Source organism: Rhopalosiphum padi, chromosome 4 (assembly GCF_020882245.1).
Source record: "Rhopalosiphum padi isolate XX-2018 chromosome 4, ASM2088224v1, whole genome shotgun sequence".
Taxonomy (NCBI): Eukaryota; Metazoa; Arthropoda; class Insecta; order Hemiptera; family Aphididae; genus Rhopalosiphum; species Rhopalosiphum padi.
In genome coordinates this window covers 44393011-44681368 of record NC_083600.1, presented here as the reverse complement: position 1 = coordinate 44681368, position 288358 = coordinate 44393011, and the positions used below count along the sequence as shown (strand labels likewise).

Sequence of the window (288358 nt, the reverse complement as noted above, 5' to 3'; positions counted from 1 at the left end):
AATGAATATTAACTTATTTATTTAAGAATTAAAGTAAAACACATTTTTATTGTTCAGTATAAAATTAATTAGGTACCTAGTACAAAGTTTTAATGATACTTATGTGACATTACAATTTTAAATAATAAGTATTTTTTTTTATGTTTACCTACGTGTGCAATCAAATGAGTTAAACTAAAATAGCATTTGAATGGCTTTTAAATACATGTCAAGTATTTATTATTAAATGCTTATTTTTACAGTATTTGTATCTGTATTTAATACTTTATTAAAAGTGTTATTTACAAGACTGATATTACGGATCACGAACAAAATAAAATATAATAATATATTAACCGTTTTAAAATAAATAAATGATTATATAAGTGTTGATACTATGGTACCTATTCACTAAAATATAGGTAGATACTAATTTACTTGAATACATAGAATTAAATTGAACAATAGGTCAATAAATATATTTTAAGTTAGCATTACTTTAAATCCAAATTGTTGCACATTTTTATCGAAAATTAATTTATCACATTACTATTATTATTATTATAATGATTCATCGCGGATTAATTAAAACACGGATAGTGGATGTATTCTTGATTCATTTATAATGCATACCTATCTACTATATATGTGTATATTTACATGTATTATAAGCTGTATAGTTTGATAATGAACTTATCATATTATTTATTACTATTGGTTCAATAGTTGTGTTTTAAAACTGTTTGGTGTTTAAAATAAATTTATTAGTTCATAGCTATATCGTCAATGATTGTATAGTGGCCCTCGTCCCCGAGCCAATTAATACTTAACACTGCTTGCTACATATTATTTAATCTGAAGACGAGTTCTAACAAATGATTATTTACTGTTGTCTGTTCTCCAAATTATTAGTTAATGACTTTTTACATTTTATTCTTAGCTGAAACTTAAAATTAAGATAGTAGTTGTTATTGATTACACTATATGCTAGTTAAACCTACTTAAAAGTGTTAATGTGTAACTGTGTAGGAGTAACCCATGACATGGATGTCTAAATTTGCCAAGTACTATATCTGTCAATACTTTATACTACTTATCATACTAATGAATAATTATTAGAATAATTGTATTGATTGCAAGGTACTATATCTAGATATGCATATAGCCATATAGATTATTCCGGTGTCGGTAAATTAAAAAAGGTCACTATTATAACTCATAATACGTAAATTGCAGTTCTGGTATTTTTGAAACGTTCATAAATTGCGTTTCGGAATATTCTGTTTATTTCCAGTCGGCAAAACAAATTTAAAGATAAGAAATAATCTACCAAATAGATGATATGATATTAATATGTTTACCAATATAATATATAACTTTATAAGTTATAACAGCCAGTGCGCATTTATTCGTAGCTCTTATGCAATATACATAGTTTACTAATGATAATATTAAAACTTCAACTTTTTAGGGCGTACGATAAAATGAATTATGAAAAAATGGACATAATACATGATCCTATATTCCTATGTGTCCTAGTAAAATTAACAGCAATTTTTTTTTTGACATATTTATCAATATGGATTTTAAAAGAAATGAAAATGAAAATTATTTTTTATTTAATAGTAAAGAAACAAATATAGTAGGAATTTCTCTACATATACCTAAATATAATAAAAATATATCCTTAAACATAATTTAGAAAATATTTAAGCCACAGTAGACAATATACTCTAGCTGAGATTCAAACAAAAAATTAAAAATGGAACGTAAATACGTAATTTTTAACATATTTTTATATCCCGGTGTTAGATGTTATTTTTCTATATAAATATAATATGATTTTTAATCCACATTTTTTAAAAGTCAAATTTAATGCTACTTTAATTGCTATTTAATCCATTAATCATAAATATAAAACAAAAATCATACTCTTTAGATACTTACTTATAGGTACCAATTTGTATTTGAATTTAATTTTTTTTTAAATCTATTAAAAAAATATAAGTTATGACTACAAAATTAACCCAAAGTTAATGGCTTGTTTGAAACTCAATTAAGTACTATAATATGTCTTACATGATTTTAGAGATGTTGAGGAATTTATATTGAAGTGCTAATATATGAAAATTGAAATCCATTACATTTATGTCCATTCGATTATGGCAATAGTTGTCAACAACCATTCAACTGATAAAAACATCGTGTCTGTTAGCTATAATTACACATGGCACTTCTATGGAACGATAGAACCAGCTCATAATATAAAATAATAATTAAAATGATTTACATTTTATAATAGTATAATATTGGTTCATAATTATTTATAAATACATACCTACATTTATAAAAATATAATTACTATAATTTATTAAATATAATATAATATGATCTGTACTCTACTTAAACTATAGATAAATCGTATAATATTGTGATTTTGTACTTGTAATTCTATAAGTTAATATCCATCCCCTGTCTGAAATTGTTGTGCTTAATACTATTATACGCCGATATTTTATTGTTTTTAATATTAGTGTATTAAAGTAAAATTATTAAATCCGTAAACAAAAATTTAGAAATATTTTTCACGTTTATGATCCTAATAACTTATGATTGTTGTTTATAAAATGCTATTACTCAAATATTAGATTGACAGTTTACAAACTTATATTTTTCGTGGCTACATAACTTTGCCGGTAATGTGTACCAATTATCAACAAAAATATAATTATGAGTAATGTAATATTAAGCACAAAATGTTGTTGATTCAGTACATTTTCAAATGGTAATTAATTACAACCAAGGAGCTCTGTAATAAAAACCATTGCCTATTTGTTACAGATTAGGAGATACTTAGTAAGAACCATAATGATATATAATCTTACAAAGAAAAATTCGTTACCTACTGTTTCTTTTCTGTGGTTACATTGTTATGATATGTTTAATGTAATATATATATATTATATATGTATAGCTAGGCGGTGTTAAAATGACAACACAAGTTCTCCGCAGAAAATTAACAGATCACACACCGTAACGTCTGTAACGTCAACAATGCGTTAACCTATGCAATAGTTTTGTTATAACAAGTTTAAGTGAGTAATACGTTCGTGTTTGGTAAGATCATTATTTTATTTGCATTGTTATTGCGATATGTGGCGTTGGACTAGCTATAATTAGTAATATAAAGTTTACAATTCTGTATAAATGAAATTGGTTTTAATTTTTTTTTATACAGACGTGGGTGCATATCAATATTATAATGAATAATGATCATTGCAATGTTTAAAGTCGACGTTTTTCTGCACACTGTGTACTCTGCCGTTACTCGGTTATTTATATGAATATTCCTATGAGTACCCACTGAATAGGTTTAATCAATGCTCAAAGTTCAGTCTCTCATTCTTTTCTCACGTACCTACCTATTATTAGGTTCCTGAAAAATTTATGTTTTTTTATTTACATAATACATAATAGGTACATCGGTACATACGTCGTTTTATAACTCTATACGTTGTGAATTATATATACTTAATGTTTTTTATTTAGAAAAATAAATACTATGATAAAGCACCTGATTAAATAACTGATCAGTAAATTTGATCAATTAATACATAGGTAGAAGCTACTCAAAATACTTTCATATTATAACAATGTTAAAAAAACGCACACACATAATGAACAAAATACATATTATAAAGGTAGCCGATAGGCAAGTGGGTATCGCTATGCTGAACATTATGTGTCGAGTCGGTCACTAATATGGGTGTGTTGAATTTGAATTTAATTATATATATATCATTGTCTACGAAAATTGATTCAGAGCGGATACCTATATCGGATATATCACTAAGTATATTTTGTGATATTTTTTTATTATAGATATTAAAGCCATTTATTTTATTTTTAGTATTACAGTGGATTAATTTTAATTTTCCGAAAATATTGTATTTACTGTACTATTAGTATTTAATGATTGATGATGTGCCGTGATTGTGGGTGAATAGAAACAATATTAAGAAATAAGTTTCATAGACCAATATCTACAATCTAAGTGTAATTATATTAATAAGTCATAGATGCAATAAATTGGTTATGTTGTGCAGAATCGAATTCATTTATAGTTTTTTACCTCTAAAAATAATAAAATTGTAGATAAGAAAAAACAATAGTATCTATTTATTTATAATATTTTACCTCCAAAAACTTACTATCAACTTTGTTATCAAGGTTCTCATGAACGATATATGATAACTCAAAAAAATTAATTAACTTAATTATTAATCCTATTTAAACAAATTCCTTATTTTTTATATTATTTTTGATTTAAACATTTTTAATTTCGAGTGAATAGAAATATGCCAAACATCGGTATAAGTATACAAACCAGATTTACAAAAAAATTTTTTTTTTTTTTTAAATAAATACTATAATTATGTAATTAGAACTGTTTAAAAAAAAAACCTTTAAATTCTGTTTCTATTCAAACTAATTAGAGTTAAATAATAAATTCTATGAAAAATATAAAGCTATTATATGTATAATATATATATATAAATAAGCTATTGCCTATTTCCCTATTTTTTTTCACCCACACCTACTGTGAATAGAAACATAGCACTTAAAAGAATGTATAAATAAAAGTTTTAAACTTACGTAATTATAAAAATTATTATCTTGTTGTACTCAGTATGACCAAAATGTTGACGTACTACTGTACTAGGAAGCACTGTGCGTATTTTAGATCCAAAGATAAACAGCTAAAATGTGTAAAACTGTTTCTATTCACCCGCCATTACGATATAAATAATTTATACCAAATTATATCAACATATAATTTATTCAAAATGAAATAACACCGTTTTGTAAATACTGTAAAATACTAAAACAATAAAAATTGTTCATAATATGAATAGATAATATCTTAAAATAAATCAAAAACGTCATAAATAATAAAATTATTCATATAATAATATATATGCCTAGTATACGTAAAACTTTTAAGTTCCTACAAATAGTACAAATAATGTTTTTAAATTATAATAAAATAATTTACATCGTAATTTATTGTTTAAATAAGTATATTCATCCAAATTTGAACTTAAAATGTGTGTAAAAAAAATGTCTTAATTCATTTTGAAAAGAATGATGAAAAATATCATGGCCAAAACAATTGTTGATTGTTGATGTATAAAAAATTATATACATATATATATTATACATTTGAAATATAGTGCTATAAGTAATAACTGATAACGGTGATTTTTCTCCTGTGTTTATTGTTTCTGTAAAAAAATTTTAATCAGCGTAAACACAAATAATTTTCACTTTCGTTAAAAATAAACAAAATGCAAATTGTATGTATATATTTTTACTCTAGTGACTCTATCATGTAGATACCAAACGGCGAGGTACTCGTCTTATTTCGCTCTCTTTGACACAGGAAATTATCATTTTTATAACTTGACATTTTTTGGAAGAAACGATAAATAACATTATTCTACAAACACCTCTGAGCGAAAATCAATTGCATGTTTAAGCCGCTTTTGCAACGCTTGATAATATTTCTTTAAACTTGGCTAATTTTTCTTTATTGTGGTTACCGAGACATCATTATAATATGAAAATCGAAAGTGAACATTTAAAAGCATAACAATTTTATTTTTATTTTATTGATAATTTTTAACATAAATCACCAAAGCTAAATCAATTTTGAAGACTCGATGCTTTAGATGAACAAATTAAAATTTTATAAAAATGTTATTACACCAATACTTATTTACAATAATTGTCTAAGAGTTTCGTAAGTAATTGAGTGACAGCAAATGAAAACTAAATACGTTCCTATATAAAATAATATTCTTGTTTTGTAAATTTAAATAGGCACATAAAAATACAACAATATACTATAAATACACAATATTTTTCCTTTCACGCATGATAAATTTAATATGATTAATAATATAATTATTAGGTACTTATCAGTGTTTTTGTATTTTATAAAACGGTGTTACGGTATATAGGCTGCAAAATAAGGCCGCGATATTGTCAGTTTGTCATTGAATCAAACTCATCATTAGATACCGCGGCCTTTCCCTGTATAATATTATAGTCTAGAAGATACTAATGCACTTATATATTCGTTCCTCGTAAAACAACAGTCAAATTTCTAGAGGAAATAACTGATGTGAAAATCTACCCAACGATGGACGTAACATAAAATAATAATAAAAAAAAAATTTATTATTTTTTTCATCTCTGCCTTTCAATTGCGTAAATTACATACAATTTATATTCATCAACCAATCCGGGTCATAACTCATAAGTATCATTTCACTTTTTTCGTAGGTATATCGGTATATATATATATAATAATGGCATAGGTGTATCGTAACCTTTCTAGCTACGTGCTATACGGAATCCAACGTTAATCTATCATTAATATTACGAAATCCGGGATTGCTTGTGTACAGTATGTCGAGTGTCGACAATAATTTTGTCTAGTCGAAAAATATAGCAAGTCCGGAGGCGGTTAGGTATAGCTATAGGTGTATTTAGGACGCACATATTCCGCAATAAAACGTAATATAGCTATAATGATTTACCTATATACATGTACGGTGTTTACGTTACATAGATGAGAAGCCGGTGCCGTTTTACAGCGGACGTTTGACGGCTGTAGAAGAGTGGTTATGTGGCCCCCGCGGGAACTTATGAAAGGCCATAGCCCACAAGTATCGCTTTCCAAATATTATATCAATCGTACTTTATAATATTATATACGTAGTTGATGGTTCTACAACACTGTACCGTCGTACTTACGTCTTAATGCATAAAATGCAATATATCTATGATATATAAATAGTATACCAACCCAATTACACTCTCGTAACCTCAAAAATTGATTTATTTGATCTATCTTTTTGCGAGTAACTGCATAACCCACGTCCTGCAGTAGGTATATATATATATAGTTAAACACCCGTAACGCGAATGATCAAATCGTACGTATGATGAATTTATTTTTATTTATTAAAAGTATACGGTCTGGTAGCTCAATGGTGGTTACACTGCGCAGCTGTTACACTTCGAGGTAATAATATCATTTGTGTATAATCATAGTTTTGAAATATTAATAATCACAACTCGTGGAAATTGTACGAGATAATTTGTATCTATATAATGTTACGAAGAAGAGAAAGACGGTAGTATATTGTATATAGGTAATCCGCATCGTGCATATACTTGCGAAGTTTCGAAGGACTCGTTAGTAACATATTTTGTGGTACATATTGTGAACATACAGCGGATATTTATCAGTTATCACGCGAAGAAAAAGAAGGAACATATAAATTAATGTAACGTAAGAGATAATGTGTGGTGAAGAGTCTATTTTATACCTTAGAGTAACTATTGCCAAGAAAACCTAAATTTTAACCATATTACAAAATATCATCATCGTAATTTGTAGTGTCGCAACAAGAAATAATGTTTTGGTGTCACCTATTGGAAATTAAATATACCTAGTCTTAGAACACAAGTCATAAATTTTACTCAATTTTATTTGTTATTACTATTTTATTATGTTATGTTTATTGTTTATCAACAGTTGGCTTATAATAATGTACATTGGTGTTCTTTTTATCTTACACAATACGATTTTAGATGACATTACATACGTAAAGTCAATATTATCAACTATAACTTATAATATTAACAGTTAAGAATTAACCGATGATACCAAATATAAATTATAACAAGTATAGATATTAAAACGTCATACTTTTGAAATTTAGAAATTAATACTTATATATCAGTGATTACTGATAAATGTTGCACAAGTACTCAGTGGCATAACTAGGAATTTTAGTTGAGGGGTTGGGGGCAAAATTTCAAAATTATTCATAATAATCATGGATTATATAAAGTCAAATACACAAGTATATAGGTAGTAATTAGTAATTAATTTTAGTAAATGAAAATAATAAAATAAATTATACAATATAGAACTTAATACTATACAACTTCTTATACAACTTCAACATACAGTTTTTTTAAATTACCAAATGTTGTTTAAAAGTTAATTTTCAGAGGTGGTTGGGGGGGACAAGCGCCCTCTTTGCCCCCCCCCCCGTAACTTTTATTTTTATTGAACAAACTTAAAATAAAACCACATTAAATATTATTAAATATAAGTCATTTATTTAATCTATTGAATTGATCACTTTAAAGAATTTGTTGAAAATGTTTAACAAATAATACCTGTTAGATAATATTATGTGCAGTGGAGCCGATCTCAAGTATATTAGTAAGGACAAATTCCCCAAAAATTTAAAACTTTACAATAATTAGTAAGTATAAAGTATAAATATAGTGTGGCAGATAGGTGCCACTGGATTTAGGTGTTTGTGTTTAGCTACTTAGTAATCACTTTGCTTAATAGAGATATAAAATTTGAATGTAAATTACGTAACTTATGTAAATATGTATAACGATTTGTAATCATTAGGAGGTAGGTAATTATATCCTTGTTTTTTGTTTTTTAATTTTATTTATTTCATTAATATTTACTGTTTTTTTTTTTAGCTAATAATTATTTTGTTTTGAATTTCTAATTTTACCTACAACCGCGTACTTATCTTTTATGGTATGGTTGAAGAACCCACAAGTCGCGGTAATCGCATCTAAGATCAAAATATATATAATGCAATCGTTAATGACTAGTAAAGAGTAATTATTAGGTAATAAAGACATTGTTATGAAATTAAAATTATGAGCTCCAGTAATTCTGATGGTAAGGAGGTTATAATGGTTTTACGAAAACTATTGATGACGAAATATTTAAAATCCTTGGACCTGAGCATTGGTCATCTGTAGGTATTTTGCTTAGATTTGCTTGTAAATAAAAAAAGAATACTATAGCAAGTATCGTTAGTTCAAATTTAATTATTACATAACTCCCGCAAGATGTTTTTCCACTATTCCGCTCATCTAAAGTTAAAATACTATTTTAACAGTTGTAAGCAATTAGCCACCAGTTCAAACTTCAATTTTTATACATCGTAAAACTCAGCAGTCAGCAGCTTCGGAATCTGAAAAAAAAAAAAACGTATTGCAGTAGAACCTCGATCATCCGCCCCCCCCCCCCCCCATTAACTGTCTTTCTTGATTAACCGCCATTATGCTGCGGGTCGCAGTAAAATCTTATCTCGCCTTACGTGCGAGCTGGCTTATCCGAAACTTACCGGAAATATCAATTAGATAACCGATATATACGAAAGTTATGGGACGAAAATGAACAGGAAGTTTGAGAGCCCACAAAAACTATCATCCACGTTGAAGCAGAATCCATGCTTTACTTGTGCTTTGAGTGGTTTGAACAGCAAATTGAAGCCAATGCAACTCAGCTATTACTGATTCGAATAAAAAGAGATATGGCAGCCAAAAAAGCACGTGGTATGGTCAAAAATTAAACCGACTTTTTCAAAAAACAATAATTGTAAATAGGTACATACTACATATTATGTACAAAATAATTGTCAAATATAATATGAATGTATGGGTAGTAAATAAATGCATAGTAAATTTAAAAGAAATAATAATAAATAATGTATGTACCAATAAGTAATAGTTATTATATAAATATGCATGTCATAATTATCGAAAAAATAATAAATAATTTATATGTATGTTTAAAAATGTTGGTTTTTCATTTAGAGAATTCTCGTTTCGATTGTCCATCAAGGCTCCGGATCCGAGACTGATGGATAATCGAGGTTCTACAGTAGGTATATTATAATTAAAAATAATAATAATAAAAACTATAATTTTTTTTTTTGATAACGTATAAATACTTTTCGAAATAATGAGCGTCTTACATAAAGAAAAACCCATCCTGTGTATCTATTTATTTATATTATGATTAAATTATTTTTAAAAAGACCATACTATGTGTAGTGTGTACCTAATTAGATTTAATTAAATAATTAGACCAAACAATAATAATGGAGTTATATAAAAAAAAAAAAATGATATAATTTAATCTATCACATATACCTGTGTAACTTAAATTAGTAACTATAGTTATTAATTTAGTATATTATTTATAGTATTATAATATGTTATATTAAGTTTAAGTATACAATTAATATACAAGTAGGCATATAATATAATATATTGCTATAAGACTATAAGAGTTTTTAGAAAAAAAATTGTTACTGCACTTACCTCACCTAATCACACTACTTGCATTCAATATTCATTAAATTTTGAGTTAAATTTGAATTACTCTCACTTGAATTATTAATATCCTGTCTGTACGCCATTACTAATAAGTATCTAATATTCATAAAATTAAATACAATTTATTTAACACACTTTTAATATTTTGAAACATAATAATCAATAACTTTTGTGACTTAAAATTTATTGAACTATTTACATAATATACAAATGCATATTATTCGATAATTGACGTAATTATAATTAATTTTAATAAATTTCCATTTAATATTATTTTATTACGAAAGTAAATACAGATTATAAATACTTTTTCAACCTTGAAGAAATAGTACATATTTTTAATCACTCTAATACAGCTATAGAAGTGTAAATATTTTATTTAATTGAAAATGTAATACAATGCCTTTACCTATACATGTACATATAAATTATAAATATAACCAAACTGTGTTATGGCCAATTAAGTGGATATTATTTGATTGAAGTTTTATTTATTGAAAAAAATCCTAAAAAATTAATTACATTCGATGATAACTATACAATTATTGTATGCCTACCATCGTAGTTATTATTGATAGTATAATGTTATAAAGTAAATAAATAATTTGACCTTTTATCGATTTTGTATGAGTTTTATTGTTATTTTTGATCAAGGACAATTATTCGTATTAGATAGGATATATTGCACGTTTTCCGAATTTTCTATGAAATTGAAGAACCATGAAGGTGATAATCAATTATTATTATTATTATTATTTTTTTTGTTTAGTGATTATGTCGAGTACTGACTGTGTATTAAAACATTATGTTTTCATTGGATACGCGTAGTGAGTATGCAATACACATACAACAAAAATAACATCACATTATCTAAATACTCTATGAAATAACATTAAAAGTCAGGGCATAATATATAAGTACTGGGTAGTCATATAGAGCTTATTTTAATGATATTTATTATAAAATTCGAAATAAATCGTACGAATATCATAAAAATTAACATCTCTGTTCGTGCTGGAATGAAATGATATAGTAAATATAGTAAGAACCCGCGTGGCAAAAATGTTACACTGTTGAGCGTGGTTTATGTTTTAAACGTTATGTGACACCTACCTACTTAAGAGATATTGTCTTCGTGTAAAAAAAAAACCTACTCGCTCCGGAAAGTTTTGATGACAAAAAAAAATTATGAATACAATTTACATTTCTTTCCAGTTAATGCGCTTGTGCATATAATATTATAGGCATAGTTATTACATAGGTACACAATGTTACATATTTTTAGTGGGTTGTCTCATTAGTATATATTTGCATTTTTCCATCAATTATTATTCGTCCGTAACCGTAAGCCTATTGAAACACCTCTTCCCAATATAATTAATGCGTACCTACGTCTAATGCTGTCGTAAATCGTAATACATACCAAACACCAAAGATAATGTCGTGGTACCATCATATTTTAATTGTTTTAATTATTCGTTTTATATTACCATATAATATAGGTACATATATTCTTCAAATGCCATTATTTGCATTAAGGCGCTAAAAAATAGAGTAGGTAATAATAATTTATTTCAACGCCCCGTTTGTAAAGAAATTAGTTAATAAATAAATGGATACTGGGTATAATTATCTACAATCGTTGCGTACACGCTGAGTTTTATTTGTGTTTCTTGTATACCTAATACATAACTATATATACCTACATAAGTATGGATAAATTACCTTTGATTGTATTTTAGAAATATTGTTTTCTATTTTTATATTCGGTAAATACTTAAAATTTGTACAAAATCCTTTCAAATATGTAAGTACATTTTAATTTATAATATAATAAAAAAAAATTATAATTACAAATATTATTAATTAAATTATTGCAACTATTAAATTAACAACTCTTGAATTCCACTGACATTATACGAATTTCGAAGACAAAAATTAAAAATATGATAGTACGCGATTGATACTATATATTTGAATATTATGATATAAAACTAAACATGTTATATGCATATACGATCAAACAATTTCAATCTAGATAATACTCTACTTGGTTCCCAAATTTATATTTACCTAGTTATGTTATTTTTATTCCAAAATTCAATAAAAAAATATAACACACTAAACCATTATTTTATTTCTATATATTCTTAACATTTTTAAATTTATCATAATTAAATTATCAATAGATATTTGAGTATTCATAAATATTGACAGTTGTTTATACTTGTTTAGAAATATAATATAAACTATTTTCAAATGGTTTGATTTTAAGGAGCATTGTATAGGCAAATTATTCGTTAATTTCAATAATTCAATACTCGTGGTCGTGGTAATCGAACTGGTTCCATAGGCGGACATTTGATTGAATTTTTAGGAGGGCTATAATAATCCAATGTTAAGTAACCCCGTACCCCCTTTTTATACAGAAGTATAACATATTATGTTCGATTTTTGGGGGTCTATTGAAATACTTGGAGGGGGCTTAGCCCCCCACCGATGTCCATCTATGACTGATTCGTATATTTATAATTTACAAGCCAATCGTGAATCGATTATAAATTAAATTGTATTCTAAGTTGTGTTCTTAGTTTGGATCTCCATCATATTCCATATAGAACTTTAAGTATTTTTTTTATTTTATATGGGCAGTATTTCCACATTACAATACAATAAGAATGTACATGTACCTACGTGCTCCTATAAAAACTTTAAAGATTAATTTAAATCCGATATTATTATAGCTATTTTGTGTCCATAGTGATTGTTTGTTCCATTTGTGATATTACTCACCTATTTTGTTTTTTATAATAATAAAATGTTTAATAAATGTTTATTGGGATTCTTAAGAATGTATATAATACCTTCATTTATGTGTAGCTCTAGCCCTCAGTATATACACTATTTGATTCTTTTTTTTTCATTTTAGGAAGCTGTAAAGCTATATTTCGTTTTATTTTTTTTTTATGTGACAATTCATGGTTTTTTTTATTTCTAAGTATAAAATAATCTTTAAATAAAATTTTTTTGGTATATTGATGTATTTTAATAGATTATAATTTATAATAAATATTTTATTGATTTGCAATATAATCAATTGATTATATTGATTATTCATTAACATTTATAGTATATATTAATCAAATTATCTTTTCTTGCAACATAATAAATATATATCAAAATTAGTTTTTCACTAATTTATCAACCTCTAGGTATTTTATATTTTACTATTTCAAATAGTAAGAAGTAGTAGTAGTAGTAGTAGTAGTAGTAGTTTTTCTTTTAAAAAATTTAAATTTAAGTCTTTGTAAAGTAATGAATACAATGCTTTTATAATTATTATATCATTTAGGTTATAAATTAATTTGGACAAAAAGATTCTTCCAAATATTTCAAGTAGCATTATCCAAAAATCTTTGTAGAATTAGAATAAAATATATTTTTTTTTGTACTTCGTTAATTTTATTTATATTAATTAGGTTAATAGTAAGAACTTGAAAACAGTATTATTTCAATACACATGTTTAAAGCAAGATAGAAAATATATTTAATTGCAAGTTGAAACAATTATATTCTATCATTTCAGATTATACAAATAAAGTAATAGTTAATAGAAACATGTGCTCAAAATATACTTTTAAAAATCATTGTTTACTCGTGCATAGAGTAGATACACCGATCAATTATTATAGTTAATTATAAAAAATAAAGCTTCAACATTTGGAATTATAGAAAAATAAATAAATTATAAAAATACAAAAGAATCTTAACATTGAATACATTTTTAACCATATTGTATTTCAATGTACATTATTAACCGGATATAGTCTGTGGTAATCAGTCTTATCAATGGCACTGATGGTAATGTTAAAAAAGTCAGTGACATTTGTTAAATATTATAATACAGAATATTGTTATTTTAGCTCATATAAGCTAATATATATAATATAAAAATATTATAATTATAAACTATACTTATACACTAAACTCTATGGACTATGGTACAATATTTTCAGCTAAATCTAACATAGATTCACTGAAGCTAATAGAATTTAAAGATGTGAAAGAAGTGTTGACGTTCAGTAGGTCATCCAAATTATTAACACTATTGGACGGTATATCAGTGTTCAAATCCTAAAATATAATCTTTATTAATAGCTTATTCTAAATATAAAATAATTTTCAATAGTAATACTGAATAATTTAACACACCTTAACTTGATTGGAAATTAAAAATAAGTCTTCTGTTCTATCACATGCCTGCAGCTCATTATCATTAATTATTGTAGCATTTATATAATCAATTTCTGAACTGCCTTTTTGGAATTTTGTAGTTAGCTCCCATACTGTAGAATTTTTATCTTTCATGTGTATCTATAATAAATTATATCGATTTAATTAGTTATTAAGTTAATATTTATTTAGAAATATATATTTTAATTTGATTGTATTTGTATATGTATATGTTTGCACACAGTTTAAAACAAAATAAATTCCAACATTGTGAATAAAACTACAAAAACGGTATGTACTAATTTTAATATTATATTTAAGCATATTTTGAGTATTTTTAATAGAATAACAAAATTAATGTATATAATTAACTTAAATTTTTCAAAAAGATTTTTTAAAAGAATAGTTGTTGTAGTATTACTTTTTGCCTTAATTGTTAAAATTTAATTTGACTTAGTCAGTGGTATATTGGTACATATATGCAGATAGATTTGTCAGCAGATTTTCAATTTTTAGCATATACCTAATGTAAAATATCATTTTAAGGATATATATTTCTAAAATATGTTGAAAACCAAATACAACTTATTTAATAATTAATAGAAAAAATTAGTTATGATGTTGTAATGAATTATTTATCTGTTGAAGATAACAGTATACACTGCGTTAATGTATTTTATAAATATAATATAAATATTAAAATATAAATATAAAAAAAAAAATATATAAATATAAATATTTAATAAAATAATGTATTTTAAGACTTAAAGTTCAATTTAGTAAATAACATTTTGAAAAATAGATATTATTAAATTGTGCTTAATATCATTGCAGTAGCCCTTCCATCATTTTTAGTCCGGCCAGGGGTCTGGTAAAACTAGAAGGTAACCTACTGATACGATGTTTATAATTTATTTTTCATATTATACTAAAACAATGTTGATTTCTTGTATAACTTATGTAAAAAGGATTATGGTTTTATTTATGTTATTATATTTGAATATATACTCTTTTCCAAATAAGAACAGTCTTCGGCGGCCAATTTGTGCGCATGAGTGTGGCTTTACAACACAGCAGACAGGTAGGTGGGAGGTAAGTTAGGAAAACGGATGTTGTCTGACTGCTGCCCGACATAAACTGGTCGCCGCCGAAGACTATTCTTATTTAGAATAGACTGTAGAGTATATATTTCAAATATGAATTATACATAGTATCTATGTGTAGTTATACTACACTTCAATCCAATAAATTGTATGAAAATGCAATGTTATTTACGATAATATCATTTTATAGTAATATTAGAAGTTATAAATATATAAATTATAAGGGATTAATTAATTTTTTTCAAGCATACCAAAAAAAAAATATTTACGTGGAGCGAGAAAATTTTTTTTTATGTTTAATATACATATTTCATTAGTGTGTATACCCATAAAATATATATTTAACAATACATCACTGGACTTAGTTAATAATATATTAATGTTATACTTTACTTTTCTATGTTTTTTAAAATTTGTTACTGTAGCAAAGTCCTTGTTACACAAATCACAATAATATGGTTTTTCGCCTAAAAAAATTAAATTACAACGATTTATATAATTTTTAATAGTCAAGTAAGAATAAAATATTATACAAGATGTTTCAAAATGTCTATATTGTCACCTGTATGTGTACGAGAATGTCTGACCAACGCTGTACGGTCAACAAATTTTTTTGGACAATATTCACAGTTGTATTGTCGATCATTGTAATGACGCCTTAAATGAATTTTCAGAGTATTATTATGTGGAAATGATCGATCACACACTGAACACTTATAAGGTTTAGCACCACTATGACATCGAATGTGAGTTTTCAACTAAAAATATAATCTTAAAATAAACAAACAACAAAACATACATAACAAATAAATTGGTTATTTACAAACATATGCAAACCTGTGATGATGTTCTAAATGATACTGTACAGTATTCACAACTGAAAGGTTTTTCTCCAGTATGTATGCGCATGTGTTCTTGCAGGTTTCCGTTTTGATAATAACTTTTTTTACATACTTTACATACATATTTTTTATCACCTAAATAATTAATAAATAATACGTATAAATTAATGTAAATTCAATAATTCACATTTAATATCAGCTTAATATTACATTTTATCATAAAACGTAAATTGATTGCAGCTATATTGATTTAGTAACAATTTATCTATATTTAAACAGTCCAAAATGAAATTACTTACCTTTATGTGTTTTTAAATGAGTATTAAGCCCACTTTTATGAGCAAATGTTTTCTTGCAATATTCACATGAAAATCTATCAGCAACTTTAACTGTTGAGGTATCAACTGAGGTATCACTTGGTATTGGTTGTTCTTCTGAAACCAGAAATAGATAATTGTCAGTTTTGTGTATTCAATATTATGATATTTAAATTTTAATTGCTTTTAATCACCATGATGATTTTTCAAATGAGCCTTCAAGTCACTTTTGTTAGCTAACGTTAAACCACAAGTCTCACATATAAATTCTACATTATTACATTTAATGTTTATATTATTCTTGAAATTAGTGGTTCTTTCATCTACCAGAGGTATATATTCTGCTGAAGAAAGCTGTTTAGACTTGTACAGTTTATAAACATTTTTGAGAAACATTTGACCATCTAACAAATCATCAATAAATTTCACTAGCATATCTAACTGACATTTACAGTTTGAACATATAGTTCTAGGATATTCATCATCATCAGAAACCTGTAACAAACACATACATGTATGATTAAAAAATAAAGTTATATAAGTATGTTTATTATTTAATTTGGAACAAACAATCTATACAATTTTTGGAGAAGTTTAAATCAATCAACAATTTTTTAAACAAAATAATCACTTAGCGTTGTATTATAGCTATTTGACTTAACTTAACTATTACCATTAAATTTAAATTATATTTATATTTTTGTAAAATCAATTTGTTGAATAATCTAAAATCTTAATCATAAGACTAGATGTATATTTCATATTTACTTGAATAGGCAAATAGCGGTTAATTAAATCTGCAATAGTCAATTCAGCAGCATCTACTTTTCTGTAGATCAGGAACCTCGATGAGTTGCTTAGCCCACAGAGTCGACAAATGTCTGATTGACTCAAAGAAAACATTTGGTCTGAGATTTCTATTTCTCGTATTGACATTGTTTCTTTTTTGTTTTTACACAAAACAAATTTTAACTGATAAAAAATAAAATAAAAATAGCTAACTACATTCGTAATTGCCTTATACCTTTTTCACTATTTAAAATATTTTCACAATATCTTCACACCCAATTCAATTCAAACCAGACAGTAAAAAATAAGGTTTATAATTTAAACCACAGGAAAATAAACAGTTTTTACTTCCTATGAATATCATTAAATTTTTGAATTGAGATGTATTCAATCTCTTTAGTCTTTTAAAATTTTCATCGATTTACAACATAGGTTAGCAAAATATATTATTAAGATATTTTGGTAATGTGAATCACAACACATGAACTACGGTCTACGACTTATAAGTTATGAGCAATCAGCAAAGAGCAATGAATGAAATGAACGATTGAACGAATTAAAATTTAAAATAGTTGAATTGTTGAATATAATAGTGTAATCACGGTACGCGGAGGCATGATTACGAATTTTCGTTTAACTGATAATATAGTACTCTGCACTGTTACCACTTTAAGCAAAACAATGTGTACCATATTTTATTTTATTGTGTATCATTAAAAATATATTTTTCAGTGTATATTTACATTATTTTACTATTCTATATTTACTTACGGGCTAAATACTTGTTAATAATACAAATAATATAATAATAATCACAATCGCAAATGCATTTCACACATTTGATCATTTAGGCGTACCTACAGTGTATTCTTACTTTATGATTTAACCAGGCAACTTTATGACCGGACTATTAGGCGGGCCCTCTCGCGCCAAGCGTTTCAATTACGTTTGATATTATAACGATTTAATAATTATTAAATGTGAATAAAAAAAAAAAAAACGTGACATGGCCTACAATACGACATCCGTCAACACGTGATTCGGTAGTTATACTGATTACTCAGATTGGGTACTGTAGTCGGTTTCGGACGATGCACCGTCACGGCGTCATCAAGAGACAAAATAACTGCTGTCAGAGCATATGTATGTACGAGTTTACGACTATCGACAAGTCGCGCACGTCCTGCTGAAGATCACAACGGGACAGCACGTCAACACTTTTATAATATTGTAATTTGTAATCATAAAAAAATTTTATCGTAAATATTAATTTTCCATTAATGTGTCACGACCATAATATAAGTTTACCGCGGGTTATACCTTTGCCGTGACGTGGAGTTTTGATACTTTGATAAGTTTAACTTAAATATATATAATATATAAAAAAAAAAAAACACTATTCTGATCAAATATTCAAATATTTAGAAAAATAATATTAAAAATAGGTAAGTACCTCCACACATTTATTTTAATTTAATTTCTAAAAAAACAATTTTAAAATATTCACTTATTATATACTAACATACTATATTATGCCCATCCGTCTAGGTACCTATATAATATTAACTTTAGGGCTTGAAAACGTAGTGTACTCCAGGAGTGGTTATCACACCAATTAAAAACATTGAATTCAAAAAAATAATTAGGATATCTTCAATTTTTGTTTTTTGACGTTGGGCCGGCCATCTGCCTTACACAAAAATAAACTTTAGGAGCACAAATTTTGATGTAAGTATATTTTTGTACGTTTTTAAGTAGGTACATCAATACATTTTTAGATTTTTGGATGAGTAGAATATTACTGTTAAATTTTTAATGGCAATCAATAATTTCAATGATTAATGAAAACAAAATTCACAATTGAAAGACATATACTAACATTTCAATATACTCATATCGATAATTGATTAAGATTATCATAGGTATATATTCTGATATTAGATTATCGGGACGCAATTAGTAAAGTCGTAAAGAAAAACGGGGACGCATTAATATGTCACTAATCGCAATAATTTTTAAATTTGGGACGCAATTCGTATGCAACCGATCAGACTAGCCTTTTGACGGCGACCGATAAAAATGGACACGACCGAAACACAATCGGCAAGACAATAGAATAGGAACATATATGTATATCATTTACAGGAAAAATCTAATTACTGAATACTATCGATCTTTTTGAACCGAAATTCTACCGTAATTTTGTCCGCTATTTAGAGGGGGAGGTGAATGATCAATATCAAAACATATCAAAAAATGATATTTATATTATTAATAGTAGGTATGTTAGTATGTATGAATATACTTGTAGGTATAATTATTTAAAACAAAATAAGTTATTGAATGAAACAGACATTTTCTACGACGGATAAGATTAACTATATAATAGTATAATAATGTGTACAATTTACATCGTAATAAAATATCATATGCATTTAGATTATAATAATTACCAAAATATAGCTATTAAACGTTTCCGTTGCTTAGAGTATCCGTTAAGGAAGGTTTCGCTGTATTCATTTATTCATATTAATTTTTCAGTCGAAAACAGGCATTCTTGAATTTAACAGTATACAGGGGTGGTGAAGGGCTATCACCACTTGGTAATCCTTTGGATCCGTGCTTGCAGTGAGTAGTGAATAGACCTATTATAACATTTTAAGTTAAGAAATAGGAATGTCATCTATTTTTAGGACATATCAATTTTTATAAAATGCATGAGCATTTTTATATTTTAATATTTTACTACGTGCTCATAACTTAAAATCTGTTCAAAATATATAGGTGTCCTCCATTAGTCATTTATTTTTTTTTAATGTTTTTCATATTACTATGTTTCTATTATATTTGTTATATCTGAGTTTATACTAATGATAATAGGTCACAGCTCACAAGATAAGGTAACTTTGTACCTATGTAACCTCTAAGCTGTAATATGAATTACATATGAATTGTATATACTTTATGTTATATTATATCTTACCTAATTACCTATATTAAAATAAGTTAGTTGGTATTTAGTCAGTAATGTTTGTTCTTACTCATTTTTATTGGTTATTACAATAATAATTAATAGTGTATTATATTAAATTATATCGTTCGTAATTTTTTGTTGAACCCATGGATATGATAGTTTAAGATGAATGAAAATGTTCAGTAATTTGTCTTGAGAAAATTAATAATCGTACCATTAAAAAAAATTATGATGAATAGGATTTATACTAGCTAATGCATTATTAATTATTATATACTATTATTACATATTTATTTACATATTTTTATTATATAGACATATAGTATTGTACTTATTATTTATTAATTATATACCACGTCATGTACATCTATCCAGGTATATAATATTTTGGTGACACTCGAATTGCCTTCGGGTGTTTTCGTAGGCAATTCGAGTGTACCCTGTGTACCCAAACAGTCTACTCGAATTTCTTCCCATAGCATACTTAGATTATCGATAGTTTTACGTGTAGTATCGATTATTATATCGATTTCCGTAATGTTAAAAAATATTATTTTAAGACATACAGTATTTCCCAGACAGATAAATTTGTCAAATACAACAATCTTGTCGATCACTGATTATCAGTTAAAGATTAGTCCGTCATCGCCAGTCAGTTTCGTTTGCGTATAATTATATACAACATTAAGTTTTTGACTGTATAACAGAATTATATTTCATCTAAATTATTTTATGTATTGACTATTTATTATTTTTATTATTTTATAAATTATTACTTCTGAATCAGTCTATTTACTAAAATATTATAACTATTTAATAACATTTATTTTTATTTTCTCAGTTTATTTAATATGTTTATTATAGTCTATAATAATATGTATAAGATTATACTTAAATCGATTAATTATAGCTATAGGAGGCGATTCCAGTACAAGTAGATCACTAGGTACTTATTAAAATAGGAAGCAATTATAAAATAGGTATGCTATTTTGGAAACCGGGACGCAATTCGAGTAACTTTTATAAAAAAATTCACGGGAGGCAATCGAGGGTTAGATGGGATTCGTGAGCGCCCAATATTTTACACCCCCAATAGGCCCAATTTATTATATGTCCTCCATTGTGCTCCATATGTCTTCCTTTTTATACCTTTATTTTTTTTCGATAATAAGTATAAGTACCCACAGAAGGCATGGACCAATTGCGCCTAACACAACATTTTTATTTAGGGTCAATATACCAATTGCGCTTGCATAACACATATATACCAAAATGCTTGAAAATTAAAACTTATTTATTTATCAATTGATTACTGCTGAAAGTGATCGGGTATAATACATTCTATAACAGTATCGGAAATTTTATAAAACGAATTATAATGTAATGTAAATAGTATTTAATTTTGAATAATTGACGATCAAAAGATAACTTGTGAAATGCGAAAAAAATTTATTTATTTATTTCTATTATATTATGTATTAATACTCACAAAAAATCGCAGGTTAGTGTTTTCATTTATTATATAATAATATAATAGTTATAAATAACTAATACATTTTCCTTATAGGTATTGTAAAATGGTTTGAGCGCAATTGGTCTATCGACCCTAAAATGTTTAGAGCGCAATTAGTATATAGGTACTAAATAATAAGTAATTTTAGGCGCAATTGGTAAACTGCCCCTACAGACTATAAGTAGACCTAATAGATTAAACAAAAATTAATTTAAGATTAATTAGCAGGTAATTGAAGTCATAGACTAAAAACATTTAAATTTGTTTTAAAATATGAGAAAATGTTCATCTATTTCAATTATTTATGAATGAGGGTTTTTATAATTTTTTATTTAGAGAAAGAAACCATTTAGTTATTATACTTATTTATCGATTTGTCATCATCATAGATTTAATTATCGTAAAATTATTTACTATATACTCCAGTATATGTACCATTCATTATTTGTTACTAGGTTGTTTCTACAGTGCCTAGGTACGTTATCAGACAATAGCCAATATTGGAATGTAAAGGTTTAAGGTACCCAAGAGGCCAAGAATCATGAAACTCATAAATTCGTGATAAAATAGAATGTCTATAAATAATTTAAAGATAGATTTATATACATACGATTCATAATATGAATAAACTTATAGTTATTATAATTATAACGCTACTAAATAAATGTATTTACTGACGATGCCTGAAATTAAATATTTTTCGTTACTCACTTACTCTAATAAAGACATATAATAGTTATTATATTATTATATACCTACCTATAGTATACTATTAGATATCGATTATTATAATATAGGTATTAATTATTATATTATAATTTGTTTCGTATGTGATTATTTTTTGTTTTTTTTTATTAATGATACGCTTGGTTTTTATTTTTTTTAAACCTTTATCAGTATAATATGACATATTATATTTCATTATTATCTGTTGAACAAGCATTCTGATCACCTTGTATAGCTGTATATATGAAAATCAGTAAAATATTACAGTGGTCTCCTCAGTCCTTTTATATAATATAGTTTCCTATATTAGATATTTTTAACCGTAATTCAATTTACTCAAATTCATTGTATAATTTAAAAAAAGTATTATGTGACATTTTTAAAAAGACTACTAACATTGTTTAAGTTATTTTAATTTTTTGCGTATATTGTATGTATATCTAACTATATTATAGTAAGTTAAAACTAAAAACAACCTGTATGAATTTTTTTTTTTAGATAAATATTAATATCAAACCTTGAGTTTTAAGACACCATTAGTCGATATTGAATATCCAGCAAACTAAAAATCTTCACGGATATGGAGGAACATACTACTAGTACTATCGAGTGGGTACCAAATTTACGTTCACTGCTAATCTATTTTATAATTACGAAATAAATATAAAATATAATAATTAATAGTTACATAGATTATAGAAGCCATAATATTATGTAGAAACAAAATTTAGATTTATTTCAATTTATCTAAACATAATCGTCAATTATATCACAAATAAATATAAATGATGTATATTATAACATTTAAAACAGTAATTTCAATACTATCTAAAAATTAGTCTAATATAACAAACCAATTAAGTACATTATGTTTGAAATTTTATAATGTTCTTTATAGCTTATACACTATAATTTGCATAAACATAATTGTTATATTGTATATATTTAATCATTTAATTAAAATGTATTGATAAAAATTTAAATGATATTTATACGAGTATAAGACAAACGTACATTGTACATTTCATGAACAAATGTTGTAGTTGAAGATTCAATTTCTTGGTGTCCTATTGGCTATTTGAAAACATTATTAATATCGAAGTAAGTTGTAATATTGTTTTTGAATAATAAAATATAATATGACGTGTAAATACTAAATAGTAGCTTATATTTATTTAATTTATTTGGTGTTTCGTATTACCCTAAATAGAACTTTGAGGTAATGGCTACTGATGCTATATGTACCTACCTATAATAGCTAATTGAATACGTCATCATTTTGTTCAATTTGATATGATAATTTTAGTAAGAACACAAATTATATACGTGACTATGTACATAATATTATAATTATATTTTTTGTATAACCTACAAATTATAACCGTACACTTTTAAATGTATATAGAATATAGATATCTTGATAGACGTTACAACAATTTTGAAAATGACCACGTTAACATTATATAACCAATAAAAAATATTGGTTGAATTTTCTTTTCTTCATATGACAATTAATTTAATTTGATAAGTTTTTTTTTCTTGTTAAACCTAAAAAATTCCTAAAAATGCATTTTTGTGTCGTATATAGGTTTACCATTTCTGTTATAGTGATTGAAAAAAGCAACTTAAAATATCCTTCAAAACTCTAGGAATATATTGATATAATTTTTATTTAAATCGGCCTGGTACTTTAGTAGAGTATATTTGCTCGAGATATTAGTTGTTATAGTAAAATCCTTATTTCTCGTCTATACTGTATTACCCATAGGTCACTCCTTATATATTAAAAAATCTCAATACCTTGAAAATATAGTATTTAAATTTTAAATATATTTATAAATATCAAAAATTAAAATTTGAATATAAATTCATAATTTAAGGAAAAAATGGGGTTGATTTGTTTGGTGATTCATCTTGTAGATTGTATCTATAGTTATATTGGTATAAATGGTATAATAAACTTAAATAAAGCATAAATAGTATATTTATAATATTTTACTATTATCTTATATAGGTAATATAGTCTCTAAATATTTAAACTAAAACCAAAGAAATAATGTGTTATACTTTTTATGGGTTAACTATTCGTGCATATTAAGATGTCTACTTTGTTATTAATTTTAAAATGACTACTTATTTATTATTTATGCAACATGCCAACATGTAAGGCTGTAACCAATAAATTTATTTTATATAACGTAATGAGCAAACAACTTACAATTTATAGTATATTTATAAGTATTTCATTTATTATACTGTCTCTCTATGTACAATGTACAATTATAAATTATAATATGACAAAATTTATGAGATTTTCAAAAGCTGATTGAATTTATTGTTTATAACATATATACAATATATTTATATTGGAACTAACAAAGTAACAACCACCAAATATAGTATAATACTATGAATCATAATATAAATACCATATAGGTAATAGCCAATAGGTACCCTAAACTAAATATAAATAATATAAAACATAAAGGTTAAAAGTCACAACATAGGAGTAAACTTGTGAGGAGAGGTTACCACGCAGCTCATAAAATTAAACAAGACTGTCTCCTTTTGGTATTTCCTAATTATTTAGAAAAATATTAATGAAAGCCCATTTTCAACTTGTAGGTGTTTTCATTCAGAAAAGTAAAGCATTTTAAACGATTAAAATTTCATAATTACTTTATAATTGATTAACTTATTTTGTGAGAAGTATCCTTTTTCCATTAAGTTGTTAAGTAAATGACTTTTTTTGATACACCACTCTAAATCGAAATTTAAGCGTGTACCGGGTTTATGATTTATCATCAAGGATACATAAGTTAGAAAGATATGATGCTATGATGATTTGAAAATGTTAGTAATTTATATTAGTATTAATATTTTTTGATTTCTAAAAATTTTGTGAATATAAATAAGTCCTAGATTAAATATTGAATATGTTTTATATTTTTAATAAATTCACAAAATATTGATATTCTATAAATTTGTTTTAATAATTTTCAGAACGTTTTAAAATATTTTTAATAATTTGAGAATATTTTAAATATATTTTATTTAAGTATCCTATTTAAACGGTGCATACATTTTAATAACTTAGAAAATATTCGCTCAAGTTTTGATTTAAATTCACATTTAAAAAAAAATCTTCTTTACAATTTAGAGTAAAAAAGGTTGGTTCTCATTTAATAAAAAGTTTTTATCGCCCACACGCTCATCTTATTAGGTGATATAAGAAATCTAAATATTTGAAAGTACGGTTCTTAGAGAATAACATTCCAAAATTCAGAACAATTTAAATACCTAATTTCATTATTAAACGAAAAAAATTATGATGCTTGCAAAGAATTCGCATATATATATGAAATATCAGCAGAATCTTTTTATTAGAGATACACCATTGTCTCTATCAAATAACGGAATTGAGTTTTATATATTATATTACCATTTACTGCAGTGGTTTTAATAATGACATAAAATAAAGTCTTCCTCACTTAAAAACATCTATCAAAGTTCTGACAATAAGTCACAATGTTTAAAGAAAATTATTTCTTAAATCTATATAATATAAACAATGATTATTTACTTAAATGTATTAGGCATATTACAAAAAATATTAAAGATAAATTGGTGAACCTAAAATATAATCTTTGTAGTATTTTATAATTTTCAATTTGAAGGCCATTACTAGTATCGTATTATCTAGTTTTAATGCTTAGATGTTGGCTATTATGCTGTAAAATAACATGGTTTTATAATATGCATACACCAATAAACATTTTTATTATTTATGCGCATTGCGCATTGGGTTGCATGACGCAATGATGATGCACAGTCGTTGTTTGATAACTTCGCACAACTGTCGACGGCTGTAACGCGAACGGCAAAATCTTATTAGTATTGCGGTTTTCTGTATTTGATATAATGTTGTAATTTACAACTAAAATTATTTACTTGTGAACGAATATTGTTACTAAACATTTAAAAATAATATTATATTATTAATTTAAAACCGATACAATTTGTGGTTATTGAAAGTTATTGAGGAGAAAACTTATAATTTTATATAGTGTAATACTATAATATATTAAATTATGATGGAAACTAAAAGACAAACTAAGTATTATTTTTCTCCTTACCATTATACACATAGTCTTGAGCACACATGACACATTAGGTATGTCTATAGTATATATCAGATAGCTACGCGTATGACCATATTTAGGCGCTACTTATAATAAAATCTATAATATAGGTTATATGCCTATGTACACGTATAATAGGCAATAGCTAGGTAGCTATTATTTCTTAGGTATTTGTTACTATTAGTTATTTTTTAGTTCTTACCTACTACCTACATTGGCTACATTTATTTTGATTTTTCTGATATCTCGTATTTTCAATTTACAATAATAATATACATACTGCGTACACCATATTAATACAATATTTGATTACTTGTTAGTTGTGATTGATATTTGACTTTAAAACTGTCTTCAAATATTCAGGTACTAGTTATGTTGATACTTTGTACATTTTCATAGATATAAACTTTCGCTCAATACAACTGCAAATGATTTTCAGTAGCAAATGATTCGTTTTAATTATTGAATTGCTTTGTTTTGCTTCTTAAATTTTACGACGTGAATTTAATATTGATATTAATATACTATAAATAAATAAATATAAATAATGAATTATATAAATCTATAATGGATCACATTTTTGTTATAAGTTTGAATACATTTGTCATATAATTATTACATCAGCCATCAGGAGTACACAGTGTTTTGAAAAAATGTTCCTAAAACAAAGTTATCTCTTTTACAGCATGTAATACGTAAGCACGTTAATACGTTAATACGTAGGCTATACCATAGACCTATAAAGATTTATTGAATTTATAGGTCTATGGGCTATGCAAATAATGAAATAACTATAACTATATAATAGCTATAAATCATGCATTAAACTATTACTATTTACTATTAAAGTATTAAACACCTCTTATATAGTCATATTGCCATAATGAAGTACTTACCTAACATGTAAGTATTTAAGTATAATACATTAATGTATTTTATTGTATTATATATTTATGTCAGTGGCGTATAACTATATATGAGGTATCAGCTGTGCGGGCTTACCTGGGCTCGTTCGCTTAAACGCAGAACCCCGAAGTAATATAATGTTTTTTCTTTTAATAACTTAAACTATTAATTTTATTTTTTTTTTAATAATTTTAAATAATTTTAAAATTTTGAATTAATAAAACATGCTATAATATTTTTTAAATAATTGTTGTAAGATCAATGTAACCTCTTCTCCTCAGACCTCCCTATATAATACCTGGAAGAGGCCATAAATGGGAAGACCATTGAAAATTTCGCTCCTAGCCCCTATGTCAACATTTTGAAGTTACGTGGTTACGCCACTGATTAATATATCAATTATAATTGCTTTAATATTAAAACTGTCCCATTGAGATTAAATACGTCTATCTTATACGTCATATTATATCCAACAGTATTAATATTTTAAGTTTTTATATATTATTCTGATACTCGATACTCTGACTTATTTAGTTATTTAATATTTTAATAAATTTATTTGAAAAATGTATCAATAACGAAGAAAAAACTTTCAACATACCACGAATTTCTAAACAAATATTTTGGGGTTGTCCTTATGGTAACACTTATCGCTATCAATGACATAATAATAAAAATAATAAAAGTCGATCCGTTAAAAAAAAATGATACGAATAATAATAAATAATAATAACAATATAATAGTATGATAATATGATACGCTCCTACACCGTCCTATAGTTCCTTAAATATTTTATATTTTTATTGCAGTAAATTGATTTTATTATGTGTTCCTTATTGATACTGTTTGCCGTTTAAATTATTCAGATGTCTATAAAAACTGAAATGTTGAAACACTTGAAATTCACTAATCGTTCCAAACGTCGCGCAGTTCATTTAATTAAACTTAAGTATAATAGATTTACCATTGATATAAGTAAGTTACCTACCTACCTATAATTTATTATGTTTTATGTCAGTAGAAATGTTTTAATCAATTTTTTATGTGTACGCATTCTTTACACTAAACTATGATTTATAAAATAGTTTATTTTATAATTTATGTAAGTTAAACCATTTGTCTGTAAAAATAAATTTAAGTTTTTTGTGCTTACCATAATAATGTATTAATTATTTTTTAAAGATATTTTATATTATTTAATTATTAAATTTATTTGTCTTTAATCAAAAACAATAATATACAAAAATAATAGGTACTTATCCAAACAATCATACTATTTGCTCATATGTGTCTAATATAATAATTGATTTAATTTAAAGGTAAAATATTTAGAATGGGTGTGGCTTTAAATAGTTTGTTTTGTGTACTAATGTATTAGTTTCTTTATCGACTATGAAAGTTAGTTTTTTTAAGTATTATTATGTATGTATTTTAGTAAATTTTACTCTGAATAGTAAAACTATGATATACTTATATTGATGTTTAAAAAGAGTTCATATAACAGATTTTTATATGATAGGTTTTCAGTAATAACTTTTTAAATTTTATTTTCTAGTATGAATAATTTACGACGAGTTACAAGCATGATTCAAAATTATTCAGTATCATGTCCAGAAAAACCAGACAAGCGGTATTTATTTCAAATCAAAGTATATTGGCTGTCAATAGTCACTTTACTTAGTGTATTGGTTACCTTTGTATTTTGTGTTTTATGGACTATACTTTTTAAATTGGATGACGCTACATCAACACACTGTGGCTATCGAGTTTGTTTATTGAGATTTATAAGCACAACATTTTTTTACTTCCTAGTTATTATGTATACTTAATTATGTTTTTTTAATAGGTTAAAAATTACTTGCCAACAATATCAACTGCTGTGGGAAACTATCCAGTACAGCGATTTATTTGGACTTTAGTTATAATCGCTCATAGTCCAATAAGATTTATTGTGGTTGGTATATATTACCAGTACTACACTAATATAATTAAACCATCATTACACTGGTGTGTGGTATTATTAAGATTTTTATCCACTATTGAAGTATGCTCATTAGTTGTATTATCAATATTTACTTCGTCAGATTATTACAGTGAGTAAAGTGACAAACTAGATATTTGCTATAAAATAAGATAATTTTGTAAAAAAAAAAAAATTAATTTCTATTTAATAATTTTTCTGTTTTGGTTTCTACTGCTGGTTTTCTAATGCATTCTGATATACTTAAACAGTTAAATTCCCTTTTTTTTATGAAATGCATCTACAACTATCAGAGATATCAAAATACAGTATTATAGTAGTATTAGTTTTAGGCAATTGAGATGTAAATTATGATAAATTTTAAATTTATTTTATTTAAATTATTATACAGCAAGTCAATTTTATAACCTCAAAAATTGTTTATTTTATTAAAAACATGGTTAAAATAACAAAAAATTAAATCACTTTAATTCCGTAGATTTGTCTTATCAAAATGGGTATTTTAGATATTCATAACATTTGCAATATACTATTCTTAAGACACTATTACTTTAATTGAGTATAGGTATAATCTGTTCTATTTTTATTTGACCATAATGGTATAATTTATTATTTTTTTTTATGTCTTATTAGTTATTATTAATAATTTTAAAGTTTACACCCAAAATATGCAAAAACATGCACTATTAAACTTTATATAACTATTACTATTGTTATGAAATGAATTTATATCTCAGTTACCATCTTTGTACCTGTGTAGCAAAAAATAAATGCAAATGCATGAACTTACGAGCCCTAATAATTAGTTATAACTTATAACATTATTTTTTTAAATATAAGTGTATAAATATGAATTTATTGTATTATTTTAAGGTATTCATGAAAAAAGTTTTGTCACTTTTATCTGTGCTTCTGAACTTAACATGGTTATTTCATCTATCTTATTGAAAAAAGGACGTATTACTAGAACACTTATGACAAAATTAGAAGTGCGGTCATTAAAATATAAAATATTTTTTACTTTATTCAATATGATCAGTTTTGCAATTGCTGGCTATTGTTTTCTGCGACATAATGCTTATTGTGAATCTGGTGGTATGTACTTAAATAAAAATACTTTTTCTATATGCAATGTGCATATACAAATATATTTATATTTACTTAATGAATTTTATATAATTTCAGTATATACATTTTTTGCTCTTTTTGAGTATTTAGTTGTGTTGAGCAATATGACATTCCATCTTACAGCAGTTTGGGATCTAGCAGGTGTATCATTAGTGGTAGATGATAATTTAAACCTCACCTATCGATGACTGAAGTCTAATTAAATTTAGTATTTATAGTGCTATGAGATACAAATATCTTATTTATTGTTTGATTATAGGTCTACTAAAATGTGATATTAATACCAAATCAAATTATAAAAACATAATTAAGATATGCTAATTGTTTTAATTTTTATATTAACATATAGGCTATTGTATATTAGTTTGCATACAATATTGGTATCTGGTATAGCACAAAACGTATTTAAGATTGTTATTGTTTTAAATAGTTGTTAAGTATCACAGTTCTTAATGTTTTATTTTATGAGTATATATATTTTTTTAACTGTTAAATAAATATTTCTAGGCTAATTAATAATTATTGTTATATTTTATATTTACAAAATTATTGTTAGTAAATGAATCTCATATTTTTACACAACTTTTTTTTATAAAATAAATATATTTTAATGTTGTGTATGCTAGTCGAATTGTAATTAATTTTATAAAATATATTGGTAGTAATAAAGTAGTAAAATTACTACTATGAACAAACAAATTAGTTTTTTATGAAAGTTATTTGTACGAATAGTAATTATTTGTTTATGATTCCTGTACGCTTTATTTATTCTAAAACTTTTTTTTAATATTTAAGCACATACATAATATATTTTTGTTATATCGGAATTAGAGTACAATATATTGTTGAATAAATATTGAACGTTTTAATTTTTTTATTATGAATCTTTATTACTAGCTATAAGAATTTAGAACAATATATTATTTATACATTTTCAATAATTCTATGACAATTGATAATTGATAGTTCTATCAACCGTATAATATAATATAGTCCTTGTAAAAGATTTTGATTTGGGAAATAATTTTTCTTATTTGTTGTAACTGAACAGAACATAATATTATATGCTAACAAGTTAAAATTCTTAGTCATAACTTTTTGTAAGCTAATTATATGGTATGGGAAAGGTTGTTATCAAGTAAATCTCAAGCAAGAAGTATTAAAGTTTAAAACTAGATTTTATTTCTGTCACATTTTCAAACTTAATAGTACATTTAGTAATTTAGTATATAAATTACAGATATGAAATAAATTTTAATGATTGAATTACTATTTTTGAAATTGTGATTTATTTTTAATTTATTATACAAAAACAAAACCAGTATCTATAAATAGAATTTAAAATCTTATTATATATTGGGTTTTGATAATAATTTGGTTGTATCAACAGCTATATTAAATAATTTAATATTTAAATTAGTTTTAATTTTTAAGAAAAATTTAAGCAATAGGTAGTGGACCAATACTATGTCTTTGGTATGCGCGTATGATAAGGGGAAGGGACAAAGGACTCAAATAGGACATCGAAGAATATGCACCAGGATCAAAATTGGAAGAGTGTGTAGAGGTAGATAGAGATAGATGGCATCAAGTAGTGGAATAGCATAAAAATAATAGGAATAGGCCATAAAAAAAAAAAAATATAATTTAACTTGTTCGCAAGTCAAGTGTTGCTAATGATAAGTAATAAGTATCTATTACTGTAATCAATGTATGATATTTCTTCATGTAAAAATTTAGTATGTATACTAATACAGGTACCTATATACGTGTTCATTGATTGATAGCTAATAGGTAATGCTAATTTGATATTAAAATTATAAATTATAATATATATCCATTGTACATAACTACATAAGTAGGTAATGAGTTATGATATAGGTATCTAATAGGTACTTATTAATTATTATATATTATACACAATAAACCATAATAATAAATATTAAATATACATAATGATAATATAATGAAAGTGTATTTAAGTGTTAAGTTACTATTAGAAAAATGTATAAGAATTAAGGTTAGGTATTCTAAATTTCTAGTGTAATCTTAATATTTTAATTCACGATTAATGTGACTTAGTTGCTTATCTACGACGCCACGCGACTGTACTTTGAAACGTATTCCAAATGTGAATAATATCTATTCTATAATTAGTATAATTGTTGAAAAAAAAATAGCAAAATCAAATTTATTATTTGATGTTTGCAAATGAGAGGTGTATAATACTTCTACGTTTTGTTTCAAATTTAATATTACGTTGGGTGACATTAATATTGATGTACTGAATGAAAGTATCCTTGTATATAAGGCTATAAGCGAGTTCACCTTTTCACGATGAATGTTCATTACCTACTTTATTGGATTAGAATTCATGTTATTTTCATGCTGAGGGGGGGGGGGGAGGTGAAGGAATTTTCAAATACTATGGATCGAAATATATTTATAAATTCTGCATAATATAAAACAAAACGTACGTGTTGTGTAGGTACATAATCTGAGTTACCATATACAACAGTGCGATCGTATTTTATGTTATGAAACATTGTATATCTGTGATTCATTATATTATGACAGAGGTTGGTTCCCAACTTTTTTTGACTTTTGGCACCCTAAAGTATTTTTTAAAATTCCGGAGGCACCCAATATTAGTATAGGTATCATGTATTTATGTTAATATTTTATAACTTTAGTTTTCTTTAGCTATTAGTTAGGTATACATATTTTATTATTATACACCCATCAGTCGTCATACATTTTATAAAAAAATTAAATAATTTTAACATTAATAATTATTTACCTAAATACGAAATAGGTAAATTATAGTACTAATTACTAATACTATACACATATTATTTTCATTTTCTCTTCAATTAATTCAAGTTTTATTAGTTAATTTGTTTTTATATTTACAACAGTAGGTGCAAAAAAATGACCACGGACCCTCCCCTCCTCCTAAAAAAAATAAACACACCTTGAAAAAATAACTCACGAAAAGAAAAGTTTATGAGAGTGTCATGTAATTTTTCTATTTAATATTTTGTTGATTATTATTATTATATTATTACAGTACGTCAGTACCTATATAATCATAGGTATTAGGTATAATGTAATAAATAATAATATATAACACAAGTGAAATTTAAAGTATACCTTTTAAAAGCAAAACAACAAGAACTCAATAAAAATAAGAATACATGCAGAAGACTGATGCAAGGGTGCAATATATAATGTTATATAGGTTATAGGTATTATATTAAATAATATACCTAGGTACCTAATACAATTTTATGTATCCATTTTGTCCGTTATAGACAAAATTATTTATTATTTAATTAAAATAACTACAAATGAGACTACGAGAGTGGCAATAACTTCACAATGAATGGCAATATAACTACAATTGTTGGTTGTTATTTTAATAAAATATCTGCGCTTTATCCCAATTATGTAACAATTTTTTTTTTGGTGGATTTATTTCCTTAGTAAATTTTTTTGTGGGTTTTTTCCATGGGCTTTTTTCTGTGGGTTTTCCGTGGGTTTTTTTTCCATGCGTTTTTTTTTCCAAGATTCATTTATAAGTATAGAAAATGCTTATTCATTTAAATATGACGTTGAAAACTGTAACAATATTCGTAGAGCTTTTTTTCCAGTTTTAACGATACTTAGCGTGTATTTTTTAGACACGAATACAAAATTAATTTTTTTTAAAACTGTGTATGATTTATACAATTTGAAATAATTTTACGGCACTCTCGATTCAAGTTCGTGGCACTCCGGTTGAAGAAGTACAGAATCCGATTAAAGGTATCTATAAATAATCAACACATAATATGACTTGTTCGAATAAGCGATACCTATCGGTCGGGTTAAATAGTTATGATTGTCAATTCTAGAATACACTCTTAGTCAATACACAAACCATTGAGTGGGTGACGGGTGTATGTGTTATTTTTACTTTTGTACAGAGGTACGTAGTATGCAATACGTACGTCGTACACTGCGGGGTCCACGTATAAATCCTTATTAGTAGGGATCCCAACCCTGGCGAAATGTAATTTAATCTAAAGCTTATTTAATTCTACACGGCTAAATTCAGGATCATCATAATGTAACGAACGATCTTGGTGGAGTTTAATTCCAAATGATTATGTTTCGGTTTCTTTGTGCGTTTTTCAAAATCACGTAGGTAGGTGACCGTCCCAAATCCGGGCACGCATCGCCAATAAAACAAACGGTCTGCGATCAACACAAACGCTTATCATATCGGATTAGACATTTTTTCAGAAAGGAAAAAAAAATATTTTCGTGCTATAGCTCAACGGCGGCGGGTAGTTGTTAATACCACTAATACCAGAATAAATCGTTTTCAGATGTTATGTTCTATGCTGACGATAAAATCGTTTTCAGATATACCATACGCTGATGATATATGTAATATTATACTGTATAGACAATAAACTACGTAGGTTAAACTGTCTATTTCATAAAATATAAATTATAAAAACTCCGAGAACAATATTATAGTATATTATTCTATTTATTAAATATAAAGAGCTTTATACACAACAAATTTATAGAAGCTCAACAATAAGCATTATTAACACAATAGGCACCTATGTACTCGTATATGATACAATATTTGAAATTGAATGATAATGCTATTTTTCTGATTAATATTGGTGTACTCAGTATATAAATAGAATAAATATATCTAATAATAATATATTATATATACGTATATAATATTAATGTTGATACGATGCGAAAGAAATATTATCCTTGAATGGTATGCTCACAGAGTGTGTGCGTATAGGAGGCTATACCTACGAAATAGTATATAGGTTTGTGCACGAAGCTTTGCAGAAAAATTGATTTCGTTTCTTTTTGCTTTCCCCGCATTTTGTTAGCATCGTCCTTTGTCCCTGCCGCCGCGGCCGGTGCACGCGTTATACACATAGGTAATATAATATGGTAATATCGCCTGCTGGGTCGGCGTGAAATAGTGCCACGGGTAGTCGTTAGTAGGGGAGACGGCCGGTTTGCATAGGTAAATTTTCCGACTTCGATATTAGTCGATTTTATTGTAAAAAAGACGAAATTCGACGTTTAAAATATCAATATCGTCGTATCACTCTCCCTCCGGCGGCCTCCGCCTATTTCATATATACACTCAGCTTGCAGCAGAGGCTCAGGGTCGTCCTATAATACCCACATATAACTTATTATATGTACAAAACACGTTCGATTAATTGAAAGTACTATGAGTAGTCTTTATATAGTTTATGATATACGATATAGTATTTATTCTCAAAATCATTCTTCACTTGACTGTTTATATTGAATCTAGATCAAAATATATAAATTTAAAAATTAAGAAAAAAGTTTTTATAAATAAACACAAACATTTTAAAACGTCGATAAATCCAAATAACATAACTATATTTTACACCATAATATTTTCTAATAAAAATTAGCTAAATGTTTTGTAATTAAATTAGCTTAAGTATTATAAATCAAATTATAAAATTTCAATCATAGAAAATTTTTTTTTAAACCATGAGATACACACATTTTATGAGTTGATTTTGTTCATGTAAAATAATATATGTGACAAGAAAATCTAGCAAAAGAAACTAAAGTTGTACTAGTTGTAGGTACAGCGTAAACTGGGTATTATATTTGACTATAACAGATAAAAAAATAAAATAAAAGATAAATTATTAAAACATATTATCTGTGAGGAATACAATGATGGCAGTAGGAATGTTCTAATTTTTTTAAATGTTATTGCTAATTTTATTAAAAAAATAATTTCGTTATTGAATTATTTTACATTTTAATTTCTATTTTATTTTGTATTACTTATTTGACTATAATGACTAATATTTTTGAAGCATATTTTGCAAATATATTAGTAATAATATTGTGTACCTAGATTGACTTGATTTTACTAGCTAATTTTATAATTTAATATTTGAACTAAATTTATTAGAAAATAAAGTGTTTACAAATTTAAATATTTTATCCGTTAATATTTTGATTAGTTACCGTTTATATTATATTAATTATTAATTATTATTGGCTTATATTATTCATTATAAATACTAGTATTTATCAAATGCTTATATTATAATATTTCATAAAAAATGTATTCTGATATTGTATGGTATTATTTCTGTAGTATTTGAAGTTACAAGTCAATTTTTAATATTATTATTTTTATACAGTATCTATGGAATTTGTTAATATCAATATAATATTGTATTCGGCATTGATTAATCCAGCCACTACAGAAAAATATTGTATCAGGGAATTTCGATTTTAAATCATTCATATATAATACATACATACGTATAATATAAAGAATGGAGTACGCTAGTACGCACCACTCTACGCTACAGGTATTTGTTAGCTATGCCCTGTATCAGTATTTCCTCTACACAATCCTGTAAGTAGATAGGTATCTGCCCATAATTCAGTTAGCGATAAAGATTTTGATTAGTTTTTTTATAACGAGTTTTTTCCGCCACATATTGTACATATTAATAATTTCGAACATATTATATTTCGAAAGAAAATATATACACACGAAATGTTTTTAAGTTTCATACGCACAACCGTGCGTGTTCACATTTGTATATGAGTGTGTGTGTGTGTGTGTGTTGTGTTTATGGCGAACGGGTGAATGTTAACGTTTGAATTATGGAACTTGTATCAATAATGTAGTCGATGGTAGCTATTATAAAAAAAAAAAAAAATGTGACGCGAATGAATTGTAATAATAGAATTGTAAAGTACCTAAATCTTATAGGTTTACGAATAATTACGGATGTCGAAGACTTATCGCGAACTGCAAGCACGAGTTTTTACAAAATCACTTCGCAGATTTTAAGATTACTGTTTCCCTGTAGGCGTAAGAAGGTCGGTACATAATTTATAAGCGTACAAAATGTTTGGTTACTCATTTCGTCCTTTTGTTGCAGAGAAGCAGCAAGCTCATTCCATAACATGCAATCGCATAAAACAAATCAGCAACGGTGTACGCCAGTATACGGTAAGTGTAGTCTGTAGAAAACCCGCGTTAATCTTAAGCTTAAAACCCATATACAATACGCATATATAGTGTCACCGTCAAATACATAGGTATCTATAATATAACCGTATAGATTAGGTTATAGTATGGCACTACTGTGTATATGCCATATTACACTACGCCGCATAATAAATCAGTATACAGTCTGACGTTTATTCTACCGAACAATTATTATTGTAATTATTACCGTCTACACATTAAACATTTATATGGTTTATACCACTTTATACTCTGGATCGGTTGCGGTAAAAATGAAATTGCACCATTATATACGTATTTAATATTGTATCGTTTCATCTAGAGTTTGATCGTATATACTTAAAAAAAAATAAAATAAAAATTATTATATTATATTATATTATTTATATTATTATATTTTATTTATAAATATGTGAATAAACATATTTAAAACAGTAATACACTATGCTGTTGTTCGAAATTTTCTCATAGTAAGACGTATGCACAGGATAATAGGAATAGGTATAATTTAGTGTAGAAAGTTAGTTTTAATTTTTTTGCTATTACTTGAATCATAGATTTGTTAATAGCATAAATAATAATGTAAAAATTATTAATTTTTGTACAATAAACTTTCACAAGTCACAATTACACTTAAACAAGTGACTGGTTATGCATTGAATAATATATGCGTTTTGTCATTTGCCCAATGGTTTGTCTGCTCATCACTCTATATTAATATACAGTATTATAGAATTATGAATTAATATATTATTTTACTTTTTGGGTATAAATTTTAAATTTAAATAAATAAATAGTTATACCCAATATATTGTATACTTTTGTAATTATTCAAGGTTGTTTTTGTAGTCCATACTGTTATCTTGGAACACACTGGTTTAATGTGCAATCCTATACCATTTATATCAGTTATAACCGCTGCAAATTTGTCACCAACTACTTGTAGTATCTATACACAGTAATTCATTATATAATATTTCGTATTTTATTTTTATAAATTCTGAAAGAAGTAGCTGTAGGTACCTAGGTAATGTATAAGTTTTACAAAGATGTTATTTTTCTGTCTTTTTCTTATGATATTTTTTCAGTAAAATGAGTACTCCACAAAATGTTGTGTAACTCTATCTATCATTAATTAGGTACCGAATCTAGTTTTTTTTTTTAAAAAGCCAGCCTTTTGAAGAATTTTAGTAGTGTTTCTAAGACCGTTAATAACAAGATTGGTATATGCCGATAGAATTAATTCATCTAAGAGAATGTAACTTAGATGAAAATAAAACCAGGTCAGGATTAGTTTACAAATACGGTTATTACTTATTATTCATTATATTCAAAATTAAATAATATTAATAATAATATATGTAACTATATTGGAAAAAATTAGTTCAAACTATGGTATTACTAATAAAAATATATGCAGATATAATTGTTTTTCGTACCTATTCTAATAGACAATAACTTATCATTAAATTTAAATTTAACATATCCATCAAGGTAATCTACCTACTCAAAGAGGTGGTGCACCCAACACATATTACACAGCAGAGTGAATTAGTTTTTTTTTTATTAATTATTATGGTTTTGAATTTTCTTGAACACTAAAATGTAATTTCTAATTTATGAGTATTTTAAGATTATTTTTAGTAAAAAGTCTGAAACTATGCTTAACTAATATCATTATTAATTATGTTATATAACATATTATATTTCTACAAAATGTTAAAGTTTTATACGTACCATATTATTCCATATATTATGCAAATTGTGGTTATCTTTCAATACGATTATCCAACGCCCTGCATTTTCGTTACTTTTGTGTTCCCATGCGGGTATGCTCTTTTCATTAAACACAAATAAACATGTGTTTAAAAATTTTACTGATGGTTGAATAATATGACTGAGAACTCTATAGACATGATTATATATATATATATATATATATATTAATGATTAGTGCTACTATTAACAGTAGATAAATTCAAAATTTTTTTTTAGTACAATTGAATTATTCGTGAATATTGTGATTTAAGATTATCAGTGAAAAATATTAAAATAAAAATAATGAGTGGTTTTATAACATCTAAAATAATGTGGAAATATCTAAGGCATTTTATGAATTTTATAATACATTTTTACTCGAAAAAGGCTATCTGATACTCCATCTATATATATTATTATTAATAGTACTCTTACCTAATTTTAAATTCTTACTATGTTAAAAATTATACTTATGTATTTATGTAAGTGGCGGAAGTTTCGTGAACTTTTTAGAAATTCCCGAGAATTTCGGAATTGATACGGATAAAGATATGGAATCATGGACATTTGTTTTATTCAAATTTAAAACACATTTTAAATTAACTGAAATAATAAAAATGATACAATCCAGTTATCCAGTTATCCAGGAAACATCCAGTTATCTTATAAAAAAGGTTATTAATTATTAATTTTATGATGTTTATTTTTCGAATTGCTTTGATAAAAATCGATAATTTTTCATCTACATTAATTATTGAATTATTTCCATTTGAATTTTATATATTATTAACAATCAATTAATTTTTTTCCATTTTTTTTTAAACCAACGTTATTAAAAACGTAGCATTCATTAATAATTATAAACTTACTTCCATAAATGAGTAATATCGTGAACAGTTTCAATTTTAGTTAATGATTCTTCCCATGGATACCTTAAACTTAATTTTGAAGGATCTCTATACCAAAATGTCCAAGAGCTTATAGGATATATCATCGCAACATCTGAGTATAATGATTCAGTAGAATTAATAATATTTTCATCTATTTTTATGTTTTTCATCAATTTTTGGTATTCATCAGATATATTTGGTTTTGATTTAATAATTTTATTTGTTTCTGTAATAATTTGAGGATACTCGAGCTAAAAAGAATCGTTAATATGATATTTGTAATTAGTATACAAGTAGATGGAGAATAAGTGTATTGTATAATATTATTGTTATATTATTTAAGTGTTTTTATTGTTTTTAATCAATTTATTCTACGATAATCTTATTTTATAAATTTGAATTATTATCATTATTATCAAACAAACGGATAACCATACTTAATACAGCAATAAAATTAATAACCCACTTCAATATTGATGGTTTTCAATTAATATTTTTATCAACTGTAAAATATGAAATATAGTTTTAAAGTTATAACACCGATTAAAATTAATAAATCTGAACATTTGTCAAATTAATATAGTTTTTGTTTGTATATATTTTATTTTTTTATTTTTATAGTTAATTTTAAATTGAAAAAATATAGATTATTTTTACGCATACTAATATTAATTAGCCGTTATTTATTACATAACACATAACAAGTATTCGTGTAATAAACAGTTTTATGTAACGCAGATTAATTTGATAAATTAATTATTTTATTAATTCATTACACAATGCATGTTATGTGCTTATTTAACGCAGGAAGCTATTATAATGTACATTATTCATAAAAGGAAGTACTTGATGAGTTTTATACTAAAAAAAATAGAACCCATATTTAAAGCACTTTTTAAATATAATTGTCTAAATCAAATTAAATTGAATAACTTAACTTGTCTAATGTCTACATATAAATTAAGTTATTGAAGTATACATTCTTTTTGTTGCTGTAATTTCGCACATGATTATTCAAAAATTGTATGACAATATTATGTAACTACCTACTTGAAAATGATAAATTATTAATTTAAAAATACCTGATCATTTTTTTTTAGACTATATTCCATCTTAGCATATTATGAGATTTAGTACCATACACTATTTATTATTAAAAACATATAAACACTAAAAATCGAATACAAAACATGAAGATTAATAAATAAATAATGTTCGATGTCTAGGAAACAAAACATCGTATTGTACTGAATAAAATATCGTATTTGAAATTGTACAATATTATGTATTAGTCATTACTTCATTAGTAATTTACGAATTTTTTTTTTCAAAATATACATAGATGTAGGCACACATACTGACCCAGCTACAATAAAAATTATTTTCGCTTTAGCCACTTTTATTTTTTTAACTGCTTAACTAAAAAATGTATATTCTTGTATTTGTCAACAATTTTTGATTTTGAATGCTTGTGGAAGTTAGTTTAGTTTGCTTGTTTTCTTTATTAAGCTATATTATAGTATAAACATAACATATTATGTTTAAATAATTATAAACATATAGTTATAGTGTTATACATTAAAGCATACAACTCAATAGAACTAGACAACTATAATAAAATCCTTGTTGTAATTTACCAACAATTTAGTTTATCAAGGTTAGGTAAAATAGTTATATGATAGGTATTTTATTTTGAAGACAATTTATTTAGAAATCAAACAAGAGAGCATTAGATTTAAATTTTTTTTTTTACACACTTAATTAAATTTCAAATAATGACTTATAATTTAAATAACCTATTACCTAGTTATTATGTATTATAATAATAATATATCATATGGTTGATATGTATATATGTATATATATATATAAATTATAATGGGGTTTAAATAATTTACTAGATATTATAATATGCTTTATAGTTAATAATTATATAACTTGATGTAAATGTTTTTTATTAAATATTTTATCATTATAGAATATTTGTTTAGATAAATTGCCATGGCTACGGTATTTTTGTTTTTGTTTTTTTTTTTGTGTTCCAAACTAGACAAATAATCTATTATGTGTCCTTAAAAGTATTCTAATATAAAATTAATGTACTCAGCACTATATTTTTCTTTTATTGACGTTCTTTCTTTCGTAATATGAAACCTATAATTTGTCTTATCCTTAAGTTCCTACATTAAATTGAAATTATCAGGCATTTTGTCTTGATCCGTAATTCATTATTTACAGCTTGACCTTTTTTTTTTTCGTATTCTCGTGTTTCTACGAGCTCTTTAATTTTTCAACCTCGTTCTTTTCCGATATAATTATACCTTTATGACTATATATATGTAGGTATATATTTATAACAAGTGTGTCCTATTGGTGTATATTCACGAGTAATTTATAGTCAGACCCCTCTTTATACCGAGTAGGTATCAGGCGATCGGTGTGCCAGAACATGAAACATATTAAGAGGAAATTAAATATTTATCGTTACCAAAAATTGAAAAAAAAATATTGCAAACAAAAGAAACTATTGTTGTTATTATATTTTTGGTTTATTCCGAAACAATGGTTTTATTATTTGATATTTACATCATAGAAGAGAAAAAGTTGTAAACAATAAACCATTCGCCATACCTACATTGATAATAAATAAATGTTTTTCCAAAAACCGGATCCATAAAATATGAAATTAAACGGGATATTTTAATGTTCATCTGTCTTGTCATATCATATGAGTTTCCACTATTATACGGCTTCACCCACATTTTAGCCGTCAATTTGCCACTGCTCGTTCAAACAATTTATATTATTGTGGTTTTCCCGCGCACCTGGGAGCCCTTATACCTTTTTCTGACAGCGGGACCCTTATGTATAATATAGAGAGGTGGGTAGCTTTTTTTAACGCTCGAAATCCAAAGCATCATTCTTCAACGTCAAATGCAAACCGATATCTTTGAAACGTGTCAATACTTAGACTTGACCTTTGTTGTAGGTTTACTATTGTATATTTTATTTTACCTTTTAAAATTTTGTTGGCGTAGTATTATTTATTTGGTCCCAATGATTATTGCATTTATACATTTAAAAACCCTCTAGGATAATAATATTCAGTATAAATTTAAATTAATAATTATTATTATTATTAACATTGATGGAGAAATACGTTAATTGATAATGATCAAAATATAAGCAAGGGTTAATTTTCATTTATAATATATTTTAATTTATTTTATAAATTCCGAATTTCTGGACTTTATGATGCTATTAAATATAATTATATTGATATACAATATACATATATTAATACTATTCCGTGTATCAATATGAACGTAATAATATTATTTTGTTGATAAATTCATATTAATATAACTAGTTCATCATATTAATCATTTTTAAGCTTTGTTTTTATATCCCAAAATATGCTATCCCGTTTTTCAATTAATTTGAACTTTAGCGATTTCGCATATTAATTAATATCAAATGCATATTTTAAACGTATTTTATAAGTGACTTTTCACCTAACCATACATGCAAATTTTAGCATTTTCCTTTTTAGAATGTTTATTATTAAAAACACCTACATATTTTATTACTTATCAAGTATTAAAAGTGCAGAAATACGGTGAGAGCTTTGCGTGTTTTCCTGTTTTATAAAATATTTGACACAAGATAACGTGCAAAATATTAACATTCTATGTATTATCTTACATTCGTACTTTTAGTTAAAAAAAATAAAAATAAAAAAAGCTTATATATCTATTATATCTATTATAACTTATAAGTATCAAAACTTTGACGCTATAATATTAGTCTAATTGTAGTAAGTACAGAGTATACAAACAGTTTAATTCATTCATATGTTTATTTTTATTACTATTTAACGATTTTATTATATACTTGGTCGGTTTAACTTAAGTAATACTACATATAAGAATATAAACATTATAATAAATGCTTTAAATACTTCAAATCCTAGTTTTTGGTTAAAGAAGTATATGTATTTTTAAAAAGAAGTAATTTAGAGGAATTGTTATAAACAGTACTTGAATATATTTTGGTGGTTTCTTAAATAATTTATATAAAAAAAACCAACAACAATATTTTTATAATTTCAATTACTATTAAACATAACTTTATACTACTAAAGTTTCCGTTTAGTATATGATTATAATTATTATATTATGATAGAAACACAAAATTCGTTTGTTTAAAGCGCTAATCTAGCTACGAATTATTTTTTATTAGATGTTGATATAAATAGAAAAACTGGTAGAAACATATGTCGAAAATAAATGTCCAATGTATTGGATACGATTGTCGGGGAAAAAATACGATGCAGTTGGTTGAGACTCGAGATAACTGTTCCTCGGGAAAACGCTTAGATAGCCCGCGATAACTACAGGTGTAAAATGGAGAGCAACAGATTTATGACGTCATATATCTTTTCCGTACGATGGCAGAACGAAGTAAGGGTTCCCCCATTTTATTGAGTGATCAATCCTTTTACCACGCGCTTCAAGCCCATTATTCCGTTGTGTGTACGCCCGCGTAGCTAGGAGGTAAATGTCACTTTATCATCCTTATCGGATACTGGGGAAATATGTTTTCAAAAGAGCACAAAGAGATACATGAATGAAACGTATCGTCGTTCTTTGTCCGCTACTCTGCGGGAATCGTATCGATTGATTTCGATATCGATGATGTAGGTGTCATAAAGTGATGTTTAATAATAACCTCAATGAAATAAATTATGCACATTTATTTTATATTTTAAGTGCTTTTTGAAATGTACGTGCATATTTTTATTTTTATTTTTAATTAAAATCGTGGTGTCACAATTTATTAATCTCTAAAATGTCCTCTTTAAAATTAAAAAAGCTTAAATATAATTAAATATACCTTTACATACATAATTGTATGCGAAATAGATTTAAATTTTAAACCAATGAAACGTTAACATTATTTAATTTATTTTAATGAAAATGTATGATTGTATGACATTAATTTCTCAAATACTGCAGTGAATTTACTAAGAATATCTGTGTTTTACGTGACCTTTGTGTTGAATTTACATATTATATTTTCATAATTAATTTTTATTTGTTTAAATTAGTATCTATTTTTAAACAAACCCAATCATGGTTGATTGCATTTTCTAAATAGTGATTTTAAAATAGATCTGAATTTTTATAAACTTAATGTCTAATCGATTTTTTAAGAATTCTTTTTTGTTCTAAACAATATTAGTATTATGTAATCAGTATTTATCGAATCAAAGCATCATAGAATTTTGATTTTCAAAACTATAACAATTCAAATTTAAATGATTTTGAGAATAATATTTTACTGGGGAAAAATAATCATCATGTATATTTAAGCCGTTTTATGAATTAAAAAATTTTACGGAAATATGATTGACGATTTTCAATATTTTTTTGTTCACACTCACACAAATAAAATAAAATAATACATTATATGTATTATATTATTTATATTTTCCCTTCATATATGATATTATTGAATATTAGTTTAAATGTTGTTAATAAATAATAATTAAGTTTAATTTGTAATCATTAAAATTAAATGTATACCTTTACTCTTTAGTTTAAATCTATTAGATTTTGATCCTTTATACCTAACATATATTAATATAATATTAAAAAAATGTTAATAGTTATAGCGTTTTTATAATAATTGCTAATTTATCAAAATCACCGTAAGTCAATTAAAACAAAGTCCATTTGTATGTTTCCCGCAGGGTATTTAAGTTTCTGAAACTTTCCTCATTTTACTGCAGACTACAGTTCATGTATAGTATTACCAGAAAATTATTCACGCGTATTCAAGCATCACTAAAGCAGTAGATTTAAATTTAAATTTTTAATTTTGAGGCGTATTTTTTATCCATAATATTACGTTAAGATCCTATTCATATAGTAGAAAACTATGAGACGTATAGGACATGGCGTGTCTACTCGGATGTGAACTATTAGCTGTTACCCTTTTGTATATTATAGCTGAAAATAAGAGATGATATTGGGAATAATAATATATTTTGATAAAAAATACATTATTTATCGATATTTATTTATATGATTGGTCAATTTTAAGTTTTAAAAATTTGTTGAAAACTAGTTTTAATATTTCTCAATAGTTTGGTAAAAACCTTTCAAATCGCGGTGGTGGGCGAAGTCAAGTGTTGATTGAAGTGGTGTAGTTGCAGAGACACATTCAAAGACAGCTGGTACTACATTTATCTGAATTCTGAATTATACACTCTTACTTTCTTATTAAAATTTGTATTTTACTATATAAAATCTCCGAGGGGACAAATACATTCATTGGTCCTTCTCCCAACCATCACTGTAGTGGACAACCATGGTTATTCGGCATTATGTATAAATGATATCCCTTCTACTTTGGGGATATATTGCTTCTAAATCCATGAGCACGTAACTTTATTAGGGACAAAGACCAGTAAATTATAAAAAAACGATTTTATTTGACATAAAGTGAAGATATGTTAAGTTATTGTTATATCGTACTCTTGTTAAAAACCTATAGTTTTTATTGAGAGCTCGAAAAAAAATATAGTATTTTTCATAACGGGTAGTGGTACCTAAAACGATTTTGTTTCTACATTCCAACAAATATACACGATATATACTTAAAATAAGCCATAGGGTCTTCTTTTCGACTCTCTAGGGTATATGGGATGAATGGTTTACACAAATTGAGTTATTCTGTCGAGATTTTGTACCCACGTAACGGTGATCCACCAGGGATAAACCGTTAGCCGTTTGGTAACGCCATTAGATAACAGCGTAATATATGATAAGCAAATCAACATAATAATAATAAAAATAACCGTTATTTTTAAAAAAATATTTAGATTTTATTTTTTTGATAAATTGTTTATAACCGATTAACATTTTTATAGGTAGGTACTACCTAATAGGTAGTAGATGTTGAGTCTTAAGTTATTTGAAAAGTTAATTCATTAATGATGTGATTAATTGTTAATGACATATTTTTGCGCAAAATAAAATAAAAAGTACTATTTACTTATACTTTTCATTTTGAATACAATAAATTATTATAATATATAAAATTTTTTAAACATTTCTATATAATATTATGTATATATTACGCATTATAATTTAATTTAGAAATACACGTATTTCACTTATAACTTTGAGATAGTTGTATAATTTATTACATAGTTTAAATTTAATTTTGTTAAAATCAAAAAAAAAAAGACGGCGATGGAGGATTAATTAATATTACCGACTATTAAATCTTAGATAAATGTTGTATTATTTTGTTGTTATAAATAGATGTTGGATACCTAGGATTAGGAATTTGTTGACTTTTAAAATTTGTCAATTTAAAGGATTCGTTGTACTTTCAGAGTTCTCGATTAGATCTTTAAATTTATTTGAGTTTTTTAATTAAATATATATATATATATTAAGCCCCTATTAACTTTGAATGTTTCCAAGAATAGAAATTTAAATAACTAAGTTGCATATCATAATTAAATATAACATATTTCGTAATTAGATTATATTTAATTATAATACATTTTTTTTTTAATGAGCATTTGCATTAAAGTGACAACAAAATTATTGATACACATATCGTTGAATACTATTGTCTATTGTGCCAACAAAATTTTTTGAAGTCAGTAAATGTTACAGATCGTAACAGAAAAAATAAAATATTTCTAATTTTTATTAAAAATCAAGATCGAAGAATCTAGAAACAAAATATTGACCGTCTTAAATTTATTTTCTAAAACGTTTTACCTTGATAGTGTGTATCTTTAGTTTGGCAAACCACAGTTAAACTCTTATTGTTTTACAAAAAGAGAGGGGACACAGTAAAGGACACCAATATTATGAGGTCTTCGTGTACAAAGCCAACAAAATAGGCAAAAAGACTAGAGGGAAAATCCCACTTCTCTGAGGGTTCTCTAAGTATACAATCGTCCGATGGGATTTTTGGGTTGGTCGGCATCATACACCTCTTTGTTTGTTTAAAGGTTCCGTTAAATTACACACGCGCGCTCAGACCGTTCAATATGAACGCTCGGGAAAAGCTTTTAATTTAACCCCTTCTGTTTGTCTTGTCGACCATTGTACAGATTCTGTTTTCAGGAACGTCGAACGGGGGTGACAAAACTACAATCTATAGGTGTTTTAAATTCATCCTCTGTACATTATTATTATTATCATTATATTGATTTCACCTTGATGGAAAGCTTTGCGCATAAATCGATTTGAACTCTCAGTTGGTTTGTTTAACATGTGTGCTTTGGTGACTAAACTTAGTAGTCTAGTCCTAGGCCTAGCCTGTGCCCCTCCCCTCACACATCCTTTATACGAGATAATCTGCTGATGGTTAACTGTACCGGAAAATTATGGTAAATTATTCCTATTTGGATTCATCTATGCATAGGCATGGTGAGTAGATTTGTTTGATTATTATGGGAGGAGGTACCTTGTAATCTACTAAATACTGAAATAAAGCTGTTAGTCGGATTACTCTTATGTCATTATAAACATTTAATCTTTGCAGAACAAACCAATTATTTAATTGAAATTTATTTCTACCACGAGTTATATTTATATTGTAAAAGTTAATTTTCTAATTATAGCACTTGTATAGATAGTAATAATATATTCTATGCATATTTATTTATGAAAATTATATTATACAGGACACATAGGTATACACACACACACATATACCTTATATGTGTGTACTCTACTCACATATAAGGTTATCAACGGTTATTATTTAAACTCATTGGATAAAAAGTAATAATACATTACTAAAATATAATATGTTCTTATTCTCAAATAAATGAGAAATGAAATTTTTTATTATAGTTGTATAAAAAATCAATCAAAAACAAAATTATGTGAGTGTTGTAGACAATGAGTGGTATTGGAAAAATGTAAATAAAATAACTCGAGTAATTATGTAATAAAATAATTTAATATGTGTATATAAAATATTTTTAGAATATAAATGTATTATTTTTATAGTTCAACTATTTGTAAATAATTTTATCGTGCATTATTTTCATTAAATTTTTCATATTAGTATGTATAGATATGCAAATGTTTAAATAAATGAAAATATATAAATATTTTTGATTTACATAATTTTTATTTCTTAAAAAGTTTGATACCTATTGAAAACTATTTAACAAAAGTTTTATATTATGAAAAATAATACCTATTCATTTTGAATTTAAATAAATTTAAATATTTGTTTTAATACTTTATTTTATAGAAATTAAATATTAATTTTAATATATGATTTAGAATTTTAATTATTCATATTTCAAATCTAATTTATTTATCAAAATTATTGTATATTATTTTTAAGTTATGTAGGCTTATTTTATCGTCTGTCCCAGCGTGAATGTGTCGTACTATTATTATGCTGAGCATGTAACTACAAAACAAAGAGTACTTTTAGATAATGTAGTTTACTCACACGAGCGAGCTATCTATTATCAAGTGATGCTGAAATATGAATGTATTGCTTCAGCTTCTCGAATGAATTAATTTGCATTTTGAGCTTTATCTTATTAATATGCAAAATGTAAATTTAAATATATTTAGATACCTACACCAATTGAATAAAAAGTTTCGAAAGATCGAACTTTATAAAACCGAAAAATTGGATTTAATGGAAATTAAGTATTAACCTTTTTAGATATTTGGTTTTAGTACTTAAAATAAAATCTCATAATAAATCTTGGTTTGTTCTGAAAATCTGTATACACTATACATAGAAATCTACCGTTCAGTATTATTAAACGAATCACGTCTCATATTATAATCTTACAACGACTTCCTAGAACCTTAGGCTATTCAAGTCTACATTATCTTCTATCGATTGATTTACCAATACAATATGAGAACTATTACAGTATGACCCTTATGTTAAAGTTAATACACACTCCCGAGTATTATTTATTATGGTAAAGGTTCGTTTTGATATAACTTGATGCAGCCAGATGAAATGATGTACATATTATCAGATACAGCTATTTTCATTTTTTAACATAGGTAGTAGGTACGTTAAGTGTTATGTGTGTCGAGCATTTGTTTAAAAATACAATTCTTAAATATTAGCATACAAAAAGTTTTTAGTAAAAATCACAATAATATACCGATCAAGTCGATCACAACAGTAAATTATAAACTACGTTTGTTTAAATATTGTACATACGTATTATATTTATTTATCATATATAATATTGCACATTATTTAAATTTTTTTTTAATATTTTTAATATATATTTTTTTTTATTCTCATTACATGATAATTATGTTTATATATTAAGTATAGTAAAAAATATTAAACTCATACTTTCACAAACACGAATAATTGTACTTATAACTTGGTAAAAAAAAATTCGTAATTGTATTAATTATTATAATACCTATTTAAATACATTTTTTTTTTATAATCTGAATGATTTATTATTATATTATATAATATACTTGTATAAACATCATAAATTGATCCACTTAATACTTCAATACATATATTAATATTATATATATTAGCTTTTAATGTAATATTACTTTTAATGAATAATGTTATTGGTACTTATATGAAATACGCGCGTTGTGACTTTTGAAGGAAATATAGAGCTTAGAGTAAAAAAGTTTTGTACTGAAATTTTATTGTTATTGTTTTATGGTCCATTTTTTTTTCTAAAAATACAATGCTAATATGAAAATTATAGTAGGATAGAAACATATTATAAATTTAGTACAAACTATATGATCTTTAGAATTTAGTTGTAATTTTTGTGATTATAATTATATACTCATATTTATTACTAGACAAGATATGATCGTTATATTTTTTGTCATAAATCAAGTAAATGTCAAGATTTTATATATAATTTATATATATTCGAATACAATGATTTTTTATTGCTCTAAAGTTTTTAGTGAAATTTAATGTTTCTATTATCGTCTATCAGTACTTTAATAATATTTTAAGTCCATTTCTTAATCATATATTTTATTTAACACGTCCTTATGTTTTAATATAAAATTAATATCACTATGTTTCAACCACAATAATATTTGTGAGGTTAGTGAAATACTGATGACTTAAACTCAACAATTATAATGCCTAGTTTTAATTTACGTCTACATAAAAAAGGTATAAAAGTATAGTTGGAAAACTATTGTTTAAAAACACGATGTAGAATGTGAATTAAACGACGATTTATTTAAAATTTTATTATTATTAAATTATTTATGGACAACCTTAGGTATTCTGGCGTTTGGTATTCCTTATTAGAAAGTGTATAGTTCGTAGTCTTTCAAATATTTAATTTATTAATATAACATGTTTTTGTTATTATTATTTCGTAATCAGCAATATTTGAATAGGTCGATTGAATATAGGTGTTTCAATGAATGAGGTTCGTCATGATCCCCTAAACCCCCCTTCTATCTAACGCCAAATTCAACCCTTTTCCTTATAGATGGAATAGAAAATTAAATAAAACGCTTTGGGCATCATCCTTTTGCAACGTGACATCATGTTTCCGTTTATCCTGTTCCATGTAGCATAGACTTCTGATGCTGTCGTGACTCGTGATTCCCTATTTGGTTGTTTCCAATTTCCTCTATTCTTCTGCATACATCCTGCTGGGCCAAATAACAGTGTCAAAGTGAAAATAGGTACACTGCGACCGGAATTCGATTGTGTATGTCTTCGTTTGAGGACCAGTGGTAGACAGATTGACAACTAATAATAAGATAAAAACCTTATTATTTATAACAATTTCATGACTTATATATTATATTATTCACGAATAAAGTTTAATAATAAATTATAATAGCGATTTTTAAGTATTTATCATTAAGTGGTGAAATTAAATTAAATTATCAGTTTTTAAATATTCTGACAAAATAGGTACTCTATGGAATATAGATAATTTCCTATATGTAATTCATAAATATTATAATTTATAAGAACCTAAGTAATTTATTAAATAATTATTTATGAAAATTACATAAACTCAAATAATTATTTTAGAATATATAAATGTTAAAAATACTATTCAATCTGATAATATCTATAATTTTTTATTGATACATTATGATATCAATATTAATATGTTTATTAAGTATGAAAAATGAATTTTATTGATTTCAATTCAAAAAATTTCAATAAATTGGTGGCCTATAAAACCGGAAACGTATTAACGTATAATATGATTATGTAATATGTTATACAAGCAAAATATACTAGTAGATAATAATATATAAGTAATACGCAATACTATTTATTTGAAAATTACAATTTAATAATAAGCCATGATTAATACAATGTATATTTAGGTATAACATTTAAAGGTTTTGAAAAAGTATACACTTTTTCAAACAATAGGTAATAAAAAACTTAATATTTATTACATTTTTAAATTTAATGTCATTAAAATTGTTTAAATATTATAACAAGTAATAAATTAAAATAAGCCATTTTTTTTATAAAGTTTATTTAAATCTCATATTGTAACTTTGTTCTATAATAATTTAAATTAATAGATAGGTATATACTATATATATATATATCTATAGCCTATAGGTATTACTATCTAGTAAAAAGTTTCAACATTAGTATTTTAATATAGTGATCACGTACTATGTAATTATATTACATAGAAATTAAAGATAATATACATATATAAAGGTCTTCAATTTGAAATACAAGTATTTCTTATTGATTTGTAATAATAAACTCTGAATAATTAATTTTACTCCAAGCAATTAAAAAATCTGTAAGTTACACGTTAATGAGTTTAATGATTATTTAAGAAAATATAATATAATCTCCATTAAAACGCTTCTTTTTTTCAAGTAGTTATCTCGCTCGAAGTGATTTAAAACGAGTACTTAAGTATGGCACTACCAAACGGAAATGATTAGTAGAATCACAAATGTGACTGTAGTGCATGTGTAGTAGGATAAAGTTTGACAATAAAGTTATAATAAGTTTGTATAGTCTCAGTTCTTGGTGGCTGAGATATTGGTACGCCGGGCCGCTGGAACATTTAACCACGCTGGCAAGATAAAAATAACCATAAAAACTTTTTGGAAAGTGTTGGCCGACGTAACCATTCAACTCGTGCTTAACAAATAGATGCGTAAATCGACATAACTGGAGTTCTGTGTTTGTAAAAACTTTAGTTGGTTCTACAAACACATATACAAACAAATAAAAAAAAAGCTATAAAAAGTGTATATCCATTATCCACACACAACGCACGGTGATATTTTGTAACTCTGTATATAGACGTGAAGTATACAAGCCATACCCTACATTTTTGTTTTTGGTTTTTTTTTTTCTAATAAAAGAAAAGTCATATTTATTGGTACACTTCTTCTGAATGCTGATTTTTCTCGTCAAAAGAGCACGAATGTAATGCACAATAATTCCTGTGCGAAACAGATGAAAATAACAAAATGTATATTATTATATAATATTTTTTTTCTTCATTTTATATTGAATTCCAACTTATATAACAACGGTAGTAGTATATTAAGTCAAACTAACAAACAATATACAAAAGTGTTTCGTTTGCAATTTCATTATTATGCACAATAAAATTAAATGAACAATAAAATACTGTATTGGTGATGAGATATACGATTGTATCTATAAGTATAGTTAATCAATGCGATACACGAATATACATATTATAATATGTTATACCAATTATTAGCTTTTCTATTATCTATAATGAGGTATTTTAATTCATTTTTTTGTTAGTTGTAAAAAAGTTAAAAACATTACATCACTATAAAAGTATCATAAGAAGTATAATTAATAATATCGTTGTGATGATAATGAATCTTGCGTACTGCGTAGGAATTTATTTCAAAGTTTAATTAATATCTAAAAAACAAATATAATATAAAACTACAAACTTGAAGTATTTATATTTATATCCTTTTTATAAATCTCATGGATATAATATTTTTACAATGCTAACAACGCTAATAATAGCAATCAGACACATACAATTAATGTTTTTTTTAGATTTTATAATAAATTGATAATCACAAATAAGTAGTAAATATCTACGTTATACAGCTAATAGTGTAAATTACATATATTTTAATTTTTAAAAGGTGAATTAATAATAATATACATTTAAGATAATCAATAATTATTTGAACTGTTTTATATTCTATAAGATTAGGTTAGGTTAGATTACAATAATGTTAGTTTTTCACAGATATTAGTACTTTTCAAAATGATTGAGAAAAAAAATGGAAAGTTTTACATAAAATCGATTTTTTTTCAGTATTACGTTCTTTAGTTCTTTGTTATAATCCAAAAATTATTTATTATTGACTTGAATCCTTTAGCCGTGACATTTATGTATATTAATATTTCCTGTGTACGATAAAGTTTTTTAAAGTACTTAGACTAATTTTAAGCTGTTATACTACGAATCTAGTTACACTATTCTACAATAGGTACATTATACACTGACTTATAAATTACAAGTTAAGAAGAATATTAAATAATATAATAATTAATATTATAAAATTATAATAAATTATTTGATGATTTTATCTGGTAAGTTTTACTTACCATACAATCAAGAGAAAAATCATTCATGGTTATGTAAATATTTTATAAAATATTTCTAGAAATAGGTACTGATATATACATTCTATCTCTGCTCAGAATAATTCAATTTAAATATTTTAAATAATTCAATTTAAATTTAACTCATCGATAAGTACACTTAAAATTTACTACATAGCAGAGTGAATTCTTTTGTATTTTTTTTTTAAAAATTTAATAATAAATGATTAATAATAACTTAAATGCTTAAACAAAATTACAATAAAGTGAGTGTAGTTTATAAAATAAAATTGTACTAGAAAGGCAACACTATCTGACACGCGAAATATAAAATATTGCAAACGTAATTCATCACTCGAGACCCTACATTCCAATTACTTACACTTCCTGGTCTCTAAATTATGTTGTAGAGTATTAAAAATGTAATGAAATTAATGGAATTTAGTATAAAAAAATTGCTAAAATATATATTTTTTAGATGATTAATCATTGTGTTTTTAAGAGAACAAGCCACACATTTGTCGTTAAATTTTAATGAAATTTAAGAAGAATATTTAAATATTTAAATACTAATTCAAAATATATAGTTCCATTTTAGTACCAACAATGGTTGTTAATGTTGTTATATAATAATGAGATTATATAGAAAAACGGTTTCGCGCGGAACAAACTTACGAGTATATTATTTACAGTAGATTTACCAAATTTTCACACTATATAGAAAAGAACATTATACGAGTTGTATATACTCGTATAGCGATTTTGTATATCAATTCTCAATAAATTTTAATAAACAAATGAAAAAAATCAATCCGTGCGAATGAATAATACATTTTAATAGGTTTCAAGTTATTAAAAAATATAAACGGTGCAGCATAGGTGCATTTCATTTATGTAAGTATAGTAAATATTTGAAAAGGATACTGTGGATTCTGTCTCTGTAAGTTGGTCTCGCAAAAACCAATTTTCAAGGACAAAAATAACTGGTGGCGTGGCGTCTTTTTAATATTTTATTTTCTAACAGTATCTCTATATTATGCAGGTATAAAATAATTTAAGCAAACACATTTTTAAAACATAGCGTTATTAATATTGTACTATAAAATTAGTATAAATCATTATTATTTGTTTTGGATTGAAGAAGAGTTTTTTTTCAAGTTGTAATCACAGACGCTCGTGATCTAATTCAAAATCTAGAATTGTATATATTATATAATTTATATTTATTCACATTCGATCACTCAAAAAATTATTATCGTGCGTACTATATTGGCTGAGTTTGTTTTGTTCACGAACTATGTTATGCAGCCAACGTTTCAATAACCATATTGATGTGATTAAATAATAAAAAAAAAAAAATCTGGAGTTTGAATGGAGAAAATAATTAATTGTGGGACCCCGCTGAGTTTGTGTTCTTTTGAAGTGTTTAAAGTGGAGTGACGTTCGCCGCCGACGTCGTCAAGTTATATATTATATAGGTAGTCCACGTACAGAAGGGTTTTATACCTCTAAATCAATTACTACGCCGATCAGGTTAGCCGCTGTAGGTAGTACACGACGGTTATATACTATACATGCCACCAATATACATACACAACCACACACACACAAATACACACGTAAACTTATTAATTTTCTCGGCAATCCCACACGCTGTGGCTCCTCTGTACGTGACTGGAAACGCGTTCACCGATTACGAGACCGAAATGTGGGAGGGGGTGTGGTGGTATGAGGGTCGGTATTATGAAAATATCTGTTCGACTTCTGCAGGGCGGTAGGAAATGCTTAACCGGCTTCGGTTTTCGGATGAAACGCGCAATATCATATTGTGTATGTATATATATATATATATATATATATATGTGTGTGTGTGTGTGTGTACACCATAAGTGGTATATACAGCGTACGCCACGCGCGGAGGAGGAAGCGCGTTTCATCTCTTCGTCGACGTTGTCGTAGCAGAGGGATTTTTGGTCGAGATTACACTCTCCTGCCCCGCGCTGCAGCACTGTCGTGCTTACGTAACGCGTGTGCACCCTCGTCTCACTACTACTCACGACACAATCGATGTCGCGACGGTAGCGGCAGTGTCCGTTCACGGGCGATTACGTTGGTTTTCAGCACCAAACGTATATATCATTACGTTAAATGTGTGATTATTATTATTATTACGATGATTGTCATCGTAGCACGCCACCATCGCCGACGGGCGGAAAAAAATCTCGTTTCGTTTTGTTCGTCCCAATCCTCTTGTTCCAAGTTCGTGCTATAATACTCTATGTTTAACGTTAGACGCTCGTTATTCCACAAAATATACACGATTTTACGATTATATCTTTTACACGATAGTCGTTAGAAAACAATATTTTTTTGCTATTTTCTATTATCGTATTTTATTTTTACTTTTTTGAAGAACAGCGTGGGTTTTTAATTTCATATTTTGAAGCGCAGAATTTTATTGGGAGTTTTCGTTCTATAACGATCAAATTTCGGACAAACAGTTTATTACCTATAGGTATTAAAAGTTGAAGTGAGCGAAGAAGTAGACGAAACATTTTACGAGTATCCTTTGTATCACTGCAATCAAAATTAAAAATACTTTGACGTTTTGGTACTATTCTCAGTAAATAGTATGCTCCCAAATATTCACACTAATATATAATTATTGAATTTTCTCGTGGACCAAACATTGCTACCCTATTGATATTGTAAAATGTAAATATACAATTTGTGCTTATTTTAGGAACCTTATTTGTGATATCAATATAATACCGAGTGCTGAGTATATATTTTGCATTAATTCACTTATTTGAGTTAATACTATAATAATTATGTTTTAGTATTTTTATTTTTTAATATTATTTAAGTAAGCCTGCATAATCGAATTGATTTTAATATAATTTTTTTCAACGTTGCTGCTTATTGTACTATAGAATCTTTTATACTTATAATAGAATTCGTTATTCCATAACACGATTAGGAATACCTTAGTTACAACTTCTACTCGCTTTAAATACAATTTGCCTATATTATTTCATCGTTGACACAGTCAGTCTGGCGTCTCAGACCTCAGTCATAGAATTTTTTCTATACTTTAATAGTAAAATTATGATCGTGCGGCGTTTTAGATAGGCATTTTGTTTTCACCACTACCGCTACCGTAGGTATTATTTTTGGTGTTACACATACTTGTTTATTGTTGTTTTTTATGTATGTATTGCTTATTCGGAAACTAACTATAGATTTAAATAAAAAAGGTGTATAGGTATTGTTATATTTTTTTTTGATTCTGAACGCTGGTGGATCGATGAATGTATTATAGTGTATTAACGATAAATTATTACAATTAGATTTAGTTATACTTTAACTTTTAAGGTGTAAAATTGTAAAAATTCGGAGTATTAAATAATATAATATAATTTAATTTAAATAATCAAGAAAAATATCCGTTTTCGACGAAGTTGATTTTTTTTTGTTTCTATTTAAAAAAGAATAACCTAGAAAATTGAAATTTTCTCCTTTTTTACTTATTTCTTTCAATTTATGTATGGAATATCTTTTTTTATAAGAATTAGGTTGCAATTTTCTCTTGAGTTGTTTTTACAGTAATTAAAAATAATAAAAATACATACATGTAATAATTTTTTTTATAAACATATTTTGAAGTTCGAACTATGATAAAATTTATTAAAGTCATATTTTCTAACTATTTTGTAGTTAAAAATGCATCTATAATGTTTAATTTAAATACCTTAAACTTAAAAATTGAATACAAGACTCACCTTTTTCGGGATGATTTAAATTTTCACTGAAAATTAATAAAAAGTTAAGCGTAAAGCCATATATATTTTTTATGAGTGTTTGAAGTTCACATTAACGTTACTGGATATTCAAAATATATTTGTAAACTTAAAAATTCCATTATCACAATAAAATTTCCAAAATGTTTAGTTTTTTTTTTATGCTTATAAACATTAAATATTATTTTATTCGATTAAAAAGCTTGAACAATAATCCAAAGTTCCTCATAAGTTATAAGTATTACTCATATATGTTGTCGTTTATTGTTGTGAAAAATCGTTCGAAGTTAACTCAATCTTCAGTAAGATTGAACTTGTTTATATTGTAGCTTCGTGACTTTTGAAACTTGGATAGCTTTTCTGGTTTGAAAATATTAAATAGTAAATAATAACATTAGATTTTGTTAATCGTTGCCTTAAAAAATCGGTTGTTTGGTATACATTTAAATGCTTAATATATTGCTGTGAGAATTTTGTTTCGCTTTGCTAGGAATTTAAAATAATTAAGGTTTGGATTTTAGAGACCTAACCTTAACTATGGTTATTCTGTAGAAAACTATATAGATTTTATGATATGTAAATACCTATATAATTAAGTGTGTTAACAATAATTATAATTTTGTTTTTGAATGTTATAGTTATTCAAACATTTAGTACCTGAAGTATACGGTAGTTTATCATATTGCCTAATACAACATTGTTGATAAGTACTTGGAATTTTGAAATAGATATATCTTTTTATATTTTTCTTGGATAAAATTTGATAAATATATTCGTACATAATAATTATGTATTATGATGACTTTTATATATGAACACATATCGCTGTTTTACTCTATGTTTTTTTGTCGTTACTTAAATTTGAAAGGTTTAATGTAATAACATTGAAATTAATTTCAATAAAAAAAAAACGAAAGCGAGGTACCTTATTGTTAACATTTTTTCCCTTTTTGTAAACGTAATTCAATTATAGGTATATTAATAATGCCTAGTTTAAAAATTAAATTATTGACCTTTATTTTTTTATTATAAGTTGTTAGATATTTACTATATTTACTATATTACTATTTATGAAAAAAATATGATAAAAAATAAACTGCTTATTGCCTACTCATATTTTAGTGTAATATATTTTCTTTAAAATATATTATAAGACCTTAGAAATAAAAATTGTTAAAAAATATTGATTTCTTGTTTAGAATTTAATTTTAAACATTATTGGGGCAAACTACAAATAACATTCTTTGTTAGTTAACATTTTAGTGTAATACATTTAAGTTATTCATTAAATATGAAAAAAATAATATTTATGTAATGTACTTTTTTTTTTCAAAAATTTAAGAACCAATTAATAAAATACATCATTATAAGTTAAATTTAAAAATAATATATGCAATTAATAATTTAAGCATAAAGTAAGCTTATATTTTCAAAAAAAAGTACATGATACATGAGTGGCTCTGTTAGATTATGTTTGGTATTTATATATTTTAAGATATTGATAAATTATATGAATTTTAATATAACTGTGTATAAGATATAGATAGAAATTTAATAAATAATAGTTTTGACATTTTTAACGGGTGCTTGCCACTATGCTTTCTTACAATTCTTTATTGTGGTATATCCAACTTTTACAATTATACAATTTCAAATATTGATAAATAAATAAATTGTCGCTCTGACATTTAATTTGGGTTTAATTTAAAATTGATGTAGGTGTTCTAATTTGCTGAACTCTTTTGCAATAAAAATTATTTCTAAAATCTTATAATGCATCACTGTAGAATCGTTAGCTATATTGTTCCACAACGAATTAAATATAAGTTAATTAACTAAAATAAATTGAAATAGTTTGTTTTCAAGTTTGCTTAAAATCTTTCTTTGAAAAAAATAAATATTAGTTGGACGTTTACACGAGTTCTTTTCAGCCATATCTATAATTTATGCCCAAATATAGCCAGCTAGGGATTTATTCATTTTCCAACAATTAAAAATCGTTTTCTCTTCTACCACTTTTATACGAAAAACAACAATTAAACCATATTTTCCGTAACTAACGGTTGGAAAATATTATCTTTGTTGTTTACTAAAAGCTTGTACTTAGGCTAATAGAGGAACATTTTCGATATTCTGCCACCACAACTACCGTTATAGATGTACAGTCTGAAAGTTTCCTAAGCTGAGATAATGGAGTTGGGAAACACTGTTATGCGGACCCGCTATGTTATATTGTTATACTCTATATAACTGAGTTACTTAAAAGATTTTAGTCTCAATAAAGTAATATTTTATTTAATATATTTTTAATCAAATAAAATTTAATATCAATTTTCTTGTAAGATTGTGTAAAATATCTGCATACAAAGTTAAAACGAACCATTATATTTATTTATTTTAAATAATCTAATTAACAATATAAAAAAAAAAAGTATTTAAAGATAATTAATTGTACGTTAGGTACTAATTATACTAAATAAGTAATACAAATAGACTTAAGTAAGTCTATAGTATGTAGTTTTTGTATTATTATTTGGGATAAATATATGCTTATAAAATAAATAGAATTCTAAATTCTAAAAAAAACTATATACTATGTTTAAAATTAATGTATAAATAAATAGTTTGTGAGAGAATAGAGTTCTTATTTTGGATAATTAATTTACTTATTTAATAGATTTATAAATTCTTACATAATAACTATATATTATAACATTAATATGTACAGTAAATTGAGAATATAGGTAATTATATAGGAATTAATAATAATTAAGACTCTACATTAGGCATTGCTAAACAGCGGCCCCCAACTCTTTTTCTTGTAACCATGGCCATCAGAATCGTTTGAAAGTAATATAAAATATAAAGAATTATTTTGATTTTTTTTTAAATTTAAATAATATATAATAAATAATTAAAAGCACTTTAAAAATATAATTCCAAGTAGGTCGCAATAAATACAATTAATTTTAATAATTTGTACAAAATATATTTTGTTTCAAAAAATATAACATAAATAATATAAGTATGTAGAGAAACAATAAAATTATATGTAAAGTGTGTATTTTTTATATTATCGTACTAAATTGGAATCACATTAATAAAATATTCTGGAAAGTATTGCTTATGATCAAAACCATAACATTTGTTTGGATAATTTTAGCTCTTATAATTAGAATAGAAGATATAAATATTTAATTTAAATATTCATTTTAGCTTTTTGGGAAAGAGTAGCTATATTATAAAAATATACAGTAATGATTTTTTTTTTAATTTTAAATATTTTTTATTATTTAATCTGTTCAAAAAGTTGAACAATAAAGTGAATGTGATGAGAGAAAAAAAGATATAGTTCATAAAATGAGCAGCTTCCCATTGTAAGAACTTCGAATATTATAAAAATATTATGGTAAATTAAAAAAAAAATTGGATTTTAGTAATTTCTATATAATTGTATTCGTACTATTTTAACTATAATGTTATATTATTATTGTTACTATATATTATATATATTATTTATCAGAGGTTTTAATTGTTGTGTAACGTATATAAAATTGTTAAGTCAGAGTCCAAAATAACATTAAAAATATTTTAATTATTTTTAAAATTAATTATTTTTCTTTTGTTTCGGATATTTAAATTTAAAAGTAAATAACATGCGTTAGCTTATTAGTGCATCTCACTTCAAAAGTCATGACATTTGTATTTTAGGAAATTATATTTTTGTTAATTCATTTATAATATTATAATGTAATAAAACTTATGTTGTTATGCATAATATAACAAGATTCAATTAAAATAATATAACATTCAAACACAATATAAAATAAGTACCTACTATTCAATAACTTTTAGACCATTTTCAGTGATAAACTCGTTTCTATTTTCACAAAATGCAATATCTTGTAATGTATATTTACTCAATTACTCATTATGTGAAAAGCAGATATTTTATGTGATTCAATTCTAAATAATTTAAAATGAACACATCGACATTAACAAATGTTGCTGAGTACAAAAACGATTAAAATCATTGATGAGTAGAAATGTTAGTTTGGTACCTAAAAACAGTGAAAACTAAGCGATTGTAAAGTCGATCTTTTGTAAAAGTAAAAAGGGTCAAGTATAATAGAATTTATAAATTTTGCTGACATCTGACTTCACTGTTTTATCATGCTATTGTACAATATTAGTGCAATTCGATCATTTGGAAATTGAAAATCTACAATTTAACATACTTTATATAGAAAGGAAGATATTATACATTATTTTGTACGTTGAAATGTTACTATAAAACATATTTATAACAATAAATATCTGAGATATAGTTGAGTTTATGTTGATCAATGTAGAATTAATTAACAGATTAAAGTATTTATCTTAAGACGTGAAATAATTTCTTTTTATTTTATAATCGAGTTTAAAAAACCCCTAAGGCAACTAATTTTTATAACATAATATATGTTTTTGACATTTTTGAAATTAATATTTTCTCTATTAAAAGAAAACTGTATATAAACTGTTGTCTGTTTTATATTTTTTTACTCCCTAGATAATTCTTTTAATAAAAAGCAAACATAAATTACTTGTTACATAAATTAAACTAACCATGCGGTTTGTCAATAATTTACTGGTGTTAAATTATTGTTTAACTGTTAATGTAAAATAAACTATAATACTATATATATATATATAAATACTGTACGCATTGTAAATGTTGCAATTTTTCTTCATTAGTTTGACACGTAATTAAGTAATTGCAGTTTGTCAAAGCCTAAAGGTTATTGATCGTTAGGTGACATGACGTGAATAATAAAATAAAGAAATAACGATTATTTGGTAGTAGACAATGAACTTATTCTCTTGAAAATACATTAGCTTCATTCATTCTATCATTGTATTATAGAAAATGATAATTCATATTTCATTTTAATAAATAATAATAATATTTCTTTCATTAGGTATAATTGAGTCTAAAGTTAATAAATAAAGTACAGTAAAAAATAACAATTTTGAATTTTCTTCTAAAAATCTAAATTATTCTAAAGTGTTTGATACTTTTATATTTTACAATTAAATTAATAAACAAAACTTAAGTAGGAAATTACAGAAAACACTATAATAATAACATTACACCTAATACTGGGCATTTACTACTTTGAAATCAGGTTAATGGGCTTCTCAATAACTATGAGATAAATTGCCTATATTTCATTCCTTAAAAATAAAATAACGATAATTTGATTCCAGCTGTTATTTAATAACAATATTTAAAAATAAATATAGATATAAATATTGACTTACATTATATTTTTATATAATGTATATAACATGTTATTTTTTTATCGATTAACATGAACTAACAATTTTATCAGCTTACAATTTGCTAACTTTTCGTTTGGTTCTGATAGTTTAAAATTTAAAAAAGTTTGAAAACGACATCTAAAAAAGTATGTGCTGTACAAAATTATACCTAAGTCAACATAGGTTGTATTTTTATTCATTTCTAAAGAATTGAATATACGAGTAGCCATTTTTCATGAAAGTTATTCATAAATCATATCACACTAAATTAATTTTTTTATTATAAAAAACAGTTCTTAAAGATGAGTCAAATTACTAAATAACTCAAAAATAAATGAACTTAAGAAGAGTTTTGGATATTTACATCTAGGTCTAAACTTAAATGTTTGTTCAAACTATTTTAAAACAGAAATTTTATACCGAGCAGGATATCTAGTAAGTAAAAGATTGTAAATTATAAATTCATCCCATTCAGCACAGTAAATTATTGGACACTATTAGAAATGTATTATTAATCAATATAATATTATAAAGGTTTTGCTTATAATAATTTATTTTTTAGATTATGCTTTCATCATATTTATCAGCTATATGCCTATATACCTCATTTTATCACAAGATAAAATCACATTTATCATCTAATAATCATGGATGGACCATATGCCTTCTAATAATTACCAAGTGACTGGCACAAAACTACCATTTATGAGGCAACAGCCGAATGAAGTACCTTATCGCAATAACCATTAGACACATATTTTAGTTTATTTTCTTAGTTGCCATTATAGAGTATAATAAACTTGTAAAAGCATAATTTATCCTATAAATAGTTAATTATATTCGTAGTTTATAACCACGTATTTTAGTGGACCAAAATACAATAAATTTAAATGGAACAATGAAAACTGCGGATAAGATGTATCATGTGACAAAATTATATGTAGTTTTTATTTAATGGACAAATGGGAATACATTTGAGCGATAATAAATATTAAATAAACCATTAGAAAAGCCCTAAATTAATAAATATTAACGTTACAGAGTCATATTACTCATATTATAGTAGTGCTTTATCCGTCGTAGTTTATACGATTGTTTCGGCAAGCTCTCGAACTCCAAGTGGACTGCAATAATCTGTTTGTTTGAATCACCGTCGGCGGTAGTAGATGTCGGCATTCGCGTAGCACTACGGGCGCGCTCTCTGTTTTTGAGCTCCGTATCCGCATTTATAGGCACGGATTGTCTATCACATCGATAACGCGAAGACGCCCGGCGAATCCCGAAGCCGCGTCGCAACGCATGGAGACAACCGGTGGCGTCCGGGAAAACCCAACACCACGCGGCGACGCACGGACAGGTATATCTACGTTTCGACGAATCACAACGTTGCTCGGAGACGACTGGCGGAGGTCGTCGTCGGCGACAGTCGGCCGTTTATGTGCGTGTCCGTTGTCATCTGTTATCAGTGCCAGTCGCAGTCCCGCGCTGTTGTGACTGATCGCCGGCGCGGTGGTTTATCTCTTGATTCTGCTGGTGCTTCCTTGATTACTTATAACAACCTGGTTTGTATCAGTTATCCAATATATTACGTGCCGTTTTAGCTTATCGCAACTTCCGACATTGTTACGCGCATAATAACTAATAAGCATATAACAAGACAATCTCGTTATCGCCAAATGCGCATAATATGATCACCGAGAATAGACTGATCGGCCAAGTCTGCACAAGTCACATGTTGCGACTTATTGCAACCGGTGCGTGCTACAAACAGACGAGCGCTTCACGTAATACATAGCTCAGCCTCGCACAGTCGGTGGAAAGTCAATAGCTTCGTTGTACGTCTATCGACGTCAAACGTGCCACTATGCGACGTTTATTCGCGACGATCTGTAAGTTTAAATATCGACCGGCTGTGTCGGGAAGGTTTGTGTATTATGGATATAAATCGACGACCCTAAAATAAAACGTGCTAGATGATTACATTACTATAAAATACAATTTCATAAAAACAAAATAATATAGCATTGCGCATTTTACATATAAAAATGTAGTTCGAGTGCTCGATGCTCGAACTATAATCGAGAACAGTATTTAAAATAGAATAATAATTTTTATAGTTATCTGGCTATAAATCGATCGACCATATAATATAAAATAAACGGTAGAATAGATTATAAGGAAGTCTTTATAAACCTGATTATAGACCTTGATTGAAGTTCAAAGGTTTTGAAAAGTTCCCCACGAGCGCTTTTAGGCCAAAAACTAATACAATTTATATAATAGAAGATTGACGACTAAGTACCTTTACTTATATGGAATTCAAGCTCTTTACGGTTTCAAGTACCTTTAAAATATAGACAATAATTTTACTCTTTTATAGATAATTTTCAGTATAACACAGTTTAGGTATGTATTATGTAATATGATTTACATCAATATGCAATGGATTCTTTATAATAGATTCTTATATAAGATTCTTATAATTTTAGATTCTTAATATGGTAATAAATATATTAATTTTAAGATAATATTATAAAAATATGTTTTTCGTCATCTCTATTTAGGTTAAAAGTGTTGTAAAAGTTGGAACTGTAAGGAGATTATTAAATTTTCTCGGTAGTGTTTCTAAATAAGCATAAGAAAAAAACAACTGTTGTAAAATTGAATCCAACTGTAGATAATGTAAAAAAATGTTGAAAGTTTCTTAAAGATAATGATGTTAATCTGAACTTACATAAGAATAATTTTCCAAATAAAATCGCAGCTAGACGTTTGGCCATGTACACTACTCTGTATTATATATATGTACAATTTGTTTTATTAATATTTTATTTAATATTGTATTATTAGTTGTAACTTGTAATTGATCGTAAATTTGTATAGTTCCAAAACTATGTATGTTTTTTATTTTTATTTTTAAATTTAAACTGTGTATTTAAATAATTAAACTTAAACACGTTTTTTTCTTCTTACATTTGGATTTAACAAAATCAAATTTTCAAGCAGATTTTAAGCAGTATTCAATACATATATATATATTATATAGATTAGCTATAGATTATTTTAAGTATTTATTTTTGATATATAGTATGTACCAGATACCTATTTAATATATAAACCTTGTAATGTTTATTTTACGGGTTTCACTTGTTTTGCTGTGTCCGAATAAAACCCTATTATCCAATGTGCTTGGCGTAAAACTACTATATTTACGACCTCTTTGGGAAGGACGAAAATCCATTTTAAGTACGCTCTGGTACGTCCATCTTCGTTCTGCTCCCTAACCAACAGCCCTGTGTAGCTCGTAATTCTTAATTAAATATTAATTTCGGATCTTCTCTGTAATTCTTGAAATTTACTAGTTATCTAGATAAGCTTTGTTTTATTGCTTTCAACATGATATTGTTCATTGTTGGAAATTAATTTATACTTAAAAAAAATCAAAAAAAAATCATTAATTGAGAACGACTATAACATTATAGTTAAGTCTTACGTATAGTAAATGACAGTAACAACCCCAAGAGTATTTCCTAGATATTATAGAAAATTTTAGCTTTTTTCATTTGTTATTGCTCAATAGCTTACTGTTGTTTTTGTCCAATGTGTTACATACATAATAAAAATATATATTATATTATTGGTTTGATGCCTTTAAATTATATATTTTGTATTTTGTAGAAAAGATGAATATTAAGCTACTCAAGATCTGCGATAATTTATAAGTCGTATTTAGCTTTAAATATCGATAAGTAATTATTAATAATAAACTGTAAAGATTATAATTTTACTAACTATATTTTGTTTTTCATATAATTTGCTTATATCTATTATATACGTATTATAGCTAAATATATTTGACCAAAATTTAAAATTAATAACAGTTTTTATTCAATAAAAATTGAAGTATTGTGCAATTACTTGCTTTAGTTATTTACAAATGAAAGAGCTAAAGAAGCGAGGTATAAGATTGGATGATTACTAATAACAGTCGAATGTAATTTATAAATTGTTAATTTATCATGGTGAGAGAGGCAGATAGATTGTTTAATCATAATATGGATGTTATGTACGTAGTACAGCAACGATAAATATTATTGAGTTCTTGTAGATACACTATACACGGAAACCACCGAAGTAATTAACCATTTACAAAGCACCTGGAAATAATATACGATACAAAACAACAAAACGCTTTCGATTCTTGTCGGTCATGTTTGTAACACGACAAATACTAAATCAAACCTGGAGAATGACGTGCTCAGTTGTTTTTTTGAAAATTAGGAGGATGATTGTTACATATATTGACTTTTTACAGATCCAATTATAATGAAAAAATTGTATTCTCGCATTTACTTAATTTAACACAATTTTTGTAAATATATGATTTTATTATACGTATTTGAATGAAAATGAAATACAATTTTTAAAAATTTAGACTTTTTCCTTTAAATATTCATAGTATTGCACAAAAATTCCTATACCATAACGATTTATCTAAATTATTTAATATTTAATTTTCGCCTTTTAACATTTTAACAAAGTTAATCCTGACAATTAATTAGCGTTCACACAACAATCTAATGCATTTAATAATTTAATTATTTATAAAAGTTTGTTTTTGTTATCTGTAGTTATTTTCATTTTTAACTTTACTTTTGAAAAAAAAAGTTTACTGCATATTATTACTTTTCTTAATAGTTTTAAATATGTAATTTAGATTATAATAGGTATGTTTATTATATCTTTTATTGTAGTTTTTATTTTATTGGAAACAGTGTTGAGTGTTCTCAGTAACATACTTATCTTCACCGAAATCTTTAACTATTTAAGGTTGTTGTAAAAATGTTTAAAAATTGGTGACGTTAAATATACTTGCATTACTTTATCATTTGTTTTATTTTCATCGATGAATTTAATTTATATAAAATATTAAAAGCTATTCAGTAAAATTTATTAAAAAAATTAATTCAATTTTTCACTACAAAATACTTATGGTTTATAAAACTTTTGTGATTATGGTGAATTTTTTAAAAATGTTGACTTAAATGTATATATAAAAAAATTATGCCTATATATTTTTAATATTGTTATACTATCTTGTGTTAAATTTGATAGAATTGTTTAGTGAATAATAATATATAGTAAAAAACTAAGGAATTTTAAATGTCTAAAAGTAGTTCAAATGGGTGAAAAAATTTTGAGAATTATACTATGTATAGAAAATGATAATATTAAAGAAAATTTAATATTAATCATAGAAACAGATTTGAACCTCTTTGAATTACCTACAACAAAATAAATAATTTAATATAAAACTTGTTTTACGTAAAAATTCAAGTTTTTTTGTTTTTCAGATTTGAAAAGTATTGGGAATTTTTTACTTTTAACCCCTCGGGATAGAAATTTAAAATTATCCTCAAAGTGGAAAATCAAAGCATTTTTACATTACGTCAAAAGATGATTACAGACACAAAAAACACACACACAGGTCATTGAAAAATCAGTATGAATTATACCTAAAAATAAAATTATATTAAATTAACTAAAAATTAAAATCATTTAATTAAAAAAAAAATAGTAGGGCAGTAATACAATATAATTATTTATCAATTGTACATAAACAAATGTTTTAAATTAAAATTAATTATTCATATCGTATAAAAATTTAATTTTATCAAAATACCAATAAACAAAAATAAATCATTAGTTCTACTCATCAACAATCGTTTTCCAAATTCTGTGACCACTTATTGGTCACATATTAAAATAAATGTATAAATAATAGGTAATGCATCATTAATAGAATAATTATATTAAATCTTTCTTTGAGGTGTAGAGCTAAGTAAGATGTGCACCCTACACTTGACCGATGAACATTTCTTGTTCAACTTTTCGAAAGAGGTACACGTCCGCAAAAATATTTAGGTAGTAGATAAGCGATCAATGTGTACATGATTTGTTGGTGCATCGCAGAATACGCGTCGTTTGTTCTGTTATGTCCCATTGTCATTACTTTAATGTATCGTGTATGAGTGTGTGTGCGCGTAATTTTATCTCACGGGTTTTGATGTAAAAAAAAACCAATACATTTCATTTTAAAAGTACAAATATTACATGTATTGTATACACGACCTTCCGGTTTATTGTTGAGAGCACACAAGATCGACGTGTCCACGTGTAGGCTCGCTATCATCTAGTGCTGCCGATATGATTGATGCACACATATACGGATGCTTCCCGTTTTGTATGCGTGTGCACGTGGAGGGTCAAAGTTTTCGGATAAGCAATTTACACTATCCGAGGGGCGCATATACGTTCGATCAATCATTTATTTATTTTGTTTTTTTCCGTCTGCCTTTCTTTTATTATTATTTTTTTGTATATATTTATTAATTTTGACTTTTCACAGGTTTCGCGGCCTATCAGTGGGAGGACAACGCGAACTACGATACGTGATGACAGACGTTGTCTTTATGTGTCGCCACCATGGCGTTTCGTCACCACCATCTGTATACAATATTACAATGTACAATACGAGTGTTAGAGATAGCAGGCAACGCCTCTAAAATACAGCAGATAACAAATAAATGGTTAGTGGAACGTTTTAATACTATGATATATACGAATAGGGTTTATTTTTTATGATGTCAGATTAGAAAAACTGGAAGGAGGATAAAAGACAATGGGATATATTTTTTGGGAAGAAAAGAAGGAGAGAGCAAATCTATTGTCTTGTTATTTGAAATTTCAATTGTTAAAATCTAAGCGAATGTTTAAATTATATAGTCGACTGTTGTTAATATACTCGCGCTAGGTTTATTATGTAGTTTCAAAATATTTTATACAATATTAAAATATAATACTAGAGAAGTGAAAAAAAATTAAAGCCTTTTCTACTTCTAAAATTAACTATATATGAGTTTTGTGATTAATTTACCATCTATATAATACTATAGTAATATAATTTGTCAATTTAATTACAACATAGAATGAGAGAACAGACTGCCTACAGTTTTTCTAATACAATTTATAATAATTAAACTTAATAATCTATAAATTACGAATTGTAATAGACCTTACATTAAAAATAATTTAGTTAAGTATCTTAAAGAATCTGCATTTTATAGTTATTATGATTATATTGAGTAAATATTGTTGGATTTAATATCTTGAGTAAACGTAATAGTCACTATAGGGTCTGTAGATTTTAAGTTGGTGTAGAGAAGTTCTCCAAAATTGATGAATAAAGTATTTTGATAAAAATTCTTTGAAACGATAAGAAATATAGAATATTAAGGCACATAATTTGAATATTTCAGATAGCTGGGTTAAATAAACATTATCAAAATATTGATGGAAAAAAGTATTAAGTTAAAAACTAAATAAAACACAATTTCGTAAATTTATTTGAATTGAAAAGTTTAAATTTCCATTTTGTTTAACTATGTGTGACCAAATTATACCTCGCTAACTGTATAAATTTAATTAATTCATATTTTGTTTATATTAACACAAATTTTCTAATTAGAAGTTTTAATTATTTCGCTATAACAGTATAATTTAAGATGTTACGATATCCTATGGCAATAGAATTTTATTATACAGTTATTGTTATTTAGAATTTTACAAACGGTTTTAAACATTTAATTACAGTTAAAATATAAATATATAAACTTGAAAAACATAAGATCATTTGTACATAATTTATGTTAAAATGTTTTTGATATGTTTTAACATCGCTATGGTAAACCACAGGCCCGTATACAGGGGGTTTAACCCCCCCCCCCCTCTCGTAAATTGATCCTGGATACGTGCACAGTTTTTCAAACACATACAAATTTAAAAATTGTATACTAATATAGTAATATAAACGCTTAATAAGCAATAACCAAATTCTGAATGCTTACTAATTTTTTTTTAAAGATAATAAGGTGATGTGAGAAATCTTTTAGTAAAAAAAATATTGAAATAAAAACTAATTTATTTAAAAAATATATTTATAAAATACTAGCTGACCCGGCAAACGTTGTTTTGCCAAAAAGAAAATACTCTTCTAAGCAAAAGCTTGATGTAGCTTTTTCAATTTGAAAAAACATTCCGGTTTCCGGAATTCAAAAAATCAATCATCAAAAAAATGTTTAAAAAAAATTTAAAAAGGGGTTTTCCAAAATTGTTTTTCGTAAAAACCTTCTTCTTGCAATTAAGAACAATTAAAAAAAATTTTGAGCCAAATCAGCCCAGCCGTTCTCAATTTATGAAATGTTATACATTTTTGACTCCATTTTTATATTTATTGAAAATAACTATGTCATTGTAAAAGTAAAATTATCTCACTGTGTACAAGTAAATTTTCCTCACTACAAATCAAATCAGCTTCCTCCACGTTTCTTAACTTATTTTTCAAGTCAACTGTTTTAGTTTTAAAAAAATTATTTATACACAATTATAAAATAAAAGCTTTATTAACATATACAAGTAAGTAAAGAATTCTCATGTTTTAAAATATATTTGAGTATTTATTTATTAATTTTTATTGTTGGTCCTAATTTGAAATAAAATTTTTAATTCTATAAGAAATTACTAATATTAGATACCGCTATACATGATTTTTTTCTCTAGTAAATGGAAATTTAGCTGTGATAGTAAAAATTTAACGCATCATGCGTTAAGCAGGCCCATTACAAAAAAATTTCAAAAAAAAAAAAATAATAATAATTCAATAAAAATTTTTAATTATTGAAATTTAGCACGCAGAATTAGCTAACTTGTGTATAATTAAATGTATTATCTGAATGCTATCAATTCAATAAGGGATGTACAAAATATTTTTACTCGAAAACGATTTTCCTCAATCGTGAACGTTTTAGTCAAATTGCATTTAGATGTCTTAGATGACACAGTCGTCAACAGGGATCAGACGAGCGTGAAAAGGCTACAAGGAAGTCTTCAAGACGATTGAGATGACGCATACATACCGTATTACTACCATTGCAATAAAACAGTTGTCTTAACACCGCGATTAAACGATCTGTAATAAAGGGTTCGCAAACGCGTCATTAATCACCTCGGCCCTCGGCTGATTGAATGTCTACCGATATTGCGCTTCTTGATGGGCTATAAGATGTTTTCTTTATATAGTTTATAACTTGATTAATATTATAATATTAAAATTTGTTTCGCCAGCGTTTTTGTTCTTGCCATTTGTCTGACTGCGTTCAAAATGAACAATTCACCATGCAAGATATCCGCTCGATAATTAAAAATTCACAATTCACTTTTCGCGTTCCGTCCACTCTTAATGTAAAGTATTCATGTAAACGACGAAACACTATACACAATACGGTTCACCCGTCATCCATGGTGGCGACAAACACCAAAACTTTCCAAACGACGCTGCGATGACTAAGTTTTCAACGACAGACGTTTGTCGTCGTCAACAGCGACGAAGATGCCAGAAATGCGATAGTTATGTGCATAATATTTGTTAACAAGTTTAACCGACGACAGCTGAAATCGAGGTGATGGTGTAAACAAAAAAATTAAATGTTTTTGAAAAATATAATATAATAATATGCTATTATATTCCATTATTCTCTAATTTCCCAAAGATGGATCACCCACCATCAAAACCCTATAGTAATATCTTAGCTAGAACGCTATATAAGCTCGATTGTGGTTTGTAATGGATAACCTTTCTGTGAGCAATTAGTGTACAGCTGTACATTATATTTAGAACGGCAATTTTATACGAACAGAAATTCGTCCTTAAGGATTTGTTTTAGATCTCGAGCACGTTATCCTCTAGAACGTCATACTTTGGTCAATATTAATAAACTTCAATTAAAATACCAAAATTATATTGAGTGACAACATAATACACAAGAATATTATGCGTTGTCCGTATTTTACGAGAAATAGTTAATAGTTATCCTATCTTACTAACATGCAAGTTCGTTTTAACGCATTTTTTTTTTTATTAATAAAGTCAGTGCATTAACCAATGATTTAAATCACTTAAATGTAAGTAAGCACAATGCTTAGTGCTTACCTATTCCACTTTTAAATTAGAAAAGGTAAATTTAATTTAAAAAATGCGTATAATAGATGTGATAAAAAAACATTCTATTTTATTTTATACGTAAACTTTTGAAACAAAGAAGCATTTAAATTGTAAGTTATGTATTTTGTTTTCTTAAATAGTTTTTAAGCACTATTTATGTATTTTCATTATTTTGTATGTATCTATAATTAAAATTCTTAAAAGTGTAATACAATTGTTTTTATCCTATAAACGTAGATAAGTACGTACTAACCAGGGGATTTTTTTTGTAAGCTATAATATTATGTACTAAAGCTTTTATGGGTAGTTTAAATTATGATAAATTAAGCAATATTGTATTTATATTATTAAAATCTTCCTACTAATGGTGTAAATGATATCATAATAATATTATGCACTTTTAAGTTTAGAAATGATTACAGTTGGTCAGTAGGTACCTATGATTACACAACAATTGCACACTATTTTGACAATTTATTACACCATTTTTCGTCCTCATTAATGAGTCATTACTCATTATACATAAATATTTTAAACTTGGAAGATTTAAAAAAATAATAACGAAAGTTAGCATTAATATAATTATTAAATACATGGCTTAACTATAAGTTTTATTATTAACTATTAAGTTAGTTATAGTAGCTATACAGGTATAATTTACATTTATTATGCATGTACGTATACATAACATACTTTTTGTCGACTTTTCTCATAGTTTTTTTAACGATGATTTACGGTTATAAGTGACGCTATCATAGTGCTATGCGTTCTTATTATTTTACACTACTTTTTACTAGTATGACTAAAATTTATATCGAACATTTGTTAATTGGCTTGACAGCAGATACGAACAATGTTATTCAAGAAATGTAAGGTATGTACTTCTTCATTTTGTATTCCGAACATCGGTTGATTTAGTATCTCTTAAACAAATATTTTTAACTTTATACCTAATAATTCTATGTTTGCATAATTTTATTTAAAATTTTAAACTAAGCGTATAAGTCAATAGATTATAGAATTTTAGTGAAGTATGATGCTTTTCATTATTCATGTCTTCAAGTATTACATTTTCTCGGTCCGTAGTGGACTAGTCCTGTAGTCTGAGTAATAAATCCGATTGATTACCTGCGGCAAAGTGTATGCAGTATAGTAGTATGCCGTGGTGATTTATAACTTCAAAGCCGCTATCCTGAGAGGGAGAGGGGTTAAAACCACAAAATCCGAATAATCTACTTACAAAGTTTTTTGACCGGTCAACCATCGATTGGCCTCTGACACGACATTTTGTAACCACATCAATCCGGAATGCAAAACAAACTATATCCACGAAACTCCTGCATTTGCTAGGCATAAAGCTTTACGTCAGTTTCTATTAAAAAATAATATCATTTAAATGATAATTTGTTTATTATGAATAAAAAATGTTATTTATTTATGTATTTTTAATTTCTAATATGCATAATATAATGGTGTATAATAATTTAAGACCGGTTATTAAAAAAATGATTCGTATTCATGTAATATTTTTTAAAAGAGGAGCTGCAGTTACACAGTTTAATTATTAAATAGCTATTTTGTGTAAACAAATACAAAAAAAAATATGTGGTCATAATTTAGAAGGGTGAAATGTATAATATACTTAAACAATTTCTAGTTAAACCATAAACTAAATTATAATGCTAAATAACTACTATATAATTTACACCCCAATGATATATTTATGTTTTATATAACTTCAAATTTATAATTAAAACTTAAATTTTAATCTTAACTTTAAGGCGCCAATACGATTTGTTTTAGTTCATAAAAGTATATTTATCATTAGTATATGTACCTATATGTGGATAATATTTTGTAATGATTTAGTGTACTAAGTTATAAGTATGTTATATCAATATTATTTTTAATTTAAATCATTATAAACATTTATTTGAATTTTATACATCTCAGTTAACTTTAATATGAAAGCAGGTAATATTTTTAGCTTATAAAATCAATGAATTTAAAACTTGTACATCTGGTTATTACGATACCTTCTTATAATATTAAGTTTAATATTAAATCTAAAGACTTAGTATTAAAATATTATATATTTGTAGTTAAATTCAAAATTGTACATACTTAGCTTAATATTTAAAGAAAACCGAGTGAATAGTTGGTGTGTATAATCAGTGTGTATTCTATTATTAAACAATCATTTGTACAATAAAATATTATAATTTTAAGATCAATAATTCTACTTGATCGTTTAAAAATGTAATATAATATATTTAGAGCTTACTTTGGTACTATTTAATTATTATTTTGATAAATTGTTTAATTGTTAATGAAACTATATACGCAGTGGAAAAATGCCAATAAGACAATAAAATAATATATAATAAATATAATAATATTATACTCTAACAAAAACGCGTATTTATAATGAGTTATTAAGTTTTAGGTATAATTAAGTCAATTGTAACTTGAAGTGTTTTTTTTTTCATTTCATATTGCTTTTAACTAAAACAGTTAATTTTATTCTAACATATTATTAAGTTATTTACAATTATTTAGTTTATATTTTAATTTTAATTAAATATTATTTATATTTCAAAGGCAAACGTTTTTTTAGTTAAACAATTTTCTTGATATAAATTATGTTTACGTATTTATTAATATTACACGTATGTCGTGTATTACATAACATCTAACCATTATTATATGTTATTAAAAATGCTTTTGATTTCTATGAATACAGTATAAACATTCTTAGAATATTTTCAAGTTGTCATTTATCATTTTCGTATAGAATTATTTTATGTTGGTCTTACTATTATTTTATTTGAAGTATTCCTTTGTTAGGTTGATATTTTTTAATGTAAAATAAAATATCTCATAATCAAGATAATTGTGTTACTACTTGTAAACAGATTATTAAATTAGTAAAACATTTTTAAATAATAATATATACTTATATAAAATAAATATAACTATTATAATATATATTATTTTTGACGAATACATAACCCTTAGTAATTGAAACATGGTAACAATTGTAATTATTAATTACATAAGCATAAATTAATAACTCGCTGATGTTAAAAATATAATACTTTTTATTAATACTCTATTGTTTTTAATGCAATACGTTATACACCGAGCATAATATAATATGTTGTAAATTGCTATGCGGGTGAAAATTATTATTTTATTCAAAATACAATTAAGTGTTATTTTAAAAACTATAATAATATATTGGAAATGAATTATTAAAAATATAAAGTTGATCCCCAAATATTGAATATTTTTTTACTTACAACTTACTAGTTATAACCATTTATCGTACATTATTGTATAACTATGACTTATCTTATCAGTTTGTTTGAATCGCGTTTTATATCGAGGACCTAATCAGTAATAATTTAGTCGTCCTTACAAAATATATTATGTTCTTTTACAAGTTTTATAGTAATAAATAGTAGATTACTAATAGTAATGATAATATTATTACGATATATTTTTTTTATTCATCATAATATCGTTATAATCTTAATGGTTGCAAATAAAAAGAAAATTCAGACATCTAATATTGATAAATGACAATATCCCGGTAATGAATGAGGTTTCCTTCATTTTATACTCTAAACGCATGCATAATATTATTATATTATACAATATAAATGAGCACACGGCAACACAATAATGCTCACCCAACCGTATTGGTTTACTGTACATTTCCACACGTGTCCAAAGTGACAAAAAAAATGAATTTCTGCAACCCTTCTTAAACGATCTATACCACAATGGCGTGTTTATCGGAATCACTTTGTTCAGAAAATCTGTGAGGGGCTTATGTAGATGTTATTATTATTAAGTTTTTTTAGGACACACAATATTACAATATATTTAACTCGTGTTTGGCGTCCGAATATTCACTGGCAGACTTTGCATAATGTCTAAACTTTAACTACACGTATAATGGCGACAGTTTCGTTGTACTTAATTCGGCAAACAGTGCTTACGAAAATTAATAGCCATTTGCCATTTGCTGATCACGTTCCAGTAGCAGCGCTATAACAGTGTTAGACCATTAAAACACATAGGTACCTATCTATTGCACTTTATCAAAATCGTTATAAACCCTCATTTTCAGCTAATGTTTTGTAAATATAATATTTGCATTTTCATATTTCTGTTGTTTGCAACATTATGTATAATTAAAATTTTAATTACAACAAGAATCTAAAATTGAAATTGTTTTGAAAAATATATTGAATAAGAGGGGTTGCCGGATGCTTCAAATACGCCCCCAAAAATAATATTAATTATGAAGATTCGTAATTAAATCAGATTTAAATTTGTATGTACCTCAGTTAAAATATGTTTATAATGTATATATTATGTTACAATGGGTCGTTTTATAATAACGAAATTAAAAGTTGAATTATTGTAACTAAAAAACAAATGTTTCAAGTAAAAAAAAAAAAATTACTTCTATACATTGTATATCACAAAATAATAACCTTCATTTTGTGTAATAAAATATAATTTAAAAAAATACTTATTTACAAACCTATCATGAGTACTGAGTAATTTTAGTGTCATTCTTAACGAATTATTATTTATTTAATTACCATACATTTAAAAATGTTTAAAGAATTTATTGAAAACATCAGACCCATACAAAAATGTAAAGCATAGATTTATTTTGTGATCTAAGGTTACTTATTCTGTGGTATTTTAATTGTCACATATGTTTTTTAATATATTAATATAAAGAATATTTACGAATACATATGAATATTAAAGCATGTCAATTATTTAAAGTTTGATTTCTTAGACAATCTATATAATAGTCTATTTGTAATTTAGTGATTTAACTTTATTATTCTAATATACTGTTATGTTATATTGTAATGTATTGTTTATAATATGTAATAAAGAAAAAAAATTAAATTATAATCATGGCAATTTTTATAATTTTTACTTTTAGTTTCTGGCAAGAGAGATGAATGTATTGATTTTACAATGATGTATGTTTTTAAATTTTTTTTTTTTTGTCAGTCATGACCTTTTGAGATAGTAAAATTCTTAGATTTCAAACTTTGAGAGTGATTTCTGGATCTAGTTGGTACATTATAGTAAAAACGCAAAATTTTATGACTGAGGAAAATAAAAAATAAAATAAAAAAAAAAAATTGGAATTTTCACGCAAAACCTGTTATTGACAAATATGATTTTGATCGAAATTTTCACAAAATATTTGTATTATAATTTTATTAATATGGTGTAAGTTTCTAAATTATTTAGTTTTTTTTAAAGTATTTATAGACTGAGAATCTTTTTGCTACTTTTTCTATAAGAAAATTTCCGATGATCAAAAACTTAAAAACGTAATACCTACAAGGTTCCTCATAAATTGTTATTATAATATCTTAAAAATATTAATGAAACATGGACATGTTTTTATTTATAAGCATTTGGAGTTAAAATTTTACCAAAATTTATTAAAATCACAAGGAAATTGTTCAAATAATATTGTATTGTTAATTTAATACAGGGTTTTTGTTAGAAGTTCATAATGTAACTAAAGCATCTTTAAAATGCATAAATATAGTTTTTCTTTTTAATAGAATATTTTAGTTAAAATTTGGACAAAATTAGATATTTAATAATTATTTTAATTATTTTTTTTGGAAATTTAAAAATATAATATTCCCAATTCACATCAAATACACACACATACACTACCTATATCATATTATGGTATTAAACATCTTGTAAACATCATATCTTTAATTAATAATAACACACTTGAACAATTTATCACACCAAGCTAAATAAAATAAAAACCACCATTTTTCTATAATCATAACCGTTTCACTATTTAGACGACAGGAAGTAATTTTAAACAGACTTCCAATAGGCTATATATGGTTAACCCATAGACACCTAATCACTGATCGTAACCAGACAGAACCTTATACACGGAAAAATACTTACATTCACACACATCATTTGCTACTGTCGAAACTGCAGAAACATTAGAGCTAACTTCAAAATAGCTGACAACCTTTAAGAGTATAGGCATTAAGCCCCGATCTAGACTGCATGAAAACCATTTTCAAATTTTTCAAATTATTAAAATTATAGAAACTAATCTAATATATCAACCCAATGTAATAACATTTTACTAAGTATATCCTACCCCTTTTTATTTTTTTATTTCTGTTCATATTGTAAAATATTTTTTATTTTATTTTTTTATAATAATGTTCAATATCCACGTATCAAATAATATCAAACATGTTCACTAATAATACATTATTTAAAATTTAGTTTATTCCCTGCATATATTTTTTTAAACACATAAATGCTTATAAAAATATTCTGACTGGAAATTTGAAATAAAAATTGTTTGTTCTATTAAAAAATAATTATAATACGCATTAAACATAAAGTGAAAATTAAAATCTTTTGTGAACAAATTACGTTATAACTTTAATTACCTACTTCTAATAATGTAAAAACGCATAAGACTCAAATATTAGCTGCTAGGTAAACTAATTCATTATTTTTTAAAGAAACATCCGTAAATGTATGTTGTAAACTGAAAATACATAAAAAATAGTATGTAATATATACAAATACACATGATTTATGATTCAATTTTGTTATTACTATCTATACTTGCATTTTATCGAGAATAAAATGATCTTTACTGACATAAAAACAATTATTTGCAACTGCACCAATATATTATTATGACAATATTAAGTATACATGTCAATAGGCATTATTTTTTCATTTTTTTATCATACATTTTAAACTTGTTGTAACAATTAAAAAAATAATAATCTCATAGCATACATGGATAAAGTTTAAATATATGTTAAAAAGAGTATTTGAGATTAGTATTTACATTGCAAAAAATAATATTAAGCGTTATAAACAATTATTTTATAAACGCTTAAACATCGTTTTTTTGTGGTCCGAAACATGTTATTCGTATTCAAAAAACAGAATTACATAATATAAAATCATATCATACTATAATAATATAATCTACGTGTATTCGTTTCTAATATCTCAAGTATCTCTTTCTCTTGTACAAAAATAATTAGTTAGGTCGTTCGTTAAAATGTATTATTTTTTTTATTTTTCAGGAATGCATTGATTCGCGACAATCGGTAAGCTGAATGCTGTAGAACAAGACCGTTCGCATAATAATTGTGTAGCAAACAATGGAAAAGCGCATTTAAAGCGATTAAACCAAATAAAAGTTTCATCCGACAGCGGACATTATTACGTATATCGACGCGGAGCTGAGGTGCCACCTAAAAATCGTTCGTGCGAGTTACACCAGCACCGGCGGGCGACGCGGACGAATAATAATTATTGTGATCAGCTATTGCCACATCTGTCCACCGACGAATATAACTCTATACACGCACGGCATTTTGGAAACAATTGCGTTTTCAGTGGTGAGTAATAATAACACACCGGCATAATCGATAACATCTCACCACGAGACCTTTTTACTCTGTCATTGTTATTTGTAATATTATTGTTATTATTATTATTGTTGTTTTTGTTGTTGTTGCTGTTGTTATTATTATTATTATTTGTTCACACTTAAAAGCACACTGCGTTTGTCAAATCATGTGTAATGCACACCCACACGATCCAGTGGGTTTTTCGATACAAGTGAGGAAAAAGGGGCTGGCGAGGGCAGCGAAGGGGTTTAATTTTAACAGGGTTCTTCTGCTTGTGAGCCTTCCGATGAGTGCACGTGGACTTATGAAAGTAAAACCCGGCTGGGGTAAAATTTTCTACTGATTAAGTGATTTGAAGCCCAAAACAACTATTTTTATTTTTTATCTTTAATTATTAATACCAAAAATAATGTCAAAAACAACTATAATAATAATAATATGTTGGTATGGGTACTAATAAAAGCGAAGTGCACTTATAGATTCCCTGTACTAGGAAATTGTATATTGTAATATAATATATATTATATACACTTATCGATATAATTAATATAGGTTTATTCGATATTAATTATTTTTTGAAATACTGTTTAACCTTTAATTTAAGGAACTATTTTATTTTATTTATTTTAACTAATTTATTTGTTTTAAACTATGAGGTACCAACCTATATGACTGGTTTATACAGTGTCATAAATTGTATGGCTTTACAGTATACTAAAAATTAACTTGGTTGAAAGTCCTTTAGACTTTAAGATTAAAAAACGTATCAAAGCAAATATAGACTTCATAATACTGTTAGAATTTAAAAGGACATTCGCTTCGCTTTGTGATGCAATTTTGTAGTTATATAAATTACACACTGGTCTTCATTTCATATAGAAGAATGATAAAATAAAATATGTTTTCATAATTGCCATTTAATAAGCTAATAGGTGCGTACTTAAACAAGTACACATTTTAAACAATAATTCCTTGTAATAAATTTAGCATTTACTATAATATATATATATATATTATTTTTCTTAGTTGAGTTAAAATAAAATTATTGGTAAATAAATTTGAATCACAATTTAAATTGTTAATTCTATTAAAATTTCTATCACTATATTTAATTTGGCCAGACTATCCTGTTGTTTCTTTTTAATTGGAGATCGTTCGAAGGAAATTACTGTAGCAACGTACAAGCTACAATTATATTTTAATCTTACACATAATTTATATATATATATATTTTAAATTTACCATACTATTTTAACTAAACCATTTACTTTTTATTATTATAAGAATTATATTGTGTACTTTTTGCAGTCAGCCATGAGGTAAGATTCTCAAGTCATAATGATAAATTACTTTACTAAAATGTTGTGTTTATTACATTTGTCATAAAATATAATTCGTCAACGAGTAATAAATTTTAAGTACGTTATTAATAATGAGAAAAATTATGAAATTTGAGTTTTGTCTCCATGAAATTGCAAAAATAGCAAATATTATTTTATTGTACATGAAATAATATAGATATTAGGTATAAAGTATAAACCATAAGGTATAAAATATAGTATAATTATTATTCCATACATGAGATGTTCTAATCCTAACATAGTAGGTATTAATGTCTTCAGAAAATTTAATGTATTTTTTATTCATGTAAGTTGTTTTAAAATATTAAATTATCAATTATGGTAAAAGTAATTTTAACCAATTATTAAAAATTGATTTTAAAAATGTTTAATTAAAATTAATTTTTGTGTTCAAAATTTCAAATAGATAGAGGTACTTTTGCAATATAACAATTAAATAAATCTAATAAAGGAGTGGAAAAAATATTATTAATAGGGAAGAATTATTTATATAATATTTAATATTTATATGTTTAGATATATTTAATTTAATAACCTACTTAAATACTTGTAAATAAACAGGAATTCCTGTTGTAAAAGTCAAGACTGATTTAAGTATCACATATGTTAAAAATATACATTATTCACTTACAACTTTAAAGGGATTTGTTATAAAACCACGTCAATTAAAAAAAAAAAGGATAATAATTAAAATATAATAAGTTTGTTAAATATTAACAATAGGCAGGTATTATTTAGCGCATAAATTTAAATGTAATTCTGACAACAATTTTTTTTAGATTATTTTTAATCTCAAAAATCTACTACACACTTTACATTTATTTTAAATATTTTTCAATTCGCACTTCCGTATTAAATTTTAAATTTGGTCATATTATATAGTTCTTAATATATCTTTAGATTTTATAATAGTTTAAAATAAATATACAGTATAATGTATATGCATATATTGTTATTTGTATAATATGTATGACTATTATCTATTTTATTTTATTTTCGTTTGTATAATTTTCGTCGTTTAACACATGATTTATTTATTGTTGTTTTATTTATAATAGAAGATAAAACGTATAAAATATAAATATCTTATAAATTTGGTTGGAGTGGTCATTTTTTTATACATATTTATTATTTAGATTAAAGAGATTAAAAAAAATAAACGTTCCATTAAACGTGATATTCAAATTAGATTTTTCCAAAATATCCTAGAAACATTGCTGTTCAAAAATTTTTAGAATACTTATAAATGTAGATAAAATTTGTATATTAAAATAGGTTTATACATAATTTAATTTAAATAGCAAAAGAGAAACAAATAATGAATCATATTAAGGGAGCTGTGATGAGTAAGATAGGGAGGATAGGTTGGATTAAGTTGGATTCTATTGTCAAGAATAAGATACATACAACTTTTGTGCTGAGTTACCACTACCATAGAATAGGTTAAACACAATATTTAAATTTAACATAATTCTGTAAAAGGAATTAAGTAGCGAAATGTCTGAAATTAGGTGGAAAATCTTTTGATAAAACGATCAACTTTTTTTTTATATATAACAGAAAAAGATAGTGATGTTATTAATTAACAAAATGCTATAATTTTACACGAAAGTTAAAATGTAATAAGATAATTAACCATTTAAGAATGTTAATTATTTCGTAATATTAATACACTGTTATTATACATACCTATTATAGCTAAGATAGTTAAATATACGTCAGATTGTTGCACCTTCACATTACTTGGAGATACTTTGACTCGGCAAAGATTTTTGGCATCACATTCTTGGCGTTCCGACATCACGTCCAATAAATTTATTACATTTTTAATACCTCATTTACACGCGGATGAAGTTGTAAAAGTGGTATATAGAAGGGTTCACGCAATATGTATTATACATATTATGAAGAAAACTGAGTCTGCTGTTGTCATCGTTGAGCGGGTGATGGTGGTAAGGACATGTGAGAATGAAAACTAGTGGGTGCGTGCCTACCATGGCAAGTGTTTTTGACAACATTTGGACGCCAGTCAACGATTTTACTCTTATTAAACTTTATATGAATTTTCAAGTGATCTCATGAGTTGGTGTAAATTGTCTTAGTAACGTATATTATTTAATTTCATAAAATTGTTGTTTTTGAAATGTATACCGATTTTGAATAATTGTTTCGAACCTATGTGCTAATTATTATGTCTTCACTTGTACAGAACTTGGTTCAACTAGTTATGAGATAATTTGTTTAAATTTACTGATTCTTCATAAGAAAACTGTGAATTAAATAAAATTATTTATATTTTTCATTTTATTGAGACTTATGTTTAGTATATTATTAGAAAAGTTAACAAAAAGTTATTTTAACTAAAAAAAGAGAATTTATTAGGAGATTATAGGTTAATTGAACAACGTTTGCAAAAAATTAAATTATATTCCGTGGTAGATCAATAAGAAATAATTATTTATATCGATTACTTACTTTTGTAGTAATTATATTTTTTAATGTGTTCATACTACATAGTCAAATCTCAGTTATTATTTATTTTATTAACAAGCTTCAGTTGTATCTATTACTTTATAAGAAGAATAAATACATTTAATACGCATTATACACATTTATAATATTTCTATTCTATTATTTTATACGTAAAATTGATTTTATTAATACATAAAACAGCAACAATAAAATATACTAAATTCATTTTTAACAATAAAAATATAATATATAGCATTATTCTGTTCATTTGCCAGGGTATTTTAATAGTTCTAAAATAAAAATTGAAAATACCTATAAAAATACATCTTAAGATGTTGAACATTTTTTATTCTTGTTTGAACTTATTTTTTTGTATTAAAATTATTATTAATAGTTTATATATATATATATAGATAGATTTACATTATACGAATATATTATTAACCGATATGGTTAAAACATTTCAAACCATTAAATTATTCCTAGTAAAATTAGAATTTTTTAAACTAACTGTAATTATTATTTTAATAATTAAATATAACAAGTTTAAGTTCAGTAAGTTTTCAAACATTAATAAATTGTATACAAAGTGTATAAAGTAATTACTTTACATTAACGATGATGATTAGTGTCGGTTTTTTCCGGGTATGTGTTTTGTCAATATTTTCTCTTCTGGATGTTGATCGTAATTCGTAATATATCTCACTCCATTCCTCACATAGATCGGTTGAGAAAAAAACATTTAGAGGGGTGTTTAATGCACTGCACACAGTATAGGTACACTTCGTTAAATGATTAAATCAAACATACAACTATATCGATTTATTTTCTGTAGTCTGTACTGAGAATCAATCATAATTAATTAATACAGTAAATTACTAAAATACAGTACAAACTTAATGTACCTAATGTAAAGAAAAATAAAAGGTGTTTTTACCTTTTATTTTTCTTTATCGATTCGGATTAATCAAAATGTTAATGAGTAATGACGTTTTTTCTGAAACATTGACAAAATAACTTCTATATAGGTATTGTTATTTGTTTATGTACTAATAATTAGGCAGGAAAATTTAGTTTTCACTTGAGTTATAAATACGATAATCCAAAACGTGGTTCAAAGAATCTAAATATAGATTTTTATTTGGCATATGTTTCTATACCCTAACGGTTTTGTCGCCTTATTATATTTTCGTTTGTTTGGACTTGGTAGTAGTCACTAGTCACTAGCCGGTGTGGAAATGATCGCCTCCTACTTTAACGTATAAAATATAATTTGAACAAACACATAATTTCAGTGCCTATCCACCATTAGTCAAAATTATTTTAAATAAGTATTATAAATACTATAATATAGTAATAGATATTATATTTATTTTATTTTACTTTTTATGTGGAAAAAATTTGAATTAGAATATTTTTTCAATAAAATTCGATTTGTAGAATTCTTGTTCCAATTGTTTTTATGCTCTAAAACTGTCGTGTTTGTCTACTCAACTTACTCCATATCAGTTATATCACGCCATTAAACACTTGTCATACTAAAAACAAATACAATAAAAAATACAAACTTAATACAATATACTTGGGATAGTCACATACAGAAGGTTGTTACATATTACTTTTGATTGTTGTATTTTAATTAAATTTCGAACGTTGACGAACAGTAATCGACAATAATTGTATAGAAAGTTTTATATTTTTATCCGTAACTGATGAGTCATGAGTTTTTAATTTCAATAAAATAATTTTAATTTTAATGGTATTTTTGGCCATTTTAGTTGAATCATTATATATTTATACAATAAAACCAAACATTCAATTTAAATTTATAAAACGTATCATATTAGGTATATATTATATTATTATTTAAAAAAACTATAAATTAAATCGTAAAACTACGATTTATTGTATGTTTTTCTTGTCATACCTACTAATAGTTATGTTAAAGTTAGTATTACTAGGCAGTGTCTAGAAGACACTTAAAATAAAAATATTTCAATGGAAAATACATTTTATTCTATTATCCCCTATGTTTTGTGTTGTAGTGATATGATATAATATAACATAGACACAAAAGTATCAGTATGTTAAAATATTTTCGGAGTTTAAAATGTTAAATTCCATGTACTTACATAATTTGCAAAATTTGTTTTTTTCAATTGAATATATGTAGATATTATACCCGTGTATTTTACATTATTTTAAACATATATTTCTTATTTTTTCTTCTGATTATTTTAAAAGGACTTGCAACTAAATAAATGCTAATTTAACTATAAAACTAATTTATTTTTATTTTTAATAATATTATTGGCGTCTTTTAGCTGAAATATAAAATGGTGCTCTATTTTTATTTACTGGCTACTGCGAACATTTTATCATTATTATTTCGTCTTTTATTTTACTTAAGGAAAATTATGAATATAAACGATTATTTTACATGACTAATTAGTAATAATATAATTTGTATTCAATATAATTATTATATTAATAATTTATATAATGTATCTTATTTTAAAAAGAGTTTGCTTACTTCAGAAAATGATTGAATTCAAAATATAAAAATTATCTTTTTTTTGCATACATTAATAAATGTTGTTATTATAAAAACGTTGGCGCAGGCTTGAATACCGTAGCGTAGGGGAAGAGCCTGTAGGCTATGGAACCCTCTTCCTAAAAAATCCATAATAATTGCATAATATTTTGAATTTTTTTCGTATATTCTTTCATGTAAAGTTTATACATAATATTGGATGTATAATAGACCCTCTAAATGGACCCCTTCAATTTAAATTGTTGATAACATCTGTGTTGGTCTGTATTAAGTTCATAATTTAATTTAATTTTAATATATTAAAATTTAATTCGTCGCCAATAGAAAATATAGCATTTGTTATAGTATAGATATAAATTATAAATATAATAAATAATTTACAAACTACCTATTCATATAATTCCACATGATGAGAATAATCATAATTATTAATGATACTTTTTTTAGTTAATTTTAAACTGTTTAATGGAATATAATTTGAGAAAAAATGGTAAGGGATTCGCTTCCAAAAAAACTTAATTTAGAATGTAATTTGTATAACATCAAATTATCATGTACAATACTGCAATATATACAACCAAAAATAAAATAAATCTAAAAGTTATTATATTTTTTTATATGTTATGTGTTGTAAGGAACATTTATGACAATTATTAAACTCTCATATTAGGCTACAAGTTCTTTTAATCTTAATTCCAGTGTTAATATTGTAGTACAACTATTAAAGGAGTGCCGTAATGGTAATATTTTTAAATTTGATTGTCTATGCTAACTATAAATTAATAAGTTTATGATTTATAAGCCAGTCATAAAAAACTTAAGTAAATAATACACAATTATTTATAAAACGAGTAAAAATAGACTTACCCGTCATTGCGAATTAAGTTATTTATTCATATGGCAGTAAAAACCGTAATTTGTCGACTCCTTTGATATTTGTACATGTATTTTATTATTATTTATTTTTATAGAATGTGCCTTTAAAATATGAACATAAATAATATGTGCATGGCACGTTTAAAACTATTTTTGTGAATAACATAGTTTATAAATTAAAATAAAAAGTAGAGGTTTATTAGATCTTTAGTTCCGTTTTTCTTCAAATATGTGAAATAATGTAATAATTATTGTAATGATTGTCAATAATTAAATCTATAAAATATTTAATGAAAAATTGAAAATTACTAAGTAAAACTGCTTATGTTTAAGTGCATAAATATGTCTTTATTTTTCTTTTACCATTTGTACTTAAAAGTTCAGTATTCTAATGAACTTAATATCGAACGGATTTAAATAATATTACCCTAGATGCTATATAATATATGTCATTTTTACATAAAATTAGTTTGATATACAAATAACATAAACATATACTAACTTAATTACCTATAATTAATCCGTTAAATAGTATTTTTAAATTATATATACAGAGACTTGCGTTACAAGTTAAGTAGACATTTTTATTTTTATTTTTCAATACAAAAATAAAATATTTTGGAAAAAAAATTCAAAATAACCAATTTGTAAATCTAAGTATAAGAAAAATTTTAAAGGTGACGACTTTTATTTAAGTTATGTACAACTTTCTATATTATCAATATATTTTTGCAGTATAAATTAATTTAAAACTTATCATTTTGTTCACGTGTTTAATTTGTATTAATTTTTCATTTTTATTTGACAGGTATTTTAGTTACACCTTATGTATATATAATTGTATTTTTTTAGTAAAATTTATTTTGATTAATCTTCGATGCACGGCTACCAAAAAACTGATTTACCAAGTCTCTAAAATAAAAACATATAGATAATATCCATTAGATATTATATATTTTTATTTAGTTCACCTTATCTCATGTATACGAGTAGAACAGATAAGTATGATCAAATATCGTTTCCTATTATAGTTCTAATAATATTATCGTGGGTAGGGTGCTAATCAATTTGTATATCTAAAGTACAATATTTACGCTATCATATAATAAGATGTAATACGATCAATGCTGTTGTGCTGATTGAAAATGACGTGTCATAATAAAGTTTTTACTTCTAAAGTTTGAATTCAATTTATTTCGAGTCTCTCGTAATATTCATAATATCATAATATTGGCGAGCCTCCATTTGAATCGTCGAGTTACTGTTATAATGTCGAGTTAATGTTGATGGGACGTGCACAATTTGGGCCGATATTGGAATAAAAGTTTCAGCCATTAGTTTTTTTTTTGTGACAGGTGAATAATAACTGCATAACATAATATGATTTAATGACATTATATTATTATGTACAAACTCCCAATTATACGGATCACATTAAACACATATTATTGTTGTCAAATTTGACTATAAAATAAGATTTTTTACTAAAATCTATTACGGTGATAGTCGATAGGTGCTACATGGTTTTCTTTTCTTCTTAAAATGAGTCAGTTTCTTATACTGATGGCTTTTTAAAAATGTGTTTCGCTTTATATCTCAATTTAACATTTATTACTGCTGTACAGTATTATGCGTCGTAAACCGACATGTCACATGTGAGTATTTATAGGTTTGTAAAATCCAAGTATAAGCTTGGTTACATATAGTCGCGTTATGCACCGTCTGACGATTTTAATACATTTAAATAAACCTATTATGAAGTATTACAGTGTATAATATATCATCGTCATTATATATTCATATTGCTATAGACTTAAATAAAAAATATTCCAATATTTATTGATAGCTTAGATTAGTTGTATTAATGTATCATAAAATAATAATATTATAACAATCCGTTATTTGAAAATAAAGGTAAAATATATTACAAAATATTTTATTAAAATATTATAGCAAACAAAACGAACATTTTCAGTCGAACAAAAATGTGAGTTTCTAATAGTAAACTGTGTAAGTCAGCAAGTATTTATTATAATATAATGATCTTGATGTAATAAATAATAATAATGATAATAATACCTAATAAAGTAATAACAAAATACCTATCTCGACCCATAATCGTTTTCACATTTAACGTTATGTTGTCGGCGTTTATCACCACTATAGTCGGTTTCTCATACGCGCGGTTACGCGTTCTAAACACGATGACAGTGTAGTGGTTTTTGTCTTCGCCGCTTTTGATAAAACAAAATAAAACCAAAAAGGGTTCTACCATTATCGCCGTGACCTTCTGCCGGTCCATCCCGAGGCTGTCCCTACAGACGTTTTGAGTTGGCGCAGAACAGTAGCGTTGTTATCAGTTATTATAATATAACATCGTAATGTAATATTATAGGTACACTGCTGATGCTGTGCGTACAGAATAATAATACTACAATACTGTTCTTATTGTTGTTATTATCGTTTTTTATCTATGAACCGGTGGCGGTCGGTTCGGTGACCTAGGTCCTAAAACGAATAAATAAAAATAAAATGATAAATAATGAAACCGAATAAAATAAACCGCCAAGCCGTCGCTACCACAGCCGCCGCCGACAGGACTGATAACGTTGCGACGGCGACTGTGGCCGAGCCATACGACGGCGCCCGAACGCACGAGGGTAGCGCGTCTACAACAAGTCGCCGACCGCTCGTACTCGTGGGGGGCCGGGCCAGTCGTACGCCGGGTCGCGCCGTTAGTTTGCCGTCGTATTCGCCGCCCCCGTCAGTGCTCGATTTCGTATAAAATAATTTCGTCGTGTCCGTCGTGTGCGTATCGTGTCTAAAAAAATAAAGAATTCCAATATATATATATATATATATATATATATTATTTAATTTTTTTTTTAATACTCGCGGGATACACGTTGCAAAAAAAAAAAATGAGTTAGGATAAATTTTTTTGGTTTTTCTTTTTTTTTCTTATTACAAAGTTTTTTCTTATTTTGCGTAACCCTTGTACATTATTTTTATACTTTTAAATCGGTTTCTTAATTTACTATTATTATTATTATTTTTTTTATTTGTGGTGTCTGTGTCTGTCCGTCCTTCCGTCACTGTTTTTTTTATTTATTTATTTTATTTACTGTCATCTAATTGTGTCGCTGACGAGTTGGGATTTTTATTTTATCCATTGGTTTGTGCATCACATTTAATTTTTATGTACATTAAAATATTATGATATCCCGTGGGCTGCGGGGTGCGTTACCCGTTCAAAGAAAATATTTTAAAAAACACCAAAATAACAACAGGTTATAAAATAATTGTAATGACGATTACTCATTTGAATATATACTTTTTTTAATGTTGGTTTAATGCTAATGTTCGGTACAAGCACCCTGAAGCTCACTTTGTAGACTAATAATGCCTCTGATGTAGCGTTGTGTCCAAAAATAAAATATGTATTCAAAATTCGAGAAAAACGCCGGAAAATAATATTAAGTAAAAATACAATTTAAGTACAGTTATATATAATATAATATTATTAGTGCGATTTTTCAAGAATCTCAAGTGGAAAATTAAACCCATTTTATTATCCGGCGGTGTTCGAGGATATTATTTTTTAGCAATGTAATCCCACGGGGTACAACAGAAATTTGTATATTTCCCTACCCTTTCTGAGCCTTTTTCACCCCTACAGTTTATCTCAGTGTAAAGCTAAGGTATTCATACACCAGAGATAACAAGGTTGAGGGTGCATGCGATAGTGTTTTCTGTAATATGAAAAAAAGGTAAATTATGGGGTTAGTAGTAGTAATAGTGAATGTAAGTAGAGGGTGAAAGAGGTCAAAGGTCAGGAAACATGTTAACTGTGCCTTGAGGACTTCTATGTGCTCAACTCAACATTTTATCAATTGATTTTAATATTAATTTTTTTTTTATCTTCTGGATCATTACATTTTAATTAAAATCACATTGGAAAAATAAATAAAAACTGTCTATTGTCATGGCATTTAAAGTTTCGGCTATTGGGAATCGAAAGAATAAATATCCGTTTAAATTAATAAAAACACGGTCCCCGTCGCTGATGTAGTCTTCATTTAGTATTCATCACTCGTCCTACCCACCTCCCCGGAAACCATTGCGTTTACCCACCCCTAACTTTCAAATACTGATTAATTTTGCTTCAACAGTAAAAAGAAAAATGCCAATTTGCGTTCAATTTAATATTATATTCTTTCTCTGGACAGTTTAGTTTTTTTTGTTTTTTTTTTGTCGACTTTGTTATGCCAGCAAAACCCTACAAATCCCTAGTGTTATGTGCCTTCGTCATTGTCGTCGTACGGTTTCTATAACACTTGTTGAGGCTTCCACCACTGTTTGTTCCACAAGCGAATTTAATATTTGCCAGAAACAATTGGATTGCTATTTGTTCCAATAATCATCTTCTCTTTTTATTTTTACTTTATTGAAAATGTCAAGAAAGAAATGATTGCCTCTTCAAACGAAGCGTATATAATGTGTACTCATAACAGTATTTTATTTTATAAATTCAACATTATATTATTGTTACACCATAATATTACATTTTCATTTTATAATATCTTTTATTTAACTTTTTAATAAATAGTTTATTTGTTAAAAAATGTTATTGTATTGATAAAAAAATTTTAATTTGAAAATATTATTCTTAAAATATTGTTTACACCTCTCAGTTTTGTTTTAATACTTCGCGGATAACTTATATTCGCTGAAAAAAAATTATAGTATAATTGGATTAAAACATTTAATTTTTTTGATAACATTAAAATATTCTGTTTCGTTTTTACATACATTTATTTTTCTATAACATTCTTTGCATCCTTCTAATTTACAAAGTATTCATTTTAAACTGAAAATGTGGCCTACTTAAAACGGTTTTTGTTGAGTTGGTATAAAAAATGTAATTTCACTTATATTTTCAAGAATGTTTTTCAACCCCTCTTTGGTTAATTGTTTCGAGACAAAGTTCCGAACTTGTATTACACTCAAATACTTGTTTGACTATACTTGAGAGTAAAACCTATTTCAATAGTTCATCATGAGTGAACATTCTTTACCTTGAATACACATTTGAATTTTAAACAGGCTGTGCACAAACCCTAATTTATAACGTTTTTTTAACTATTTTTTTTCCAAATGATTTGAGTAACCATATTCATCCAAAAATATTATTCACGAAGTTTCCGGTATACATTTAACCAGAAGTAGATTTTAATGTACATTGCACATTTTATTGTTTTATAAATATCACACATGAAAATTACAAAATCTTAAAATCCATGAGCATTGTGACTGTGTTTACACTCACACGCGTGTATATCGCACACAGACACTTATACACACAATCGATTACTATTGTCTTTGTAACGAACAAAGTGCCGTATTTGTGATTAGGTATTACGTTGTCCCATAAGAAATTTTGTTTTTTTCACTTGACTATAATATTCCCTCTTAGCCGTACCATTCATTTTGTTTGCTCAGTATTAATCACTAGGTTCAACCGGTCGGCACACCCAAGATAAAGAGAACCAAATCAAATAAACCGTCGAAACGCTGACAGTATTACAATATTCTATGTATTAACGACACTTGAACGTTAAATACAATACTATTATGGTATTACCATGCGCGCGTACACAAGACTTACACAAGAGTTAGTTTGGCCACTGACTATATCTCAACCGGGTTAACAGGTTAGCTGATTCAAATAAGTGTACACAATTTTGGACGAAAAATGGGTGCCTACATAACTTTTTCGCTCGCTACAATTATTAGTGTGATACCGTATTCGCTATTGGTGTGATTATTATAAATGCTTATATAAATAATGAATATCAACGGTGGACATATTATAGAGATACGGTGGGTGTAGTCGTTTACTTTATCACTCGAAAATGATAATTTACGCTCGTTTCTTAACCTTATATATTCCGTTATTATTCTTTGGGACCGTAAACATTTAAAGTTTACGTAAGTAAAATATAATAGCAGCAATAAAGCGATTTTTGTGGAGGATAAAAACGGCAGTCCGCTTTATTACTGTTTGCGAAGCTATATACATATATATTATGATACGCGTATAATTTATACATAATATTATGTACAACTGTAATTTTATAATATATATACATATATATTGCTCAATAAAAGTATATTTCGAACGCGTCAAAATAATATTTATTATTGAAACACATAAGTCACTTGATAATCATATATTTATATTACTATTATATAATATAATATATTGTATTTATGTATACCTATTTATAATATTATACAGAACGAAATTTCAATTTTGCGAATAATAAAAATCGGTGACGGGACATTATCGAAACAGACGTCGTAATATAACGGTTATATCATATTATGTTCATACGAGTATGCAGTACCTATACTTGTAAATATTTTAAATTTTTTTATTCGGCGACCACAAAATATTAACTATCTGACGATTATTGTTTTTTTTAAAAAAAAAATTAAATAAATAATCAGCGTTCTTTTTGTATGTCTATAACCATCATTATTTCAATCGAAGCGTGAACGTTTTGTCTGCATGAGAATCTCATATACAAGGCTTGGTCTGAGTATTTTGTCCTGTTGTCCTGAAATGTTATAGGATTTTTATGTTGATGCTGAGTTGGGGGCAATGTATTGAGGGTATTTTTTTAGATTATTAGAAATTTATGTCATTACTGTTCTGGTGTTTTATAATATTTTACAGTAATAATAGAATTGACATTGATATGTATTTTTATACTATAATAATTTTATTCTAACCACCTATATTCGTTGAATCAATAGAATTTAGTTTTGGTATATTTTACTGTCTATTATGTATTTAAACCAGACGTCTTACTTACCGTGACTCGTCCGACAGCCTTTGAATCTCCGTGTGCGTTCTTCATTATCGATACGTGAGCGTACATGCATAGGTATACGGGATACGGATCACTCGCGGAAACTAAGAGGTAGCGGAGTTTGAACACAGTTTTTAGTTATTACCATATTCTTCGAACGCCAAGAGTGAAGGGTTGGTAGTTGGACGGATAGCTTAGGGGCGGGTTCGACGACCTGGCTTTTACGAAAATTTGCTTGCAGCCATCGACGTGTTTTCTGTCTGTATACGTTTTTGTCGAACGTGGACGAGGTGGGGTGCGCGTGCGAGTGTATAAGTATACAATACAGTGATGTTTGTTCGTCATCAATCATTAGTGCGGATAACTGGGCGGGGTGCTCACTGTCGCCGTTGTCGTAGTCAAATTACATTGACTCCTAATCCCTCTTTACCGCTACGCAGCTACCACCACTATACCCATTGCGACAGCCTACACCACTAATACCACTACCACTGTATATACCGTTGCAGTGTACTTCCTATCTATAGTCTTCCAGGCACTTTCATTTGGCACGTCAATCATGCGCAAAACAAAAGTTCTCCGAACAAAGTTAACCCTCCCCGGCCGATCGACGCACCCTCATCCGCTCATCAAAAACCCGTCGAATCTTTTGACTTGTGGTGTATATTATATTCCGGCGTACGTGTTTATTCAATTTCGATATTAACCGTCGACGGATATTATTCGGGCGTGTACGATAAGCCGGTTTTGACATGTTGCTCGTGCTTGCTGTGCGCGCGCCGCACACACACGCACGTGTGCGCGTGCACACACACAGCGTCGGTAATGTTGGTACTGATAACGGTACAGAGTGATAGCAGTGGTATACGGTTTATTAGTCATTTCGATACTAGTCGTAATATATTATATGGGAGATAAGCAAATCGTGCGGTTATCGCCTACTGCGTGTTTCTGTCTGCATCGTAAATAATATTAATTTTTTGTTGTTAAAATATGCACATGTGTTTGCTTTTAAAACCGACGAGAGTCGATAGTCGTACAATTATTATCATAAAACACTATAAACGATTATATCATACAACATCCGTAGTCGGCTGGTGCCACCCTGTATCGACGTTTGTGGTATCGTTATGTTGTTTGTGTCCAAAGTTTTCGCACGGGATGCACGTAATGTTCGCTAAACAATACACACACACACACACACACACATGGTATCACAATAAATATTATCATAAATATTAATATGTATCTGTTTGTCGTGTTTTCTAAATTTCTAATTAGGTATAATTTGTTCTAGTTTCGATGAAAATCCTAAGGGGTTCACTACGTTAGATTTATGATGATTCAGTGTACCTAATAAAGAAATAAAACAACAAAAAAAAGTTTTAATTGTACAAAGTATTGTATAATTTACACCACAAAGACGAACTGATTTTTCCATAAATTGATAATACGCTGACGTTGTATGTATAAGTTAATAATTCTTGAATTTCAAAAAGAAAAAATGTTCTCAAAGGTTCAAAAACTTTTTTATAATCAAGAATTTTAAAAGTTTTGTATACAAAATATACATAATATACTAAATGTGAAAATGCATTGAAATGTGTAACTACGTGTATTCCGTTTGGTGTTCATGAGTAAATGTAATTTTAATATTTATATATGTATATGACAATTGTAAATTGTGTAGGTAGGTTACCTACTTTGATATTAAAATAAGTGTTTATTCGTTTTCAATTAAAAAATTGTTTGTTTCAACCGTGATTAAACCAGTATGAATTTTTATGGATTTCAGATAACGCTTTGAAAAGAATTCTATCTACTTGTAATTATAATTTCGTTAATCATTTATGTTATCGCGTTGGTCTCAATTTGCCATATTGATTTTTTAGCTATTCAAACATTATCTATAATATGTATTAAAAATAAAATTGTTAAACATATAAAAGTAATAACCATTTAAGTAAAATAGATGATACAATATTGTACTAAATAATAATTATAAAACAAAACTCGTCAAATTCACTTGCGTACCTATAAACAATATTCATTTTTTAATTAAAATTTTTAGCGTTATTTTAATTAATTATTATATACATGTATATTGACGTGAAATATTTTTTTAAAACTATTATTTATGAACTTATAGTTTACCTAATTATAATGTATTAAGGTCATTATAAGACAAGACGTATTAATATTTTAGTATTTTACGCTTTATTTATACGATGGTGCATGAAATATAGAACGTAGCTCAGAACCGTAAAATTTCGAATGTGATTATTTATCTATGTATATCCTGTTCGACTGTAAAAATAGAAATAAAATAAAAAATACTTTACCATTTAGATTTGCTTTGGAGTCAATATTATTATATTTTATTTCCGGTATCAGACGAAGCTATATTGTATAAGTAATTTATTTGAGTGATGAAAACGATGACGTGGTCATAGAGTACGTGCGTGTGTTTGTGTGTGGTAGGGTATGGGGAGATGTTCATAGTCGTGAGTTTGTACATGTACCCGGAAACGGGTAAATGAAAAACGCAAAGAAATTAGCGCGCTAAAATTCCACACGTCCGTGAATGGCGCACGGCGGAGAGGATTATCACGCGTGCAACAGCACGTCGGACAGCTCTCACCACTATACAATATATAGTAAAATGATAATGCTCGCAACGTTTATCGCTGCAACAAAGGTCGTCCCTAAAAGGTAACAACAATAATAATCGACGCCCACGTCTTATTGTAGAGTTTTCTACGTGCAATAGGAATAATCGCGATTGTATTTTAAATCTGTTTTCTATTTTAGTCGATTATTAATATTATTTAATTTTTTTGGTTCAAATGTTGATTACTTTTTATTAGAATATGTATTGAAAATGTACATCTGACAATTCACAATGTTGGTATTATGTATAGTTGGGCTTCAATGGAAAATAATCAAAACATTTATAGCCACTACATATACATAGGTACGAAGTACTACAGAGTTGTGGTTTTTTTTAATTATAATCAATAGTTTTATCTATAAACATGCGTCGTCGTCGTACTTTGAATTTGTTTTCTGCGTACCACGCGAATTACGCTCACTGTTGTATACAAACGTACGAGAAAAATAATGTACTGACAGAAAATAATATTATGCTTTATAATTTGTACTCCATTTTATATTGTTTTCATATATAAGTTTTTATTTATGCGAAGATTTTGTTACGCTTTGTTGCTTTCATATTGACATTTTAAATATTACATACTATTTTGTGTTTATAACACTTTATTTCGGGTTTTTTTTTTATAGTTTTTATAAAAATATAAAATAAATAATTACCTAGTCCTTTGATTGTTTTAGGGTTTGTTCTTGTGCCGTTATTTTTTAAAAAGAATAAAAAACATTTTCTTTTAATATTTTTTTTACGACTGGTCAATTTTCAAATTTTAACCAGCTGTCACGAAATTATTAATATTTAATACTTGATATATACTTGCCCTATTATTAACAATTCGACCATCAGAAAGTTTATTTTCTTTGTGTTTCGAATCAATATTACATCTATATTTAGTGGCCTGGACACACATATTCACTTAGATAAATGTATTTTTCAAATAGACTAAATAACTGTTTAAATATTTATATTTGATAATAAAACGAGATATGTACATAGTACATTAATATACGAAGTCTTAAATAATAAAAGCTATATTATACAATTTTTTTCTTTATATTCAATATTGCGATATTTATTGTTTGCGTCACTCTTAGTACGAGTACTTAAGTGTTTGTTGTTATACTGTTATTGTGTTACCTACTTTAATAATCAATTCAATTAAAAATAGATAGGTACATTTATCTACCTACATTTAATAAATTAATATTAAAGTAATTTTATCAAACATCGAAATTTAACTTATCAAGCTCATTGCTATAGAGAGTAATTAGAAGAAAAAAAACAGTATGAATGTAAATTTCAAAAGTTCCTGTACACAGAAAAAAGAAATAGCATTATCGTTAGAATAAAATGTTTTTTATTTTTTCATATATAAAATCTATTTTTTATAGTACACTATATCCTCTTACAAAAACTAAAGAGTATTCAGTCATGAAAATATTTGTTTGATTTCTTTATTTGAGGAATTATAGTTTTTATATTAATTCTTTAAAATATAAATCAATACATATTGAATGATTTAATTTATTTATTTATAAAAATAATAATTCAATTATATATGACAATCATTGTCAGCATGTTAAATAGTTCTTTTCTACATAAATCTTTAAATATTTTTAACGATTCGTATAATAATAATATAAAACCTAAGATCTTATTAACAACAAATAATAAAATATAACTAATAAATTAATATTAATTTAAATATATAATGGAGAGTATACGTATTAAATAATCGTTTAGATTGTGTGTGTTTTTATTTAAATAAATTATTAATTCGATAGCCATGTAAAAGTAGTTTATTAATTAATATTTTTTTTTTTGAAAACAAATAAAAGGTATATTGTGAATTTTATGTCAGAAATGTCTAGATAGGGGGGAGGAGGAGGGGTCTGGATTATCGCCCTATAATCTCAACATCAGAGCGTATAATAAACAATCTTCAAAAGTAATGATACAATAAAAAATAAAACAGCAAAACAAACGACACTATTTAATGTACTTTTTTTTTTATTATAATCATTGTGGTTATTATAATTTGTGTACAATAATACGTTCATTATACATATGTTAAACATTTATTGTTCACCACACTGATGCACGCACGCTTTCAGACGTAAGAATAGATGTTGATTCGTTTACCCATACTAGTGGTGTTTTATTCGCTGTCATCTCATAGACTTTTTAGTGCACACATAATTTCTTCTCGTTCATAAGATACTGTTGAGTGTTGACAGGATTTATATAGCGCGGGGCATAAAGTATTATTGCATTTATACCTTCGATCGTAAATTGATAATTGTTTTCGTGTATGGTAATTATATTTGTTGGTGTAATCGAGTGTGGGGGAAAAATTTATCAAAAAAACATCATAATGTAGTTCCCCTCAACAAATCGATCGGAAAAACAAGGGTCCGTTTTATTAAGGGTGGAACAGCACCGCAAAAATGGTGAATAATCTAGTGTGTAATTCACCGTGTGCAAGTGCGTATTATATTCCTGAAGGGCCAGAACGCAAAATCCTTCTTTTGTTCCGCGCTCGCGGCTCTCGAGACGCGGCCAGACGAGTAACAAAAGCGCACACGTCGTCGTCCTTGTCGTCGTTGTCGTCATCATAGTCTTCGTCATCGGCCTCGTTTCCATAAATAATAATCAACGCATAAGTCCTTCGTCGTCGATGGGTATTCGCGCGAATATAACAACACAACCCTCTTAGGAGTACCGGAATTTACAGGCGAACAAAAAACAAAAGAGTCCTCAGGGCCCAAAGACGTTTTCGTACCCTACACAACATAAATAGATACGCAGTAGTGTTTTACCGGTGCTGGTTATTTTATAGGCTTGTGAAATGCAGACGACTTACGCAGGTAGGAGAAGTACCAGAGCGTTTTATTTTACAATTCGCCACGTCAAAATATCGCATTACAGCGTTTGTCTACACACTTGTACACAATATAATATACCGGGCCGTGTCTTAAGCATTGATTTGTACCTACTATCATGTGCTATATTCCAGTGGTTCTCAAACTTTTTTACATTCACGTATCATTACCTAAACAGTTTGAAAATTTTCACGTACTGTTACCGCAACCTTTTCTTTTTTCCTTATCCTAATCTAATCTGGTATCACAGGTTGAGAAACGTTGTGTTATACCACCCGATGACATTGAGCGGTTTATTTTACAACTCTTCCCCCCGTATATGTTACGTTGTTATTGAATTTCTATAAGTTGCGGCTTGTCGATTCGCTGACAACACTGCCGTCTCATCGTTAAAAAATGCACAAACTGAGTGACGCAAAAATTGAAAGTCAAAACTTCAAAGTACCTGTTTGCGCTTGATTCGGGCCATAAAATTGTTTACCTTTTCCACAATTTGACAGTACCGCTATAATTTATAACTCGCTCGATTCCGACACTGTTGATAATGGAGTTGAGGAAAAGTTTTTGGCTCTCAACTTCTTTTACCGGCGGATGCTGTTAACCATCAGTATTTCATATATTATATATTCCATTGTACATTTTACGGAACACCAGAATAAGCGTTAAAGTTTATTAATTGTTAAATATACACTCAGCACTAAGTTATAATATATTATCATGCACCGTGCACGTATACTAATTAGCAATTAATGTTTCAAACAATAATTATTGTACATTTTTAACAAAATAAATACTAATGTATACAGATCAGGGAATTAAAATGTTAGCTGATGGTTTTTTACATTGGAAATATTGAATAATACACGTAGGCATAAAAAAAGGTTTAGGCATAGGCAGATATTTAGTTGAATTTTTAGAGGGGCTATAATAATCTAATGTAAAGTGACCCTGCACTCCCTTTCTATACACAATTATAACATATTATATTCCAGCGGTTCCCAAACTTTTTTAGTTCACGCTACCCTAAAAATTAAAAAAAATAATTGCGCCTCCCATAAAAAATTAAATTACAAATTTATAGTACTTAAATATACAAACATTTTTATTTTTATGACAATATAAGTTAACAGTAAATATTTACTACGCCAATCGCGCCTCCCAAGGGAGGCGCACCTCACAGTTTGGGAACCGCTTTTATATTCGATTTTTGGGGAGTCTATTGATATACTTGGGGGGCTAAGCCCCCCTAAGTCCTTCCCGATGTCCACCTATATGGTTTTAGGGTATTTTTACTGTTATTAATTTGGATTTACATAGTTTGAGCAATTAAATGATTTAAAAAAAATAAATAAAATTCAATTTGCCAAAAATAAGTAACAGTTTATTGAAATTTTCTAAAATTATAAACTAAGAATAATTTTGTTTTAATAATGGCTTAAGTGTATAATGATTAAAGTAACTTTTTAGTTTTTATAGAATTACAAAGTTGGCTACCGATCAATTTAGTGATATAGAACCATTAGTTTAGTCACTTATAGTTTGTTGAGATATGTCGATATTATTAATGAAATGGGTTTAGATCCAAAACCAACTATATAATATTGTTATATAGTGTAATTGATCTAATTTTTTTGTAGACAAAAGATGCCTTTACTTAATGTAAGTTATGTTAATCATATGTCATATTATTTACGCACTTATTATATAGATACATTAAAAATTATACATTACCAAGAATTTAATTTTTAATATTTTATTTGAGATACGACGAAATATTGAGAGTGTATCTATACTTAAAATAAATATAATATCAAATAACAGATATACATATTATTATAAATTAATGTTGTTAAAATATAATATTCAAAGAATTTAAGCTCCATGAATATAGTTTTTATCGTGGAAATGATCCAATTTAAATTAAATTAAATTCACGGAATTATTCTAATTTACACGCCACCGGTAAATATAGGTAAAACATTGTTTTTTTTTTTCGTTTAAGATGTAATCATCCACAATATTATGCTGTTAAACTCTATACACAGTGTATACTTTCCGTAGTCAACTGAGTACATTATTTTTTATTAAAAATTATAAACGTCACTTTTCCAATATATATATTTTATTTTATTTGTGAGAAAATGAATTGCATTATCGTTGTGGCGTCGGAACCATTATAAAGAAGCACGTCAGACATGATCGAGCATTTTATGCATAATTCGTGTTAGTCTGATGGGCACGTGTAGTTAAGGGCTTGTACGAGACGCCTCCGTTTCTACTAACGGAAAGCGAAACGTATATAATATGTATATAAAAATAAATATTAATAACAATATTAATATAATGAATCCTATCCCGTTGCCCATGTTTGGATGTCCACGGCTACGCGGCGTGTCGCCGTCGTGTATCATTTCCTGCGAGATTTCTTAAATTAGACGCCGGAGGCAATAAAATTAAATGACCGCGGTAGAGAGACGCGTGGAGGAGAATATATACTACGAGTGACAGAGAGAGAGAGAGAGAGAGAGAGAGAGAGAGAGAGAGAGAAACAGATATAGTGAGAGAGTAAAGGGACTCGAAGCGAAAACGAATATAAATACGTTCTTTTGGTGTTGCGTATTCGTGTAAAAAAAAAAGATGGAAAAAAGAAAACAAGAAAGTTGAAAAAAAATAAACCGATGAGAAAACGGGAAACAACACGTCGCAGATCTATTTATAAAGGTCATCGGATGAAGAGGGGCGTTGGGTGGGGGGTTCATAATATGTGTTGAGCGTGTGCGCCTAGTGTGTTTGGCGAGGGACGGGCGATCATCGAGAATGCAACGGAGTATTTACTATTTGATAAATAATATACATGCCCGTGCAGGGTGAGCTCGTTTAATAATTTGTGTACGACACGTGCCAATATAATAACTGGACAATAGTGTGTCGTGGACTATATTTTTAATTGATTTATGATTAATCCATAGGAAATCGATCTTCTTTTTCTGCGTTATGCACTGACGATTTTCTGGACAGATATCATCTGATTCGTTATTTATTCGCCTCGCGGAGAAACGCATTGCGTGTGACGGCCGCCGAATTCCGCAAGACATTGTTTCGAACCCACCTACACACACCGAGTACATTTTGATTTGTTCGGGTACAATATAACGGTCGATTGCAAAGTATATATAGTATACTATATAATACTTATACGTGCCCCATCTGTAACTGCAAAAGTTCGTGTTTGGCGGGCTGACCGCTATATAGTGGCACGGCTGCAGTTAGCGCAGCACCATACAGGGTATTACATAAATAACTGACAAGTGTGATTAACCAACTTCCACGTGTTTAATTTGAAAACTCGTTGTATTTAACCAATGTGAAAAATGTTGTCATTCGTTTTAGTATCACGTATTCATCATACGACGATCGTCTAATATAATAATAATAATTAAAATATAAGTCTTTTAACGATTAAATTTGTTAGGTTTTTTCTATAATACACTCTACACATAAAATAATATATATATACAAACGCACACGCACAAACGCACATGCACACAGTCGAATTTCGTATTATTCACGAATGCTAGAAAAAAATAACAACAACTGGGCGAAAAGAGGAAAAATATATTTCGAATAAGGTCTGGCGGGCTTGTAACGCGTGTTGTATTGACCTTTAAAATTTGTATAATAAGTGTTTTTCGTTTAACAGCGTGCGCGGCCGAATAAACTACGTGAAACGTTTTTCGACACTAGACGAGACGTGTCGGTGTTTTCTGCGTTTACTCTCACTCTCATACAACACGCTATCGGTCTCGAGTCCCAAAGGTGTTTATACGTGTGGCGTTTGTGTAATAATGTGTATGCACATTTAAGTCCGTTCGAATTGCGAGGGATCGTCGGTCGAATTACCCACAAATTGCGAGTGCGTTGAACGGACTCGTTGTGTTTAAACAAATCCATCAGTATACTAAGTATACAATAATAATACAATACAATACTGCGGAGTGCGGATCTCCTCAGCATAACTTTATTATCATCGAAACATACAGTTGGGGCTAAATATTCGAATTCGATATACATATTTTCAGATTTATTTTTTTGCTCTATTTATTTGAAAATTATTTATATTCTCCTGTAGGTCGAAAGTTTAAAAGTACAAATTTGTATTTTGTTATTTATTTTTTGTAAATAATAATAAACTCAAATCGGATATCCATAATATGATATACTGATATATCACTTTTACTTGGGTAACTCTGGAAATTTTATAAAAAAATATATATACAAATAATATGCGCTCGAGTACGGTATGTGAAACAAACTTAGTCGTTCTTACGGTCTTACATAATAATATGTATTTTGGTACGTGGAATTCAGCCGTCTAAAAAAAGTTGATTCTCTGTTTCAGTATACGAATGTCGAACTTTTTATGTATTTTATTTATGAAAGTTTTTCAGTGAATTAATTATTACATAAATAATATATATATTTATGTATATTTATTGCTTTGAATTTGAAATATAAATGTTAGCTAATAATTTGATTGGAAAATAATAATTTAAACTCAGCTGAAAATTTTAGTTATTAATAATTAGTTAATTATTGCACAGAAATATTTTAATAATTGTATAACCATAAATGGTTATTATCATCGCATTGTCTTGAGTTTCGACATCGTATTATTGTTTTCCATGATATTACTGGGATTTAACTGTGAGCTATAATAACGATGCGACCTAAATTATATTCCCTAGGGTTCATCTGAAATTGGGGTTGAATGGAAAGGGGTGAAAAAACATGTGCGTACGAATAATGAACACAGTTTGTTTTGATCAACCAATCAGTTTTTTTTTTAAAGTTCAAAACATAAAGCATGTGGATTTTTAATCTAACAGAATATATAATATTTTCACGTAAATATAGATTGTTTTTAATTAACAGAATCATTCGTTTTTGTAATAACAGTGGGTAAGTATATCTAATAGTTATATATTTTGATGAATGATGGATTTTTAATATTTATATATACGTTTTACATGTAGGTACATGAATCGGTATAAATAATAATGATCATAATTAATGTACAAAATATGATGTTCGTATACCGAATTAAAAAGTATATAATAAATAACGCTATTAATTCTTACAATTTATTTTAAATTCAAACTATACTTAAAGTAAGAAATTATTGTTAAAGTTAAATTTATCGTTTTAAAACAAAACAATACATGTATATATAAATAAAAGTGATAATTAAATTATATAAGGACTTCTCGGCCATTTGAACGATTTGTACTTAAACCATGCTAAACGGTGAAAAGATTTTCCTAGTGATTCAAATTTAAAAGATAATTATATAAACGTCTACGCCGTTTTGAAATGTCAAAAGTTTTCAAGTGGAAGTTTGTGTGGCCAATCTTTTTTGCCTATATGACATAAATTGACACGGCGATAACGGGATTTGATAAATTTTTATTCAATTAATTCTAACGAATTGTTTGTCAGCAAATTTAAAAGTTTTGAAAATACGAGTACGTAAGATAAAACTTTGCCAATACCATAATTTTGATTCGAAGAGTTAGTGAAGTAAATGTAACTGTTCTGTGGGGATTGGAATCGTATAATATGTTTGTTGTAGAATAATTATGCATGCTCTTAAAGTGGTGTGAACGTGTTTGCAGGAAAAAAAATATTATTGAAACGTTTATAAAACGGTTTTCGGGTCTGATCGTTTAAGGCTCGTTTTTCCACTGCAGACGACACGCAATTATTGAACAGATGCGGATTTCCACTGTTCAACGGGTGCGTTCGTTTCGCCGATCAAACAAAAACACGTTTGTTGACCGTTCGAATGCACGCTTTAATAGTCGTCAAGATAAGACCAAAGGCCAAATTACGTCCGAAGAATGTCGTTTTGTCGTGTGGCGTTAATTGCGCTGTAGGTTTCGCATACTCAACTGTTTCACCGTTTTTGGACAAAGAAAAATGACAAAACCATTTTTCCGGAGGGGGGTTAAAAAACCGTTGCGATGAAGAGACTGCGACGATGGTGTTTGGTTTAAATAAATAAATTCTGACAGAATTTCCAAAACGGACTTCCCGGGACCGTTGATAAAAAAATAATATTCTTATACATAATATCGATTATAGACTGATTATTACGTCAGTGGCGGTGGTGAACCGAGGTAGTGTCGTAAACTGTGCGTGAATATTCTTCGCGTCGTATCAATAATATTGGCTGTTAATAATTTACAAGAACCGAAATAAACTATGGAATTTGCGCCGTTTCTGCTGTATATATGCGAACTCGTTGAATTACACAGTAGCGTTGGTGTGTAATATGTACGCACAGTCACGTATTGTTTTTGTTGTTCTCGTCGAAAGTTAATACCGAAAGTGAAAACGTCAGAAAACCGCGTGCACGGAATCAACCGAATCAATTTACGCGAACTATAATACGGTTCTCGCACTATACATTTTCAGAACATATTATACAAAATATAATGTTCAAAACGAACAGGTCACGGCAATAGTGACTAATTCGTATGAGAATTTGACACTCGGGGTTTGTTTGAAATCAATTATTCGAATTCCACGCGTTCAAACCGCGCTCCGATATTTACATATTATTATTTATTTAAAAAAATAAAACGTCAAGTATGAAGACGACAAATCCTGGAAAAATTGTTTTTTCCCGATGTTTTTAGGTTTTTAACTTTGGAATTCTCGAAATGTCTTACAAACCGTGTGGGGCAGCGTTCGGTGAAAAACTAAACGGAAATTCCGCAGCGACCTCCGTGTATTTAAAATGAAAGTCCGAGTGCACTGCAGTATTACTGTACCTACATACCTGCTCATCTGCTACCATAGTAATATGTGGTTTGACGGAGAGAGGAATAATATTGACGTAAAAGTAACAGCGGGTTGCTAGCAGTGCGTCAAAGGAATGGGAATAATAAAATACATTTTTGTAGCAGTCGTATTTTTCCTAACGGTGTATAAATATATACCACTTTGAATTCTTTAAGATATTTTTATATAATATTGAAATACGACGCGTCTCTGAAGCGCACGTAAATATTCCAGCCGTGAAAATCGCGATCCGACAATATATTATATATTCGTATAAATTGCAGTGTATATAATATATACGTGTTGTATATATATTTATTATATGTGCCCGCCACACACATTCACGCGTGCAGACTTATAAGGATACGGCATCGGTTACGGTGGCGGCGAAGGAAATATTATTAGGTCCTGCAGGACTTGTATTTATTTGTCATTATTTCATTTTTATTGTCGTGGAAACGAAGAGGAAAAACGTGTGACTACGGTACGGCGGTGACGATAAAAATTGGGCACATACAAATAAATAAATAAATAAATAAATAAGCAAACAAACAAATAATAAAGTCCCCGTGTTCTCCGCTGGAAAGACAGAAAAAATATAAAAAAATAAAAATAAATACCTCGAGAGTGTGCGCCTCCCATCCGGCCCGCTGTTAAATTCTCGAGGGATCTCGCGTATGCGATAAAATCAAAAGCAATAAAACTTTACTATTGGGACATCATTTTTTTTTTTTAACTTTGACCGCGTTTACAGTTATCAGACTCTAAATCTGATGGTTTTAACCCTGTCCCTACCGTATGTGTCCCGGGGCTCTCTCATTCCGTCGTCGTGATGACGCAGGCACACGTTGGTCGTAGACAGTCCTCTATAATATGGTCGTTCGGTATTGTTACTGTTATCGTGTACTTAATAATATCATAATATAGTTTTGGTGGCGCGCTCTTTGGTATTTTATAACATATGCAACGCATCACAGGCTCTCTATAATAAATGTAATAATGTTTTATTTTATTATTATTGTTTTTTTTTTATTCGTTGGTCGCGAAATTAGCTATTCGTTTGACAGTTATTGGCAAAAATGTTGTACATATCATGCATACACAGTCCTCGTATAATAATATAGCTGTAAACGTCAATGTTTAGTATATATAGTATATGGGAAAAATTTGCGTCGGCTTTTGGTTCACGTAATATAAACATAATAAAATAATGATAATGATATTATAATCAGATTTCGAATAGAACTTTTTTTGAAATATAGTTTTAAAATATTTTATTTTGTTTTCTCAACAGGACGTCCAAAGTACGAGAGCATAACACCTTCGTCGTCGCCTTATTCTCCATCTTCTTTTTCGCTAACTACTTTTCCATTTTGCCTTCGACGGCTATGGTGTTCGAAATTTAAACGTTTATTGTGCTATAAATTAATATTTATTGTCGTCATTATCGTTTTAAAAATCTATCTATGCGCCTCGTCGATCTTGGTTAATCTAATTTCTAGTGCTCAACTCGTGTACAACGTACCGTGACTTCGTCGCTCGCCAATCGCCAAAGTCGTGTCCGTCCGTTCGCCCATCCATCCGCCGTGAATCTGTAGAACTGGTGCCGGAACTCTAAGTTCGTACATCCACGACGTCAAGCTCATGAGACCCGATTGGCCAGCATCCCGGAACCCGATCGACATGTTACACACGCTAAACGCGTTGGCCGCCAAATTATCACCAACGCAAGTCCAGAACGTCGACGGCAACGCCAATAGGATAGCCGTCGCTGCAGCCGCAGCCGCCACAGCTCTTACCACTTTAAACGGCAACAGGTACTTTTACGAATAACATAGGCAACAAAACATGCACGATTTCGTGTATTTTTTTTTTTACATTATTTGATTTTTTTATTTGACCTCCACCTGGGACAGGCGAGTTTATGTGATATCGCCGTGTCGTATATGTCTTTTACGGTTTTATTTTTATTTCCGTCCCTGGATTAGGGGAATTGGACGCCCACATTGATGGTAATAACTTCATAACGAAGCGCGTTTCATTCGGTTTTATAATCAAAAAGATTAACAGTCGCCAGACAGCCATCATCCCGTGTCGTTCTTGTACATTATAAAGCTTTCTGTTAAACAATGGTCGCTATTATTTCTTAATGCGTTTAATTAATTTTTATTTTATTATCAATAATACCTTTATAGTGTTTTTTGTTGAATAAACGTGAGTTATTTTTTCTATCTTTGTTAAAATGTAGTGTAAATTAAGTATTTTTCTTTTAAAAAAAAAGATATTTTTAATAAACTATAAGATCATACGATGTAGATAAAGTCAGGGACAAATATTTTGTTACACATTTCATTGTACTCTAAAGCTTTATTTTAAGTAGTAAACTATAATCATAATCATTGAAATGGTACGATCGCGAAAGAAGGGATAATTTATGAGCTAGGGAGTAATTTATAAATTGCAGGCAACCACCGGTTAAGGTGAAAAGTGGAAAACCTAGTAAAATTATATTAACGTGATAGGTATTTAATAAAAAACAATATTTTACCATCGAATACAAAACTTTATATTACCTATAAAATTAGTCAATAATCTACGTTACTGCGCATCAGGCAAACAGTTTAATTGAAATTAAATATTGATAATAAATGTACAAAATAAGTAAAATTCAATACAAATATGAGCAATTTAAAAAAAGTTTAAACCATTTTTATATAATATGATAAACTAATAAGTGGATGTATAACTTTTGATGGTTCTCTAGGGATGATTCTTATAAGGAAAAAAAACCATATTCAAAATTGTAGTTTATATTTTTACTAAGATGCATATTTACCTATAGCGTTGTTTATTGATACATTATAGTACGTTCTTCGAGAGAGAAAGAGAGAGAGACTAATGCATTTTCTAAAATTCCTCGTATATCCCTCGGATATTTGGTATTCGTGACGACGACGACGACGACGACGACGAATAGTATACGTCTGACCATTTTTGGACGTGGGTTATTTGTGGTCGGTGATAACCAAGGAGGGATGGTAGAGAGGTTATGAAAGGTTAGCCGAAAGGAAACGAAGAATATGGAAGTAGGAAGTAGGGTCAGACTGTGGGATGGCTAAACTAGTACACATGCGTGTGTGTGTGTGTGTGTTGCGTTTCGAGAATTCAGACGCAGAATATGAATATATCATGAGTTTGACCAATGGCTGGCAGGAAATAAGGACGACGCAAATGAAAGCATTGAAAGCCACCTTTAGACCACTGTCGACCTCAATACAATATATATATATATTAATATTATATATTATGTATGTATAAACGTACCAGCTTATTATTATTTAGAAGAATAACTGAGTAGTTTAGGTATAGAACAGCACTCTACCGCAACTGCCACCACCACCACTATATCATAATACGATAACACGGCCTTACCTCGCTGAAGTTATTAGTTTTATTTAGATCAATATTCCTCTTCACTGTTGTCGTTGTAGGGGATATTTATTTATGTTTTATTAAATGGTAACGAGGTATTCGCGTGACGCTTAGACCCTTATTCGACCATCGATGGTCACGTCCTAGTTCCATAAATTGTTATAAAGAGGCACACTGCCTGGTCGCCCGTTCATGGAGATTGTGTAGAGTAATGTGTTGCAATATAACAGTATCGCGATCCGCATTAAAATATTTAGATTTTCCCCACGAAGATGTGGACGGAACACGTAAAACGATTGATTAAGCTCTTTGCGCGGCGGGTTGCGTACCGGATAAATCGTACGCAGCAGTTCACACTCCACGGTACACGTGCACAACAGGGTAAGTATCTGCGAAATTTCGACGAATTTACGTTTAATTGGCCCCTTCCGTTCATCAATTATTAGGTGCAGCCCTAAGAGACTAATTCAAATTATTCCCCTCGTGAATGTGCGCAAGACTCACTGATGGAGTTTGTGGTTTACGTTTGTGTTCCTTGTGAGGATTTATATTCTGCGCACTTGTGAACGCTCTTACGTTTCCACTCACTTGCCTTATTACTCCGTCCGCGGTTCACACCCTGTACCTATGCCATCTAGTCGGTTGGTCAGGACGCATTACCGCAACTTCTCCGTGTTCATCTGTTCATTCGTTTTAATTTTTAAACACACTTGACGTGTACGAATTAATGTGGTGTGCCGTATTATAGCTAACAATTTTCACCGAAGACGCGATGTAGTAATACTGTATAAAAAGACAGTGAAAAAAAAACATTTTAGTTGCAAACAGAAAATACCTATAGGAGCATTACGTTCACTAAAGAAAAAAAAGTGAGTTTAAAATCGCATGTCGCACATCGATGAAAATGATTTCCGCATCACTTCGGATTTATTACCATATTTTTCTGTGTTGTTATTATTATTTTTATTTATTTATTTATTTTGTTAGTCAACTTAATTTTGTACTATTCTATATTGTTTTTCTTTTAATATCATCATAAACTAAACAATATCGTTCATTGTTTTTTCATCAATTTAATTTTTTAAATAAATTGAACAACAATCGACTTATATAATACATTATACATACTCACTTACGTTGATTTATGTCCAAACTAAAATCGAAATAATTTCTTGTTGATTTGTAATTTTGAATTGTTATAATTTAATTAAGGCGTATTTTAAAGTGTACGCAATGGTTGTTTGTTTGCTTATACTATTCTATTTCCTTAGACACGGTCAAATATTATGTGGTTTCAGCGCCTTGGATCAGTGAGGTTAATTGATTTTGACTTTCGTTTTTCTCCTTTACCAATAACTGCCTGCATTTTATTATGCTCCCGTCAATTCAAACATTTTATCGGGGATTTCGCTGTCAACTCAATTACTCTCCTGTCGTCGTAGTATTCGTTGGTGAATACTGAATTTAAAGGATTCGTTGGTACATTTACACACGAAATGAAAAGGTTTCGCGGGGATTTCACGAAAACCTAAAACCGATCGTTTTCAATCTGACGAACACGACGTAGTAGCGTAGGGGTGATAGCGAACCGTACAAAATAAAATATACTGTCGGAGACCATTGAATACAAATTAATTTACTACCAGATCCTGTAGATTAGTAAATATTGGATTCTCTTGTCAAAGGATATAAGAAAAAAATTACCGTAACAATAGTCTATATTACTCGTCCTTTTATAACGATAAGCCTCTACAAAAATCTTGATGATCGATTTTTACAATGCTTAAGACAAACTCGTGCGGTATACACATCACACGAAAATGTTGAGCTAAATGTGTGATATAAATTATATTGCGTACTTAGAAAATTGAGTACATTGTACGATCAATAATTATTATCATTATTTTTGAACATTTCACTAATAATACCGTGCAATGTCTTTTTTCCTCACTATTCCAACCAGAAACGTTTGAAATATAATTCACTCATTGGACAACACTGTTATTTTAAGGTTACAGTAGGTTTCCTTCGTGTACAGTGTGTACACCCAATGCCCCCTTTGCAAATAAAACCAGCCAAAAGTTTAATATTCTGAGTAAAACCAACCTTTGTTTAACCGTACGTATACGTTCGCACCTCTTTGATTACACACAGCTCAAATTTAATGTAAATACGCCTGTTATTATATGTACAAACACACGGAAAGAGAACTCGATTATGTGCGTTTCGCGTGCATTTGTTTTCGAGAAGTTCGTAAGATAATTTCGAGATTAGACTCGTCTATATATATTGTAAACACATTCCGTAAGTACGTTTATTAATACCGCACTATTTGTTGATTTCAAAATCAGAGATGGTTCAGATCAATTATTAAACAATATAAGTATTGGATTTCATTTATAATCATTACCCATTATGAATATGAATTATGATTATTAGTTATAACTATTATTAAATTAAATTAATTTTGTTTATCACGATACTTTAGTGTTGAACTAATGGTACAATGGCTAAAATTAAACTACGGGTTAAATGATTATTTAAACGCGATATCTCATTAGACACGAATAAAAGCAAATGATAATTTATTGTTTTAGTGGTATAAATGTATAATATCATATCAGTTTAACTTAAATGTTATTAAATATTTGATTAAATACGGAATCATTATTAAGTTCAAAGTTATTTAGGTTATAAGACAATACAACACCCTTTTAGTTATATTATTATTATTTTTACCAAGTGAAATTCCTCAAACGTGATTTCTTAAAATATTATAATATTATAGCCTTGTCAATTACAGCTATTGTGTGTTGTATTTCATACATATTGATTGATATCAGATGAATATCAAATAATTAACTTGTAATACAACACCACACTTGCAATGAACATAAATTAATATATTTCATGTTTTTAGATATTTTTATACTCATTAAATTCTACTTAAAAATCTCCTTGAAGAATTTTTTCCCTGTTTGGAAAGTCTGTTGATGGTGAAGACTGTTAAGAGTATAATAAATAATAATACATATTGTTGTTGTTCGTTTTTGGACGAAGACGTGCAATGATTGGTTAACAGTGAATTATTAAAAATACACACTCGCAAACGGCGCACATACCGTGTTATGTATAATAACATGAATTTGCATATTTTCCCCAGCACGGTCCTCAGAAATCACTAAAACGTATATCGCCGTAGAATGCCAGTCAGGAGAGCCTTTGGCGGAATGAGCTGCATCAACCGCACGATTTATAGTACCTATTATTATGATGACTTGGAGAGAACATAATGAATTATACTCCAGTTGAGTATTTTTGCTGTCGTTTTAAAGTCTTATAGAATGGCGCTAAGGGGACGCATACGCTATGTTTAATGGAAACTTCTCCTACTCCAACCTCTCTTTGCTGCATATATCTCTCATTTTCTTATCTCAGTGTTCTTCTGCAGATCGAAAGTCTCTCGGGGACTCCGATGAAAATTGTTGTGTATGATACGGCTCGCGCGTGCGTATTACGAAACCCAGGCTTTGAGCTCAAAGCAGATAAAAACTACTGATTTTTTTCAGCCTCCTTTGTCGTTTGTTATTCTCGCGAATTCATTAAATAATGTCATAAACATAAATAATCTGTTTAATATCGCAGTTTGGTTTCTTAGCAAGCTTATTTTTCTTCTGAGAATAAAACATTATAATAATCAACTAAAAAATGTAAAATCTTTTGCTTGGATTTTTATGTACCTAAGTTATATACTAAAACACGTGCAATGCGCATATGTAGAAATTAAGGTTAAATTACTGTTAAAACATTTAAATTAAATTCTTATACTATTAATCTCACAGTACGTAATTTGTTTAGAAACAAAAAAGTACACGGGCACCTAAAGTTATTTCTCTCTAATTAATTTCACTTTGTGTTTCCATTTTAATATGGTTTTTATTTTTGTTTTTTTTACCTTCAAGTTTCAAAACTGTTGACCAATATATTATGATTAAATGATAAATATTATTACTTTTAGTTTTAGATTTGTGTACTTTTTGCTAGTTCTTTTGATACAAAATATGTTTCTATCCGACAACCTAGACTTTTGAAGCTATTGAAACATTTATGAAAAACATGTTTCGTCGTATGCGTTTTCCGTTGCATTTAAATAATATGATCCTTTTTCCATTAAGTATCCTATCCTTTACCATTGTAACGTGTATATATAGAAACTTTCACGTATTCTATAAACATAATTAAATGATTGATTAATAATGCTTTATACAACGAACCCCGTACGGGCTGGTTGAGTTTTAACAGAAAGCCCAAGTACAGGACAGCGATGACTACGGGTTATGACGGACATTGCCGCGCACGACCATCCCTTTATTCGATTTTCTTTATAGTGTTTATGTCCCTAAATCATTCAAAAGCATTCCAAGCCACTTCACTTATATTATGCGGCAACGGCATTAGCTATATATAGCTAGTTATTGTATTCTCGTGCATCCCGTCTTGCTTATATCCAACAGATTTGTCCATGTAAATGTATTAAGTAAAAACATCAAATAATAAGCTTCACCGACATCGGAGCGAAGGAAATATAACTGATAGAGAGAGAGAGAGAGTATTTCTCAAAAACTTCTGACTAAAAACAGTAAAAACGTAACGTTCGTTAGTAAAATATTATTCCCGATTATTCCCGACGACCTTACACGTTATACATTATCGATTTGCTCGATGCTATACATTATTTTTGGTATAATATAAATTCGCGCGTTCGTCAAACTTGACGTGGTCGCGACGCATAATAATATCATGGCAAAGTAACAGTCGCTGTAGCAGAATCAGGATCAGCAGTATATAGCAACGTGTTAGGTAATTTGTTGATTTTGGACACAGTTGTTGGAACTTTGCCGACGTACATACACACGCACAGATCCGTAGTATATAAGTTAGGTATTAGTAGTAGTAGTAGTAGTAGTAGTAGTAGTAGTAGTAGTAGTAGTAGTAGTAGTAGTAGTAGTAGTAGTAGTAGTAGTAGTAGTAGTATAGTAGTACACATTACGTACGATGTGTGCGGTCGTTGTAGTTTGGATTTTCGAGTAGCAGAAACGGAAAACGATAACGCATATTACGATAATAAAATTGATAACGTGGTAGTATATTTATATATATACCTATTATATATGTACTATAATAATAATATTATAATATTATAATATATATGTATATGTATATATACATATATATGTGTATACCGTATACTATGACTTTATAGTCGTATACGAAAATCTATATCAGCTAGTGTAGCTACCTACCTACGATTTATCCTATCTGTTATTATATTATTATGAATACCACCAACGTTGCCGCATCGTGCATACGTCGTGTTCGAAATGAAAAATATCGAATATCCAATTATGCGATCTCCTGGTAGTGTATTAATAATAATAATGGTTCAGGAAAACTGTTTTAATTGGGACAAGTAACGAAATACTATATATATATATATATATGTGTGTATAATGTATATGTATTATGTATGTTTAATATAAACGAAAATCTGCGCGCGATAGTTTAATGTAATGTAGGCGCCTCTGCCTAACCGGCATACGTACTAAATAATATATATTTTTTTAGTATTAATATTATATTATTACGACGAGTAGGCAGGTACAAATTATTTAATAACGTAAATGCATGCGTTAACGAAGAAAATGTAATAACACGTTGCCATGTTAGAAATCAAAAACCGTAGCCCGGTAATCGTAGTAAACGACTGTTTTTACATTATTCAGCATTTTTGCACATTATATAATGAAACACAATAATAATAATAATTATTTTTTGTTTGTATTTATACATCAAGAGGACAAATTTAATACGTTTATCTTACATATTCGCTAAAAATTCAGTATTTTTTATTTTTATATAGAAATATAAGACCGGTTAATACAATAAAATTGAAATTTTTAATATTAATTAAAGCCTTATATTTAATTAATACAAGTACTTAGAAGACTACTGTTATTAGTTTTGTACACATATTTTATATTTTATTCCTACGGAACCAAATTTGTTTAAATAAAATATTATAAAGTGTTTAATGTCTAATGGTAAGTAATATATAATATATATTATAGTTTAGATTTTTGACCCTATGTATATTTTATACGTATAAGTATGCTGTTTGTGTTGGGTTTCTATGCACGGTTGGTACATTGATATTAGATAATGGTCTAGTATTATAGTATTATACCCATGTTCAATTTTAAAAGTGAGATTATTATTTATGATAATATTTAAAGAAAAAAAGCTTTGTGGAATATTTTTTTCGCTGGTACATTATTAATTTCGCTGTACATGTATTTTATATGGTATCTTGAGTCGTTTTTTAGGATGATTTTTAATATTATATTTTTCGTTTTGTTTAATAGGTTATCGCTATTTTATAAATAGGCGCCTCTTCGTATAGAAATATCATAATTAATTCTAGATTGTATTAATGCTTGATACAGTAATACAGTATTATAATTTACTTAAGTTCTTAGATATCAATATAGTTTTTTGAAAGCGTTAATTATTTTTATTTTTAACATGATTTGTTACGAGGCTTAAGTGATTATTCTATTATGATTTATGATTATGGTAAATTTCTATACTTAAAAATGTAATTGTCTAAATATTTTAATAAAAGTTTAGTTTTACATGCATTTTGATTTAAACAATAATAATTATCATAATATTACGCATGAATACTACATAGATTTGTTAGTTGTTATATTTAATGGAACAGAATATTAACCTCATCTCAAGACTGAGCCTTAACAAAACATACCGTATTGTCTGCTTATCTAACTACGGTTAACCATGTATATTAAAATAATTAATTCGGTTCATAATATTATTCATATGCATAAAAAAAATACGTAGTTGATAGAGTGGTCCCTTATTTGAGTTACACCACATAATATTGAAGTTTCTTGACTTAATTCATTGTTTACTCGATATTTAATAAAATTATTTTCGTTAATACCATAACATAATAATATAATGTTGTTACTATACATCTGTACTAAGTACATATACACACACACACACACACACACATTTTCCAACCTTTGGTATGCCGTACCAAAGGTACATTGTGACATTGCGGTAGCAGCGGCAGTAGTGGTGTTGGTCCACGCACGTAATTGCTTCATTTTTGAACGTTGATTAATACCTATTCTAATAAAAAAATGTTTATTATAGTGATAAGTACACTTCTATATTTATACTACGGAAATAATTATATGTACGTCGATACGGTCAGCTATATATTGCGATTAGACATTGTATCGTTTTTCAGAAAATATATCGAGAATAATATTATTGCTTTGCTGTCATCGATGTAAGGTACACAATGGTAATAGTATAGCTGCAGGGCGAGCGGTAATAATGATCGTGTCGGATGACTGCCGTTGCCTGTAGACTTGTATTACGCACATAGCTATATAGTCCAAATCTGATTCATCTACACGTATGCGCACCAAACATTTTGCAAGCTCATCAGACACCGGTCGGTGCGTTATATATCATCGTTTATGATATTTAAATTTCATAATAATTGATATATGCATAGGTTATTTTGTATTTTGATATAAATATGAGTTTCCCAATAAATATGTTTTTGATGGTTGTGTTAGGTAAGCTGTAGGTAGGTATTACATGTACTCGCGGAATAATGATATTCTTGTTCGGATGTTGTTTATTTTTTATTTATTTGTTTGTTATTGAACGAAAATACCACAAATCACGATAACGTACAGACTACCGGAATACCGGTGTTGCATTGCTAGATAAATTAATTAAATAAAAAACACAGTATGCGCCCGTCGCAAAACCATAAAAACAATTAGCGGCTATAAAACGAAAATCGCGTCAAACGCCTGCAACCATTGTATAATAATGTTGTTATACTCGTAATATCAGGCGATGTTTAAAAAATGGTATTTTATGAGCGCCGATAGTGATGGTGAAAACGTGACGTCTTAGCAATATTGTTCTCATAATGGTTTATGATTTGTTCGTGAATTTTCATTGACTCGGTTTTTCAAATAATATTCATTTCATTCGGTCGTCTGCGCCACCGTACTTAATCTAATAATTTACCGGCGTGTGTGACCTCGGCCATTACAACGTTCTAAACTATGACGCAATTATCTAATCTGTAGTAAGTAGGTACTATACACTACGCGGCGGTACGTGTTTATTACATATTTCTGTAATAAATTAATATATTTTTGTTTTCAAAGTAGACGCCAGTATTGGGCTCGCGCCCATTATCTAATTTTTAGTTCGATTTATGTAGTGGTATCACTGACGCATAGTGTTTCGTTTTTTCAAAATGTCGATTTCAATCGTACATATATCGTACAAATGAAGACGTCAGAAAGTTTTTGCATCGTCGGTTTGACGGCACACATAAATATTGCACTGACGATCGCAATAAACTCGCAATATCCACACATATTATCGTTTCGTGCCTTTAAAGAAGCGCCGTCCCAGGTACTTATATGATGTATATCGATTATCGACACGAAATATCGCAAGCCCTGTGTAGTATTTTCTGCCACCGGGACGAAGAAATTACGCGAAAACTCCCGACGCCACAAAATCATAATACAAAATCGTATTATGTTAAAACGTATTTTTATCGATGACACTGCACACATTTTTTATATTACGGATGCATATCAAAGCGACTATACGCTCGTGGCTAATTCGTCATTGCATTGTGCACAGCGGTGACGTCTTTTGCGCGAGCTTTCCTCACAATATAAAATGTACAACGTCGCGACACGATTCGACGTTCGTCTCTGTTATTATGTTATTTCATTCTAACGTGTATAATATTATTGTCCGACGTTTCAAAGCGAAACAGCGGTTCCACGCGAAGTTCCTGAAATATATATTATTTAAGCGGTGTATATGCGTTATAATAATGTGTTCGGCTAGACGGCAAGAAATTTCGTCCCTCTTTCTCTAAATAAAATATACGAACCGAAGGAGGAGTGTATTATAATAATATATAGTTGTGTACAGTCGTATAACGGATAGTGTATATATTATACAATGCGTTTTATGTGGAAAACTGAGTCGTTTCCTTTTTATTATTATATGGTTTACCAAAATCAATTTTTGCCCGAAATGCTGGCCGCGAATTTTGTTGAACGTATATTTATATTATTATCATGTCGCTGACAAGTCGATTCGTAGAGGTGGACTTTTTTATGTAAGCGTTTTCTGGTTAAATCCAATGACGGGGTTTCTGGTTTCGTCGGTACGTGTACACAAGCGTTTAAACCTATATTTTGTATACATGTACTGCTGTAAGAGCTTAAATTACCCATTTGGTACGGCGCAAGCACAATACGCGATGAAAAATAGTCATATTGTTCCGATCGGCCGCAGCAACGCTCATATTGTACAAAATAATAATATGATGTCGAAACAAAAATGGTTTATTTTAATTAATTAATTATTTATTATAATCATTGTGTTTGTCGACATTGTGGTTTCTCCGCACACGAGCCCGTTGAATATTTTACGTTTAGTACCGGAACGAATAACATTGCACGTCGATCGATAATGACTAATGACCGCTGTTCCGCGTATAAAATTTATATTACCGGTCAATTAAAACGCACGTTGTGTATCAACCGTAAAATACATATTATTACAACAGTAATAACAAAATTTAAGTGCACTGTCAATCATGGACCGCATTGATAGGTCAACAGGAGGAGGAACGGGTCATATGCTAGTCACTAGCAAACGGTTTGGCTTCGGTTCGACTAGCACAGTATAATATAATATTACATTTTACGATGCAATGTGGGCTACTCAAATGATTATCAATTATCATTATTATTATAGCACCTACCTACTTAAGTTTGTGTTTTATATAATGATCTAACATCATAACAAATAATAACAATATTGTATTACACTCGAATCTTCTTTTGTATTTGATAAACTCATATCAATAATCTAGAAGTGTTGCATTAATGTAATTATTTTGTTATCGCGGTTGCAGTTTAATCGTAAATAATATGCATAATTCATCATAATCACGTGATGGCTTCGTAAAATATTTGTTTTTACTTTAGTCTTATTCAAAAATTATTCAAATATTTTTTTAATTAGCATAACGTTTTTTTCAATTCTTAATTTAATTTTTTTTTTTTTTACGAAAACTTTTTCTGTGGTTAGTATCTAACTCAACATTATAAGTATGTCTGCTTTTTATACTTTCTAACCAGTCGCATTTGCTAGCAATTAATATGCATATTAAAATAAATGTATTATTATTTGTACGATGTAAGTGGTAATCAAGATTCGCATAAAAATAGTAATTTTACGAACAAAATGAGGGACATCTATTTGGATTTTAAACACATTTACACATTTACGCGTCTATATTAAAATAGATTCCCGCCGTATAATAATATATCGTAATTAATATAGTGCTATTAAATTAACTCATTACCTAGTTTTAATTTTGTTTTTGTGCCATCTATGGTAGTAATAATTTTAAGACCATACTTCAAACTCAACACAACGTATAGATACAACTTTTAATACGACGTTATGATGCTAGATAGTCCTAAAGTATTTATGTCACGTAGTCAAAAGGGGGAAAAAACTATCCGTTATAGCTAAACATATCCTTTACTCGATTTTTGAACTTCGTAACGTTGAGTTGAGGGGATTTTTAAAATCTAATTTTAGTGGTCATCTTTACGCGATCGTTCAATAAATCTTCAGTCATCGAAGAAAAAAATACTTGTAGGTATAGCTAAAAATAATTTTGCATCAAAAGCTCGAATTTGCACAAATAACAACCAAATATTCGTTTATATAAACAGTTACAAAGAAAAGAGTTTTTGAATCATATTTTATTTAGGTTGTTCCACAACATCGTTTGTTTAAAATTAGCTCGAATTTTTTTAACTCGAAAAATTATTATAAAAAATACGAGTTTTTAGTCTTATAATTACATTAATAAACTGTAGTTTTTGTGTTAACACGCTGTTTGTCAATTTATATATTCATTCTTGTTTTTTAAAACTAATTTCAAATTTACACGGAATGTGTGTTTTAAAATTATTTTTTATTATCATTAACGCTATTTTATATTTAATAATAGTTATTTCCCCTCTCCAAAGTACGATGAGCTGTAGTGAGAGTTGTCTGATCTCTGATGTATATTATTATATTTTTCTCTACGTCTTTGTATGTCTCTATTCGGTTATGAATATCCACGCAAAGGGGTGTTTTCTCTACAAAAGGACTTTTTCGTCAGCCCCGTAATTAAAAATATCACGTGACACCGCTGGAGTCTTAATCAAAAATGTCGCTTGTAAATTAATGCGCACAAACAACACGCTGGGGAAAAAACTAAAAAGAAAAAATAATAACGTCTCTACCAACGCCAATTGGCATCTGTTTTTATTTTTACGAATTTCACTTTATTTTATTGTGTTGTCTATATCAAAAAAAAAATTATTGTTTTGTTTCTAGACATTAATCGAACATTTCGTTTTTATTCGAATATATCAAAATGTGGGTATAATAACATAATGTGCATCCAGTTATTTTACTGAACAACAATACCTTAACGAATTGTCAAGTTCTCATTTATGATATAAATATTATATTTTGTTAACGTTCTTGTGGTCATGGTACAAACTTACTAATATTTAGATTAGAGATGTAATTAATGAAAACGTGATATATAATATACTTCCATCTACACATATTAATATTATTTAGCTTATTTTATCTAAACAGTGTTCACCAATGTCTAAAGAAATGAAATGATGACATTTTTAATAAATAAAAAAATGTATACATCGTAGATATGGGATGATGTTTGTCCAATTATAGTATACTCAGCATGTTAATCGGATAAGCCTAAGGGTTTGTTTTATCTCGTTTTTAATACCAAAAAAAGTTTATTTTCTATTTTGCTTTCATCCTTTCTAATACAGGTTGACACTGGATTTTATAGTTTATTGATTAACTTCACCCTTTTTTTAGTATACATCTCTGAGATTTTAAAACTTGGTATTTTATCGTTTTCATTATGATCAGTCACGTAGAATTTTTTTTTTTTAAATGATGGAATTAAAAAAAATCTGACGTGAAACTTTTTTGTTATTTTTACAATTAGTTTTAAACCTTTTATTTAAAATTTTGTTTATTTTCTTTAATAAATCTGATCGATTTTCGAACAATAAATTATATTTTCCATTGGTTAGGTTTTCATTGATCTTATATCTCATATATATTTGGAACAAAACGTAAAACTTTAAAATGAATAAACAATATCCATTAAAACCATATGTAATTTATTTTTAACAAAATGTTTCAAATATTCGTATTTTTAACACAATCTTCCTCGTTATTTATAATATGTGGATTTTAACAACTTAATTTATTTTGATGTTTCAACAACAAACTGAAGTACAATGTCTTATTATTCAAAATAAATATTGGTTTTTTTGTATATTTTCAATATCGATTTTGTGCTCCACAACAGAAAAACATATAATATGAATAATGTCTATAAATCTGTATAGGGTGTACTTAAAAAAATGCAAAATCAGAAAACCCAATAACCCAAGTTCAACACAAACACATATTATAATATCTTAAGACCATATTCTATTAACCACTTGGAATAATAAAAAATAAAAAAAATTTATCTTGGCTTCGTTTTAACAGATTACATAAGCATTTTGTGCACTTGCCACTGAGTTCTGTATAATAGGGTTTCGTTGAATACAAATCATATGCCTTGCCGAGGGGTTTCTGTTTAAATACATTATTATAAACAAACATTTTTTTTTTTTTTAGTTGCATTTTGTACGTTAAAATATTCTCCGTGTTTATGTTTAAGTAATCACGTGATGAATAGTTTGATGTAAACAGCTAAACGTCGAACGCGTTTTTTTATCCACAGCACAACTGTATATACAGTGCAAGGAGTAATGTTTTGAGTGGGTACCTCCTATATTACATTATATTTGGAATTTTCGTTTTCAACACGTTTCCACGTCAATGGAACAAGAGTGACATGCAAATTTTGAAATACCATACCGCATGAATTATATTATGCAGAACTATAAAAACTATAGATCAATTTAAAAACCCAGTAAACACGATTCTTATTTGTTGTCCTCGAAACCAATTTATAGGATGTCAAAAACCACTAGAACTATGCCCAAAATAATCTTAACCTCACCAGAATCCACATTTGTACCATACTTTAGAAACCGAAACAAATGTTTTGAGATTACTCGAAGCATTTTTCTGTGTCAATAGCTATATTTTTGATCGGTTTGAGTAAGTTATTATTTGTATTTTTTTTTATTTTTTGGATCATCTGCAGATATTTTTACCGAAAAAATCTTGTAAAAGTTCCATTGTCTGGATGTCGATAATAATATGCACAAAAGTGGAGTACACGACAACAATATATGCGTGAAACATCAACCTTAAATAATAATAATACACTTTATAGACCGGTGTGATTCATCGACCCATAAACACAGTAATCGCAGGCGATTCCGACGGAAAGTTTCTTTTGCTTTTCGATTGTAAACAGAGGACTGGCAACTACACATACACATATTATTATAATAGTCAATGTTAGTATATAAGGGGCTCCGAAGAAAACTTTACGTCGCACCCATTTGTCGTGCCCGAGATCGGCAGCACATATATACGAGTTCGATTTTTCAAACTGCTTCTTCTCCTAGTTTTTCCCCACGACTACCGAGGGGGTCGTTGAGCAATTTGGTGTGTGTGTGCCGGGTAGTGGAGATGTTGCATAGCCCAGTCGCTGCCGTCCTTTCCCGCCAACGTTCACATTTATATATATATATATATATATATATATATATATATATATATATATCGCTGTGGCGTCTTCAGCCCCGACACGCACAGCTACCCCGCTGTCGCACCCTATGCTGCAGTGTAAGCGGTAACGCGACTGTACACACCGGAGATTTGATTTAACGTTATCGCACGACACACTGCGCGAGTCCATCAATCCGTGAACACTCTAAACCCGTACAGACGGCTAACCCCATAATCGCATTCATCGATTCGGCAACCACCATATAGGTGTATAAATACGCGTGTACATTACCTTTCTAACGTGTATCATAAGTGCACGATATCAAGAAAAAAGTCCGATGGCAAAACAAAAACACTACTGAATACAATAATTATAAAAGTCGACTGTATCCTAAAAAACCTCAAAGTTTATATTAACTAATTAAGTATTACGGGTAACCGGATTTATACAAAAATCAAAGCTTTTTATCGTATGATTATGAACGTACTGCAGGTTCTGATGAACGATTATTTTTGCTTTGGACAATGGTTTGCGTTATAATAGAAAATTTTCAATTGCTATAAAAGCAACTGCGTATAATACATTAATAAAGAAATAAAATCTTGTAGATAGAGACACTCGAAAAAAGTCTAACATAATAGCTTGCATAATGATCTTATACTGTATACTGTGATTCCATTTTTTTTGTTTTTGTTTTCTTTTATTTGTATACACAGCGAGTGAATCAAAACGTACTTTTTCGATTTAAACACAAGGAAGCCATCGCCTCTCAAAGTTTTGACATCGAAATCTGTATATTATTAAAAAGCACTACGAGTTTGGCGTTTTTCCTTTTTTTTTTATGAATTTGATTCTCTGCAAGAATAAACTTTATAAATTCGATATTTTTTTCTCCACGCAAACACATTGTATACTGTATAGCATACCTATTACTATTATTGTGACGGTAAATAAATACATGTATAATACGTACTTATTTGGTAGTTTGATTACCATTTCGTCTCGAATTGTCGGAAACGTGCAATCGTTTTTTTCATTTGTACCGTCTTACTGTTTCAAAGTTGCACACGAAAAACTGGCAAACCTAGTTGTTTAATTAGTGAACGAAGGTCGTTTTATTATTTATTTTTTCAATATTTATTTATTGTTATTATTTTTTTTTTTCGTGGACTCCGTGTGCCGTGGAGAATTTGGGAAACTAACCAAACATTTCCACAATTTGGCACATCTGTAGGTACGTATCAGAAATTGTTTTGTTTTACTCGGCGTTGTTTGATTTCTATTCGCTCCAATAAACACCTGTATCCCGAAAACAACTATTAGTGTTGGAAAGCAGCCTGATTTTTCCATTTTTTTTTTATCTTCATTTTCATTTTCCTTCTGTACATAGTGAGGAACAAGATAAAGTGTACTATAACATTATTAATAAACAAGGTTGCAAGATCTATTATATGATATAATATCATTATTTCAAATTAAATTTTACAATTACTTAAAAATCAAACAAATAAAAATCAAGTTTTTAAATACTATCATAATTTGGTTCTTATTATTAAGTTAGATAAATTACATATTTTAGAATATAAATTGATTCAACTTTAATAATTTTTAAATTCATAAAAATTTATTTTGACATTTAAATTTTAAAATAGATATTTTTTGAAATCAAAATATTAAATAACTAATACATACTAAACTTACAGTAGTATATTATACGTACATTATACATAGGCTTAAAATTGTTTTTAATGTTTCAACTATTTAAAATCCGTGTTATATAAATAAATAATAATAACTATATAATTTAAATAACGTAACGAACTATAAACATAAATCTCTCATTTTGTTATTTGTTTTTACATTATTTAAGATAATAAATTTAATTTTATAATTGACGTTTAATACAAAGTTATATTATCCGAACCTCTAATTAAATTTGTTCTTATCAATTTACGTGTGGGCCAGACGTTTACTAAAAAAAAAATGTAAACTTTAGATGACTCTATAATTCAATTCAAACTTTATCATTATGTTTAGTATTTTTATTGGGATATATTTTTAATATATATTTTTTTCATCACTATAATTATTGATTTAAAAAGTTTTGGATTGTAGCGAACTAATATAGCGTCTATTTCATAGGACTTGGAATCTGTCAACTTGGATATTTAATTTTAAGAAACATTCATGTACAATGACGCATTAGTTCATGCAAAAAAACAGATTGACAAGATAAGTTTACACGCTATATTTTTTTATTGTAGGCATTATATGTTCAATATTAGTGTTTAACAAATAACCAACTAATAATAAAACATTACATAATGGTATTTGTAATATAATACGTTGTATTATTGTTGCAATGGATGTAATGCAATCAGTACCTAGCGGATAAGGATCCTTTTTCCTAATTTAATCCTATTTTGGACATTTTTATTTCAAACTATTATGCCAATCGTTTATGCACAACAATTTTAAGATTTATCCTTGAATCGTTTTATGGAGATATAGCCACTTCTCCAACTTTGTATTTCCATAATATGATGTTTGGTATATTATAATAATATAGAATAGTAAATTTGTACTACATAGATAAACCCATATGACACGGAAAACGATGATTTTATACCATACAAATTCAAAAATCATGACTTCATTGATAGTAAAGCAGATAGTTATGCTCACTTATTTTATCATAAACTGTAATGTAAAATAAGTATGCGCATTTGATCGTTATAGATACTATGAAAGCCTAGCGCATTTTTATAAGAACTTACAGTCTCACTATGTCTACTTCTATTTATATTTTAATTCATAACGCGTAAGCTTATTAGATTACCTACATTTAAAAGTTAAAGTTATATGGTAACTTTATATATAATAGACACCAACTACTAGACAAAAATGTTTAAAAGGATTGCTAATAGAAATATAATAGTTGTCTGTGTCATCAATGAGTTGGCTGCTTCAACAAAATAATTATTTTATTTCTATAAGTGAATAGTTATTATTATGTATATTGTAAAGGGATATTTTGTTTAAAAAGAGAAAAACCATTAGCATTTTACCTATATACATTTGATACAAGTAACTATAGTGGTTTAAACGGGAGTGAGTCAAGAATATTATCGTTTTTCGTTTTCTGTTTATTGTTTGTTATATCCATTTAATAATGATAATAGTTAATACAATCGATGTATAATGTACGACAAAGTCCGAAATGAAAATTCTCTGCAAAACGATAGTTGGTGGGCGGAAGTGAGGCGGAATAGTATTGTGGAAATGAAATCCACTCGAGACAGTCATACCACGTAAAACATAATATATTGTGTATTTGTGTCCTACGCAAAATTAATATCCGTAGAGAATTATTTATGATACGAAAATTTCATCATCGATATATCAGTAGTTATTTACACAGCTCGTCATCATCTAGTGTTGTCTGTCTATTGATGTAGATTGTAGAGTTGAATCTTAGCATACCATAATTATTTATAATAAATAGTAAAAATTAAAAGCCAAAATTTAGTCACATAAATTAAAATTTTAAATAAAAAGAAATTGGACATAAATTGTTGACAATATTTATATATATGATTATATTTTTTTATAACAAATTTATTTACTCTCAATACTGCCCTGCATTCGAAGTAATTTCATTATATAGAAATACTACATACAGTATATATGTAGTATATATAGTATACATAAAAAAATCGAGACTGTGAAAGTCAAGTGAATACAAATCAGACCATACAATTTTCACTCGGTCCTATGGCCGTTTTTAAGTTTTCAATTCCATCGTCTCACTGTGGTTATTAAATAATTAATGATTATTATTCAATGTCGTCGCAATAACCATAAACGTCTATAATACTTTATGTGCGTTCGTATTTCGACGCTTTTTGGCTCGACGTCTCTTTTTTAATCGCGTGCGGACGCGCGTCTAAACGATCGAGAACGATCCGTGTATGCGTCGGGGAACGGGGGTTTATAATTAGCGGTATAACCGAATGAATGTCGCGACTGAGCAGTCATCGTCGTCGTCATCGTCATTGTCACACACGCAAGTCGAAAAGTAATAATAATAATGATGATGATGATGATGATGATAATGATGATGATGACGATGATGATATAATATGTGGCCTGAACAAACGACGACGACGACGACGAAGACAACGATGACGAAGAAGACGCCGCCACCGCCAGTCGCGCAAGTCGAAATCGCGCCCTTCGTCGCCGCACTCCCATTCGAGTTTATTTCTGTTTTCCGTTTTGGCAATGACCCAAATCTCTTTCTCTCTTGTCATCACCACTACCGTGGATTTTTCTCCTCTCCGTTATTATTATTACATTTTTTTTCATCGTCGACTCCTCCTTTCTCCATCCAAACGATATATTTAATACATATGTAGTGCGTACGCGTGTGTGTATGTGAAACGGCCAACGCTGCCACCGACCACACTCGGAAAAATATATATATTTTGTATCATTACGTGCGTGTCGTAAACAAATATCTTTCGACGACGAAGACGACGATCCCGGCGAACGTATATAACATGTACACGCGGTCGACGTTCATACATCACCATAAACTCAGTTCATATAAATTATAATATAACGCTGCTTACGCGTTTGCTCTGCTGAGAGTGTGGTACATTTAAGTTTCGCCTTATCCTGCTGCCACTGCCAACACGCGTTTGACTTTGTTTTCAAACGCGTTCATGTTATATGCATGCGCGTGTGTAATGTGTATATGTGTTTATGACCAGTGGAGTAGGAAACCTTGCCAGAACCCCCCGAGCAGACTCATATCAAAAAAATGCACGTGTAATAATTTTGTTGGTTATGAGTTTGTGGGTGATCCATACCGTAGTTATCGAAACCAGTGGCAGTTATCGTTATCATATGGTCCGTGTGTTCTTTCAGTAACACGTATACAATTCGGGCGAATGGTTGAATGTTGGGTGATGTACAAATAATAAATAATTATCAATTTAATAAAAATTAATTTACCTATAAATAGCACAAAAAGAGCAGAAATATATTTAAAATGTTTTTATGTCTAGTAATTACTAATATGAATGAATATTCGGTAGAAATTTCAAGACTCTATAGCTGTATATTCATTTTTCAGTTAGTTATAAAGAAAATAAAAATCGAATTTTTCTAAAACTAGTTTTTTGTAGAAATTACAGGTTTTCCGAATTGTTTTATTGTTTTTTTTTCGGAATTTTTAAAAGCATTGGAATATTTTATTTTTACTTTTATCCCGAAAATACTAACTATAAATTAAATTTTCTATGATTTACTACTCTCTCGAAATAGAAATTTACATTTTTTTTATACTATAGTACCAGACAATATCTTTTTTAATTTTTTAGACAAATTATAATTTGATATTAACCAAAAATTGAAAATATATGTGACTCTCTGATTAAATGTTGATGATGCATTTTCATTTATTATTTTATATTTTGTAGTAAATACGATAATTTTGTGTAAATAGATGGATCTACAGAAATATCCTTAGCAACACATATTATTTTGAGAATAACCGCCACTGATTGAATCGTTATTGTTTTCAAGTCTTATCCAAAAATGTTCATAAAAGTCCATTTTTTTGAAGTTTTTATGATGTAAATATTGCTTCCAAAGTTGTTATATTAATGAGAAAATGAAATTTATTCAAATTTACCATGAATGTTCACGACAAAAATACTATGATTGTGATGTATGATGTACTGTGTTTATGAATCGAGGATCTTAAATAAATAAAGGATTCTTTAGACCAGCGTGTATTTAGAATCCATAGAGTGTATTCGTTGTAAACGGATTTTATTATTTCGGTTTTAATTTTTTTTTCATTGATTTGATAATTGCTTATTATTGTTTTTACTTACGAGTAGAAATTATAGGTATACCTTCACATCTTTGATTTACAACGTATACAAGTAAGATAATAAATGTGTATAAATTGACATGTACATCGCATTCTGACAAGTATCGTGGACTTTATTCCCTTCATAATGTGTATTCTTTGCAGTGTCGTGGGTACAACGTTTACGTAGCCAAAGCCGATGCCCACGGCTCGCTTGCACTCGATTCGTCACAATAATAACGTCGGAAACATATTATACGCTTGTGCTGTGTCGACATTTGGTAAATTATTATTATTGTTATTATTATCTTACATTTTTGTTTGCCACATCGAGCACATACGAATACATTACATACTTACAATGATAATGTACATAATATATATAATACCTATATATTATATAATATATTATGTATGTCCCATCATCCGCCGTTTTACTTAGATAAGATAGATAGGTACGTGTGAGTATTTACATAGTCGAAATCAATTCGTCGTCGTCCGTATTTGGAGTCGATAACGCCGAAAATCATTTAAGTCTAAAACCTTAACCACCAACTACCACGATTTCAATTAAACTCGTGTCATCATTTTTTTCTGACTGTTCGAAGTAAAGTGATTTCGTTTTGAATGTATATATATTATATATATATCATTTTTTTCTTTAACTAATTAATTTGTAAATTTGTAATTTATCGAAACAAAATAAATACAACTTTTATACTTGCTATAGTTGTTTCACACAAAACAAAATTGCATTTGAACCTTAAATAAAAAAATATACAATATTTATATATATATATATATATATTATAATCATTGAGTATAAACTTATACTAAATTATCTAATATATTATTCTGATACATATTTCTTTAACAAGAAATAAGAGTATTTAATCGTCATTTTTATAAACTTATATTATAGGTATTATTATTATGAAATAAAAATGACAAAATTGGTTAGTGCAGACAATTAGTTTATAAAAAAAATTACAGAAGTTAATTAAAAACATCGATTGATTTTTTAAATTTATATTTAAACTCGAAAATAAAACAAATAAAAACAATACAAACTATGATAATACATGTTTTTCAAAGTAAACGTAAACCCACATTTACGTTAACTTTTAAATAATCGATCAACTTGTTTGTTTCTTGGAGTACCTACTTAAAATTCATTCGCAAAAGGTATTAAAAGTAATTATTTCACGTGAAAATAATATAGTTTTCAATTTACTGACTATCAACGTTTATAATAATATAATATAAAAAATATATAATTTATTTCAATCAATATTGGTTAATATTTGTTCAACAACATAGAATTAATAAATAACACATTTAAAAAAAGATTAATTATAAAATTATAATATTATTGTTTAATATTGAATAACGTATAGTTCCCTCTCAGAATTTAAAAGTATAAATATAACCAAACATTTTTTGGTTTACCACTAATACTTCAAACGTCAAAAAACAAAAAAACTAATTATAATTATGTTTAATAGTAATAGTTCTTGAAAAAAAAATCTTGATTTTGTTAAGTAATGAAAATGTTTTATGTTGAAACTATGTAAGTTGTGTATATTTCCAAATTATCTAATGAAGACGTTTTGAAGTACCTGTATATTAATGTACATTCTTTAATAGGTTTACGGACGTATAGAGTTAGCCGGGAGAAAAATGTAATTATCGTTTATCCAAATTAAAGCTAGCTATTACTTTTATTTCACCCACAGGGGCAATTCTGATTTTAATTTTTAATTTTAATTTGGAAAATTGCGGATAGAGAATTGACACATTAAAAGACTAGTATAATTTATTGTTCATATATAAGACAACCACAAAATCTGAAAAAAATCATTTGATTCAAAACTGGGCCAGTTTTATATTAGTTATAAAGATTGTATTTTAAACGCACAACTCTTACAAAAAATACAGTAAATTGATGCCTATATATTTTTTTATTCAACGAGTAGATAATAATAATATATGGATAACAAACGTAGTATATTGTGGTTTATGGTCGTGATAAATCAATATGACGTGTTGGAGTATAATTTTTTCCAAGAATAGGCATTTGCACGTCAACAAAAACGATTTGGCAGCATTTTCACATAAAGCAACTCTTTCTGGCCCATCACTTTGAATAATGGTTTTTTACGATTTTAATTTTGAAAACAGATTTTAATTTTTCGATGAAGTTTGTTGAAGATAGCTTGAAGTATGCATGTTTTTCGTTGTCATCGTTTTTCTGGTTACTAATGGATTAGTCCAAATAGTAAAAGAAAATATATAAATCGGAAAAGGGGTTCACTCATTCTAATTATTCGTCTTGTACCGTACAGTTCATTTGGGAATTGAGATACACAAAGCTAACTATTGTATTATGTAATTTTATTCAGTTTAAAATCGATATTATACTGTAGCCTGTAATCGTTCAACAAAAAAAAAATGTACACCCATAGGACTTAACCTATCTAATATTATTATTCGTTGAAAATAAATCTTTAACATAATACTGTAAAACTTAAATAACGATATCTCGAGTTTTTAATTCTTAAGTAATTATTTATTTATAATAGGCATAATTATTTTTTTTCAATGTGTTTATCGTGTAATATACACAACTGTAAATTTGTACAGTTTCATTAAAAGCAAAATGAACCAAAAAAACGTGGAAATAAACGTAATGATAAATGTAGTTTTTTGCATACAAACAGTTCATTAGGTCATTGCAAATTGAATTACCCGCTATACGTATAATAATTCAATTGGACATTTTTAATCAGGACAGCCAATAATAATGTCTCGTTAAGTTTATAGAAAAAGTATAAATAAAACTCGGGTTGAATATTTTTGGTACGGTTAAGAAATTCATTTGTGAATAATTTACGTCATGTATATTTTAGCTCTAAAATCAATTCGACGTGAATGTAGGGGTTAACGGTAGTATAGCGGAATACTATTTAGCGAACATTGTTGTACAATTATTTGCAGCAATCCTATATTTCCACACAATGTATTAAACTTAATAACCTTAAATAATTTGAAAATAACTTCATCGAATAATCGGTATATAATACTTTTCGAAAATATATAATACTTGAAATTCTTTATATTTCCATCATGTAATAATGGTATGTAGTTATTATACATATTATGAAACATAAAATAATATATATATAAGTACAAATAAAATACTACGGTTAGGGTTATTGGTCCCAATATTCTTTTCTTTCAGAATAAATTAATATGTATATTGTATATTAATACTATATTATAATATTTATACGTTTCCTTTATAAAGTCGATTTAAGATTTTTATCGTCAAATTTTCTTCTTTTTCATAACAAATTAAACATTCACTAATACTTTCTTATTATAATTTTTGCTAGGGATGCTTTTGACGTACGAAATACGAATACGGTTATCGCCGTGATGCGGCACAAGCATATTGTGTAGAAATCAGAGGAGTAGTTCTGTCAGATTTTTTTATGCGCAAATAATTTTTTTTTCAAGTTCTCGTTTAATGCTTCCGATCGTTTATGTCGAGAATTTTATAATTTCTTCATCTGCCGTACAACGTTCGCACATTTCGGTCGATCTATCGGGTTTTTTTTCGTCGTAAACACACGTTATATTATTATAATTTTGCAACCGACCATAAAATATTATGTATACGAATTCGGAAACAGCTATACTACGTATATAATAATATCTGCGTTACACGCAACACCGCGTACAACTCACTTAGCGGATTTAACATTATCTACGAGCACACGTGGCCCGCAGGTAAACATAATATAACGATAATTCGAGCAACGCGCTTAATAATATACAAAATAATATTATAAGCTCGAGATAAAAACAATAAGCCCACTGCTGTACAGTATTATTATAATACGAACACACTTTACGGTCACCATAAATCATAGCAATAAAAATATAAAATATTATACGTGGTGATATTATTGTATGTATTGTGTGTACTATATAGTGGGCGATGTAAATGCGAAGAAAAAAAATACTCGGGCGGCCACGAGATTGATCGTGTGCTGGCGTAAGAAAGGTAGAAAGAAAGAAATGTAGAAAAAAATTATATATATAATAAAATGTATTATTATTTTGTTATTTTTATAATGTTCTATTAAAACATGTATATTGTGATGGACGGCGGTGTTTTCATTTCCAACGTGTGGCACAATTTAATTAGAGAAGACCGCTTATTGCTTCTACGGCCCGAGGGTAACGTATATGAAAGGGTGGTTAGGGACGTAAAAGGTCCGCCAGAACGACACGACGGTCTTCGACGTATCGACTGTAGTACTGCGAAACGTTTTCAGACGGATTTGTGGCTACATGCGCACTAAACCGAGGACGGGGCGGAAAACACGGTCGGCGTATATCGAAATGATGAAAACAAACGGCGCGAGGAGAGAGAACACCGTCAAAGGTTTCCTATTATTTTTTTTTCCCGTTTCGAATGAAAAACAAAATCCAAACTAATCACGATTGTGGATTAAAAGGGGAGATGCGACGTCGTGTACTATATATATATACGCGAATACACAACATGTCTTGGTCGGCGCTCCGTTAATGTATCCGCCACAAGTGTACATATAACGTGGGTGTGCATACCACCACCGCAAAGTCCGTTAGTTATATTATTCTCAACGTCTGCAGACCAACAGCAAACACTTGTTTTCCGAATAATTGACATTTTACGCTGGCCGGGAGTACGTGACCTCCGTTTTCGTCAGCAATCCGTACCAGTGGCAACGGCACCTGTGGCGAAAACTAGACACTGCCGCAATAACGATAATATGGTTTCCGTCCACGTTCTTCGTCGTTTTGCGCGTCATGCCACTGTGCCAGCCGAAAACGCGTTTCCGTCGCGGGTACGCCATCGCTTTTCCACCGTCTACCCGCAGTCGCGATTCAGAAACCCGACAAACACTCAACCGATAAACGATTTGATCTAATCGGCGGCCGCTGTGATAAGGGCGAGGGCCTTTTTTACATTTTTTTTTATTAATTACGATGTCTCACTTGACGGCGATTTAATTCGTAGGCGTGATACGCAACAATCGCGCGCAAGTGTTTGCCGGCTCGCGTTTTTTTTCAGTTTTCGAATTAATTGTACTCTGCACACTGTACCTATATTCCAGTCAAACATGTGGTGGTCGCGGGGAAAGGGGAGTACAAAACGTTTTTTTTTTGAAAAGAATACACACTCATTTTAAGTTCACACTATACGCTAAAATTTAGAGTCCGGCCATTTCCGCGGTATGAACGTTATTTTAATCGATGTCGTTTTTTACGGTGCAAACGTAATATTTGAAATGCTTACGCACACACTTATATTACTATTGGCGTCGGCCACCAGCGTGAACAAAGGTCCGCGTTGCTGGCCATTCTCCAAGTCACCAAACGTCTTTAAATAATGTAAGCAGAAGTGCGATTAAGATTTTTACGCATTTATATAGAGACGCTCGACCCGAAGAATTTAGGTACTTCAATAGTTTTCGTTATCTTCTGCACCGCAAGCATTACACGTGATCGGCCTTACGACAGGTTTTAGTTTATTTCACTGTGTTCTGTATGTGTGTATGTGTATGTATGAGTGTGTGTTTGTTGCGAAGAACGTAGAAACGCTATCGAAAGGTGACTGACAAAGACCCGCAATTATTATAGAGTGCTTGCTTTTACTCTTTGTTTATATCGATTTTTCACGTTCGTTTTCGAGTTTTACAAACGATACAAATATACAATTTAATCCCAAACCTCAAAGCAAATCGAAATTCGCCTTAAATTACATTTCATATAATATAATGGGTACCTACGTAATGTGCGTTACACGGGGAAAAAATATATTACCAATTTCTCTTATTTACAATAAATAATAAATATACAAACTATAATATTTGACTAACAAATATTTACAATACATTCATTCAACGTAAAATACCGCTTTTAGAATGCGCATAAGCGTCTTTTATATTATTATTTAATAAATACAGGTACTTATATATTTTATATAGGTATACACTATACATACGTTTATAATATGCTAAAAGACTGAGGTAAACTGGTGGTTATATTATTTTGTATACCTTACACGATTACACTATACATAATGTATACAAATAATAGAAGTGTACGTGCATAGACACTATTTGTATACAGAAAATTTAATTTTGAATACAAATTTAACACCCGATGTGGAACGCACAGGAGAGTTGAACTTCTCTCACAGAAAAATTTGATAACGCGTTACGACTAAAGCACACTTTTTAGTTTTTTACATAATAGATTGCGTAATTTGTAAGTATAGATTTTTTTTTTTTTTGGTTGTGGAATATCGGTTTGTATAATATGACTTACACTTGTTTCGGTGAAGAGAGAGAGAGAGAGAGTGATGATGAGACGATCGTCTGTAACAACACTACTGTATTTGCGTTCACTTGTCACGATGTATACAGAATTGGAAAGATTTGTTTCATATTTACAACCACGCATTGATCAAAACATGCGATCGTGTAGTTGCGCCGAAAGACTCATGGTTTAGCGGTGTCTAGTCACTAAGAAGCTAAGGGATGTTTAACAACAAAAAATATTATACTTACTTATATCAGTGTATTAATTATTTTTATAACAACGACTACTGGCTAGTATGACGCGAAAACGATTTCAAATCAATCATTGCTATTAAATAATAAAAAACATTTAACACAATGTAAATCGAAAGCCGAAGATATTATTAATAAGTTCACTGAAACTAAACATAGAAAATATTGCTTTGTTGTAGATTGTATAGTTACTGATTATTAGTCTCGTTTATTAGTAAGCTTTATATACCTTTATAAGCTTTGTATAATTTCAGCATCCCCAAAATCTAGTTGCCCCTATACACTATACAGGTGTGTGTCGGCGGCAAACAATTATTTTCGGTCGCGTGCAGCGGCTACGCCGGACGTATCAGTCGTGCGCGTAAATTGATTTGGCAGAACAAGTAAAAAAACTGACTGTCGTGGTGACGAGTAACGACGGACCGGCACGCGATCTGGCCAAAAGCCGTGATGTTGGTGGCGATAGCGGTAGTCGTGGCTGCGGCGCGATGACATTTTCAAGCCTTTTAACCCCTCGCTCGTACCTCCCCTAAACGCAGACCTCATTCCCTGTCACTGCGCGGTAGGATTCGGATAAAACAGCGTGTGAGTGTGTGTGTGTGTGTGTGTGTGTGTTATGTATGTATAAGTTTCACCAAAGCGTAGGTTTTAATGACGTTTAAACCTCCGACACTGCTGCCAGTGCTGTTGCATGCTGTAAGTCCTCGTCGTCGGTCTCTTTCAAACGTGGAACCTTTTGCGTTCGCCCTCGCTTCGCCTTCCGCATCCGTATTATTATTACACTGTACCCCGCGCCGACACAAATGAGAACGCTTTTCACAGAACTATACCCGCGACCCTTCCCACGGCTCATCACTCGGAAATCGTATTGTCCTCGCCGCACCACGCGGTCGTCGACATCACCTGTACCGCAGCCGACTATCATCTTTTCCCTCCCTCCCCTTTATTTCTTCCTCGTTTTCGGCCCCGTATAATAACGAGCTTTAAATATAAGGTTATATCGTAGAATTTCACTGCACATACGTATTATACGCGTATACGGTCGTCTGTGTGTGTGCGCGGGCGTATACACTCCGAAGGGACAATAAACGACGACCCGTTCGCCGGGAGTAGGTTCGAGGCAGAAGGGGTTATTTCAAAAGTTCCGTCTCCGTATTCAAACTCTTCTCGCTCTCTCACGCCCATCTCTCTTTCGCTATCACTCTGTCTTTCTTTCACGGGCGCGTGTAGCGTATTATAATATTTTAACGGTCGTCGTACGCGGTCCCCCATAACTGCAGTCGTCCGCAAAAATGATCGGTTACTTAACTGTGATCTTAATACGCAATCAAAACGATAGCAATTAGTCCGGCCGTTATCGTATATGCTTTTTCCGATTGTTATGAAATATGTTTTTGATGACGTTTTCCGTACGGCGATTGTCATGCCATATATTATAATACAAACGAGATACCGGATAATAAACGCATCCGGTTAGGTTTCTCGTTATGCGTTGAACATTGTTTCTCAGGTGATCGTGGTATTTAACAAGGCGAATCTTTTATACACGCCGACCGCTCAGTCATGGATCATAACCATATATCCGGAAATTGGGTACTATTATTAAGTTATTGACTCCCCCCCTCCCATCACCGGTTAACAACTTAAAAAATAAAATGCAATAAAAAAAATGTTCTTATTTCACATGAACTACCGTTATTAAGATTGTATTATAGATAACGGTACAAAATGATATAGCTTTTATTTTTTTTTAGTAAATTATCAAATCCCAAAGTTTCAAAAATTATTTTTTACTTTAAACTTCATTCCATTTGCAATACCTAAGGTTTCAAAATATGATACAATGTCTCTCCGAAATTGTTATTACAGCAATTATAAAATATCAAAAAGACATGTATAATTTTATGTTATAACTTATAACTTATAAGCGTTTTAAATTTAAATTTTTCGTCTCCTATCGTCAAAAATGTTTTTCGTATACTTACCTTACAATGATAATTGAACTTATTGAATTCAAACCGACTATGCATCAGAAACAAGCTCCTTGGTTTTATAATTTAATTTTAAAATAAAGAAAATTGTGGTTTACAAAGCATTTAAAAGGAAATTACGATTTTTTTTTTCATTCAAAATATTTTATAAAAATAACTAAGAAAATATTCTTTATATATGAATATTTTGAACAATATTTACAAAAGAAAATAATATGCGATTATTTTTTATTCATTTTTATATATCCACCCGGTACCAAAGCACACAAAACGGCTATGTATACCTAATCTAACCTATATTATTATGGTTTTAAAAAATTGTATGCCATTACTTTTTTTTTTATAATTTCTTGAATGACCACTGCAGTCACTCTGCACCACAATAATAGCCGAGTTGAAGTCGTAATAGTATAGCTGGAAGTAGTAAAGCTGGAAGCAGTATAATATAGTAATAACTAATAACTAATAGCTGTATAGCAACGTGGTCAAAGTAATAGTAATATGTACGAATAGTTTTATGTCGAGCATGATCATGTACTCCACCTTTAGAAGGTAATAATTTTGAAATACGTGACAATAAGAAACAAAATAAAAACAAACAAACATGACGTCGTTACTATAATACGGTAAAGAAGTAACGACAACTGGTATTATTACGTACCTATGTATATATTACATTTTAGTAATTATATATTATAGTAAGGACGTACCTATCTATAAATAATGGTGTGATTTGTAATTTTTCTAATTAAAATATTGATAACCAATCGCTGTTATGTAAATCGACTGATGAGATAAACGGCACTAATGCGTTATGATAAAACATTATTTATTAATTTATACGCATATCTACTTACACAAAGCAAAACACGGCTATTAACGACGTTGTATAAAACAAATTAGAATGATTATAGCATTTAAAGTATGCGATTATGAAATTTTCGCCAACAAAATAATTGAATTCTTATTCAAAAAATATCGCAAGACAAAAATATCATGATAATTTGAAATTGTTTGTCGTTAATAATGTCCTTAGAGAGCAAACGTTTAATTGATTTAATTTCGAACGTTTATTTATGTTTTTCTCGTACACGATATCCATATAATTAAATATAATATCGAAATCGTTTGAAAACTGCCACTGCCAGAGTTCTTTTTTATAAGTACCAAATGCGAACTGACGACGGAATATTATTTTAATTTTTCATTACGAAAAACATAACCGTACGCTACCGGCATACCGCATGCAATATAAAAAATATGTTAAATATACCTATATTAATATCTTCCAACGAAAAAAAAATCAAATGACGTTCTCTCGACAATATTTTAATTTTTTTTTTTTTTTTTTTTTATTGACGTGACTCAAAGCCGAAGCTGTACATTTATATTTATGATTATAGCGATGTGTGTCAATAACCTTGTGTTAAAAAAAATTTCAGCCTCATCAAAATCATATTCGTAGTTTTGTAGGTATACGCTCATATTATATGTATATGCTTTAATTTTCGTTGTGTTTTTATTCATTTGTGTATCGCGTGTCATTCCATTGACAAAATTGCGTGTTGTATACTGCGTGGAACAACGCGCGTTCTTATGGTATAGTTTCTTTCAAAAGCGGGTATTGGTGCCCTCAACGGTGGAAAGTAGTAAATTTTGTTTATCTCGTTTCTCTATCCCCCTCTGCATACCTATATAAATTGAAATTAACACTTTTTTTATTGATTTAATTAAACATTTTCTCCCGAACACAGCTGTCGGCATTTAATTTGTCCCCGGAGCAAGGAGAAGGAAAAGCATCGGACGGGTAATAGTGAAATGGGGCGGTACGAGATAAAAAAAAACCGTTTCAATTAAAATTCATCGCCAGATCGGAAAACGGGGACTGAACAAAATAAGTCTGAAAAAGAAATATATATATATATATATATATATATTAACAAATAAGCGCTATGAATACAAACGAGCTTAAAAAGAAAAAACTTTTTGTGTCCCATAATCCTATGACAGTACGACCTTATGTGTAGGTAATTTTAGTTTTTCAACAACAAACAACAACAACAGCAGCAGCAGGAAAACTGATAATTTTTATCGAGAACATGCCCGAATTTCGGAGTTTTTTTCCGAATTAATGATATATATATATAAATGTGTATATGTAAAAAAAAAACTTTTGCCCCTTTTTTCTACGACTATAGTACGTGACCGATTCGTGTTTTGAACCGTCCACGGCGCGCAATGAAAGGGAACAAATACATCGATCATGCGTTATTGTAGAGGACACGTCATTTCACATTATATTATTGTAGGTGGCATTACCTACAATTGTATTGTGAAAACATAAACGACTGCTTGTGGATTTGTTTTTTCAATAAAATACTTGAACATGTATGTCTAAACATATGAGCGATCTTCATTCGAACGGGTATAGTACCAAATACCACTATTAATATTATAATATATATAATATACAATATTATACAATATTTAGAAATTTTCTACGGAAAATCCGTGTACTGTGTACATAATAAAGTTGTTGAGTATATCAATGCCAATTTCTTTTTGAAATATATCTGGTAATTACTAACTTTACAATGTTGGATTGACGTTCAGACAGTATTGGCTGCAATTTTATCGGACCTTAAATTTTTCAAAGACGGCCAATATTATCAATTTTTAATATCCGTATATAATTCTTATTACTAGTTCTAGTTGATGTAAACTGATGTGTCATATTATCATGTAACACTGGCATAGGGTGGGCACTGAGGCTTGACGAATATATGATGTTACGTAAGTGTACATGTTTAAAAAAAGAAAAATGGAATGTCGGCAATGTAATTCGGGTACTGGCGCGCAAATAAAATAATTGTCTTTAGGCGCATTCTCCCTGAACGTCGTAATATATGAAAAACGTACACATATATGATATTAAAATATATCCATCGAAAAAGCCTGCACTCGGGCTGTAACGTGGCACAACATAACATTGAATTATTTTCCGTTTTAATTGTTATATCTGACGAAATTCCAATCCTGTGACGACACATATAATAATACAACAAAATGATATGACGTACACTGTTTATGTACAGTATATTGTATAATGTAGTTTCAGTCGTGTAAAAACCGCGAAAATATTTGTGTAAATTTTCATTTTTTACGACGTGAATTAAAAGTCGGCCACGAAATATACTTAATAGGTTTACAAGCGAGCGGTTGCGGCGTTTTGCAGTGTAATAACATAATATTATGGATTTCACGCGAATGTCTCGCAGAGCTTTTGTATATATTTATAGTATAACGCGAATGATGATATTTGGATATTCCGAATAATATAAATACGATTCCATTATTGTACTGCGATGTTTGCCTCGAACTCCAATGGAACAATGCCACACAGCGGCGTATTGAAGTAATTATTAGCGGGAACCGTTATTGTTTTCATCATAAATCAATGTTGGAAAATTAGGTTTGGGTTTGTGTGTGTGTCAGACGGGATAAAGACTGCAACGTGGTGTAACCCTTTAAATTACAGTTGCGAGGCCACCGCGTGGTCTAGGTAAATATATTATTATGGCCCGCGTACAGGGTGCGGCGGAAAAATGGGTATTTCACCGGACGAGGTTCTGTGTATACACGTTCAATTAATATACGATCAAGTCAGTGTTGTCCATCATTACTCTTTTACCTATCTCGACTAAATTAAATAACGTAAGAACCGTTCCATCGCAAAAGTATTTTTCTTTACAGTCATTGCAGACGGTTACACACTGATGAAAACGATTAACTGCAAAAAGTAATTTCACGTGTACCCATAAAACGTAAAATAAAGTGAATTTGAAAACATTTTTATTTTCGGTGTCTCGCTTTCTAATACTAAACTTGTAAGACACGCGAACACCTTCAATATCCATATTCGATTTCCTTCTATAGAGGCGCACAAAGCATTCGCGGCATTGGAAAAAGTGCACAACGTAACAATCACTTGGATGATTTAATAAAACCATAATCGACAAATATTTCTGTGTTGTTACTGTTCGGAAAATCTGCGATTAAAAAATGGTAATTTCTACGAGACTCAGAGTATACGATAGCACGTTTTCCACTCAGTCGTCTTATGAGAGTGCGCTACCGTGTTTCGGCGAATATAGTGGAGAGTATACGAGTATGTTCGTTAAGTTATTTACGACGGTACATTCAGAGTACGGCGATATTGATATGCACGCGTTTCGGCCGGCGCCGATCTATTAGTAAAAAGGTTCATCCCGGTCGACTTTGATTAATATTCCCTTGCAATGGTAAACAGCGGACCGGCGCGACGGTGGTGATTCGTATATTTATATACATACACTGTAACAGTGCATAATAGGCAATTGGTCTTTTTGTTTGCCTGGCCGCCTCTCTGGTAACGATTTTTACCTCCCCTCCCACAGCCATCGACTTCGGAGAGGAGTTCGTGCGTTGTTATCGTTTCCGAAATGTGTCGAACACAAATCTCCGAACTACCCACGTTCGGGCGTCACTAAATTCATCGTCGCCACCGTCATGTCGAAACTCGCGAGTAACGTTCGGCTATATGACACTAAACAACAGCTACCAAGCTGCAAGTCTTACGACCTCGCTACTGGTACAAAGCCATTCACACGGTTTATGTTATTACTATAATAATTCGCGAAGCACGGAAGTCGAGTGTGTTGAACTGCAGCATAATAATATAATATAACGTACGTACGCATATTATTATACAGATACTACGTACAAGTTTGTTCGAACAATATCCGTTTGTGCGGTGGTTAAACACCGAGTTCCGCCGCAGACTCCTGCGCGAAGAAGCCCCTTTCCGAGTTTAATGTTCCAAGTTGTTGTACATCACGTATAATTATGATATACCTGCAATGCGTGTGTCGGATTTCCCGATCGAAATCTGACAACGTTCGTCCCTTTTTCCTTTTAACAACGGCGGGACGTATTTTTTTACTTCTCACACTACCACATATATTATGGTAGTGCTGTACAGGTACTAGTGTATAAAATATATAACAGTGTGTTGTATACTTACAGTTCGCGATAAGATCGATAAAGAGTGGTGTACACTTTCGTTTAGAAAAAAAAAACATGAAAAGTATAAAAAAAAAACCACTATATACGATTTAATATTTATTTTGTCGTTATAAAACAATTTGGATACATTCGTGAAATAACATTTATTTTGTTTACTCTTTGAATTGGGGTGTCGCGGTTTTTTTCGGAATACGTGACACGACAATTTGCCGTTTTTCCGTTGCACGCAGTGTTGAATAAAACTTAGTATAATATATTAATATATATGCCTGCGCGTATACGAAACGAATTTCAAATACAATATTTAAAAATAATATCATTGGCTGTGTGCTCGGAGAACAAACGCTTTTACCTATATGGTATTATTATGTATATAAAAGCATATACTTACTTTGTATAAAATCAAAATAAATTCGAATCTTATTAGTTTCTTTTTTTCCAAGTGTTCTGCCTACAGCAATCGCGATATTATATTATATAAGATCGTATTATTTTGAACACATGTTAAGTACTCGTAAGCCGCTCACGTTGACGGTTCCTTCAGCTGCGACGAGTGCTCAAACGATGTCAACTTTATAGTGGTTATCGGTAGCAGCTCACGATTTTTCATCATTATTAGCTTTTGCCTTTTTGTCGTGCTAAAAATAATAATAATTATAATACGTTTATATAACGACAGTGTTGCGCCCGGTGGATGTGCGATGCACAATACGAATGGAAGTCGACGAAAGCGAACGATTTTTACCTATTAAAAACAACATTGAAGTAGTCGAATAGATTTTTATATTTTTTAATCATTCGGAACCCGATGAAGTTAATTGTTCTAAAATTATGTCCGCGGTCGTGTCTGTTTCGAACCGTAATTTATTCGTCTATCATTTTATAACACTAAATACGAAATTGGATTACTAATAAATTAACGGTATATAAATTACATAATATTCGATTTATTCGATCTGGAACTCGACTCAAAGTTAGAAAAATAGTTGTAAATATATCAGAATAAAATATATATTATTGTATTAAATTCCCAATAAAAAAAAAAAAAGGTAGACGTGATGAAGAATAGCGGTAAGGTATAGTCGGGTATGGCGGAGATTAAAATATTTAAATCGGTATCAAATGGAAACTTGAAATTAAATCTATAAACAGCCCCCAGAACCATAAACACTTCCGTGACCAATAAACAAATATCAATAATAATATTAAGGTAAACCACGTAAAGCGATGTTTTTTTTTGACAACATTATATAAATATGATTTGCAAAATACTAAAGCTGATATCAACATGTCGAGGTCCGGGGAAAATCACGTATGAAAACCGGGATAGTATCAAACAATGACTTGTTAATTGTTTTACTAATTTAAATGCTATTAACTATATTTAATTATCGGCAGTACGTTTATTATACAATTTGCATAATATAATACAATTTATAACTAGGTATACTAGACATACAATATTCAATTCAACCCAATTTGTCCACGTTTTAAATTACTTTTTTTTTTTAAATACCATATTTAATTAATCTATTATGTTATTTCCTGTTGATATAATTTCGTAAAGATTTTACATTAATTATTGTTATATTATTATCTTGTGCTGTATATAAAATTAAAGAAAATTCTGGTATAGATTAACGTTCTTTAACCTATATAAATTTTCGATTGAATAAATAAAGTATACAATGTTAAGTTATAATTTTTATTTCTATTCTTTTTTTCTCTAAAATACATAGGTTTTAAATATTTAATTATCGTACCAAAACTATTCATTTAAATGAGTAGTGATTTCTCTTTCTCTCTCACTCGTCTTTTTAATTCATATACTTGTCAATTGTTCTTAGAATTATCACAAGTCAACTGGGTTTTTAAACTTCGCTTTCTAGGACATACACTTGACGCACGATACTATAATTTATAACGTTCGTTAGGCAAATGCGAAGCAAATTCAGACGACCCAGAATAATATTTTTCATCAACTACAATATAATAATAATAATTATTATAATTTCAGACAAACTTCTTCTAAAGCTTCGCATTACTTGTTTTTCAGGGCTTACGCTAATTAACGTCCGAGAATTATTTCCCTTACTATTAAATTTTTACCTTAATTATCACTGTGCTGCCAAAGCTAACAAATTTCATAAATAATTAAAACTCTCCCAAGAAATATTATTTTCTTTTATGTATTCGTTCATTCCGCCCAAACATCTTAATATCTCAACAGTCAAATTAAGAATGTTTAAATAGGTTGTGTAAAAAAATAAAGTGAGAAAACAAATCAAAGAACGGTTACTTGACTGAATAATATTGTTGTTTTGAAAAAAAAAATTCGAGAGTTAAAGCTCTTAGTTATTAATATAATTATTTCATGCAAACAACAACTGACTGATTGCTTGCCTGTACAATTTCATATTATATACAAGTAAATATTCATAAAAATATCTTATTTAATATTAAAAACGATTATACTGATTGCAGAACGGGTTTTAATTAGCATTGAAATTAAATAGATATCATTACTTTTTTTTAGAATAAATAAATTAAATTAACTGACAATTGATATAATTTATACTTTATTTTTGTACGCATTGAATTATTTTGTCATGAAAGTACGAATCACGGTGATTTCAGTTTTTCGATTACAGATTTAAGGGCTTAGTGAATTTCAATATGAAATGCTTTAAATTTGTAAAGTCTTACAGGCAAATAATCATATTTTTATAACTGTATATAAGTACGAGTATTATAGATATTGTGAGAGAAAATTGGCTTTCATATCCAATGCTAACTAAAATCAATAATCGTGGACCTTACCCTTCGTCTGTTTGAATGTAACTTCATAATAATGAGACCCTTCAATTATTTTTTGGATGTTGTTATGTAGAAAAAAAAAATAATAATAATACACCCGTAATAATTTGATATTTTTGCTCTCTACTTGCACTGTTTTAATATAAGTTTTATTTGATTACGTAGGACGTATCCGAGGAAAAAAATAAGAAATAAAACACATAAGTATTATTTGGTGTTATTCTTTTATATTTTTTTTCCCGTAATTTAAAAATAATTAAAATGACGAAAATTTAAATCGAAGGCAGCCGCTACCACTGAGTTACTACTTATATCAACTGTCTCCAGTTTTGTCAATCGTTTTACAATGTTCACCCCGAACAAATTTAACCATTACGGAAATATGTAAACCATTTCCTTAATTGTTTGTGCGTAATTATTTTAGTACTTTCAATGTACATTAATAACTCGTGTTTAAAGTGTAAGAAAACGTTTTAAAAAAAAATCGACCTCGTTAATGTTTCTCGAAAAATATCGTGTCATTCGTACTCGGCCAGTTATTGCTGACGTAAAAATTATATGCGTGTATAAAATAAAATAAAAAATCGTATTCAATATAAGAAAAATAAGAATCGATGTTAACGATAGCACTGTGTGCAATGGCCAATGGGTATTGGGTAGTATTTACACCCATCGCAAGTGTGTGAGTGTATATTATATATATATATATATATATATAAAATGTCGCGAGTCGCAGGTGTCGGTGACGTACGAAAATGAACTTAAAACTTTCAAAAGATGGTACTATTTTACTTGTGCCACTACATACACACACACACATACACGGCTTTAATGCTATTACTACTGTTACTACTGCTATAATACAATATATGCTATACAAATATATATATATGTGTGTATAGTTATTAGTTAGGTACTGTATACTGCACTAGCTATATCGTTACGCTCGGCGCCTGCAGTATAGGTGTCCCGACATCGATGGTGGTGGGAAAACGGGTGGAAGGGTTTCGCGCGAAATGACGAATCTCTTTTCTGCGGTAAAACAGTGATATACATAATGTTGTATAGTGTGTGCGTACTTTATTTAAAAAAAATCAAAAAAAAATTCGAACATTCCGACCCGCGCGTGCATTATATACAATATAACCGAACGACGCCACCACACGTATGATGTTATTATATATTACACACCCTTGTCGTAGCTGTTATGGTCGCCACATAAATCCCGATTTCCCGTCGCGCACGTACACACTCGCGGCGAACACACTATACGTACACTTACGGGTAAATGCGTTTTAGACGGCGTCGCGCCGCCGTTCACGCGAACACCGCTTCTATATTATTATTATTATTATTATTATTATATAATGCACCACGTGGGTGTATATATGTGTGTACGGTTTACGTACCTATATATATATGTAAATGTGTGTGTGTGGCGGGAGTGCCCGGAGTGTATATTATTATATTATGCGACATATGCAGAGCAGCGGCATATATAGTGTCACAAATCAATCGGCGAGAACCGGCGGGGGTGTCAAATCGCGGGGAGTGTGCAAATTGACATAGCGACGCGCGTCTAATAATATATATAATCCGCATAAATTAACCGGCGGTGGCGCTGTCAGAGCTCGGCAGCGGTAGCGGAACGCGGTCGGATCGCCGCGCGTTATATATACTGCTATACAGGAGAGGGCGCGACGGACGTACAGAATGACGGACGCGTATGAGCGCCGCACTCCACCTCGTCTGCACCGTACCACTTTCCCCGCTGCTTTCCGTTATCCGCTTCCGGACGTCCCTGTGGCGTACCCCTCCCCCCATCCACCCGCCGACCCGATACATCCGGATTACGAAATGAAGGACTGGTTCATCTTGACGATAAGCGCGCCGGCGAATTTAACGACTATATTATGTATTATATATTATATATATGTTATATAATAATACGATATACGTACATCATGATAATATAATACCTACGTATATTATGTATTCGCGTACCCGTCACCTTTTCCGAGTACGATGATGGGCACTACACTCGGCGTACATATATAACATTATACCGTATAAGCTCCGCGGACGGCACTATATATGTCATTATATTAAATTCGGAGAGGACGGTTGGAGCGCGGGCGGGATGATGACGAGACGATGATGGCCGTACGGAAGTCGTGCGGCTTGTGGTAAAGTGGCGAATGGATGTGTGGGTCGATGGGTGGACGAGGGTCGAACGACCAACAACTTCCGATAACGCCGGACAATTGACAGGAATAATGCATGTGCATTTGGTGTGCGCATATATATATATATATATATATATATATAAAGAGAGTGTAGTAATGACGAAAGCTGTGGTGGTGGCGCGGCAGCGGTGGTGGGTACGAGCCCGTCAGGCATATATTTAATGGGCAAAAATCAACGGACGTGAGCTTTTGTGTTAATGGTACACGAAAACCGCATTTGCCCCAGATGGCACGTGACCAAATTCCGTATTAAGATTATTATTGAGAAATTGACGACGCATATTGTCCGATCTATACTATACGGTTTATTATTCTTTTTAACGATACCTGCTGCGCACCTATAATATATTCTCCGATCTATCGCATTATTAGGTAGTATTACTACGCACCGTATAGGGCCGTGATATACGTCGTCGCTGTATTATATATAGTAGTTTCGCCCTGCACGCGTAACGATTTATAAGCCAGCACATAAATATTATAGTGCGCCGAATTTGCCGTTGGTTGATATGCGACGTTTTTTTTTAGGACAAAAAGACAGTTTTTTTTTATTCGTTTTCATTATACAATTGCTGTTGTTCAAACTATTACGCATAGTCACTTTAACGGCTCGAAAGTAATTTGCATAGCTATTTTTTTAGTTTTTTTTTTAATACATTATCGTGTACAATGACGAATTAATTTTGATTTTGAGACATTTATTCATCCGTGTAACTATAATTATAGAGGTACACATTACACACCGACGTTCGGCACACTGCCGTTATTCGAGTTGGATGTTAAACTTTTATCGCGTTGATATTTTTTTTTAATGAAACATAGACAATAACTATAATAACAATGTGAACACGAACTATTAGCACGTTTGATGTTTAACATTGTTGAAAAAGAATTTCGGTGTTTTTATTTAAAATGCTATTAGAAGGTCTCCATTATATCGTAGCACAAATAATCATGTTCGTAATTGTTTTTTTCATCCCGTTTATTATTTAAACAAATTAGCCAGTACATGATAATTATTCTTTGATAACTTGATAGTAAATCTAGTCCAACATTATTATTAAAGAATAAGAACTAATGTATCCGATACCTATTCTATATGGCTGCGGAATTGATTGTTTATTAACCTAATTTAAATATGCGGGTTAAATTTAATCACGGTTTAATTATGACAGTCACGAAAACTCTTATCTATGTTTTACGGGTAGAATAATATACATTTAAATAATTTAATATCTCTATTAAAAAAACTTTTATGAGAAAAAAAAATAATTTTTACCTCGTATAATTAATCAAACTTTATTTTTTTAAATTATGGTAATAACTAATAAATATACCACATCTCGTAAAAAATGTACCCACTAGCGGCACTAGCCATACGTTTCATTGGCTCCGTCCCATCAATCAATTTTACAAGGAGACAGAAAATGTCGATAACAATGGTTAGTCATAGTAATAATAATATGTTAAAAAATTAAAAATCAAATCCACTTGTATTTCCTATTTTCTAACTTTTTTACGAAATGCAAAAAATGTTTTACGAGTTTATTTATTTTGAAAACGCCTATCAGAATATTCGATGCGACTATAATAATAATAATTCGATTAGAATATTTTTAATTTATCCTTAAAATAAAATCATTAATCGGTAGAATTTTGTTTCGCTTTTAAACCCTTTTCAAATGGTTTTTGGACAATGGATAATATTGTAGCATAAAAAATAAAGTAAAATAAAAAATATATGCATAGGATCCAAAACCCATTTTGTACAGGTTGATTACATGGTAATTAATTACATTATAACGTATATGCCGTGTGTGATGTGAGTGTTTGCCCGAATAACGAACAATGAAGATGCATCATCGTGTTGAACGTTATGAATATACATAATAGCGTAATATAATATAGTATAATATGGCAGAGGACCTTTTATACGGTCGAATATTAATTACGCCGAAGTATATTTTATTATTACTACACAATCGCGGTGTGTAGGTACGCGCGTAGGCCTAGGCCGCGATCGATTGGACAGTGGAGGTCTATCGGTAGGTATTGTGATTTAATCATCTGCAGCGTAAAAAGGCACTTGACTTCGTATCGCAAAGGCAACCGCTGCAGGTTTTAGAGTTTTCCGTCCGTTATCGTTGTTCCGTGGTCGTCACAATTTTTACGGTATTTTTCCGGTACGACGATGAAAAAAAAACGATAAAACAATATAATAATCGCATAATAGATAATAACAACGAACCGAATAAGTAGACTGTCCTAACCGTTGTGCGATCGAAAGCATACATAATAAATATACGAATTTATCGTATATATAGTATACGGCACCATAACAATAGATATAAATGTACAGGGACGCATTATTGACAACAGCAGACAGAAGTGATAGAGAGACAGCTCTCTCTCACTCTCTCTCTCTCTCTCTTTGTATACGTCTGTCCGGCGACGGGATATGCATTTTTAATAGTCTCCGCGGGAGTTAAGTGGAAAAATGTGTTTCGTCCATATTATTTATTTATCGAACTTCTGTCACGAGAAAACCCGCATCGGCGAGCATTATTATAGTAGTAATAGTAGTAGTAGTAATAATAATAATAATAATAACAACAACTACGGTATACAGTGTTCATATTGGTACGGTAACGTACTATGTGTACACAACGCACCATCATTGCCCGTGGCGATATCGATTTATTTACAAGGGTGAGATGTGGTCAACTACGGTATCGAATGTGCGTGCGCGATTTATAGATTATTAGAATTATCTGCGCGCGGGTACACGGGGTACCCCCGATAGCGTGAGTACTATCTCCGACAGTAGATTCGGTAAAGTTAAAAAAGAAACATCAATTATTAAATAAAATCACGCACAAATATAGTACCGCACAACAATAATCTTATTTCAAACGTCAAAAAATCACTGGCACTTATATTATTAAAACACTAAGAATTGTAACTTTTGAAAAATAACAGGCAATATGTGAGATTAATGACAATTGGCAGCAGACTTATATTATTTACACATTTTATTGGATTCGCAGATGGCGATCTACTATGGAATATATGGTGTTCTGATTGTATTAAAGATATAGGTAGATATATAGATACGTTAATATTGTATAATATATCATGTCACTCGCAATCGCCGAACATCTGAAATACCCGAATAATGGTATAATATTCTCGGTTTTGATGAAAAAAGCTTATTATATAATAGTGGTAACAGTACGGTAGAGAAATTTTTTTAACAAAAAATCTGACAGGCGCACCTACGCACACCTATATACCTAAATATAGGTCGCAGTAGGATCATATGTGCACCGCACGCGCAGAGTGAATACTTATATCAGCTGCGCGATGTTCAAACGAATAAAATAATAGGAAAAAGGGATGACAAAAACCGACTCGAGTAAACGTCGGTGATGAGGAACAAAAGGACATGTACGCGCGTCTTTGTTACCCGTACGAATGGCACAACAATGACGACGACGACGATAATCCCAAACTAATTCGTAAGGTGAACGCACATATAATTCGACTATTCGAGGTCTCTGATGCTCTCCATACATTAAATTATTATAATAATATGTAGGTATAACACAGATTATATTATTATAGTGTGCGCAGAGTTCGCTCGTATCTGCCGTGTATAATGTGATGTATGTAGTGAATAAGTATGTATAATATTGTAATATATAGTACTACGTATATTATATTATAAAGTCGTAGTCGACCCGTGTGTGTGTATATGCGTCTTGGGGGTAGAGGGTTGTTTATATTTATATACTCGTATTACTCAGTCTATTTGCTAGCTAGCGCAACAAACTTCGCAGTAATACTTATTATTTATTATATTCATCGGCATCCCGTGACCCATATACTTTTTGATCTACCGCCACCTACGCCGCAACCACCGGTAATAAACTCGAATTACCGGTGGAAAACCTCGTGAGCATATTTTACTATACTGATGTAGAGATTCACTGAAATCTTTTTCAATATTAAAAATCATACCGTATACTTTATGGGCTGAAACCCATTAGAACCAAAGCTTATAGGCTTACTCGTTTATACGCCGAAGGATCGTTACGCAATGAGGGAAAAAACAAAGTGGCCATTTTCCGCTTTCAAACATTCAAGCCGATCGCGGCCTCGGGTAGTTTTTCTTCCGACAAATGTCTGCAGACGATGCAGATGGAACTGTTGTCATGTTTAGAAAGGGTTTCGTGATGACCATATATATATTATCTTCGGACCCGACACATTTACAATGAAAATCCCAGCAGGAGTTTTAGCGGTCCATCTTCACGTCGATCGGTATTTTAATCATACGTCGCCGCCGCCGACTGTTTTTACGCGTCTTTAAAATTATCTCGGCGATGGTGTAGAGGTGACCCCGAAAAGTCGTTCGCGATCCACCCCACGTTGTATTGTGATTGTGATGCCATTATCCGTACACACGAAACCATAAAGTGGAAGACCGAGTGCTCTCGTCGACGTGACAACAATACGCTTTTGATTAGTTGCTTTAATTTCGAAGTGTATTTTTTTGCCGCCGTCTTCAACGACCGAAAAAATATAAATACTTATTCGTTCCGCCGTGTATAATATGAAACACGCGCGCGGTTAGCGTGAACTCGAATTCCGACAATGCGCTGTAAATCATTTAAATTTGAATAAATCTAAAACTTTGCGGCGCGCCGGGCGAAAACACCGAACCCACCGCGGTCGCTGCTGCCGACGCCGACGACGGTAATTGTCGGTGTACGACCTCAATTTATAAAAATTATTTTCGTTTTAGCGAGCGTTAAAAACGATGTCGTCGTAAAACTTATTCGTCATTCTAAATCTGAGCGGATTACATTTTAATTTGTATGTTAATAGTTGAGCAATTATGAAAATTCGTTTGTACTTAATCCCGCGACGTCACATTGATAAACGCATAATCCTTGTGTCTGAAAAATATAATAGTATAATAATATTATTTTATGGAAAAAAAAAAGATTGCAAACGAAAAAAAAGGGTTTGTCAATTAATACGTGTTCAAACGTTAATCCCGATAAATAAAAAAAAAGTATAATAAAGTTTTCTTTTTTTCGTCGTTGTATTAAAATCGCTCGTAAATCATAACCAGATGGTATTTTTTTTACCGATAACAAATACTCGTTTACGATGACGTACGAGAGACTACATCGAACGTGCGCCTATTTCTGTGCTAATGCGTAGGTACCTATATATTATACTATACACCGTGGTCGGATTAACTCGTATCGGTGCTCGCACCAATTTTGGACGGTATCCATTTCCCTGAAAACCTCTCCCCCATCCGTACCTATATTTTTTCAGCCGAAATCGATAATAGTCATTCCGCCCCCGCCCAGATTTTGATATACATTTTTATACGATTTTGTATAATTTATTATGATGTTACCTGATGGTTAACACCGCTTTTACTTAGATGACGCTTTTTTGTAATCGATATTTATACACAATGTAAATATCGTTACAATATTTTATTTTAATTAATATGCCACGCCGTTTTAATTATTTTGGTAAGACTCCACCACAACACGCAACGGGCGAGTTCGCATTATTATCGCTCAAGATTATAGGGACTGTCGAACGACGGTTATCGAATATGTTGGTCTGCCTATCGTATCACACAGTATTATAAAACACTGACCCGAATTTGCATTATGATTAATAGTGTGTTATAATTTAATAAGGTTTTTGTTCTCTGTCCGTGCAACAGTCTAAATAATTTGTGATACACGACGCATTATCATTTTGTTTGCTATTCATATTTCTGCAATTAAAACCGAAATACAAGTAGGTAATCTAACGTATAGTTAATAGACTATCATAAAAATAAAATTTAGATGTGTTTGTTTATGGAAAAAGTATGTACTTTTGACCAATTAGAAAATTACATAAATAAGAAAATAAAAGTTCACAATTATTATATTATTTAAAATATGATTCAACAATATTATCAATGAACTATAATAAAACGATAGCTGAATCGTTAAACACATAGTCATGTCTTCCGATCCAATTGATAATCTTGTTTTTGTTGAATATTAAACAATATTACATCGTTATCGTTCCGTCGTCAAACCTATAAGAAGTGGCTCTTTAACATGCGAACAAAAAATCCGCCGGCGAACAAACAATAATGCAATCCATTGTGCGCGCGATCGTATATTTTGTATCATTGTATATTACTGGCAAAACGTTAAAATATTCTATACAATTATTATAGGCTTATGACCAACATTGCCAGTGGGTACTTAAAAAAACAAAATATCGTCTCCTATGTATTTAATTTCAAATTAAACGCTCCGTATTGGATAAGATAATATCATAATATGTTACATTGTACGTGTACATTTACGGTTGTAAATTACCATGTTTTTATAAATATATCCCTACAAATCAGTGTAACAATTTGCACCGAAACATACACGATAAATTCTATCGTGGTAGAAACATTTTTGAAAATATGCACTCGTTCAAAACTAAAGCATGAGTACAAAATTCGTGACCGTCGGCGCGTTGGAGTGCATGTGACTCGTTTAACCACAATTTATTTGTTTTATGCGTGTCTATACCGACTATACCGACAATACCGAATATATATACCTATAGGCACAATTTCTGTGGCAAAAGTCTATCGAATAGTTTTAGATTTTTAAAGATCAATTGATTTTTATTTAGATTCAAAAATAGGTGAAAGTGATGCGAGCATATATCGCTAAAATCTGTTCGACATGATTCTAAAAAAAAAAAAAATTAATCCGATATTCCAACAAACGTTAAATTATTATTGTTATTGTTATTATGAAAGTGCACATCATTATATGTTATTATTATTACTATTATTATTAAAGTGCGTATTATTATATGTTATTATTATTATTATTATACAGACAGCGCAGCAGGTAAAGCCATCGCGTATAATATTTCGTTTCATTTGTCCGCTCATTACGAGGCGTTCATGCATATGCAATTTCGGTACTCGAGTGTGTACTGGCAGATAAGGATGCGGCGCGACGCATAACACACACACTCACCCGCGTGCACACACACACACACACATGAACGAGGGGAATGGAGATAACTATACTATTATAAGTATTTTCACTCCCCTACTGTGTGTAGCGGCGGCGGTGACCCATTGTGGTTTTAAGTTTCTGTATACGGTTAGTTTGTATTTTGTGTCTACATTATTATGATGTCCGTTAAGCCTTTTTTTAAAAACTTGCCAGTTTTTTGTCAGTGCATTCTAAGTAATATTTACTACTTTACGAGTGTATAGCAAGCGGAACATTTTTTTGTCGCTTTAATAACTACACGTATTTCACGTGAATTTACACACATAAAGAAATTTGAAAATTGGTTTTTATTTATATTTTATATTTACAGGCTTTTAGGTAAATGTTTTTTATTTAAATAGCTTAGTGAAATAAATTTACTGAATACAATTTCGTGCAGGACAATTAATCGATGCATGTTATGACTTACGTGTTGACGTCACTACATTATTCTATTGACATTAAGTCAATTACAATCTTCTGTTTCTCTACACACATGATTGTTTATTTTTTATAGTATACACGTTATAGCAGACTCCAATATATTTTTATTTATGCGTGTTGTTTAAACGTGTTTACTGTTCTGGCAATGTAAATTTGTATTCACACTAGTTGGTTAATTTTAATGGCATCCGTATTACATTGATTATTTGTTATATTTCATTTTTGCCTCATAAATTACGTCCATAGAATCGAAAAAGTTAGCATACTCATAAAGCTTGCTTTTTCTCCATTCTTGTTTATTATTGTTTTTATTTTTATTTTTTATTTTTTAGTTTGCGATACGTTTTATCCGCCGCGCTATCCTACCAATCTCGACCTCGTTATAGTGTACGATGAGTATATTATTCGACCCGAAACACGCTTTTATTTTATTTTAATCGAAAAAAAGAGTATGGAATAAATAAAAACCTTGTCTTTTGCACGCGACGGCTCACGAGATCGCAATTGTTTTTTTTCCCTAGGAGAAAAAAGTACATTCAAACACAAAGGGAAACCTTAAAAGTATGACGGAGACTTCGGTTTCTCGTCAAAAGATGAAAATAATAACCAGTCATGCTGACACAAGATGATGACGATGACAATATACGCATTGATTTGATCAGTTTTCTTTCTTTTCGTGCGTCTTTTTAACAAAAACACGTTTCACTTTGTCGTTTATATTCAACTAGTTCTACTATATTGAAAATATCGAAATAATACAATAATACTATGTCGACAACGGGATTTGACCGGATCAGGTGACATTCGATAATAATGCTCACCAATTGATTGGCCACGCGCCCCTCAATAAAAATAAACTACTTATATATAATATATTATGAACCTTCCCACGCAACAATCACCGCAATGTCCACCGCTGTCGACGAAATCTGATCTTAAGCCTCTTTAGAGGAAAATGCGAAATGGTCGAAGCGGCTATATCTGCTCCGTCTGTCCTACAAATCTCCCTAGGGGGGTTATCGTGTCGGAATAAGAATTTTTGGGATAAATCTCCTTATGCACACATACACACGTATATAAAAAAGGAAATATCGTAGGAGCCATGACGACGGGCCCAGTTTCGACGACACAGTTGATTAAAAATAAAATAGATATAGTTACATATTATTATTACATAAAATTGTATGTACGTAGGTATTTCGATGGTTAAAATCGTTGTACGTATAATAATAGCAGTGTCTAAATAAAGTATATCGTATTACAATAATTCTTTAACAATCGATCCCCCGTAGTACATCAAATAACATTATGTAATAATATATTCTTTTTTACTTTCAGTGATATAGAAATGGCCATCCCTACCCCATGTGCGTCCACGGCCGATGGCAGCAACGACGCCGAACAACCGGAAACCGACTACATAAAAATGTTTGTAGGCCAGATACCTAGGGCGATGAATGAGCAGGACCTAATGGACATGTTCGGTGAATTTGGTCGAGTGTACCAACTGAACTTACTGAGGGACAAGTTCTCGGGAGTCAGCAAAGGTAAGATTTTACGAGTTCAATTAATTTATTTATTTTAATTTTTACAAAAATTATTTTTATATTTTCCCACCTTACTTCGCGGAGGTACGATTTTACCAAATTTTAAAAATGTACACATTTTACTAGACTGCATTGTCGTTCATCGTACCGAGTGATTTGTTGCGTGTTTCGACAACACAATAATATTATTACTACGTATAGCTATAGTCGTGAACGCAAAAACGTAAGTTTCAATCTGGTGTACAGTCGTTTTTGTCATTCTCCCTCTATCTCTCTTTCTTTATTCGCTTGCCTGCCATGTAACTGTGTATAATTAATATAAAAAAAATGAACATTTTATGAAAAGTTTTTTAGTTTAATTGCTGCCAAAACGGTAGAAGTTTTCAAATTACACACGGCGGTGCGACGTGTACAAAACAGTACCAGGGACATAATTATTACAAACGACACGACATTGTCTCCAAATTCCTTACCGATCCTCTGCGTATGCATATAATATAATATATATATAGGTATTAATGGGTATTCTACAAGTAAGGAGTGCGCTTTGCAACCGCTGCTGTTGGCGCGCATAACGACAACCCTAAAATATATACCTGAAAACAGAAAAAGTAATAAATAATAAGCACGACACGAGACACAATATTGTTGATATTCTTAACTGGAACTCTGAAGAGGGGGTGGCCCTTGTCCGTTTTGTTCGATATTTTTTTAACGTCATGCCATTTTCACCAAAATATTCGTATACGAGGTGTAGCCGCAGGGCTGTTGTATTTTAAAATCGTTCTATATGCATCTAAGACATCAAACGTTTTTGTTGTATAATATAGTGATTACGATGTCAATATACAGAATAGAAGATTACAATGTTTACTGTGATCTAGGATTAAACGCTTTGAGTCGACACATATGTTGTAATTTAAGAGTTTCTGGTTATACCGATGACTTTGTCGATATGCCAGTATACCACGTATATATTATGTTATCAGTTCCTGGTAAAATTCTGACTACTGCATCGAGTCGAGTTCATTAAACTCTATTTATAATATGATCATATTTTTTTATAGTATGGTTTATATTTGAGCACACGCAACTAAACCGTATAAAAACTGCAAATGATCTAAACGTTTTTCATATAACAAATATTAAAACCCAAAATATTATAAGTAGTATCATTTTAAAATTATTATTTAATATTATGTCTCTTAAGGTACTGCCATCCATGGCGAATGCACATCATTTAACTTATAGCCGTTGTGGAAGCGCTTGTCACTGGCACATGGCTTATACATTTTTTACGATTCAGTACGGTGGCCGCCGTCATCGTCGTGACGATTAATGAGTGCGCGTCGTGAGTGCTACGTTTACGGCCAATTATAATGTATATTATATACCATGGTACGCGTTTCTCAACACCTAAATCCGCGTCGTTAAACCGCCGGCCGACCGTCCGCTCGGTATTTTAATCGTCTTTATCACCCCCACGTGTGTGCGTCACAGGCGCAATTGGAACGAAAACGACGAGAGCATATAATTAATGTGCATTTTATTTCTATTTTTCCCGTATTCCTATGCCTTCGTTAATTTTATGTGACCTGAGTTCTCGATTTTTATTCGGGTTTACTATTGTAATGTATGCAAATACTCAATATACGACGAGACTACATTTTTTATATAACAAATGTCATCGTGAGCTTATTTTATCAAATAATTATGGTAAATACACTTAAACCGGAAACGGAGTACGCGTCTCAGTACAACAGTACGTGCACGTTTCTGCAAAATTCTTCGGCAATTAATTATTAGGTAGGGAAAAGACGACAGTATCAATCTCCAAAACTCGTAATTAAAAATAAAATAAAAAACAAAACAAAACAAAAACTCTTCACGCAGCTTTTTGAGTTTCAATCGAGTCGCAAAAGATACGAGGGTACTATAATATAACAACTATACAGTCAACGCAGTAGTAAAAAGGATCCGTCGAAAAGTTTTCGTATACTCCGCTGCTGCAGCTGTCGTGGATTTAATGACTTCTCCGTTCGACCTATACTGGAGGGTTTTTCTTCTTTAATTATTACCAAAGGTTGGATAAAAGCCCGCCGTGGCGTATATACACATATATTATATATATATATATATATATATCACGACGACAATATTATATCGTCTCGGCGGTGCCGGCCATCGCTCAACTTTAACGCTGTGCATACTGTTATTTTCATACACATTATATTATATATCATATTCTATTGCTACTCGTAAATCGTTTTTCCCGATACTATCGTCTCGCGCACTCTTCGCGTAATTCTTATGTGCGTACGATCCGGAAAAAGATTACCGCGGTATAGTCGTTGGCCGCGTTGTATATATATATATACGTATACGCACTGGAGCCAGCGCATCTATTTGTTTTGTTCGTACAACGATAATCCCGACATCGTTGTATACATTTGTCTAGATTAAACCGCGCTCGTATTATTGAAATCCTCGACATACACACTCACATAATGTTTACGTGTTTATACAAAACTTTATAGTCGGGGCGCGACGTATTATTCCGCCCGACAAAGTGTGTCGGCGGTGTAGTGGCGGAGATTCCGCCGGCACCGCGCCGTAAACCTGTTCGACATATGATATATATACGCACGTGCGCCATCGCAGCGAAACGGGGCGCGGGTGGAATAAAAAACTTCGATCGGCCATATATATTATATTTATATACACGCTGTCGGTGATTTATATCTGTTGTACTTCCTGCAGGCCGCGACCCGACGGCTATATTATTATTATTATTATTATTATTATATGTGAGCCGCCACCCACGCAGTCGTTCTTATACCGTCGTTCGTGTTATTATTATTATTATTATTATTATTATTACTATAAAATATTGATGACTGTACCGGAATCCGACGGCCGAATACCGTCGTCGCGTACAATCCCGTGAATCCACGCGTACACTACACATTAAATCGTTTATCGGGGCTGAGCGAGGACGGGGCAGCTGATCCTCGCCGATGACGAGGAGGCACTAAAACAGCAGTTGTTGTTTTCGTGCGGCGTACGATCCGTTTCTCCTTCAAGACGGTCGCGACCTGCGTGTCTAGCAAGACAACGCTAAGCCAGGGGATTACGTGCCCGTAAAATATGGCCTATTCGGATTTTAATTTGCAAAAGTGAACTCCCCCGGACGCGTTTAAAACGCGCGTTTGCGATAATAAATTGCGCGTGCTTCCCCGCTTTCCGCTGCTTACCTAAATACCTACTGCCATATTATCAATAAATTCTGTGTCGTATAGTTTTTGACGGGAGAACTGATAATATTATCGTCGATCGTAGTCGTCACGCATTCTTTCGCTTTTGTTCATTCCTCACTGCTAAATAATAAACCCCATACGGCCTACTTTTTTGTCATATATAGAGAGATACAAATCGTCTATTACGCGTATCAGCAAATTTGTTTAATTTCGCTCATCCCGTTTTGAATAGCATTAGAACAAAACGTATTGTCATAACATAACGGTTGCTCAATAACTGGAGAAGAGAAAAAGAGAGAGAGCGAGCGCTTGAAAATACCTATACGGACTGAGGACGTATCCGTGAGACAATCCACGTTTAATATTTTGGATTGTCAAAAATTCAATAATATAATATATTCATACTTGTGATTGTAATACAATTTATGAAACGTCATACTTTATAAAATATTATTGACTTCGATGTATGGAACCGTATAAATGTCACTTGATGAATTACACGAACATTATATTTAAGTGACATTTATATTTTCTATACTATTTTCCTCCGGTTAAGTATCCGTCAAGAAACAGTAACATGGGATCATTAAATCCATATTGGTTTCATATTAAAAATAGCCTGACATATTTTTCATACTTTTCTGGATATTAAACTTTTGTTTTATGTTAAAATTTATTCTACTAAAATAATGTTTTTTATTCATACTGTACTATGATAACATAATTATTTGTATTATATTACAGCCAAATAATTTAAATTATTATTCGATGAACAAAAACTAGTGTTACTAAATAATATATATATAATATTATATATATTTAATTTTTAAATCATAAATATTTTTATTTGGTGAATTATTATGAAATAATAATATTTTTAACAGCGGTTTGATGGAAATATTGATTACATAACCATTATTGTATACCTCAATTAAAAAATTTAATGGTATTAACTATTTATAAAATCCCTGTCCACTATGCTATTATGAAATCGTATTTTATCCATTATTTTATTTTTAAATTAACAAAAATACACAATGGTGTTCATATATTAAGTAAAAAAATATAGTTTTTAATATTTTTTCCTCAAAATTTAATTTTACAAGTATAATTTATTATTAATATTATTGATATTTTTATAGTAAAATCCAATACATGTACGAGTTTGTACGTTTATATAGGGCTTATACCGCAGGAAATATTCATAATAATACATCTTCATTTTTCCACTTTATCATAGTGTGGCTCACACATAAATTTTGTTTTGATTCATGAAGATCAAATATTTATATTTATTCAAATATATACATACTACCTTATATAAAGTTACTATTAAAACAATGACGACTTTTAGATGCTCAATATATATATTAATGTATAATTTTAGATTTTGTTATTATTTTAACTACTCGATCATTTTATTTAAAAATTTCAAGTTGTTCTTAGAAGTATCAGGAAAGTTAAAAGAGAAGTAGTTTGGAACACATTTGAAAATACATCAAGTGTATATAATATATTATATCGATACGCACTTACGGAACTCTATAAAATTAATACTAATTGAAGGAAAGCACTGACGCCGATTTACCCGTAAACTGATGTACACTAAACTCAAATATACACATTAAACATATTTCACAATATTTTATTTTTCTTCATTTTTTCATGTGCGAAGCCGGTTTATACAGCTAGGTAATATATATTATATGATTAAGTATAGGCACCATATATAATACCAGCGAATACGCATTTGTGTGTTTACTATTTAATTATACGACTATTATGGTTATTGTTTATATACGATTCTCAATGTGCTTACTATATAGGTGGTTATGTAATGTATGTGCCACCATACCCACTATTTTTGGAAATCGTAAATGCCTCGACTAAATTAGATTATAAATCACGAAAATTGAAATCTTACATATTAATATTACGCCTGTATAATAGAAACATACGGCTACGAAGATTGTGGCGAATAGGATGGGAGACATAATAATATAAAAGAGCTACCCCTCGCGTAATTTTCATGCTTTCACCGTTACATTCTGCAGCGGTGCGATCTGAAAGCGGGAACTCGCTTGGTCCGACATGAATAATAAACGCGAAACGACGGCGGAAACGGTCTTTTTCAACAAACGTTCGTACAATACGCGTGCACAATAATAACAATAATGAAAAAAAATTCTAATTTTCTTCAAATATTTACGTTTTTTTTTTTTCGTTTTACTACTTGAAGTAGTTATTCGACGGGCGGTAGTGTGACACTGTAGAAATATTCAATAATCGAACTTACGACGTATTGCACATGATATAAACATATTTGAATAAATATTATTATTATCTCAAATGTATACGTACAGTGTACACGTATATTAGCTTAAATTGTACTAGGAAAATTTCGAACATGATATTTATAATTAAATAGTAACTTTTAAAATCAATATATAATAATAATCTATTGAAAAATATTATTAAAACAAAAATATTGTTTTTTTATACTACGCATTATACTGTCAGGGAAATAAATGTAATTATTTAAAAAATAAATTTCAACTCAATAGAAAATTGAAGCTATTAAAATTTTTTTTTTTATAAATTAAAATACATTTACACAATACGATGAAACTAAATATAGTTAAATAATATCATGCAGTAAACAAAACATTAACAAAATATAATTTCCTATTGAGTTATTTGTTATACATAGACCATTAAAAAAACATAACATTTTTTACTACTACATATTTAATATAGATAATATATATATATATGTCTACATGAATCGATCGTTTCAGTTGAAATTGTCACCATATACGCACAATTGAACAATTCATATAACACATAGATAGGTTATATTAAAAAAAAAAAATGATAAACGTCAATAATATATTCTATTTGAAATAAATTGAAAACAAATATACGCATGCATATTTGGCCTTCAGGTACCAGCTGTTTCTGTCGTCAATAGTACATAGCTCGCTTATAAAAATTAGGTTATACAAGGACCTTAGGAAAATTAATCATTGTTTTATTGATGTGTTAACGTTGTAATGGTAAGGTAAAATAAGGGCGAAGTTGGGCGGGGGAGAACACGAAAAATTCTTGGATTTGTGTGTGTGTGTGTGTGTGTGTGTGTGCCCTTTTGAGCACAAACGTCGACACTCACGCGATCCGATTGAATGAATTCTGACAATGTCCTGCGCCGCCGCGACCCGATAAACAAAAATTCATAGAAAAACATGATCGATGGAAATATTGAAAAATCGGGTTTTCCCAAAGGAAAAACGGGTAGGATAAGGGTGGAAAAGCAAAGCCCCCGCAAATCAACCCTCGAGAAAACCAACAATAATGGCACGCGATATAAAAACGAATAGCTAATAAAAGTCGAAGGTTCTTCTTTTAATTAATTTAAAAAAAAAAATTCAGCAGACGTTATCCCTATTCATTTGGTGAGCGTTTTCCCAAAACATCAGCATCGGGCAACAGATGTCACGTCAAATGTCCCACGTGCTTAAACTCAACCCTGTCGGTTCGCATAATGCCTGTTTCGAAATTACAATAAAAAGACAAACATATTTTTTCGATTAACGTTAAAAGTATTATGCGTTTGAATTTCTCATTTAGTTTCACCAACGGAGCACAACTGAATTGCATATAGCTTTCATAAACACACATATTTATGTTTGTGTACTCATCAAAATATAATAAATTAGGAAAAACTCAATAAATATTTTGAGTAATGTCACGCGCTCTTCTCGTAGTCGTCGGTGATTATTATTATCATTCGAAGCGGCATTAATGCGTACGTTAAACCAATAGTTTCGTACCTAGTACCGTAATGTAGGAAAATTAATTCTAATTCTCTATATTTCAAGTTTGTGAACATTAAAAATGATGTATTTGAAAACCATAGTCGCGTGTTCGAATTTGTTGTATTATATATGTATATATATATAGTTTGTAGCATAGTTGTGACGACCGACGAGTGATATTGTTGTTCTTTGTGTTCCTCCCCTATATTTCCCTATTTAAGTCTAAACTCTAATAAAACTACATTAACAATGGACGATAGTAATTAACGTACGCTTTATTACGTACAATTCAGAGTATGCTAACATAGTGCAGAACTATTATTGTTGATTATAGTTATCGATGATGTGCAGAAAGCCTCAAAGTCAATTCGTCGATTAAGCAGCTGACTTGTATCCATCGCCAACGATGCGCCTCGTTAAAAGACCATTCAGGGAGTAAACTTTTTTTTTGACACTACCTATACTTATACGTATGTTTTGCCTGCTGACGAAAAACCAAATGCGCCCACTTAATCGACGCTTTAATGTATTTTAATCACACAACATTACAACGAGGCGGTGCCGATAGAATAACACCAGAATAAGGAAAACGCATTAACTCGAACCGTCTTTTAACTATCGAAGGGAGGGACAAGAATAGAGAGAAAAAAATTTTGAAAAAAAAGTCAAGGCGTGGCGTTACAACAGGATAAGTTACGGCGACAAATGCGTGAGATAAGTTTATCGAAAATACGACTTTACAAGATTTAGAGCCCCGCGAGCTGCGGACTCTGTGTTGTAAGTTTGACGTAGATGGGCGGCGACCACTTGGGGGTCTTCGATCGTAAAAACTTGCACCATGTTTCATTTTCATGTATATATAATAGTAATGTTAACACTTTATTTGTGTAATACAGTTTTTTTTATTATTATTATTATTATTACTATTATTATTATTTCCTCTTAGATCTTGAATTTTGTTTGATATAATGTATTCCGAACATTATTTCGTGTTTGTAACGATTATTATATGTGTATATATATATACCTATATAATTAAATATTCATACATTTTTTTTAAGTCACTCAACTGTTACCGTTTGTCTGATCTCTACGCTCTGACCGTGTAGGTATTCTCGTTACTAAAAGTTATGAATTAATGGACCGATAAACAGTGTTTATTATATTCCTTTGAAAACACACTTGTACAAATTCAATTTATTTATATCATGTCCGTTACAGTTAATTAAAAACTACGTTGAAAAGTATACATATTTTTTTACATTCTTCTCATCTCACTTATTTTTATATATATTTTTTTTTATATTTCTTCGCAATAGGTATTGTTTATTTACCATTTCCATGATAAACTCAACAAAACAGTTACCTATTACAGTCGAACGATTAAATTAAATATTGAGATATTCAATTATGTTACTTTAATAAATTTAACATAATACTCAAAGTATCATTTATTGATTTAATTACGTTAAACCCTTTAGAATATCCGGTAAAAGTCAAGTTTAATCATAAATCATTTACTCATTTATAACCTAAGCCTTTTTAGCAATAAATTACATTTTATACACCATAAGACATGGTAGGTGATTAAAACAAAACAATTGTATACACGAAGATTTAAATTTTAAGAGTTCTTTATTTATTTATAGTATACATTTAATCCACTTAGTGCAGTCAATACATAAAAACCTTTTTATAAAATATAACTTAAAGATGTATATTATATAATATGTTACCGAAAAATTGTGTGTTTTCTTGAGTTCTTACTTTCGACGGTTATCAAAATGATTAACTGATTAAAACATTTTTATATTTTTTTTAAGTTTTTAGAATTTATATATAATTAGTAACCCAATCCGTCTATAGTATAATAGTGTTTATCCATAAAAAGATCAACTAAGTTCTTTAGACAAAGTGGTTCACAGTTATTTCATGATAAAACTGATAAGAACAAACGGTTTTTTTCAACAATTTTTTTAAAATATTGGAATTTTTTATGTGAGTGTCGTACAATTTGTTCATATTGTGTTTTGTCACCATATATCTTATGAAGGTATGGGAATGCATTAAAAATAGTAATGAAATTATTATTGTCCTGTGAAATAGCGGTGAACACTATATTTTATTTTCTTATGCATTTCCGTGATTTTAAGTTCCAATTACGGTAACACGGCGTCTTGGTTAGATAATTTGACTACACCACTGTCGTTTTTCTGTTAGGTAATCAAGCCCGTATATTCAACTCGGACTAGCCTCGGAATTTTGCTCGTAATTTACTTAAACCCAACTATACCCAAACTGATACGTATCGGATCAATAACAAACCAAATTCAATATTATTGTAACTCGTTTGCTGCGATTTGTATTCAGTGGAAAATTCTCATAGTGTACCTTTACAAGTTACTAATGTCACAATTATTATGACACGTCTTAATACCGTGGTTTAGTTAATAATTGTAATCATTTAAAAGAAATCTCAAATCCAGGTATAAATGCTTAACAAAATGTATTCAAAAATATCGGGTAAAACCCTGACATCTAACAACGACTTTGTTGACTACGATAAAATCGAATCTGCTGTAATATCGTTATTATTGTTATCGTTATTACGCGTAAGAGAGCCGAAAAAAAAATATAATATTCGGTGTATAAACAGCAACAGCTCAATGCGGATACCGATGCGGAAGACGGATTACATGACACGTGTGCGTTCTGTACGACTTTCGCAAATTATTCCGTGACACAAGGCACTTGTGTGCGTAACCACACGCGCGGGGTGTAAGCGCCATCCGGCTGATGTTAAAACGGTCGCGCACGTATAGGTATAGGTCGACGTCGTGTGTTGCGTTATCGAATGAACTCGCTGTACGACCTCCAAATCCTCTTCACCGCGCCGCGTACGACGCAGCTTCGACGATCGATGGCAACATATATGTATTATTATGATATTATTTACCTATACTAAGTACACAACAACATTGTCGTCAACATCGAACATGCATATATACTACAACACAAGAACGATTTATTTTCGGTATCTGAATTGTTTCCAACAATCGCCGATGATCGATACGGCCCACAACCCGCGGTGTAACGTATAAGGCGTGTAACGCATATAAGTGTATTACATAATTTTATACGATAGATTCTATGCAAATAAATATTTTTTTTCGACAAACAGCAATTTATTAGGCACCCAAAGTATTACAACGACAAGTGTGATCCAGTAATCCCACTTCAGCGACATGATTTTACGTGCAATAATATATATTATTATAGATTTATTATTACTACGATAAAAAACATTCCTGTAAACGGCGAAATTTCGCAGATGTCGATTGTTTTTTATCCGTGTCAGTTGCACCTATTTGTAATGTTATATCTTTTCCTACTCTACAGGGAAAAATATTTTATCATCTAAATTTTATTTTTGTCAAACTACTGAAATGGAATCTACACCACGAACCACGCGGCATATTTGATGTTTTGTCGCGATATTATTTTAATTAATGTAATAAACATTTCAGTTGATATATTGTATATAATATTGTATATACTAATCCATTAGGTACTGACTTTATTCATTGCGAAACTGTAGACGTAAAACATAGTTTGTACCAAGTGAATATTAATTAATATATATGAATAATAATCGTGAAGCAGTGACAACTATGATTTTCTGGTCATTTTATTTTTGTTTATGTATATTATTATACAGTCCAATGAATTTATACTGTACACTTTTAATCATCATATATTTCATTCATCAGCGCAATGTTGACTTTTACTACCTGAATTGTTTTCATTTAAATGTATTATTATCATAATTAATTGATAAATAATTTTTTATAATCTAAGTATACATTTTGACATTTTATTCTTAATAATAAATTAAATTAAGCCACTAGTGTTAAATTTTAAACAAAACCTTTATATACCCTTCTTCGTGCACCAATTTTTAAAACCATTATTCGATCTTTTTTGTGATTAAAGAGAAACCTTTTTATTTTTATTATAGTACTCCATAATATTATGTAAAATATAATTAAATGTCATTAATTAAAAAAAAAACTACACAAGTAATATTTTTAATATCTGTTTAAGGTATTTTATTCTTAAGAGATTTATAGAGATTTTATATATTTATGAAAATGGTAAAAATCTTAAAAATGCGAAGCTTTCATTAACTTTTACATTAACCCATATTTACAGATAATTATTTAAAAATATTAACGTTCTAGAAACATAATAGATTATACCTATTTTGCTGCCGAGGTTAACTTAAAATAAAACATAAAAACCATTTATTTTATAGCTGGGTAAATGTTTTAGCATTCAAAATAATTACAGTATAAATAAAAAACTATGATTTTTTTCTAAAACTTCTCAGTTATTTATAACACGGTTCCTATAAATATTTTGAACATTATTAACAAAAATACTTTCGAAAGTTATGCCTTTTTAAAAATCTCGTATGCTTCGTGGAAGCGATCACTATAAAGCGTGATGTGGCATTTTGTATTACAAATTTCAATGACCTATACGTGTATTATTATTATTATCACTTCGATAATTTATTTTTCTCAATTTCTGATATCATTACAATTTTAACATTGTATATATAATATTATAATATTATTATGTTAATAAGTGAATAAACGTAATTGGGTAGGATTTCTTGGCGCAACGTAAATTTGGTTATGAGTGGTGATGGTAAAATTAAAGTTTGGGGGAATACAACACATGGTGCATAATTACGACGGACGCCTGTAAAACACTAAGTATAATGTGAACATTATTATTTTCTCACTTAAAATATGGTCTACACCCCGACGCGTGCAATAACATCAATTCACACATATTGCAGAGTAAGCACTGTCTTACGCGTAGTAATCGCATATGTCATCACCCCAAATAAAAATATTACTTTGTTTAACAGAAGCACATCATCACACTTCCCGCCCCACCGAAATTGTATCTTCTTACAGAAATCTAATCTTCGCAGCAGCAACTAAAAGCCGTCAATCGAGTTATATCGTTTCGTTTTGTATCAGCTGTCGTTTAGTGTATCTAAATGTGGTTATATATTGTTAACGTCAATAACGTGAACGTCTTAGTATCTGTCTGATTAAATTGATATATCTATTGAAAGTTTAGTAAAATTATTAAGAATTTTTATCAAAAATTATGCCAGTCGACGGGTTTTACGATTTTATGTTAAAAAAATGTTTTCATTACAATGTTATTTGGTTATTTACGTTCATGTTGTAATAAAATGACTCTTCATAAATTATCGGTCTAAATTAATAATAGTGATAAAATTATTTTTCCTGAAAACGCACAGTTTCTCCCGTGAATATTTTACACTGAATAAACAAATAATTAAAACTATTGTTTTGTTTTTAACGCATAAATCAAATAACAATTCATGAGAACCTTTCTTTTCTAAAACCCTTTTTAACATTTCTTAAAATAACGTAGAAATGTCCGTGATATAAAAATATCGAACAGTTATCTTGTATACCTTAATAGTTTTGTTTTAAACAATAGTATTATATAATATTATTGTTCACCACAATATAATATTATGAATTTTTACTTGAACTGCTCACATGTTAAATGCACATTATAATTTATAACCTTTGCTAAACGTTCCTTCGCAATACTCATGTATATATAAAAAAAGCAAGCATAACAATCGTAAAATATAAATTGAAAACAATATAAACGCACTAAAGTTAAATTTGTTTATTTAAAAACAAATGCATGTATATAAAAATTCGTCTTCATCTTATAGTATAGTTTCTTTTAAAAATCATATATTTATTTAGAAATTTATCATACATTCACCCCTACCATTCCAATGTTCCGATATTATTTAACCCGAATATAATATAGTTTACAATTATATTTATTATTCATGTCAAGTCCTACACTACATTATCATAAAACTATTACAATATTATTATTTAGTCGATTTTTATATTTTTGATTGTTTTTGTCTCCTCGACAAATCGCGTCAAACACTTTGTGATACAGTAAACACATGCGCAATTATATTACCGTACAAACAACTATTACACAGTGCACCGTAGCATAATACTCGTATAACATAATATATAATATAATATATATACATGTGGGCGGGAGGAAGAAGCGATTTCAAAAGTACGGCTTTGAGATTTATATGTGTAATGCACGCGTGTTGGCTTTAGCGTTAAGATTTGTTGTCGGAGAATGTACTGACAACGCCACACAATAATAATTTATTCCACGGTCTCATCCAGATAAATATACATCTCTATATGTGTGTGTGTATGTATGTGTAAGCGTATCGACATTATTCAACCACCACGAAGTATTTACATTGTGTAGAAACGATTTTGGAAAGAGAAGAAAAAATAATAATAATAATAAGTGGAAGAAGTTACCGTTCACCCAATCACCCGACACCGCCACAATCGATTTGTTCGTCGCCGTCGTTCGTATCTCTGCCTGCTGCCATCAGTTTGGACGGAGCGAGTGCAGCAGTTAGGGATCGGCCGACGAAAAGGACGGTGGGGACAATGGGGAGTTTACTGCAACACGTCACGTCACGTATTTCGCGTTTATCCCCCGGCCGAGTGGTTTTAGGCGATTGTTTTTACGCAGAATTTTCAAAAATACACAACGTACACAAATTCCACTTGATCCCTATGCTTTTCTCCGCGGTATTCGCGTCTCGCGTGCAGCGCGTACTCAAAGATTGTACAATGTCTATACATATAGGTATATATATTTATAGATGGTGACGGTTATTGTAACCAGCGGCATAGCTGCTAATACGATTGTTTGGTACTGTTATGTATGTGCGTGTAAATGGGGATAAAATTGCCGTCCACACTGATTCCATAGAAACTACATTATATATATTTTATTGAAATCCTCTAAAGACGTGCAAGCGTGTGGTGTGTTGTGGAAATGGTATTATTTTATTATTATTTTACGCGTCTGCGATGGCTTTTAGTCAATTACGTGAAGCCAGAGGCGCGCATGAAAATCTAAACGTATACAATAATAATCATCACCGGCGCACAGTTCTAATACAACCCCGCAGCGGCGTTTCGCGTCCAATCATTAAGAATTGCAGCAGTGTCCAGTCGTCGTCCCTTCCGGTCGACCGAGCCAAACGGCAGCACCCACCTTCGCCTACGCCGTCGACGTCACACGCGTTGTTCCAGATTAATAAATCGATGAGGTCACCTCCGCCGCTGCCGTCGTCGTCGCGTACGATCACCCAGGACAGAATTGACCTCCGACCCGCACATCAGCGTGTCTTATTGGAATCGGTCCAACACTAATGAGACTTTAGATCGGCTCATCGATTACAATTCAAACACCGTTTCACTATTTATATCATTATCGTCTTTTACCGCACAATACTGCCACCGCCGCCAGAGTGAAAACAATTATAAAAAAACATTATTATACTAGTATATAATAATATAATTATGTGGATTTCTGATAAAACGAAGTTTTTCCGTCAGCCGAACGATAGTTCTAGTTCCAAATTTCACGCCCAAATTCCATAAAAATCGTACTTTTATCTTTAAAAATAATATAAATAATGTTGTATATATATATATATATATAAATGCATAATCACGTCAGCCTTAATTATCCAATATAATGTGTTTTTTACCGCCAAAACTAATTTGTCCGGTCTGCGTTCGTCCCACATGTTCGTATTTTATAACAATATCATACCCCACATCCGGTATAATGTTTAGTAAAAATATCACTGTATATTTTTATTGACTTGAAGGCTAGAGCGCAACTAATTTGTTCGCTAAAAACTTGCATAATATCATACGTAACAAATAGCTATGCCTATATTTATAAATCTACGTTTAAAAATACCCTCGTTTATTGCCATACACAATGGCCTTGGACACTCGGCATTTTAAAAACCAATTATTTCTCCATAGGTAATTGGTTTTACTCTGAACGTATATTATTATATACAAACAAAAGCACTCGATTCGCGTGAAAATTATCTTTGTAAAAAGCCCGTTTTGAACAGTTATGGAAAATCTATTCGAAACAATAATTATTATAATTTGGAAAATTATAATTTTTATAAAACTATTTAATGATGGTTGATTTTTTTTTAATCAATCCTTATCAAGTTTTATTGTTATTTGTTATTCTGTGTTTATAAGGATATCAAAAATGTATAAAACAAACAAATTGTGAAGTAGGTAATATACTCTTGTCGAACTCGTCTTTCGAACTACAAAATTCACATCCTAATACAATTAAACCATTGTTAAACATAACAATATAATATCGTTTTAAATCTATTATATGCATGATCTATATTCCATACAACAATACACGAAATTACAATGATGCACTATAATAGTTACCTAGATCACGATGCATGGTGTGTTGCCTACTAGCAACAATCTGTTTATATTGATATAATTATAATTATAAATATATGACACGTTAAGTATTAATTTGAATTTGAATATCTTAATAGTATTTACTAATATAAACTACCAAAATAAGATATAAACGAAATGTACAATTTAAATATATACATATTCTATTATATGCTATATGGTTTTGTACAACACGGATTTTAAAACCGCGACTTTATTTTTTGATAACACATATCACTTACATTTTAAAATATCAATACATAAATTTAATAAAAATATATTTTTATGTTGACTTATACTGCAATTAACATTAATATTTTCAACTCGGAATATTCAAAAATCAATTTTTGATTTTGTTACCTGTGGTCTGTGAGTAATATACTACTTACAGATTTTTTTACAAAATTAATTTTTTTTTTAATTTTCCTTATACCTATATTTTTATAGGTATAGCAGTTGATAAAATTAAATAATTAAAAAGAAAAATAGAGTTAGGTTAAATTTTAATGCGTCACTCGATCATTTTACGTGGTTTTTAGTGTTTTTACAAATCTTAAAATATAATAAACATCTTTTAAATAATGTCACGCAGAGGTTTATGGAATGCTATTATTGTTTGGTAACAACGTGTTTCGTCGGGACAGAAATCCATAGACGAAGGCTTATATCATCGAAAATTCGTCGCATTACATAACATTATAATATATCATATGCACTTGCAAACGAAAAACCGGAAGGTAACAATAAGAAAATAGAATTAAACCAAACCAAACCTATAATCGTTGTCTGACATTGTAAAATCGATAACCAACAGAAAATATCGCTGTTACACGGTCGCCCCATATAAACAATATCGATAATGGTCACCTCAGTCAAGATTACCGCGGTTACCCGCAAGTTTATGTCTGTGGAATTCGCGTTCGGAGAGTGGTCGCCAAAACATTTGCACCAAAATCCTGGGAGATTCCAAACCAGCATGCGTTCCGATCGCAGTTCGCGCGGCCAAAGCAACCGCTAACCAAACATTTATGCGGTATATACTCGTTGTGAGAGAATAACCAAAGAATGTTCTATTGGTTAGTCTTGTAAAACGATCGTTGTAGGTGTCCGTTTCTACTGTTCGATTTTCGATCTCTCGGTTTTAGCTTCTTTTTGTTTTCGTTTTTCGGGTCCACGAGTGCGTATATATGTATATAGACTTGTGAAATTCGGCGGAATTCCTAACGCGAATCTCTATCTATAGTGACTAAAGTCCACTGTTGCGTATAAATTATTGTACAACGTATACTGTTGCGCACAATGGTGAAACATTCAGAGTTGACCACCTCTCGCTCGACAAAACATGCTAACCGTTTCCGAAGGATTGCGATACGCCAAAGTGAGGTAATATATAATAATAATCACAAGTCCTTAAAGTTTTTAAAGTTTAAATATTTTAAACCCATCTACGACCTATATTTAGAAATTATAATTCATCTATATGAATTATTATCATCGTTCAGCTTATCAACACATAACATAATATATCTGACATAATATTTATAATTTATATATTCGTTTCGTTGAACTGTAACTAAAATATGCTAGCATATATTATTTGGTACACCACGCAGCTGATCTGAAGTTGTCGGTTTTTATTTTGATGAAAGTCCAACTGTGTTTGGATATGGTTTTTGGCTTTTTGCGTAAGTGTATTCGTCGCACAGACACGTGATTCGAATAATTCCACAACACACAACGGAAAATAAATTATTAAATAATAATGAATAATACAAATATTTGTATATATTAAATAATGTACACATACAATACCTACGTCCTATCAACTGGCTACCTTTATCATTTATTAATATTATACATATAAGTATAATTCATAATAATATATTATTAATTACCTATTATTTATTATAAACCGATAACAAATAATATAAAATAGAATTAAAGATCATACATTTATCACATAATTCCAATAAAATATTTAAAAAAAAATGACAACAAAATGTTCGTACCATCCATTGATGTTTAAAAAAATTTTCATTTTTGTGATCTATTATAACGATGGAAATATAACGTAATATTATTCGATCGTAATTTATAATATTGTATTTTCTTTTAAATTTTTGGTCACATTCAGGTCCTGCTTTTTGTGTGTAGGTAAACTCCTCAAGAAAATGTATTTCACAAATTCAAGGTAAACGACATAATATATGCCGTACATCATAATACGCCCATGATGACGTATAAATATAACTTAATTAATGTGTGATTTTGACGATAAAATTAATTTCGACGTGCTCGCATATATTATAGTATATTAATATTATTATTAGGTAGCATTCGACAGCTTTTTTCTTTTTCTGTGTCTCTTGATGCAATATAATAGTTACTAACGAGTAGGGCATAATGAATATAATCGTCACAAGACCCCGCAATTGTTAAATATTAGTAAAAATGTATATACAATCCCGGAAGTTATTCTATTTGTTATCGATCTTAAATTACTTCTAGACACTTTTGAAGGGGTATACATGATGGTGTAGCGGTCAAAGTTATGTAAAATTAAAATTAAAACGAGCGAGGGTAAACAACCACGATCGCTAACGTCGTGTGCAGGATCGGAGTTTGGTGGTTGATAAAATGTCGTAAGACTTTTGACATAGGTATCGAATTATTATTATCGAAGAATTACATTTGGACTAGTTGGTCTATCGTGTTTTGGATAACGGAGTAAGCAAGCTACGTTTTATACTAATAACAGCACAACATGTTATATAGACGGAGGTTATATCGAAGGGTTAAATTATTATTATTATTATTATTGTGTAAACAGCGGTCACCGCTGCATGTGTCGACAAAACGGCGACGGCGCCATCGCACACGATATGCTATAGTCCCCACACAAAAAAAACGTCATAAAGTAATGGATTCTGCGCTATCGACGACTCTGATGTTATGATGTGAGTCCTATGTTTTATTTCCCTATCCGTGGTTCAAATAAATGATTTCACCCTGCACGTACGTCAAACGAAAACACACACATTGTTTGGAAAAATTAACTTTTGACATGCATGTAAATGACGCCGTTAGTTTTTTACTGCTAAAAATTGTAATTAATACGCCAAATGTTATACTTGTTTCAGAACAAATGAGTGTGTGACGGAGTGATTATGAATAAATATAGTATGTTCTGTTCTATATGCGTACAACTAAACACAGATTCGTGTTTCGATATAAACTTACTTACTACGATAACCAAAGATAGACCAAAGCTAAACTACATAATCTATGAAATGAAATTGTGCAACAATATTTTTTGAACTTCGAATATAGAATTTACCATAGTCTAAACCTCTTAATATTAAGTCTGAGTTTTATTTTTAAATGCGATTAAATATTTTCTACAAGGACATTAGTATTGATATTCTAAATGTATGTATTTAAAAAAAACCTAACTTAATTTTCAGTAGTAGTTAAAAATATGGAAAATATATCATGAAATAAATTAAATAACTTCTGAACTTTTAAACCTCTGAACACTTGCTATTATTATTTCATTTTATCTCAAAACCTAACCTCATTTAAACGTAAGCTAGGGTATTTAAAATTTTGAGAACTTCTTACAATTTTATTAATATTTAAAAATCAATGAATTTCAAATTTTTCCAATTGTTTTTAATAATTTTGACACACTGGTCTGAATCTTTTTTAGGGGATAAGTTTAAAATCGTAGATTAGATATTCGATAGATAACGCTAATACTATTATCTATCATTTTTGAATACTTTGATTTTAATTTCATTAGTTATACATGGGGACAAGACTGAATGATGTGGGAAGTATCTACTTGCTTTCTGTCACCATGTGCTTCTATTAAGTCGAATAAAATACCTAATGAACATTAAATGATTGCATTGGCATTGCCTATTTATAGTGTATTTAATCTATTCTATAATATACACAACAGTGCTTTTCCACCGCTATCGCGATATTTCACAACAACCGAAATATCAAATAATTTTTAAAGAAAAAAAATATATTTTTTAAATTGTTTACGGTACAGGATAGTAAAAGCAGAGATACCGGATAACAAAAGCTCATAATATTTTAGCGGTAAATACAATTAATTTGTACTCTTTTGTGTGTTTTAAAAAAAAAAACTAAAATAAAGAGAGAAAATGAAAGAGAGAAAGGTTTGTAAGAGTTGTATACATATTATACTACCCTATATTGTAATGTTCGTTAATTTTTTCTTCTCTTTACATTTTCTTATATATATATTATACATGCGAACGCGTGCGAGGTTTCGATGCAATGTGATATATGTATAGTGTCTTTTGTTCGCTACAAAAACATTTTTTTATTTTTTAACAAATAAACGAAAAGCATATATATATTAGGTACATGGTTTTATATTAATTTTTCTAGCTATGTATTGGTAATTTTATTTTAATTATTATTGTTTCAAAATCAGGTAGAACGTTTAAATATTGTAAAAATAATACCGTATTTATATTTTATTTAGTAACTGTAACGAGTAGCACCTTGATTTTGATATGACTTGATTCGTGTTCAATTTAAATCTTGTGAGATTTTTAACTTGCTAAGAAAATTATAATTTGATTTGTGATCCGAAGAAAAGTTTGTGAGTGAAATCTATATTAGTCAGCTTTATACTTTATATTTTTTTATTATTAATTTTATTCAGTAAAGTTTTTTTTATGCGAATTCTAATTCGTGTTGGCTTATGTTATATATACTTATACAATAAATACTTATTAAACTATAGGCCGGTCTATAATATTCAATTTCAAACAGAAATATTTTTCTTCACGACTCCATAACCAAGGTTAATAATTTGATATACCTACAGAATGATACAGTAAGTATTCTCACACATTTTTTTTTTAAATTTAATAATGAATTTATTCAAATTCTATTTTTGCTATTTTTAAACACACTTAAAAACCTTTATTTCAAAAAATCAGATTTTGAATAACTTTATTATTGAAGAAGAAAACATGGATGATCATGCTTGATGAACCACTCTGTATATTTTATAATACGTTAATTTGATATGTACACGTATTATATATATAACTTGTTAGATAATTTGGTTAGCCTGCTTAATAATTTAAAAGCACAAAATGTATGCGCACTGTGTAGTATATTAAGTAAGGCGTCCTTAAACCAATTAGTATCTCGGTATATACTGGGTAATTCTTTTATCAAACAACACTTACTGTTTCAAAATATATTAATGTTTTTGAAAATATTTTTTTTATAAATTTCAAGTCGAAATAATTTAAGTTATTTACTGTTTTGAATGACAATATACGTTCTTAAATTCATATTCTGAAGGAGAATATTTTTCAAAGTATTTTGATACATAAATATCTGAATTTTGATGAGTAGATTTTCATGAGTTATAAGTATTTAAAGTTTATGTTAGCAGAGTAGTAGAGTTGTACACCATCATTCTGCGGAGTATCTCCGTACCACTTTACTCGGTTAACCAAAACATTAAATAAGTATAATTCATAAACTATTCGTCCCAATTTATATTTGTAAGTATCAAAGTACTCCGAAAATTATTCTGCTTTAGAATATGAATTTAAAAACGTATATTATCATTCAATTAATAAAAAAGGTAGGTACCTCCTAACTTTAAAAAAAAAACCATAAAAAAATGTTTTTATTATGACTGGAAATTATGTTAAACAAATATTTTCAAAAACGTTAATAGATTTTGAAATAATGAGTGGTGTTTGATAAAATACTCAACCTGTATATAATTTAATATATATATACTAGTTGTGGCCAGTTATTATATCAATCAATATTATTATTATTATTTGGTCACACGTAAATTTTCAACGTCGGTTTTCTGAATAAATTGTATCAACTATACCCTATACAGTATACATACATGTATAAATGATTATAATTTGTGGTAATTGAATTAAAAGCACCAAATAATATTTTTAACTAAGCATTGTTATCTTTAAAAAAGCACTGTAGTTTCAATAATTAATTTTATATTTATTAAATAAAAATTGTATTAATATAATTACGAGTATAGACGTATAGTTTGCACGAAAAAGTACACAAAATTAAATTTTTTTCTACGTACTTTTTAACAGAACACTCGTGATATGTAATCGGATTTGTACACTAAATAAAATTCAGATGTATGTTGTCTTTAGAATTAAATAACGATACTTAAACACAAAGAGTATAATACTCGTAAATTAATAAACCATTTCCTCATTATTTACGTACGTAGGTACTGTCTACAAAATTCATTAAATTTCTCGGTCCACCAAGAGATTTTAATAATAATTTCTATACTATTATACAATGCTTTCTTATATATTAAATAGTTTTATCAACGATTATCATAGATATTACTTATACGGCATATCGAAAAATAATCTTTTCATTATAATTAAATGACATGTTAGGTTGTTTTACGATTATGTCTTATTTAGATGTTTCTTAATTTAGAGCGCTAATTCCGTTTTAATGAGCGTATGGATAATAACATTAGTTTTGAGAATTCATAATACATAAATACAAACACTCGAAAACACTCGATGGATATGTTTAAAGAACAAACGCACTTAGATTGATATGCGCCTGTACCATATATTATATAATATAGTTAAATGGGTCGATGCCGATTACCTGTGTATGTATTTATATAATATATATTGTAGTCTACTTGGAGATTATAATTCAAAATCGAATTTAAAGAGCTTAAATAATTCATTATATTACAAAATGTGAAATGAATATAGTTTTAATCTTGCAATAGACTCGTCATATTGTAAATATGTATTAGTCATATATTAACTTTATACCTTCGCGTTTCTGTGAAGGAGTGGGTTATTGTCATTTGTCTTATTGATCTCGTACTAGATCGACTCTCTTTTGATAACAAAAATTATATAAATCTAAAAAATCTAATTTGAAAATCGATATTTATTTTTATTAACGATAAGTATACTCATCTATGTAAGACAATGTATTAAATATGTTTTGTCTAACCGCTCCAATGACGATACATGTTTAATCTAAAAAGATTTTAATGAATTTATAAGTACTTATATTCCTATTGACTTAACCTATCAGTTTTTACGCATGTGTAATTTCCGACTTAATTCGTATCTGTGTCAGCAAAAATCTTATGATTTTGATTGTCAAAAGTATAACTTAACTTCGATTGTCTTATTCGTATTTTGCCGAACGCATATTATGATTATTAGTGAAATATTTCCTATTTATTTTATAATGTTTTTCGTTTTAGCGTAATCGGATCATGTCGGTCCTCTCTCACATGAACAGAGCAAAACCCCAGATTATAGTGAAGTTCAAAGCAGCTTTGAAACTTTTATATCTCGCTGTTTGCCATTAGCTTCTTTTATTTTTTTCTCTTCTCTGCGTGTCGTTTCTTGTTTCTGATTTATTTATGGGCTCCACCATGTTCTCCGTATACACTCTTTAGTAAATAAAACACCTTTAAACGCAAGTGTTTCCGGTTGATCGACTTTTCCTCGTGTGTATCGGCCGAGGACCAGCTGGACCAACCACACATCACGACCGAATAATTTGAAATGCACCTTCAATACAACTCTCGTCCGCCGTTCTGATCGGACGCGCTGGAATTCTAACCGACAACGTATACCTACATCGAACAGCAATCGTTGTTTTCATTCCATTTTAAATTTCGAAATACGATTTTCGACTCAAAATAATGAAATCGAACGGTCCTTGTAAACATTAGCTGTATAATATAAAATTAGGTCTGTCGTTTATCAATGGTACGAATAATAGTTGTACTTTTGCGTTATCATACAGACATACATACTATTATACATATTATAATATAATGTTTATATAGTATGCTACTATAATGTTAATTATTATAACAACCTAACTGTTCCTTATAAACGTATATATTTATATAAACTTAGTATATTTTATGTATATACGCCCAAAACAAATAATACGATGTAAACTGTATATTAGTATAACCTACCTATCTACAAATCATTATCTATAATTTGTGTGTGTGTAGGGATTATATTACGGGAAAATTTAATTCACTTATTATCTAAATAACTTTAAATCTGTCTGCGCTTCGGTTTGCGTTCGGATATACGTAATCAAATTCCAAACTTGTATGATATGCACCGATATGCGGACCTCCCCCCCTGCTTAACTGGAGAGCTTTATAGTTACGCGGTCCTGCTCCGTCCGAACACGAGATAACCCACTGCGCAGTAATATTATATATTATACAGCGTCATTACATCAATACCACCACCACTTCTACTATTACAAGATATTTCGGTGTTCACTAACCTGTGCAAAATACTCTCTCTGTTAGACCATCAGTCCTTCGGGACTAGTGCTATTCGATTAAAGACCGGATATTTCTAATGAAGTACAGATAATTTTCGACTATTTGACCAGCAATTCACGGAATTCACCTCAATATGCAATATATATCATATCTAAAAATAAGCGTGTGGCGCTCACGTGAAAATAATATCTTACGTTTGGAAGGAGGGACTTTCCGTATATTATGTAGTCCCATCGGAATGTCCTCGCTTAAAGTCCACCAACCACCCTTACAGCCGCCTGCAATGTAATCCGACGTCCATTCGGAAACGGATGACGAATCACCGATAGTGGCTGCAGCGTCAGTGGCACGGATTAGGTTATATGGTTAGGATGGAATTTCGATGAGACAGTATATATATACAATGTACGTATATACTATATATAATATAATATATAGTAACCGGAAAATTACGGGAGGACTGTCATCTTATTGACGGTGTGCAATAAAAACGATTCCGGAAACCGGAACAAATCGCTCCGGTGGACTTAAGCTGATTGTTGTGTGTGTGTGCGCGCGCGCGCGTGAGACATTTAGTTTTTGATGACTGACAGGTTCAATTTTTCATCGCTTAAGGGTGTCTTTTAAGGACCACCGGAAAGATCCGTTTCCCTGTTGGCTGTTCCTGTCACTCATGCTTGTCCCTCCCCCATCCATCACCAAATCATAGACAATATCCTAAAAATCGACCACCCTCTTCTACTTCCCAATACGATAAAACTCATTAACAACACAATAACCCCATAATATGGTATTATAAACTCTGTACCATTGACATGTCACATAATTTAAAATTTACACGAACAATAAGGCTGACGGTCGAATTAAACACAATTTCACGCAAAAAAAAAAAAACTTTATTGCGAAGTGCCGTTAACAATTCTTATTATTAACACACACTTAAGTACATATCTGTTACAATAATAGAAAAAATATAGCACTCATATGTTTTACACTAGTCACCATCAGCCATGTTTAATAATTTACAATTTAATGCGACATTCTATTTATTCCTGATTTATTTACGTAAGTACCTATTATACACAGCTGAAAAGGTTTCATAATAATATAGTATTTTAGAAGCCTGTATATACTCAATTGTCGCAAGTAGTTAAATTTTATGTCTAACGCCGTGTGCTCAATCGTTCGGTATTATTAACGTTTATGGTGAAATTATGTAATTGTTGCTGAGTAATTTACCCAAAAACGTGTTTCCAAATAATTTAATTCTCAAACGAGTGTTAAAGTACATGCTTTTCATACGAACTAAATGGCCTTCTACATAACGAGCAAAATGAGTTATCGTAGTGAAGTCTGCAAACTATCATCTAATATATACTAATTGGATTATGTTTTTTGAAAATAAGCAAAAAGCTTCCTCCCGTAAAGAAATAAAAAGAAGATTTAATTAATATTTTAAACATTTCTAAGACATCGGGAATATTTTCAGAAATAAATATTTAATAAATACACAAATGTATACAATATAGTGGTAGTATGGGATAATACTATAGAATATTACATAAGTCGCTGTAGTATTGTTCTTAGAATACATTAGATTTGAATTAATAGACATTATGGTTGTGTAATAAAAGTTAATGTTTAAGTATTTTTCAAGTTTTGAAAAAAAATACTCGACGATAGTTTGACGCATAATCGTAAAATGTGAAACGTGTCTTAAAATCAATGTACCCCACAAGGCTAAACGATAAAACGAAAACGTCTGACTGCAGTACATCTTAATATAATATGTTAATTCATTAAGCATGTTACATTGGTATAACATATATAATATGTATATAAGATCGTCCCTAGTTTTTCTCCCCAACGTGAATGTCACGAATTCATAGTGCCACTATGAAATTCAATTAAACATTAATTATTACAGTCATCGCGTGTTTAATAACGTAAAAAATGTTATGTGCTCTTTTTTTATCGTCGAGGACCCTAAAACTTTGAAAACAATGGTGCACTGGTGTTTCAAGTTGAGGCATAATGTTTCTTCTTTTTTTGTATTCTCCCTTGTGAAATAACGATATTATACGCGACAGGGAGCTTCCGATTACCGCAATAGCGGCAAAGTTTTTTAGGAAAAAGAGAAGTGCACGAGAAAAAAAGTAAAAAAAAAAAAAATACGACTTTCATTAGGGTCTGGGATATATTCTGTAATATAATAAATCGTTCTTGTGGTTAGCCTTTCAGTAATACAACTCTCAACAATACAGCTTTGCTCTTCGGGAGTAGAAAAATAGAAATGAGGTAAAATATTACGTTCTCTACTTCTTTGTTCGAACCTATAGGTCCTGAAAAAAAATATGAAAATACATTTCAAATAGGTGGTGTGGTGCCCCTGGTATTAACCTAGCAATATCGCTCAATATTATTAAACCATTTTTTTTTTTATGAAATAATAAAGTATACACAATTTAGGGCCTGTATTTTACAACTCCGTACCATTTCAATTTGAAAAAAATATTCACGTTTCTAATAGTAATATCAAAATAATAGTTTATGATTACCTTCGCAACTAGTTTAAGTCATTAAAATTCATATTTATTTTAATGGCATATTTTTTTATTTATTTGTATTGTGTTTTTTTTTTTTATCTTTTTGCAGTTCTTTCTTTACATTAAATTCATTTACGTAATTTATTAATTAATAATTTTTACTCTATATCTCTAACACAAGCTTTTAGCTTAAAATATTTATGATCATATTTATTGCTATAATATCTTAATTTATGATGATTTTATAAAATAAAAAAAAAAATAATAAAAAATATTGGTTTTGTACGAGCAGGTATTTAATCCAGCATCGTTTCAATTAAATGCAGCTATTAACATAAAATATTCTGTATATTTTATGTAGTTATAAAAAATATTCAAGTGTTTTCTTTTATACGAGTTATTAAATTCCTTGAGTTAATACTGTGTAGCTTACCTACTCACTTTTTAAATTGATAAATATATAAATATTCATGTTAAAAATAATATATATTCTTAAATATCTTATTAAACATATTAGAATGATAATATTCATATAGGTATTTAAATATTAATTATGATTTATTTGGACGATATATTCTCTTTATTTCTTACAGTAAGTTAAAAAAACAATCATTATGATCAATATATTTTTAATGTTTTATACGAATTTGCTTTCAAAATTAACTTATTTTATAATCACTCAAAATATTACCTTTGATGAATTAATTACAATTAAATGTCACGGATTAAAATCCACAGCGTGTATCCAATTCATTTAATATACTCGATGAAGTCAAGGGAAAAATAATACACGAAAACTTAAACAGGAAATTACATTTCCAATTACTTGAACTTTATACTCAAGGCAGTGAAATAGCCGACGACGCATATAGGCGTGGATTTTCCGAACTAATATCGTAAGTCCGAGGTAAAATAATCAGATCAAAACGATTATTATATATAGCGAAAGAAAAAAAATCGGTAATTTTTCATTACATCAGACTTGTAGGGTGATTGCACTAGGGCGATGGGTTGTTATCTTGTTTCCTTCGAGGTACGAACGAATTAAATATGAAACTACGTATATATTTGATTCGGTGTTACCGCCATCAAATTTCCGTTTATACGGCAGACGTGATTTTCCAGCGTGATTGTTAAAATCTGATTGGTCACGTTCGTCGAAGTCAAGTTTTAAAGTCGTTGCGTTACATCTATTTACTGGCTAGTATAATATTATGTTCTTTCACAAAGTTCACTCAAACGTCTGTTCCGAAATAAAATCAAAACGACGTTTTCGGGAGTCGAGGATATACTATCGTACTGTAATCGTAATGTATAATATCATACGAATATCATATACGCCGCAGCGGACAATAAACGTCAACGTTGGGAACTTGCGAATTCGACTCGAAACTTCCGACAGCCGATGTTGCACGTATTCTTATCGACGAAAGCACGCTGTATTATTATTGTTATTATTGTGTACAACATTATCATGATTCGCCAACCGAACGTCGTCGTGTTATACAGTATATTACAATATAAACCGTGTTATCGTCGTCGCTGTATTATATTAAAGTGGTGGCGGCGGCGGCGGCGATGGTGATGTGACAGATTCTAGTGTTTTCAGGTATTGGATAGCGGGATAGGACGTGGTAAAGTGTATCAGAAGGCCACCAAGGGGTAGGGGGTGAAGAACGGCTCGTTGATGTCGGAAGGAAAGGGTTTATATATGTATGTATTTTATATATGCGCGAGGTGGTAGACTAGGGGATGACGAAGGGTTTGGTGTTGGTACGCGCTGTTTATTGGCGCTGGGGGGCTCATTTCGACGGAAACTTTCATTGTCCAACTTCGACGAACATTTGTCTCGTTATACGGTTTTAGTTTCCGTACAATAATCTTTGTCGTCTGTATATACTTATATATACATGTATATGTATACACGCGCACCGGTTCGCGGGCGGTGTATAATATAGCTTTTATGGTCTGTCAGTCTCCGGCAAGACTCTTAATCGCGTCACGTAAGATCCAATTACGTTTTACCAGAATCCGTGCCGCTCGCACGCACAGCGGACGATATCTATAGTCGGAGAAAGAGAGAGAGAAATAATAATATAATAAGGATAATAATAATTATAATTCACGTTACAGAAAATAGCACATTCTGCGTGTACGTCGTAAGACTACCTCGACCCTGGTCACCGTCGCCCGACGATTACCTTACTGCACTACCATCGATATCATACATATGTGTTGACTACGTATTATATTACCTATATAATATTGTTGGATCGTCGCTGTACATCAAATTTATACTGACATCGATTTTCGAGTCTATTCGTCCTCTGCGACAACCGAACCGTATATTGAAACAAATAATAATAACAAAAACGTCAGCGTTTCCTCCATTTCTGGCGGTATATGAAATGAATATAATAATAACGGCGATAAAATTTAATCCAAGATTTAATCCATTTCTCTTTCCAGTCGCGTAAATCTTTTTTCCTGATGTTATTGGTGATGAATCGGCGAAAGGGCCATGGTAGCATGCAGTAGGATGTTAAAAGAAGACCGAAATTCCTCTTTTGAATTATCAGACATAATCTCTATGTCCCCATTTGAATGAGGCCCGGGTACTCGAAAAACAATTTAATACAACAATAATAATAATAATATTCTCTATGCGTTTCGTTTAAAAAGCACCAACAAAATAATCTCGGCGTAATCCGTAGATTTATTCTCTGTGAGTTTTAAATCACTGATAACAATTTTAAATCATTACAAAACGCGTATATATATATAGTCGAATCTGCAGTTGAACGATTTTTCGAGACAAAATAATGAAATCGGATTTGTCAAACGATAAACAAAATTAAGCGCGTGGTTCTGCATCGCAGAATAATATATTAAGCGCCGTGTATATACATGCGCAGTATACCTAAATTATATTAATATTGTGTTGTATTTTATTGATTGCATCCACGGAAACCAATCGATCACATACGTTTGGGTTACTAAGTACCTACGACAAACTATTGTTGTACATTATCCGATATAAATTTTTTTCTAGATTTATTTTACTTTCGGCATATTTATATATACATAATAAAGGTATTAGATAGTAAGAAAAAAATTATATTCGTCAACCGACTAATGTCTAATTTATCGAGAGCTTTAACGAAATCGAAAGCGTAACGACGTGTGTACCCTTACCCCAATCCCTTAACTGTACAGCAGAACGTAATTCCATTGGAATGTGCGCGGGTTGATTAATTCAAAGACTTTCGACGGTATTTTACCGTTAGCGAAACACGTATATATAATGATAATAATAAAAATAATAATAATAATATGGAAATGCACTGAATTCTTTTTGCTCCCCCTCCACACATACACACACACACACACACACACAATTTGATTATCCTTATCCCTTCTTCTGTGCCGACCCTTACCCTTCCGTCGATTTGCCGCCGTCGTCATCCTATTCTGACCATAGTGACTCTTTTCCCGCCACTACCACCTCTCTAACCTCTCTACCACCTTGCGTGTAAAACAACCATGTATATATTCGGCAAATACTGTCGAACCTTGACTCCATAAATCACCGTACCGGTTGCCCAGGCAACTGCAGCCGCCACGTGTTTTGTCTGGGACGTATGTAGGGTACGTAAGCGTAGTCGTATAATGTAGTAAAAGTGTATTATAGGGGTGTGTGTGTGAAAGATATACGATTTTTCAAAAGGTTTCTTTTTTTTCTTTTGGTAATAACAGAATTATTCAGAAGATTCGATTTAACTTTGTCACGCGTGTTACCCCATCAATCTTAACACCTTTGAACCCGTCTGTGATATCAAAATAGACCACCGCCGTCGAAAAACACACGTCGTGCACAATGTATATACGGTTTGACCTAGACGTCTTATAGAATTTCCGAATCAATTTTCACTGGAGCAAGACAGGGGAATAATGTTTTAAAGAAAAATCTTGTTGATAAACCATAGAAAATTTGAAACTTCAAAGGAAAAATAAAATAATTAAATATATGATATTATACGTGAACTATGTATAGTGGTTATTCATTTTTTTTTTTTTTGTTAAAGCAATGTCAATTCTCGTCTTTCACTATACATATTTTACAATGCTAATTTATTTTATAAAATTATTTGGGATGAACATTTTATCACTGTACTATCATAAAATTATTTTTATTTTATGATTATGTTAACAAAACAATATTTAATCGAATTTTATCTACTGAAAAATGAATGGTAGATATTTTGTCATTTTGTCACGTCCTATATATTTTGAGCGCCAAACGAACCTTTACAAAAATTAGAACCATTTAAGTTGCATTAACTTTTGAAGAACATGAATAAGACTATAAAGAATAATATTTTCTGTTTTGTCGAAAAAAATTTTTGAATAACATAAAAAAGTTGGTAGTTCATCTTACTTTCTTAACTTTTAAATGTTAGTATTTATTGTAAATGTTTAAATTATCAGTTTTATTTTCAGACTCAGTAACGAGTAAACAATATCTTTGTGCACTCCAATACATAATATTATAATATATGTATTATATATTTATATTTAATAAATAATAACTGTTAGGAAAGATACAGCTAGAAACTATTTATATCGACAATCATGGTTAGCCTAATTGCCATGGTCACCCATTCGAGAACTAGCAATGGAGACGCTCGCTTAACACCAGTGCCGTCAGTCAACTGTGCGTCCACTGCGCAACACTGTGCCCTAATATAAAAATGAACAACAATATATTTTCAGAAAAACTACTAGTTAACCAACCTAACCTGTAGTCTTCCCAACAATTTTTGTTATTAAAGTATTATCTGCAAGGTACAAATTGTTTATCATAGTTTATTATAACAAGGGCCTAAAATTTAATTTTGAACCATATTCTAATATTTCTGAAATTCAAGTCTACGCAATTGCAAATTAAACCTATTCAGTGCAATTTTATGTTCTCGTTCTGGGCGCTTTAATTTAGATTTGTCTTGTTTCAAATATAAATTATTACCCAAAATAATATAAAGTTATAATAGTATAACCTATCCTTCGCATGGTTGACAATATCACAAATGATGACGGAAGAACAATATATTTGTGTGTACACTGTATACTTATTAACGGTGTATATTTTTTATTTATATAAATAGTAGCATCATAACTGTTTAAATGTATATTTCCCTAGAGACACTACTGTCATATTGTATATTATAAAGTAAATATCATATTCATATAATAATGATTTGAAAAAAATTCCAACAAAAAGCGTGACACATACCTAAGGTATGAATGAATACCTATAAGCTATGAACTGAATTATACTAGCGTATTCAAAAGCATCAACAAAATGTTTAATCAAATTTTCGTTTAATCATTTTAGTTGATTCATTGCATAATATGCTTGTATATCTACATCATTTGAATACGTTTGTTGCGGTTATTTATACTTGCTATAGGTACTCGTAATTTGTCCTATTAAAGTATTAAGTATCAATACGTAAAAAAACATCGTTCCTCACTCAAAACTTTTAAATAGGATTTTTATTTTTTTTTACCACTCAAAAATTATATTTGAGGAGGTGATACCAAATGTATTAAATTGTTTAGATCATGATTCATGAGTTAAGAAGTATCGATCCGCGTACGGTTAAAAAACATATCAATGTACGGCGAGTTGGCGCACATAATATATACGTACACGCATCCGTTTTTCCTCTAAAAGTAATACAAAACGAGGCAAAATAGCTTTGACGATAATTCATTCTGATTTATTCCTTACGGATTTTTCCGTGGACAAAAGTAATAATAATAATAAGAAAAGTCAGCTGACCACGTAAAGGAAACGACACAGTTCGCTGATTTGCAGTTAAAGAGAGGGTAGCGTACGCGATGGGACCAAACGAAGCGAAACAGGAATATAAATGCATTCAACGCATTGTATATATGTATACATTATTATAGTACCTATATAGTATATATAGTATAGAAGAGAAGGAAATTTGAAAGAAGTTTGTCCTGACGGAATGGGAGATGGTTTAGAAAACGATTCAAAGATTTATAATATAATATACATAGCAAATATACAAAAAGACTCGTACAAAATCGCACAAAATCGCTCGTCCTTATAAAATGTGATTTTTACAATCGTTTCTCGAATGTAAACAAATTTAATATATTATTAAATATACTGAGATTTAGCCATTGCTGTATTTACTAGAAATTATATGCTCGTTTAAACCAATCGTTCAAGCCGTTTGACAATTTAACTGGAATTTAAATTTTAACATACTGTGCTATTTCTTTTAGTATAGTTAACTAACTGCCGAAAAAAAAATCAATAAAAAAAATCAAGAAATTTCACGTTTTGATCGTGTTGATTTCATCTGCAATCTGCATAGAAATGTAACTATGCGTTATTTGACATGGTAGTATTTCATTTAATTAATTTAATACTCAGTACTCATGTGTCTATACAACTAATAAAATGTCAACACCCTGTTGGAGTGGAGATAATAACAAAATTACATTGTTACCTTTATAAGACGGAAAAATAATTTTTTTTCCATCAAAAGTTTTTGCATAATATATATAGGCATCATACACCGATTAGCGAATAACCCAATAAATTAACGTCCTTTTCTCAATTCGTTTTCGATGAAACTCGCGTGATTTGTTAACAATAAACTAATCGTATTTTTTTGTTTTGCTTTCGCAGGATGTTGCTTCGTAACATATTATACGAGAAAAGCTGCTCTCGATGCTCAAAATGCTTTACACAACATCAAGACGCTACCAGGGGTAAGAATCACTGTCTTGATATTTATATAATATATATTATTTTATTTATTTATTTTTAATTTGATTGTTTGTACATGACATAAGAACACTATATACACTGTGTCACTATACTGTCGTCTGTAACTATATCATATTATTTCTCTACAATCTTGCTTCCTCCTTTTCATCTCTCCGTCTACCATAATTCGTATTATTTGCTTATCAAATGATTCTGGACTACTTTTTTTATGTTGTCTATATTATTATTTCTTAACACTCCCACGATAGACAGAAAAAACGCTTTAATTTCGTCTCTATATAATAATATCGCATCCACAGCTAATTCCGCCGTTTTAAATCAATTAGAGTAAGATTAATCGCCCACCGCCGGCGGAACATTTCGATAGCGCGCGCGCACCCCCGGTTCAGTGACATTGTTTTTACAAAGATGGTACAAGGCGTCCCGCGGAAACCGGCGGACCGAAACACGCAAAAACTGTCGCTGAAAAGGGGCAAAAGGGACAAGATAAAAAAAAACGTTCTCGACACAAAGGAATTTTTCACCGCAGAGCATTTTATAATGATCTCTCCTCGCATACCCTCATCACCACCCCTCCACCACATCCACTATACCGACTAACCTAACGCATAATATATGTATACACCACCCGTCCGTCTGCCACTGCGGACTTTGGCGCACACCTAAACGCGCGAGTAAATCGTTCAAAAAGGGGAAAAATTTAATTTGCATATTATCGTATTATCACGATGCGGCATACCTATAATATAGTCAAGAATTTTTGGAAATATAAAAATATAGTATTTATACTCCAATACACGTATACCTATATAACATACAATACCTAGAGGATTTAACAATTGTACTATGACATTACATTGAAATGCGAGTATGATGTATAGTCCAGATACATTTTGTATGCATTTGTCGTTTAATGATTGTTGTCGTCATTACTTAAATTACCAGACAACATAATGATGCGATCATGAGAACTAGCACGTTCACATTTTCTCGACAACTGTATAATACATCTTATACATCAATATATATTGGCATATCGAAATTATAATTTTTTATTTGCCTATCCAACGGGGGTGGTCGTTTGACGATATCACACTCCCCTAATTTACTGTATAATAACACGCGTTTATCAAATGCTAGATGTAAAAATTATACGGTTACTCCCACCTAAAAGAAATTAAATACTAATAATTTAGCAAGTCAAATAAATAAAAATATTTTAAACATACAACTAAGATAATTGAAAGTAGATATGGTAAAAAATAATTTGATATAAAACTGTACGTGTATTAATATACCTATTGATTGTATATTATGTCCGATAACAACATATATCAATTATATACATGGACACATGGTGTGATTGACCAATCATCCTCACCACTATTATTCATTGGATAATGAATTAATTGAAATTTTGATTTTAGAAATGTTTAAATATACTTCAAAACCATATTTTCAAACTTGAGATTTTTTTGTACAGTTTAAGGAAGTCCTGTAAATATACAAACTTCTGTTTTTCAAATGGAACCCCTTTTTTACTTCAAATTATTTAACACATATTTTTTGTAATCATTTTGATGTAGCCTCTTTAAAATATTCTAATAAGTGTTTTTCAGTTATTAAATTATTTATTTTAAGAATTAAGGTCATTAAAAATAGTTTCACATAAATATAAGTTATATGACTTATATTAATATTGGATCTAATATTTATTATAGGTACCTAGACCATTTTTATGAACTATATATATATATTGATAGATTAACATAAATTACTTAACTATTTAAATGACCATTATAGCCTTCATATCTTCCAAACTTATTACCATGGATTTATTATCTATACTAATTTAACAGAGTTAAATAACTTATATGCTACTCATTTTAATTTTTATTATGATACGTCAACAATGTCCAGAAATATTATTCGTTAAATAATGTATTGTATAAAATTAATATTGTCATTAAAAAAAAAAAAACAACAAAAGTTTGTATCTCCATATGATACTTATATAGTACAAAAATTTTCAAAAATTTTTATGTATGGTCTTAAGATATATTTAAAAAATTGTAAAAATTATATTTTAAATAACACTACATTGTTGAAGAAAAAATAGGAGGTGAGCACTGAGCCATAATTGATAAATTATACCCTGTATGTATGTATGTTTTTTTTAAGTACCTCCACAAATAACAAATATTACGATATAACCAGGTATTCGGTATATTATTATACTTTTTGACCGTGAATTTGGATAATATATATTTATTAAATGGATCAATAGCACAACAATAATATAAAAAATACATTTTAACTTTAAATTGCCAATTAAAAAGTATATACTTATAGTATTGTTATCTCGAATGAAAAATTTGTTTAATTTATTATATTTAACTGAATTACGTTTATTATTTATTTCCGTTTGATGTTATAGCAATCGATAAGCACATGAATTTGAATTCAATGCGTTCCATGTCCTTTGAGTAAAAAAAAAAAAATAAGTCATTAGTCTTGCTCCTACACGACTGAAGTATGTATAGCGAGAAGAATGATTACTAGGCTTCCGAGGGAGAGTTCACGCCTTAAAAGCATGATGGCTGACATATTATACAGTGCCATTGAAATCTGAATAAGCCAATGTATAAAAATAAAAAACGACGAGAGTATGTTTGACTTTGAAACACTAAATTTAGTGAAATGGCATATAATTTACGCTCAGTAACGAATCGGTTCCGACGAGAAAATATCTAATGCATTTGTATACTGTTTTTATTTTTATTTTTTACCTTAATACTTTATATCTATATTGATAATAATAATCGTTTGAAATTAAAAAAAAACCCTTTTATGATAACCTTTTTTATTTACTGGAAGTACTCGAGGGTGGTTAATCGATAAAATACAACGTAAATTATGTATATATTTTTTATCTTGTGTGTGAGAGAGTGCTTGACCACCATTATATATCTATATATATTTGAAACAGTTTCTTTGTACAATAGCGAGCTATACTTTTATAATTAATTTTATACTTCATTAAATAATGTCAATCAAGCTGTAAAGTACACGCGTAAATGTCTAAATGAACAGCTTAATGTGATTAAAGTGCTTTCTGAATTTATTTACATATAGCCGTATAGGTAAATGAAACTAAAGAGCTTAGCTCAATTTATGGAGACAAGCTATAACGCCAAATGAATTAATATTATTATTTCTAGTGAAACATATTAATGTTATGCTTATTTACCGTTATGTCTTTTGTGTATGTTCTATTATGTTATAATTATTCATTTTAATTCAAAGGCCTCTAGGGTATGTTTAGTATATAAACATAGAGAACTGAAAATCCTTTGATAGGACGCGTTACACGGAATTACTATGATTATCATTATTATTTAAGAGTCTAGATTTAATGCCGAAGAAGAAAACGATTAATTTAATACTGTTTAGTTTGTTTAGGGAAATTATTCCATGATAAATCGTTTATTAGTTTTTATATTTATAGTGTCTTATTATTATCATTGTCGTTGTTGTCGCCGTAGTTTAAATCGTACAATCAATATCTTATAATTTTGTTTTGTTTATATCTCACATGCATATTGTGATGTAACCGTCTTACAAGTGCGTATCATGGAAAGTGTTTGTTCAGCAAATCTCATTTGTACTCTGTCCAACGATAAAACACACCATGACCTGACGGAAATCGGTTCTTCTGTGCACCCCTACGCGACACCCATATAGTGGAACGGGTATTGACCAATTCTTGCGCCCAACGCAAAATTTTCGCTTAAGGTCATTAGTCAGTATACCAATTGCACTTGTGTAACGCATACTAAAATGCTTGAAAATTAAAACGTATTTATTGATCAATTGATTATTGGTTAAAGTAACTGCAGGGTATAATATATTTTATAACAATGCCGTGAATTTTATGAAACAAATTGTAATGTAATGTAACTGGTATTTAATTTTGAATAATTTACGATCAAAAAATAACTTATAAGATGCGAAAAAAATGATTTATTTATTTATATTATATTATGTATTAATATTCACAAAATTCGGTTAGTGTTGTCATTTATTACATAATCATTTTAACTAACTAATACATTTTTCTTAGGTATTGTAAAATGTTTTGAACGCAATAAGTCTATCGACCCTAAAATGTATAGAGCGCAACTGGTATATAAAAAAGTAATTTTAGGCGTAATTGGTAAACTGCCAGTGGAACCAGTCTCAATGGCAGGGCGTCGCGAAGGAATGTATTGAATCAACGTGTTCTATCGCTGAACAGAGCTATATAACATAGTTAGTTTTAATATTAGATTACGTACTATTAAACTTATTTACTACTAAATTACTATAAATTAAAAATAATCATAACTCGCTTCAAAATTAAAACATCAAAAAAATACTTTCAATAAACCACAGAAAATTTCATTACCTTTAAGTTTAATAATAGGTAAATTCGAGCCAAGTTTTCAATATACCGTGTTTAATATTATAATATTAAGCTTTCAGATAACATGTTACCGACCTTTTGTTGCCTACATATTAAATGCACGGAACACGACACAGTGTAGACGTGTAGTGGAAACCCGACTTCACTCTAATATTAAAGCTAACAAAGCTAAAATTTCTACCACTGAATTTAAATTTACTATATTACGAACTTGGAAAATAGTGACAACCTTTTGGGTGAGACGTACTCTTAATTATTTAATTGTTAGAAATACGATCACAAGACGTTATAACAAAACTATATTATACAATATACAATAAAAACAAAAAAAATAAAATGATATCTTCTAAAACTTATAAACCTTTTGAACATTTTTGGGAATTTATAATATTTATTTTAATACATTAAAATAAATAAAATAATAATTATTATTATTAATACGTAAATTATTTTGGTTAACGGCATGTTCTCCACGTCGCAACTTAACATTCCACTTTAAATACGCAATCCCAAACTGTATATTATATAAAATAAAATTATTATTTATTTAAAAAATCTTTCAGTCAATTCCGAATCTGTCTTGCCACGCCATGGCCATGTCGCAAAGCTTTTCATATTATCCAATCTCTGTCTAAATCCTATTCGCAAACGTTCAACGGCATTATTACAATTCTCGTCGTTCTAAAACTTTTTAACTACAAAATTACTCGACTATATATGTATTATATAGGTACTAGGTACAATTATAGTTATATATATCTATATACATATATAAAAGTGTGTAAATGTGTATGCGTGTATGTATCTATCTATACATAGTATTTGTGTATGTAAATAAACATTCGGTCTTGGATAACCTTCAGTTTTTTTCTTCCTGCATAATAAGTAGCAGAATCCAAACCGAAAGTTTAGCCACAAATTTCATCTTCTATCCTTTTTTTTTTATTTTTATTATTATTTCTTTATCCGTTTTCTTGCGTTCTTATTATCCTGTCGCAATTCAATTATTATACCGTCAGTTAGAGTTTCTTCCTTTCTTTTTCCATACATTTTTCGTCCACGTGTGTATACGTTGTATTCCCCCGAGAATCTCAGTTCTCTAGTCCAAGCGTACATGCACATGTTACCTAGGTGTATTTTTTTTCTACGTAAAAGAAGAACATATCAGTTCCCCAGAGAAATGTCTAGTGGTTATTTTTTTTCTGAAACAGATACCATAAGTAGATTGCGAAAAAGTATAATAATAATAAAATCAATATTTTAATTTATGCGTCCTTTTATGTTAAATTATTGGTATACGTGCCGATGTATTGATACCATTATTGTTTAAACTACAATATAAACCTTACTACTCAATTACGGCAATATATTGGAAAAAGGTAATCATAAGAAATGATAGGTTCCATCTATATCGTCGTAATGATATTTTACAGAATAACTGATTAATTAAGCGCGCACTATACACGAAAAATATTTCTTCATATTGTTTTTTTTTTTATCTTTTTATTCTTGCGCGCAGCGAGTATATAGCGACTAATGTAAATCGTATGTATATAAAATCAACACTATAGATTATAGATAATTAATTCGAGGTTATTTATTAGTTTAAAAATATATCGTGAATAAACACTTAAAAATATTGTACCTATACAATGTATATCAACATTATTCTATCTGTAAAAAGTACAAACAAAAACGTATGCTTAAATTATTTGCACTCACAGTTTTAAATGTTTAATATTATCGGCAATAGATAATTCACTAGAAACTAAAACACACATAACCAGCTATACCAGCTACTTATTGTTGTTTATTTTTCACATATCAATTTTTTTTAATCACAATACGTAATTTTTTAACATAATTCAATATTATTTTATGATACAACAGCGTATGATAGTTTTGCTAAAACAATTATCCAATAGTATCTAATAGTATGTTTAAAAAATTCGTTTATAAAAACATATTTTATGATTGTTACCTACATACATAATCAATAATCATACATACTCGTAGATAAGTAATAAACTCTAAACAGTCTAAATTTGGTATAAAAGTTATATATAATTTTTATAGGGGATATTTTTTTAAGCCCAAGCTCGGAAACAATTTATTATTCAAACTGAATGTGAATCTGATAAAAGTGAAGCGTCTAATACAACACATAATAGCGTTTGTAAGTTAAAAAATATTAAATTATATGGATTTATATAAACGCTGAAAACACAAATTGTTAATTAACTGTAATAATATTTGAATAGCATTTTATCATGTAAAAATGAATAAGTTAAACATAAAATATACAATGTAGTAGATATAATAGGTATATATATTATATACACATATACTTTAATATATAGTTAATCACTAACATCGTCCTAGCTATTTCAAACATTCTAAAAAAATACTACACGTGTACCCAGATAAATTGTACTACTACAACAGTATAACCAAAGGAATGGATTAGATAACATTCAAACGTTTGTCAATCGTATTATGCAGTGCTATTTTCTGTTAACCTATGCAACCATCTATCCTTTAAAATTTAAAAACATGAATAAGTAATATGTAATGACGTAGCTCAATATTGAATGACGATTTTTCATTTTATTAAAGATATACTTAAATATAATGTACTGTACTTGGCCTATACAATAAGTGTTCATAATTCATATTAATACATAATTATTAAATTATCTATGTCAACCTATAATAGACACTATAGATGTATATACTTCAGCAGTGCAATCTTACTCAAATCGTACCACTTATAAACTATAATGTATATTTTACATTAAATCTAAAGCTATATGCATACTGTCCCCAGTTATGATATAATAATATAACATATATATTATATTTCGTAAGCAAATTTTCAACACTCAAAAAAATTTAATACCATCGTATTAGAATTATAATACAATTTATCTAATCATTCATGCGTATATCTTTAACACAAGCTAAGATCAATATATTTAACAAAAAACATAATTTAAATTAAAAAAAATAGCGGTCGTGAGTTATAACTGCGCATTGTTAGAGAAGGAAAGAACAAGAAACAAATTAAATGTTTTTTTTTCATTCAATAATATTCACTCGTCGATCAAAATATCCGAACCCTTCCCAAATCAATAATTTATATATAATTTAGATTAACGGATTTTATTCTCAGGTGTCAATGAACATTGAACAGGGGTACAATGGTGATAGAAGTTGTTTATCCATTCAAGTATTGGCTTACAACATAAAAATAAATAAAAAGATCATTATATCCCATATTATATATATATATATATAAATTAGTGTGTATAGAAATAGAGAGTGAAAGAGAGATATAAATATCGTTAAAGGCGACAAGTATTTATCCAAGAATTAATTACTTAAGTTCATTAATTTTATCTCGGTTACATCGATTATGATAAATCATAAATTATACTAGTATACGGTCTCACATCATAACAGATCACATAATTTCATCATTGGTACAGTCGTTGGTTGTAAAGACTATTACCAATTTTCCTACCACTAACCTATTCACATAACTATGAGTGTCTATAACAATATTATAATAATATTATGATCTATACCTATTCTATGTTCTATATAATACATAAACCAAATTTTTTTCTTTTAATAAAAGTACAAAACTCGTGAAATAGATACCTAGCCGATAGCCCGATAAAGGCCATAGATGATATTGCAGGTAATAATCACCCACCACATAAGCACACATGCATACGATATTTTAATATGCCCTTTGTTTAATCATTAAAACAATGTAAAAACAATTCGATTGAGGTCATAGATTCAAAACTGCAAGAACAAAATAGCCAATAGACCCTTTGACCACCTCGTATTTCTACGTAGCGGCGTTGCCTGTAGTTTATACACCTATACATAATTTAAAGTAGGTATCGATTTTTTTTTTATTATTTTTATTATTATTATTAATAAGTATAGTATAAGTACGTCACGCGTCATTTGTTTTCACCGTCCTATGACAGTCTGCAAATAATATTACTTATTCACTTTTATCATTTTTTAGTATACAAATCCTTTGATACTATTCGACAGTTAAAGTAACTCGGCACGTTTCGACAGTTATACAAAACAATCGACTATTTATTTTTTACGATTCGATTATTATCGGTTTGACAGTGTACCTATATAAAACCTATAAAATATATTATTATACATTGTAGTATTGTAAATTATATACGATAACTTACCTAGAAAACCCTCCCGTATAATATACTGCAGCTACGTATACGTACGTGGCGCCCATCCGCGACTCGTAATCGAATTACAAAAATAAAGGCTCTGACCGCATGGAAAGTTATCCGTAAATTATATTATAATATTAAATTACATACTACGTACACATTACCAAAATAAAATATTTATATAATCATATATAAATATATATATATAACACAATATGTACATATATTTTTGATATAATTTATAGTAGTTGCTGCCAATGCCAAAACTTATTTCTGTTCATCTTTTCTACCGAACACTAAATGTTGACAAGTCGTGTTTTGAGTACATTACATTAGGTGCATGAATCAAATTTTAATCTTATAATGTATCTGCCTACCAATGTTACTGGCTTGAATGTTTATTGGCTATTGAATTGGATGTATAACATTTAACTAGTTATAATTAATAAAATTAATAAAAATTGTATTTTTTTTTTTTTAACAGATGCACCATCCGATACAAATGAAGCCCGCTGACAGTGAAAATCGAAGTGGTAAGTACCTTTATATAATATGTATATAATATACATTGAAAATCGTTTAAAAATTACGTTAAGTTATTTGTCAATTCCTTTTTTTCTTTTGTTTGTCTTTATTATCAGCTCAAATTTAACACCAATTGTCCTTCATCGCTTCGTATACAAACATAAATTTAATTACCAAATCTGTAAAATCGTTGCCAATCTCAAAAACATACTCGTTAAATACCATAATTATAATTTTCCCTATCCGTATCATATAGAAAATCAACAATAATGGTATGTCGGCGAAGCATTATTGTCTATATTGACATGGCGATCAAAAGTGTCCATATTTCCTGCCGTTAGAATCGGCAAGTATATAGCATAGTGGTTTGCAAATGGTGTTAAATGCGATACGTAAATACTAGGCGTAAAATAACAACAACAAAAATCAACACTATATTTACGTATTAAACTCGGCCGGAGTAATAATAATAAATGAATAACGAGGGTTGCTACGGTTAGGGAGTATAAAATACGATGGCCTCCAGAAATAATTATTTCAACATGGTTTTAAAATCGAAATAAAATTATAGTCGGTTTTCCTCTTGGTCTTCTTATAAACGCACATAATTCCTATGCCCACGAAAACGCCTTTATTCTAAACGATAATTAATGTATCGCACCGTGACCCCGCGGGGCTGTTGCCGTCTCACCGGAGTCCGTTTCCGGAGATTTATGTTGTATCTGTTATGCTAACACGTACCAGTATCACCGTTTTCAATGACACGTCAACTCTGTTGTATCGTTCGGACAAAATAATGGAAGTATTTACTCCACGTCGCAAAACGTTTGTCAATTAAAAAAAAAAAACCGTTTCTGATCACGCAAAAAATACAGAATATTCCGCACGATTTTTCATAAGATTGTTGTTATCTGTTGCTAATATAGTCTTCATATTGAAAGGACAAAGTTCTTAAAAATATAAAATATAATACTACCCGTACGTATGTTGAAATGTAGAGTTTTCAATGTTATGGAGGCCTCAAATAAATTAACATAACGTACATTTTGTTGTTTTAATGTTGTCTTTACAGTATACGATATACATGACCAATTGCAATTAATTATAAAAAAAAAATCACATTTCCACAAATTCTCGCCTCTTATCTTATCGCTATTTTTTTATTTAAAATATAATATATCCTACATCATATTATGTATTTCTGTTGTTGTAACTTTCTCAAAGAAACTTGAAACTTGAAACTATTAACTTTTTTCTTCTATTAAAATATATCTATCGCATGGTAGCAGTTGGCATAAATTTGGACGTTGTTATAGAACATTGACATTATTCAAATGGTTGAGCGCTTTAATAACCAAATCACTATAACATCTACAATCAAATCCTTTGTAACTATTGTATGTGTTATTTATTTTTACCTTGTATTTGCATCCTTATTCCGATCAGATCAAACTGCATTGTACAATACTATTATAGTAAATATTGAATTGTGAATACTATTTGGCACTACATACGTCATAATAGTATAGTATTACTACACTCTAGAGCTATATGAGCTATATTATAATTTACCAAAGCTGTATACATTACCTCAAGAATCATGTCGTAATTTACCTATCATATATATTATTTACCCGTTAATTTTTAAAATATTATTAGTTATACGAAATTATTTACAATTAAAGTGTTATTTTAAAAAAAAAACGATTATAAAAATTGTATGGATTATTTTTGTTACATTTCAACAGAGAATCTAAAATTTAAAGGCTACATTTATTGACAAATTTAAAAATTAAATACTACTTTAATGTAAACATAACATTAGTTATAATTAATAATTTTCATTAATTTATAATTTTTTAACATAATGATTTTCATTACTGAAAACTGAAATACCTATAAGTTAGTAGGATAAGTCTTATTCTCAAAAGTGGACGGTGAATATTCTCTATGTACTCAACTCAAACTATAACCCAATATTATTCAATATACATTTTTTAATTCCTGTAGTCATACTAGATATCCAATTAAAAATAACAAACAATATTAACCTAATTTAAAAAAAAATACACATTTTTTTTTCATACTATTATTTTTAATATTATTATATTGATCGTAATATCTAAAATATTAAACATTTTTACATTTTTAATTGATCCAATTTTATATAAATCATCCAATAATATTTTATCAACTCTTTTATATTCTCGACATTTTTAGAAATCTCTATAGCGCTTAACAAATAAAAAATTACATTAACCAATGTTAATATAATATTACAATACTAACTCATAGTCAGGTGACCCAACTCTAGTTTTACCCCCTCGATAAAATTTGGGACTAGGACGGTGAGTCGACAGCCGTTGAGCCGACGACCGACGAGCCGACGTTGGGTATTATTATTAGGATAAAGATATTTTATTTTGTACCTATACCCAAAATTTCCAAATAATATAATATCGATATATTTTATCAAAGCAATTATTTGAGATAAATATCAAACCAGTATTATACATTTGTGTTATGATACGATTATTTTTAAGACGATTATATTAATAATATCATAAATATGAATATAATAAGTTGTAATTTAATAATAATTTTTTATTTTTAAACATTAATACATAATATAATTTAGATACCCTGTCGGCCAAACGTCCGTCAGCCTGATATCTTGTCGGTCTACTAGTTGTCGGCTCAACGTCATGATCCCGTAAAATTTATAAGGGGATAAAAATCACCTGTTACACCAGCAATATGCTTCTTTTTCACTAATTTTCACTGCATGTGTGATATGTAAATGTCTTCGAATATACTTATAGTTATTATACATATTATAATATAGTTTTTATAAAAACAATATTTTAGCATGTTAGTTACCATACCTATTTTCAAAAATTAACTTCCTATATCATGAGAAACCAAGTGTCTCTGCAGATATAGTCTTTGTTAATGAACCTCGAGTAATTTAAAAAAACTTTTTTCGTGTAACAAGTCGATATATTTCATGAATTGGTTTAACGAATTTAAAATAGTACCACTCTTTACGTATAAAATCCTCAAGCTTATACACTCAGCTTTTAGTTAGGTACATCCGATATGGCGATATCGTACATAGGTATACCAACAAAAATAGTGTGTAATTTATAATATGTCTGAATAATATTTGAATATGATATCATTAGTTTTATTGTCATTGCCTTTGTATTAAATATCACAAACGACAGTTATTTAATTTCTAAGTTGACTAGCGTTATTTTAATAATATGAAAATTCAAAAAAATATATTTAAGTATTTCATTATCAAAACAGTTAACATAATGATATTTATTGTTATTTTATTAATATCATCATTATTTACAACACTTAAATCAACTTTAGGTATTATCATTTTCAATTTTTTTTTAAATGCATGATATATTATATTCAATAAACAATACTCATTGACGCATTACAACTATACATACCACTTTAAAAATTACTTTATGGTTTTTATACATAATATATATTTTTAATAAGAACATTTTACCAAATTTTACATAGATATGTAACACAATGTAATATACGCAAATGTTCACCGCTTTCACTAAAGACAATTAATAAATTATTGTGAGTGAAATACTAGTGGAATCATAATGATTATTGTTTTTTTTTATACTTTTGATTCATTTTGCTGTTAATATAAACGTCATAACGCGCGCGCTGTCAAAGGGTTTAATTTGTTCAGTATTACAAATCTTTCTTTAAACAATCTCATAACTTTATTATTATCGTTTTCTTCAGTAAAAACAGCGAGCAACCTTTAAAAGGGTCTATAATATTTGATAAGCACCCATTCTTGTTTCGTAATCCATAGTTTTCAAAACAAAAAAAAATATTTGTTTATTTTTCCGAAAAGTTTTTGATTCCCCTACTTGTTTAATTTGTTTGCAATTTAATTAGTTGTTTTATTTTACTCGCCAACGTTTGCTTTCTCATTCGATTAAAAGTGTATATAGTCAACAAATAATACTTAAAAGCGCTTCGAATTAAAATTTTTGAATTAACTATTATCGACTACTGTTCAACAGTTTTATATACTCGAATCAGTTTTAAGAATCGTGTTTTGATCGTTTTTACAATAATTAATGATGAAAATACGAAAAATATTTTACAATAAAAACATAAATGTGATTTACCTAATACTTACTATTTTATACCTATACTTGAGTTTTAAAATAATATAAATTCGAATCGAATTAATCAATTAATTTCACGATATAATACCTTAAATTAATATATTATAAGGGCATTATTGTCATCATGCTATTGATAGTATAAGTATAAGTGACTATAAAACATTTTAATTTATGATTGAACTAATCAAAAATAATTCAATTAAAAAAAGACCCAGCAATTATATTATATTTATGCGTTATATGTTTCCTTTATAAATGATATCTAAACGAATTTTTTTAATGCACAAAATTATTTTTAGGAACAATAGTTTTTATTGAAATAAAGTATAAATAAATACCGGATAACTTAACCGTTTCAACATTTTCGTTATAAAACAGTAGAATAAATTAACACAATAAACATTTGAAAAAAAATGTGAAAGTGATATTAAAAATAGTGACAATTCCTGTATTCCGGTGTGTATAATTATTCCGTCGTCAAGCATAATAATATATAGTATAAGTATGATGATGATGAATGATGATGATAATAATAATAATAATAATACTAAAGCTGCATCTTTTTTTTCTACGCATAAAATATCGACCTAAAAATGGTTGTTTGTGACTCCCGAAAGGTCGTTACACGGTTCGTTTGAACGTTATCGGATCCAATAATATATTATAATGTATGTATAATGTATAATATAAGTCTGTCGTACCATTATACTTCGTATGTATGTCGCTGGAATTATGGATCATAATATCCGAAGCTAAATTTAATTCTCTTGGTAATGGGGTTCTAAACTGTAGAAAAATGGGGCCAGCCCTACGGGACACGCGCCCGTCGTGAATTTATTATCCGAATATTATGGTTATAATGGTTTCGTATATTATATACAAATCTACACGCATGCGCACACACTCACAAGCAGACGCTCGATCACCAGTTTAATATAATACTTAATAATCTGGTATATACATACCTGATATACCTATGTAATGCATAATATTGTACCACGATATTATGTTGATGAGGCAATGTAAGAGATTCGGCAAAGAGCACGTTTTTATAGCACGTAATAATAATAATATGTTGCGATCAATTATCATCGTAATACGTCTCGCGTCACATGACGTTTCCGTCGTCCGAATTAAATATTAACCCGAAACCTGCAGAGAACACACGCGTTGTCAGAGACACGAAACAAAAGAATATTATACTGTACGTTTTCGCATTCACATTCGAGCTGAGACTTCCCCTGATGGTTCTCCAACGTATGTTTATAATACCGACACACAGTTCTCTTTGACCCCTATCCCCGTTGTCACGGCCCACGACAATAAGTATAGTTTTGCTCTTGGCCGTGTTCCTATGACATTAGTAATATTTCCGTTTTCTGCTGTTTTTGTAGTCATTTAATCTACCAGCCAGAGCAAAGGTTATGTCTCTTTTTCCTTTAAAAGCCCGCGCATGTATACATCACAATATATGTGTATTATAAGTAGGAAATGTGTTTTTCCATTACTATTATTATTATTATTATCATCATTTAGAAGTAGCACTGTTGTAGTAGTGTATAGCAGTAGTGGTAGTAATAGTAGGATTTCAGATTTGTAGTTGTAGGAAGAAACAAAACCTTTGTAGACAGTTATATTTCTTTTTTGTCTAAGAACGATTCGAACGAAAAGCAAAAACGCATTACTTACCCTCCTCTCTTCATCGAAGTCGTGTCCGCTGACTTTTCCCTATGATAAATGACGTACGATTTCATTATTATTCCTTATACCTACATTTATTTTACTTTCCTTTATCGCGATATTAAAGACTCGTCATCTGCATATATACAACACAGTATTATAAATTATAATATATTATATATTATATAATATGGTATACGCACAAAAAAAAACATTCTGTTTTTATTGACATTGCTCATTTATCTTTCCTGTCATCCCAAAAAATGTTTGTATTAAATTATTCTCTACACGGATATTAAATCCTTAGTTAAAATATTTGTATTTTGTATCTTCTTTTAGGTACTCTTAACTACTCTTATGTACAATACGCGAAGTATATTGACTTATGCATTATTTTTTTTTATGTGGCTCGTAAGCAACTTTGAACTTTATATATTTAGCAAAATACATTAATTGTATAAACAATTTGTTAAATACTAAAATTTGCTAATTGATAAATAATCTGAGTATGTACATTTATTTTTTAGTCAAAATTGTACTATATAGATTTTTCTGTATTTCTTAAACTCCGCACAGAAAAATAGCGTCTTGTTTGATTAATCGGTAAAATATATACCTACCTATGTAGTATGTAGTTATGCATTTATAATAACTACAGAACGAGTCGTTCTGAACGACGCGATGCCACAACGGCTGTGTATAAAATAAATATAATCATACATAAATACATTCATACCATGATATTTTTATAGTTATCTTTCTTTGCTGACACACATTTCTTATTATCTTGGTTGGTATAGACGTATAATTAACATTAAAAATAGAATAGGTACATCGGTAAAAATAATATTTATAAATTTAACACAGAAACTATTTCATTCGTATTATAATATTATTTATGAATTGTATATTAAGTATTAACTAAACGTAATAAAGTATTCAATTATTATTATGATAACTATATTATGGACTATTACAATATCTATTATATATCTGTATGTTTATTCTATTTATAAAAAAATCATTTTTCGCAACTTCACATAAATACGCCATAATATGTTATGTCTCTACGGTATTCTTACGGTCAATTGTAAAATGATATAAATTCGAAAGCACTCTAGTACCTACCCTTCTTAGTACTTATAGTTAGTTTGAGTAAATGTCAGCATACAATAATTTGTACAAACGTATATTGTAACGTATATTGTACTATTGTTTATTTTTATACTATTATAACTTAATGTGTACATTGTAATACTGAAGTTAAAAAAAAGTTTTTAAATCCTTAAAAACAAATTTATGCGGTTGATTAAACATGTGTACTTATCAAGTAGCCTAAAGTTAAAAAATACACTTATTAAATTTATTTCTAATGACTAAAGACTAACAAACGACAAGTAACTTGTATGCATTCCCCAAGTCAGAAAATTTCCACACTGGTGGGCCTTCTTATGTTATTTCATGTTGTTATTCCGTTAAGCTGCCAAATTTACTTATTAGTTATTATATATAATAATATTACATGCAAATTTGTAATTTATTGTAAATATACATTGTTTAAATAATAATAAACAAAAAAAAAATTTACATATTAAAAGTTAATTAAAGGTTATTTAAAGGTTTTCAAACTTTTTAAAGTCGAGACTAATCGGCCAACCATAGTATAATTTATAATATGTTGTCGGATAAACTAAATGAAACGAACATGATTCAAACTAGTAACGGAGTAGTATATAAAAGGACAATAGATATTGATGTACACTGCATCAAAGTAAACACCACCTATAAAAACCACCCGGATCATTATCATTTGAACATAAGCCAATTTTATTATTATTATTATTCGCCGAGAATCTTGCAGACACACCTGCCGTCTTCCTCGATTTTTTTAACACCATATTTTTTTTATATTTGTTTATTTTAACTAACATTCAATAGAAAACCGTATAACGTTCAATGGTAAGATTTCCGGTGTTTACCAATACTTTTTTTTCGTAATTTACTTAACACACATGTATATCAATTGAAAATTCTACAGATATAATCTTGGGTAATATACATATATATATATTATGTATAACAATAACAGTATAATGTAAACTGGTAGCTTAAATTAAACTTCCAAAACATTAATAATGACAAATTGACAAGCTAAGTCAGATAATAACATTTTAACTCAATGCGCGCACATTCCAATACTACGCAAAAGTGATTTTAAATACGTAGGTATCGTGTATATTGTAAACGATATAAATAATCAAAAAATATGTAGAATTTCCTACGTGTGCGTATTAATTTTTCATTAAATCGTGTTTATAAAATAGTATCTATAAAATTCTAAATGTAAATAAAGGAATAAATAAATGTATAATTTAGGTTTCTTTAAAAATCTAAGATTTCAGAGGAAGGAGGTGGAGTATAGAAACTAGATCCTCCTCGACTTTTACCACGTCACTTTAGATATGTTTTTTATTTTATGGTTACGGTTACCTTTACGCATTTATGTACATGCTGAATGTTACAAGCATATTGACTTTGGTTGTCATTTCAAAAATACTGTTTTATTGCGTATTTCTGACTTCTGTGGATCCTATTGGCGTTTTTATAAAAACTAACTTAGGCTGTAGCCTTGTAGGTCTAAGTCAGTGAAGTTAATTTTACAATGTAATCTTGTATAGGCTGTTATTAATTATAACTTAAAATCACTGCTTATAATATATTTTAAATACATACATATAGGTCTATAATATAATTCTATACTAATATATAGATGGCATTAGATGCTGTTTAACTATTAATATGTTAGCTAGAAAAAATACAGACTTTTGTACATTTAAAAAATATTTGTTTAAAGCTTGTAGTGATGTATGCAACAATACATTGTTTATTAGATCAAGATAACTGTTTTCGTTTAAAAAATTATTATAAAAAATTAATAATCCTAAATACGTACATCATTATAACCGTTGCCTCTTTTAAATCTCTCAGCGACTTTGTGCGGGGCTTATAGTAATAATTAATCTTTATAATATAATGATCGATTATTATTTATTACTATATAAGCTTATATAAATAGTACTCAACGCGTTCAATTATTATCTGCATGCGTATAATGTATACGCTGACATTGTTTATTTATTTTCAGAACATGTTAATTATTGTGGTTCTTGATATGGCCTTTATATCGAGAATAAGATGCATATTGCATATTATGTTTATTGTTTGTGTGTACGAACTGTGTGTAGTCAATAGTTATTCTTACCGAATGCGTTCTCGTGTGTTTTAATAATAATAGTTTCTTTGTGGCGATTGCTATAGTTAAAATCCAGTGGTCCCTTTTATAATTATTGTTGGTCTGTTTAGTAAACTATAGTTTAACAGTATACTGTTTCATTTATTTTGCTATACAATTTTGAATAAACTTTCTTTTTTTAAAATTTTTTAACTTAAATCGTTGCAACTCGACCATTATATTGTAATGCTGTTGAAATTAGTTATAAAAAATAAAAACAAAAATTACTGAGATAAAAATGACATGATAAATAATGAAAATTACTTAAATTAAAATATGTGTAAAAGTTAGCTTTCAGTAAAACTTATTTAATTTATAAGTTATAACTTAAATGAACTAAAAAAGTAATATTTAATACAGAAAAAAATGTTGAAATATTATAAGATAATTATACATGTTGTATAAGAAATAGAACGCACGTTATCACCAGCAATAGAGTTGTAAGTTGTAGCGTGCGTTGCAGATTAATTGTTGTTTTCGATAGTTTTTCGTTGATAATTATCTGATTAAATTACCATTTACTAAACGCAATTTATGAATTTCATTGAGACGAAATTTGAAATAACCGTACACAACTCAATGCAATACAATACTTGAACAATTTATCAAACCTAATAATATATACTTACTATAAATTGAAAAATATGAAACAACGTTGTTAATGTAATAAGCAAAAAAAAAACTAATAGAAACATACCTATCGCACAAAAAAGGCTCTATAATACAAGTTACCTACTTTATTTTATTTTCATTTGTTAGATATAGCGTGGTGAAATATTTTGAAAATCCCAGACTTCAATAATATCTTTCCGTTGTGACAATAGTGAATAGACATTTTTCGACAACTCTTTTTTTCCAATACACTGCATCACAATAACTACACATCGTATACCTTTGTCATCTTTGCTACAAATTCTCTTTCGAGACTTTTATATTTGTAATATTTTATTTTCTGGATATATTTATCATGTTCTCCGTACTACAATGTATGAATTCGATTGTTATTTACTCGTACGCCGATCATTGGTTTCGGTTTATTATGTTTATAAATATAAAATAATACTTTAAAATTACATTTTCAACCTTTACCACGAAAAAATAAAAAAATACTCAATATTCTTATTAAAAACAATATGATATACAGAGTGTTTCACGACTCTCACGGTGATTTACAAACTTAGTTCAACCGCCCTAATGGTAATATTATATAGTCGTGATGATGAGCACCCGGTGGCCAGTATTATACACCTAAAATGTCTGCAACAGACTTCTGAAATTTATTTTAAAAATAAACTTTTTTCTCTCATTCTATATTTTATGTATACCTACATAAATAGGGAGTGTATTTTTATATTTTTTCAGTAAGTAAAATACGCGTATAAAGATGAGCGCTCGGTACAATAAATTGCATCCGTGACCCGTGTCGGTTGGATGGCCCGTGTTTATATACTGTACTGTTCCTCGAATCTCGTCTTGCGGTGAAGGCATAGCCATGGGGATGAGTTTGCGGTAATGGCCTACGACCGGCGGTCTAAATGACGTCCCTACGTTGACAAGTGCATTTAGACTATAGAGGCGTTTGACGCGCTCGTGTTCACGCCGGCTGACTATCAGACGGTGGACTAATAGCTTTCGTCTCGCAACAAAATTTTATCAATCCAATTTAGAGATCGGTCTTGTTCCTATGTCGATAAAAATTATTTACCTTTGGAAACGTAAAGCAGTGATTTCTAATTATTATTAACTAAAACGGCTATATATTTTGTTTACCATCATCTCGACAACATTTAAGGAACATATTAATATAATTATTTACTAATAATAGTATTACATGAAATAGAAGGTAATAAAACATTTTATCTAAATTTTACAGTCTAGGAAAACGAAAATTAATGCAGCACTAATACGCTTTTATGTGTGACCGATGATAATTGTCAGGATATAATTAAATAATAAAATTAATATTGACATATTTTGTTAGCAATAGTATTATAAAATTGCCTTACGTGCTATTTTTAATATTTAAAGTTCTAGCTGACCCGTGCAAACATTTTGTTATTTTTATTATATATGTTTTCTGTATTTTAAAATCCATGCCACCGTTATTGTCATCGAACCGTCTCACCCACTCGCCACTCACTGCAGCTGACGACAGTACGACACAGCAAAACGTCTTATAAAAACCATTTCGACGATGGTCGACAACGCAGCAGTAGTAGATGGCGTAATAGTGGGGATTATGGATATGTGTGCGTGCACATCGCTGTATCACTAAAACTAAATACGAATACGCCGACCACTATTTAATTAATTAACTTTTAGAATTTTTCTAATTAAATGGTTCTTCACATGGAACACTCACTTTTGAAAAAAAAAACTAAGGAAATCCGTTTGGTATAGTATTTCAAATATACATGTACTAAAAGATCGCCTCACATTTTAATATAATATAATATTATATAAGGTAAGATAAATAGTATTATATTATTTTAATCAATGGTGTGACTTTTTATTTAATTGATATAAAATATGATGTCATAAAACAGAAATCGTCAGCGAATAGGGATTACGATTTATGTATGCCGAAAAACCAGATCTTAAGAAAAAACAAACATTTATTTTGTCTGATTGTTTTTTTGATATTCAACGCTCGCGTATTGCGATACCGTTTACCGAATGATAATTATTATTTAGTAAATATTTACAAATAATTAGTGATTTATTATTGTTAGCAACAAGTAACAATAGTATGACATTTGGTAATTTAGCATACGCCATACATTCTTTTTTTTTTAAATTTTAGTTTTTATAACTACAAACAATATTGTTTTCTTCAATCAATTTAAATATAATTGAGACTACTTTGAAGTGTCATTGTGCCAAATACCCTATATAAGTTGTGGAATTTTTGGAAAACACTGGTTTTGGGGAGAGTGATTATTGCCATTGGTAAAGTGGTTAATGAACGCCGGCTTTCCGGTTTCATTTTTAAGTATTTGTCATTTTATAATAGTATGTATAATGTATAAACGGCATGCACACGATCAGACATATCGGTTAGCGCCGTTAGCGGTTATTTATTTTTATGTTAAAGTAGTTTTTCCCAAACACGCCCTGCCGATTGAATTTCGTTGAAATGAATTTCGAATAGGTATTTATAGTAATCATTCGTTGCTTTATTCCCATTCGTCGACCACCGTGTGGTATGTATAACATAGTTATTATTATAATAATAATATTAAATGTATCGGTCTACCGTTGTGTGCGCCGTGCGGGCGGGTAGACTTTACCGAGAGTTGAAACACGGAAAGCTATTGTCGCGTCGTGCTTTTGTGATACGCGGGGTCGACACGCATTATTTTTTCAATCCAATACTATAACAGTCGTTTTAATCCCCTATTTCGGTTCACCGCAATTTAATCAAATAACAATATCACGATATGACGTATATCATAATCAATATAATACGGATGTAAAGATATCTGTGGGACAAATGAGATATTATTTTATACGAAGCGCCTTAGTTGCGTCCCGTAAAAAAAAGCATACACGAATTGCGTCCCACCATAATGATCAGTTTTGCTAGCTATTAAGTAATATTATAAATTACAATAAACATGAATGGATTTAATTTTCTGAATAATTAATTATATTCAGTTCTAAGTGATGTGAAATATCCAACGAAATAAAAATAAAACACACGGTTTGAATTTGTAAAAAGCTTATCAAAAAAGTATAAGCCTAATTGTTGACTGACATATATGTTTAATTGATTTATAATTAAATATTTTGTATTATTTATTTATTTTATAATATAATTGTCCAATGACCATGTTGACTTATGAGTTATGATTAATTTCTAACGTGTGTGTTAATTTATTTTATTACATCATTACAGAGTGTCGTATGTCGTATCCCCCCATTACCTTTTTTTATAAAGACTGGTTAACTACATTTATTTACTGATTTAACAATTATTGTATATTAATATTATTCAATATATTATAATTATTTGTTTCCGTGTCAGTGTGTCACCTTCTTGAATACATTGATTACACTAAAAAAAAATGCTTATAACATGAGTTATGATAAATTCAATTTTTGTGTGTGTGTGGGGGGGTATAGGTAAAATGTAAAAACATTTCATTCCCTCCCCCTACAAACATGACCAAATTACGCCACTGAATACACATGTAAGATACATATTACAGGGGTAGCCAATTTGCGGTTTGCGAGCCGTCATTGACTCATTGTCATTGCTTGTCATTGTGATTTGTAAGATGCAACACGTGTCTTATTTATAAAATCAAGATTAACTGATTATTATTATTATACATTTAAATTTTTTAGGTATACTTTTATAAAAAATTATCAAATTATATAAAATGTATCTATAAACATTTTGGCTCTTAGTATCATTCAATCATTGTATTTATCCATGTGGCCCACAAACCTATTTATGTTGATCATTGCCCATTGGACCAATATACCAATATTATACTTGGCCCTCGAATCAGGCCCAGTAACCAACAGGAAATTAATATACATTTTTATTAAGTACAATATGTTATATTATGATATGATAAAAACAATACTGTTGGTATACTAAATGACGTACAGCCAAGTGATCGAAGCTTTTACATTTAGTATATTATTATAGTTTATGCTTTATACGTCATACTGAATATTGATCGATAAAATAAATATATTTTCACTACAATAATAATGGCTTTACCAGTTTCATGCAATTGTGCACATTATTATTAATATCCGCGTAGGTATTATAACTATAATTAATTAATAACTATTTAAGACTGTTTGAACCCATTTGGCTATTATTGTAATAATAGTATAATATTATGTATGTGTAATAAACAATAATAATAATTTGGTGGAAGTACCTAATGCAAACGTAGTCCTCACCAAGCCTATCACAGTTGTAAATTTGTAATATCATCGCACAAAAAAAAAAAATACGAGTGTATAATAAGCAATAATTGATACAACTCGTAAATCGTATTTTCATTTGCTCTTCTTGACCTTCTATTCGAGAACTTATATTATAGCGTATCGTTAATGGTCACTAACGAGTGTAGACAAAAATTAACACTCGTTACAATGAATAGGTAGTGTCGTTGCAAAGGTATATGACGTAGTCCTAATGAGTGATGGGTTCATAAAATATTTTATGTCCGTCACTTTGGAGTTTTTATAATACAATATGTCCTATGGGGGCATTTATGAGACGACGTTCGAAACCCTTAGGTCGAGTCATTTAAGTGTATTTCATAATTAATAATTATAATTAAATACTTATACATTATTCAATGATAATTGTCTACATTAAAACACAATGTAAAACCATGGTATGAACCATGGTTACAATTTAATTGTAATCAATTATTTAAAAAAAAAAAGTTATCGATTCAACATTTTCTACGAGATCCTTCAATGTTATTATTTCGTCAATAATATGGTATGGGTTGAAAATCTTAAAATATTCTAGTTTAATTAAATTAATGTTTGTTATTACTTAAAACAATAATAATATAATATATTTATTAATATTTATATTTTTACAGTAATTACTGAGAGTATAAATTGTCAAATTATCTGTAAGACAATTTGCGAAATGTCTCATATTTATTAATATTTTTTAGTTATTTAACTATTTAAGATAATATTTGACTGATGCAGCAATTACAAAATTGCTGTTATACTTCACTAGTATACTTAACATTTATGAATTAAACACAAGTTTGAAAATTATATTGATTATGATATTATAAATTATTAAAATGAGATCAGGCTTGCTTGGAAATCAGAATTAAAAATGTATAACCATAGTTAATTCTTTGACAGAAGTCAGACTGGTGTCTTGCAAGAACTTAAGTTTTGCTCGTCAGAAAACAGAGATAACTAATATCTATATAGTGTACTTAGACTTTAAATGTTGAATCGTGTTAATGTCAGATTAAGTTTCAACGTTCTCAGCCGTATTTATAAGAAGCAACTACTTGTCATTTATATACATGCGCATATTATACTATAATTATGCTTTCAAGTATTGCTAGCTTAATTTTACATTATATAAAAGCTCAACAACATATTTAACTATACATTTTAACACTTAGTTTGTTGCTATGCTACAATAACACAATTGTAAAAAAAAAATTATTTGATGAACCATATCGTGTATCTAATCGAAACGTATCATTATTTTTAGATATATTACGTATATACTGAGTTCTGACGAATGACGACCGTCTACGCATAGTCATATAATAACGTCTCATAATCACTTTTCATTATATAGATACAAATGTACAATGATTAATCAATGAATTCAAAATTAACACACTCATTACAGTAGCCTACTCAACACTTGACATATAACAGAGCGACTTCCCTGGTTTTTAACTTTTTAACTTTTTAAGTATTTATATTATAATACCCTCATGAAACATGATAATACATATATTATATATATATTATATATAATAATATTAATAATATATAGGTATATTTATCATAGTCAAATATTATCATATCGTGTCAAACAAGAAACTTTAAATAAATTCTCGAGTGAAAATGTGGAGTATAAATTTAATTAAATAATTTAAAATAATTTAAATGATTTTAATTTTAATTAAACGGACCATTATAAAGTAATAACAATAAAATATAAATACAATTTGTCTAGATAAACTTGTACATTTATTATTTTTAACATGTTATATAACTGCTCAACCTATAAGTACAAATAAATAATAAATACACATTAATCCATTAGAATGGTGATATTTGCTGGTAATTAAACCGGAGCATTGTAAGTAATAATATATTCATACAATAACCGTTTTCTTATGATTCTCAATATCCATAATGATTAAATTAACATAATTTTTAAGTAGGTACGTACTACGTACCTACTAATATTGTTATTACTTATTATAGTTATAGACTATAGTTGTCTATTTAAATACAAATAATAACGTATTAAATACTATATGACATATTATACACAAAACCAATAGGTATACATTTTAGCCGTTTGTATCAAGTACAAATATACAACAATATATAACATAATATAGATAGAACGCATATGCATTATGCACGTCATATTATGGGTATATATAATAGGAACGTTAATTATACATTTTATTTAGAATATAATATAAATATAAATTGAATAATATATTGTAATTAAAATATCTTTATTCTTTACAATCTAAATTCAAAGCGCATTGTGATATAAATAAATCACATTAATAAGTATACAATATGCATATATAGAATTATAGAATTTGTTATATAACAGTATAAGTCGTATGTATAAACCATGGTATAAACACTATAAACTATAGAAAATTAACTATAAATACAAATCTGGATCATTCAGTTACGCAAATCATTGAAATAATATAATATGATAAAATAATGATCCCTGATATTTTAAAATTTCAACGGCCATTGTAGATAACAAATTTGGTTTGGATTAAAATTAATCGTCCAAACGTACGTAAAATTGATTCACTGCGTGTTCAACTCATGTCGCAACGAATCATAAATAGCAATAGAAATTGATATTAATTATAACAATAATATTATCCAAAAATATAAACGCGCTTGTTGGTCGCTTGTTAATGTTTATATTAATTTCGTATAAACCGACAACGGTTAACTACATTACATTAATATAATAATATTTTTCATGTCTTATCATAATCCGTACGTTCTAAAGACCTGTAAGGTAGTCGGCACGACCCGGTTCTCAAAAAGCCCGGCCGGGCCTTAAAAAAAAAAATTGTAGGACCGGGTTGGGCTGTAAATTGATGGCCCTTGTCATCTAGTCGCGGACTCGAGGGGCACTTCATCTAATAGATCTCGTGATTTTAGTCTAGATTAAAGTATTGTTTCTTACTATCCCAATCCAACCTATCTCGACAGAAATTATGGCTTTTTTTTTTAAACATTATTCATGTCGTCGTCACTCAACGGTTTGAATTTTTGGAGAAGACACGCTAATACAAAATTCCGGGAACGTCCCGATGGTCGTCCTTCGGTCGACGAAACCAAAATATAAACCAAATAATATAATGTACTATTTCCGTCGATACACATCACCATGATTCCCCGTGCCCGGCTAACGGCGGTGTCGACGACGTGCACCCCACCACCCATCCACCACCCATCGACGACCCATTAGCAACAAATCGGCTAATCGAACGGCGGCTATGTGTAATATTATCATCATACGATTCATACGTCGGGCGGCGTCTGTCCGTGCGTGCGCGTTTGCTGCGCGCGCGTGTGTGTCCGTACGTGCGGGCGCGACCATTCGTGCTGGCTCGCGCGGGCTTGTGTGTGTGTGCGTGTGTGTGTACGTGCGTGCCGCCGTCGGTCGGTATTATTGTTATTATTATCGTCGTCGTCGTCGACGTCCACACATTTATTATACTTCATTTACAGTCGTCAGTCCCGTGTGTCGTGTTACGTGTCCGTGTGTGTTCCGTGTCCGTCGCGTACTCGTTTGTCCGTTCGCTTCTTTTTTATTTTTATTTTCCTGTCCCGTTTGTCCCGTTTGTCCCGTTGTTATCGTAACGTCTATATTTTTTGTCGTTCCTAACACAAAAAAAATATGTTATAATCGTTGAGTATTAATAATTTAATATATACGTTCAATTTAATTGTCATATACGTCGAGTATATGTAAATGTAATAATATTAATTAGTTATGATAGTATAATACTATATAATATTTAATTATATATTATTGTAAATTTTGTTCCCTCCCCTTTTTGTCTTCTCGTCTTACTCTCTCAGCCCACCCCGTGGCTTGTATCCAACACGGTCGTTTGTTTTTTTACGAGCTGTGCGTGTTTCCACTGGTAGTATACCTATATAACCGTTTACCACGTTGACTCCGCTGGTTACCTTTGCCTCTAACACAACCATTACACTTTTTCCGAAATCGCCATTTCGGAAGTTCCCAAGACGCACGCGCCAGCAAGCACGTTTACCCCAATTAACGTCCGCCGCCGTCGCCGCGCGCCGCTGTCGTACACGATGCCGTACGCCTCGCCGGGTGAGTATTATTTTTCCGAACACTTGTTGTGTTTCGTTTCATTTCGTTTTTATTACATGTCAATACTATAGTACTATTTACATTGGTTAAGTATGGTTGTTTTTAAATTGCCGAATATTATATTATTATAATTATTATTCCTTTGATGTTTTCATATTATTACTATTTAAAATATTGAAAAATGCGTAGGTAACCTATTATTATCGTGCTTCCTCTCGTTGGCGGGCGAAACACGTTACCTGGAACGCTCGGGTTACTTTATTAATACACCGGGGGAAACCCGTAGACGACGATTGCGATAATATTCGTCGTTTAACAAAAACCAGTCTTTTCTAATAATATCGCTGCGTTATCCCGAAAGTAAATTTTCCATCATAGACCCCTGCCTTTAGGTTTCACCTGTTCCACCGACAACCAGTTGGATTCGCTGCAACCATGTTGGTCGTCCCAAATCGATGTTAGTTTTTGTTGTTTATTTTCGCGCAATGCTATGAGGGAAGTTTTTGAAAGGATACCGATGGCTGTTGAAATATGCCCGTGGTGTGACGGAGTGTGTGGTACTGTATGGGCACGGTTTATCTGTAATAATTTCTTAAGTTTTAAGCCGATAAGCTATAGATAGTCCACAGGTCGTCGCAAGTATCCTCTATGAATGCGCGCAACAACGTATTGTTTTTGGAAACGTCCCGTCAAAATGATATTTTACGATCGAAATGTATAGTTTGGTAAATACTAAAGAGTTTTCGCGATCTTCGAGATGTTTACCCAACGGTTTATTTGCAAATGACATTTTATCGAGTCGAGTTAAAATAATTATTTTTATTTTATACGTGTATTCCTTTCAAATGTTGTATTGTTAGGGTGTACAGATATTAAAATAATGTGAATAGTATCGGGATGATATTACCGAGATTGGACATTTTTCGACGCGGGAATATAGTATAATATAATAGGAAATTTTACTATACATTATGGGATTTGTTAATTTATTTATGAACTGGTAGGTAACACTAATAGATTTATTAAAAATTTTTTCGGAAAAAATAATGACTAATGAGATGTTACTGGTTAAAATTCATAAATTACCTGTCTGATAGTGATTATGTACCTATATATATATATACCTCTGTACTCAATAGTTATATTATTATATATGATAATAAATATTATAAAAAATATAGACCATAGGCGCAATTTGAGTTTTAAATTTGGGTGCTATTAGAATTTGCATGTATGTACTGTATGCTCCCAGATATATATAAAAGTAGAAGGGTATGTATACAAAATATTTTGGGGGCTTAGCCCACAAAGCCTCCCTCAAATTGCGCTTATGGATTTAACATGAAATTTGTTTTTGAGTATTGAGTATCAAAACTATGCAGTCTGAACCAAAATTAAGTCTTAATGTTTTTATAATTATAAATATCTTTGTGGTTTACTATACCTAAATGTATTTTTATTAATTATCAATTACATTAACAATGGATTATTTGAATTTTTGGTTGTTCTCAATTTTAATTTAAAAAGTGATTTATATATTATTAACATAATACAACATTTAGATTGATAACATTTATAGTTTTGTAATTTATTTTAATATAGGTAGCTAATTTTTTTATAAATGTAATTTTATTTTCAATTTCATAAATAAATAAATTACTGGAAAATTCACAGAATAATACCGTGTAATGAGTAATGACTAATGTATATAATTATAAACGGTCCTAGAAATTTAACAAATCTCAAAAAAATAGCTACCATCAAAACACTTGTGTAAGCAACAGTTGGCGTGCCTTTATTATCATTATTTTTATTTAATAAATACTAAATAGATAATGGTTTACCGTCATAATATGAGATGCATCTAACGACACAATTTATTTTAAAATTATTCCTTTTGCCATGGAATATTTTAAAAATCGCACATTAAGCCATGTGGTTTCAGCTACTTATTGTTCATTATTGTATTCAAATCAATCGATCATGACTTTCATAAATCATTGAGTACTTTTTAATTCATTTTATTATTTTAGATGCTTCTGTATCAATGATATTATATTTCAAGTACAGAATAATAATTTGGTTCTCGTCTATATAATTTCATAGGGACAAAATTGTTTTTGTAAATATCCCTATAATTACACGGTCTCGGAATACATTTATGTTTTTTGTTTGTTCTATCGCTGTTTACTGTGACATAGTGTAATATATTTGGGGTAATGTGTTTAACAAATAGAACAAAAACTTTGTGGTACACAGGTACAATATAATGTCAAATTATAAAACAATGCTCGGAAATTGCTCTGTAACAATTTAGTATAATTATTGTATAGTGAAGTGAAATATCTTCGGACAATTACATATAATAAATAAGTTATAACTAATAAACTACAGTTTATTGTGCTTGGTTTTAATGTTTAACTGCTTTCATTTAAACAGTATCGTTTACCTATAATATTTGTATATTCGGACATTCTATAATATGGAAGTATAACAGAATATTATGTATACATTGTAGACATTAATTGGTATGATCTTGTTCTTGAATGTATAGATTTGAAGTACATGTGTCAATTATGGACATTTTAAGTTTGTAAATTTCTTTAATTTGTGTTTATATATAATAAACTCATATACCGTATATTTATGAAATAATATTTAATTTTGCATTTACCTTTTTTTTTTTTTTTTTTTTGAAAATATAGCGTTTATTGAATATTTACAATCTATACAAGTTATGTACAATGAGTAAATTGGAGGAGGGGTGACAGTGATAGAGCAGTGAAGGAAAGCTCACAGTTGAGCTACCTTTTAGTGGGTCTTAAATCTAATTAAGTAAGTAAAGTATTTTGGATAAGGTCTCTCGACCAATTTCTGTTAAGTCGGCGAGTTGGGTTACCGGGAAGATGTTTTGAATGAAGATTGGAAATTAATTTGTTGGAGTGGCCTTGCATTTTGCGGTGAAGTCTTGAGTAGAATTTGGTTGCTGTGTGGTTGATGGATTGTACTTTGAGGTCTTGATGTAAGGCGGCGTTTGTGACATACCAGGGTGCTTTGGCGACCATGCGAAGACATATAGATTGGAAAGCTTGGATGGTCCTAAGGTTTGATGGTTTGGCAGTGCCCCAGAGGGCGATTCCATATGAATATATTGGTTGGAGGAGACTTTTACCTAAGAATTAATTTAGTGATTTTATGATCAAAGGTCAATTAAATTGTAGAATAGAATAACTAATATCTTACCTATTGGTGTCGTTAAAAAAAGACTAAATATATTATCTTAACCTTGAAATTATTTTTGAAGATATGAATATATAATATGATACATACACAACAACCGATTTTCTACCCCTAAATCATTTTTTACGTTAATATACTAAAATATTATAGCATCGTGTTATTACTTATTATTCATCTATTTAATATGATATTATAATATACCGATTTGTTTTCTTTATCATTTTGTGCTTTGCTGTTATTACATATGAATAATGAATTGGTAAATGACTTACACATACATGTATATATTTAGGCAAATTATTGTCTCATACTCCCATATCGGTATGTGTGACACACATTTCATTTCGCACTATTATAGACTGTAATATTAACCTGATAATCGTGTTTAAATATATATATGTATATTTGCTCGTATTACATATTATAATAATTGTTAAGGTTTGAAGTACTAGGTCTCGGTAACCAAATTGGAACATAAAATAAGACAACAAATTGATGAAAATTAAAATATGAAGATATGTATTATCAAAAGTAAATTTTTTTTGGGGAAAACCAAAAGAGATAGTTATAATATAAAATAAGATATAATTATATTGGAGAGAGATGTTGACCAAGTAAATTGTCAAAATTAACTTCGACAATGTTTGATGTGAATATTATAATGATATTTTTACACCAATACGTTTTGTTTTCGTTATACATTTATAATATTATATTGTTTAACGATAATTAATTGCTAAAATAGAAAATGTACTGGCCGTTTCTGATGAATTTGAAAAACTCCATTTTATCAGAATTATTTTAAAATTTATTAATCTTCCTTAAATGTTGGTAGCGGGGTTTATGTTATAGGTTGACCTCAAGTATTCCATGTAACCATATACAAGTATTGGCTTTATAAAAAAAAGTTGTATAGGTTTAATTTATACTTGATTTATCTTTTCTTATCTTATATTTTTTGAAATATTGTAAAAAGGAGGATATGACATTTTATTCAAATAAATATAAAAAAAATACGATATTGTTCATTGACGCGGTGGCTTGTAATTTTTTTGTTTTTTTAAAATTATTTCAGAAAGACTAGTAGAAAAATCGAATAGTTTTCAAACAATAGCTACATTTATAATGACTTTTGTTCTTGCCCTTTCCCCTTGTTATGCATAAATCAGTAGGTAAATTATATTTGTTTTGAGATATCTTCCCTATTTGTTGACTAAAATTATTTAAGCTATACTACTTTTTTATTTTTATTATTGAGTTATATTTTACTTTTTAATAATGCCAAATTTAAAAATATAATCTTTATTGGATTTTCTTGAACTAAGAAAATAAGAAGTATTATGCATATTAATTAAAATACAGTTATAGTAGGTAGGTCGGTAGTTTTTATAATTTTATGTTAAACGTTAGTAACATTTCGAATAAGTAGTAAAAAAAAAATTTTTAACTAAACTTATATATTTTCGTAATATTATTTTATAATTTATTTATTTTGGTATTAGATAATTAGAAAGTTGGGTATATACAAGTATTTATGTAAGTAGTTCTTAACAATTATCTTTATATTAAACTAATGCACTTAATGTAATAAATAACATTGACATTTAAAATTAATCAGAAATTAAAATTTTTATGCTATGTTAAAATATATAATTAAAATGTCCTTAAAAGATAAGAAAATTGATTTTATACTTTTAGCCATAACTTACACTTGCCTATACGTCATTCCTAGGTCCGTTAAAATATTTTTTTTGATAACATCTGTATTTAATCTACATTTATTAAGCTATATCAGTAAGATAGCTTGTAAGTTGTAACATTATTATTTAATTTATATGTAACGTCAACTACGATTAGTTATCTTTTAAAAAATAACCCATTAAAGTATTTAAGTATTTAGTATTTACAAATATACAGCAAAATTGTATGTTTGTCTGTAACTTTTAATATTGTTATCTAGCTATCAAGAGTAGTTCCAATTTCATTTTAAGCATGCAAAAAACGAGAAATGTGGGCTTGTTGAACAGTTTGAAAACGGGAAAACTGTTTTTGACATCCCCTTCTATTTTTACCCCCATAATTTATGTTATCTTTTTTAGACGAATAACTTCGAATAGTCAGTTTTAACGAGTTTAGATGAATATAATTTAATATATATATATATGTATAATATTTGCCTAAGTTCATTTTAAACTTTTAACTTAGAATTTTGCGATTATTTGCGAACACGGTTGCATGTAGACAGACGCCTACTTAAATGGCTATCCACAAAATATTTAAAATGTGCATAAACTGATTTTATAATATTAATAAAATAAAAATATAAATGTAATATATTATCATTTATAATATAAAGTAATATATAATATTAAAATCAATACGTATTTACTGATTAATAGGACTTTAAATTCATTAGTTTTGATGACATTTCTTATTTGTTCCGTGTTTTCAACAATACTTTTAATGATTTGGCCGTGGAAACCATTTTATCTCCGTTTTAATTCGACACAAAGAAGATGTGATAGATTTTTTTTACTATCCTCTGATTTATGTTTTCATTTCTTTTTCCTACATTATTGTACTTAAAAAGCAACACATAATTAACCATTGTAGTAGTCACGCATTTATTTTCTTTTATTTCTGTATACGTACTAATTTTGATGATTAGAGTATGTCTTCCGGTTTTTTTTTATTGTACTAACCGTTAAACCGTTGTCTTCGATGTGCGTATACACTATGCTTTATCGAAATAATAATAATAATAATAAAAATAAAATGTGTGGCCCTCAAAGCGAGAAAACATTTGATATTCTAAATAAAAAGTGATGAATCCGTTATTACGCCTATCGGCGGGAAGGTAGGGGGTCTTATCGATTAGCGGGTTCTTTTGAACGCAAAGCTGTGTCAAAGGCGAGCGCTCGTTCCTTTGAAACAGGAAAACACGTGTGTCTCTACTGTAGTGTAGTTTTGAACGGAGAAAAAAAAAAGAACTGCGTATTCCAATGTAATAATCAATTATTGTTATCGACGATGGTCTTACTCTGGTATCGTTATTATCTGTATTACCCATGTAATATACGGAAATTGTCGTTTTCCCGAACCGATCGTCGCCTGGGACTTGGGAGACAAATTTCACCGCGAAAAACCGGCGTTCTCCTTTCCGTATTCACATCGTGCGCGTTTAGTTCAGTTCTTTCCTCCCTCCTCCCGCTCATTGCGACGGGTACGTCGACCGCGCAAAATTCGTTTCGACTGGCATCGAAACAATGTGTCGCTTAATGACTGCAGCGCGCCTCGCCGTCGTATTGATGTGGTGGTGTGTTACACGTCATACGTAATAATGTAATATACTTTTGCCCGCGTGCGCGCGCGTGTGTAACACCGGTAGTGATATCCACCCATAACGTTAATAATAATAATAATAAACGCTGATGACGTACGCACGCGTTGATGATAATAATTATTATTGTCTTCTTCTATTGTGGGCCCGCCACCAATAGCTTGTGTACCGTATTATTATTATTATTATTATTATTATTATTATTATTATTATTATACACTGCGCCGAGCGTTTTATTTTACACTCACTATACGTATGCAGGTGACACATATCCTGGCCGCCGCCGCCGACGCCGCCCGTTCATGAATACTAATAGACGTCCGCCGCTCCACGGTTTCCGTCGTTCCCGGTCGTGTTTTGCAAAAAATACGTTCCAGCTCCTTTTCTCCGCATACACTGGGAAACCTCTCGCACATCTTTTCTATAATGTCTACTTACCACTCACCATCGGTGTACTACTACAGAGTACAGACTCGTACGTCTCTTTATAGCCGGTCCCTTTCTTTCTGTTTCTCATAATGACCTTAAATCTAAACTCAATGTGTGCAATATTCGATTTACTATATTTTTGTAGACTCCAAACCGAACGCGCGTTTCATCATTACATGCCGATTTTTTCCCCGTCGTAGTGTTCCGTCATCACGTCATATAATATATGTATAAATCATAGCAGGTTATTTGTCGTCTACGAGCTATTTGATATTTGCAACTATGTCTTCCTCCCGTTCAAAACTAAGTCGCACGGAAAACTTAGATGCAAATGCTTGCCACCCATCCCATCTCCCACGTGCTTGTTTACGAATATTTTTTCTCGGAAGATATTTTATATTTTTTTTCGGCTTACACATTCGACATTTTGAGGAAAACGTCTGTCATATAGGTATATAGATGTATATACTTTCAGCGGTGAGGATGTTTTTTTGTCGTTTTCAAATAAACGCCGTGTTTTGCGATGAAAATCAAATTTTTAGTAACGATCGAAATTGTCACGAAATTGTTTACTCGCGTTGCACGGAATCACAAAATGCGATAATCCTATCATTCTAGAATTGAGATACGGTAGTCCTCTCTCTGAGTTATTTACAATACCGTAGCGTGCATTCACTATTTACGAAATGTATTCTGCTTATTTACTGGTTTTCAATTAATTTAAAATGTAGGTACCACTAATGTAGAAACAATGTTTTCGTGAACTGCCATACATATATATTCATCACAACTACAATATCATATCGTTCAGTACATAATTTATATACACAATGCACACTACGCGTCAACACAGTCGTGCGCATACCTTCATATTATACAATATACCTTAGTATGTCATACGACGACTATATTATTGGAGTGTTTAAAACCGTGAGTATTTAGATCTCCCGAGAATTACGTACTCATAGTTGTTTGTGTGTGTGCACAACTTCTACATAAGAAGACCATCTGACCTATATTTTTTAAACTTACGTACCTCACTACAATTCAAAAAACGCGTTTAATATTTTATAATTATGTGTTGCCGTTAATATTATGTTATTATTTCAATCGGTTAGTTTTGTCTGAATGATTATTAATACACTATATATTTTTTTTACTTTGAGCTGATATAAAGTTACCTGTACCACTCGTTTAAAAATAATGGAATTATTAAAAATGGAAAAGTAACAATTCCCTTTATCTATAATTATTAAAACTAGTAATATTTTAAAAATAAATTAAAAGTAACCATGGATGTAACTTGGTTGATGGTATTTAAAAATAAATTATAAAGGTTTTATTATAACAACAATCTTTATCGTTCTGTTGATTTGGATGTTGTTTCATTACTCCTGCCTCTTATAAAAAACTCAATATAAAGACAATATATAATTGTCATAATTTATTATTGTAATCAATATTATCGTTGAGAGTCTTGATAAATAAATTGAATACGATTATAGGTGGATATTAGATGGTGTACTTATAACTTTACATGATACAATACTAAACATATAGAATTATTAACTTTTCTACTTATATAAGTTTTGATGGTTTTACACCGTAATAACACTAACCTGAAATAATACTGTAAATAACTATGAACGCGGAGTAACATGCTCAGAAAATATTATATTATTCATTATTCAACGATACATCCAAAATTAAAATCGATTATTATTTATTTATATCTATATATTACGTATATACATCTTATGATATCTATAATATATAGTAGAGGTTTCCAAACTATAGGTCGCGATTATATTTTTGGGGGGTCTCGTTATATTTTTAAATAATACATCTTTTAATCACCTATTACTTTTCATTGATGTTCAACAGCAAAAAAAAAGGTCATTCATTGATATTATTGTGCGTCTCCAAATTTTAAAAATTTCTCAAAAGGGTCATACAATAAAAAGTTTGGGAACTTTTGATATAGAGATATATTTTATGTAACAGTTCTGAAATTTCAATGTATGGGTTTCTGTGATGTAATTAGATTTATACTATACATTTTTCTACATATTATGTTTTTATAGTAAAATAATTAATTAATAATCAGTTATAAAAATCTTCTTTCCGTGTTTCGTTTTCGTTTTATATAAAACTGTTTTCCTCTCATGACTCTTACAACATTGTACCTATGAAACTAATTTTAAGTCCCCGTATAATATGTATTGCTTTATAATTTTATATAGGTATATAAATACAAAAAAAATAAATACAAGTTCAGGAAACTAATGAGAGAAGTAGTCTATATTTGTAATAGTTTTACTTTTGAAAAATAACATACTACATTGGACGATGTTTCAAATATTTATATTCATATTTGCATTCAAATTTAGATTATAAACGCGTGTACACTCTTGTCGTTTCCTGCAAAACAATAGGGTATGAGGTGTATTCAAATTTTGCCTCTGCACTATTCAAATTAAATTTTTGGAATTTGCTATTCGAGTTCATTGGAATCTGAAACGTCCAAACACTATGTTTGCCGTCGTGCATTTAAATATCATGTTATAAAAATAGATCGTGAAACGTTTGAATATTCATTGTTGTGCCCCGCCAGGTGTCCACAATAACAAAAATTAATATAATAATAAATTCCATCAAATGGATCACGGAACTTTTATCTCCCTCTGGCCGTGCACGTCCACTCCGTCAGGTTTGTTTATTTCCAATACAGTAAAAAAATACATGAATATACGAAGAATCTGGCGATGTCGATCTATTTACGAAAACGCATTACCAAAAATTATGTATACGAGTTTTGAAGTGATTTAAACCAGTGATCGCAAGTAGTGGCTAAATTTAGCGGACCGCATTGATTTTTAACTATCGAACTAATGTGTGCGCGTTCGTGAGCCAAATTAAACATAAAAATAATTTAGTACTCTCCAACCAACTGCATATTATTTTTATGTATATGTGATGTAACCGAATTGTTGTGCTGTATGTATATTCTTTCGATTTACGGTTTTCAAAATAATGTGCATAATATGTACGTCGTACTCCAATAACATTTCAATTATTTACGCAATCAAATTTTATATTGTGTTCCACATTCGTTCGTATATAAACAATTGTGAATTGAAAAATACACTTTTTTATTTGCATTTTGGGTGAACCACGCTACATACGACGTACACTAGAATCGATCCAGGGTTTCGACATGTATGTTAAAAAAACGTGTTCTCCGAGAATACGACAAATAAAAACTATTTTAAAACATAGACAATAATTTATTATATTATGCTAAAGAAAGTTACAGCATTTGAAAAAAAAAAACAAATTTTAGACGTGATTTGAATTTAAATTTGCAATAGATACAGAAACTAATATTCTTATGGGATGGTCATCTTTTGTAACTTGTACAGTTTTTGTTTTTAACATACATAATTGTGTACTATATGTATTGTTATACTGTGATTTGTTATCACCGTCGTCGTGATTGCACGTATTCACTATGTAAATTGCTTATATAAAATGTCTGGAATAAAACTATGTACTTTTCACGTAAAGAATCTTTGGCAGAATCCGATATTGGTCTTATTGTATTTTTTTTTTGTGTACTTAAATGTCTTAAATAAAATATTTTAGTTTTTGTTAGTATCAAATTGTTTTTGTTTACAAGTTCATATTCTACATGTAATAAAATGTAACTAATAGTAAAATTATGCATATTTTATCTCTTTATTTGTATTGTTTGAATAAATAAAAACAAATATTTTCTTGTATCGATATCTATTAGATTTATGGATCACAATATTTAAATTGGTGCATGAATATATTTCAATTTTTTTAGTAGTTTTGATAAAGTCTATTTAAAATCTAGTAAAAATATTAGTTTATGATGTAACTTTTAAAGAGATAGTTGAATTAAATACAAATGTTTTTATACTTAAATAATAACGAAAAAAAATGCATCTTAACTGTAGACACCATAAGAGCAATTCAATTTAACGTTATTATATGTAAGTGGGTTAGTTATAAACCATCAATGACATAAACTTTGTTTTGTTATTTGCGGCGTTTTCTAAAAACCTTGAATTAATGATGGAGAATATGCGCTTTAGTCTTAAGTTTTATACAACAATTCCCAAAATAATATGCATATTAAAAGATCATATATTAATATAATAATAATTTAATATTTTTTTCATATTTCTTTACTTATTTATTTTTACAAAATAATTAATTTTAAGATTTTCTTTAATATAGTAGGCTTGTATGTGTAAGTATTCTATTTTTTTTTTTGAAAATTATTCTATAGATATTTGAATAAATGTTAATTTTTATTTTTATGTATATATTTATTATAATTTGTTATATTTTGTAGAAAATATTTCTCGCTCACTCAGTTATTTTACAAATACAAAGTTGATACCAAATTTCAACTTTTTGTACGTTAAATTTATATCTCTATTTGTACTGTATGTAGGGACATAGGGTACCATATTAGCGGGGTGTATATTACCTATTTATATTGTAAAGATGACTGTGTCTAATTATTATGATGCATACGGCATAGTTTCTGAGAAAAATATTCCATATTTATCATAGACTTATCGATTTATCTTAATTTTGTTTTTAAATATATTCATTTTTTGATAATATTCGTGTTACCGTTCTATTCTAGCTGTTCATACACTTATTGTAAAAAAAAAAAATTATTTACAGTTAGTGTATTAATTATAAAAAAAAATATAAAAATAATTTAATATATTGATATTTTAAGATGTTCACCGATCGGTGAATTTTGTAAAATCAGGTGTAATATGTAACGCGCTATTTTTGTTTAAAAAATATAAAGTTGTTTGTATGAGTAAATAAAAGGTGATCTTTCAAATGGGAAATATTTAGAGCTTCTTCTGATGCGTTTTGTCAATTTGCGAGTATACTCTTGCATAGTGTAAACTATAATACTTCCTCTTACTGTGCTTCAAATATATTATGTATGTATACCAAAATGTGTGTGTTTCAAGCGAACTCGAATTGTGTATCAACTATAAACGCGCTTACGATCAGTTATCTTGTTTGGATATTTTGCGTGTCACTTAGGTTTCGCATATATTTAGAACATAGCCATTTACATACTTAGAACGCTGGATATTTTGATTTTAAACTGAATTCCCAGACGAGTAAATAAATACATGACGTACTGAAAAAAGTATAAAAAAAAATCTAAATTCCGCTGTGTTGTTGAAATGTGTATAATATGAACCTTGCGTTCGTAATACAATATCGATTAAATATCCATAGGCGTTAAAACAATATTCATATAATCCTCTGGTAATTTTAGCACTTTACAGCTCTTCCTCTCTTATCTACCAGTGTACATTTAGTATAGGTAGACGAAAGAATAAAATGAAATTCTGGTTTGTAGAGTTAACTTAATATATTAAGCATATTTTGGTATTGACAATTTAGGAAGCTAATTACACGTTGGTTTTTACCATTTATTTTACGATAGTATATTAAACAATGTAATGATTGAATAATAAGTACCTTTGACACATCTTATTATATTAATTATTACTTTATATTATAGATAACAATATGTGTTCAATGTTTTTCAAAATTTAATTAAGTAAACCTAAGGTTTTATTATAACTCACTTGTTATAGGTATTTACGTAGACGTATAGATTAGTATTCGCAGACTGACGGTATAATATTGGCCATACAAATGCAACTGAAAAATGTACTACTATTGTTAAAACATATTATTTAATTAAAATATAATATGATATTGATAGGCGTTCTTTAATATTGTATGTAATCTGGTTAACGAGTTTGTTGGTACTTATTCATTAATTCTTCTTGCGTAAATATAAAATAGTAAGCTGCAGAATACTTGTTAATATTTAGATAACGTCAAAATGTCAAATTTTGAAGCATTAAAAAAGATTTAAATATTAATTAGGTATCTAATTTTTGTATATTTAATAGAACGCAGTTATAATTGATAATTTATTAAGAAAGTACTTGGCTGATTCAGATACATTTTACATACGTATTATAATTCTCATTTGAGATTCATCTCGTATTCCTTTTAATCTAGCGACTTGACTTAGTGTAAATTGTAAACGTCGATATTGTGTATTTTAACAACTCGTTTCACATCAGATTAATATTTGAACTTTACTCTAAAGATGTAAGTTTCTTAGTTATCCTCGTTTTCGCTGTTGTGTGTTTCTAGAAACATTTTAGGGGAGTGAAATGCTAAAGCTTTTTGTCAAGTTGGTTTTCATGTAGTAACTTTCTAGTATAAAAATGTAATACATTGTATGTTAGTGAGGTAATTATCATCATTTTTGATAGTTTCTACGAAATCGAGAAGAGTTCTAAAATTATACAGATTCAAAAAACTATTATCTTTTAATTTTAATAATGTTTAGTACCTTTACCATGTTATGAACCATTTTATTTATATTTAAATTTTGAATTTATTTTATAATAATATAATCACTAATGTTGTGTTTATACCTAAATTGAGATAAATATAATGTAAGTTAATTACATTTTTTTACTTAAAATTTACGTATCAAGTTTTTATTTTTTGTTTTATGTGCCAAACTTGGCTGGTAACTTTTTTAATTTATCTACACTTTTGAACGAAAGCCAACTCAAAGAAAGAAAATAGATTATTTAACTACCTAATTTATTTCTATTTACTTATATTATATCGTAATGTAAATTTTATGTACATTATTGAGAATGTCAATATAACATTACAAATCATACCAAGTACCTATTTGAAATTTTTTTATCAAAATATGAAATTATTTTTACAGTTAATACAGTTAGGTGCATATTTTGTTATTTATTTTGTACATCTAAAAGAAAATGTCCTAAGATACGGACTATAGAGCCGTAAGTAGTGTTGCAGGTGGTATTGAGTAGGCTCATGTGGATATGAGAATAAAGATTAATACGAGTTTATAAAGTAATTCAATTTAGTTTATCATAACTAAGTTTAATTTAAACAAGATAAAAATGTACTATTCTCGGATTTTAAAGATAATTGTCATAATAGTTTCTATTTGGTAGTCGTATAACAAACTAATATTTTTTATGTGTATTATAATATGTTTGTTTATTAAATTCGTGGAAATGTAATTACAAAGTAGAGTTATTTGTTCAAGTGGTGGTGGATAGACGGTTAATAGAACTATTAAATTCGTGAGTAGTAAATACGCATGTCTTTTTTCAATTTTTTAATCGAATATTGTAATATGTTCCAAATCTTATTATAATATTTGAATGTTAAACGTTAAACACCCTAGCTGTTTGATGTCCTAGCAATTCGTAAATATCACGACTTAGTTAATTTTTAGAATTTGTTGTTTGAACCATTTTTAATGTTATAATATTGAGCTAACGTCATATTTTTATAATGGCTGTTTTCCGAGTTATACACCTCCCTTATTTGCCTGTAGGGATAGAAAAAAGATAAATGTCCCCAACATTAATATGCGGATCAGAACACGATACAGATGGTCTGTTCCCTGTTTTTACATATTGTTTTTTTTATCTTTTTTTTTTAATAACAATATTTTGTTTTTCACTTCCATATTACATTATTTACATTTAAGTATAATAATGCCATTACTCATTAGTCCTATGTAAAATTACTCATTAAAAATAGATAACGAAGTTTTCTGGGTTTTCCGCGTTTATGAAACGTTAACAATTGCAGATTTTTATGGTTTATACATTTTTTTTTTTTTAATTTGACAAGACGTGTAACAAACATCAAAAATCAAATTTTAATAGTCCCAATAGGATCTAGGAAGCAACTATAGTTAACATATCGTTGTTATTTCAATCTATCAGTTTTATTGAAAATTATTATTTTTTTAAATTAAATATAATTTTAGCTCATTTAAGAACATCAGTCAATTTATTTCAAAATGTTTCATATAATTATATCGTTGGAATTCTTATTATAGTATAGTATGGGGAACGGTGAACTAATGTATAATGATGTTTTTAAACAAAACAAATTACTATTAAAAACTATATTTTATTGTGTCGAAAAAAAACGATTATTGTTTTAAATGTAGCGCATTCAATATTCATATTCATAATTTATTTATAACACGTGCGCATTTTATTGGCACTATGTTCATAAATTAACGATAACTCAGCTTAATACTGTTTAAAGTAGTACAACAATTTAATGACTCGTTGTATTTGTATCTATAGAGTATTAAATTTCATCATAGATTATTTATGTATATTTTAGTATGCATTATTATTTTTATGATCATATATTATATATAGTTTTTAAAATCAATCTCTCCATGAAGACAATTGTTGAATTATTTACATTTTATATAAGTGCTCGACAACGAATCGATGCAATATTTAGAATGCCTAAAAGTATCGTAATTATAAAAAATATTCAAAATAAATTACAAACCTAATATATTATATATCTTAAGTATACACATGACTATATGAGTAATTGAAGCCTAAAATTATATATGTATTTTTAATTTTTAACACATCGGCCGCGACATCGTAAATTGATTATGTGTTTGATATGATGATATATTTTTACAATAATGCTAATAGTAATAAATAATAATAATAGTCATTCTGATGAAAGATAATCTATGGACAATACTTAAGCAGAATGTTGAATGCTTGAAATTGTTGTCCACTCCAGTGGTGCCCGCGGCTTATTTTTACGTTATTGAATAACGGGTTAGAAAGTATTAAACTAATATCAACCGATTTTTTTCTACGAAAGATTTATAAATTTGTTTAAATTTAATCCATATGCTTCTTAATTTCTTACCCACATTCAAATTTCAATATTTTGGTTTAATATATTTCTTTAACATTTAAAAATAGCTGTTTTCACAACTGCTGCAGGAATATGTTAACTTCAGTATTAAAATTTGAATGTACAAGAAGCATAGATTAAATTTAGACGAACGCAATTATCTTTATTTGAAAATAATCAGTTGATTAGTACTTCTAAACAGTTTTCTTCAATATCGTATAAATAAGATGTTGCAGTACGTGGGGTGGACAAATGTGTTGAATAACCTTCCTCCTCAAGTTATAACAATTATAAATACGTCTTTTAGTTAAATAGAATAATTGTTAAATAAAGTGTTATTGTAGCCTGAATGTTAAAGGGTAACACTTATTAAATTAAAATAAATAAATAACGTCATTAATATTATAAATTATAATGTTTAAGATTTAAAGAATAATAATAAAAAATTATAACAAAAATTTGATTTTTTTGGTTTATTATTTTTATAAACACCAATTTTATAAATCCATTTAAATGTATACTTAATGATCATAATGGCTAACATAAGTTTATGTTTATAATATGATTATTTTGTATATTTTTCCTTTTATTCAGTATTAAGTATTAACCTAACCCAATTATCAAATTGTCCTATATATATATAATATCACACCCGTTGGCAATTAAATCTGTAATCTACGCTCAATAATTTTTGAAGATGACCAAAGTGACAGTATAGCTTTACGAATTGCGTCTTATAATAATCTATAGTTATGTTATAAGTGGATTGAAACAGATTATTTTGATTACATTAATTGTGTTAAAATATGCTTAAGAAGTATAAGTGTGTTTTATTTTGTTTTATCTTTCAATATGTATATATAATACTGAAAAGACACATTCATTAATATAACCAGTGAATTATTGTATATCCAATTTAAGAAAAAAATTGGAAGTTAATAGTTTTGTCGATAAAAATATTTTGATTTGTATTAAAATATGTAGGTATTTTTTTTCACAAGAAAATAGGTATTACTAAATTTTTTGAAGTTGTCGACTTAGTCTATCGTTATTATTTAATGCAAGTTTTAGAGTTATTTTACTGAATTAATTTCGAAGTTTTTTGTAGAGTGCGTGCACTACATTTATTGTTGTATAGCTGATCCATCATTATATCAGTTACAGTCAAATTGTTATTGCTTAGTTGATCGAACTTTGTTTAAAATTATTTTTTATGCGATCTCAAACATCATATAAATTGTTTTCATTTTTCAAGCTGTAGGTATTGTTTGAGTATCAACTGTTGAACATCGTTCATTAATTTATATAAGTTCAAGTGAGACAAATTTATATATATACGTACATATATTCATTCGTTTTAACAGATTTTTATGCGAAATTAATTATAACTGTATTCGACACAAATATCTTAATCACGTACTGGTCACAGTTTTCTCATTTTTAAACTTAAAAATATTTAAAACAAGAACTGATAACGTAATCAACCCGAATCGATGGCCGTAATAATATCGGTTGTATACGTATTGTATTATTTATTTGAAGTACCTACATCAATTTGACCATTTATTATTTTATTACTCATGAAATCTTGGTAATATCTACACAGTTATCCTAAGTTAAATAATTTAAAACCGATCGATATTAAATAAGTTTATAACCGAAGTACAATATTATTTTTGGCGCAATTGAAGGTATCCTTTTTTTTTAATTTGATGGAAACTAGATGGGAACAAAATTGTTTTTTTTTAACGTAAAACTAATAGGTCTCATATGTATCACATAAAAGAATGAACAATGGGAAGCAAATATATAAAAGTTGTCGCTGCCAATTTGCCATCATCCATTTCGTTAAAAAACTGGGTTTTGTAAGTACTCAGCGTGTGGTAAACACTTGTATTATTTTCCACCCACTACCGAAAAATCTATCCATCGGTAAAGGAAGGTATAAGGTATATATACGTTTTATTGACATCCCAACGCTGTTCTTCCATATACCGACCATATTTATATATATTATATGTATTATAGCGTGTTTTTCCTGAAAAATAACTTATCGTGCAAATAAGGAAAGGTATTTTGCGTCGTCGTTCTGCGCGTGTGTAATGTACGGGATGTTGGTCGAAGAAGTAGGGTTGGCAAGTGGGTTTGAATGACGGAGAGGAAGCCTTTACAACAATAACCACTTAGCTAGATGCGTTTATGCCAATAGCTGGTTTTTGTTTATTGAAAAGCTCCCGAGAAAAAGGGGTCGAGAATACACATAAGCAATGTATATTGTTAACGGCTCGCGTGGTTTTGAGGCCTCACACTAGAAAATAAAACCGTATGGAGAAAAAAAGAATGATTGAATGAGTAAAAGAGAGAGAGAGAGAGAGTGTGTGTGTGTGTGTGTGTGTGTGTGTGTGTGTGAGAGAGAGAGAGAGGGAGTGAGTGAGTGAGAGAGCATGCACCGCGGTGACCGAAAATATTTATCGCCGAGCTCGTTTAATCACGATGCCGCTGCAGCTCGAGGTTATCCAAATAATTGGTTTTCGGTTATGAAAACAACAGATGCGAGGAGAATAATATGTGATGGGACGTGATGCGTCTCTGGGGACGCCGTGTACATTCGCGCTGTGGTGTTTGCCCTTTTCGGTCCGAGTTCGTCCGTTCACGTATACAATGTACCATATATATATATAATATGTATGTATGCATGTGTGTGCGCTCGCGTATTGAGAGAATTTAAAAGTAATTTATGGGGTTTTCGTTTCCGACTTGTGAAGCCGAATACGTTCGTCGAATAGCGCTAGAGAAGACAGGAGTCGGCTGTATATTATATCACCGTTAATATTGTACGTCTATAACATTATTGTCGCCGTAGTCGTGGTTCGCGCATTTGATTATAGTTTGTGCCGCATTTCAGTATACTATTCGCCAAACCTCTCACTGTTCCGTCATTCGAAAAACCCAGCAAGAATGTCTATCCTTGCGTGCTCTTTTACCATATAGTATGTCGTAAGCTTGTTTAAACTGCGAGACGGCGTCCCCAAAGCTCTGCCCTGATTAACCTCTTCCTTCGACGAGTATTGTCTCTAACAATTATTAGGGTCGATTCGCGAGTATCAAACGACGAAGAAATTGGTAGGGATATGACGGTAAAATATAATAATGGCCCAGTAGTTCCTGTGTACAAAACGGGTGTCGGACGGGATATGGTCGGAGGTACTTAAGTTCTACATATAATAATATAATTGTTTTATAAGTCTTCTGTGACTGAATTTCTTGAATGTAACACGAATACAACGCAATTCAATTCAACAACGTGATCGTTCATCCACGTATCCACCCTGTGGGTGTTTCGTCTCGTACTCGGAAAAAGACAATAATAATCATCACAGATAATAATAACGATTACGGTACGACAGCACACGGTATAATGAGAGAACCGTTGACGACGGTCGTCTCCGTAATAAACCGAAATATATTGTGTAAATATGAGTTCAAGAATATAATGTATAATGATATATCTTACGGTTGTTATATACGTATATATACTATATTATTACAGTAATGGGGCAGCGCCGCGATCATTCGCCCATGTTTAATATAAATCATTTGGCAGCCATTATTCCTCGGTATCTTTTCGGATTCGCGAATCGTAGACGCGATATACGTGTGCATTTATTTTATATATATAGTACACACGCATAATATATTATATGTACCTCTAAGTATATAATGATAAATCATACGTTTGCGTATCCGACGCGATAAAATTGCATAACGTTGTTTTTCATAGTCTCTTGTGGGTTTCGACGGTCCCGAATGATCGTTTGTCGTTTATGCGTTTCGGCCGACAATTTTTAATAATTTAACGTGTGAATGTCCACGGCAATAATATAATTGAGAACATTTCAGTAATGTGATTTTTTTTTGTGGGGAAGGGGGGTAGATGTAAAGCGAAACACTTCAATCGATTTGATAATTTTTAAAGTCTATGCCAATTTTTCTGAAATGCCACTGGGCATTGTCTACGTACGCAGTTTTTTTTTTTATTTTGATACGATGACGAGAATTTAATTGTTTGATTAGTTTACTCGTTAGATACTCGAGAATAGCGATTTATATTAATTATTTTTATTTTCTATTATTGTTGCAGAAAGAAAAACTGTTCATTGGTATGCTGTCAAAAAAAATATCTGAACCCGACATCAGATTGATGTTTGAACCTTTCGGAGCCATCGAAGAGTGTTCGGTGCTCCGGGACCCGAATGGCGTTAGTAAAGGTAAACCATTTCGTTTTTTTTTTAAAAAAAAAAAACATCTCTACATGTTTAAAAAGTATATATATAATATATAACCGTGGCAATTTAACAAAATTCTGTATATGGTGCCGCTCGCTGTGCAACGTTTACATTATATTTTTAATTTATAAAAACACGTGTTATTTGTTTGCATATATATGTATTCGTTTAACACTTTTAACTTATTATAATTATTGGTATATACTATATAGTGTATACAAAAATTTTACTACTTTGATAGTATAGTTTACAGCTATTGAACGGCCTTTTTTTTTTAGTTGCTATATATCTTTGTTTTCCGATTTCAGCGCACGGGATAACAATATGACTTTTTTCACTTTATGAATATCTATTAGTCTCGCGTGGATGATAATATTATATAACATCGTGTAGTAAAATGCCCATGAAATATATCTGGTTGGTGTTCGCTTAGTGTAGTGATTTTTATTTTTTTTATCATAACATCTTGTAATAACTAATGTAAGTGTATAACTAAGTGTCTGAATCGTCGTCGTGTTGAAAGCGACGTTTGTATTCGTTGTAATAAAATGAATTAATATCTTTTTAGATTACGCCAAGGACAGATTTTTGGCTTCCAAGGCACCATTTTATAAGATTTCCTACAATGCACTTATTCTTTTAAGTGCTCCACCGAAGTTGTCGGCTAACGCTGTTATGAAAAATATTATTTTATTCGATCGTTTAAAAAGTTGCGACTGCTGTAAACATTTCATGTTATACTATTATTGATATAGATTATAGATATTAATCTATATTCAAATTAGACTTTCGTAAAAATAATCTATTGTATTAAGTATACCTACGTATTACACATTTACACTTATTCATTTTATAAGAAAAAATAATATCATATTTTACGTATCAACGCATCTAATAACATTTTAAATTGAGTGAATGCTATTGTTTTTTTTTTAAATCATATACTTAACTTTTTAATTAATTCGGTGTTTGCTTTTAATTCTTATTTTATATTTAAAATAAGGTGAGAATTTATTGGATTTCCAATGATAGTGACTTTTTGTTTTTACTTTCGTATAAAATGAATGTGCCAAAAGTTTCAATATAGATAGGGAATAGAGAACACATATGCTACCACTAGTGTAAGGTTATTTTGGAAATTTTCCACTAGTTTTTTTTAGAAAATGGCAAAAACTATAGAAAACCGAGTTCTCACTACAGAAAACCCAGTGGGAGATTCCTGTTAAATTCCTACAGAAGAACTAAACTTTTTGCATTATTAACAACTTTTTGAAAATCATATAATGCAGTTGAAATTTTTATCGGTTTTTATTTTAGTATATAGATATATATACGATATAACAGTATAATATTATTAAAAACATTTAATTTAAAATTGATCAAAAAATTAAAAAAAAAATTAGGTTATTCTAGGTATAAAGAAGATTGAGATACCTAGTTCTTAACAGAATAAATTAATAATAACCTAAATAATTTAAAAATTGCTTTTAAAAATGAAAAGAAAAACTAAATATACCATGTATCTTTGCTAATAATGTAAAGGCACTATACTAGTGGCCAAACAACCCATATTAGTACTTTTTAAATTAATAATGTATTTATTTTACTTCGTATTTTTATTGTATTATTATTATGTGTCTGAACAATAGTTTTTTTTTTTGATAAAGGATTTTAACTAAAAAAAAATGAATAAAACAAGGTTAGAATGATTTAAACACTTCATTATTAAATTACGTATTTTATAATAATTAATAAGTAATGACTTGAATTCTTAATATTTATTTAGTTTATATTTAGTTAACATTAGTATAAAGTACCTATTACATAGTATTAATAAATTATGATGCATTCTTTGCTATTTGGTAATTTTTTTGAAAATTAATGTTTTTCCTTACAACTTGAAGTTTTGGTTTTATTCAGCTTACAGACCATGAATATTGCGTCAGTTTAGAATGAACTATTCGATATTCAGTTCAGGTTTTTTTTTATGAAAGAAACTTTTAAAAATTGTTAGATTTTTTCAAATGTTTCTATGTAAGTTTATAGTTCAAAAGCTGTGTGTATTTGTTAATACGATGTGAGGTATATGTATAATATTTTGCTAGAAATAATCTTTCATAAAAAAAAACTTGTAATATTTTCTTGATTTATTTTATGTGTATTCTGGGTATTACTGTAAATTAAAATGTGTTATATTCAGGGTTTAAAAATGAAATATATTTATAAATAAAATGATATTTTTCCATTGCCTCCGAGAATCGTGTATAGTTATACTAAATCAATTAATATGTTTTTACGTTCATTTATATGTATTAAAAAAAATTCCCTTTAACGTCATATTATTTAATAATGTAATGAGCTGGTTTAATGTATAGGTACTGTATGTATAACACAGTCAGCTGCGGCGATACATATGCGCTGTATATGTTGGTAAACGAGTTTTTATCTATAATCGACTGACTGTTAACTCCGATGTTCGCAGGTTGTGCATTCGTCACGTACACGACCAAACAGAACGCTATAGCGGCTATCAAGGGTATGCATCACTCGCAGACCATGGAGGGCTGTACGTGTCCGCTTGTAGTCAAGTTCGCCGACACCCAAAAGGAAAAGGACCAGAAACGCATGCAGCAGATGCAAGCGAACCTATGGGGTCTGGCGGCGACCGGAGGCAACAGTGTGCCTACCGCCCAGTATTTGGCGCTCGGTGTATTAGCCAATCAGCAGATGAATGTAAATATTATTTGATATAATTATTAACACAAAACTTACTACCTTCTTGTACTCGCTGGTGAATATAAAAATGGTACGGAGGGGTGAAAATCGAATATTTTTTTTTTTTTTACCTTACCGACGTTAAATCTGTCGTCTAAGACGTGCACTACCGTCGTGTAAACCTCCGCAAACGTCTATATAATATCCCTATCAGTGACCGTTTACTATTTAGTGTTTACAATTGGCCAAAGGCTCGTCGCATATGTATTTCATGTTTCTGGAGATTTAATAGTTTTAATGCTGGGATTGCTTTTAAATATATCATAATATCATCTTCCACATGCTGCACCCTAAACACAATTATGACTTGTGTCGTTGTGGTAAATGTTATTGTGCGCCAGCGTGGTGTTCAAACTTAATATAGTACACAAAATCGCGAGATTCCCCTTGAACATCTTGCTTCGATGTAATCTTTGTCTATAAACACGAACAATTTAAAAAGTTATTTGTGGCACTCGCTCGTCGGTGTAAGCTGTTGACGTTTCGTAGCGAATTCCCGATTTTCCCTCCCGTGCATTAACAGGATAATAACATTTTCACGTGACACTTAATATTGATTAGAAGTGCACCAAAATGGTTTGCGAATAATAATACCTTTAGCCCGTTCCTAATATTAATAATAATATAATATGTTTGTTGTGTATAAACGCAGCATATATATCGTTATATCGTGCAGAAATCTCGTTACTTCATGTATACTAATATATGATGCACTTTGCCTGCGTTGATTGCAAAATCCGCTCACAGCACGGCGTTCGACCAAATCCTCCTCCGTACCTAATCGTTTTCTAATTAAACTTATAAACTGTTTTGCAGCGCACCGTGTTTATGCGCGTTTTATGAAGTTAGTATTGAAACTAACCCCTTGCAGAATGCTCCCGTGGGTGTAAATGGCAATGTAATAAACTTGGTGATTCAGAGCGACTCCACGAAAACTTTGACCGTAAAAGTATTTTGCCTGTTCGGTTAATTCGCCAAAATAATTTTGTCCATTTTATAAACACTCCGGATCGTCATGTCCTACCAACGAGTTTGTCGTTACACGAGTTGAACAAAGATCATCGGCGCGTGAAGATTATTTACTTTGTAAATAATTTACGATGTTAACAATAATAATAAAAAAATCTTTCTGATGATTATTCGGTGGACGGTGAAATCAGAACTTCCTTATTCCTCATATTCCTTATTTTATTTTTCTATGAAAAGTTAACATGTTTGAGAATATCTACGCGGTAATATTTGATACATAAACATTTTAATATATATTTTTAAGTACATAATATACAATTTGTACCTAATATTATGTATGATATACGTATGCAATATATTTTATATATTATACTCGCGGTATACTTAACGTATGGCTTACTATTCCAATATTCCAAAATTGGTTTTAGTTTGCTTCAAACAGTTACTTTAATTTTTAAATTAGAAATCCATTTGGTAATCAGTACTGCAATAGTAGTATTATATGCATATAGCTTAGGAGGAGGTAAATGACGGTGATTCGTAGAATTCGCAATTGAGGGAAACCTTTAGATGACAAAAGGTCCGCTGCAAGGCGTTTTTACTACCTTAATCGTTTAACATATTTTCTGTCTCCGGGTAAAACGATTTGATTAATATTTTATATATATTATATATATATATATATATATATATATATATATATGCTATAATATGATACGAATATATATTGCGTTTACTTTCGAAACTCGAATTTTATTGATTTTTACCGCAGACGCGTTTTCCGCTAAATTACACTTTAACGCGCTTCTCCCTTTTCGCGTTTCAGACAAATCGATCCTATACCCAAATACCACCGATAAATGTATGGATCATGGAATAATTTTCTCTGTTATACTAGTCATAATAATATATGTTTAATATCGACGCTCTATATCGTTAATTTAAATATGGTATAGTATTTCGTCGCTAATTAATATTGTCGTCTTCAGATGTAATACACTAATCACGCGTAAGCACAATTTTATTAATTATCAACTCGGTAGTGCTAGACAATTTAAATCAAAACTTAATGGCGGGCTTTTACTCAACCAACCACCCATTGCCTTATTTAACGTTACAGATATATATTATACTCTATTGATATATTATTAAAATTTTAAAAAAGCATCTTTTATGTAATAGACAACACATAATAGATCCAACTAACATTAATATTATATCATTGTGTAATATTTTTTAAAATCACGTTGTTATTTAAACGATATTGTATTGTATGCATTTTTGATGAATACTGTACAATTCAATGCGTAACGATTTCGTTTAATGATTTTGCAGAGTGACACGAATTCGCTGTCATCGCAAGTACTCCAGCAGATCCAACTGAATGCAGCCGCTGCTGCCGTGGCAGCCAACAACAACAATAACCATCAGTTAAACAATCTGCTTTTGACCAACAACACAGGTGCGTTTTCTTTGTATGATTATCCATATGTGTTTCATTTAAGGTCACGATAAAGCCGAATTACCGGTGTATTGTGACTCGTAAAAGTGTAGGTATTATATATTACTAACCATAATATGTATAGGTCACGCATTCTTTCGAAAAACTCAGTTATTAGAGTAAAAATCGAGATCTGTATAGTATTTTGTATTTTCGATTTTTACGAGTTTTTTTTACCGTTTTATTTAAATGTTTCTAAAATTTTATTAGTGCGTTCCAATTTTAGTTTCCGTCGCGTACTATTGTTCTTTCTTATCAGCCGGAACGCAGACGACGATTGAACATTTGAGCGTATGTAAATACAAATGTGATATTTTTTCATCGTGTTCGCGCATACAAATTTAAAACATAATAACTCTCAGACTGTAACTCGCATATCAGCGGCGATCTCATTAAACACACCTAAAGTACATAATTTAAAACATTTATTTCCGTTATTCATTACCGACGGTCAATGCCGTTTCGATAATATTTGAATGGATTATCATTGTCCTGTAGCCGTCAAAATACAAATAATGTAACTGCGACTATGTATTACGATCTTGTGCATTCGATACACCTATACATTTCTTTTAAATATCTCGTTCGTATTAACCGATTACGGTTTTGCTGTAAATATATTATCCATTACACGAGTGGGTTTTATGAGATCATCGAGTGTATCTTAATATTTTAAAACAATATAATGTATATAATATATTGCACTGAGTTTTTTTTAACGTTATATTTAAAACGCTACTTAACACGAACCTGTAATGCATAATACTGTCGCCGCGACGATAGTTTTTTATCCTTAAAACGTATTATGAAACGAATGTTACTTATACTTATCAGTATCACTATAAAATATATATTTACATTTAATGTTACTCAACAAACAGTTGGTGGTGGTTTTATACTATTCGTGTATTCTATATCTAGAATAATAGTACTACTGCGCAACGGGCGGTTTTTTGTTGTAAAATATCATTAATTTCATGTGACCCAATATTCAGGTGCGCTCAAATCCCCGTATCATGTCCAGACGTCCCATTACCATCCCACACATGTAGATACCGTCTCACCTCGGCGTTTAGATTACACCGATCCTTTCTATACAGGCTACCAGAATTTATCTGCGTCGCCGCCGAGTCTGGGAGACCTGAACCCCGGCAACTTACAGAACTTGTCAACGCTCGCCAATTTGTCCGTCGGAAACCCTAGTAAGTAGTTTTACGAGTAATATTATTGTTATCGTGTAATGTTTTTATATTGTAGTCGTGTGAAATGTTTGTGCATTTGTCGTTATTTTAACATAATATAGGTACATCATATCATCTGTGCCAGATTACAATAATCGTTTTGGCTAAAATAATAATTAATAACAATAAAAAATATTGTTATTGTAGTTATATAATTACTTTTCTACGATTCAATTAGGTATTATAAATGCTGATTTCAGTCTTTGACAAACGAAATGAGAATTTATTTATGTTAATGATTATTATTTCAATATTCCTTGTAAATTACTATTAGAATTTCTATTTGTACTTCAAGTAAATTAATTATTGTTAAATTATGATAGTATACATGTTTATGTCTTACATATTTTGGGTTAAATTTTACTTAATTAATAGGCCAAATAATTTTGTTACCATGATACAGCTAATAACACTATTTATTATCGTTGAGTTCATGTTGATTAGCGAAACAGCATATATTTATATTATGTACAGTTGAAATCATTTTAGTTTAGTATGAAATGATACATTATGATTAATATTGAAAGTTTTTTTTAACATATTCATAGCATAACTTGTGATGAATTTTGAATTTAAATAAAAAAATATATAATTATTTAAGTACACTCAAAATGGAATACCGAGATAAATGATGTACTTTGTATAGGTATATCGAGTAGCGTTAAATAATGTATACAAAGTAAAATTAATTGTATATAGTTAGTGAAATAATTTTAATTTTATTTGTGTGAAAACTAGAAGTTTACATTTATTTAATTTTTGGATGACATGGCGTTAAAACTTTTTGTACTTACTTTTGTATGTATTTTATTTTCCTTCCAGTTCTCTTACAATAATCTTTTTTTTTAAATCAGCCGATTTAAACATTTTCCATTTGACCGATCGGTGCAGTGTTTCTTATAAATGCACATCGCTACTGTGAGATGCACTTCTAATAATAACGTACGCCCGAATTCCAAATGCGGCTGCCACGTGACGAACGACCGTACAGCTATTATAATATGTGCCGATTGTATTTAAACCGTTGCCTTTATTTTTTTTTTTTGGACAAGAGCCAATAACAAAAAGTTTCAAAACAGTAGTTTTTTCGCGCATCAGCTGCTTAAACGTTTGACGCAGGCATTTAAAAATTTGAAATTTTAAGAAACATGAAAATTTAACAATTTAAATTAACTATTCGAGTTTGTTTAGTATCGTTAGTGATCAAACTATACTTTTATTTGCTGTTACGTGATTATAAGATTAATTAGAAAAACTACTGATTTTTCACTGGATTGAACTATTGATGTTATCTTCCGACACGATATTATAGATAAATTTTTCTACGCTCAACATCTGAACCGTTGTTTTGCTAACACTAGTTATACTATAGTAACATCATTAAAAATATAAACATGATCCTGGTTTAAAGAACTAATGACTAGTCGACAATCAAAGATATACAAACTTAAGTCCTGAAAAAAGTTATTTTGGCACGGTACAACTTATACAAAATACCACGAGATAAATAAAAAAATAACTTTCTAAGATAAAGTGTTAGACATTTAGAGAGTGAAAGGTATATTGAACAGTTTAAAAACAGCAGTTGTTGCACGATGCAAAACTATACTAATTTAATGAAAACATATAAGGGTTAGAGAAACCACTTTGTAAAGTGTAAATACAGTAAATAAAATACACCTTCTACTCCAATGTCTACTTATGGTAAGGGGCGATATCTTGTTATAAAATGGGTTTCCACTTGGCAAAAACAAAATGGTCACTGATTTTTAGATGATTTAAATCTAAACTACACAAATTAAGTTAAAAATGCAAAAAAAAATTTACTACCAATCCATCTAGGCAAAGTTGTTATCCATCTTGGGTAAGAACTTGGTGGTGACTGTACTCTTGTCTCCGTATGGTCCCTGGTGAAACGAATGTGTCTGTGGTTTTTATAAAATGGCTTATTTAACCAAATCGTAGTTTTGTATTATAGCACAACCATGATTGCGTATATCGATTCTATTATCATTACTCTTTAATCTTAAAAAAAGAAGAAGCCTACATTATTTATTTGATGTCAATTGATAAGTAAAATAAATAGTATAATCAATTTTATCTGACGTATCTCAAATACAATGGAATAAATAATTCACGATGGTTAACGTAAAAAATGATAAATCTTATTTTTGGAATGATTACTATAATTATCGGTTTTGTAAAAATAATCAAAATTTGCAATGAGAACATTAAGAAAAACGGGTTATTTACACTAACGTCTTGAATATGCTAAATACATTTCTGTCTTTGGAAAGGCAAATAGTGACTTGAATTATCTCACTTATTTTGAATTCGGAATGAAATTTTTACGTGTCTCCGGCAATAACTAGAGACGCGCATCGTCGTCATATTATCTATACGAGCAGTAAAATTATAATACAAACGATAATAATCATAATAATACTTGAACCGGAAGTCGTTTTCCTTGTATAGCGCGTGGTCGATTGGCAGTCTCTTTGTGTCGTCGCTGTCGGCCGAATTATATTTATTATTTAAATATGACATAACGCCATAACGGCCCCCTATTTTTGCCCCTTGGCTTCCGTTAATTATAATTATTATTCATGATCGGGAGCAAATAACAAGACATGCTGATATCGCTTGTCGTGTGTAAAAATCTCATACAATTACGTTCTCATGTTCTAATGTAATATATTATTGTAGTGTTTGTTATTGTTTTAATATTATAATTATTTTTTGTTTTCTAGTAGTCAACTCTGTGAATATGCAGAATCTAGTCACATTGGCCGCGATGGGAGCAAATTCCGTCTCGCCAACAGGTAAAACACCAATAATTAATTGTCATAACGTTTTTATACATTTTTTGGGGGGGCTTTCTCGATCACATGATCTCTGTACATTTTAGTTGAATGATTTGTTGAAGAGCGAAACTGACACAATCCGATTGACCGTATTTGCCGGTTTTAATATTATTAGGTTTTTATTGTAATCCGTAATATTGAGTTTACGTATTGTATGCGTTAGACGTATAGAACGAACTTCGAAGATGATTATTCATACTACTTATTTCGAATTAGAAAAGTGGTCGATAAAACATTTTAAATTCAATTATGCTTATTATGATTAACCAATGATTAATATAAAAATATTAAAACCATCTGAAGTTCTGAAATTAATTTTGTTTATTATATATATACATATTTAATACAACGGTCGAAGAATATTATACTCTGATGCATAATTAAATATATATTAAAAAAAAACAAGTTGAATTACTATTTGATTTTATTTTTAAAAATATCAAGTTAAAATGATGTCATGCCAAAACTATAAAAATATGAAAAAAATACATAAAAACAATTTTATAATTTAACAACATTATTTTAGGTACGATATTGACAAACTATTGTTGAAGTTAAATGTAATAAGCAAAAAAAGAGTATCAGTAGGACCTGCCAACTAGGCTAAACGTTGTTCAAGAAAAAAAAATATAACGCGCGCGTGTTTGTAGTTAATTTTTAACTAAATCAGTCATTGCATAAAATAATATATATTACATTACTATGGACGAAAATTAGTTACAATAGATGTATATGTTATATGTCAGTCAATCTAAATAATATACTCCATTTTAATTAATTAGAAATGCAATTTCGCATCGGAGTCTTTCCTCAAAAGTTTTGAATGTCGTCTGCAAGTTAATACAAGTACAAAATTAAGAGAGTAAAATGGAATAATAACTGGTACATAATATGCGTACATATTCAAAAATGTTTTTCAATGTGCCGTCACCTTTTATATTTTACTACAGTGTTGCTGAGGAACCCACGACCATCACTGTTTTAGTTTTAAAACAATTTTTATACACACGTTTTTTGCGTCTTAACTTGTATTGCCTGTTATAGCGCAGTATTATTCTACAGTGATGAACATTGTTTTTTATAACGTATGATATACGTAAATTACTTGCACCTTAAAAATGTTAATTTAACTGATCGAGAAAGCTGTGTAATTATAATGATGTATATTATATTATTATGAAAGTTATACATGCCAATTAATTTAAAATAGCAAATCTCAAAAACAATAATTAAATAAAACATTGTTTATTATTTTAGGGTCCAGTTCATCTAGTCTAAGTAGTTCAGGTTGGTTTAATTTACAGGATTTTATGTCGATTCATTACTATTTTTTATTATTGAAATTATCTTCGGCAACTTTGTTTTATGTGTCTGTATTTGTTTTATATCCTGATTATTTCTAAGTTAATTTTGCTTAATGTAATGCAATTGCATGAATTTTCTTTTTTATTTGGTGTAACAATAATTAATACTTTTTGTCTTAATATTCGATTATTATTTTTTTAGATTTTATCATAGAAATACTACTTTTACGACCGCCCAATCGTTATTTTTTGGTCAATACTTAAAACCAATTATTGAATCACAATGAATATTATTAATTTTATTTTTTATTTGAATTATTGAATTAGACCACATTTAAAAGGTTGAAAAAAAGATTAATATATTTCTATCCATATTACACATTTTTATTTTGAAATTCAAATCATAGTGTAATGTTAAAAAAAATGATGTATAATAATTTGTACTTATGGTGGCAGATTATATTTTACTATTAATTTAAATAAATAATCCATTAAAAATAATTTTATCATTTTTAAAACTTATTGCAAAATTTTAAAACCTCAAAATAAGACAATATTCTAATATTAATATACAAATATACAATGTTCTAATAGAACATATTCTAATATTTTAAATTGTAGTAGGTAAATGTTATTTAATGACCTAATTTTTACAAGGTTGTATTAGTTTGTGTAAATTAGTTAATTTAGCTTAATACGAATATATATATATTTATAATTTAAAGTTTATTTATAATTCATCAAGAAGTTTATTTGAAATTAACGAACACTTTTCAAATGGTTTCAATAAATGTCCAGTGTATTCCAGTTAATCACAATAATATAAATAAAATATAATTTTTTTTATATATTACTTATACATACATCTAACACTATAATGAATTTATATAATTAGTCTACACTTGGATTTATATTTTTTAATAAGTCAAGAAAATGCATGTTTTTTTTACTTAATACTGGTGAGATCATAACTTAGTGAAAGTAAAATAGTACTACATTTTGTGTAGTACAATCAAAATAATTTACGTCTGTTGAATATTCATTTGTATTGCACATTAATTTTAAATTCAGGAAATGTCATGTATAAAAAGTATTTAATTTCATATTTAAAATATTATACCCCGTGAACCAAATAATATTACCCTCATTAATATATTATGATGTATTGTGTTATGATATTAGCAATTTGTTTTATTAATAGTTTGTATTTGTAATATATTTTACGTAAATGCTTGAAATTCATTTACGATTTTTAATGTTTTTGTTTTGTTTTTGGGAAATATTTTAACTGGGATAAATATTTGAATGTAATATTTTAAAGCGCGCTTTCAATTACATAATTCAAAGAAATGTATATTTTATATAATATTTAATATTTTTGTTATGTGTTTGGAACTTTAGCACGTTACCTATATAAGTATATAGTATGGCATATTAACGCTTTGTTATATAATAACGTGTAATTTCTAGATGCATTTTTAAAACAAAGTTTTTGTATTTCAGCTCTGTCAAGTTTGTCGCCAACGTCTGCAGCCGCTGCAGGTTTGTAAAATTTATTATTTTTGTATTTTGTTTCCCATGTTCGGTTATTATTATTTTGAATTTTAATATTCCTTGCGTTTCCTTTTGTTTTTTTTTATTGTTTCGTTGTATGTTTGTTTTTTTTCTTATTTGACTCCATACTTTTCTTTTCTAGTTTTATTTGGGAAAAATTCCGGTAAGTGGTTTTGGAATATGTGTGTGTGTACGCGTGATCGTATTTATAACCAAATTATTTTTGTTTTGTTTTTCCTTTTCCTTTATGAAAAAAAATGATGTGTATAATGTATATAATATGTGCGATAATGTATTATACTTGCGAGTGAGATAATAATATAATATGTGTAACATGTCTTGTTTATGTCTGGCTTTAAAATAAAGTGTACGATAATGCTGTTGCCTCCGCGTGTCCATTTTCTCTACACGTGTTATGTACAACTTCATTGCAAACAATACAAATCTAATAATTTCTTTTAGAGTGAATTCTTATTAACATACAACAAGAAACGTAAATCACTAGTGTTATTATTATTTCAATTTTGTTTTGTTTATTTTTTCTAGGTCTTTTGGCAGGTACCAACGGCACGAACGGTGGAACATACGGTTCGTCGCTGAACGCACTTGGTCTCACGTTAGCCGACCTAAACTCCAACCAGTTCGCCATGCCGCAATCACCACCAGCCAGTTCACCGCTGTACTTTTTAAACAACAATAATAACAACAACAACAGCCGTGAGTACTAAAATAATAGAACAACCTTAAAAAACAAAAAACAAAAATGTACCGTGCCCCCACCGTCGTTTAAAAAACCCCATTCCGTTGAACGATAATTCGAAGAACTTTGGGAAAGTAATAAAATATAAACCATCCACCGTATTTCGTCTGAAAAAGAAATCAAATAACACAACAATAGGGTATCGCGTTGGGGAAGCATTTTTTTTTTTGTAAACGTGACAACTAGAAGTAATGCGTTTATATTTCACCAGCCACGTTCAAAAACGTCGAATTTCATGATGCAGGGTTTCTTATTCTTTTCAAAAAGCGAACAATTATTTTATTATCTGATGTTTTGAACGAGTTATTATAAACTTTTTTTTTTATTATTAATAAATTATTGACTTTCTTGAGTATCGCGGCGTTGCCCATTGTTCGTACTACAGTAGACAACAGAACAATGCGATATCAATGAAGCGGTGAACACAACGTAGAAAAATCAATTCTCAATGTTCAATAACACAAAAACGGACATTTATTCGTTTGAGGTACATTCTTTCGTTAAAGAACTTCCTATATTTTACTTTTAAGAAACTTGAAATATATTAAATTGTTACGATAGATAAAATATATAACATGAATATTAATATTTGTTTACAAGCCTGCATATGGTATATATTATGTATGATAGTGTTCTGGTCTTCCAAAAATGTTTAACAATAACAATTTGTTTAGTAGATGCTACGGTATAATTTTTAAACTAAATCACTCTTAAAATATATTTTTGTTTCATATTGTTCCACGACAATCAATGTTTTCTTTATATTTTTATACGCTTGCTAAGGTGTCTTACTCATAGTTTTATTGATCGTATATACTGAATTACAAAATATTATAGTTACGTGATTACGACACAATCGTGGAAAAAATTCAACTGCTCAAAAATTGATATTCAAGTACGCATTTATGTTTTCCGACTACGTAAAATGTGTTATCTACGCTTGGCTTGTTGTGCCTCGTGGTAGTCATTATTTTTTATCATCCCCCCTGAAGTAAAACCCTTCAGATACGCACCCGTGATACCAAATTATCGATATTTCCAATAAAGATTACAAATATTACCTATTTAATACATATTTTATACAGGCATAAATGTTAAACAATTTAAAAGATTCTACTGTACAATATCTATAATAAAACTTTTATTAACATTTAATATTAAACATATATATTGTTCATAATGCTCTTAGAAACATAAAATTTATTTAGTATTCTTTGGAACATTTTGAATTATGACACTATACAGCGCAAGATTTAACTAAGGAATAATAAACTATAAATTATTGGGTTCACGGTTAAAGTACTTACCCTGATTAATACATCTCCAAGTATCTTCATAAACAAAATTTTCTAACTATACCGTATTAATTTTCAACAGATGGAATCCCAATCAAACATTTTTATTTCTTGAATTCGTTTTGATTTGATGTTACAATAAAACTATATAAACAATTAAAAATAGTGATAAAAATATATTTTTATTAAAAAAACACGTTTGATTTAGAGATATTGTTTCCCGAAAGCATTTTACTATAACCTTTTTTGTTATGTTGACGAATTATTAAATATTTTAATGTTCTACAATTATCTCGATTATATTACATTACAAATTATACGATGTTGCGAGTGATAAATGATAATTATCACAATAATATTATGTTCGTGTTTACGGTTTAGAATAATTTCATATCGTGTGTATTCGAAAATATATTTAAAATGAATAATATATATTTGTATTGGTAATTTTTATTTGACAAATTATAATTTAAAATTATGAAGTTCATTTTAGCTGACCATAATTATATATATCTAGTTAAGAATTTTATTACTAAACACTAGAATATACTAATACATTATTAAAAAATATATATTATATACATTAATTTTATATAAATGATAAACAAATAATTATATTTTCATAATATTTAATAATTATTTTACGGGTAGATAAATAAATTTTTAAAGTTTTAATTTTTAATTTTTTTTTTTTTTGAAAAAAAGAGTAAATAATTTCAGCAAAACAATAAAATAAGACAAATAAAAAAAAATGTGTATAAATAATTATAAAATTTACCATTAGGCTTTAAGAAGATACATAAAATAATATAACGCTTCTATAAAATCAATTTATTTTGTCTCGCATATTATTTGCATAGGTAGAATAATATGTTCCTGCATTTTACATAGTTGTAACTACATGGTTAAAATATAGTTAAAATAATATTTTATAAAAACAAATACTGTGATTACAGTTCATCCGTATTGTCAATAAATAAAACAATTAAATTATAGGTTCGTAAAAACCCTCAAGTCAAATCAGACATTAGTTACATTGGCTGTGCTGAGCAATTTGTATCGTATTCGTGATGGCAGTTATTGTCAGTCTTAACGTTTTTAGACGTTTGACAAGAATAGATTTTTTAAACAAAACATTTAGACGCACTTGAACGCTTTTTTTTTTTTTTGTATCTCTACCGATTTATTTAAATTGGTTCTACGATAATTACACTCATTAAGATTGTAATAGTCATAATAATTTCAACGAAAAATAAAATAATATTTAAACTAAAAAGGCTTGTGCTTCCTCAACGTGTCACGTTTACAAAACAAAACTTCATATGGTATAATGGGTAGTAATAAGTATTCACTTAGAAAGTAAAATAATTCAATACATACCGTAAACCAGAAAATCTCGCGAAAATCATTTTCGAAGTTTTAATGTAAGCACCTATATTTAAAATGTATAGTATAAATTCATAAGTTTTGTTTTACTAGCTTTTGGATTCGTCTTGTACATTCATTATGCATGTTTTTAAAATGTATAGGTATATTGTGACATTGGTTGTCACTTTGTCAGTCACTCAGTTGTCACTGGTAAATTATAAACGTCACGTCTCTCCCACGCCGCCCATGCAAACTTTCATACATATTAAATAGTTGGCTGCTAAATTTTCGCTTTGCTTTATTTATTTATTTATTAATTAATTAATTAATTATATTTTAACGAACTTTTGTGATCGTCTTGACTTAAACCGGCTTCATTTTAAAATTGATAATGCGCTTTTTTTTAAATTTATATTATCACGATCATATTATTTAGTCGGTTTGATTGCCTCCCTTGCATTATTATTTTTAAATAAACATTTTATTATGCTATTTTAATACTGTTGTGTTTGTTGTATCGTTTGTTATGTACTATGTTGTTGCGTAATTATTTTGTTTAGCGACAAAAGTGTCCAGCAAGCAGCTTGAAGGTCCGGAAGGTGCCAATCTGTTTATATACCATCTCCCCCAGGATTTCGCTGATTCTGATCTCGTGACCATGTTTTTACCATTTGGTAACGTTATATCGGCAAAGGTTTACATTGATAAAGAGACCAAACTGTCCAAGTGTTTCGGTAAGTTGCAGCGCAGGTGCACATTTACGCGCAGAAAACTGTGAACAATTACGCGTTAATTGTTATTTATCTACATTCTTCTTTTTCACTTTTTAAATTTTTTCTATTTTAAATAATTGAAAACACAGGTACGCAGTTTTTTATTCTATAATGATACTATATAATTTCATATTCGTGACAGAAATTATAACATGAATCATGGTTATCAAAATAATTAATGATTTTTTTTCAATACTTTCGTGTGTGCGTGAGATTGGTTACCGATAGCTTTAACGGGAAACATTTTTAATTAGTAATTGGCCAATATATTATATGGTTCTTATTTATATTATTCAGACTGTTTAATTGTAACATTTTGGGTTGGTGAGGTGGAGCGGGAGGGGGCAAACTAGTTTCCTGTTAACTACAATACTACAGTGCACTTATATTGCTCTAGTTAAAATATTTACCATATATTGTCATGTTGTAATGTATTGTCCTGCTTTTGCCTGTAGTGCAGTTTTATCTAATCATAATAAGTAATAATAACAGTATTATGCTGTATACTATGCTATTAGACATGCCTTAAAATGACTAGTAACAGTATACTTATACTATTGTCAGTAGGTAATTTTGACAAACAATATTAAATTGATAGAAGACGCAACAACTGTGAATGCAACTTATTTTTTTTTGTCTCGCAAACTCATGGACCACCATAAATTAACAATAACTGCATGGATTTGTTTATACTGTTTATAGCGTGTTTCAATTATACATTTTTCGAGATAAAGACGAACGATTTGACTACTTTGAAAATAAAAAAAAAAAAAACTTTTTTGGGGCTCGTGTCCGTGGGTTTGCTGGAGAACAAAACTATTTGCATCTGAGCAAGTCAAAGAAGACAAATACTCGAGTGGTTGCGTCCTCTTAAATTAATACATATATCAATGCATGCTTCTCATAGACCTGTGGGATACAACATTCCAAAATATAGTTATTTTGTGCTTTTAGCGGTATGGTCACCAACACGGTAACAATAATAAATAATAATGTTAATAATAACTGAATCGAATTGGAAATAAATTGCATTTTAATAAATTAATGATAATATACATTATTATGCGCCTTGTTTTACAAATATATACGTTTGTGAGACAATGCTCAGTAATTTGGCACTTCTCGTCATAGCGAATGTATATTGTACAACGAATTGTGCGATTAATAATCTTGTTATCGCGCTATGAGAATGACAAATTAGAGTGTACTTATTATTACCTACTATGCTAAAAAAACTTCATCTACAATGAAAATTGACGATCAACATTTTCCCGTTATAAAAAGAAATTCAAAAAAAATTTTTTTACTACATTTAATTTAAAATTTGTTATTTACCGACATTTGACAACCAAAAAAAGTTTTTGTATCAAAAGTCTTAAAAACATACGTTTATAATGCCTCAATATTTTCTTTAAAATGGTTCAAAGAGTATTTTTCTTTCACTGGCTATTTATAATAACAATAATTAATAACACAGGTGTCCGCTTAAATAATATTTATGGCCAATAAAATACGAATTTAATATTTTCATTTAGTCATTTCAATATTTGAGCTGTGCGTGGCCCGTGGGGGTGTTCAGCGTACCATACTAGTAATTTTTCGAATGTTGATTTTCAATCATTCATTGATATTTTACACTCTGATAATCCCGACCGGTGACTGCGGCATCGTCGCGGGTGGTCTGCTGACTCCGATGCAAATAATGAATTTCGTATTGATTTTCGTCGCAACATTCGAGCCTCTTTACAACCGCAACTGTTGGGTAAAAGTGAAAATATATATATTTATCAAATATTCCAACGAACAATGTAATATTTTTTTTCGAACGTAGTATTGTCCCGTGGGGGTGGTTTTTATCGCGTAGATGCGATAATAATTCACGGCGTAGAACTCTGTTCGAGACGTGTTGGTTGTGTCGCGCTGGATTCGCCTAAAACAACGGCGAGCATGCATAATAATATACTATTGTATCTATTTGTATTTACTGCTGTGAACCGTGTTCAGTCGAACGTGGTTAACTCGAAAATTGTCATCGAATATTATAACCCGATTTTTTTTGTCGAACTTCCCTTTTAAATAGTCTGTAAAAAATATGAATTTTGTTTAATTCAATGTTTTTTATTTTAATGCTACAAAGAGCGTAGTCCAAAATGATTTATTTTTGGAATAATATATAAAAAATTTAAACAATAACCATTTTTTTTTTTTAAATTTGATTTTGATTTATTTAATTATTTTTTAAACCGTATGTATGTGTTATGTTCAAATTTACAATTATACATTACTGTATGGGTATATTGAAATAGTTATACAAAAATTTATATTTATAAAAATAACAAGATATTTTTTAAACTATTCAAGTATAAAATATGTTTTAATAAAGTGAATACATGATACTTTATGCGTATTAATATTTTTTTTAGTATATACCTATCTTTTAAAGACATTTTTTATTCACCAATAATTTAAATTTCGAGTTATCCAAGTTTGACTTAACTGGTCGTTACTCGGTGTTGAGCAGAAATATTTCATAATAACCGACAATTTGTGATTTTAAAGGTGAAATTTATAATATAAAGTCGATACACTTTGATAAATAAAAATGCATTGATTTTTATCAATACTTAAGGATTAAGATGTTTATTATTATTAAATTTAAAATGATATACAATTTGAGTATGACAATAACTAGTTAGTGAATTTACTCTATGATTAATTTTGTCAAGCTTAATTACAAAATAGGATTTAAATTAATTTTATGGTACTGTTAATCCTTATAGGCATTGTGAAATCCAATAAATGTATGCATCTAATCGATGTTTTTTTTCTTTTAATTTGAGATCGAAATCATTAACTATTTTATTTTCTCAACTCTGTGGTTTGTGATGTTACTATTCTACCGTTACATAATTCATTACACAACACAGGCGCGTTGATGATTTTCATTCTTGTTTTCTTTTCGTCGTCAATATCCTAACATTCAACGATATCGTTCACAACTCATAGATATTTACTACTCGCGATATAGATAATTTTTATAATAGTGATGTATCTATGACTAATACATATTTTAGTATATAAGTGATAACTTAAACATTATATGTATCATTATAAAATGCTCACCTTTTTGTTGTCTCCGTCTTTATGTAGGGTTCGTGTCGTACGACAATGCGTACAGCGCTCAGGCTGCCATACAGACGATGAACTCGTACCAGGTGGGCAACAAGAGGCTGAAAGTGCAGCTGAAGAGACCCAAAGAGGCGTCCAGGCCGTACTAACCGCGCCATCGATCGACTAACAACCGACCGACCGATCGTGCCTCGTTCCCGGCAAGAGCGGTCGTACGCCGTATTGTTTTTATATAAGAAGACATGAAATATAATAATTGTTATGTGTGTACATAATAATACTTGGTTTCTTTTACTTTTGTTTCGTTTTTTGTTTTTGTTTTTTTTTTATATAATATATAAATTTGTATATCTACATGACACAGAGTAGTAGGAATATTTTTAACGCAGTTTTGTTTGAGGTAAAACAATCCAAAAAAGGAATTTATGAAGAATCACTAAATTACGAAAAATTGAAACGTAACTTAATAACATGACATTCTCATTTGAACTAATTTACTATATATATTATATATGTGAGTATAAGGAAAATGTCAGATTATTAATTTTGTTTCGTTTTGATGTTTTTCTTCATTATTTATTTTTTTTATTTTACTCTAATGAGGTTTTTATTTCTTTACAAAAGGACCAATTTTCGTTATTATTCTCTGGGACGTCGTTTCGACTCGTCTCTATGTATGTATGTATGGTTTTACACTTTACACTAAACAGTAGTCTTAAATTAATTAATTTTTGATCGTTTAATGACATTCTCTAGACTGCTCTTATTATTAATGTGTAATGTTTTTCTTTATAATTTTCGAACTAATCGTGTATACCCTTGAAATTATTTGTTCGGCAATCAGGGTATTAAGAGAGTATACCCATAAAGAAATGTAATTTATTTAATAAATAAAAATAATGTACTAAAAAACATTGAATTACGCCCCGTAATGGTTCCTGTAGTTAAATGAAAAAATATTTAAAAAAAACAAAAAAAAACATGTTTAGCGTACAGTTTTGTAAAAATAAGTGGTCAAAATATATAGTATACTCATATAGTCATATGTAATAACTACCTAATAATAATGTTTGTTTTGTTTTTTCTTTTTAATTGCAACGACTTATAAAATTAAATTTTGTTCAGTATTAATTTTAATTTATTGTTTTTGCATGTGTTAATAATTTTATAGACTTTTTCCAATTGATGCCATTTTCAATAACTACAAAGACTTACATTTTTGTTTAGGTGATATTATTATGTTCTTTGTGCTTAAAAAAAAAAACTAAAAAAATCACGTGTTCATGATTGTGAAAATTTGTCTTTTTTTTGTCTTGTGTCCCGTTTGCATTTATATTATATAAAGTAATAATATTGTTGAATAAATGTTTATATGATATCAATCATCACGATCGTTAACAGGCATTATTGTGATAAGAATAGCCTAATTTTGTTTTGTTTTATTATTATTAAAATGTTTTTTTTTTTCCATTAATTAAAAGCATCGAAACTTAATTATATTATATATTTATTTATATAAAATATATATTATTATAGCACTGCTACTCGTGAGCTATAGTAACTTAGTCAAAACTTATTGAATATTTTTTAAAATAGTGTTTTGGTGCTAAAGCGATTTTTAACATGTTTTTTGTTTATTTTTTTTTTTTTTTGCATTAGGCCATATTATTATGTTATGTAATATTAGGTTAAGATATCTAGCCCAAGTGAAATGGTTTTTTTTTTTTAATTTTGTTTCAATAATTCCCCCCTCCAATTTTTGAAGACTCTTATTATATATATTTAGATAAAACACGTTGTAATATTATGTTTATTGATGTTCACTTATTGTTTGTGAAAGAAAAGTTTTTTGTGTTTCAACATATTTTTTCCGTTCATTTTTATGAAGTTATATATAAATGAATACTTAATACAAATACATTTGCATGTAATAATGCCGTACAATTAAGTCTTGTGTTCATGTTTGCTAGTTAATATGTCTTCTGAATTACTTTTATGCATATATATAAAACAATGTGTGGTTATTGTTCTATATCTAGTCTACCTATCAATATATGGTTCGAGTCGTTATGTGATTTATTGAGATAAAAAAATAAAATTAATTTCAATTACTACAAAAAAATTATATAATTGATAGCCATATGGAGTGCAAAAAAAGTCTGGAGAAACTCGCTTACAAAATTTTAACAAGAGGTTATAAAATCATTTGTATATGAATGGGTGGGGGGCGGAAGCATACCACGATTTAAGGACTAGTGTTAAGGCATTTCATATTACATGTATATTTTGGCTATACATGAGAAGTAAGTGAACATATGAACATAAGTGTGTGTAACCATTATCGCATTTTTCGCGATGAAATTTGAATTCCCAGATTTACGATAATAATCAAAATAAACCATACCTTATGAGAATTTGTCGAAAAAAGGTATGTTATTATTTTTTCATATATCTACTTTATAAATATTCATTCATAATTATAGTCGCGTCGTAGCCGCATCATAGAAATATAAAATATAAATTAAAAATTAATTTGTATAAATACAAATATTAAAATAATAATTATTGATAAGTATATTTTTTTATCAAAAATTATTTAATAAACTACAAAAAAAAAAAATAAGTACTGAATATTTTTTTGTTAAACAAGATCTTTTTTTATGTTCCAGCTGTAGCAGTACGTAATACTTGAATAATAAAAAATTTAAATCTCGCTGTACTGTTTGTACCTGAGTACGCGTGGACATCAAATTAGAACATTAGAAAAAGTAATATTATAATTACAGTTGAATAATAATAATGATACACCTAGTCAATATACATTTCCTTTATTTTAAGATTTAAATACGTGTTCAAGTTTTCAAATATCAAAAATCGCCTCGATCGAAACCTAGAAGACTAGAATACAAATTTATTTTCAAAAATAAAATCCATCAATCCCAAGTCTCACAGTTTTGTCGGGCTTATTGATTGTTTTACACGTTTTTTTCGACCTGCTTCAGCCACCATGATTTAAAATAAAATTAAAAGACAATCTAAACTGAGTATTAGTATGTATTATGTATATTGTATGTATATGTATTATTTTTATTCGCAGTTGAGAACTTGAGCTGCTCCGTTAAATATAAACTTGGCTATTCGTTTCCATCGTATCGGTTATGGTGTTTATCATAGTATTTTTAAAATCATTTATGAGTTAATATTTGAAATTAGGCATGAGTTTAATATCATTTATGAGTTAATATTTGAAATTAGGCATGAGCTTAATTGGGTCGTTTTAAAAATAAAACGATTTGATTGATTAGTGGCCGCGGAAAAATTGGCCCGGGTTTTATAGTGTATAATTTGTGTTGTGAGCTAAAAATTATGTTGTAAACCACTGTTTTAAAGAAAAATCAACTTGGTTTACAAATTTTGTGAAAGTTTTACACTAAAATATGTCGCAAAAAGTGTATTTTAATGTCGAATATATGTATATGTTGTAAGTAAGGGTGACACAAGTTCTGAATTCGGGAAGACGTAGACACCTTTTTTTTTTTGTGTAATCATCAACGTTTTTCGAGCGAAACGTAATATATTATATAAAAAAAGCATTATTATTCATGTATATTTAATTTTTTTTTTTACAATGATCTTTACTATTTTTTAGTTGCCACGTTAATTTATTTGACAAAACTATTTCACGTTACTGTATTGCGTTTTCGTGCGAAATTTTTACGGTTATAAGAGAGCGGCTACGTAATCTATGTATGATTGTTAATAGGTACGTCGTCAAATATAAATCAGGCTCAATGATAATAATGATAATAGGTATACCATCAATACTCGTACTTAGGCAATTTCAACCGGATGGTTAGGTCCGTGTCATGAGCATATGAAAATAGTTTACTGTGTATTTTTAAATTTTGTAATTCGGCTAATAAATATTGGATAGGAATTAGGACTGTGCCTATTCTCTACTAATTTATCATTATAAAAAATACTTATAATTATTTTAAATATTTCTAAATAAAAAAAACGTTTGTATAAAAGCATCGAAATATAAATAGTAATTGACTTTGCGAACTCGGGACACAACCTGTCAAATACCATTAATTGGAGTCTCGCACATTGAAAATGATGATCTACCTGCTGCTAATAAAAAAATAGCATTCACGTACGAAAAACAATAACGAGGGCTTCGATCAAAGTGTAATACCTTTAGTTTAAGAAAAGGAAAATTGGGACACAATTTATTTAAAGGAATCCGTAGTAAGCATATTTTCAAATGTACCATGCTCGTAGTGCCCAAGCACCTTTTCACGCAACACGACCTATGCACTAAGTATAACATTTTAAACTTTTATTTTGACTTACTGAAGTTGTCTTAAATCAATTAAATCTATCTTCAATACAACGTACTTAATATCTAGAATCTAGGATCTAGATCATCTCTAGAAGAACCGATCTCGACAACAGAACTAACGATCTTATAAACAGCTTAAATATCAGATCGAATTTATGAAATAAAATATAACTTGAGTAAGATATACAAGTAAGTAAGTTATACAAGGCCAAGAATACTTAAAAGGCTTATTTTAAATTATTATTTTTATTTCAAAGCGAGTTATTAGGTTGTTGACATTTTAAAATTAGTAACAATGAGAAATCATCATTTGACGCAAAGAATATTGTCATCACAATAGGTAGACACGAGCAGGAAAAAAATATCGATAATCACGTCATACTTAGCCTTTAAAGAATATATAATATTGTATTATTGACCATCGTTATAATTATATTATATCATCGACTATAAAATATACTCGTATTTTTAATTGTTACCTATTTCAGATAATAAGTTATAATAAATTATCATTGCTTTGTTAATCTTGTCCGACGAGCTTATTTATTGTAATTTCACAAAACTCAGAGTTACATTTTATATTTAATATATCGAGTGGGCGCATTTTTACGAATCCCGACACACCACTTTAGGCCTTGTGCCTGGTAATCCAATCCTGCGGGTCATCGCAATATGAAAGACTCTGCAAAAATCGCATATCATAAATTCCAATCATATTTTTATCATAGAATGATATTATTATGATATTCTATTACCCGCTTGTCCCATTTACCTACTGTAATATCGGATATCCTATCGGCGCCGCAATTCGTGGAAAATCTTAATAGGGGAAATCTATTTTAGATCCGCCTATGACTATATTGTGTATAAATAATCAACCGGAAAAAAGCGTGATCGGCATTTCGCGATGTTCAAAACGATATAACGAGAGCAGATGACGAAGGTGCGCGTAGGGCATAAACGTGCAGTTACATTATTGACTGGAAAGACAGATAATATAATAATAATATAAGTATTCGTGTTTATACTTAACTACTTAATTTAAACTTTTATGTACTGTTCTATCGACTATTCAACTATTCCGTGGGTTAGTGGGATGGGTGCGTGGAATTATCGTATTTTTTAACCATTTTTCAGTGATTTAACGTTAATTATTCAATACAAATAATGATCGCATATTGCGATAAGTATATCACAAAAAAAAAATATAATATAATTAAATCATGTACAACTATTATTATGAATAATGATAAAAAATTATGCAATACATATAAAATATATGACGTTACCGCAAAATATAAAATTCAGTATTCACGCTCTGTTACCGATGATGGTATGCATATTTGGTATTATATAATAATATGAAAGGTAGATATGTAGTACGTACATATTATAGTTTATAACTTGTTTGTTAAGACCAAACATTGTTATCGGTAATTCAGTGTGTGGAATAAATTAATACACATAGACACAGTACCTATCATGTACCTACTATAACTGTACTATTATCTATACCTACACGGCTACACATAAACGACCAATATCTATTTAATATTTAATATTAATTGTGTAGGTACCTTATTTTTAAAAAAAAACCCGTCACACGATATTCTATAGGGATTATGCGTCGTTTTGACGAAAAATAAATAATTTTCGTTTCCGTCCGTCTATTTTTTCAAAAATTATATCGTTTAAAATTTGAAAACCATTTAGTAATAATTTTAATAAACATCTATCGGTGGGTGAGTAGGACGACGAATAATTCATTTGATTATTAAAAGTATAAAAATAACAATACAGTAGAAACCGTTTATAATGACACCGGTTGTAGTGACATATTGTGTATAATGACCTCAGATTAAAGGGCCTGGCAAAACTTCTGTACTGTATGTACTAATTTGTATTGATTATTATGACGTCTATATAATGACTATACGGATGTTATGACAGTTATATTGAAAAAATATGTTATCTCTTATCTATAATGACTTAACTTTATCGAAGGTACTATTACAGCAAAAATGTTAGCAAATTATTAAATGGCGCTGAATAACGTAAGTCCAAAGATGCATTTTTAAGAACTAGAAAAAAAACCAGATTTTTTTTAAAATAATAATTGAATTAATTAATTTAAATATGTACATAATTAAATGTTTTTTTCTATATTAATCATTGCATAAATAAATAATAATAATATGCATTGAAGTTACAATTTTTTTTCGTCATTTTGGTTATAATGACAACCGGTTATTATGACTTTGGTCGCTTGAACGTCATTTTAAATGGGTTCGGCTGTACTTTCGAGTAACGACGCTGTGCATTGTCTGGTCGATTGCGTAGTTGGCGATGACAACGAATTATACTACATTTTTTTTTATATGTAATTTTTAATTAATAATCGTGAGATACTAATGACTTTATTAGATAGACTTAAATTTAATTAAATTTTATAAACAAATATTTTCCGATATGGCTGTTTTGTCAAAATTTGTATCGCAACTATTCATATTGATGACAATAATGTTTTAGTTAGTAAAATCGATTTTCTACGTATTTAGTTAGTTAATGCTTAGCTTTTGTTTCCAGTGTAAAAGCCTCCTGTTATAATCCTATTCCAAAAAATCGTAAACCATATTAATATTATTGGTGGCACTCCACTCAGAAGCCGTTTGAATGCAACCGTCTCTTCGATGTACCGAAATTGCCTATACACTGCGCCGTCAACGTTTATAAAATATTATATTACTTGTGGGAAAAAGGCAGGTACGTAGGTATAAAAATAACAAGAAAATAATATTCTAAACAAAGTGCTAAATCATAGCGGTCAGAGTGTGTGTTTTAAACCGATAGATTAGGTAGATATTTTATTTTTAGTCGACCTCATATATTTATAATAATTATGATTTAAACACAAAATGTCCGACGATTATCGCACATCACGATAATACTCTAGATACTAAGTCACCATATAGCGATACACGATGAATTTTATTATTAAACGAGGAAAATTGTTATGATTATAATTATTGTTGTTATTTTTTCTAAACATTTTAAATACATACTGAAAAATGTAAATAAACAGTAATAGTACGGCGGTCGAATAAAACCATGAAAACGAATTTGTTTATACGCGTCTAATATTGTAAATTGTATGTTTAAAATAACAGCTTGTAATTCGATTTTGTCAGATGAACATAATTTTGAGTTATCCAACTTACACGTGACCGCACACAGACAACTTTCGATTGAATATACATGATATTATATAAATATATATATTTTTTTTAACACGTAAAAATAAAACATACAATAGTTCACTAACACGTTTACGATGGACAAAGATAATACCAACTCGTTATACTATCAAAACCGCTGTGGTTCCGGCCGACTGATGTTCCGAACTGAGCAGGTGCGCGATTATCGTGGATGCCGAGACGACAGTTGGGAATTAAACGGACTTGATTCGAACGGCAGAGAGTAACATAATATTATCTATAATTTGTGTAGTAATGTTAAATTAGATTTTCGATGTCTATAATAATAATCTAAATATGAAACACATACGCGTAAGACTTAGACAGAGCCCTAATAACAATTTCCCGAGTTTGAACATCTATCTAACGCAATGTATAACAGTATATATTCTATTATATCGTAAATAAGAACTAAAAATATACATTCCAGAGTTCTTTTTTTTTTAGGAATTTCGTTACGAGAACGTTTTTATTTTTAGCCAGGATTAAGCGTGGATGAGTTTTATACTCAAAAATGCTGCATAATAATAATTTATACTGTTGATGTCATGCCAAAGATATTATTTGAAGGGTGATTCATCCGAGAATAATCGCTCCACGGGAATGCGGCTGTGCAGGGTCCGGGGTGTGACAAGCCTTTCGTCTTGCACCCAAAACCCTGCCATCTTCGTTCCTTAATCGTGCCGCGTTGTAAATAACCAAATGTTTTAACATCATAATACACTCTGAAGTGTTCGAATTTTGGAAAATTAGAAAGGGAGTGCGAAAGGGTGAAAAATTAACGCACATACCTGAATATTTAAATGTCCTATTGATTAAGATATATTATAACCAGACGGAGTATTCATGATTACTTTTATTTTTTAAAGAGGGACTCCGACCTCATGCCCTTCGATCCCTTTAACTCGAACACTGAATGTATCGCGCGTTGCTATTTTCACCACTTAAGCGTTCGGCACGTTTCACGTACACAAAATAAAAATTTTCCCGCGAATCTGTCGTCTACAGGAACACCGGAGGGCCGAGTCGCTTGGACAACGAGCATTCCCGCAGCGTTGGTGCCAGTGGTGACTCGGACCCAGCGCCCGATTCGCGCCCCTCCCCGCCGGAGCCCAACAAAGTGCTGCTCGTGCACGGGCTAGACCGAGTGCCCGTCAACTGCGATAGGGTGTTCAATCTGTTTTGCCTGTACGGAAACGTGACGACGGTGAAAATCCTCAGAGACGACAAAGTGCTAGTGGAGATGGAAGACGTGGAAGCCGCCAGACGGTGCGTGTCCAACTTGCATATGCTTCAGCTGGATGACGACGTCTTCATGAAAGCCAAGTGAGTCAGTCGCGAATATAGTCTCGGCGCGCGGCCAACGATATAATTATACGCTCGTGAAAATACTGGGTCGGCATGATTAATAATATTTTGATGGAGTAGAATGTATGGAAAAATACCCGAGACGACTCGCAATTGTTATGTGCTTATTATTATTATTATTATTATTCATAAATCATATTATTATTATTACTATTATTATGGTAACAAAACGCGATCGCTTATTCGTTTAGTGTTTTTATATTATACGGACGTAGTTGAACGGGTTTCCATAATAATATATGGTCACATTTATATATTTTAGAACAGGGTCATCAAATACATTTTTTATGCATACAAACACAAATTACATTAGTTGCTGCTATATCAATAGAATGTTGTCCGTTGTTAAATTATGTAAGTACCGATTATTTTTTGTGCTTATTTGATTTTTATTTGTTATCAACTATAATATTATTGTACGTATATAATTGAGTACCTATACGTCATGTGAAATTGGTTTATATTCATAGGTCCTATCTGGAATATAAAATTTTTTAATTGCGTGTAATTTGGCTTTAACCCGTAAATATACAAATATAATACGTTTAAATATAATAATAATAGTAATACTCTTCCGATGCGTTCGTCTTGCAGCGCCGCCGTCTTTCGTGACGTATATAAGTTCGTCGCCGATCGATCGCGTACTGATTCACTGTTTCGAACGTTTTAGGTATTCCAAACATAATTTTATTCACGATCAAGTGAATTTCAACATACTGGCTGACGGTACGCCCGCTCAAAAAGTTTACTTGTCGAGCACATTGAATAGATTCGTCCCGAACGTATCGTGCCCGGACAAACGTCGTATTGCAGCCCCGTCCAAAGTAAGCCTAAGTTAATTTAATTACATTTGAAATATGTAATGATTAAAATATTATATATAACTTTACTATAGTAATAATATTTATAATTGGTACCAAATTAAAATACAGTCAATATCATTACATATAAATAAGTTACAGTTTCAACATCAAATTAATAATTATTCTAAAAAATTCAATATTATAATTAATTATTTGTTATGCTGTTTTAATAAAATTAGACGTCTATACAACATAATAATTTTAATAGCCTCTTTTGAATATTTAATAAGTTATGTATAGAACAATTTATTTTTCTGAATACATATATCTTGATAAGTTAAACACATGTTTGATTTATATATTTTTGGGTTATTTGTACAACGCTTTTTGTTTTCAGATTTTACATTTTTTCAACGCGCCGACCGACGTGTGCGGCAAAGCAGTGCACAGAGCTGTGTCGGACGCCCTGTGTCGTACGGACGCAATACGTTCCATAACTATCCGTATGCATTATAGTTGAGTTCGAACGTTTCACACCACTGATTTGCTGCTTTTATATTGTTTTCAGTACCCAAAAAACCGAATGCCAAGTGTTCGACGGGATTGATCGAATTGAAAAATATGGCGTTGGCGGCGAGAACCGTTTTATTGGCAAACCACATGACGATTGAGTCGACAGGTGAATGAATATTATATAAATATTTAATAGAATAATATTATACACATACATGTATACGTAAAATAGACTAAATTATAATTATAATTGTATACGACTAAATGTCACTGGTAGAGCAGAGTAGGTTTTAAGGGGTGTCTATTACTAATTTAATAGAACGTGTACCTACTTTTTTGATTTGCAATTCAGTATAGTTTCGTCTATATAGAATAACAAATTTGATTTTCCTCCGGCCCCTTTTGTTGCGATTTTCCACTCGTCATCTTCCATAGAAATCGATCCAAAGTATCCTATACGTCAGTGGTGGCCAAACTACGGTCCACGTGCCAACTCCGGCCGGCCATCATTTAATATCTGACCCGCGCAAGAACTTTAATATTTTATATTTACGTAAAAAAAAAGGCTCGCGGTAAAAAAAGTTTATTTTTATGGCCCGAGGTAAAAAAAGTTTAGCCACCACTGCTATACGTCATATAGCTGCATGACGTCCACGTCTGACCATCGCGTGTGATATGGGTCTTGTCGTGTACATCACCTCGCACCTGAATGTTGTAATGCGATTATTCATTCTGTTGTTTTCGCCGAATACCTTTTTGCAGTGTCCAGATTTCCGTTTTTGACAAAACTGTGTTTTTCAAAATGGTCGGCAATCGAACAGAAATCCGGAGACCCGACGACGCTGCAGTTCTGTTCGGTGCCGCGCACGCCGTGGCTGCTGCACAAGTCCGAACACGGCGTGCCCACGACGGAATTTCCGATCTCTTGCACGACCATGGTGGACGGCTGTGGCGGCGGCGATTGTATGTGGACACTGTGGGTGGTAACGGCCACGCAGAAGAACTGGCAACAGCCGCAGCAGACGTCGCGGGCGGCGGCGGAGGGGTCGGCGGTCTCGACGACGGACGCGGCGACCGACTGCGACCCGTCGTGTCCGTTAGACCCGATCGTCCGTCGCAATCTGATGGCCGCCGAAAACGCCGATTTGGTGTTCGATCTCATCGACATGTTGAGGAACCGCCTGTGCGACTTTAGCAACGACCGGGGCGACGTGCTGTGCGGTCCGGCGGCAGTGACGCCGCCGCCGTTGCGAGTCGAACACGACGACGCGTCCACGTCCGCATCCGCCAACACTGCTTCGACCAGTGATGCCGCGAGTCGATCGGCACCGCCGGGTGACGCGTAAACCGCTGGCTGCTGTGACGTTCCGACAAATTTATTTTAATTATCTTTGTATTTTTTCCCTCTATTTTTTTTTATCCATCACGTGACCGGTGTGTTTAACCGCTGTTCGAGACCCGAAAGAATATCGCGCACTTTCGAAGACCATCGTCATCATGTGTATACGATGGCCGATGTCGGCTCGTGGGTACGGTGCTTTCGGACTTGTGTGTGGTGATATTACGTATGCGTTGCAACAACTACGTGGACGTACAGTTTGAATTATTCACTCATAAAAACGGAAAATTGGATTGTGCAAATCGATTTGTTTCGATTTACGACAAATGTGGTTTCACGTAAAAAAGAACAGCACACACACCACCACCCAAATCCAAACTCGTTTGTTGTCAACTTTTCGATTTTATCGTCAAATAAAAACATTTTTTTAAATAATAAATTTGAAATACACACGCACACACTATATATTGTAATAAACGACGAGAGAATAGTGCCGTAACTAGAACTCTTAATGGCAAAATAATCCAACTGGCTTTTAGTATTACAAATTTGTGGGAAGGAGATATGAGGCTGGGTAGCAACCATTTACAAAATTCCATAATATTTATATATTTTTATTAATAATTTGATTTTTATTTTCATGAGGTATAAGAAAAAAAACGACAAATTTTAGGCAATTTTAATAATTTTTCTCGTTCTTTCATTCTTTTTTTTTTTTTTACAGTTTTAACAGTCATTATTATAGGTGCTTACTTTATTTTATTTTTATCATAATAAACGAATACTACTTATTGATTTACGGCAAAGCGTGAAAACAAAATCAGTTAACGATTACGACACGTGGTTGATTAACAACCAAATAAATAAAAACAACATCGAGCAACGCCGCGGTTACTTTTTCCGAGAGTAGTTCAAATCTAGTACCTATCTAAATATAAATGCATACGCTTGATTTCCAGGATACGCGATTGCGGTGCAATTTAATTTTACAAGAATATTAATCATTTTTAAAGATATTCGTATTTATATAAATTTCGTACGGCTTTGCAGTCATTGGTAAATGGGTTAGGTTAACATTGTTAATTTATTATTTATGCTTGGAAGTTCTAGCAATCATATATTTTTCTAGGAAGTCGAAAAACATTGAAAATTGTTTTACTTATATGCATATTAATGCGCTAAAAATATACTTTTTAGTGCTATTAATTCCGAGCTTATTATACGGTCTGTATGGAGAAATAATGATTAAATGGGGCTTGTTTTAATATATTATGCACCTGTTTAAAATAAAGACGAATAGTCTAATTACAATAATATTATAAGGAAGATATAATATTGTACGAATGTATAAATTATTTCGACGGTATCAACAAAGACCAAAACATGTTTCATTCCTAGTCTAATTAATTTGAATAAAACTAGATATTGCTAAAATAAAAATATAATTCAGTTAACTAATAATTCAATTTATCTTCAAGGCCATTAGGCCAAGGTAAAAGGGTAAAACATATTAAAAAAAAATTATTTAAAAATATATGTAAACACTTTAAAAGTAGGTATTTGTATTTTTTTTCAAATATTCAAATACGTATTTTATATACTTATGAAAATAAGTAAGTATCTGTATCTATGATACCAGAGTGAAATTAGCACACAAAGAGAAAACAATTGTTGTGGTAATTGAGTGAGTAGGCAAATTTATTTATTTAATCGGCAGTAACATTTGCTGTAAGTTTGCTGTATTTTGCTGCAAGTTTGTAGCACAAAGTGGTGATGCCAGCGTGAAATTAGCACCACCAAGAGAAAAAATATTTTTACGTGGATTGAGAGAGTATGCAAATTCTAAAAATTGCTTAGCAAATTTTAGCAAATAATTTGCAAAACATTTGCTGAGGTTAGAAGTTTGTAGCACAAAGTGGTGGTGCCAACTTCACGCACGTGTATTCGTGGCGCTATCGAGCGGTTTCGTATCCGACGTTTATTTTGGCATTTGTCGTATTTTTTTCGCTAGAATTCGCTTTTTGAATGAATAAAATATGGCTTTGACTCTAAAATTTGTAATAATTTAATAATCGATTTATAAGAACTATAATTGTTTATAAATTGTTGACATATATTAAATTATTTGAGAAAATAAACTGATGTATTGTATTAAGGCCGTATCTGGGGGAGGGAGGGTTTTGGGGGTTCAACCCCCCCTCCCCGAAATTTGTTCATGTTATATTATGTGGTAGTAGGTAAAATAACTATTTCAATCTCTGTTTTAATCAAAACATAATTTTTTTAGCTTAACCCCCCCCCCCCCCCCGAAATTATTTTTCAGTTACGGCCTTGTATTGTATGCTAGAAAATGTACGTAATAATCTCTGGAGCGTTACATACGTTTTTTTTTTACTATTGTGTCCTCTTAATAGCTATTTTTATTAAAAAAAAATTATTTTTTAGAGTGTAATATTTCTCATGTTACGGTAAAAAGAATAAAGTAAGCAGCTTCATTATCACGTTGATTACGTACTGACGCTAGTCGCCCAGGCTGCTAATTTTTATAATAATATAAAATACTATATTATATGACAATACCGCAGTGGCGTAATTGAGGGGTGGCAAGGGGGGGCAATATTCTTCCCTGACAATTTTTGAGAGATAAAGGTATATATTTTAACCGGGGGGAGGAGTGTCAGGGTTTTGATAATAATAAATATATTACATTCATTATACATTGCCCACCTAAATTTTTTCCCAGTTACATCACTGACGATACGGGACGCATATTTTCATTCTGCACACGAGATAAAAGTATAAAACCCACGAATGAGTCCGGTCCTATAATTGGTCTATAAATTTGGAGCGAAAATTTAAATTGTTATTAACATTAACTTATTTTTAACTTAAAATAGTGTAACTATGTAAGTACTCGTAATATGATAACATACAACTAGATATTTAATTAGTAATTACATTTAATAGCAATGTAAAACTTCAAACTTATAAGAGTTCAAAATTGTATTTTACTTAGCGCATTGTCGAAAAATATTTTTTGAAAGCATTTTGGAGAAGGTTTGAACCCAAAACCTTTCTGTATATACGTGCTTGTATTGATTCCCTATTTTCTAAAACTGTCTTCAGTTATACTCTAATCTGAACAAATTTTATAGCAAGTACTATACTTGCAGGGAATCACTTTTTTCCCTGATGTGAATTTCCACAGTATTACAATTATTATAGGCTGTATATAGGTTTTAGGTAAATTTATCTACGCCGAGTGAAAAATGTAATAAATTTGTATAGTGTATCACACAAATTGTGTCTATGGACTTCACGTACGATTCAAGAATATAATTGTATAAATACGTAAGTATAATATATATTCTTTAAATCATATTTTTTAATAAATCATAAATATTGATTGAATTATATTTACTCTTTGAGCTGTATTTTTCATGCAAACTGCAACTATTTAAAAATTCGTACTTGTTGTTATAAAAGTCTATATAAATTAAAACATTTAGCAAGGGCGCCAATTTAGTTTTAAAATAGGGCTGCCAAATTTTAAAACAGACCGAATTTTCCACCACCAGACCACACTAAAAACTGTGAAATGTATTACTGTTTTAAAAAATTGAGTGGTCTAGGGGTGGTCAGCGAGAATAGACTCTCAAGACGCCCAATGTATAAATAAATAAAGAAGAACCGAAATGAAAAAAGGTCAAATTAATATATTATAATATATTTTTCGGTTTTTTTAAAATTTTTTATATCTTACGATAAAATGCGAGCTGCGTGAATCTATGACGAAAACCGCAATTTGGTAACCCTTATAGCCTATTTATAGAAGCTTCACAAACACCCAGATAATGCTAAAAATGAAGTTTTAATAATCTAATTTAATCTATAGACTATACTCGTAGACCGTAGTTACAAATAATATATAGTCATAAATAATAATATTATTGACACATTTTTATTTTTTTACCTGGTATTTTTTCCCATAACATTTTAATGAAATGCGCTTAAAAAATTTCCATTTATTTTGTATTATATAATATGTAATAATTGCAGCTTGGATTCGTGTATTATATGTTTGCTTTAATGAAAAATGTATTTGCTTTCCTGTGATAACTTTGTTTATGATACTGTTAAATTGTTCAAATATATAATTATAGTAACACCGAATACAAGATCAACAGCATAATCTACCAATTTTCTCAAAATAGAAACAATCTTTTATTTTATCTGCTTTATTTCTATCCAACTCCTTACGATATTGAATAGATTTTCGAATAGCCATATGCCCATGTTATACCTATTTAGTTATATTTTATGTGGTTATATTTATTTTATACTTCACTAGTATTTGCTCGGCGATTCCGTCACCTACTGATTGAGCTTTTGACTATTGTATTCAGTACAGTAGCACACCGTACAAATGTCAAATACATAAACATATCTGTAGTTCGACAGGTAATGGTGCGCGCGAAGCATTTTGGTAATCAAGTCTTTTTATTGTCTGTATCCACAATATTTATTTATATTATGAAGTTAGTTATAAATCACAACGAAAAACCATTGAAAAAAATAGATTTTGTTGAAAAAAAATATAGTCTCTTATTTCTGATTTACTATTCCATTTAATTAAAGAAATATAACATAAATCTAAATGTACATACATATATTTCATTATCTATAGCAATCTTTTACAAAAAAAAATAAAGTATTGTTACATCTAATTTTTGCTTAATGGTTAACATGTATTACTTATATAGTCATTAATCATTATACTAGATAATATGGATAAATAGATACTAAATAGAACATAAATTAAAATTAATAATTTAAAAAAAGTAACTTTAACCTTGACTTTGAATAGACTATAAATTTTCAGTATATATATTTAAAAAAAATGTTGGACCCCCTCCTGAATATTTTTTCGGTTATTGCCTTGTAACTAGAAATTCGGAAGAGCCGCATTAAAAATTGTTTGAAAATATGTTCTATTATGGCCCTGGAGTATTGAACAGGACACAATACAATAAGCCGTCACCGGTGATCCGAGTTCAACCCTATAAGTTTCTGCAAAATTAATTTGGATTAGATAAGTTGAATGTTTATCAATATAATATCTTAATACTCGTTTATATACAAATAATATGAAGGTAAGGTTTTACCACAAACCCTGCAACATTTTATTCAAATAATGATTCCGGGATCAAGACAATCACTACTTTAATGCGAGGCCAACACTGATCCAAATTGCTTGTGTATATTATTATTTAATTTTTACTTGATTATTATAAACACAAATTATAAGTCAACAGAATTCTGACACGATATGCAACGATCGCCGGTACAAAGTACAGGCACCGCAGTGACCTGACTGCGCCTTACCGGTGGTCTCGCTATCTTGCGCGGACTGTCTTACCGACAACGAGAAGACCGCGTAAACGTAAAATACGACTTTGTTTTTATTTTTATGATTGTATGATGGTTATGATGTCATCGGTGCTTCACAGATTTTTAAACATTACTGTACTCGACATAGTGACATCACCACTCACCAGCACTAACATACCATTGTATATTTCTTTTATTGACGATAAAACACTACTTCCTGAAAATATAGACCAACTCTTGATTGTTTGATTCTTTATTCTAACCGCGCGAACTCAACCCCACGCCCCCACACCAACCGTCGTAACCGCTTCAACCCAGTTATTATTAGGAAACAAATTACATGATTGCAATATATTACATTTATACATATATTCATATCGACCATATTTTATTATTTTTAGTTAATATTGGTAAACAATAATACATACCCGTCAAAAATCTCTTGTACGATCGTGCTATTTCTGTAAAAATAAACTACATTGTGATAGTTATCTACATTTTAATGCTATAATATTATTTTATAGAAGTAGTGTGGACATTTATAACTAAAAAAATATCATGAAAATTATTAGTAGTAACAAAATATTATCTAGATAAGAATGAGGTAACATGAATGGACAACAAATTAACGTAGATAAAAAACATAGTTTATTACTGATTTTTTTACACTTATTTTTTTTTTTTGTATTTTTTATTGTATATGAATGTATTTATACAAGTCAAAATATTTTGCTAGTCTTTAGTCTTTATTTTATACTTTACATTAGTTTTAAATGAATTTAAATTATTGAAATGTACATTATTTTTGTAGATATTGAAAAGTAGAAAACGTACTTCAATGGTTTTAAATGTATTTTATACACAATAAAGTAAAAACATACTTACCTTGAAGTACAGTCCCTAAAAAGAAAATTAATAATTTGTTATTTCAATGTCATATAATTAGTATTTTATTTTATTTTTTATTTTTATTAATTCTTCAAGAAGATAATGGTACATATAGGTACCATTTACTGTTAGGATCATTTTCCTAACGTATAAGTAAGTACAAAATATAAACAAAATAGTCACACATGCTTTTAAAATTTTCTGTTATAATGCAACTTGTAAAGAATTAACAAGTTTGTTAATGTGAATATGTCTACCCGCTACCGGGTTAATGATAATAATAACCATACCGAATTGACACACAGATCTCTTATTGAACGGTTTTATACCCATGATACTCAGTAAGTAAGTAATAATTTAAAAGGAAGATGATCATTATAACAATATTACGAGACACAAATTTCATAAGTCGAATTACAAAGTTCCAAATATTAAATTCACAAAAATATGTATAAATATAGATATAAATATTATACATAATGTACTTACTTAAATACACTAGAAACAAAATAATAAATTTACTAATGAATTAATAATATATTATACTTTATGATGCTATCTCACAATATTATAAAAATAGCAACGACCTAATATTGCCTTTATAAAAGTATATCAATATTTAAAATTTTAGAAAGATTAACCGATGGGAGTTAAACGTTTACGAGACATTATGATAATTGTAACCGTTTAAATTCTGAGTGGAGCAATGAAAGGATTTGTTTATTCAATAATTGAAAATTGACTTTTATACAATTTTAAAATATTAACAAACAATCAGTGGAAAATAGAAAAAAAATTGTACCCAATATTCAGGTATAATTTTATAAGGTAGAATTAAATGGTTTAATGTTGGAAATCATCATCATTTTTATGTGTTCAATTTTAAAGGTTACAGAAAATATTTCATACGCGAGTTTGATCCGGAATATTTTTTCTGTGTACAGGACATATGAATACATCTGTTTTTGATAAATTCTAATTTTTAACTATTTTTATCTGCGCATGAGCAGTGAATTAAAAATGTCTTTAATAAAAACCACTATTTTTGATACTGGATTTGGATTAATTTATTTTTGCTGAGCAATTTTGATATTTACAGTTTTTTGATATCTTCAAAATTGACATTTTAAGGACTTTCGAAAGTTTTAAATTAAGTAATTTGTAATCAAAAATATTTATCAGTTATATTAACTGATCGATTTTTATGAGATGCCACATCTATAAGTTTAAAATCATAGCTGTAATCTGAAGTTAATTGTTTATTACGTACCTGATCCTACTGTAATAATATAAAAAAAGTAATTAATAATTGTAATAAAATATTCATAGCTATACATTTTTGGGTTTGATATTAAGATTATTAAGTCGATGTCTACATTAATAACGATTAATACAATTATATATATATAAATTATCAGAATTTCAAGATGTTCAGTTATTCCGTAAGATATCTACTCAAAATTCAAACTATAATATCTACTTTTAAACTAAGTAAAAAAATTACAAATAGTAATCAATCATTTTATTTTTTATTATTTCTCTATGAGATTACTCGGCCTTTATGCGACATCCTCGTGTGGAGGCCCAGGACTATCTACTATACATTACACATTTACATAAAACTTAAAATTATAACAGATATTCACAATATTTGTGTTTGAAATTAATATCCTAATTATATACAATAAAAGTAAAAACAAAAAAAAAAAACAGATAAAATAAGTTATAGGTAGATTGGTACAAAATAATTTTATTACGATAATAATATTTATAATATAAATATAGACATGGAAACAATAGGTAACAATAAGATTCTGAATGACAATATGTGTGTGAACATAGTGGTATATTTTTAATCATATTTAGTGACGTAACATTCATACATTAACCATTGTGTGATATGTTTCTTAAACAATGGCAATGGCATGTTTGCTAATTAAGTTGGCATTCAATTGAAAATCTGAATCCCTATGAAATCAAAAACCTTTCGACAGCCGATTTTTTTTGGCCAAAATTGAGAATGTTTATTTAGTGCGTACCTAGTATTGACACCATGGTTCAAAGGGAGCAGTATATTGTTGTTTTTTATATACATAATGCTTATTTTAAAGTGCAGGTTTTTAATATTCAATACATTGAACTCTTTAAATATTTTTTCGGTTGGATATCTACGGTCTTTTTTAGTTGCAACTTTGATAATTGTGTTTTGACATGTCTGAAGTAGGGAGAGAACATTATCATAGGCTCCACCCCAACCTATTAAACCATTATATGTAATTTGCGATTCAACAAGAGCTAAGTAAAATATTCTAATATCTTTAGGTGGTAGAATATCACGAAGTTGTTTTATTATATAAATTAATTTTTTCAACTTATTGCAAACAGATGCAATTTGATTTTTCCACTTCAAATCAGAGCACATTTCAATACCTAGATATTTGAAATTTTTAACTATACTGATTGATTTGCAATGACATATGGGTGTCTGAAATCTGACATGTGACATTTGGTTGTTAAGTTATTTTTTTTGTAATCTTTATTAGCCTATAATAAATGTATGATTTCAGAAAAACATGCAAATGTGGTATAACAATTAATAATATTAAACCATCAAATGAGTATTATATATTTACACACTGAATATAAGAAATTATTTTTTGGTAATCTGTGCTTTATTTTACCACGTAGACTGAGCATATTGGTGTTAAAACTATAGTTTAAAACCAAACAGTCCTTGTTAGATCACATTTAACTGTATTTATTAAGCATCGATTGGTTTACTAATTAAATATTAATTTAAAAAATAATAATTACAACTAGCACGTACTGCAAAAAAAAAAAAGTTCTAGTTAGATAACAATTAAAAAATAACTGTATTTATTAAGCATAAATTAGTTAACTAATTAAATATTTATTTAAAAAATGTAATAATTACGAGCCGGGTTAGCTGCAAAAAAAAAATTACTATATTTATTAGTAATAAAGTAATATAAACAATAAATAATAAATTAAGATGAGAGTATAGGGAAATTTAGTTGGAGTAAATTTTTAAAATTTAGCAACTAATTGGTTTCGATTAAACTGTAAGTGTTAAATGGTTGTAAGCGCTAAATGAAAAAAATAATAGAACTTTAATGATGATTATGTGTACTGTAATGTAGATTTGAGAATGTTTAAAATAAAGCATTTTTTCTATTCCAATAAATAAAATAAAATACATTTATTGAAATTCTATTTCCAAAATCAAAAATTGTAGGCAATACTTCACGTGAAATACCATAATTATATATAAAATAAAAAAATAAAACATACTTGTCCTTCCTGCAGGCAATTATATTTTAATTTTCAGTTTAAATAAAACATAATATTATCTAAAAATTATATTTATAAATATTTATTTAAGCATTTACTTTTTTGAATGACACTAAATATTTTTAATTTTATATTCTGAAGCGGAATATAATTCAGAGTATTTCGATGTATCAAAATTGAATTTCGAACGAGTATTCGGTGAGCAGAGTGGAGAGATATTGTACCCGATTAGGTTGGGTACGGTTGTACCCCGTAAAATGTTGGTCTACTAGTCCGCAACCTTTAAGTTAAAATATATATATTATAAGCAGAGCACGGTAATTAACACATTTGTATATTTGTTTAAAATATAGATATGGGAAATCGATTCGATACATAATATGCATTTTTGCATATTGTAAATATTTATTCATTTTTATTACATATTCATTAATTTTATAATTTAATTAATAAGAAAAATGAAATTATATGATCTGATATAACTTATAATTTATAATATATAACATATAAACTATTCGTCCAAATTTCAATTTTTATATATCGAAATACACCAACATTTTTTTGGTTCAGAATATTAAATTAAAATTGCATGCAGTCATTCAAAAAAGTAAAAATCGTAAAAATAATATTTTCCTAAAATGATGTTGTTTTATAAATGTTGAAATAAATTCACTAGAAATCATGTAAAAATATTTTTCAAAAACAAAATTGCATAAAAAATAAATAAAAATAAAATAATAATATATACGTACCTTGTATTCGAACTAAAAAAGAATAATTGCAATTGTTACTAACATGTTCTTAATAATAACTATTAAGGTGTACCTATATTAAGAGGACGTTATACCCGTCTCTGCCCTTCTAACATACATCATAGCAAATTTGATTTCAGTTGCACACAATTTTTGATGTTAGCTTTAGAGTAAATTAACCTATTATCAAATTAAAGGTAAGAATATTATCTAAGAAATGTTATATTTTTTTGTCAATGTTATTATTTTAAAGTGAGTTATAGTTATATAATATATTCTTACCTTTAAATTTGATTTTAGGCCAATTTAGACTAACATTAAAAATAAAAAACAAAATCACGAAAAACATACGCTTGTATGATGTCCCTTTAAAATTTATGAAGTATATAAATTCAAAATTCTTTAAGAGAGCTGCTTTAACTTCAAACCTAATGGAGACAATAAACTTAAGGATATTTGATAATGTTTCAATTCTAATCAGAGCAATGAATGTATACACTATACATATTATATTGATGTGTGAATTTTTTTATTTATTTATATTTCATTTTTTTTTTATCTAAAATTATATATTGTACATGAAAAATGGTTCAAATTACTGATTTGTGGCTAATTTATAGTATACAATTGGATCAAGTCTGTAAATCTTTAGGGTTCAAAGTAATTAATTTCCATTAATTCTCATTTCTTAGTTAATGGACAAATGTTATAGAAAGACAAGAATTTTTCTGATAAAACAGTTCTCGAAAAAATTCGATTTTCAAATAATCATATGTTTTTCTGAATCTTAAAATAAGCATTTTCTATACATGAGAATATTTCAAAATAAATAAAAATGTTTTCTGTTATTAATAAACAAACTAAATGTTAGATTTTGATTGAAGTAATTATTTTTTTTAAATATTTAAGGCAATAAAAAAATTCTATCGTTCAACAATTTGAAAATGTATAACAGGTTTCTTTTAAATTATTTATACTGCTAATAAAAAACAAACTCGTACATAAATAAAAAATAATTTGTACAACCAATTATTTTAATTGTTATAGTCAAGAACTTAATAGTTCTATTAGATCTAATAATTCCATGTCTGACAACAACAAAAATTAGCTTTGCGAGAATAAGTGTTGCATTAATATTCCGATTTATCCACCTATCAACATTGACCACACATTTTACCAGTTAGATTAAAATGTATACTAGAAAAGCCTCAATATTACAAATACAAACATGGTTACAGTTTCGAAAAAAATAAATTAAAAACACACATTATTCAAACATCTAGGTTCAGAATCTAAAATTGTAGGCCGCGTTTCATGATGAAATAACTTATAATAATTGTTAATTTATTTAAGAAATAAAGACATAATACGTACTATTAAGGTCTGTGAACAATAATTATTTAAATTATGAGTATGTATATAATATATATATTATATATTGTTATAAGTTTTTATTTAAATCGTGGAAAAAATCAAGATACATTTTATAGTTTGTATAGAAAGTAGAAATAATTTTAAGATATTTATAAAACCATCTCTGAAATCTCTAATCATATTTATTTTAAATTCCTAACAATGTATATGGACACGTAAAAGTCGTACAATACTTATTGAAAAAAAAATTGAATTGTATAATAACTCTTATTAAAACAAAATAGAGTGATAAAATTGTTCTGAAATTGTTTATTCATGTTTCTTAGTAAGAAAAGTAAAGGTATTTTTGGTTTTGGAAATACATTTATATAATATGTTATTAAACACCAAAAATGTTAATTTGAAATAAGACACATTCATTTTAGTCATATTTGAAACTAGCGGCCTCATCAAATCTAAATACAAAATGTTACAAATGCCACTACTGATGTAAAGTGTAAGAGAATCATAAACGATCAAATATAAATAGTTGGTACAAATCTCAAGTGATAAAGGTCATCGACTTAATCGTTTAGTTAGATACCATTTGCTTTTCCTCAATGGGCAATACTGAATTTCGAATTTAGTATAGTATTAGTTAAGATAATTTAAATCTTCCAATAGTCAATAATTTAGTGTTTATAATATGATGAAGGTCGGTTATGGTGACGTAGGTCGCAGAATAGGCTAATCATCAAACATTAAAATCAAGTATTGAAGATTAAATTTTAAATTTTATAAAAATTAAATTAAAAATTAGTTATTACATCTACGTACCACTAATAATATCTAAAAAAATGTAATTATAATCGTTATTAATTAGTTATAATAATCAATAACTATTGAAATGTATAATGAACTATGAGTTATCAAAATTTCAAAATATTCAGTAATTCCGTAAGAAAGCTACTTAAACTTCAAACTTTAATATATTTTTTTAGAGTAAAAATAAATGTCAGTTAGCAATCAAAAACTTTTAAGTAAAACCATTAAATTCGGTTGATAAATTTTTTTTTTTATTTTTTTTATTAGAAGTTTTTTTAAATGCAAGTTTTCAGAGAATGAAATTTTAATATTATAATTATTAATAATATTGTTCTATCAAATTAGTAATAAATTATTTACAAAACGAAAATAAGATATGACTTTTCGATAATGTCTAATTTATTCCATCATACAGATGAAACCTATAGTATTTTAACACTATAGTTTAGAACCAAACAGTTCTATTTAGTTCACAATTAAATAATGACTGAATTAAATATAAATTTAAAAAAATATAATAATTACATACTTAATTGATCTACAAAAATAAAATGTATTGTTATAGTTAGTGATAAAGTAATATAAGAAAAAACAATAACACAATATGTATTATAAATTATCTTAATTGATGTTTACTCTTAAATAATAAAAGTTATCGACATGTTTAAAATTGTACGTTTCGGCTATCAAATCGTTGTTAACGGTACCTATAGCCATCAAATCCCCCTTTAGAATTTGTATAGGTACAGTTTCTAGAGTTGGGTGTAATTTATTTTTTCTAATTCTTCGTAGAATTCAAATGAATTCTTTGATGTCACAGTTTTCTTCCTCAGTTGGAGCGTCTTAATTTATTACCACAATATCCCATAAATTCTCTTCCATTTTTCAAACGCACAGACGATCGCTTACTGGCGTAAAGCCTTTTACAAGAAGTGGTACTATTGCGACATTGACAATAAACCCAACTTCAAATACATAATCCATTAGAAAATATTGTGAAATTTTTAGATATAATACTGCGATTATCAAGCCACAGTACTTGTAGTGCAACAACAGGTTGTTTCTACTTTTGTATTTGGTCTGTAACAGTTTTCATGGCACCCGGATTAAAATATTAAACACACATTGTTCAAAATTCTCCAATTAGAATCTAAAATTATAGGCCAAGTTGCAAACGAAATACCTTAATTATATAAAAAATAAATAAACATACGTACGTTTTTGATCTGTGAAAAATAGTTGTTGAGTTAATTTTTAATATGTACAAATTATTTACAATCTCCTGGCCGCTATTCCACCCGTTACGGCGTTACACGATATATATACAGATTTTCATTTATTTCGCATAAAATTAATTTTTAGCAGTAAGGTACTAAGTATAATTTATTAATTTATCATTTTGTGTATTGTACGTATAAATAAACATATCTTTGATTAATTTGAAAAGTTTTTCTTCATATTAATTTTAAAAAATACATCGTAACTATCCAAATGCAAATAATTCAATTGTATACATCAGAAAAAACATGAAATATAAAACAATAAATAAATAAAAATGGATAATATTTACCAATACTCTCTGCAAATATAGATATATATATATATATATATAATATCGTAGTATTAATCAAATTTACAATATTATTCTATGCGATGATCTACATGCTAATGTTTGCATATTGATAATATATTAGATGATTGTTTTATCAAGCAACACTAATATATCCAAAATTATAAACGTTTTTTGAAAATATATTTTCTGCATAGTTTGAGGTTAATAAAAAAACACGTTTTTCTAAAAAAGTATATATTTCACTATTATTCATCAGTATCGTTTTTTTACTTTTATAAAAATAACAACAAACGTATTTAATAAAATATTCCTAAGCAGAATATTTTTCAGGGTACTTGAATGCATAAGAATTGAAATATGGACGACTTATGTTTTAGTCATAGTCATTTTTTAAAGTTAAGACGATCGGAGTAGTGGACTTACATTTTGCGGGTTACCATACTTGTCTTCATCAAACTTTAAATGCATATAGCTCAAAAACTGCTTTTCCAAATTTTAATTTTTGTGTACCGAAGTATCGTGAAAAATGTTTTGCCAAGGAGTACGCATTAAAAATATATGTCATTAAAAAAGTAAAAAAAATTAAATAAATATATAATAAAAAATAGAAAAAACTATGTAAGATACTATGTAACTATGTATTATTTTCAAAAAGGTTTATAAATTTTGATATAATTAGTGTTGTTTGATAAAAGAATCACCCATTAGACTTTATTATTATGTTCTTTTAATAGTATTATTAAAAAATTCTATTGTTTTAATTTTATTAAGTTTTACGGGAATATGCATTTTAATATTTTTATTCCCTTAAAAAATTGTATTTAATAGTTTTGTGAACTTTATAAACAATACCAGAACTTAAGAAGTATAAGAATGTTTTAAAAATATATTCTTTAATATTTCCGTACTCAGATATTTCTAAAAAATTAACATAATGGACTAAATAATTATTGCCACGAAACAAATTTTAAATTTCAAACATAATACAATAATACATTTTAATAAAATAAGACGAAACAAAAATATACATACGTAATGCCCCTAAAAAAAGAGTTAATTTATATATAATACTGAATTGCGCAATTTGTAATAGTGAGATTAATATTTTAAAATTAAAAAATAATAATGACACAAGAGCAGCATATTTGATTTCTTTTTTCATTTATGTAGTATTTTTTGTTTTTGTTATGTAATGATAATGGTTATAACAAAAATTGATAAAATGTATTACGAGAAACGTAATAATAAAACAAACACATTACTTACTATATGTCTCAGCTAAATAAAATAAAAACATTAAATATGCATGAGTAATTAATTTCTATAATTAATAAAATAAATTTTAATAAACCTTATAAAACAAAATTTTTGAAGTTTAACTTACCTGCTAAATCTATAAAAAAATAGTTAAAATGTTATTTTGTCAAAACCATAATAACAATATAATTTATCATATTATAAACAGTGAACACTAATACAAAACATGTACTAATATAATATTATTATATTTTACTATAAACTATATTTGTAAAATATAGAAATATTGAGATATAAAAAAAAGAAATGAATCCAATGTTTTAAAAATAATGAATAAAATATAAATTTAAAAATGTAGGTAATTATTTAGAATGTGCTTGTACTGTGAACATAAAGCAGTTTATTTTATAATTCAATAAACTGCATACAGAGCCTGATATAGGGAGGCAAACTGGAGCTCTTGCCCCGGAAGTCTTGGTAGGGTGGTACCAGATAACCAAATAACAGTGACATAATAGAGGGGGCTTAGGATTACTATAATTACAAATTACAATCCTGTCGGGATTGAGAATGGGAGTAAACTGCATTTTTTATATATATAAATTGAACAAAATTTCGTTTTTTTTTGGTGGGAGAGGGGGGGGGGGGTAAAATACTATTACAAAAATAAAGAAAATATTAATATTGAATATTGGATACAAACATGCCATCTAGTAGAGGGAATATTAAAAATTAACACTTTTATTGATGAAATTAATACACAAGACGTTATCAAACACAAACAATCAGGATAAACTCTTATGGAAACTCGTCAGTCGTCACTACTCTATTAACTCATATATTGGACTGTCTATATGTACAGGATGATAATAATATATTTATTATTATATATAATATATAATAAATAACTAAACATTAAAATACACCAAACACAATCAAAAATATAAATATGGACGAGAAGTGATTAATATACTAATCATTAATCAATAATTCAACATAGAGATTTGAGATGGAATAAAAAAACTATATTGTAGCTACGTTACTCCAGCTCCTTAAATTCCGAATTTCTGTACGAGATATTCTCAAAATTTTTAACTGGCGCATAGCGAAATCAAATGACGACTACTTTATTTCAAATTTCAATTTCAATTTGTGTTACCGCGTTCCAGAGTGGCACTACATCGACAGCACTTGATACCCTTAATTTATTTTTATCTTCAATAAATCTAATTATTAAACTCTTTAATAATTACTTGACTGTGATGGGTTCATTAGCTATATGAACAAATTTACACAGTGATTAACTGTTAGAAATTTATTTTTTCGCCCACTTATTTAATAATGAAACCACTATTAACTTTTAATTTTCGAATGGCAACCTAAATTCAAAATGTACTTATTTTTTTTATGAATTTTAACGTTCATATTATTTTCGTTAAATTCATTAAAAAAGCCCTATTTTTTTTATGGCATTTGAAATATAGGTTGCCATTTAAAAATCAAAAGTTGATAGTAATTTTACTATTAAATATAAGGGTGA

At 28.9% G+C, this 288358-nt stretch overlaps 6 protein-coding genes and 1 long non-coding RNA gene across 17 annotated transcripts; 5 read left to right on the top strand and 2 right to left on the bottom strand.

The window, feature by feature from the left end:
• Positions 1-13744: 13744 nt before the first annotated feature.
• On the bottom strand, positions 13745-18452 carry LOC132929723 (zinc finger protein 26-like). Of its 2 annotated transcripts, none has more exons than XM_060995256.1 (9): positions 18380-18452; positions 17485-17688; positions 16911-17211; positions 16699-16833; positions 16395-16534; positions 16120-16315; positions 15951-16024; positions 14434-14595; positions 13745-14355 (listed from the first exon to the last, which is right to left on the bottom strand). In XM_060995256.1, exons 2-9 carry the CDS (start codon positions 17650-17652, stop codon positions 14218-14220), a joined length of 1314 nt encoding a protein of 437 aa, XP_060851239.1. In that variant the 5' UTR covers positions 17653-17688; positions 18380-18452; the 3' UTR covers positions 13745-14217. The 2 variants fall into 2 exon arrangements, with proteins under 2 accessions (XP_060851239.1, XP_060851237.1); XM_060995254.1 differs by lacking the exon at positions 18380-18452 and adding an exon at positions 17741-18061.
• Positions 18453-18597: 145 nt separating this feature from the next.
• Positions 18598-31753, top strand: LOC132929724 (post-GPI attachment to proteins factor 2). Of its 8 annotated transcripts, XM_060995263.1 has the most exons (9): positions 18598-18950; positions 19054-19233; positions 20047-20133; positions 23217-23327; positions 23762-23819; positions 29323-29533; positions 29614-29860; positions 30622-30843; positions 30934-31753. In XM_060995263.1, the coding sequence occupies exons 6-9, from the start codon at positions 29324-29326 to the stop codon at positions 31062-31064; spliced, it is 810 nt and encodes a 269-aa protein (XP_060851246.1). In that variant the 5' UTR covers positions 18598-18950; positions 19054-19233; positions 20047-20133; positions 23217-23327; positions 23762-23819; position 29323; the 3' UTR covers positions 31065-31753. The 8 variants fall into 8 exon arrangements, with proteins under 8 accessions (XP_060851246.1, XP_060851240.1, XP_060851242.1 ...); XM_060995257.1 differs by lacking the exon at positions 23762-23819; XM_060995259.1 differs by lacking the exons at positions 19054-19233; positions 23762-23819.
• Positions 31754-38584: 6831 nt separating this feature from the next.
• On the bottom strand, positions 38585-40886 carry LOC132929725 (uncharacterized; the record flags this gene model as incomplete). The annotated part of the gene is given in 4 exon segments (XM_060995266.1): positions 38585-38660; positions 38755-38900; positions 39689-39857; positions 40579-40886. Coding segments are annotated over 4 exon segments (699 nt in total), but the record flags the coding sequence as incomplete, so codon positions are not given.
• Positions 40887-91878: 50992 nt separating this feature from the next.
• LOC132931001 (CUGBP Elav-like family member 2) lies at positions 91879-202047 on the top strand. 3 transcript variants are annotated; one of them, XM_060997166.1, is made up of 5 exons: positions 91879-91964; positions 109722-110244; positions 159273-159481; positions 192621-192703; positions 201895-202047. In XM_060997166.1, exons 2-5 carry the CDS (start codon positions 110072-110074, stop codon positions 201970-201972), a joined length of 543 nt encoding a protein of 180 aa, XP_060853149.1. In that variant the 5' UTR covers positions 91879-91964; positions 109722-110071; the 3' UTR covers positions 201973-202047. The 3 variants fall into 3 exon arrangements, with proteins under 3 accessions (XP_060853149.1, XP_060853147.1, XP_060853148.1); XM_060997164.1 differs by lacking the exon at positions 91879-91964 and adding an exon at positions 92088-92331; XM_060997165.1 differs by lacking the exon at positions 91879-91964 and adding an exon at positions 94053-94870.
• A 37531-nt stretch (positions 202048-239578) lies between these two features.
• On the top strand, positions 239579-261793 carry LOC132930011 (CUGBP Elav-like family member 1). The gene is made up of 12 exons (XM_060995670.1): positions 239579-239643; positions 240113-240294; positions 242795-243045; positions 245392-245518; positions 246553-246759; positions 249549-249620; positions 250920-250949; positions 252470-252508; positions 252663-252683; positions 253067-253237; positions 256504-256677; positions 259867-261793. Exons 1-12 carry the CDS (start codon positions 239579-239581, stop codon positions 259992-259994), a joined length of 1467 nt encoding a protein of 488 aa, XP_060851653.1. The 3' UTR covers positions 259995-261793.
• A 722-nt stretch (positions 261794-262515) lies between these two features.
• LOC132928181 (uncharacterized) lies at positions 262516-262885 on the top strand. Its single transcript, XR_009661999.1, has 2 exons — positions 262516-262613; positions 262684-262885. It is a non-coding gene; the product is annotated as an uncharacterized LOC132928181 (long non-coding RNA).
• Positions 262886-267521: 4636 nt separating this feature from the next.
• LOC132930951 (uncharacterized) lies at positions 267522-271923 on the top strand. Its single transcript, XM_060997074.1, has 6 exons — positions 267522-267667; positions 268453-268770; positions 269483-269636; positions 270013-270118; positions 270184-270294; positions 270891-271923. The coding sequence occupies exons 1-6, from the start codon at positions 267522-267524 to the stop codon at positions 271472-271474; spliced, it is 1419 nt and encodes a 472-aa protein (XP_060853057.1). The 3' UTR covers positions 271475-271923.
• The last annotated feature ends 16435 nt before the right edge of the window (positions 271924-288358 follow it).

What these genes read in the sequence shown, in the direction of transcription:
- LOC132929723 (XM_060995256.1), bottom strand. Translation starts at nt 17,652, where the DNA reads ATGTCAATACGAGAAATAGAAATCTCAGACCAAATGTTTTCTTTGAGT. An exon ending in ACCGCTATTTGCCTATTCAA is followed by an intron (nt 17,212 to 17,484) that starts GTAAATATGAAA and finishes TGTTTGTTACAG; the next exon opens with GTTTCTGATGATGATGAATA. An exon ending in ATTTTAAAAAACATAGAAAA is followed by an intron (nt 14,596 to 15,950) that starts GTAAAGTATAAC and finishes AATTTATTATAG; the next exon opens with ATACACATGAAAGATAAAAA.
- LOC132929724 (XM_060995260.1), top strand. Translation starts at nt 23,299, where the DNA reads ATGGAGGAACATACTACTAGTACTATCGA. An exon ending in CAACACACTGTGGCTATCGA is followed by an intron (nt 29,534 to 29,613) that starts GTTTGTTTATTG and finishes TTTTTTTAATAG; the next exon opens with GTTAAAAATTACTTGCCAAC. An exon ending in TACTTCGTCAGATTATTACA is followed by an intron (nt 29,861 to 30,621) that starts GTGAGTAAAGTG and finishes TATTATTTTAAG; the next exon opens with GTATTCATGAAAAAAGTTTT.
- LOC132931001 (XM_060997166.1), top strand. Translation starts at nt 110,072, where the DNA reads ATGAGACCCGATTGGCCAGCATCCCGGAACCCGATCGACATGTTACAC. An exon ending in ACCACTTTAAACGGCAACAG is followed by an intron (nt 110,245 to 159,272) that starts GTACTTTTACGA and finishes TTTTACTTTCAG; the next exon opens with TGATATAGAAATGGCCATCC. An exon ending in ACATCAAGACGCTACCAGGG is followed by an intron (nt 192,704 to 201,894) that starts GTAAGAATCACT and finishes TTTTTTTAACAG; the next exon opens with ATGCACCATCCGATACAAAT.
- LOC132930011 (XM_060995670.1), top strand. Translation starts at nt 239,579, where the DNA reads ATGGGGCAGCGCCGCGATCATTCGCCCATGTTTAATATAAATCATTTG. An exon ending in CCCGAATGGCGTTAGTAAAG is followed by an intron (nt 240,295 to 242,794) that starts GTAAACCATTTC and finishes CGATGTTCGCAG; the next exon opens with GTTGTGCATTCGTCACGTAC. An exon ending in TTTATTTGGGAAAAATTCCG is followed by an intron (nt 252,684 to 253,066) that starts GTAAGTGGTTTT and finishes TATTTTTTCTAG; the next exon opens with GTCTTTTGGCAGGTACCAAC.
- LOC132930951 (XM_060997074.1), top strand. Translation starts at nt 267,522, where the DNA reads ATGGACAAAGATAATACCAACTCGTTATACTATCAAAACCGCTGTGGT. An exon ending in CTTGATTCGAACGGCAGAGA is followed by an intron (nt 267,668 to 268,452) that starts GTAACATAATAT and finishes TGTCGTCTACAG; the next exon opens with GAACACCGGAGGGCCGAGTC. An exon ending in GACGTCTTCATGAAAGCCAA is followed by an intron (nt 268,771 to 269,482) that starts GTGAGTCAGTCG and finishes CGAACGTTTTAG; the next exon opens with GTATTCCAAACATAATTTTA.